The sequence below is a fragment of the Rhea pennata genome, chromosome 9, assembly GCF_028389875.1.
Source record: "Rhea pennata isolate bPtePen1 chromosome 9, bPtePen1.pri, whole genome shotgun sequence".
Classification (NCBI taxonomy): domain Eukaryota; kingdom Metazoa; phylum Chordata; class Aves; order Rheiformes; family Rheidae; genus Rhea; species Rhea pennata.
In genome coordinates, this window is record NC_084671.1 from 30,487,186 (window position 1) to 30,762,461 (window position 275,276).

Below are 275,276 nucleotides of genomic sequence, written 5' to 3' on the forward strand. Positions count from 1 at the left end.
GGGAATCTGCCTGCGAGGGAAGCTGTGCAGCACATCCCTTGTTCCGCTCGCCACTTCCCTCACTCTTAGGCAAAGCCCATCTCAGCTGGCTTGTAGGCGTGCCTCCGTGCTCAGAAGCAGACCCGAGGAAGGCAGGACAGTGCGGGATGTCTTCTGGGCACGCAGCATGCTGCTTCCCATGCTCGGGACAAACTGTGAGCAGGTGCCTCGCTTGCGCTTCAATCTGCCGAGAATTTTAGCTGGCCAGCGCGCACCTTCCCGCTGTGTGTGCTGCTGTCCGCAAACAGCCTCCAAACAAAGCAGGGCACTAAGGCAGGAGAAGTAAGTGCCCCAGGAGGGAATCTGCCTGCGAGGGAAGCTGTGCAGCACATCCCTTGTTCCGCTTGCCGCTTGCCTCACTCTTAGGCAAAGCCCATCTCAACTGGCTTGTAGGCGTGCCTCCATGCTCAGAAGCAGCCCCGTGGCAGGCAGGTCAGTGCGAGAAGTACTCTGGGCACGCAGCATGCTGCTTCCCATGCCCGGGACAAACTGCGAGCAGGTCCCTCGCTTGCGCTTCAATCTGCCGAGACTTGGAGCTGGCCAGCGCGCACCTTCCCGCTGTGTGTGCTGCTGTCCGCAAACAGCCTCCAAACAAAGCAGGGCACTAAGGCAAGAGAAGTAAGCACCCCAGGAGGGAATCTGCCTGCAAGGGAAGCTGTGCAGCACATCCCTTGTTCTGCTCGCCGCATCGCTCACTCTTGGGCAAAGCACATCTCAGCTTGCTTGTAGGCATGCCTCCGTGCTCAGAAGCAGCCCCGTGGCAGGCAGGACAGAGCGAGATGTCTTCTGGGCACGCAGCATGCTGCTTCCCATGCTCGGGACAAACTGCGAGCAGGTGCCTCGCTTGCGCTTCAATCTGCCGAGAATTTTAGCTGGCCAGCGCGCACCTTCCCGCTGTGTGTGCTGCTGTCCGCAAACAGCCTCCAAACAAAGCAGGGCACTAAGGCAGGAGAAGTAGGCACAGCAGAAAGGGAATCTGCCTGCGAGGGAAGCTGTGCAGCCCATTTCTTGTTCCGCTCGCCACTTCCCTCACTCTTAGGCAAAGCCCATCTCAACTGGCTTGTAGGCGTGCCTCCGTGCTCAGAAGCAGCCCCGTGGCAGGCAGGACAGTGCGAGAAGTACTCTGGGCACGCAGCATGCTGCTTCCCATGCCCGGGACAAACTGCGAGCAGGTGCCTCGCTTGCGCTTCAATCTGCCGAGACTTGGAGCTGGCCAGCGCGCACCTTCCCGCTGTGTGTGCTGCTGTCCGCAAACAGCCTCCAAACAAAGCAGGGCACTAAGGCAAGAGAAGTAAGCACCCCAGGAGGGAATCTGCCTGCAAGGTAAGCTGTGCAGCACATCCCTTGTTCCGCTCGCCACTTCCCTCACTCTTAGGCAAAGCCCATCTCAACTGGCTTGTAGGCGTGCCTCCGTGCTCAGAAGCAGCCCCGAGGAAGGCAGGACAGTGCGGGATGTCTTCTGGGCACGCAGCATGCTGCTTCCCATGCCCGGGACAAACTGCGAGCAGGTGCCTCGCTTGCGCTTCAATCTGCCGAGAATTTTAGCTGGCCAGCGTGCACCTTCCCGCTGTGTGTGCTGCTGTCCGCAAACAGCCTCCAAACAAAGCAGGGCACTAAGGCATGAGAAGTCAGCGTCCCAGGAGGGAATCTTCCTGCAAGGGAAGCTGTGCAGCACATCCCTTGTTCCGCTCGACACTTCCCTCACTCTTAGGCAAAGCCCATCTCAGCTGGCTTGTAGGCGTGCCTCCGTGCTCAGAAGCAGCCCCGTGGCAGGCAGGACAGTGCGAGAAGTACTCTGGGCACGCAGCATGCTGCTTCCCATTCCCGGACAAACCGCAAGTAGGTGCCTCGCTTGCGCTTCTATCTGCCGAGACTTGGAGCTGGCCAGCGCGCACCTTCCCGCTGTGTGTGCTGCTGTCCGCAAACAGCCTCCAAACAAAGCAGGGCACTAAGGCAGGAGAAGTAGGCACAGCAGGAGGGAATCTGCCTGCGAGGGTAGCTGTGCAGCCCATTTCTTGTTCCGCTCGCCACTTCCCTCACTCTTAGGCAAAGCCCATCTCAACTGGCTTGTAGGCGTGCCTCCGTGCTCAGAAGCAGCCCCGTGGCAGGCAGGACAGTGCGAGAAGTACTCTGGGCACGCAGCATGCTGCTTCCCATGCCCGGACAAACCGCAAGTAGGTGCCTCGCTTGCGCTTCAATCTGCCGAGACTTGGAGCTGGCCAGCGCGCACCTTCCCGCTGTGTGTGCTGCTGTCCGCAAACAGCCTCCAAACAAAGCAGGGCACTAAGGCAGGAGAAGTAGGCACAGCAGGAGGGAATCTGCCTGCGAGGGAAGCTGTGCAGCCCATTTCTTGTTCCGCTCGCCACTTCCCTCACTCTTAGGCAAAGCCCATCTCAGCTGGCTTGTAGGCGTGCCTCCGTGCTCAGAAGCAGCCCCGTGGCAGGCAGGACAGTGCGAGAAGTACTCTGGGCACGCAGCATGCTGCTTCCCATTCCCGGACAAACCGCAAGTAGGTGCCTCGCTTGCGCTTCTATCTGCCGAGACTTGGAGCTGGCCAGCGCGCACCTTCCCGCTGTGTGTGCTGCTGTCCGCAAACAGCCTCCAAACAAAGCAGGGCACTAAGGCAGGAGAAGTAGGCACAGCAGGAGGGAATCTGCCTGCGAGGGTAGCTGTGCAGCCCATTTCTTGTTCCGCTCGCCACTTCCCTCACTCTTAGGCAAAGCCCATCTCAACTGGCTTGTAGGCGTGCCTCCGTGCTCAGAAGCAGCCCCGTGGCAGGCAGGACAGTGCGAGAAGTACTCTGGGCACGCAGCATGCTGCTTCCCATGCCCGGGACAAACTGCGAGCAGGTGCCTCGCTTGCGCTTCAATCTGCCGAGACTTGGAGCTGGCCAGCGCGCACCTTCCCGCTGTGTGTGCTGCTGTCCGCAAACAGCCTCCAAACAAAGCAGGGCACTAAGGCAAGAGAAGTAAGCACCCCAGGAGGGAATCTGCCTGCAAGGGAAGCTGTGCAGCACATCCCTTGTTCTGCTCGCCGCATCGCTCACTCTTGGGCAAAGCACATCTCAGCTTGCTTGTAGGCATGCCTCCGTGCTCAGAAGCAGCCCCGTGGCAGGCAGGACAGAGCGAGATGTCTTCTGGGCACGCAGCATGCTGCTTCCCATGCTCGGGACAAACTGCGAGCAGGTGCCTCGCTTGCGCTTCAATCTGCCGAGAATTTTAGCTGGCCAGCGCGCACCTTCCCGCTGTGTGTGCTGCTGTCCGCAAACAGCCTCCAAACAAAGCAGGGCACTAAGGCAAGAGAAGTAAGCGCCCCAGGAGGGAATCTGCCTGCGAGGGAAGCTGTGCAGCACATCCCTTGTTCCGCTCGCCGCTTCCCTCACTCTTTAGGCAAAGCCCATCTCAGCTGGCTTGTATGCATACCTCCGTGCTCAGAAGCAGCCCCGTGGCAGGCAGGACAGTGCGAGAAGTACTCTGGGCACGCAGCATGCTGCTTCCCATTCCCGGACAAACCGCAAGTAGGTGCCTCGCTTGCGCTTCTATCTGCCGAGACTTGGAGCTGGCCAGCGCGCACCTTCCCGCTGTGTGTGCTGCTGTCCGCAAACAGCCTCCAAACAAAGCAGGGCACTAAGGCAGGAGAAGTAGGCACAGCAGGAGGGAATCTGCCTGCGAGGGTAGCTGTGCAGCCCATTTCTTGTTCCGCTCGCCACTTCCCTCACTCTTAGGCAAAGCCCATCTCAACTGGCTTGTAGGCGTGCCTCCGTGCTCAGAAGCAGCCCCGTGGCAGGCAGGACAGTGCGAGAAGTACTCTGGGCACGCAGCATGCTGCTTCCCATGCCCGGACAAACCGCAAGTAGGTGCCTCGCTTGCGCTTCTATCTGCCGAGACTTGGAGCTGGCCAGCGCGCACCTTCCCGCTGTGTGTGCTGCTGTCCGCAAACAGCCTCCAAACAAAGCAGGGCACTAAGGCAAGAGAAGTAAGCACCCCAGGAGGGAATCTGCCTGCAAGGGAAGCTGTGCAGCACATCCCTTGTTCTGCTCGCCGCATCGCTCACTCTTGGGCAAAGCACATCTCAGCTGGCTTGTAGGCATGCCTCCGTGCTCAGAAGCAGCCCCGTGGCAGGCAGGACAGAGCGAGATGTCTTCTGGGCACGCAGCATGCTGCTTCCCATGCTCGGGACAAACTGCGAGCAGGTGCCTGGCTTGCGCTTCAATCTGCCGAGAATTTTAGCTGGCCAGCGCGCACCTTCCCGCTGTGTGTGCTGCTGTCCGCAAACAGCCTCCAAACAAAGCAGGGCGCTTAGGCAGGAGAAGTAAGTGCACCAGGAGGGAATCTGCCTGCGAGGGAAGCTGTGCAGCACATCCCTTGTTCCGCTTGCCGCTTGCCTCACTCTTAGGCAAAGCCCATCTCAACTGGCTTGTAGGCGTGCCTCCGTGCTCAGAAGCAGCCCCGTGGCAGGCAGGACAGTGCGAGAAGTACTCTGGGCACGCAGCATGCTGCTTCCCATGCCCGGGACAAACTGCGAGCAGGTGCCTCGCTTGCGCTTCAATCTGCCGAGACTTGGAGCTGGCCAGCGCGCACCTTCCCGCTGTGTGTGCTGCTGTCCGCAACCAGCCTCCAAACAAAGCAGGGCACTAAGGCAAGAGAAGTAAGTGCCCCAGGAGGGAATCTGCCTGCGAGGGAAGCTGTGCAGCACATCCCTTGTTCCGCTCGACACTTCCCTCACTCTTAGGCAAAGGACATCTCAGCTGGCTTGTAGGCGTGCCTCCGTGCTCAGAAGCAGACCCGAGGAAGGCAGGACAGTGCGAGAAGTACTCTGGGCACGCAGCATGCTGCTTCCCATTCCCGGACAAACCGCAAGTAGGTGCCTCGCTTGCGCTTCTATCTGCCGAGACTTGGAGCTGGCCAGCGCGCACCTTCCCGCTGTGTGTGCTGCTGTCCGCAAACAGCCTCCAAACAAAGCAGGGCACTAAGGCAGGAGAAGTAGGCACAGCAGGAGGGAATCTGCCTGCGAGGGTAGCTGTGCAGCCCATTTCTTGTTCCGCTCGCCACTTCCCTCACTCTTAGGCAAAGCCCATCTCAACTGGCTTGTAGGCGTGCCTCCGTGCTCAGAAGCAGCCCCGTGGCAGGCAGGACAGTGCGAGAAGTACTCTGGGCACGCAGCATGCTGCTTCCCATGCCCGGACAAACCGCAAGTAGGTGCCTCGCTTGCGCTTCTATCTGCCGAGACTTGGAGCTGGCCAGCGCGCACCTTCCCGCTGTGTGTGCTGCTGTCCGCAAACAGCCTCCAAACAAAGCAGGGCACTAAGGCAAGAGAAGTAAGCACCCCAGGAGGGAATCTGCCTGCAAGGGAAGCTGTGCAGCACATCCCTTGTTCTGCTCGCCGCATCGCTCACTCTTGGGCAAAGCACATCTCAGCTGGCTTGTAGGCATGCCTCCGTGCTCAGAAGCAGCCCCGTGGCAGGCAGGACAGAGCGAGATGTCTTCTGGGCACGCAGCATGCTGCTTCCCATGCTCGGGACAAACTGCGAGCAGGTGCCTCGCTTGCGCTTCAATCTGCCGAGAATTTTAGCTGGCCAGCGCGCACCTTCCCGCTGTGTGTGCTGCTGTCCACAAACAGCCTCCAAACAAAGCAGGGCACTAAGGCAAGAGAAGTAAGTGCCCCAGGAGGGAATCTGCCTGCGAGGGAAGCTGTGCAGCACATCCCTTGTTCCGCTCGACACTTCCCTCACTCTTAGGCAAAGCACATCTCAGCTGGCTTGTAGGCGTGCCTCCGTGCTCAGAAGCAGCCCCGTGGCAGGCAGGACAGAGCGAGATGTCTTCTGGGCACGCAGCATGCTGCTTCCCATGCTCGGGACAAACTGCGAGCAGGTGCCTGGCTTGCGCTTCAATCTGCCGAGAATTTTAGCTGGCCAGCGCGCACCTTCCCGCTGTGTGTGCTGCTGTCCGCAAACAGCCTCCAAACAAAGCAGGGCGCTTAGGCAGGAGAAGTAAGTGCCCCAGGAGGGAATCTGCCTGCGAGGGAAGCTGTGCAGCACATCCCTTGTTCCGCTTGCCGCTTGCCTCACTCTTAGGCAAAGCCCATCTCAACTGGCTTGTAGGCGTGCCTCCGTGCTCAGAAGCAGCCCCGAGGAAGGCAGGACAGTGCGAGAAGTACTCTGGGCACGCAGCATGCTGCTTCCCATGCCCGGGACAAACTGCGAGCAGGTGCCTCGCTTGCGCTTCAATCTGCCGAGACTTGGAGCTGGCCAGCGCGCACCTTCCCGCTGTGTGTGCTGCTGTCCGCAAACAGCCTCCAAACAAAGCAGGGCACTAAGGCAAGAGAAGTAAGTGCCCCAGGAGGGAATATGCCTGCGAGGGAAGCTGTGCAGCACATCCCTTGTTCCGCTCGACACTTCCCTCACTCTTAGGCAAAGGACATCTCAGCTGGCTTGTAGGCGTGCCTCCGTGCTCAGAAGCAGACCCGAGGAAGGCAGGACAGTGCGGGATGTCTTCTGGGCACGCAGCATGCTGCTTCCCATGCCCGGGACAAACCGCGAGCAGGTGCCTCGCTTGCGCTTCAATCTGCCGAGACTTGGAGCTGACCAGCGTGCACCTTCCCGCTGTGTGTGCTGCTGTCCGCAAACAGCCTCCAAACAAAGCAGGGCGCTTAGGCAGGAGAAGTAGGCACAGCAGGAGGGAATCTGCCTGCGAGGGAAGCTGTACAGCCCATTTCTTGTTCCGCTCGCCACTTCCCTGACTCTTAGGCAAAGCCCATCTCAGCTGGCTTGTAGGCGTGCCTCCGTGCTCAGAAGCAACCCCGTGGCAGGCAGGACAGAGCGAGATGTACTCTGGGCACGCAGCATGCTGCTTCCCATGCCCGGGACAAACTGCGAGCAGGTGCCTCGCTTGCGCTTCAATCTGCCGAGAATTTTAGCTGGCCAGCGCGCACCTTCCCGCTGTGTGCGCTGCTGTCCGCAAACAGCCTCCAAACAAAGCAGGGCACTAAGGCAAGAGAAGTCAGCGTCCCAGGAGGGAATCTTCCTGCAAGGGAAGCTGTGCAGCACATCCCTTGTTCCGCTCGCCGCTTCCCTCACTCTTTAGGCAAAGCCCATCTCAGCTGGCTTGTATGCATACCTCCGTGCTCAGAAGCAGCCCCGTGGCAGGCAGGACAGTGCGAGAAGTACTCTGGGCACGCAGCATGCTGCTTCCCATTCCCGGACAAACCGCAAGTAGGTGCCTCGCTTGCGCTTCTATCTGCCGAGACTTGGAGCTGGCCAGCGCGCACCTTCCCGCTGTGTGTGCTGCTGTCCGCAAACAGCCTCCAAACAAAGCAGGGCACTAAGGCAGGAGAAGTAGGCACAGCAGGAGGGAATCTGCCTGCGAGGGTAGCTGTGCAGCCCATTTCTTGTTCCGCTCGCCACTTCCCTCACTCTTAGGCAAAGCCCATCTCAACTGGCTTGTAGGCGTGCCTCCGTGCTCAGAAGCAGCCCCGTGGCAGGCAGGACAGTGCGAGAAGTACTCTGGGCACGCAGCATGCTGCTTCCCATGCCCGGACAAACCGCAAGTAGGTGCCTCGCTTGCGCTTCTATCTGCCGAGACTTGGAGCTGGCCAGCGCGCACCTTCCCGCTGTGTGTGCTGCTGTCCGCAAACAGCCTCCAAACAAAGCAGGGCACTAAGGCAGGAGAAGTAGGCACAGCAGGAGGGAATCTGCCTGCGAGGGAAGCTGTGCAGCCCATTTCTTGTTCCGCTCGCCACTTCCCTCACTCTTAGGCAAAGCCCATCTCAACTGGCTTGTAGGCGTGCCTCCGTGCTCAGAAGCAGCCCCGTGGCAGGCAGGTCAGTGCGAGAAGTACTCTGGGCACGCAGCATGCTGCTTCCCATGCCCGGGACAAACTGCGAGCAGGTGCCTCGCTTGCGCTTCAATCTGCCGAGACTTGGAGCTGGCCAGCGCGCACCTTCCCGCTGTGTGTGCTGCTGTCCGCAAACAGCCTCCAAACAAAGCAGGGCACTAAGGCAAGAGAAGTAAGCACCCCAGGAGGGAATCTGCCTGCAAGGGAAGCTGTGCAGCACATCCCTTGTTCTGCTCGCCGCATCGCTCACTCTTGGGCAAAGCACATCTCAGCTTGCTTGTAGGCATGCCTCCGTGCTCAGAAGCAGCCCCGTGGCAGGCAGGTCAGTGCGAGAAGTACTCTGGGCACGCAGCATGCTGCTTCCCATGCTCGGGACAAACTGCGAGCAGGTGCCTCGCTTGCGCTTCAATCTGCCGAGAATTTTAGCTGGCCAGCGCGCACCTTCCCGCTGTGTGTGCTGCTGTCCGCAAACAGCCTCCAAACAAAGCAGGGCACTAAGGCAAGAGAAGTAAGCGCCCCAGGAGGGAATCTGCCTGCGAGGGAAGCTGTGCAGCACATCCCTTGTTCCGCTCGCCGCTTCCCTCACTCTTTAGGCAAAGCCCATCTCAGCTGGCTTGTATGCATACCTCCGTGCTCAGAAGCAGCCCCGTGGCAGGCAGGACAGTGCGAGAAGTACTCTGGGCACGCAGCATGCTGCTTCCCATTCCCGGACAAACCGCAAGTAGGTGCCTCGCTTGCGCTTCTATCTGCCGAGACTTGGAGCTGGCCAGCGCGCACCTTCCCGCTGTGTGTGCTGCTGTCCGCAAACAGCCTCCAAACAAAGCAGGGCACTAAGGCAGGAGAAGTAGGCACAGCAGGAGGGAATCTGCCTGCGAGGGTAGCTGTGCAGCCCATTTCTTGTTCCGCTCGCCACTTCCCTCACTCTTAGGCAAAGCACATCTCAGCTGGCTTGTAGGCGTGCCTCCGTGCTCAGAAGCAGACCCGAGGAAGGCAGGACAGTGCGGGATGTCTTCTGGGCACGCAGCATGCTGCTTCCCATGCTCGGGACAAACTGCGAGCAGGTGCCTCGCTTGCGCTTCAATCTGCCGAGAATTTTAGCTGGCCAGCGCGCACCTTCCCGCTGTGTGTGCTGCTGTCCGCAAACAGCCTCCAAACAAAGCAGGGCACTAAGGCAAGAGAAGTAAGTGCCCCAGGAGGGAATCTGCCTGCGAGGGAAGCTGTGCAGCCCATTTCTTGTTCCGCTCGCCACTTCCCTGACTCTTAGGCAAAGCCCATCTCAGCTGGCTTGTAGGCGTGCCTCCGTGCTCAGAAGCAACCCCGTGGCAGGCAGGACAGAGCGAGATGTACTCTGGGCACGCAGCATGCTGCTTCCCATGCCCGGGACAAACTGCGAGCTGGTGCCTCGCTTGCGCTTCAATCTGCCGAGAATTTTAGCTGGCCAGCGTGCACCTTCCCGCTGTGTGTGCTGCTGTCCGCAAACAGCCTCCAAACAAAGCAGGGCACTAAGGCATGAGAAGTCAGCGTCCCAGGAGGGAATCTTCCTGCAAGGGAAGCTGTGCAGCACATCCCTTGTTCCGCTCGACACTTCCCTCACTCTTAGGCAAAGCCCATCTCAGCTGGCTTGTAGGCGTGCCTCCGTGCTCAGAAGCAGCCCCGTGGCAGGCAGGACAGAGGGAGATGTCTTCTGGGCACGCAGCATGCTGCTTCCCATGCTCGGGACAAACTGCGAGCAGGTGCCTCGCTTGCCCTTCTATCTGCCGAGACTTGGAGCTGACCAGCGCGCACCTTCCCGCTGTGTGCGCTGCTGTCCGCAAACAGCCTCCAAACAAAGCAGGGCACTAAGGCAAGAGAAGTAAGTGCCCCAGGAGGGAATCTGCCTGCGAGGGAAGCTGTGCAGCACATCCCTTGTTCCGCTCGCCGCTTCCCTCACTCTTTAGGCAAAGCCCATCTCAGCTGGCTTGTATGCATACCTCCGTGCTCAGAAGCAGCCCCGTGGCAGGCAGGACAGTGCGAGAAGTACTCTGGGCACGCAGCATGCTGCTTCCCATTCCCGGACAAACCGCAAGTAGGTGCCTCGCTTGCGCTTCTATCTGCCGAGACTTGGAGCTGGCCAGCGCGCACCTTCCCGCTGTGTGTGCTGCTGTCCGCAAACAGCCTCCAAACAAAGCAGGGCACTAAGGCAGGAGAAGTAGGCACAGCAGGAGGGAATCTGCCTGCGAGGGTAGCTGTGCAGCCCATTTCTTGTTCCGCTCGCCACTTCCCTCACTCTTAGGCAAAGCCCATCTCAACTGGCTTGTAGGCGTGCCTCCGTGCTCAGAAGCAGCCCCGTGGCAGGCAGGACAGTGCGAGAAGTACTCTGGGCACGCAGCATGCTGCTTCCCATGCCCGGACAAACCGCAAGTAGGTGCCTCGCTTGCGCTTCTATCTGCCGAGACTTGGAGCTGGCCAGCGCGCACCTTCCCGCTGTGTGTGCTGCTGTCCGCAAACAGCCTCCAAACAAAGCAGGGCGCTTAGGCAGGAGAAGTAGGCACAGCAGGAGGGAATCTGCCTGCGAGGGAAGCTGTGCAGCCCATTTCTTGTTCCGCTCGCCACTTCCCTCACTCTTAGGCAAAGCCCATCTCAACTGGCTTGTAGGCGTGCCTCCGTGCTCAGAAGCAACCCCGTGGCAGGCAGGACAGAGCGAGATGTACTCTGGGCACGCAGCATGCTGCTTCCCATGCCCGGGACAAACTGCGAGCAGGTGCCTCGCTTGCGCTTCAATCTGCCGAGAATTTTAGCTGGCCAGCGTGCACCTTCCCGCTGTGTGTGCTGCTGTCCGCAAACAGCCTCCAAACAAAGCAGGGCACTAAGGCATGAGAAGTCAGCGTCCCAGGAGGGAATCTTCCTGCAAGGGAAGCTGTGCAGCACATCCCTTGTTCCGCTCGCCACTTCCCTCACTCTTAGGCAAAGCACATCTCAGCTGGCTTGTAGGCGTGCCTCCGTGCTCAGAAGCAGCCCCGTGGCAGGCAGGACAGAGCGAGATGTCTTCTGGGCACGCAGCATGCTGCTTCCCATGCTCGGGACAAACGGCGAGCAGGTGCCTCGCTTGCGCTTCTATCTGCCGAGACTTGGAGCTGGCCAGCGCGCACCTTCCCGCTGTGTGCGCTGCTGTCCGCAAACAGCCTCCAAACAAAGCAGGGCACTAAGGCAAGAGAAGTAAGTGCCCCAGGAGGGAATCTGCCTGCGAGGGAAGCTGTGCAGCACATCCCTTGTTCGGCTCGCCGCTTCCCTCACTCTTTAGGCAAAGCCCATCTCAGCTGGCTTGTATGCATACCTCCGTGCTCAGAAGCAGCCCCGTGGCAGGCAGGACAGAGCGAGAAGTACTCTGGGCACGCAGCATGCTGCTTCCCATTCCCGGACAAACTGCAAGTAGGTGCCTCGCTTGCGCTTCTATCTGCCGAGACTTGGAGCTGGCCAGCGCGCACCTTCCCGCTGTGTGTGCTGCTGTCCGCAAACAGCCTCCAAACAAAGCAGGGCACTAAGGCAGGAGAAGTAGGCAAAGCAGGAGGGAATCTGCCTGCGAGGGAAGCTGTGCAGCCCATTTCTTGTTCCGCTCGCCACTTCCCTCACTCTTAGGCAAAGCCCATCTCAACTGGCTTGTAGGCGTGCCTCCGTGCTCAGAAGCAGCCCCGTAGCAGGCAGGACAGAGCGAGATGTCTTCTGGGCACGCAGCATGCTGCTTCCCATGCTCGGGACAAACTGCGAGCAGGTGCCTCGCTTGCGCTTCAATCTGCCGAGAATTTTAGCTGGCCAGCGCGCACCTTCCCGCTGTGTGTGCTGCTGTCCGCAAACAGCCTCCAAACAAAGCAGGGCGCTTAGGCAGGAGAAGTAAGTGCCCCAGGAGGGAATCTGCCTGCGAGGGAAGCTGTGCAGCACATCCCTTGTTCCGCTTGCCGCTTGCCTCACTCTTAGGCAAAGTCCATCTCAACTGGCTTGTAGGCGTGCCTCCGTGCTCAGAAGCAGCCCCGTGGCAGGCAGGACAGTGCGAGAAGTACTCTGGGCACGCAGCATGCTGCTTCCCATTCCCGGACAAACCGCAAGTAGGTGCCTCGCTTGCGCTTCTATCTGCCGAGACTTGGAGCTGGCCAGCGCGCACCTTCCCGCTGTGTGTGCTGCTGTCCGCAAACAGCCTCCAAACAAAGCAGGGCACTAAGGCAGGAGAAGTAGGCACAGCAGGAGGGAATCTGCCTGCGAGGGTAGCTGTGCAGCCCATTTCTTGTTCCGCTCGCCACTTCCCTCACTCTTAGGCAAAGCCCATCTCAACTGGCTTGTAGGCGTGCCTCCGTGCTCAGAAGCAGCCCCGTGGCAGGCAGGACAGTGCGAGAAGTACTCTGGGCACGCAGCATGCTGCTTCCCATGCTCGGGACAAACTGCGAGCAGGTGCCTCGCTTGCGCTTCAATCTGCCGAGAATTTTAGCTGGCCAGCGCGCACCTTCCCGCTGTGTGTGCTGCTGTCCGCAAACAGCCTCCAAACAAAGCAGGGCACTAAGGCAAGAGAAGTAAGCGCCCCAGGAGGGAATCTGCCTGCGAGGGAAGCTGTGCAGCACATCCCTTGTTCCGCTCGCCGCTTCCCTCACTCTTTAGGCAAAGCCCATCTCAGCTGGCTTGTATGCATACCTCCGTGCTCAGAAGCAGCCCCGTGGCAGGCAGGACAGTGCGAGAAGTACTCTGGGCACGCAGCATGCTGCTTCCCATTCCCGGACAAACCGCAAGTAGGTGCCTCGCTTGCGCTTCTATCTGCCGAGACTTGGAGCTGGCCAGCGCGCACCTTCCCGCTGTGTGTGCTGCTGTCCGCAAACAGCCTCCAAACAAAGCAGGGCACTAAGGCAGGAGAAGTAGGCACAGCAGGAGGGAATCTGCCTGCGAGGGTAGCTGTGCAGCCCATTTCTTGTTCCGCTCGCCACTTCCCTCACTCTTAGGCAAAGCCCATCTCAACTGGCTTGTAGGCGTGCCTCCGTGCTCAGAAGCAGCCCCGTGGCAGGCAGGACAGTGCGAGAAGTACTCTGGGCACGCAGCATGCTGCTTCCCATGCCCGGACAAACCGCAAGTAGGTGCCTCGCTTGCGCTTCTATCTGCCGAGACTTGGAGCTGGCCAGCGCGCACCTTCCCGCTGTGTGTGCTGCTGTCCGCAAACAGCCTCCAAACAAAGCAGGGCACTAAGGCAAGAGAAGTAAGCACCCCAGGAGGGAATCTGCCTGCAAGGGAAGCTGTGCAGCACATCCCTTGTTCTGCTCGCCGCATCGCTCACTCTTGGGCAAAGCACATCTCAGCTGGCTTGTAGGCATGCCTCCGTGCTCAGAAGCAGCCCCGTGGCAGGCAGGACAGAGCGAGATGTCTTCTGGGCACGCAGCATGCTGCTTCCCATGCTCGGGACAAACTGCGAGCAGGTGCCTCGCTTGCGCTTCAATCTGCCGAGAATTTTAGCTGGCCAGCGCGCACCTTCCCGCTGTGTGTGCTGCTGTCCGCAAACAGCCTCCAAACAAAGCAGGGCACTAAGGCAAGAGAAGTAAGTGCCCCAGGAGGGAATCTGCCTGCGAGGGAAGCTGTGCAGCACATCCCTTGTTCCGCTCGACACTTCCCTGACTCTTAGGCAAAGCACATCTCAGCTGGCTTGTAGGCGTGCCTCCGTGCTCAGAAGCAGCCCCGTGGCAGGCAGGACAGAGCGAGATGTCTTCTGGGCACGCAGCATGCTGCTTCCCATGCTCGGGACAAACTGCGAGCAGGTGCCTGGCTTGCGCTTCAATCTGCCGAGAATTTTAGCTGGCCAGCGCGCACCTTCCCGCTGTGTGTGCTGCTGTCCGCAAACAGCCTCCAAACAAAGCAGGGCGCTTAGGCAGGAGAAGTAAGTGCCCCAGGAGGGAATCTGCCTGCGAGGGAAGCTGTGCAGCACATCCCTTGTTCCGCTTGCCGCTTGCCTCACTCTTAGGCAAAGCCCATCTCAACTGGCTTGTAGGCGTGCCTCCGTGCTCAGAAGCAGCCCCGTGGCAGGCAGGACAGTGCGAGAAGTACTCTGGGCACGCAGCATGCTGCTTCCCATGCCCGGGACAAACTGCGAGCAGGTGCCTCGCTTGCGCTTCAATCTGCCGAGACTTGGAGCTGGCCAGCGCGCACCTTCCCGCTGTGTGTGCTGCTGTCCGCAAACAGCCTCCAAACAAAGCAGGGCACTAAGGCAAGAGAAGTAAGTGCCCCAGGAGGGAATCTGCCTGCGAGGGAAGCTGTGCAGCACATCCCTTGTTCCGCTCGACACTTCCCTCACTCTTAGGCAAAGGACATCTCAGCTGGCTTGTAGGCGTGCCTCCGTGCTCAGAAGCAGACCCGAGGAAGGCAGGACAGTGCGGGATGTCTTCTGGGCACGCAGCATGCTGCTTCCCATGCCCGGGACAAACCGCGAGCAGGTGCCTCGCTTGCGCTTCAATCTGCCGAGACTTGGAGCTGACCAGCGTGCACCTTCCCGCTGTGTGTGCTGCTGTCCGCAAACAGCCTCCAAACAAAGCAGGGCGCTTAGGCAGGAGAAGTAGGCACAGCAGGAGGGAATCTGCCTGCGAGGGAAGCTGTACAGCCCATTTCTTGTTCCGCTCGCCACTTCCCTGACTCTTAGGCAAAGCCCATCTCAGCTGGCTTGTAGGCGTGCCTCCGTGCTCAGAAGCAGACCCGTGGCAGGCAGGACAGAGCGAGATGTACTCTGGGCACGCAGCATGCTGCTTCCCATGCCCGGGACAAACTGCGAGCAGGTGCCTCGCTTGCGCTTCAATCTGCCGAGAATTTTAGCTGGCCAGCGCGCACCTTCCCGCTGTGTGCGCTGCTGTCCGCAAACAGCCTCCAAACAAAGCAGGGCACTAAGGCAAGAGAAGTCAGCGTCCCAGGAGGGAATCTTCCTGCAAGGGAAGCTGTGCAGCACATCCCTTGTTCCGCTCGCCGCTTCCCTCACTCTTTAGGCAAAGCCCATCTCAGCTGGCTTGTATGCATACCTCCGTGCTCAGAAGCAGCCCCGTGGCAGGCAGGACAGTGCGAGAAGTACTCTGGGCACGCAGCATGCTGCTTCCCATTCCCGGACAAACCGCAAGTAGGTGCCTCGCTTGCGCTTCTATCTGCCGAGACTTGGAGCTGGCCAGCGCGCACCTTCCCGCTGTGTGTGCTGCTGTACGCAAACAGCCTCCAAACAAAGCAGGGCACTAAGGCAGGAGAAGTAGGCACAGCAGGAGGGAATCTGCCTGCGAGGGTAGCTGTGCAGCCAATTTCTTGTTCCGCTCGCCACTTCCCTCACTCTTAGGCAAAGCCCATCTCAACTGGCTTGTAGGCGTGACTCCGTGCTCAGAAGCAGCCCCGTGGCAGGCAGGACAGTGCGAGAAGTACTCTGGGCACGCAGCATGCTGCTTCCCATGCCCGGACAAACCGCAAGTAGGTGCCTCGCTTGCGCTTCTATCTGCCGAGACTTGGAGCTGGCCAGCGCGCACCTTCCCGCTGTGTGTGCTGCTGTCCGCAAACAGCCTCCAAACAAAGCAGGGCGCTTAGGCAGGAGAAGTAGGCACAGCAGGAGGGAATCTGCCTGCGAGGGAAGCTGTGCAGCCCATTTCTTGTTCCGCTCGCCACTTCCCTCACTCTTAGGCAAAGCCCATCTCAACTGGCTTGTAGGCGTGCCTCCATGCTCAGAAGCAGCCCCGTGGCAGGCAGGACAGAGCGAGATGTCTTCTGGGCACGCAGCATGCTGCTTCCCATGCCCGGGACAAACAACGAGCAGGTGCCTCGCTTGCGCTTCAATCTGCCGAGAATTTTAGCTGGCCAGCGCGCACCTTCCCGCTGTGTGTGCTGCTGTCCGCAAACAGCCTCCAAACAAAGCAGAGCACTAAGGCAAGAGAAGTAAGTGCCCCAGGAGGGAATCTGCCTGCAAGGGAAGCTGTGCAGCACATCCCTTGTTCCGCTCACCGCTTCCCTCACTCTTTAGGCAAAGCCCATCTCAGCTGGCTTGTATGCATACCTCCGTGCTCAGAAGCAGCCCCGTGTCAGGCAGGACAGTGCGAGAAGTACTCTGGGCACGCAGCATGCTGCTTCCCATTCCCGGACAAACCGCAAGTAGGTGCCTCGCTTGCGCTTCTATCTGCCGAGACTTGGAGCTGGCCAGCGCGCACCTTCCCGCTGTGTGTGCTGCTGTCCGCAAACAGCCTCCAAACAAAGCAGGGCACTAAGGCAAGAGAAGTAAGTGCCCCAGGAGGGAATCTGCCTGCGAGGGAAGCTGTGCAGCACATCCCTTGTTCCGCTCGCCACTTCCCTCACTCTTAGGCAAAGCACATCTCAGCTGGCTTGTAGGCGTGCCTCCGTGCTCAGAAGCAGACCCGAGGAAGGCAGGACAGTGCGGGATGTCTTCTGGGCACGCAGCATGCTGCTTCCCATGCTCGGGACAAACTGCGAGCAGGTGCCTCGCTTGCGCTTCAATCTGCCGAGAATTTTAGCTGGCCAGCGCGCACCTTCCCGCTGTGTGTGCTGCTGTCCGCAAACAGCCTCCAAACAAAGCAGGGCACTAAGGCAAGAGAAGTAAGTGCCCCAGGAGGGAATCTGCCTGCGAGGGAAGCTGTGCAGCCCATTTCTTGTTCCGCTCGCCACTTCCCTGACTCTTAGGCAAAGCCCATCTCAGCTGGCTTGTAGGCGTGCCTCCGTGCTCAGAAGCAACCCCGTGGCAGGCAGGACAGAGCGAGATGTACTCTGGGCACGCAGCATGCTGCTTCCCATGCCCGGGACAAACTGCGAGCTGGTGCCTCGCTTGCGCTTCAATCTGCCGAGAATTTTAGCTGGCCAGCGTGCACCTTCCCGCTGTGTGTGCTGCTGTCCGCAAACAGCCTCCAAACAAAGCAGGGCACTAAGGCATGAGAAGTCAGCGTCCCAGGAGGGAATCTTCCTGCAAGGGAAGCTGTGCAGCACATCCCTTGTTCCGCTCGACACTTCCCTCACTCTTAGGCAAAGCCCATCTCAGCTGGCTTGTAGGCGTGCCTCCGTGCTCAGAAGCAGCCCCGTGGCAGGCAGGACAGAGGGAGATGTCTTCTGGGCACGCAGCATGCTGCTTCCCATGCTCGGGACAAACTGCGAGCAGGTGCCTCGCTTGCCCTTCTATCTGCCGAGACTTGGAGCTGACCAGCGCGCACCTTCCCGCTGTGTGCGCTGCTGTCCGCAAACAGCCTCCAAACAAAGCAGGGCACTAAGGCAAGAGAAGTAAGTGCCCCAGGAGGGAATCTGCCTGCGAGGGAAGCTGTGCAGCACATCCCTTGTTCCGCTCGCCGCTTCCCTCACTCTTTAGGCAAAGCCCATCTCAGCTGGCTTGTATGCATACCTCCGTGCTCAGAAGCAGCCCCGTGGCAGGCAGGACAGTGCGAGAAGTACTCTGGGCACGCAGCATGCTGCTTCCCATTCCCGGACAAACCGCAAGTAGGTGCCTCGCTTGCGCTTCTATCTGCCGAGACTTGGAGCTGGCCAGCGCGCACCTTCCCGCTGTGTGTGCTGCTGTCCGCAAACAGCCTCCAAACAAAGCAGGGCACTAAGGCAGGAGAAGTAGGCACAGCAGGAGGGAATCTGCCTGCGAGGGTAGCTGTGCAGCCCATTTCTTGTTCCGCTCGCCACTTCCCTCACTCTTAGGCAAAGCCCATCTCAACTGGCTTGTAGGCGTGCCTCCGTGCTCAGAAGCAGCCCCGTGGCAGGCAGGACAGTGCGAGAAGTACTCTGGGCACGCAGCATGCTGCTTCCCATGCCCGGACAAACCGCAAGTAGGTGCCTCGCTTGCGCTTCTATCTGCCGAGACTTGGAGCTGGCCAGCGCGCACCTTCCCGCTGTGTGTGCTGCTGTCCGCAAACAGCCTCCAAACAAAGCAGGGCGCTTAGGCAGGAGAAGTAGGCACAGCAGGAGGGAATCTGCCTGCGAGGGAAGCTGTGCAGCCCATTTCTTGTTCCGCTCGCCACTTCCCTCACTCTTAGGCAAAGCCCATCTCAACTGGCTTGTAGGCGTGCCTCCGTGCTCAGAAGCAACCCCGTGGCAGGCAGGACAGAGCGAGATGTACTCTGGGCACGCAGCATGCTGCTTCCCATGCCCGGGACAAACTGCGAGCAGGTGCCTCGCTTGCGCTTCAATCTGCCGAGAATTTTAGCTGGCCAGCGTGCACCTTCCCGCTGTGTGTGCTGCTGTCCGCAAACAGCCTCCAAACAAAGCAGGGCACTAAGGCATGAGAAGTCAGCGTCCCAGGAGGGAATCTTCCTGCAAGGGAAGCTGTGCAGCACATCCCTTGTTCCGCTCGCCACTTCCCTCACTCTTAGGCAAAGCACATCTCAGCTGGCTTGTAGGCGTGCCTCCGTGCTCAGAAGCAGCCCCGTGGCAGGCAGGACAGAGCGAGATGTCTTCTGGGCACGCAGCATGCTGCTTCCCATGCTCGGGACAAACGGCGAGCAGGTGCCTCGCTTGCGCTTCTATCTGCCGAGACTTGGAGCTGGCCAGCGCGCACCTTCCCGCTGTGTGCGCTGCTGTCCGCAAACAGCCTCCAAACAAAGCAGGGCACTAAGGCAAGAGAAGTAAGTGCCCCAGGAGGGAATCTGCCTGCGAGGGAAGCTGTGCAGCACATCCCTTGTTCGGCTCGCCGCTTCCCTCACTCTTTAGGCAAAGCCCATCTCAGCTGGCTTGTATGCATACCTCCGTGCTCAGAAGCAGCCCCGTGGCAGGCAGGACAGTGCGAGAAGTACTCTGGGCACGCAGCATGCTGCTTCCCATTCCCGGACAAACTGCAAGTAGGTGCCTCGCTTGCGCTTCTATCTGCCGAGACTTGGAGCTGGCCAGCGCGCACCTTCCCGCTGTGTGTGCTGCTGTCCGCAAACAGCCTCCAAACAAAGCAGGGCACTAAGGCAGGAGAAGTAGGCACAGCAGGAGGGAATCTGCCTGCGAGGGAAGCTGTGCAGCCCATTTCTTGTTCCGCTCGCCACTTCCCTCACTCTTAGGCAAAGCCCATCTCAACTGGCTTGTAGGCGTGCCTCCGTGCTCAGAAGCAGCCCCGTAGCAGGCAGGACAGAGCGAGATGTCTTCTGGGCACGCAGCATGCTGCTTCCCATGCTCGGGACAAACTGCGAGCAGGTGCCTCGCTTGCGCTTCAATCTGCCGAGAATTTTAGCTGGCCAGCGCGCACCTTCCCGCTGTGTGTGCTGCTGTCCGCAAACAGCCTCCAAACAAAGCAGGGCGCTTAGGCAGGAGAAGTAAGTGCCCCAGGAGGGAATCTGCCTGCGAGGGAAGCTGTGCAGCACATCCCTTGTTCCGCTTGCCGCTTGCCTCACTCTTAGGCAAAGTCCATCTCAACTGGCTTGTAGGCGTGCCTCCGTGCTCAGAAGCAGCCCCGTGGCAGGCAGGTCAGTGCGAGAAGTACTCTGGGCACGCAGCATGCTGCTTCCCATGCCCGGGACAAACTGCGAGCAGGTGCCTCGCTTGCGCTTCAATCTGCCGAGACTTGGAGCTGGCCAGCGCGCACCTTCCCGCTGTGTGTGCTGCTGTCCGCAAACAGCCTCCAAACAAAGCAGGGCACTAAGGCAAGAGAAGTAAGTGCCCCAGGAGGGAATCTGCCTGCGAGGGAAGCTGTGCAGCACATCCCTTGTTCCGCTCGACACTTCCCTCACTCTTAGGCAAAGCCCATCTCAGCTGGCTTGTAGGCGTGCCTCCGTGCTCAGAAGCAGACCCGAGGAAGGCAGGACAGTGCGGGATGTCTTCTGGGCACGCAGCATGCTGCTTCCCATGCCCGGGAGAAACCGCGAGCAGGTGCCTCGCTTGCGCTTCTATCTGCCGAGACTTGGAGCTGACCAGCGCGCACCTTCCCGCTGTGTGTGCTGCTGTCCGCAAACAGCCTCCAAACAAAGCAGGGCACTAAGGCAAGAGAAGTAAGTGCCCCAGGAGGGAATCTGCCTGCGAGGGAAGCTGTGCAGCACATCCCTTGTTCCGCTCGCCGCTTCCCTCACTCTTTAGGCAAAGCCCATCTCAGCTGGCTTGTATGCATACCTCCGTGCTCAGAAGCAGCCCCGTGGCAGGCAGGACAGTGCGAGAAGTACTCTGGGCACGCAGCATGCTGCTTCCCATTCCCGGACAAACCGCAAGTAGGTGCCTCGCTTGCGCTTCTATCTGCCGAGACTTGGAGCTGGCCAGCGCGCACCTTCCCGCTGTGTGTGCTGCTGTCCGCAAACAGCCTCCAAACAAAGCAGGGCACTAAGGCAGGAGAAGTAGGCACAGCAGGAGGGAATCTGCCTGCGAGGGTAGCTGTGCAGCCCATTTCTTGTTCCGCTCGCCACTTCCCTCACTCTTAGGCAAAGCCCATCTCAACTGGCTTGTAGGCGTGCCTCCGTGCTCAGAAGCAGCCCCGTGGCAGGCAGGACAGTGCGAGAAGTACTCTGGGCACGCAGCATGCTGCTTCCCATGCCCGGACAAACCGCAAGTAGGTGCCTCGCTTGCGCTTCTATCTGCCGAGACTTGGAGCTGGCCAGCGCGCACCTTCCCGCTGTGTGTGCTGCTGTCCGCAAACAGCCTCCAAACAAAGCAGGGCACTAAGGCAGGAGAAGTAGGCACAGCAGGAGGGAATCTGCCTGCGAGGGAAGCTGTGCAGCCCATTTCTTGTTCCGCTCGCCACTTCCCTCACTCTTAGGCAAAGCCCATCTCAACTGGCTTGTAGGCGTGCCTCCGTGCTCAGAAGCAGCCCCGAGGAAGGCAGGACAGTGCGGGATGTCTTCTGGGCACGCAGCATGCTGCTTCCCATGCCCGGGACAAACTGCGAGCAGGTGCCTCGCTTGCGCTTCAATCTGCCGAGAATTTTAGCTGGCCAGCGTGCACCTTCCCGCTGTGTGTGCTGCTGTCCGCAAACAGCCTCCAAACAAAGCAGGGCACTAAGGCATGAGAAGTCAGCGTCCCAGGAGGGAATCTTCCTGCAAGGGAAGCTGTGCAGCACATCCCTTGTTCCGCTCGACACTTCCCTCACTCTTAGGCAAAGCCCATCTCAGCTGGCTTGTAGGCGTGCCTCCGTGCTCAGAAGCAGCCCCGTGGCAGGCAGGACAGAGGGAGATGTCTTCTGGGCACGCAGCATGCTGCTTCCCATGCTCGGGACAAACGGCGAGCAGGTGCCTCGCTTGCCCTTCTATCTGCCGAGACTTGGAGCTGGCCAGCGCGCACCTTCCCGCTGTGTGCGCTGCTGTCCGCAAACAGCCTCCAAACAAAGCAGGGCACTAAGGCAAGAGAAGTAAGTGCCCCAGGAGGGAATCTGCCTGCGAGGGAAGCTGTGCAGCACATCCCTTGTTCCGCTCGCCACTTCCCTCACTCTTAGGCAAAGCCCATCTCAGCTGGCTTGTAGGCGTGCCTCCGTGCTCAGAAGCAGACCCGAGGAAGGCAGGACAGTGCGGGATGTCTTCTGGGCACGCAGCATGCTGCTTCCCATGCTCGGGACAAACTGTGAGCAGGTGCCTCGCTTGCGCTTCAATCTGCCGAGAATTTTAGCTGGCCAGCGCGCACCTTCCCGCTGTGTGTGCTGCTGTCCGCAAACAGCCTCCAAACAAAGCAGGGCACTAAGGCAGGAGAAGTAAGTGCCCCAGGAGGGAATCTGCCTGCGAGGGAAGCTGTGCAGCACATCCCTTGTTCCGCTTGCCGCTTGCCTCACTCTTAGGCAAAGCCCATCTCAACTGGCTTGTAGGCGTGCCTCCATGCTCAGAAGCAGCCCCGTGGCAGGCAGGTCAGTGCGAGAAGTACTCTGGGCACGCAGCATGCTGCTTCCCATGCCCGGGACAAACTGCGAGCAGGTCCCTCGCTTGCGCTTCAATCTGCCGAGACTTGGAGCTGGCCAGCGCGCACCTTCCCGCTGTGTGTGCTGCTGTCCGCAAACAGCCTCCAAACAAAGCAGGGCACTAAGGCAAGAGAAGTAAGCACCCCAGGAGGGAATCTGCCTGCAAGGGAAGCTGTGCAGCACATCCCTTGTTCTGCTCGCCGCATCGCTCACTCTTGGGCAAAGCACATCTCAGCTTGCTTGTAGGCATGCCTCCGTGCTCAGAAGCAGCCCCGTGGCAGGCAGGACAGAGCGAGATGTCTTCTGGGCACGCAGCATGCTGCTTCCCATGCTCGGGACAAACTGCGAGCAGGTGCCTCGCTTGCGCTTCAATCTGCCGAGAATTTTAGCTGGCCAGCGCGCACCTTCCCGCTGTGTGTGCTGCTGTCCGCAAACAGCCTCCAAACAAAGCAGGGCACTAAGGCAGGAGAAGTAGGCACAGCAGAAAGGGAATCTGCCTGCGAGGGAAGCTGTGCAGCCCATTTCTTGTTCCGCTCGCCACTTCCCTCACTCTTAGGCAAAGCCCATCTCAACTGGCTTGTAGGCGTGCCTCCGTGCTCAGAAGCAGCCCCGTGGCAGGCAGGACAGTGCGAGAAGTACTCTGGGCACGCAGCATGCTGCTTCCCATGCCCGGGACAAACTGCGAGCAGGTGCCTCGCTTGCGCTTCAATCTGCCGAGACTTGGAGCTGGCCAGCGCGCACCTTCCCGCTGTGTGTGCTGCTGTCCGCAAACAGCCTCCAAACAAAGCAGGGCACTAAGGCAAGAGAAGTAAGCACCCCAGGAGGGAATCTGCCTGCAAGGTAAGCTGTGCAGCACATCCCTTGTTCCGCTCGCCACTTCCCTCACTCTTAGGCAAAGCCCATCTCAACTGGCTTGTAGGCGTGCCTCCGTGCTCAGAAGCAGCCCCGAGGAAGGCAGGACAGTGCGGGATGTCTTCTGGGCACGCAGCATGCTGCTTCCCATGCCCGGGACAAACTGCGAGCAGGTGCCTCGCTTGCGCTTCAATCTGCCGAGAATTTTAGCTGGCCAGCGTGCACCTTCCCGCTGTGTGTGCTGCTGTCCGCAAACAGCCTCCAAACAAAGCAGGGCACTAAGGCATGAGAAGTCAGCGTCCCAGGAGGGAATCTTCCTGCAAGGGAAGCTGTGCAGCACATCCCTTGTTCCGCTCGACACTTCCCTCACTCTTAGGCAAAGCCCATCTCAGCTGGCTTGTAGGCGTGCCTCCGTGCTCAGAAGCAGCCCCGTGGCAGGCAGGACAGTGCGAGAAGTACTCTGGGCACGCAGCATGCTGCTTCCCATTCCCGGACAAACCGCAAGTAGGTGCCTCGCTTGCGCTTCTATCTGCCGAGACTTGGAGCTGGCCAGCGCGCACCTTCCCGCTGTGTGTGCTGCTGTCCGCAAACAGCCTCCAAACAAAGCAGGGCACTAAGGCAGGAGAAGTAGGCACAGCAGGAGGGAATCTGCCTGCGAGGGTAGCTGTGCAGCCCATTTCTTGTTCCGCTCGCCACTTCCCTCACTCTTAGGCAAAGCCCATCTCAACTGGCTTGTAGGCGTGCCTCCGTGCTCAGAAGCAGCCCCGTGGCAGGCAGGACAGTGCGAGAAGTACTCTGGGCACGCAGCATGCTGCTTCCCATGCCCGGACAAACCGCAAGTAGGTGCCTCGCTTGCGCTTCAATCTGCCGAGACTTGGAGCTGGCCAGCGCGCACCTTCCCGCTGTGTGTGCTGCTGTCCGCAAACAGCCTCCAAACAAAGCAGGGCACTAAGGCAGGAGAAGTAGGCACAGCAGGAGGGAATCTGCCTGCGAGGGAAGCTGTGCAGCCCATTTCTTGTTCCGCTCGCCACTTCCCTCACTCTTAGGCAAAGCCCATCTCAACTGGCTTGTAGGCGTGCCTCCGTGCTCAGAAGCAGCCCCGTGGCAGGCAGGACAGTGCGAGAAGTACTCTGGGCACGCAGCATGCTGCTTCCCATGCCCGGGACAAACTGCGAGCAGGTGCCTCGCTTGCGCTTCAATCTGCCGAGACTTGGAGCTGGCCAGCGCGCACCTTCCCGCTGTGTGTGCTGCTGTCCGCAAACAGCCTCCAAACAAAGCAGGGCACTAAGGCAAGAGAAGTAAGCACCCCAGGAGGGAATCTGCCTGCAAGGGAAGCTGTGCAGCACATCCCTTGTTCTGCTCGCCGCATCGCTCACTCTTGGGCAAAGCACATCTCAGCTTGCTTGTAGGCATGCCTCCGTGCTCAGAAGCAGCCCCGTGGCAGGCAGGACAGAGCGAGATGTCTTCTGGGCACGCAGCATGCTGCTTCCCATGCTCGGGACAAACTGCGAGCAGGTGCCTCGCTTGCGCTTCAATCTGCCGAGAATTTTAGCTGGCCAGCGCGCACCTTCCCGCTGTGTGTGCTGCTGTCCGCAAACAGCCTCCAAACAAAGCAGGGCACTAAGGCAAGAGAAGTAAGCGCCCCAGGAGGGAATCTGCCTGCGAGGGAAGCTGTGCAGCACATCCCTTGTTCCGCTCGCCGCTTCCCTCACTCTTTAGGCAAAGCCCATCTCAGCTGGCTTGTATGCATACCTCCGTGCTCAGAAGCAGCCCCGTGGCAGGCAGGACAGTGCGAGAAGTACTCTGGGCACGCAGCATGCTGCTTCCCATTCCCGGACAAACCGCAAGTAGGTGCCTCGCTTGCGCTTCTATCTGCCGAGACTTGGAGCTGGCCAGCGCGCACCTTCCCGCTGTGTGTGCTGCTGTCCGCAAACAGCCTCCAAACAAAGCAGGGCACTAAGGCAGGAGAAGTAGGCACAGCAGGAGGGAATCTGCCTGCGAGGGTAGCTGTGCAGCCCATTTCTTGTTCCGCTCGCCACTTCCCTCACTCTTAGGCAAAGCCCATCTCAACTGGCTTGTAGGCGTGCCTCCGTGCTCAGAAGCAGCCCCGTGGCAGGCAGGACAGTGCGAGAAGTACTCTGGGCACGCAGCATGCTGCTTCCCATGCCCGGACAAACCGCAAGTAGGTGCCTCGCTTGCGCTTCTATCTGCCGAGACTTGGAGCTGGCCAGCGCGCACCTTCCCGCTGTGTGTGCTGCTGTCCGCAAACAGCCTCCAAACAAAGCAGGGCACTAAGGCAAGAGAAGTAAGCACCCCAGGAGGGAATCTGCCTGCAAGGGAAGCTGTGCAGCACATCCCTTGTTCTGCTCGCCGCATCGCTCACTCTTGGGCAAAGCACATCTCAGCTGGCTTGTAGGCATGCCTCCGTGCTCAGAAGCAGCCCCGTGGCAGGCAGGACAGAGCGAGATGTCTTCTGGGCACGCAGCATGCTGCTTCCCATGCTCGGGACAAACTGCGAGCAGGTGCCTGGCTTGCGCTTCAATCTGCCGAGAATTTTAGCTGGCCAGCGCGCACCTTCCCGCTGTGTGTGCTGCTGTCCGCAAACAGCCTCCAAACAAAGCAGGGCGCTTAGGCAGGAGAAGTAAGTGCACCAGGAGGGAATCTGCCTGCGAGGGAAGCTGTGCAGCACATCCCTTGTTCCGCTTGCCGCTTGCCTCACTCTTAGGCAAAGCCCATCTCAACTGGCTTGTAGGCGTGCCTCCGTGCTCAGAAGCAGCCCCGTGGCAGGCAGGACAGTGCGAGAAGTACTCTGGGCACGCAGCATGCTGCTTCCCATGCCCGGGACAAACTGCGAGCAGGTGCCTCGCTTGCGCTTCAATCTGCCGAGACTTGGAGCTGGCCAGCGCGCACCTTCCCGCTGTGTGTGCTGCTGTCCGCAACCAGCCTCCAAACAAAGCAGGGCACTAAGGCAAGAGAAGTAAGCACCCCAGGAGGGAATCTGCCTGCAAGGGAAGCTGTGCAGCACATCCCTTGTTCTGCTCGCCGCATCGCTCACTCTTGGGCAAAGCACATCTCAGCTGGCTTGTAGGCATGCCTCCGTGCTCAGAAGCAGCCCCGTGGCAGGCAGGACAGAGCGAGATGTCTTCTGGGCACGCAGCATGCTGCTTCCCATGCTCGGGACAAACTGCGAGCAGGTGCCTCGCTTGCGCTTCAATCTGCCGAGAATTTTAGCTGGCCAGCGCGCACCTTCCCGCTGTGTGTGCTGCTGTCCACAAACAGCCTCCAAACAAAGCAGGGCACTAAGGCAAGAGAAGTAAGTGCCCCAGGAGGGAATCTGCCTGCGAGGGAAGCTGTGCAGCACATCCCTTGTTCCGCTCGACACTTCCCTCACTCTTAGGCAAAGCACATCTCAGCTGGCTTGTAGGCGTGCCTCCGTGCTCAGAAGCAGCCCCGTGGCAGGCAGGACAGAGCGAGATGTCTTCTGGGCACGCAGCATGCTGCTTCCCATGCTCGGGACAAACTGCGAGCAGGTGCCTGGCTTGCGCTTCAATCTGCCGAGAATTTTAGCTGGCCAGCGCGCACCTTCCCGCTGTGTGTGCTGCTGTCCGCAAACAGCCTCCAAACAAAGCAGGGCGCTTAGGCAGGAGAAGTAAGTGCCCCAGGAGGGAATCTGCCTGCGAGGGAAGCTGTGCAGCACATCCCTTGTTCCGCTTGCCGCTTGCCTCACTCTTAGGCAAAGCCCATCTCAACTGGCTTGTAGGCGTGCCTCCGTGCTCAGAAGCAGCCCCGAGGAAGGCAGGACAGTGCGAGAAGTACTCTGGGCACGCAGCATGCTGCTTCCCATGCCCGGGACAAACTGCGAGCAGGTGCCTCGCTTGCGCTTCAATCTGCCGAGACTTGGAGCTGGCCAGCGCGCACCTTCCCGCTGTGTGTGCTGCTGTCCGCAAACAGCCTCCAAACAAAGCAGGGCACTAAGGCAAGAGAAGTAAGTGCCCCAGGAGGGAATATGCCTGCGAGGGAAGCTGTGCAGCACATCCCTTGTTCCGCTCGACACTTCCCTCACTCTTAGGCAAAGGACATCTCAGCTGGCTTGTAGGCGTGCCTCCGTGCTCAGAAGCAGACCCGAGGAAGGCAGGACAGTGCGGGATGTCTTCTGGGCACGCAGCATGCTGCTTCCCATGCCCGGGACAAACCGCGAGCAGGTGCCTCGCTTGCGCTTCAATCTGCCGAGACTTGGAGCTGACCAGCGTGCACCTTCCCGCTGTGTGTGCTGCTGTCCGCAAACAGCCTCCAAACAAAGCAGGGCGCTTAGGCAGGAGAAGTAGGCACAGCAGGAGGGAATCTGCCTGCGAGGGAAGCTGTACAGCCCATTTCTTGTTCCGCTCGCCACTTCCCTGACTCTTAGGCAAAGCCCATCTCAGCTGGCTTGTAGGCGTGCCTCCGTGCTCAGAAGCAACCCCGTGGCAGGCAGGACAGAGCGAGATGTACTCTGGGCACGCAGCATGCTGCTTCCCATGCCCGGGACAAACTGCGAGCAGGTGCCTCGCTTGCGCTTCAATCTGCCGAGAATTTTAGCTGGCCAGCGCGCACCTTCCCGCTGTGTGCGCTGCTGTCCGCAAACAGCCTCCAAACAAAGCAGGGCACTAAGGCAAGAGAAGTAAGCACCCCAGGAGGGAATCTGCCTGCAAGGTAAGCTGTGCAGCACATCCCTTGTTCCGCTCGCCACTTCCCTCACTCTTAGGCAAAGCCCATCTCAACTGGCTTGTAGGCGTGCCTCCGTGCTCAGAAGCAGCCCCGAGGAAGGCAGGACAGTGCGGGATGTCTTCTGGGCACGCAGCATGCTGCTTCCCATGCCCGGGACAAACTGCGAGCAGGTGCCTCGCTTGCGCTTCAATCTGCCGAGAATTTTAGCTGGCCAGCGTGCACCTTCCCGCTGTGTGTGCTGCTGTCCGCAAACAGCCTCCAAACAAAGCAGGGCACTAAGGCATGAGAAGTCAGCGTCCCAGGAGGGAATCTTCCTGCAAGGGAAGCTGTGCAGCACATCCCTTGTTCCGCTCGACACTTCCCTCACTCTTAGGCAAAGCCCATCTCAGCTGGCTTGTAGGCGTGCCTCCGTGCTCAGAAGCAGCCCCGTGGCAGGCAGGACAGTGCGAGAAGTACTCTGGGCACGCAGCATGCTGCTTCCCATTCCCGGACAAACCGCAAGTAGGTGCCTCGCTTGCGCTTCTATCTGCCGAGACTTGGAGCTGGCCAGCGCGCACCTTCCCGCTGTGTGTGCTGCTGTCCGCAAACAGCCTCCAAACAAAGCAGGGCACTAAGGCAGGAGAAGTAGGCACAGCAGGAGGGAATCTGCCTGCGAGGGTAGCTGTGCAGCCCATTTCTTGTTCCGCTCGCCACTTCCCTCACTCTTAGGCAAAGCCCATCTCAACTGGCTTGTAGGCGTGCCTCCGTGCTCAGAAGCAGCCCCGTGGCAGGCAGGACAGTGCGAGAAGTACTCTGGGCACGCAGCATGCTGCTTCCCATGCCCGGACAAACCGCAAGTAGGTGCCTCGCTTGCGCTTCAATCTGCCGAGACTTGGAGCTGGCCAGCGCGCACCTTCCCGCTGTGTGTGCTGCTGTCCGCAAACAGCCTCCAAACAAAGCAGGGCACTAAGGCAGGAGAAGTAGGCACAGCAGGAGGGAATCTGCCTGCGAGGGAAGCTGTGCAGCCCATTTCTTGTTCCGCTCGCCACTTCCCTCACTCTTAGGCAAAGCCCATCTCAACTGGCTTGTAGGCGTGCCTCCGTGCTCAGAAGCAGCCCCGTGGCAGGCAGGACAGTGCGAGAAGTACTCTGGGCATGCAGCATGCTGCTTCCCATGCCCGGGACAAACTGCGAGCAGGTGCCTCGCTTGCGCTTCAATCTGCCGAGACTTGGAGCTGGCCAGCGCGCACCTTCCCGCTGTGTGTGCTGCTGTCCGCAAACAGCCTCCAAACAAAGCAGGGCACTAAGGCAAGAGAAGTAAGCACCCCAGGAGGGAATCTGCCTGCAAGGGAAGCTGTGCAGCACATCCCTTGTTCTGCTCGCCGCATCGCTCACTCTTGGGCAAAGCACATCTCAGCTTGCTTGTAGGCATGCCTCCGTGCTCAGAAGCAGCCCCGTGGCAGGCAGGACAGAGCGAGATGTCTTCTGGGCACGCAGCATGCTGCTTCCCATGCTCGGGACAAACTGCGAGCAGGTGCCTCGCTTGCGCTTCAATCTGCCGAGAATTTTAGCTGGCCAGCGCGCACCTTCCCGCTGTGTGTGCTGCTGTCCGCAAACAGCCTCCAAACAAAGCAGGGCACTAAGGCAAGAGAAGTAAGCGCCCCAGGAGGGAATCTGCCTGCGAGGGAAGCTGTGCAGCACATCCCTTGTTCCGCTCGCCGCTTCCCTCACTCTTTAGGCAAAGCCCATCTCAGCTGGCTTGTATGCATACCTCCGTGCTCAGAAGCAGCCCCGTGGCAGGCAGGACAGTGCGAGAAGTACTCTGGGCACGCAGCATGCTGCTTCCCATTCCCGGACAAACCGCAAGTAGGTGCCTCGCTTGCGCTTCTATCTGCCGAGACTTGGAGCTGGCCAGCGCGCACCTTCCCGCTGTGTGTGCTGCTGTCCGCAAACAGCCTCCAAACAAAGCAGGGCACTAAGGCAGGAGAAGTAGGCACAGCAGGAGGGAATCTGCCTGCGAGGGTAGCTGTGCAGCCCATTTCTTGTTCCGCTCGCCACTTCCCTCACTCTTAGGCAAAGCCCATCTCAACTGGCTTGTAGGCGTGCCTCCGTGCTCAGAAGCAGCCCCGTGGCAGGCAGGACAGTGCGAGAAGTACTCTGGGCACGCAGCATGCTGCTTCCCATGCCCGGACAAACCGCAAGTAGGTGCCTCGCTTGCGCTTCTATCTGCCGAGACTTGGAGCTGGCCAGCGCGCACCTTCCCGCTGTGTGTGCTGCTGTCCGCAAACAGCCTCCAAACAAAGCAGGGCACTAAGGCAAGAGAAGTAAGCACCCCAGGAGGGAATCTGCCTGCAAGGGAAGCTGTGCAGCACATCCCTTGTTCTGCTCGCCGCATCGCTCACTCTTGGGCAAAGCACATCTCAGCTGGCTTGTAGGCATGCCTCCGTGCTCAGAAGCAGCCCCGTGGCAGGCAGGACAGAGCGAGATGTCTTCTGGGCACGCAGCATGCTGCTTCCCATGCTCGGGACAAACTGCGAGCAGGTGCCTGGCTTGCGCTTCAATCTGCCGAGAATTTTAGCTGGCCAGCGCGCACCTTCCCGCTGTGTGTGCTGCTGTCCGCAAACAGCCTCCAAACAAAGCAGGGCGCTTAGGCAGGAGAAGTAAGTGCACCAGGAGGGAATCTGCCTGCGAGGGAAGCTGTGCAGCACATCCCTTGTTCCGCTTGCCGCTTGCCTCACTCTTAGGCAAAGCCCATCTCAACTGGCTTGTAGGCGTGCCTCCGTGCTCAGAAGCAGCCCCGTGGCAGGCAGGACAGTGCGAGAAGTACTCTGGGCACGCAGCATGCTGCTTCCCATGCCCGGGACAAACTGCGAGCAGGTGCCTCGCTTGCGCTTCAATCTGCCGAGACTTGGAGCTGGCCAGCGCGCACCTTCCCGCTGTGTGTGCTGCTGTCCGCAACCAGCCTCCAAACAAAGCAGGGCACTAAGGCAAGAGAAGTAAGCACCCCAGGAGGGAATCTGCCTGCAAGGGAAGCTGTGCAGCACATCCCTTGTTCTGCTCGCCGCATCGCTCACTCTTGGGCAAAGCACATCTCAGCTGGCTTGTAGGCATGCCTCCGTGCTCAGAAGCAGCCCCGTGGCAGGCAGGACAGAGCGAGATGTCTTCTGGGCACGCAGCATGCTGCTTCCCATGCTCGGGACAAACTGCGAGCAGGTGCCTCGCTTGCGCTTCAATCTGCCGAGAATTTTAGCTGGCCAGCGCGCACCTTCCCGCTGTGTGTGCTGCTGTCCACAAACAGCCTCCAAACAAAGCAGGGCACTAAGGCAAGAGAAGTAAGTGCCCCAGGAGGGAATCTGCCTGCGAGGGAAGCTGTGCAGCACATCCCTTGTTCCGCTCGACACTTCCCTCACTCTTAGGCAAAGCACATCTCAGCTGGCTTGTAGGCGTGCCTCCGTGCTCAGAAGCAGCCCCGTGGCAGGCAGGACAGAGCGAGATGTCTTCTGGGCACGCAGCATGCTGCTTCCCATGCTCGGGACAAACTGCGAGCAGGTGCCTGGCTTGCGCTTCAATCTGCCGAGAATTTTAGCTGGCCAGCGCGCACCTTCCCGCTGTGTGTGCTGCTGTCCGCAAACAGCCTCCAAACAAAGCAGGGCGCTTAGGCAGGAGAAGTAAGTGCCCCAGGAGGGAATCTGCCTGCGAGGGAAGCTGTGCAGCACATCCCTTGTTCCGCTTGCCGCTTGCCTCACTCTTAGGCAAAGCCCATCTCAACTGGCTTGTAGGCGTGCCTCCGTGCTCAGAAGCAGCCCCGAGGAAGGCAGGACAGTGCGAGAAGTACTCTGGGCACGCAGCATGCTGCTTCCCATGCCCGGGACAAACTGCGAGCAGGTGCCTCGCTTGCGCTTCAATCTGCCGAGACTTGGAGCTGGCCAGCGCGCACCTTCCCGCTGTGTGTGCTGCTGTCCGCAAACAGCCTCCAAACAAAGCAGGGCACTAAGGCAAGAGAAGTAAGTGCCCCAGGAGGGAATATGCCTGCGAGGGAAGCTGTGCAGCACATCCCTTGTTCCGCTCGACACTTCCCTCACTCTTAGGCAAAGGACATCTCAGCTGGCTTGTAGGCGTGCCTCCGTGCTCAGAAGCAGACCCGAGGAAGGCAGGACAGTGCGGGATGTCTTCTGGGCACGCAGCATGCTGCTTCCCATGCCCGGGACAAACCGCGAGCAGGTGCCTCGCTTGCGCTTCAATCTGCCGAGACTTGGAGCTGACCAGCGTGCACCTTCCCGCTGTGTGTGCTGCTGTCCGCAAACAGCCTCCAAACAAAGCAGGGCGCTTAGGCAGGAGAAGTAGGCACAGCAGGAGGGAATCTGCCTGCGAGGGAAGCTGTACAGCCCATTTCTTGTTCCGCTCGCCACTTCCCTGACTCTTAGGCAAAGCCCATCTCAGCTGGCTTGTAGGCGTGCCTCCGTGCTCAGAAGCAACCCCGTGGCAGGCAGGACAGAGCGAGATGTACTCTGGGCACGCAGCATGCTGCTTCCCATGCCCGGGACAAACTGCGAGCAGGTGCCTCGCTTGCGCTTCAATCTGCCGAGAATTTTAGCTGGCCAGCGCGCACCTTCCCGCTGTGTGCGCTGCTGTCCGCAAACAGCCTCCAAACAAAGCAGGGCACTAAGGCAAGAGAAGTCAGCGTCCCAGGAGGGAATCTTCCTGCAAGGGAAGCTGTGCAGCACATCCCTTGTTCCGCTCGCCGCTTCCCTCACTCTTTAGGCAAAGCCCATCTCAGCTGGCTTGTATGCATACCTCCGTGCTCAGAAGCAGCCCCGTGGCAGGCAGGACAGTGCGAGAAGTACTCTGGGCACGCAGCATGCTGCTTCCCATTCCCGGACAAACCGCAAGTAGGTGCCTCGCTTGCGCTTCTATCTGCCGAGACTTGGAGCTGGCCAGCGCGCACCTTCCCGCTGTGTGTGCTGCTGTCCGCAAACAGCCTCCAAACAAAGCAGGGCACTAAGGCAGGAGAAGTAGGCACAGCAGGAGGGAATCTGCCTGCGAGGGTAGCTGTGCAGCCCATTTCTTGTTCCGCTCGCCACTTCCCTCACTCTTAGGCAAAGCCCATCTCAACTGGCTTGTAGGCGTGCCTCCGTGCTCAGAAGCAGCCCCGTGGCAGGCAGGACAGTGCGAGAAGTACTCTGGGCACGCAGCATGCTGCTTCCCATGCCCGGACAAACCGCAAGTAGGTGCCTCGCTTGCGCTTCTATCTGCCGAGACTTGGAGCTGGCCAGCGCGCACCTTCCCGCTGTGTGTGCTGCTGTCCGCAAACAGCCTCCAAACAAAGCAGGGCACTAAGGCAGGAGAAGTAGGCACAGCAGGAGGGAATCTGCCTGCGAGGGAAGCTGTGCAGCCCATTTCTTGTTCCGCTCGCCACTTCCCTCACTCTTAGGCAAAGCCCATCTCAACTGGCTTGTAGGCGTGCCTCCGTGCTCAGAAGCAGCCCCGTGGCAGGCAGGTCAGTGCGAGAAGTACTCTGGGCACGCAGCATGCTGCTTCCCATGCCCGGGACAAACTGCGAGCAGGTGCCTCGCTTGCGCTTCAATCTGCCGAGACTTGGAGCTGGCCAGCGCGCACCTTCCCGCTGTGTGTGCTGCTGTCCGCAAACAGCCTCCAAACAAAGCAGGGCACTAAGGCAAGAGAAGTAAGCACCCCAGGAGGGAATCTGCCTGCAAGGGAAGCTGTGCAGCACATCCCTTGTTCTGCTCGCCGCATCGCTCACTCTTGGGCAAAGCACATCTCAGCTTGCTTGTAGGCATGCCTCCGTGCTCAGAAGCAGCCCCGTGGCAGGCAGGTCAGTGCGAGAAGTACTCTGGGCACGCAGCATGCTGCTTCCCATGCTCGGGACAAACTGCGAGCAGGTGCCTCGCTTGCGCTTCAATCTGCCGAGAATTTTAGCTGGCCAGCGCGCACCTTCCCGCTGTGTGTGCTGCTGTCCGCAAACAGCCTCCAAACAAAGCAGGGCACTAAGGCAAGAGAAGTAAGCGCCCCAGGAGGGAATCTGCCTGCGAGGGAAGCTGTGCAGCACATCCCTTGTTCCGCTCGCCGCTTCCCTCACTCTTTAGGCAAAGCCCATCTCAGCTGGCTTGTATGCATACCTCCGTGCTCAGAAGCAGCCCCGTGGCAGGCAGGACAGTGCGAGAAGTACTCTGGGCACGCAGCATGCTGCTTCCCATTCCCGGACAAACCGCAAGTAGGTGCCTCGCTTGCGCTTCTATCTGCCGAGACTTGGAGCTGGCCAGCGCGCACCTTCCCGCTGTGTGTGCTGCTGTCCGCAAACAGCCTCCAAACAAAGCAGGGCACTAAGGCAGGAGAAGTAGGCACAGCAGGAGGGAATCTGCCTGCGAGGGTAGCTGTGCAGCCCATTTCTTGTTCCGCTCGCCACTTCCCTCACTCTTAGGCAAAGCCCATCTCAACTGGCTTGTAGGCGTGCCTCCGTGCTCAGAAGCAGCCCCGTGGCAGGCAGGACAGTGCGAGAAGTACTCTGGGCACGCAGCATGCTGCTTCCCATGCCCGGACAAACCGCAAGTAGGTGCCTCGCTTGCGCTTCTATCTGCCGAGACTTGGAGCTGGCCAGCGCGCACCTTCCCGCTGTGTGTGCTGCTGTCCGCAAACAGCCTCCAAACAAAGCAGGGCACTAAGGCAAGAGAAGTAAGCACCCCAGGAGGGAATCTGCCTGCAAGGGAAGCTGTGCAGCACATCCCTTGTTCTGCTCGCCGCATCGCTCACTCTTGGGCAAAGCACATCTCAGCTGGCTTGTAGGCATGCCTCCGTGCTCAGAAGCAGCCCCGTGGCAGGCAGGACAGAGCGAGATGTCTTCTGGGCACGCAGCATGCTGCTTCCCATGCTCGGGACAAACTGCGAGCAGGTGCCTCGCTTGCGCTTCAATCTGCCGAGAATTTTAGCTGGCCAGCGCGCACCTTCCCGCTGTGTGTGCTGCTGTCCGCAAACAGCCTCCAAACAAAGCAGGGCACTAAGGCAAGAGAAGTAAGTGCCCCAGGAGGGAATCTGCCTGCGAGGGAAGCTGTGCAGCACATCCCTTGTTCCGCTCGACACTTCCCTGACTCTTAGGCAAAGCACATCTCAGCTGGCTTGTAGGCGTGCCTCCGTGCTCAGAAGCAGCCCCGTGGCAGGCAGGACAGAGCGAGATGTCTTCTGGGCACGCAGCATGCTGCTTCCCATGCTCGGGACAAACTGCGAGCAGGTGCCTGGCTTGCGCTTCAATCTGCCGAGAATTTTAGCTGGCCAGCGCGCACCTTCCCGCTGTGTGTGCTGCTGTCCGCAAACAGCCTCCAAACAAAGCAGGGCGCTTAGGCAGGAGAAGTAAGTGCCCCAGGAGGGAATCTGCCTGCGAGGGAAGCTGTGCAGCACATCCCTTGTTCCGCTTGCCGCTTGCCTCACTCTTAGGCAAAGCCCATCTCAACTGGCTTGTAGGCGTGCCTCCGTGCTCAGAAGCAGCCCCGTGGCAGGCAGGACAGTGCGAGAAGTACTCTGGGCACGCAGCATGCTGCTTCCCATGCCCGGGACAAACTGCGAGCAGGTGCCTCGCTTGCGCTTCAATCTGCCGAGACTTGGAGCTGGCCAGCGCGCACCTTCCCGCTGTGTGTGCTGCTGTCCGCAAACAGCCTCCAAACAAAGCAGGGCACTAAGGCAAGAGAAGTAAGTGCCCCAGGAGGGAATCTGCCTGCGAGGGAAGCTGTGCAGCACATCCCTTGTTCCGCTCGACACTTCCCTCACTCTTAGGCAAAGGACATCTCAGCTGGCTTGTAGGCGTGCCTCCGTGCTCAGAAGCAGACCCGAGGAAGGCAGGACAGTGCGGGATGTCTTCTGGGCACGCAGCATGCTGCTTCCCATGCCCGGGACAAACCGCGAGCAGGTGCCTCGCTTGCGCTTCAATCTGCCGAGACTTGGAGCTGACCAGCGTGCACCTTCCCGCTGTGTGTGCTGCTGTCCGCAAACAGCCTCCAAACAAAGCAGGGCGCTTAGGCAGGAGAAGTAGGCACAGCAGGAGGGAATCTGCCTGCGAGGGAAGCTGTACAGCCCATTTCTTGTTCCGCTCGCCACTTCCCTGACTCTTAGGCAAAGCCCATCTCAGCTGGCTTGTAGGCGTGCCTCCGTGCTCAGAAGCAGACCCGTGGCAGGCAGGACAGAGCGAGATGTACTCTGGGCACGCAGCATGCTGCTTCCCATGCCCGGGACAAACTGCGAGCAGGTGCCTCGCTTGCGCTTCAATCTGCCGAGAATTTTAGCTGGCCAGCGCGCACCTTCCCGCTGTGTGCGCTGCTGTCCGCAAACAGCCTCCAAACAAAGCAGGGCACTAAGGCAAGAGAAGTCAGCGTCCCAGGAGGGAATCTTCCTGCAAGGGAAGCTGTGCAGCACATCCCTTGTTCCGCTCGCCGCTTCCCTCACTCTTTAGGCAAAGCCCATCTCAGCTGGCTTGTATGCATACCTCCGTGCTCAGAAGCAGCCCCGTGGCAGGCAGGACAGTGCGAGAAGTACTCTGGGCACGCAGCATGCTGCTTCCCATTCCCGGACAAACCGCAAGTAGGTGCCTCGCTTGCGCTTCTATCTGCCGAGACTTGGAGCTGGCCAGCGCGCACCTTCCCGCTGTGTGTGCTGCTGTCCGCAAACAGCCTCCAAACAAAGCAGGGCACTAAGGCAGGAGAAGTAGGCACAGCAGGAGGGAATCTGCCTGCGAGGGTAGCTGTGCAGCCAATTTCTTGTTCCGCTCGCCACTTCCCTCACTCTTAGGCAAAGCCCATCTCAACTGGCTTGTAGGCGTGACTCCGTGCTCAGAAGCAGCCCCGTGGCAGGCAGGACAGTGCGAGAAGTACTCTGGGCACGCAGCATGCTGCTTCCCATGCCCGGACAAACCGCAAGTAGGTGCCTCGCTTGCGCTTCTATCTGCCGAGACTTGGAGCTGGCCAGCGCGCACCTTCCCGCTGTGTGTGCTGCTGTCCGCAAACAGCCTCCAAACAAAGCAGGGCACTAAGGCAGGAGAAGTAGGCACAGCAGGAGGGAATCTGCCTGCGAGGGAAGCTGTGCAGCCCATTTCTTGTTCCGCTCGCCACTTCCCTCACTCTTAGGCAAAGCCCATCTCAACTGGCTTGTAGGCGTGCCTCCGTGCTCAGAAGCAGCCCCGTGGCAGGAAGGACAGTGCGAGATGTCTTCTGGGCACGCAGCATGCTGCTTCCCATGCCCGGGACAAACAACGAGCAGGTGCCTCGCTTGCGCTTCTATCTGCCGAGACTTGGAGCTGACCAGCGTACACCTTCCCGCTGTGTGTGCTGCTGTCTGCAAACAGCCTCCAAACAAAGCAGGGCACTAAGGCAGGAGAAGTAAGCGCCCCGGGAGGGAATCTGCCTACAAGGGAAGCTGTGCAGCACATCCCTTGTTCTGCTCGCCGCTTCCCTCACTCTTAGGCAAAGCACATCTCAGCTTGCTTGTAGGCATGCCTCCGTGCTCAGAAGCAGCCCCGTGGCAGGCAGGACAGAGCGAGATGTCTTCTGGGCACGCAGCATGCTGCTTCCCATGCTCGGGACAAACTGCGAGCAGGTGCCTCGCTTGCGCTTCAATCTGCCGAGAATTTTAGCTGGCCAGCGCGCACCTTCCCGCTGTGTGTGCTGCTGTCCGCAAACAGCCTCCAAACAAAGCAGGGCGCTTAGGCAGGAGAAGTAAGTGCCCCAGGAGGGAATCTGCCTGCGAGGGAAGCTGTGCAGCACATCCCTTGTTCCGCTTGCCGCTTGCCTCACTCTTAGGCAAAGCCCATCTCAACTGGCTTGTAGGCGTGCCTCCATGCTCAGAAGCAGCCCCGTGGCAGGCAGGTCAGTGCGAGAAGTACTCTGTTCACGCAGCATGCTGCTTCCCATGCCCGGGACAAACTGCGAGCAGGTGCCTCGCTTGCGCTTCAATCTGCCGAGACTTGGAGCTGGCCAGCGCGCACCTTCCCGCTGTGTGTGCTGCTGTCCGCAAACAGCCTCCAAACAAAGCAGGGCACTAAGGCAGGAGAAGTAGGCACAGCAGGAGGGAATCTGCCTGCGAGGGAAGCTGTGCAGCACATCCCTTGTTCCGCTCGCCACTTCCCTCACTCTTAGGCAAAGCCCATCTCAGCTGGCTTGTAGGCGTGCCTCCGTGCTCAGAAGCAGACCCGAGGAAGGCAGGACAGTGCGGGATGTCTTCTGGGCACGCAGCATGCTGCTTCCCATGCCCGGGACAAACCGCGAGCAGGTGCCTCGCTTGCGCTTCAATCTGCCGAGACTTGGAGCTGGCCAGCGCGCACCTTCCCGCTGTGTGTGCTGCTGTCCGCAAACAGCCTCCAAACAAAGCAGGGCACTAAGGCAGGAGAAGTAAGCACCCCAGGAGGGAATCTGCCTGCAAGGGAAGCTGTGCAGCACATCCCTTGTTCTGCTCGCCGCATCGCTCACTCTTTAGGCAAAGCACATCTCAGCTTTCTTGTAGGCATGCCTCCGTGCTCAGAAGCAGCCCCGAGGCAGGCAGGACAGTGCGGGATGTCTTCTGGGCACGCAGCATGCTGCTTCCCATGCCCGGGACAAACCGCGAGCAGGTGCCTCGCTTGCGCTTCTATGTGCCGAGACTTGGAGCTGGCCAGCGCGCACCTTCCCGCTGTGTGTGCTGCTGTCCGCAAACAGCCTCCAAACAAAGCAGGGCACTAAGGCAAGAGAAGTACGCGCCCCAGGAGGGAATCTGCCTGCGAGGGAAGCTGTGCAGCACATCCCTTGTTCCGCTCGCCGCTTCCCTCACTCTTAGGCAAAGCCCATCTCAGCTGGCTTGTAGGCGTGCCTCCGTGCTCAGAAGCAGCCCCGAGGAAGGCAGGTCAGTGCGAGAAGTACTCTGGGCACGCAGCATGCTGCTTCCCATGCCCGGGACAAACTGCGAGCAGGTGCCTCGCTTGCGCTTCAATCTGCCGAGACTTGGAGCTGGCCAGCGCGCACCTTCCCGCTGTGTGTGCTGCTGTCCGCAAACAGCCTCCAAACAAAGCAGGGCACTAAGGCAAGAGAAGTAAGTGCCCCAGGAGGGAATCTGCCTGCGAGGGAAGCTGTGCAGCACATCCCTTGTTCCGCTCGACACTTCCCTCACTCTTAGGCAAAGGACATCTCAGCTGGCTTGTAGGCGTGCCTCCGTGCTCAGAAGCAGACCCGAGGAAGGCAGGACAGTGCGGGATGTCTTCTGGGCACGCAGCATGCTGCTTCCCATGCCTGGGACAAACCGCGAGCAGGTGCCTCGCTTGCGCTTCAATCTGCCGAGACTTGGAGCTGACCAGCGTGCACCTTCCCGCTGTGTGTGCTGCTGTCCGCAAACAGCCTCCAAACAAAGCAGGGCGCTTAGGCAGGAGAAGTAGGCACAGCAGGAGGGAATCTGCCTGCGAGGGAAGCTGTACAGCCCATTTCTTGTTCCGCTCGCCACTTCCCTGACTCTTAGGCAAAGCCCATCTCAGCTGGCTTGTAGGCGTGCCTCCGTGCTCAGAAGCAACCCCGTGGCAGGCAGGACAGAGCGAGATGTACTCTTGGCACGCAGCATGCTGCTTCCCATGCCCGGGACAAACTGCGAGCAGGTGCCTCGCTTGCGCTTCAATCTGCCGAGAATTTTAGCTGGCCAGCGCGCACCTTCCCGCTGTGTGCGCTGCTGTCCGCAAACAGCCTCCAAACAAAGCAGGGCACTAAGGCAAGAGAAGTCAGCGTCCCAGGAGGGAATCTTCCTGCAAGGGAAGCTGTGCAGCACATCCCTTGTTCCGCTCGCCGCTTCCCTCACTCTTTAGGCAAAGCCCATCTCAGCTGGCTTGTATGCATACCTCCGTGCTCAGAAGCAGCCCCGTGGCAGGCAGGACAGTGCGAGAAGTACTCTGGGCACGCAGCATGCTGCTTCCCATTCCCGGACAAACCGCAAGTAGGTGCCTCGCTTGCGCTTCTATCTGCCGAGACTTGGAGCTGGCCAGCGCGCACCTTCCCGCTGTGTGTGCTGCTGTCCGCAAACAGCCTCCAAACAAAGCAGGGCACTAAGGCAGGAGAAGTAGGCACAGCAGGAGGGAATCTGCCTGCGAGGGTAGCTGTGCAGCCAATTTCTTGTTCCGCTCGCCACTTCCCTCACTCTTAGGCAAAGCCCATCTCAACTGGCTTGTAGGCGTGACTCCGTGCTCAGAAGCAGCCCCGTGGCAGGCAGGACAGTGCGAGAAGTACTCTGGGCACGCAGCATGCTGCTTCCCATGCCCGGACAAACCGCAAGTAGGTGCCTCGCTTGCGCTTCTATCTGCCGAGACTTGGAGCTGGCCAGCGCGCACCTTCCCGCTGTGTGTGCTGCTGTCCGCAAACAGCCTCAAACAGCCTCCAAACAAAGCAGGGCACTAAGGCAGGAGAAGTAGGCACAGCAGGAGGGAATCTGCCTGCGAGGGAAGCTGTGCAGCCCATTTCTTGTTCCGCTCGCCACTTCCCTCACTCTTAGGCAAAGCCCATCTCAACTGGCTTGTAGGCGTGCCTCCGTGCTCAGAAGCAGCCCCGTGGCAGGCAGGACAGTGCGAGAAGTACTCTGGGCACGCAGCATGCTGCTTCCCATTCCCGGACAAACCACAAGTAGGTGCCTCGCTTGCGCTTCTATCTGCCGAGACTTGGAGCTGGCCAGCGCGCACCTTCCCGCTGTGTGTGCTGCTGTCCGCAAACAGCCTCCAAACAAAGCAGGGCACTAAGGCAGGAGAAGTAGGCACAGCAGGAGGGACTCTGCCTGCGAGGGTAGCTGTGCAGCCCATTTCTTGTTCCGCTCGCCACTTCCCTCACTCTTAGGCAAAGCCCATCTCAACTGGCTTGTAGGCGTGCCTCCGTGCTCAGAAGCAGCCCCGTGGCAGGCAGGACAGTGCGAGAAGTACTCTGGGCACGCAGCATGCTGCTTCCCATGCCCGGACAAACCGCAAGTAGGTGCCTCGCTTGCGCTTCTATCTGCCGAGACTTGGAGCTGACCAGCGTGCACCTTCCCGCTGTGTGTGCTGCTGTCCGCAAACAGCCTCCAAACAAAGCAGGGCACTAAGGCAGGAGAAGTAGGCACAGCAGGAGGGAATCTGCCTGCGAGGGAAGCTGTGCAGCCCATTTCTTGTTCCGCTCGCCACTTCCCTCACTCTTAGGCAAAGCCCATCTCAGCTGGCTTGTAGGCGTGCCTCCGTGCTCAGAAGCAGCCCCGTGGCAGGCAGGACAGTGCGAGAAGTACTCTGGGCACGCAGCATGCTGCTTCCCATTCCCGGACAAACCACAAGTAGGTGCCTCGCTTGCGCTTCTATCTGCCGAGACTTGGAGCTGGCCAGCGCGCACCTTCCCGCTGTGTGTGCTGCTGTCCGCAAACAGCCTCCAAACAAAGCAGGGCACTAAGGCAGGAGAAGTAGGCACAGCAGGAGGGACTCTGCCTGCGAGGGTAGCTGTGCAGCCCATTTCTTGTTCCGCTCGCCACTTCCCTCACTCTTAGGCAAAGCCCATCTCAACTGGCTTGTAGGCGTGCCTCCGTGCTCAGAAGCAGCCCCGTGGCAGGCAGGACAGTGCGAGAAGTACTCTGGGCACGCAGCATGCTGCTTCCCATGCCCGGACAAACCGCAAGTAGGTGCCTCGCTTGCGCTTCTATCTGCCGAGACTTGGAGCTGACCAGCGCGCACCTTCCCGCTGTGTGTGCTGCTGTCCGCAAACAGCCTCCAAACAAAGCAGGGCACTAAGGCATGAGAAGTAAGCACCCCAGGAGGGAATCTGCCTGCAAGGGAAGCTGTGCAGCACATCCCTTGTTCTGCTCGCCGCATCGCTCACTCTTGGGCAAAGCACATCTCAGCTGGCTTGTAGGCATGCCTCCGTGCTTAGAAGCAGCCCCGTGGCAGGCAGGACAGAGCGAGATGTCTTCTGGGCACGCAGCATGCTGCTTCCCATGCTCGGGACAAACTGCGAGCAGGTGCCTCGCTTGCGCTTCAATCTGCCGAGAATTTTAGCTGGCCAGCGCGCACCTTCCCGCTGTGTGTGCTGCTGTCCACAAACAGCCTCCAAACAAAGCAGGGCACTAAGGCAAGAGAAGTAAGTGCCCCAGGAGGGAATCTGCCTGCGAGGGAAGCTGTGCAGCACATCCCTTGTTCCGCTCGACACTTCCCTCACTCTTAGGCAAAGCACATCTCAGCTGGCTTGTAGGCGTGCCTCCGTGCTCAGAAGCAGCCCCGAGGAAGGCAGGACAGTGCGGGATGTCTTCTGGGCACGCAGCATGCTTCTTCCCATGCCTGGGACAAACTGCGAGCAGGTGCCTCGCTTGCGCTTCTATCTGCCGAGACTTGGAGCTGACCAGCGTGCACCTTCCCGCTGTGTGTGCTGCTGTCCGCAAAGAGCCTCCAAACAAAGCAGGGCGCTTAGGCAGGAGAAGTAGGCACAGCAGGAGGGAATCTGCCTGCGAGGGAAGCTGTGCAGCCCATTTCTTGTTCCGCTCGACACTTCCCTCACTCTTAGGCAAAGCACATCTCAGCTTGCTTGTAGGCGTGCCTCCGTGCTCAGAAGCAGACCCGAGGAAGGCAGGACAGTGCGGGATGTCTTCTGGGCACGCAGCATGCTGCTTCCCATGCTCGGGACAAACTGCGAGCAGGTGCCTCGCTTCCGCTTCAATCTGCCGAGAATTTTAGCTGGCCAGCGCGCACCTTCCCGCTGTGTGTGCTGCTGTCCGCAAACAGCCTCCAAACAAAGCAGGGCACTAAGGCAAGAGAAGTAAGTGCCCCAGGAGGGAATCTGCCTGCGAGGGAAGCTGTGCAGCCCATTTCTTGTTCCGCTCGCCCCTTCCCTGACTCTTAGGCAAAGCCCATCTCAGCTGGCTTGTAGGCGTGCCTCCGTGCTCAGAAGCAGCCCCGTGGCAGGCAGGACAGAGCGAGATGTCTTCTGGGCACGCAGCATGCTGCTTCCCATGCCTGGGACAAACAACGAGCAGGTGCCTCGCTTGCGCTTCTATCTGCCGAGACTTGGAGCTGACCACCGTGCACCTTCCCGCTGTGTGTGCTGCTGTCTGCAAACAGCCTCCAAACTAAGCAGGGCACTAAGGCAGGAGAAGTAAGTGCCCCAGGAGGGAATCTGCCTGCGAGGGAAGCTGTGCAGCACATCCCTTGTTCCGCTCGCCGCTTCCCTCACTCTTAGGCAAAGCCCATCTCAGCTGGCTTGTAGGCGTGCCTCCGTGCTCAGAAGCAGCCCCGAGGAAGGCAGGACAGTGCGGGATGTCTTCTGGGCACGCAGCATGCTGCTTCCCATGCCCGGACAAACCGCGAGCAGGTGCCTCGCTTGCGCTTCTATCTGCCGAGACTTGGAGCTGACCAGCGTGCACCTTCCCGCTGTGTGTGCTGCTGTCCGCAAACAGCCTCCAAACAAAGCAGGGCACTAAGGCAAGAGAAGTAAGCGCCCCGGGAGGGAATCTGCCTGCAAGGGAAGCTGTGCAGCACATCCCTTGTTCCGCTCGCCACTTCCCTGACTCTTAGGCAAAGCCCATCTCAGCTGGCTTGTAGGCGTGCCTCCGTGCTCAGAAGCAGCCCCGAGGAAGGCAGGACAGTGCGGGATGTCTTCTGGGCACGCAGCATGCTGCTTCCCATGCCCGGGACAAACCGCGAGCAGGTGCCTCGCTTGCACTTCTATCTGCCGAGACTTGGAGCTGACCAGCGTGCACCTTCCCGCTGTGTGTGCTGCTGTCCGCAAACAGCCTCCAAACAAAGCAGGGCACTAAGGCAAGAGAAGTAAGCGCCCCAGGAGGGAATCTGCCTGCGAGGGAAGCTGTGCAGCACATCCCTTGTTCCGCTCGCCGCTTCCCTCACTCTTTAGGCAAAGCCCATCTCAGCTGGCTTGTATGCATACCTCCGTGCTCAGAAGCAGCCCCGAGGCAGGCAGGACAGTGCGAGAAGTACTCTGGGCAGGCAGCATGCTGCTTCCCATTCCCGGACGAACCGCAAGTAGGTGCCTCGCTTGCGCTTCTATCTGCCGAGACTTGGAGCTGGCCAGCGCGCACCTTCCCGCTGTGTGTGCTGCTGTCCGCAAACAGCCTCCAAACAAAGCAGGGCACTAAGGCAGGAGAAGTAGGCACAGCAGGAGGGAATCTGCCTGCGAGGGTAGCTGTGCAGCCAATTTCTTGTTCCGCTCGCCACTTCCCTCACTCTTAGGCAAAGCCCATCTCAACTGGCTTGTAGGCGTGACTCCGTGCTCAGAAGCAGCCCCGTGGCAGGCAGGACAGTGCGAGAAGTACTCTGGGCACGCAGCATGCTGCTTCCCATGCCCGGACAAACCGCAAGTAGGTGCCTCGCTTGCGCTTCTATCTGCCGAGACTTGGAGCTGGCCAGCGCGCACCTTCCCGCTGTGTGTGCTGCTGTCCGCAAACAGCCTCAAACAGCCTCCAAACAAAGCAGGGCACTAAGGCAGGAGAAGTAGGCACAGCAGGAGGGAATCTGCCTGCGAGGGAAGCTGTGCAGCCCATTTCTTGTTCCGCTCGCCACTTCCCTCACTCTTAGGCAAAGCCCATCTCAACTGGCTTGTAGGCGTGCCTCCGTGCTCAGAAGCAGCCCCGTGGCAGGCAGGACAGTGCGAGAAGTACTCTGGGCACGCAGCATGCTGCTTCCCATTCCCGGACAAACCACAAGTAGGTGCCTCGCTTGCGCTTCTATCTGCCGAGACTTGGAGCTGGCCAGCGCGCACCTTCCCGCTGTGTGTGCTGCTGTCCGCAAACAGCCTCCAAACAAAGCAGGGCACTAAGGCAGGAGAAGTAGGCACAGCAGGAGGGACTCTGCCTGCGAGGGTAGCTGTGCAGCCCATTTCTTGTTCCGCTCGCCACTTCCCTCACTCTTAGGCAAAGCCCATCTCAACTGGCTTGTAGGCGTGCCTCCGTGCTCAGAAGCAGCCCCGTGGCAGGCAGGACAGTGCGAGAAGTACTCTGGGCACGCAGCATGCTGCTTCCCATGCCCGGACAAACCGCAAGTAGGTGCCTCGCTTGCGCTTCTATCTGCCGAGACTTGGAGCTGACCAGCGTGCACCTTCCCGCTGTGTGTGCTGCTGTCCGCAAACAGCCTCCAAACAAAGCAGGGCACTAAGGCAGGAGAAGTAGGCACAGCAGGAGGGAATCTGCCTGCGAGGGAAGCTGTGCAGCCCATTTCTTGTTCCGCTCGCCACTTCCCTCACTCTTAGGCAAAGCCCATCTCAGCTGGCTTGTAGGCGTGCCTCCGTGCTCAGAAGCAGCCCCGTGGCAGGCAGGACAGTGCGAGAAGTACTCTGGGCACGCAGCATGCTGCTTCCCATTCCCGGACAAACCACAAGTAGGTGCCTCGCTTGCGCTTCTATCTGCCGAGACTTGGAGCTGGCCAGCGCGCACCTTCCCGCTGTGTGTGCTGCTGTCCGCAAACAGCCTCCAAACAAAGCAGGGCACTAAGGCAGGAGAAGTAGGCACAGCAGGAGGGACTCTGCCTGCGAGGGTAGCTGTGCAGCCCATTTCTTGTTCCGCTCGCCACTTCCCTCACTCTTAGGCAAAGCCCATCTCAACTGGCTTGTAGGCGTGCCTCCGTGCTCAGAAGCAGCCCCGTGGCAGGCAGGACAGTGCGAGAAGTACTCTGGGCACGCAGCATGCTGCTTCCCATGCCCGGACAAACCGCAAGTAGGTGCCTCGCTTGCGCTTCTATCTGCCGAGACTTGGAGCTGACCAGCGCGCACCTTCCCGCTGTGTGTGCTGCTGTCCGCAAACAGCCTCCAAACAAAGCAGGGCACTAAGGCATGAGAAGTAAGCACCCCAGGAGGGAATCTGCCTGCAAGGGAAGCTGTGCAGCACATCCCTTGTTCTGCTCGCCGCATCGCTCACTCTTGGGCAAAGCACATCTCAGCTGGCTTGTAGGCATGCCTCCGTGCTTAGAAGCAGCCCCGTGGCAGGCAGGACAGAGCGAGATGTCTTCTGGGCACGCAGCATGCTGCTTCCCATGCTCGGGACAAACTGCGAGCAGGTGCCTCGCTTGCGCTTCAATCTGCCGAGAATTTTAGCTGGCCAGCGCGCACCTTCCCGCTGTGTGTGCTGCTGTCCACAAACAGCCTCCAAACAAAGCAGGGCACTAAGGCAAGAGAAGTAAGTGCCCCAGGAGGGAATCTGCCTGCGAGGGAAGCTGTGCAGCACATCCCTTGTTCCGCTCGACACTTCCCTCACTCTTAGGCAAAGCACATCTCAGCTGGCTTGTAGGCGTGCCTCCGTGCTCAGAAGCAGCCCCGAGGAAGGCAGGACAGTGCGGGATGTCTTCTGGGCACGCAGCATGCTTCTTCCCATGCCTGGGACAAACTGCGAGCAGGTGCCTCGCTTGCGCTTCTATCTGCCGAGACTTGGAGCTGACCAGCGTGCACCTTCCCGCTGTGTGTGCTGCTGTCCGCAAAGAGCCTCCAAACAAAGCAGGGCGCTTAGGCAGGAGAAGTAGGCACAGCAGGAGGGAATCTGCCTGCGAGGGAAGCTGTGCAGCCCATTTCTTGTTCCGCTCGACACTTCCCTCACTCTTAGGCAAAGCACATCTCAGCTTGCTTGTAGGCGTGCCTCCGTGCTCAGAAGCAGACCCGAGGAAGGCAGGACAGTGCGGGATGTCTTCTGGGCACGCAGCATGCTGCTTCCCATGCTCGGGACAAACTGCGAGCAGGTGCCTCGCTTCCGCTTCAATCTGCCGAGAATTTTAGCTGGCCAGCGCGCACCTTCCCGCTGTGTGTGCTGCTGTCCGCAAACAGCCTCCAAACAAAGCAGGGCACTAAGGCAAGAGAAGTAAGTGCCCCAGGAGGGAATCTGCCTGCGAGGGAAGCTGTGCAGCCCATTTCTTGTTCCGCTCGCCCCTTCCCTGACTCTTAGGCAAAGCCCATCTCAGCTGGCTTGTAGGCGTGCCTCCGTGCTCAGAAGCAGCCCCGTGGCAGGCAGGACAGAGCGAGATGTCTTCTGGGCACGCAGCATGCTGCTTCCCATGCCTGGGACAAACAACGAGCAGGTGCCTCGCTTGCGCTTCTATCTGCCGAGACTTGGAGCTGACCACCGTGCACCTTCCCGCTGTGTGTGCTGCTGTCTGCAAACAGCCTCCAAACTAAGCAGGGCACTAAGGCAGGAGAAGTAAGTGCCCCAGGAGGGAATCTGCCTGCGAGGGAAGCTGTGCAGCACATCCCTTGTTCCGCTCGCCGCTTCCCTCACTCTTAGGCAAAGCCCATCTCAGCTGGCTTGTAGGCGTGCCTCCGTGCTCAGAAGCAGCCCCGAGGAAGGCAGGACAGTGCGGGATGTCTTCTGGGCACGCAGCATGCTGCTTCCCATGCCCGGACAAACCGCGAGCAGGTGCCTCGCTTGCGCTTCTATCTGCCGAGACTTGGAGCTGACCAGCGTGCACCTTCCCGCTGTGTGTGCTGCTGTCCGCAAACAGCCTCCAAACAAAGCAGGGCACTAAGGCAAGAGAAGTAAGCGCCCCGGGAGGGAATCTGCCTGCAAGGGAAGCTGTGCAGCACATCCCTTGTTCCGCTCGCCACTTCCCTGACTCTTAGGCAAAGCCCATCTCAGCTGGCTTGTAGGCGTGCCTCCGTGCTCAGAAGCAGCCCCGAGGAAGGCAGGACAGTGCGGGATGTCTTCTGGGCACGCAGCATGCTGCTTCCCATGCCCGGGACAAACCGCGAGCAGGTGCCTCGCTTGCACTTCTATCTGCCGAGACTTGGAGCTGACCAGCGTGCACCTTCCCGCTGTGTGTGCTGCTGTCCGCAAACAGCCTCCAAACAAAGCAGGGCACTAAGGCAAGAGAAGTAAGCGCCCCAGGAGGGAATCTGCCTGCGAGGGAAGCTGTGCAGCACATCCCTTGTTCCGCTCGCCGCTTCCCTCACTCTTTAGGCAAAGCCCATCTCAGCTGGCTTGTATGCATACCTCCGTGCTCAGAAGCAGCCCCGAGGCAGGCAGGACAGTGCGAGAAGTACTCTGGGCAGGCAGCATGCTGCTTCCCATTCCCGGACGAACCGCAAGTAGGTGCCTCGCTTGCGCTTCTATCTGCCGAGACTTGGAGCTGGCCAGCGCGCACCTTCCCGCTGTGTGTGCTGCTGTCCGCAAACAGCCTCCAAACAAAGCAGGGCACTAAGGCAGGAGAAGTAGGCACAGCAGGAGGGAATCTGCCTGCGAGGGAAGCTGTGCAGCCCATTTCTTGTTCCGCTCGCCACTTCCCTCACTCTTAGGCAAAGCCCATCTCAACTGGCTTGTAGGCGTGCCTCCGTGCTCAGAAGCAGCCCCGTGGCAGGAAGGACAGTGCGAGATGTCTTCTGGGCACGCAGCATGCTGCTTCCCATGCCCGGGACAAACAACGAGCAGGTGCCTCGCTTGCGCTTCTATCTGCCGAGACTTGGAGCTGACCAGCGTACACCTTCCCGCTGTGTGTGCTGCTGTCTGCAAACAGCCTCCAAACAAAGCAGGGCACTAAGGCAGGAGAAGTAAGCGCCCCGGGAGGGAATCTGCCTACAAGGGAAGCTGTGCAGCACATCCCTTGTTCTGCTCGCCGCTTCCCTCACTCTTAGGCAAAGCACATCTCAGCTTGCTTGTAGGCATGCCTCCGTGCTCAGAAGCAGCCCCGTGGCAGGCAGGACAGAGCGAGATGTCTTCTGGGCACGCAGCATGCTGCTTCCCATGCTCGGGACAAACTGCGAGCAGGTGCCTCGCTTGCGCTTCAATCTGCCGAGAATTTTAGCTGGCCAGCGCGCACCTTCCCGCTGTGTGCGCTGCTGTCCGCAAACAGCCTCCAAACAAAGCAGGGCGCTTAGGCAGGAGAAGTAAGTGCCCCAGGAGGGAATCTGCCTGCGAGGGAAGCTGTGCAGCACATCCCTTGTTCCGCTTGCCGCTTGCCTCACTCTTAGGCAAAGCCCATCTCAACTGGCTTGTAGGCGTGCCTCCATGCTCAGAAGCAGCCCCGTGGCAGGCAGGTCAGTGCGAGAAGTACTCTGGGCACGCAGCATGCTGCTTCCCATGCCCGGGACAAACTGCGAGCAGGTGCCTCGCTTGCGCTTCAATCTGCCGAGACTTGGAGCTGGCCAGCGCGCACCTTCCCGCTGTGTGTGCTGCTGTCCGCAAACAGCCTCCAAACAAAGCAGGGCACTAAGGCAGGAGAAGTAGGCACAGCAGGAGGGAATCTGCCTGCGAGGGAAGCTGTGCAGCACATCCCTTGTTCCGCTCGCCACTTCCCTCACTCTTAGGCAAAGCCCATCTCAGCTGGCTTGTAGGCGTGCCTCCGTGCTCAGAAGCAGACCCGAGGAAGGCAGGACAGTGCGGGATGTCTTCTGGGCACGCAGCATGCTGCTTCCCATGCCCGGGACAAACCGCGAGCAGGTGCCTCGCTTGCGCTTCAATCTGCCGAGACTTGGAGCTGGCCAGCGCGCACCTTCCCGCTGTGTGTGCTGCTGTCCGCAAACAGCCTCCAAACAAAGCAGGGCACTAAGGCAGGAGAAGTAAGCACCCCAGGAGGGAATCTGCCTGCAAGGGAAGCTGTGCAGCACATCCCTTGTTCTGCTCGCCGCATCGCTCACTCTTTAGGCAAAGCACATCTCAGCTTTCTTGTAGGCATGCCTCCGTGCTCAGAAGCAGCCCCGAGGCAGGCAGGACAGTGCGGGATGTCTTCTGGGCACGCAGCATGCTGCTTCCCATGCCCGGGACAAACCGCGAGCAGGTGCCTCGCTTGCGCTTCTATGTGCCGAGACTTGGAGCTGGCCAGCGCGCACCTTCCCGCTGTGTGTGCTGCTGTCCGCAAACAGCCTCCAAACAAAGCAGGGCACTAAGGCAAGAGAAGTACGCGCCCCAGGAGGGAATCTGCCTGCGAGGGAAGCTGTGCAGCACATCCCTTGTTCCGCTCGCCGCTTCCCTCACTCTTAGGCAAAGCCCATCTCAGCTGGCTTGTAGGCGTGCCTCCGTGCTCAGAAGCAGCCCCGAGGAAGGCAGGACAGTGCGGGATGTCTTCTGGGCACGCAGCATGCTGCTTCCCATGCCCGGGACAAACTGCGAGCAGGTGCCTCGCTTGCGCTTCAATCTGCCGAGACTTGGAGCTGGCCAGCGCGCACCTTCCCGCTGTGTGTGCTGCTGTCCGCAAACAGCCTCCAAACAAAGCAGGGCACTAAGGCAGGAGAAGTAGGCACAGCAGGAGGGAATCTGCCTGCGAGGGAAGCTGTGCAGCACATCCCTTGTTCCGCTCGCCACTTCCCTCACTCTTAGGCAAAGCCCATCTCAGCTGGCTTGTAGGCGTGCCTCCGTGCTCAGAAGCAGACCCGAGGAAGGCAGGACAGTGCGGGATGTCTTCTGGGCACGCAGCATGCTGCTTCCCATGCCCGGGACAAACCGCGAGCAGGTGCCTCGCTTGCGCTTCAATCTGCCGAGACTTGGAGCTGGCCAGCGCGCACCTTCCCGCTGTGTGTGCTGCTGTCCGCAAACAGCCTCCAAACAAAGCAGGGCACTAAGGCAGGAGAAGTAAGCACCCCAGGAGGGAATCTGCCTGCGAGGGAAGCTGTGCAGCACATCCCTTGTTCCGCTCGCCGCATCGCTCACTCTTTAGGCAAAGCACATCTCAGCTTTCTTGTAGGCATGCCTCCGTGCTCAGAAGCAGCCCCGAGGCAGGCAGGACAGTGCGGGATGTCTTCTGGGCACGCAGCATGCTGCTTCCCATGCCCGGGACAAACCGCGAGCAGGTGCCTCGCTTGCGCTTCTATGTGCCGAGACTTGGAGCTGGCCAGCGCGCACCTTCCCGCTGTGTGTGCTGCTGTCCGCAAACAGCCTCCAAACAAAGCAGGGCACTAAGGCAAGAGAAGTACGCGCCCCAGGAGGGAATCTGCCTGCGAGGGAAGCTGTGCAGCACATCCCTTGTTCCGCTCGCCGCTTCCCTCACTCTTAGGCAAAGCCCATCTCAGCTGGCTTGTAGGCGTGCCTCCGTGCTCAGAAGCAGCCCCGAGGAAGGCAGGACAGTGCGGGATGTCTTCTGGGCACGCAGCATGCTGCTTCCCATGCCCGGGACAAACTGCGAGCAGGTGCCTCGCTTGCGCTTCAATCTGCCGAGAATTTTAGCTGGCCAGCGCGCACCTTCCCGCTGTGTGTGCTGCTGTCCGCAAACAGCCTCCAAACAAAGCAGGGCGCTTAGGCAGGAGAAGTAAGTGCACCAGGAGGGAATCTGCCTGCGAGGGAAGCTGTGCAGCACATCCCTTGTTCCGCTTGCCGCTTGCCTCACTCTTAGGCAAAGCCCATCTCAGCTGGCTTGTATGCATACCTCCGTGCTCAGAAGCAGCCCCGTGGCAGGCAGGACAGTGCGAGAAGTACTCTGGGCAGGCAGCATGCTGCTTCCCATTCCCGGACAAACCGCAAGTAGGTGCCTCGCTTGCGCTTCTATCTGCCGAGACTTGGAGCTGGCCAGCGCGCACCTTCCCGCTGTGTGTGCTGCTGTCCGCAAACAGCCTCCAAACAAAGCAGGGCACTAAGGCAGGAGAAGTAGGCACAGCAGGAGGGAATCTGCCTGCGAGGGAAGCTGTGCAGCCCATTTCTTGTTCCGCTCGCCACTTCCCTCACTCTTAGGCAAAGCCCATCTCAACTGGCTTGTAGGCGTGCCTCCGTGCTCAGAAGCAGCCCCGTGGCAGGAAGGACAGTGCGAGATGTCTTCTGGGCACGCAGCATGCTGCTTCCCATGCCCGGGACAAACAACGAGCAGGTGCCTCGCTTGCGCTTCTATCTGCCGAGACTTGGAGCTGACCAGCGTGCACCTTCCCGCTGTGTGTGCTGCTGTCTGCAAACAGCCTCCAAACAAAGCAGGGCACTAAGGCAGGAGAAGTAAGCGCCCCGGGAGGGAATCTGCCTGCAAGGGAAGCTGTGCAGCACATCCCTTGTTCTGCTCGCCGCTTCCCTCACTCTTAGGCAAAGCACATCTCAGCTTGCTTGTAGGCATGCCTCCGTGCTCAGAAGCAGCCCCGTGGCAGGCAGGACAGAGCGAGATGTCTTCTGGGCACGCAGCATGCTGCTTCCCATGCTCGGGACAAACTGCGAGCAGGTGCCTCGCTTGCGCTTCAATCTGCCGAGAATTTTAGCTGGCCAGCGCGCACCTTCCCGCTGTGTGCGCTGCTGTCCGCAAACAGCCTCCAAACAAAGCAGGGCACTAAGGCAAGAGAAGTAAGCGCCCCAGGAGGGAATCTGCCTGCGAGGGAAGCTGTGCAGCACATCCCTTGTTCCGCTCGCCGCTTCCCTCACTCTTAGGCAAAGCCCATCTCAGCTGGCTTGTAGGCGTGCCTCCGTGCTCAGAAGCAGCCCCGAGGAAGGCAGGACAGTGCGGGATGTCTTCTGGGCACGCAGCATGCTGCTTCCCATGCTCGGGACAAACTGCGAGCAGGTGCCTCGCTTGCGCTTCAATCTGCCGAGAATTTTAGCTGGCCAGCGCGCACCTTCCCGCTGTGTGTGCTGCTGTCCGCAAACAGCCTCCAAACAAAGCAGGGCGCTTAGGCAGGAGAAGTAAGTGCACCAGGAGGGAATCTGCCTGCGAGGGAAGCTGTGCAGCACATCCCTTGTTCCGCTTGCCGCTTGCCTCACTCTTAGGCAAAGCCCATCTCAACTGGCTTGTAGGCTTGCCTCCATGCTCAGAAGCAGCCTCGTAGCAGGAAGGACAGAGCGAGATGTCTTCTGGGCACGCAGCATGCTGCTTCCCATTCCCGGACAAACCGCAAGTAGGTGCCTCGCTTGCGCTTCAATCTGCCGAGACTTGGAGCTGGCCAGCGCGCACCTTCCCGCTGTGTGTGCTGCTGTCCGCAAACAGCCTCCAAACAAAGCAGGACACTAAGGCAGGAGAAGTAGGCACAGCAGGAGGGAATCTGCCTGCGAGGGAAGCTGTGCAGCACATCCCTTGTTCCGCTCGCCGCTTCCCTCACTCTTAGGCAAAGCCCATATCAGCTGGCTTGTAGGCGTGCCTCCGTGCTCAGAAGCAGCCCCGAGGAAGGCAGGACAGTGCGGGATGTCTTCTGGGCACGCAGCATGCTGCTTCCCATGCCCGGGACAAACAACGAGCAGGTGCCTCGCTTGCGCTTCTATCTGCCGAGACTTGGAGCTGGCCAGCGCGCACCTTCCCGCTGTGTGTGCTGCTGTTCGCAAACAGCCTCCAAACAAAGCAGGGCACTAAGGCAAGAGAAGTAAGCGCCCCGGGAGGGAATCTGCCTGCAAGGGAAGCTGTGCAGCACATCCCTTGTTCCGCTCGCCACTTCCCTGACTCTTAGGCAAAGCCCATCTCAGCTGGCTTGTAGGCGTGCCTCCGTGCTCAGAAGCAGCCCCGAGGAAGGCAGGACAGTGCGGGATGTCTTCTGGGCACGCAGCATGCTGCTTCCCATGCCCGGGACAAACCGCGAGCAGGTGCCTCGCTTGCACTTCTATCTGCCGAGACTTGGAGCTGACCAGCGTGCACCTTCCCGCTGTGTGTGCTGCTGTCCGCAAACAGCCTCCAAACAAAGCAGGGCACTAAGGCAAGAGAAGTAAGCGCCCCAGGAGGGAATCTGCCTGCGAGGGAAGCTGTGCAGCACATCCCTTGTTCCGCTCGCCGCTTCCCTCACTCTTAGGCAAAGCCCATCTCAGCTGGCTTGTAGGCGTGCCTCCGTGCTCAGAAGCAGCCCCGAGGAAGGCAGGACAGTGCGGGATGTCTTCTGGGCACGCAGCATGCTGCTTCCCATGCCCGGGACAAACCGCGAGCAGGTGCCTCGCTTGCACTTCTATCTGCCGAGACTTGGAGCTGACCAGCGTGCACCTTCCCGCTGTGTGTGCTGCTGTCCGCAAACAGCCTCCAAACAAAGCAGGGCACTAAGGCAAGAGAAGTAAGCGCCCCAGGAGGGAATCTGCCTGCGAGGGAAGCTGTGCAGCACATCCCTTGTTCCGCTCGCCGCTTCCCTCACTCTTTAGGCAAAGCCCATCTCAGCTGGCTTGTATGCATACCTCCGTGCTCAGAAGCAGCCCCGTGGCAGGCAGGACAGTGCGAGAAGTACTCTGGGCAGGCAGCATGCTGCTTCCCATTCCCGGACAAACCGCAAGTAGGTGCCTCGCTTGCGCTTCTATCTGCCGAGACTTGGAGCTGGCCAGCGCGCACCTTCCCGCTGTGTGTGCTGCTGTCCGCAAACAGCCTCCAAACAAAGCAGGGCACTAAGGCAGGAGAAGTAGGCACAGCAGGAGGGAATCTGCCTGCGAGGGAAGCTGTGCAGCCCATTTCTTGTTCCGCTCGCCACTTCCCTCACTCTTAGGCAAAGCCCATCTCAACTGGCTTGTAGGCGTGCCTCCGTGCTCAGAAGCAGCCCCGTGGCAGGAAGGACAGTGCGAGATGTCTTCTGGGCACGCAGCATGCTGCTTCCCATGCCCGGGACAAACAACGAGCAGGTGCCTCGCTTGCGCTTCTATCTGCCGAGACTTGGAGCTGACCAGCGTACACCTTCCCGCTGTGTGTGTTGCTGTCTGCAAACAGCCTCCAAACAAAGCAGGGCACTAAGGCAGGAGAAGTAAGCGCCCCGGGAGGGAATCTGCCTACAAGGGAAGCTGTGCAGCACATCCCTTGTTCTGCTCGCCGCTTCCCTCACTCTTAGGCAAAGCACATCTCAGCTTGCTTGTAGGCATGCCTCCGTGCTCAGAAGCAGCCCCGTGGCAGGCAGGACAGAGCGAGATGTCTTCTGGGCACGCAGCATGCTGCTTCCCATGCTCGGGACAAACTGCGAGCAGGTGCCTCGCTTGCGCTTCAATCTGCCGAGAATTTTAGCTGGCCAGCGCGCACCTTCCCGCTGTGTGCGCTGCTGTCCGCAAACAGCCTCCAAACAAAGCAGGGCGCTTAGGCAGGAGAAGTAAGTGCCCCAGGAGGGAATCTGCCTGCGAGGGAAGCTGTGCAGCACATCCCTTGTTCCGCTTGCCGCTTGCCTCACTCTTAGGCAAAGCCCATCTCAACTGGCTTGTAGGCGTGCCTCCATGCTCAGAAGCAGCCCCGTGGCAGGCAGGTCAGTGCGAGAAGTACTCTGTTCACGCAGCATGCTGCTTCCCATGCCCGGGACAAACTGCGAGCAGGTGCCTCGCTTGCGCTTCAATCTGCCGAGACTTGGAGCTGGCCAGCGCGCACCTTCCCGCTGTGTGCGCTGCTGTCCGCAAACAGCCTCCAAACAAAGCAGGACACTAAGGCAGGAGAAGTAGGCACAGCAGGAGGGAATCTGCCTGCGAGGGAAGCTGTGCAGCACATCCCTTGTTCCGCTCGCCACTTCCCTCACTCTTAGGCAAAGCCCATCTCAGCTGGCTTGTAGGCGTGCCTCCGTGCTCAGAAGCAGACCCGAGGAAGGCAGGACAGTGCGGGATGTCTTCTGGGCACGCAGCATGCTGCTTCCCATGCCCGGGACAAACCGCGAGCAGGTGCCTCGCTTGCGCTTCAATCTGCCGAGACTTGGAGCTGGCCAGCGCGCACCTTCCCGCTGTGTGTGCTGCTGTCCGCAAACAGCCTCCAAACAAAGCAGGGCACTAAGGCAGGAGAAGTAAGCACCCCAGGAGGGAATCTGCCTGCGAGGGAAGCTGTGCAGCACATCCCTTGTTCTGCTCGCCGCATCGCTCACTCTTTAGGCAAAGCACATCTCAGCTTTCTTGTAGGCATGCCTCCGTGCTCAGAAGCAGCCCCGAGGCAGGCAGGACAGTGCGGGATGTCTTCTGGGCACGCAGCATGCTGCTTCCCATGCCCTGGACAAACCGCGAGCAGGTGCCTCGCTTGCGCTTCTATCTGCCGAGACTTGGAGCTGACCAGCGCGCACCTTCCCGCTGTGTGTGCTGCTGTCCGCAAACAGCCTCCAAACAAAGCAGGGCACTAAGGCAAGAGAAGTACGCGCCCCAGGAGGGAATCTGCCTGCGAGGGAAGCTGTGCAGCACATCCCTTGTTCCGCTCGCCGCTTCCCTCACTCTTAGGCAAAGCCCATCTCAGCTGGCTTGTAGGCGTGCCTCCGTGCTCAGAAGCAGCCCCGAGGAAGGCAGGACAGTGCGGGATGTCTTCTGGGCACGCAGCATGCTGCTTCCCATGCCCGGGACAAACTGCGAGCAGGTGCCTCGCTTGCGCTTCAATCTGCCGAGAATTTTAGCTGGCCAGCGCGCACCTTCCCGCTGTGTGTGCTGCTGTCCGCAAACAGCCTCCAAACAAAGCAGGGCGCTTAGGCAGGAGAAGTAAGTGCACCAGGAGGGAATCTGCCTGCGAGGGAAGCTGTGCAGCACATCCCTTGTTCCGCTTGCCGCTTGCCTCACTCTTAGGCAAAGCCCATCTCAGCTGGCTTGTATGCATACCTCCGTGCTCAGAAGCAGCCCCGTGGCAGGCAGGACAGTGCGAGAAGTACTCTGGGCAGGCAGCATGCTGCTTCCCATGCCCGGACAAACCGCAAGTAGGTGCCTCGCTTGCGCTTCTATCTGCCGAGACTTGGAGCTGGCCAGCGCGCACCTTCCCGCTGTGTGTGCTGCTGTCCGCAAACAGCCTCCAAACAAAGCAGGGCACTAAGGCAGGAGAAGTAGGCACAGCAGGAGGGAATCTGCCTGCGAGGGAAGCTGTGCAGCCCATTTCTTGTTCCGCTCGCCACTTCCCTCACTCTTAGGCAAAGCCCATCTCAACTGGCTTGTAGGCGTGCCTCCGTGCTCAGAAGCAGCCCCGTGGCAGGAAGGACAGTGCGAGATGTCTTCTGGGCACGCAGCATGCTGCTTCCCATGCCCGGGACAAACAACGAGCAGGTGCCTCGCTTGCGCTTCTATCTGCCGAGACTTGGAGCTGACCAGCGTGCACCTTCCCGCTGTGTGTGCTGCTGTCTGCAAACAGCCTCCAAACAAAGCAGGGCACTAAGGCAGGAGAAGTAAGCGCCCCGGGAGGGAATCTGCCTGCAAGGGAAGCTGTGCAGCACATCCCTTGTTCTGCTCGCCGCTTCCCTCACTCTTAGGCAAAGCACATCTCAGCTTGCTTGTAGGCATGCCTCCGTGCTCAGAAGCAGCCCCGTGGCAGGCAGGACAGAGCGAGATGTCTTCTGGGCACGCAGCATGCTGCTTCCCATGCTCGGGACAAACTGCGAGCAGGTGCCTCGCTTGCGCTTCAATCTGCCGAGAATTTTAGCTGGCCAGCGCGCACCTTCCCGCTGTGTGCGCTGCTGTCCGCAAACAGCCTCCAAACAAAGCAGGGCACTAAGGCAAGAGAAGTAAGCGCCCCAGGAGGGAATCTGCCTGCGAGGGAAGCTGTGCAGCACATCCCTTGTTCCGCTCGCCGCTTCCCTCACTCTTAGGCAAAGCCCATCTCAGCTGGCTTGTAGGCGTGCCTCCGTGCTCAGAAGCAGCCCCGAGGAAGGCAGGACAGTGCGGGATGTCTTCTGGGCACGCAGCATGCTGCTTCCCATGCTCGGGACAAACTGCGAGCAGGTGCCTCGCTTGCGCTTCAATCTGCCGAGAATTTTAGCTGGCCAGCGCGCACCTTCCCGCTGTGTGTGCTGCTGTCCGCAAACAGCCTCCAAACAAAGCAGGGCGCTTAGGCAGGAGAAGTAAGTGCACCAGGAGGGAATCTGCCTGCGAGGGAAGCTGTGCAGCACATCCCTTGTTCCGCTTGCCGCTTGCCTCACTCTTAGGCAAAGCCCATCTCAACTGGCTTGTAGGCTTGCCTCCATGCTCAGAAGCAGCCCCGTAGCAGGCAGGACAGAGCGAGATGTCTTCTGGGCACGCAGCATGCTGCTTCCCATTCCCGGACAAACCGCAAGTAGGTGCCTCGCTTGCGCTTCAATCTGCCGAGACTTGGAGCTGGCCAGCGCGCACCTTCCCGCTGTGTGTGCTGCTGTCCGCAAACAGCCTCCAAACAAAGCAGGACACTAAGGCAGGAGAAGTAGGCACAGCAGGAGGGAATCTGCCTGCGAGGGAAGCTGTGCAGCACATCCCTTGTTCCGCTCGCCGCTTCCCTCACTCTTAGGCAAAGCCCATATCAGCTGGCTTGTAGGCGTGCCTCCGTGCTCAGAAGCAGCCCCGAGGAAGGCAGGACAGTGCGGGATGTCTTCTGGGCACGCAGCATGCTGCTTCCCATGCCCGGGACAAACAACGAGCAGGTGCCTCGCTTGCGCTTCTATCTGCCGAGACTTGGAGCTGGCCAGCGCGCACCTTCCCGCTGTGTGTGCTGCTGTTCGCAAACAGCCTCCAAACAAAGCAGGGCACTAAGGCAAGAGAAGTAAGCGCCCCAGGAGGGAATCTGCCTGCAAGGGAAGCTGTGCAGCACATCCCTTGTTCCGCTCGCCACTTCCCTGACTCTTAGGCAAAGCCCATCTCAGCTGGCTTGTAGGCGTGCCTCCGTGCTCAGAAGCAGCCCCGAGGAAGGCAGGACAGTGCGGGATGTCTTCTGGGCACGCAGCATGCTGCTTCCCATGCCCGGGACAAACCGCGAGCAGGTGCCTCGCTTGCACTTCTATCTGCCGAGACTTGGAGCTGACCAGCGTGCACCTTCCCGCTGTGTGTGCTGCTGTCCGCAAACAGCCTCCAAACAAAGCAGGGCACTAAGGCAAGAGAAGTAAGCGCCCCAGGAGGGAATCTGCCTGCGAGGGAAGCTGTGCAGCACATCCCTTGTTCCGCTCGCCGCTTCCCTCACTCTTAGGCAAAGCCCATCTCAGCTGGCTTGTAGGCGTGCCTCCGTGCTCAGAAGCAGCCCCGAGGAAGGCAGGACAGTGCGGGATGTCTTCTGGGCACGCAGCATGCTGCTTCCCATGCTCGGGACAAACTGCGAGCAGGTGCCTCGCTTGCGCTTCAATCTGCCGAGAATTTTAGCTGGCCAGCGCGCACCTTCCCGCTGTGTGTGCTGCTGTCCGCAAACAGCCTCCAAACAAAGCAGGGCGCTTAGGCAGGAGAAGTAAGTGCACCAGGAGGGAATCTGCCTGCGAGGGAAGCTGTGCAGCACATCCCTTGTTCCGCTCGCCGCTTGCCTCACTCTTAGGCAAAGCCCATCTCAACTGGCTTGTAGGCTTGCCTCCATGCTCAGAAGCAGCCCCGTGGCAGGCAGGTCAGTGCGAGAAGTACTCTGTTCACGCAGCATGCTGCTTCCCATTCCCGGACAAACCGCAAGTAGGTGCCTCGCTTGCGCTTCAATCTGCCGAGACTTGGAGCTGGCCAGCGCGCACCTTCCCGCTGTGTGTGCTGCTGTCCGCAAACAGCCTCCAAACAAAGCAGGACACTAAGGCAGGAGAAGTAGGCACAGCAGGAGGGAATCTGCCTGCGAGGGAAGCTGTGCAGCACATCCCTTGTTCCGCTCGCCGCTTCCCTCACTCTTAGGCAAAGCCCATATCAGCTGGCTTGTAGGCGTGCCTCCGTGCTCAGAAGCAGCCCCGAGGAAGGCAGGACAGTGCGGGATGTCTTCTGGGCACGCAGCATGCTGCTTCCCATGCCCGGGACAAACAACGAGCAGGTGCCTCGCTTGCGCTTCTATCTGCCGAGACTTGGAGCTGGCCAGCGCGCACCTTCCCGCTGTGTGTGCTGCTGTTCGCAAACAGCCTCCAAACAAAGCAGGGCACTAAGGCAAGAGAAGTAAGCGCCCCGGGAGGGAATCTGCCTGCGAGGGAAGCTGTGCAGCACATCCCTTGTTCCGCTCGCCACTTCCCTGACTCTTAGGCAAAGCCCATCTCAGCTGGCTTGTAGGCGTGCCTCCGTGCTCAGAAGCAGCCCCGAGGAAGGCAGGACAGTGCGGGATGTCTTCTGGGCACGCAGCATGCTTCTTCCCATGCCCGGGACAAACCGCGAGCAGGTGCCTCGCTTGCACTTCTATCTGCCGAGACTTGGAGCTGACCAGCGTGCACCTTCCCGCTGTGTGTGCTGCTGTCCGCAAACAGCCTCCAAACAAAGCAGGGCACTAAGGCAAGAGAAGTAAGCGCCCCAGGAGGGAATCTGCCTGCGAGGGAAGCTGTGCAGCACATCCCTTGTTCCGCTCGCCGCTTCCCTCACTCTTTAGGCAAAGCCCATCTCAGCTGGCTTGTATGCATACCTCCGTGCTCAGAAGCAGCCCCGTGGCAGGCAGGACAGTGCGAGAAGTACTCTGGGCAGGCAGCATGCTGCTTCCCATTCCCGGACAAACCGCAAGTAGGTGCCTCGCTTGCGCTTCTATCTGCCGAGACTTGGAGCTGGCCAGCGCGCACCTTCCCGCTGTGTGTGCTGCTGTCCGCAAACAGCCTCCAAACAAAGCAGGGCACTAAGGCAGGAGAAGTAGGCACAGCAGGAGGGAATCTGCCTGCGAGGGAAGCTGTGCAGCCCATTTCTTGTTCCGCTCGCCACTTCCCTCACTCTTAGGCAAAGCCCATCTCAACTGGCTTGTAGGCGTGCCTCCGTGCTCAGAAGCAGCCCCGTGGCAGGAAGGACAGTGCGAGATGTCTTCTGGGCACGCAGCATGCTGCTTCCCATGCCCGGGACAAACAACGAGCAGGTGCCTCGCTTGCGCTTCTATCTGCCGAGACTTGGAGCTGACCAGCGTGCACCTTCCCGCTGTGTGTGCTGCTGTCTGCAAACAGCCTCCAAACAAAGCAGGGCACTAAGGCAGGAGAAGTAAGCGCCCCGGGAGGGAATCTGCCTGCAAGGGAAGCTGTGCAGCACATCCCTTGTTCTGCTCGCCGCTTCCCTCACTCTTAGGCAAAGCACATCTCAGCTTGCTTGTAGGCATGCCTCCGTGCTCAGAAGCAGCCCCGTGGCAGGCAGGACAGAGCGAGATGTCTTCTGGGCACGCAGCATGCTGCTTCCCATGCTCGGGACAAACTGCGAGCAGGTGCCTCGCTTGCGCTTCAATCTGCCGAGAATTTTAGCTGGCCAGCGCGCACCTTCCCGCTGTGTGCGCTGCTGTCCGCAAACAGCCTCCAAACAAAGCAGGGCACTAAGGCAGGAGAAGTAGGCACAGCAGGAGGGAATCTGCCTGCGAGGGAAGCTGTGCAGCACATCCCTTGTTCCGCTCGCCGCTTCCCTCACTCTTAGGCAAAGCCCATATCAGCTGGCTTGTAGGCGTGCCTCCGTGCTCAGAAGCAGCCCCGAGGAAGGCAGGACAGTGCGGGATGTCTTCTGGGCACGCAGCATGCTGCTTCCCATGCCCGGGACAAACAACGAGCAGGTGCCTCGCTTGCGCTTCTATCTGCCGAGACTTGGAGCTGGCCAGCGCGCACCTTCCCGCTGTGTGTGCTGCTGTCCGCAAACAGCCTCCAAACAAAGCAGGGCACTAAGGCAAGAGAAGTAAGCACCCCAGGAGGGAATCTGCCTGCAAGGGAAGCTGTGCAGCACATCCCTTGTTCTGCTCGCCGCATCGCTCACTCTTGGGCAAAGCACATCTCAGCTGGCTTGTAGGCATGCCTCCGTGCTCAGAAGCAGCCCCGTGGCAGGCAGGACAGAGCGAGATGTCTTCTGGGCACGCAGCATGCTGCTTCCCATGCTCGGGACAAACTGCGAGCAGGTGCCTCGCTTGCGCTTCAATCTGCCGAGAATTTTAGCTGGCCAGCGCGCACCTTCCCGCTGTGTGTGCTGCTGTCCACAAACAGCCTCCAAACAAAGCAGGGCACTAAGGCAAGAGAAGTAAGTGCCCCAGGAGGGAATCTGCCTGCGAGGGAAGCTGTGCAGCACATCCCTTGATCCGCTCGACACTTCCCTCACTCTTAGGCAAAGCACATCTCAGCTGGCTTGTAGGCGTGCCTCCGTGCTCAGAAGCAGCCCCGAGGAAGGCAGGACAGTGCGGGATGTCTTCTGGGCACGCAGCATGCTGCTTCCCATGCTCGGGACAAACTGCGAGCAGGTGCCTCGCTTGCGCTTCTATCTGCCGAGACTTGGAGCTGACCAGCGCGCACCTTCCCGCTGTGTGTGCTGCTCTCCGCAAACAGCCTCCAAACAAAGCAGGGCACTAAGGCAAGAGAAGTAAGCGCCCCAGGAGGGAATCTGCCTGCAAGGAAAGCTGTGCAGCACATCCCTTGTTCTGCTCGCCGCTTCCCTCACTCTTAGGCAAAGCACATCTCAGCTTGCTTGTAGGCATGCCTCCGTGCTCAGAAGCAGCCCCGTGGCAGGCAGGACAGTGCGAGAAGTACTCTGGGCACGCAGCATGCTGCTTCCCATGCTCGGGACAAACTGCGAGCAGGTGCCTCGCTTGCGCTTCAATCTGCCGAGAATTTTAGCTGGCCAGCGCGCACCTTCCCGCTGTGTGCGCTGCTGTCCGCAAACAGCCTCCAAACAAAGCAGGGCACTAAGGCAAGAGAAGTAAGTGCCCCAGGAGGGAATCTGCCTGCGAGGGAAGCTGTGCAGCACATCCCTTGTTCCGCTCGCCACTTCCCTCACTCTTAGGCAAAGGACATCTCAGCTGGCTTGTAGGCGTGCCTCCGTGCTCAGAAGCAGACCCGAGGAAGGCAGGACAGTGCGGGATGTCTTCTGGGCACGCAGCATGCTGCTTCCCATGCTCGGGACAAACTGCGAGCAGGTGCCTCGCTTCCGCTTCAATCTGCCGAGAATTTTAGCTGGCCAGCGCGCACCTTCCCGCTGTGTGTGCTGCTGTCCGCAAACAGCCTCCAAACAAAGCAGGGCACTAAGGCAAGAGAAGTAAGTGCCCCAGGAGGGAATCTGCCTGCGAGGGAAGCTGTGCAGCCCATTTCTTGTTCCGCTCGCCCCTTCCCTGACTCTTAGGCAAAGCCCATCTCAGCTGGCTTGTAGGCGTGCCTCCGTGCTCAGAAGCAGCCCCGAGGAAGGCAGGACAGTGCGGGATGTCTTCTGGGCACGCAGCATGCTGCTTCCCATGCCCGGACAAACCGCGAGCAGGTGCCTCGCTTGCGCTTCTATCTGCCGAGACTTGGAGCTGACCAGCGTGCACCTTCCCGCTGTGTGTGCTGCTGTCCGCAAACAGCCTCCAAACAAAGCAGGGCACTAAGGCAAGAGAAGTAAGCGCCCCGGGAGGGAATCTGCCTGCAAGGGAAGCTGTGCAGCACATCCCTTGTTCCGCTCGCCACTTCCCTCACTCTTAGGCAAAGCCCATCTCAGCTGGCTTGTAGGCGTGCCTCCGTGCTCAGAAGCAGCCCCGAGGAAGGCAGGACAGTGCGGGATGTCTTCTGGGCACGCAGCATGCTGCTTCCCATGCCCGGGACAAACCGCGAGCAGGTGCCTCGCTTGCACTTCTATCTGCCGAGACTTGGAGCTGACCAGCGTGCACCTTCCCGCTGTGTGTGCTGCTGTCCGCAAACAGCCTCCAAACAAAGCAGGGCACTAAGGCAGGAGAAGTAGGCACAGCAGGAGGGAATCTGCCTGCGAGGGAAGCTGTGCAGCCCATTTCTTGTTCCGCTCGCCACTTCCCTCACTCTTAGGCAAAGCCCATCTCAACTGGCTTGTAGGCGTGCCTCCATGCTCAGAAGCAGCCCCGTGGCAGGCAGGTCAGTGCGAGAAGTACTCTGTTCACGCAGCATGCTGCTTCCCATGCCCGGGACAAACTGCGAGCAGGTGCCTCGCTTGCGCTTCAATCTGCCGAGACTTGGAGCTGGCCAGCGCGCACCTTCCCGCTGTGTGTGCTGCTGTCCGCAAACAGCCTCCAAACAAAGCAGGGCACTAAGGCAGGAGAAGTAGGCACAGCAGGAGGGAATCTGCCTGCGAGGGAAGCTGTGCAGCACATCCCTTGTTCCGCTCGACACTTCCCTCACTCTTAGGCAAAGCCCATCTCAGCTGGCTTGTAGGCGTGCCTCCGTGCTCAGAAGCAGACCCGAGGAAGGCAGGACAGTGCGGGATGTCTTCTGGGCACGCAGCATGCTGCTTCCCATGCCCGGGACAAACCGCGAGCAGGTGCCTCGCTTGCGCTTCAATCTGCCGAGACTTGGAGCTGGCCAGCGCGCACCTTCCCGCTGTGTGTGCTGCTGTCCGCAAACAGCCTCCAAACAAAGCAGGGCACTAAGGCAGGAGAAGTAAGCACCCCAGGAGGGAATCTGCCTGCAAGGGAAGCTGTGCAGCACATCCCTTGTTCTGCTCGCCGCATCGCTCACTCTTTAGGCAAAGCACATCTCAGCTTTCTTGTAGGCATGCCTCCGTGCTCAGAAGCAGCCCCGTGGCAGGCTGGACAGAGCGAGATGTCTTCTGGGCACGCAGCATGCTGCTTCCCATGCTCGGGACAAACTGCGAGCAGGTGCCTCGCTTGCGCTTCAATCTGCCGAGAATTTTAGCTGGCCAGCGCGCACCTTCCCGCTGTGTGCGCTGCTGTCCGCAAACAGCCTCCAAACAAAGCAGGACACTAAGGCAAGAGAAGTAAGTGCCCCAGGAGGGAATCTGCCTGCGAGGGAAGCTGTGCAGCACATCCCTTGTTCCGCTCGCCACTTCCCTCACTCTTAGGCAAAGCACATCTCAGCTGGCTTGTAGGCGTGCCTCCGTGCTCAGAAGCAGCCCCGAGGAAGGCAGGACAGTGCGGGATGTCTTCTGGGCACGCAGCATGCTGCTTCCCATGCCCGGGACAAACCGCGAGCAGGTGCCTCGCTTGCGCTTCTATCTGCCGAGACTTGGAGCTGACCAGCGCGCACCTTCCCGCTGTGTGTGCTGCTGTCCGCAAACAGCCTCCAAACAAAGCAGGGCACTAAGGCAAGAGAAGTAAGCGCCCCAGGAGGGAATCTGCCTGCGAGGGAAGCTGTGCAGCACATCCCTTGTTCCGCTCGCCGCTTCCCTCACTCTTTAGGCAAAGCCCATCTCAGCTGGCTTGTATGCATACCTCCGTGCTCAGAAGCAGCCCCGTGGCAGGCAGGACAGTGCGAGAAGTACTCTGGGCACGCAGCATGCTGCTTCCCATTCCCGGACAAACCGCAAGTAGGTGCCTCGCTTGCGCTTCTATCTGCCGAGACTTGGAGCTGGCCAGCGCGCACCTTCCCGCTGTGTGTGCTGCTGTCCGCAAACAGCCTCCAAACAAAGCAGGGCACTAAGGCAGGAGAAGTAGGCACAGCAGGAGGGAATCTGCCTGCGAGGGAAGCTGTGCAGCCCATTTCTTGTTCCGCTCGCCACTTCCCTCACTCTTAGGCAAAGCCCATCTCAACTGGCTTGTAGGCGTGCCTCCGTGCTCAGAAGCAGCCCCGTGGCAGGAAGGACAGTGCGAGATGTCTTCTGGGCACGCAGCATGCTGCTTCCCATGCCCGGGACAAACAACGAGCAGGTGCCTCGCTTGCGCTTCTATCTGCCGAGACTTGGAGCTGACCAGCGTGCACCTTCCCGCTGTGTGTGCTGCTGTCTGCAAACAGCCTCCAAACAAAGCAGGGCACTAAGGCAGGAGAAGTAAGCGCCCCGGGAGGGAATCTGCCTGCAAGGGAAGCTGTGCAGCCCATTTCTTGTTCCGCTCGCCGCTTCCCTCACTCTTAGGCAAAGCACATCTCAGCTTGCTTGTAGGCATGCCTCCGTGCTCAGAAGCAGCCCCGTGGCAGGCAGGACAGAGCGAGATGTCTTCTGGGCACGCAGCATGCTGCTTCCCATGCTCGGGACAAACTGCGAGCAGGTGCCTCGCTTGCGCTTCAATCTGCCGAGAATTTTAGCTGGCCAGCGCGCACCTTCCCGCTGTGTGCGCTGCTGTCCGCAAACAGCCTCCAAACAAAGCAGGGCACTAAGGCAAGAGAAGTAAGCGCCCCAGGAGGGAATCTGCCTGCGAGGGAAGCTGTGCAGCACATCCCTTGTTCCGCTCGCCGCTTCCCTCACTCTTAGGCAAAGCCCATCTCAGCTGGCTTGTAGGCGTGCCTCCGTGCTCAGAAGCAGCCCCGAGGAAGGCAGGACAGTGCGGGATGTCTTCTGGGCACGCAGCATGCTGCTTCCCATGCTCGGGACAAACTGCGAGCAGGTGCCTCGCTTGCGCTTCAATCTGCCGAGAATTTTAGCTGGCCAGCGCGCACCTTCCCGCTGTGTGTGCTGCTGTCCGCAAACAGCCTCCAAACAAAGCAGGGCGCTTAGGCAGGAGAAGTAAGTGCACCAGGAGGGAATCTGCCTGCGAGGGAAGCTGTGCAGCACATCCCTTGTTCCGCTTGCCGCTTGCCTCACTCTTAGGCAAAGCCCATCTCAACTGGCTTGTAGGCTTGCCTCCATGCTCAGAAGCAGCCCCGTGGCAGGCAGGTCAGTGCGAGAAGTACTCTGTTCACGCAGCATGCTGCTTCCCATTCCCGGACAAACCGCAAGTAGGTGCCTCGCTTGCGCTTCAATCTGCCGAGACTTGGAGCTGGCCAGCGCGCACCTTCCCGCTGTGTGTGCTGCTGTCCGCAAACAGCCTCCAAACAAAGCAGGGCACTAAGGCAGGAGAAGTAGGCACCCCAGGAGGGAATCTGCCTGCAAGGGAAGCTGTGCAGCACATCCCTTGTTCTGCTCGCCGCATCGCTCACTCTTGGGCAAAGCACATCTCAGCTGGCTTGTAGGCATGCCTCCGTGCTCAGAAGCAGCCCCGTGGCAGGCAGGACAGAGCGAGATGTCTTCTGGGCACGCAGCATGCTGCTTCCCATGCTCGGGACAAACTGCGAGCAGGTGCCTCGCTTGCGCTTCAATCTGCCGAGAATTTTAGCTGGCCAGCGCGCACCTTCCCGCTGTGTGTGCTGCTGTCCACAAACAGCCTCCAAACAAAGCAGGGCACTAAGGCAAGAGAAGTAAGTGCCCCAGGAGGGAATCTGCCTGCGAGGGAAGCTGTGCAGCACATCCCTTGTTCCGCTCGACACTTCCCTCACTCTTAGGCAAAGCACATCTCAGCTGGCTTGTAGGCGTGCCTCCGTGCTCAGAAGCAGCCCCGAGGAAGGCAGGACAGTGCGGGATGTCTTCTGGGCACGCAGCATGCTTCTTCCCATGCCTGGGACAAACTGCGAGCAGGTGCCTCGCTTGCGCTTCTATCTGCCGAGACTTGGAGCTGACCAGCGCGCACCTTCCCGCTGTGTGTGCTGCTCTCCGCAAACAGCCTCCAAACAAAGCAGGGCACTAAGGCAGGAGAAGTAGGCACAGCAGGAGGGAATCTGCCTGCAAGGAAAGCTGTGCAGCACATCCCTTGTTCTGCTCGCCGCTTCCCTCACTCTTAGGCAAAGCACATCTCAGCTTGCTTGTAGGCATGCCTCCGTGCTCAGAAGCAGCCCCGTGGCAGGCAGGACAGTGCGAGAAGTACTCTGGGCACGCAGCATGCTGCTTCCCATGCTCGGGACAAACTGCGAGCAGGTGCCTCGCTTGCCCTTCTATCTGCCGAGACTTGGAGCTGACCAGCGCGCACCTTCCCGCTGTGTGCGCTGCTGTCCGCAAACAGCCTCCAAACAAAGCAGGGCACTAAGGCAAGAGAAGTAAGTGCCCCAGGAGGGAATCTGCCTGCGAGGGAAGCTGTGCAGCACATCCCTTGTTCCGCTCGCCGCTTCCCTCACTCTTTAGGCAAAGCCCATCTCAGCTGGCTTGTATGCATACCTCCGTGCTCAGAAGCAGCCCCGTGGCAGGCAGGACAGTGCGAGAAGTACTCTGGGCACGCAGCATGCTGCTTCCCATTCCCGGACAAACCGCAAGTAGGTGCCTCGCTTGCGCTTCTATCTGCCGAGACTTGGAGCTGGCCAGCGCGCACCTTCCCGCTGTGTGTGCTGCTGTCCGCAAACAGCCTCCAAACAAAGCAGGGCACTAAGGCAGGAGAAGTAGGCACAGCAGGAGGGAATCTGCCTGCGAGGGTAGCTGTGCAGCCCATTTCTTGTTCCGCTCGCCACTTCCCTCACTCTTAGGCAAAGCCCATCTCAACTGGCTTGTAGGCGTGCCTCCATGCTCAGAAGCAGCCCCGTGGCAGGCAGGACAGTGCGAGAAGTACTCTGGGCACGCAGCATGCTGCTTCCCATGCCCGGACAAACCGCAAGTAGGTGCCTCGCTTGCGCTTCTATCTGCCGAGACTTGGAGCTGGCCAGCGCGCACCTTCCCGCTGTGTGTGCTGCTGTCCGCAAACAGCCTCCAAACAAAGCAGGGCACTAAGGCAAGAGAAGTAAGCGCCCCAGGAGGGAATCTGCCAGCAAGGAAAGCTGTGCAGCACATCCCTTGTTCTGCTCGCCGCTTCCCTCACTCTTAGGCAAAGCACATCTCAGCTTGCTTGTAGGCATGCCTCCGTGCTCAGAAGCAGCCCCGTGGCAGGCAGGACAGAGCGAGATGTCTTCTGGGCACGCAGCATGCTGCTTCCCATGCTCGGGATAAACTGCGAGCAGGTGCCTCGCTTGCGCTTCAATTTGCCGAGAATTTTAGCTGGCCAGCGTGCACCTTCCCGCTGTGTGTGCTGCTGTCCGCAAACAGCCTCCAAACAAAGCAGGGCGCTTAGGCAGGAGAAGTAAGTGCCCCAGGAGGGAATCTGCCTGCGAGGGAAGCTGTGCAGCACATCCCTTGTTCCGCTTGCCGCTTGCCTCACTCTTAGGCAAAGCCCATCTCAACTGGCTTGTAGGCGTGCCTCCATGCTCAGAAGCAGCCCCGTGGCAGGCAGGTCAGTGCGAGAAGTACTCTGGGCACGCAGCATGCTGCTTCCCATGCCCGGGACAAACTGCGAGCAGGTGCCTCGCTTGCGCTTCAATCTGCCGAGACTTGGAGCTGGCCTGCGCGCACCTTCCCGCTGTGTGTGCTGCCGTCCGCAAACAGCCTCCAAACAAAGCAGGGCACTAAGGCAAGAGAAGTAAGCACCCCAGGAGGGAATCTGCCTGCAAGGGAAGCTGTGCAGCACATCCCTTGTTCTGCTCGCCGCATCGCTCACTCTTGGGCAAAGCACATCTCAGCTTGCTTGTAGGCATGCCTCCGTGCTCAGAAGCAGCCCCGTGGCAGGCAGGACAGAGCGAGATGTCTTCTGGGCACGCAGCATGCTGCTTCCCATGCTCGGGACAAACTGCGAGCAGGTGCCTCGCTTGCGCTTCAATCTGCCGAGAATTTTAGCTGGCCAGCGCGCACCTTCCCGCTGTGTGTGCTGCTGTCCGCAAACAGCCTCCAAACAAAGCAGGGCACTAAGGCAGGAGAAGTAGGCACAGCAGGAGGGAATCTGCCTGCGAGGGAAGCTGTGCAGCCCATTTCTTGTTCCGCTCGCCACTTCCCTCACTCTTAGGCAAAGCCCATCTCAACTGGCTTGTAGGCGTGCCTCCGTGCTCAGAAGCAGCCCCGTGGCAGGAAGGACAGTGCGAGATGTCTTCTGGGCACGCAGCATGCTGCTTCCCATGCCCGGGACAAACAACGAGCAGGTGCCTCGCTTGCGCTTCTATCTGCCGAGACTTGGAGCTGACCAGCGTGCACCTTCCCGCTGTGTGTGCTGCTGCTGTCCGCAAACAGCCTCCAAACAAAGCAGGGCACTAAGGCAGGAGAAGTAAGCGCCCCGGGAGGGAATCTGCCTGCAAGGGAAGCTGTGCAGCACATCCCTTGTTCTGCTCGCCGCTTCCCTCACTCTTAGGCAAAGCACATCTCAGCTTGCTTGTAGGCATGCCTCCGTGCTCAGAAGCAGCCCCGTGGCAGGCAGGACAGAGCGAGATGTCTTCTGGGCACGCAGCATGCTGCTTCCCATGCTCGGGACAAACTGCGAGCAGGTGCCTCGCTTGCGCTTCAATCTGCCGAGAATTTTAGCTGGCCAGCGCGCACCTTCCCGCTGTGTGCGCTGCTGTCTGCAAACAGCCTCCAAACAAAGCAGGGCACTAAGGCAAGAGAAGTAAGCGCCCCAGGAGGGAATCTGCCTGCGAGGGAAGCTGTGCAGCACATCCCTTGTTCCGCTCGCCGCTTCCCTCACTCTTAGGCAAAGCCCATCTCAGCTGGCTTGTAGGCGTGCCTCCGTGCTCAGAAGCAGCCCCGAGGAAGGCAGGACAGTGCGGGATGTCTTCTGGGCACGCAGCATGCTGCTTCCCATGCTCGGGACAAACTGCGAGCAGGTGCCTCGCTTGCGCTTCAATCTGCCGAGACTTGGAGCTGGCCAGCGCGCACCTTCCCGCTGTGTGTGCTGCTGTCCGCAAACAGCCTCCAAACAAAGCAGGACACTAAGGCAGGAGAAGTAGGCACAGCAGGAGGGAATCTGCCTGCGAGGGAAGCTGTGCAGCACATCCCTTGTTCCGCTCGCCGCTTCCCTCACTCTTAGGCAAAGCCCATCTCAACTGGCTTGTAGGCGTGCCTCCATGCTCAGAAGCAGCCCCGTGGCAGGCAGGACAGTGCGAGAAGTACTCTGGGCACGCAGCATGCTGCTTCCCATGCCCGGACAAACCGCAAGTAGGTGCCTCGCTTGCGCTTCTATCTGCCGAGACTTGGAGCTGGCCAGCGCGCACCTTCCCGCTGTGTGTGCTGCTGTCCGCAAACAGCCTCCAAACAAAGCAGGGCACTAAGGCAAGAGAAGTAAGCGCCCCAGGAGGGAATCTGCCAGCAAGGAAAGCTGTGCAGCACATCCCTTGTTCTGCTCGCCGCTTCCCTCACTCTTAGGCAAAGCACATCTCAGCTTGCTTGTAGGCATGCCTCCGTGCTCAGAAGCAGCCCCGTGGCAGGCAGGACAGAGCGAGATGTCTTCTGGGCACGCAGCATGCTGCTTCCCATGCTCGGGATAAACTGCGAGCAGGTGCCTCGCTTGCGCTTCAATTTGCCGAGAATTTTAGCTGGCCAGCGTGCACCTTCCCGCTGTGTGTGCTGCTGTCCGCAAACAGCCTCCAAACAAAGCAGGGCGCTTAGGCAGGAGAAGTAAGTGCCCCAGGAGGGAATCTGCCTGCGAGGGAAGCTGTGCAGCACATCCCTTGTTCCGCTTGCCGCTTGCCTCACTCTTAGGCAAAGCCCATCTCAACTGGCTTGTAGGCGTGCCTCCATGCTCAGAAGCAGCCCCGTGGCAGGCAGGTCAGTGCGAGAAGTACTCTGGGCACGCAGCATGCTGCTTCCCATGCCCGGGACAAACTGCGAGCAGGTGCCTCGCTTGCGCTTCAATCTGCCGAGACTTGGAGCTGGCCAGCGCGCACCTTCCCGCTGTGTGTGCTGCTGTCCGCAAACAGCCTCCAAACAAAGCAGGGCACTAAGGCAAGAGAAGTAAGCACCCCAGGAGGGAATCTGCCTGCAAGGGAAGCTGTGCAGCACATCCCTTGTTCTGCTCGCCGCATCGCTCACTCTTGGGCAAAGCACATCTCAGCTTGCTTGTAGGCATGCCTCCGTGCTCAGAAGCAGCCCCGTGGCAGGCAGGACAGAGCGAGATGTCTTCTGGGCACGCAGCATGCTGCTTCCCATGCTCGGGACAAACTGCGAGCAGGTGCCTCGCTTGCGCTTCAATCTGCCGAGAATTTTAGCTGGCCAGCGCGCACCTTCCCGCTGTGTGTGCTGCTGTCCGCAAACAGCCTCCAAACAAAGCAGGGCACTAAGGCAGGAGAAGTAGGCACAGCAGGAGGGAATCTGCCTGCGAGGGAAGCTGTGCAGCCCATTTCTTGTTCCGCTCGACACTTCCCTCACTCTTAGGCAAAGCCCATCTCAACTGGCTTGTAGGCGTGCCTCCGTGCTCAGAAGCAGCCCCGTGGCAGGAAGGACAGTGCGAGATGTCTTCTGGGCACGCAGCATGCTGCTTCCCATGCCCGGGACAAACAACGAGCAGGTGCCTCGCTTGCGCTTCTATCTGCCGAGACTTGGAGCTGACCAGCGTGCACCTTCCCGCTGTGTGTGCTGCTGTCTGCAAACAGCCTCCAAACAAAGCAGGGCACTAAGGCAGGAGAAGTAAGCGCCCCGGGAGGGAATCTGCCTGCAAGGGAAGCTGTGCAGCACATCCCTTGTTCTGCTCGCCGCTTCCCTCACTCTTAGGCAAAGCACATCTCAGCTTGCTTGTAGGCATGCCTCCGTGCTCAGAAGCAGCCCCGTGGCAGGCAGGACAGAGCGAGATGTCTTCTGGGCACGCAGCATGCTGCTTCCCATGCTCGGGACAAACTGCGAGCAGGTGCCTCGCTTGCACTTCAATCTGCCGAGAATTTTAGCTGGCCAGCGCGCACCTTCCCGCTGTGTGCGCTGCTGTCCGCAAACAGCCTCCAAACAAAGCAGGGCGCTTAGGCAGGAGAAGTAAGTGCCCCAGGAGGGAATCTGCCTGCGAGGGAAGCTGTGCAGCACATCCCTTGTTCCGCTTGCCGCTTGCCTCACTCTTAGGCAAAGCCCATCTCAACTGGCTTGTAGGCGTGCCTCCATGCTCAGAAGCAGCCCCGTGGCAGGCAGGTCAGTGCGAGAAGTACTCTGGGCACGCAGCATGCTGCTTCCCATGCCCGGGACAAACTGCGAGCAGGTGCCTCGCTTGCGCTTCTATCTGCCGAGACTTGGAGCTGGCCAGCGCGCACCTTCCCGCTGTGTGTGCTGCTGTCCGCAAACAGCCTCCAAACAAAGCAGGGCACTAAGGCAAGAGAAGTAAGCACCCCAGGAGGGAATCTGCCTGCAAGGGAAGCTGTGCAGCACATCCCTTGTTCTGCTCGCCGCATCGCTCACTCTTGGGCAAAGCACATCTCAGCTGGCTTGTAGGCATGCCTCCGTGCTCAGAAGCAGCCCCGTGGCAGGCAGGACAGAGCGAGATGTCTTCTGGGCACGCAGCATGCTGCTTCCCATGCTCGGGACAAACTGCGAGCAGGTGCCTCGCTTGCGCTTCAATCTGCCGAGAATTTTAGCTGGCCAGCGCGCACCTTCCCGCTGTGTGTGCTGCTGTCCACAAACAGCCTCCAAACAAAGCAGGGCACTAAGGCAAGAGAAGTAAGTGCCCCAGGAGGGAATCTGCCTGCGAGGGAAGCTGTGCAGCACATCCCTTGTTCCGCTCGACACTTCCCTCACTCTTAGGCAAAGCACATCTCAGCTGGCTTGTAGGCGTGCCTCCGTGCTCAGAAGCAGCCCCGAGGAAGGCAGGACAGTGCGGGATGTCTTCTGGGCACGCAGCATGCTTCTTCCCATGCCTGGGACAAACTGCGAGCAGGTGCCTCGCTTGCGCTTCTATCTGCCGAGACTTGGAGCTGACCAGCGCGCACCTTCCCGCTGTGTGTGCTGCTCTCCGCAAACAGCCTCCAAACAAAGCAGGGCACTAAGGCAGGAGAAGTAGGCACAGCAGGAGGGAATCTGCCTGCAAGGAAAGCTGTGCAGCACATCCCTTGTTCTGCTCGCCGCTTCCCTCACTCTTAGGCAAAGCACATCTCAGCTTGCTTGTAGGCATGCCTCCGTGCTCAGAAGCAGCCCCGTGGCAGGCAGGACAGTGCGAGAAGTACTCTGGGCACGCAGCATGCTGCTTCCCATGCTCGGGACAAACTGCGAGCAGGTGCCTCGCTTGCCCTTCTATCTGCCGAGACTTGGAGCTGACCAGCGCGCACCTTCCCGCTGTGTGCGCTGCTGTCCGCAAACAGCCTCCAAACAAAGCAGGGCACTAAGGCAAGAGAAGTAAGTGCCCCAGGAGGGAATCTGCCTGCGAGGGAAGCTGTGCAGCACATCCCTTGTTCCGCTCGCCGCTTCCCTCACTCTTTAGGCAAAGCCCATCTCAGCTGGCTTGTATGCATACCTCCGTGCTCAGAAGCAGCCCCGTGGCAGGCAGGACAGTGCGAGAAGTACTCTGGGCACGCAGCATGCTGCTTCCCATTCCCGGACAAAGCGCAAGTAGGTGCCTCGCTTGCGCTTCTATCTGCCGAGACTTGGAGCTGGCCAGCGCGCACCTTCCCGCTGTGTGTGCTGCTGTCCGCAAACAGCCTCCAAACAAAGCAGGGCACTAAGGCAGGAGAAGTAGGCACAGCAGGAGGGAATCTGCCTGCGAGGGTAGCTGTGCAGCCCATTTCTTGTTCCGCTCGCCACTTCCCTCACTCTTAGGCAAAGCCCATCTCAACTGGCTTGTAGGCGTGCCTCCATGCTCAGAAGCAGCCCCGTGGCAGGCAGGACAGTGCGAGAAGTACTCTGGGCACGCAGCATGCTGCTTCCCATGCCCGGACAAACCGCAAGTAGGTGCCTCGCTTGCGCTTCTATCTGCCGAGACTTGGAGCTGGCCAGCGCGCACCTTCCCGCTGTGTGTGCTGCTGTCCGCAAACAGCCTCCAAACAAAGCAGGGCACTAAGGCAAGAGAAGTAAGCGCCCCAGGAGGGAATCTGCCAGCAAGGAAAGCTGTGCAGCACATCCCTTGTTCTGCTCGCCGCTTCCCTCACTCTTAGGCAAAGCACATCTCAGCTTGCTTGTAGGCATGCCTCCGTGCTCAGAAGCAGCCCCGTGGCAGGCAGGACAGAGCGAGATGTCTTCTGGGCACGCAGCATGCTGCTTCCCATGCTCGGGATAAACTGCGAGCAGGTGCCTCGCTTGCGCTTCAATTTGCCGAGAATTTTAGCTGGCCAGCGTGCACCTTCCCGCTGTGTGTGCTGCTGTCCGCAAACAGCCTCCAAACAAAGCAGGGCGCTTAGGCAGGAGAAGTAAGTGCCCCAGGAGGGAATCTGCCTGCGAGGGAAGCTGTGCAGCACATCCCTTGTTCCGCTTGCCGCTTGCCTCACTCTTAGGCAAAGCCCATCTCAGCTGGCTTGTAGGCGTGCCTCCATGCTCAGAAGCAGCCCCGTGGCAGGCAGGACAGTGCGAGAAGTACTCTGGGCACGCAGCATGCTGCTTCCCATGCCCGGGACAAACTGCGAGCAGGTGCCTCGCTTGCGCTTCAATCTGCCGAGACTTGGAGCTGGCCAGCGCGCACCTTCCCGCTGTGTGTGCTGCTGTCCGCAAACAGCCTCCAAACAAAGCAGGGCACTAAGGCAAGAGAAGTAAGCACCCCAGGAGGGAATCTGCCTGCAAGGGAAGCTGTGCAGCACATCCCTTGTTCTGCTCGCCGCATCGCTCACTCTTGGGCAAAGCACATCTCAGCTTGCTTGTAGGCATGCCTCCGTGCTCAGAAGCAGCCCCGTGGCAGGCAGGACAGAGCGAGATGTCTTCTGGGCACGCAGCATGCTGCTTCCCATGCTCGGGACAAACTGCGAGCAGGTGCCTCGCTTGCGCTTCAATCTGCCGAGAATTTTAGCTGGCCAGCGCGCACCTTCCCGCTGTGTGTGCTGCTGTCCGCAAACAGCCTCCAAACAAAGCAGGACACTAAGGCAGGAGAAGTAAGTGCCCCAGGAGGGAATCTGCCTGCGAGGGAAGCTGTGCAGCACATCCCTTGTTCCGCTCGCCGCTTCCCTCACTCTTAGGCAAAGCCCATATCAGCTGGCTTGTAGGCGTGCCTCCGTGCTCAGAAGCAGCCCCGAGGAAGGCAGGACAGTGCGGGATGTCTTCTGGGCACGCAGCATGCTGCTTCCCATGCCCGGGACAAACAACGAGCAGGTGCCTCGCTTGCGCTTCTATCTGCCGAGACTTGGAGCTGGCCAGCGCGCACCTTCCCGCTGTGTGTGCTGCTGTTCGCAAACAGCCTCCAAACAAAGCAGGGTACTAAGGCAAGAGAAGTAAGTGCCCCAGGAGGGAATCTGCCTGCGAGGGAAGCTGTGCAGCACATCCCTTGTTCTGCTCGCCGCTTCCCTCACTCTTAGGCAAAGCACATCTCAGCTTGCTTGTAGGCATGCCTCCGTGCTCAGAAGCAGCCCCGTGGCAGGCAGGACAGAGCGAGATGTCTTCTGGGCACGCAGCATGCTGCTTCCCATGCTCGGGACAAACTGCGAGCAGGTGCCTCGCTTGCGCTTCAATCTGCCGAGAATTTTAGCTGGCCAGCGCGCACCTTCCCGCTGTGTGTGCTGCTGTCCGCAAACAGCCTCCAAACAAAGCAGGGCGCTTAGGCAGGAGAAGTAAGTGCCCCAGGAGGGAATCTGCCTGCGAGGGAAGCTGTGCAGCACATCCCTTGTTCCGCTTGCCGCTTGCCTCACTCTTAGGCAAAGCCCATCTCAACTGGCTTGTAGGCGTGCCTCCATGCTCAGAAGCAGCCCCGTGGCAGGCAGGTCAGTGCGAGAAGTACTCTGGGCACGCAGCATGCTGCTTCCCATGCCCGGGACAAACTGCGAGCAGGTGCCTCGCTTGCGCTTCTATCTGCCGAGACTTGGAGCTGGCCAGCGCGCACCTTCCCGCTGTGTGTGCTGCTGTCCGCAAACAGCCTCCAAACAAAGCAGGGCACTAAGGCAAGAGAAGTAAGCACCCCAGGAGGGAATCTGCCTGCAAGGGAAGCTGTGCAGCACATCCCTTGTTCTGCTCGCCGCATCGCTCACTCTTGGGCAAAGCACATCTCAGCTGGCTTGTAGGCATGCCTCCGTGCTCAGAAGCAGCCCCGTGGCAGGCAGGACAGAGCGAGATGTCTTCTGGGCACGCAGCATGCTGCTTCCCATGCTCGGGACAAACTGCGAGCAGGTGCCTCGCTTGCGCTTCAATCTGCCGAGAATTTTAGCTGGCCAGCGCGCACCTTCCCGCTGTGTGTGCTGCTGTCCGCAAACAGCCTCCAAACAAAGCAGGGCACTAAGGCAAGAGAAGTAAGTGCCCCAGGAGGGAATCTGCCTGCGAGGGAAGCTGTGCAGCACATCCCTTGTTCCGCTCGACACTTCCCTCACTCTTAGGCAAAGCACATCTCAGCTGGCTTGTAGGCGTGCCTCCGTGCTCAGAAGCAGCCCCGAGGAAGGCAGGACAGTGCGGGATGTCTTCTGGGCACGCAGCATGCTGCTTCCCATGCTCGGGACAAACTGCGAGCAGGTGCCTCGCTTGCGCTTCTATCTGCCGAGACTTGGAGCTGACCAGCGCGCACCTTCCCGCTGTGTGCGCTGCTGTCCGCAAACAGCCTCCAAACAAAGCAGGGCACTAAGGCAAGAGAAGTAAGTGCCCCAGGAGGGAATCTGCCTGCGAGGGAAGCTGTGCAGCACATCCCTTGTTCCGCTCGCCGCTTCCCTCACTCTTTAGGCAAAGCCCATCTCAGCTGGCTTGTATGCATACCTCCGTGCTCAGAAGCAGCCCCGTGGCAGGCAGGACAGTGCGAGAAGTACTCTGGGCACGCAGCATGCTGCTTCCCATTCCCGGACAAAGCGCAAGTAGGTGCCTCGCTTGCGCTTCTATCTGCCGAGACTTGGAGCTGGCCAGCGCGCACCTTCCCGCTGTGTGTGCTGCTGTCCGCAAACAGCCTCCAAACAAAGCAGGGCACTAAGGCAGGAGAAGTAGGCACAGCAGGAGGGAATCTGCCTGCGAGGGTAGCTGTGCAGCCCATTTCTTGTTCCGCTCGCCACTTCCCTCACTCTTAGGCAAAGCACATCTCAGCTTGCTTGTAGGCATGCCTCCGTGCTCAGAAGCAGCCCCGTGGCAGGCAGGACAGAGCGAGATGTCTTCTGGGCACGCAGCATGCTGCTTCCCATGCTCGGGACAAACTGCGAGCAGGTGCCTCGCTTGCGCTTCAATCTGCCGAGAATTTTAGCTGGCCAGCGCGCACCTTCCCGCTGTGTGTGCTGCTGTCCGCAAACAGCCTCCAAACAAAGCAGGGCGCTTAGGCAGGAGAAGTAAGTGCCCCAGGAGGGAATCTGCCTGCGAGGGAAGCTGTGCAGCACATCCCTTGTTCCGCTTGCCGCTTGCCTCACTCTTAGGCAAAGCCCATCTCAACTGGCTTGTAGGCGTGCCTCCATGCTCAGAAGCAGCCCCGTGGCAGGCAGGTCAGTGCGAGAAGTACTCTGGGCACGCAGCATGCTGCTTCCCATGCCCGGGACAAACTGCGAGCAGGTGCCTCGCTTGCGCTTCTATCTGCCGAGACTTGGAGCTGGCCAGCGCGCACCTTCCCGCTGTGTGTGCTGCTGTCCGCAAACAGCCTCCAAACAAAGCAGGGCACTAAGGCAAGAGAAGTAAGCACCCCAGGAGGGAATCTGCCTGCAAGGGAAGCTGTGCAGCACATCCCTTGTTCTGCTCGCCGCATCGCTCACTCTTGGGCAAAGCACATCTCAGCTGGCTTGTAGGCATGCCTCCGTGCTCAGAAGCAGCCCCGTGGCAGGCAGGACAGAGCGAGATGTCTTCTGGGCACGCAGCATGCTGCTTCCCATGCTCGGGACAAACTGCGAGCAGGTGCCTCGCTTGCGCTTCAATCTGCCGAGAATTTTAGCTGGCCAGCGCGCACCTTCCCGCTGTGTGTGCTGCTGTCCACAAACAGCCTCCAAACAAAGCAGGGCACTAAGGCAAGAGAAGTAAGTGCCCCAGGAGGGAATCTGCCTGCGAGGGAAGCTGTGCAGCACATCCCTTGTTCCGCTCTACACTTCCCTCACTCTTAGGCAAAGCACATCTCAGCTGGCTTGTAGGCGTGCCTCCGTGCTCAGAAGCAGCCCCGAGGAAGGCAGGACAGTGCGGGATGTCTTCTGGGCACGCAGCATGCTTCTTCCCATGCCTGGGACAAACTGCGAGCAGGTGCCTCGCTTGCGCTTCTATCTGCCGAGACTTGGAGCTGACCAGCGCGCACCTTCCCGCTGTGTGTGCTGCTCTCCGCAAACAGCCTCCAAACAAAGCAGGGCACTAAGGCAGGAGAAGTAGGCACAGCAGGAGGGAATCTGCCTGCAAGGAAAGCTGTGCAGCACATCCCTTGTTCTGCTCGCCGCTTCCCTCACTCTTAGGCAAAGCACATCTCAGCTTGCTTGTAGGCATGCCTCCGTGCTCAGAAGCAGCCCCGTGGCAGGCAGGACAGTGCGAGAAGTACTCTGGGCACGCAGCATGCTGCTTCCCATGCCCGGGACAAACTGCGAGCAGGTGCCTCGCTTGCGCTTCTATCTGCCGAGACTTGGAGCTGGCCAGCGCGCACCTTCCCGCTGTGTGTGCTGCTGTCCGCAAACAGCCTCCAAACAAAGCAGGGCACTAAGGCAAGAGAAGTAAGCACCCCAGGAGGGAATCTGCCTGCAAGGGAAGCTGTGCAGCACATCCCTTGTTCTGCTCGCCGCATCGCTCACTCTTGGGCAAAGCACATCTCAGCTTGCTTGTAGGCATGCCTCCGTGCTCAGAAGCAGCCCCGTGGCAGGCAGGACAGAGCGAGATGTCTTCTGGGCACGCAGCATGCTGCTTCCCATGCTCGGGACAAACTGCGAGCAGGTGCCTCGCTTGCGCTTCAATCTGCCGAGAATTTTAGCTGGCCAGCGCGCACCTTCCCGCTGTGTGTGCTGCTGTCCGCAAACAGCCTCCAAACAAAGCAGGACACTAAGGCAGGAGAAGTAGGCACAGCAGGAGGGAATCTGCCTGCGAGGGAAGCTGTGCAGCACATCCCTTGTTCCGCTCGCCGCTTCCCTCACTCTTAGGCAAAGCCCATATCAGCTGGCTTGTAGGCGTGCCTCCGTGCTCAGAAGCAGCCCCGAGGAAGGCAGGACAGTGCGGGATGTCTTCTGGGCACGCAGCATGCTGCTTCCCATGCCCGGGACAAACAACGAGCAGGTGCCTCGCTTGCGCTTCTATCTGCCGAGACTTGGAGCTGGCCAGCGCGCACCTTCCCGCTGTGTGTGCTGCTGTTCGCAAACAGCCTCCAAACAAAGCAGGGTACTAAGGCAAGAGAAGTAAGTGCCCCAGGAGGGAATCTGCCTGCGAGGGAAGCTGTGCAGCACATCCCTTGTTCTGCTCGCCGCTTCCCTCACTCTTAGGCAAAGCACATCTCAGCTTGCTTGTAGGCATGCCTCCGTGCTCAGAAGCAGCCCCGTGGCAGGCAGGACAGAGCGAGATGTCTTCTGGGCACGCAGCATGCTGCTTCCCATGCTCGGGACAAACTGCGAGCAGGTGCCTCGCTTGCGCTTCAATCTGCCGAGAATTTTAGCTGGCCAGCGCGCACCTTCCCGCTGTGTGTGCTGCTGTCCGCAAACAGCCTCCAAACAAAGCAGGGCGCTTAGGCAGGAGAAGTAAGTGCCCCAGGAGGGAATCTGCCTGCGAGGGAAGCTGTGCAGCACATCCCTTGTTCCGCTTGCCGCTTGCCTCACTCTTAGGCAAAGCCCATCTCAACTGGCTTGTAGGCGTGCCTCCATGCTCAGAAGCAGCCCCGTGGCAGGCAGGTCAGTGCGAGAAGTACTCTGGGCACGCAGCATGCTGCTTCCCATGCCCGGGACAAACTGCGAGCAGGTGCCTCGCTTGCGCTTCTATCTGCCGAGACTTGGAGCTGGCCAGCGCGCACCTTCCCGCTGTGTGTGCTGCTGTCCGCAAACAGCCTCCAAACAAAGCAGGGCACTAAGGCAAGAGAAGTAAGCACCCCAGGAGGGAATCTGCCTGCAAGGGAAGCTGTGCAGCACATCCCTTGTTCTGCTCGCCGCATCGCTCACTCTTGGGCAAAGCACATCTCAGCTGGCTTGTAGGCATGCCTCCGTGCTCAGAAGCAGCCCCGTGGCAGGCAGGACAGAGCGAGATGTCTTCTGGGCACGCAGCATGCTGCTTCCCATGCTCGGGACAAACTGCGAGCAGGTGCCTCGCTTGCGCTTCAATCTGCCGAGAATTTTAGCTGGCCAGCGCGCACCTTCCCGCTGTGTGTGCTGCTGTCCACAAACAGCCTCCAAACAAAGCAGGGCACTAAGGCAAGAGAAGTAAGTGCCCCAGGAGGGAATCTGCCTGCGAGGGAAGCTGTGCAGCACATCCCTTGTTCCGCTCGACACTTCCCTCACTCTTAGGCAAAGCACATCTCAGCTGGCTTGTAGGCGTGCCTCCGTGCTCAGAAGCAGCCCCGAGGAAGGCAGGACAGTGCGGGATGTCTTCTGGGCACGCAGCATGCTGCTTCCCATGCTCGGGACAAACTGCGAGCAGGTGCCTCGCTTGCGCTTCTATCTGCCGAGACTTGGAGCTGACCAGCGCGCACCTTCCCGCTGTGTGCGCTGCTGTCCGCAAACAGCCTCCAAACAAAGCAGGGCACTAAGGCAAGAGAAGTAAGTGCCCCAGGAGGGAATCTGCCTGCGAGGGAAGCTGTGCAGCACATCCCTTGTTCCGCTCGCCGCTTCCCTCACTCTTTAGGCAAAGCCCATCTCAGCTGGCTTGTATGCATACCTCCGTGCTCAGAAGCAGCCCCGTGGCAGGCAGGACAGTGCGAGAAGTACTCTGGGCACGCAGCATGCTGCTTCCCATTCCCGGACAAAGCGCAAGTAGGTGCCTCGCTTGCGCTTCTATCTGCCGAGACTTGGAGCTGGCCAGCGCGCACCTTCCCGCTGTGTGTGCTGCTGTCCGCAAACAGCCTCCAAACAAAGCAGGGCACTAAGGCAGGAGAAGTAGGCACAGCAGGAGGGAATCTGCCTGCGAGGGTAGCTGTGCAGCCCATTTCTTGTTCCGCTCGCCACTTCCCTCACTCTTAGGCAAAGCCCATCTCAACTGGCTTGTAGGCGTGCCTCCATGCTCAGAAGCAGCCCCGTGGCAGGCAGGACAGTGCGAGAAGTACTCTGGGCACGCAGCATGCTGCTTCCCATGCCCGGGACAAACTGCGAGCAGGTGCCTCGCTTGCGCTTCAATCTGCCGAGACTTGGAGCTGGCCAGCGCGCACCTTCCCGCTGTGTGTGCTGCTGTCCGCAAACAGCCTCCAAACAAAGCAGGGCACTAAGGCAAGAGAAGTAAGCACCCCAGGAGGGAATCTGCCTGCAAGGGAAGCTGTGCAGCACATCCCTTGTTCTGCTCGCCGCTTCCCTCACTCTTAGGCAAAGCACATCTCAGCTTGCTTGTAGGCATGCCTCCGTGCTCAGAAGCAGCCCCGTGGCAGGCAGGACAGTGCGGGATGTCTTCTGGGCACGCAGCATGCTGCTTCCCATGCTCGGGACAAACTGCGAGCAGGTGCCTCGCTTGCGCTTCAATCTGCCGAGAATTTTAGCTGGCCAGCGCGCACCTTCCCGCTGTGTGTGCTGCTGTTCGCAAACAGCCTCCAAACAAAGCAGGGTACTAAGGCAAGAGAAGTAAGTGCCCCAGGAGGGAATCTGCCTGCGAGGGAAGCTGTGCAGCACATCCCTTGTTCCGCTTGCCGCTTGCCTCACTCTTAGGCAAAGCCCATCTCAACTGGCTTGTAGGCGTGCCTCCATGCTCAGAAGCAGCCCCGTGGCAGGCAGGTCAGTGCGAGAAGTACTCTGGGCACGCAGCATGCTGCTTCCCATGCCCGGACAAACCGCAAGTAGGTGCCTCGCTTGCGCTTCTATCTGCCGAGACTTGGAGCTGGCCAGCGCGCACCTTCCCGCTGTGTGTGCTGCTGTCCGCAAACAGCCTCCAAACAAAGCAGGGCACTAAGGCAAGAGAAGTAAGCGCCCCAGGAGGGAATCTGCCAGCAAGGAAAGCTGTGCAGCACATCCCTTGTTCTGCTCGCCGCTTCCCTCACTCTTAGGCAAAGCACATCTCAGCTTGCTTGTAGGCATGCCTCCGTGCTCAGAAGCAGCCCCGTGGCAGGCAGGACAGAGCGAGATGTCTTCTGGGCACGCAGCATGCTGCTTCCCATGCTCGGGACAAACTGCGAGCAGGTGCCTCGCTTGCGCTTCAATCTGCCGAGAATTTTAGCTGGCCAGCGCGCACCTTCCCGCTGTGTGTGCTGCTGTCCGCAAACAGCCTCCAAACAAAGCAGGGCACTAAGGCAGGAGAAGTAGGCACAGCAGGAGGGAATCTGCCTGCGAGGGAAGCTGTGCAGCCCATTTCTTGTTCCGCTCGCCACTTCCCTCACTCTTAGGCAAAGCCCATCTCAACTGGCTTGTAGGCGTGCCTCCGTGCTCAGAAGCAGCCCCGTGGCAGGCAGGACAGTGCGAGAAGTACTCTGGGCACGCAGCATGCTGCTTCCCATGCCCGGGACAAACTGCGAGCAGGTGCCTCGCTTGCGCTTCAATCTGCTGAGACTTGGAGCTGGCCAGCGCGCACCTTCCCGCTGTGTGTGCTGCTGTCCGCAAACAGCCTCCAAACAAAGCAGGGCACTAAGGCAAGAGAAGTAAGTGCCCCAGGAGGGAATCTGCCTGCAAGGTAAGCTGTGCAGCACATCCCTTGTTCCGCTCGCCACTTCCCTCACTCTTAGGCAAAGCACATCTCAGCTAGCTTGTAGGCGTGCCTCCGTGCTCAGAAGCAGCCCCGAGGAAGGCAGGACAGTGCGGGATGTCTTCTGGGCACGCAGCATGCTTCTTCCCATGCTCGGGACAAACCGCGAGCAGGTGCCTCGCTTGCGCTTCTATCTGCCGAGACTTGGAGCTGGCCAGCGCGCACCTTCCCGCTGTGTGTGCTGCTGTCCGCAAACAGCCTCCAAACAAAGCAGGCCGCTTAGGCAGGAGAAGTAGGCACAGCAGGAGGGAATCTGCCTGCGAGGGAAGCTGTACAGCCCATTTCTTGTTCCGCTCGCCACTTCCCTGACTCTTAGGCAAAGCCCATCTCAGCTGGCTTGTAGGCGTGCCTCCGTGCTCAGAAGCAACCCCGTGGCAGGCAGGACAGAGCGAGATGTACTCTGGGCACGCAGCATGCTGCTTCCCATGCCCGGGACAAACTGCGAGCAGGTGCCTCGCTTGCGCTTCAATCTGCCGAGAATTTTAGCTGGCCAGCGCGCACCTTCCCGCTGTGTGCGCTGCTGTCCGCAAACAGCCTCCAAACAAAGCAGGGCACTAAGGCAAGAGAAGTCAGCGTCCCAGGAGGGAATCTTCCTGCAAGGGAAGCTGTGCAGCACATCCCTTGTTCCGCTCGCCGCTTCCCTCACTCTTTAGGCAAAGCCCATCTCAGCTGGCTTGTATGCATACCTCCGTGCTCAGAAGCAGCCCCGTGGCAGGCAGGACAGTGCGAGAAGTACTCTGGGCACGCAGCATGCTGCTTCCCATTCCCGGACAAACCGCAAGTAGGTGCCTCGCTTGCGCTTCTATCTGCCGAGACTTGGAGCTGGCCAGCGCGCACCTTCCCGCTGTGTGTGCTGCTGTCCGCAAACAGCCTCCAAACAAAGCAGGGCACTAAGGCAGGAGAAGTAGGCACAGCAGGAGGGAATCTGCCTGCGAGGGTAGCTGTGCAGCCAATTTCTTGTTCCGCTCGCCACTTCCCTCACTCTTAGGCAAAGCCCATCTCAACTGGCTTGTAGGCGTGCCTCCGTGCTCAGAAGCAGCCCCGTGGAAGGCAGGACAGTGCGAGAAGTACTCTGGGCACGCAGCATGCTGCTTCCCATGCCCGGACAAACCGCAAGTAGGTGCCTCGCTTGCGCTTCTATCTGCCGAGACTTGGAGCTGGCCAGCGCGCACCTTCCCGCTGTGTGTGCTGCTGTCCGCAAACAGCCTCCAAACAAAGCAGGGCACTAAGGCAGGAGAAGTAGGCACAGCAGGAGGGAATCTGCCTGCGAGGGAAGCTGTGCAGCACATCCCTTGTTCTGCTCGCCGCATCGCTCACTCTTGGGCAAAGCACATCTCAGCTGGCTTGTAGGCATGCCTCCGTGCTCAGAAGCAGCCCCGTGGCAGGCAGGACAGAGCGAGATGTCTTCTGGGCACGCAGCATGCTGCTTCCCATGCTCGGGACAAACTGCGAGCAGGTGCCTCGCTTGCGCTTCAATCTGCCGAGAATTTTAGCTGGCCAGCGCGCACCTTCCCGCTGTGTGTGCTGCTGTCCACAAACAGCCTCCAAACAAAGCAGGGCACTAAGGCAAGAGAAGTAAGTGCCCCAGGAGGGAATCTGCCTGCGAGGGAAGCTGTGCAGCACATCCCTTGTTCCGCTCGACACTTCCCTCACTCTTAGGCAAAGCACATCTCAGCTGGCTTGTAGGCGTGCCTCCGTGCTCAGAAGCAGCCCCGAGGAAGGCAGGACAGTGCGGGATGTCTTCTGGGCACGCAGCATGCTGCTTCCCATGCTCGGGACAAACTGCGAGCAGGTGCCTCGCTTGCGCTTCTATCTGCCGAGACTTGGAGCTGGCCAGCGCGCACCTTCCCGCTGTGTGTGCTGCTGTCCGCAAACAGCCTCCAAACAAAGCAGGGCACTAAGGCAGGAGAAGTAGGCACAGCAGGAGGGAATCTGCCTGCGAGGGAAGCTGTGCAGCCCATTTCTTGTTCCGCTCGCCACTTCCCTCACTCTTAGGCAAAGCCCATCTCAACTGGCTTGTAGGCGTGCCTCCGTGCTCAGAAGCAGCCCCGTGGCAGGAAGGACAGTGCGAGATGTCTTCTGGGCACGCAGCATGCTGCTTCCCATGCCCGGGACAAACAACGAGCAGGTGCCTCGCTTGCGCTTCTATCTGCCGAGACTTGGAGCTGACCAGCGTGCACCTTCCCGCTGTGTGTGCTGCTGTCTGCAAACAGCCTCCAAACAAAGCAGGGCACTAAGGCAGGAGAAGTAAGCGCCCCGGGAGGGAATCTGCCTGCAAGGGAAGCTGTGCAGCACATCCCTTGTTCTGCTCGCCGCTTCCCTCACTCTTAGGCAAAGCACATCTCAGCTTGCTTGTAGGCATGCCTCCGTGCTCAGAAGCAGCCCCGTGGCAGGCAGGACAGAGCGAGATGTCTTCTGGGCACGCAGCATGCTGCTTCCCATGCTCGGGACAAACTGCGAGCAGGTGCCTCGCTTGCGCTTCAATCTGCCGAGAATTTTAGCTGGCCAGCGCGCACCTTCCCGCTGTGTGCGCTGCTGTCCGCAAACAGCCTCCAAACAAAGCAGGGCGCTTAGGCAGGAGAAGTAGGCACAGCAGGAGGGAATCTGCCTGCGAGGGAAGCTGTACAGCCCATTTCTTGTTCCGCTCGCCACTTCCCTGACTCTTAGGCAAAGCCCATCTCAGCTGGCTTGTAGGCGTGCCTCCGTGCTCAGAAGCAACCCCGTGGCAGGCAGGACAGAGCGAGATGTACTCTGGGCACGCAGCATGCTGCTTCCCATGCCCGGGACAAACTGCGAGCAGGTGCCTCGCTTGCGCTTCAATCTGCCGAGAATTTTAGCTGGCCAGCGCGCACCTTCCCGCTGTGTGCGCTGCTGTCCGCAAACAGCCTCCAAACAAAGCAGGGCACTAAGGCAAGAGAAGTCAGCGTCCCAGGAGGGAATCTTCCTGCAAGGGAAGCTGTGCAGCACATCCCTTGTTCCGCTCGCCGCTTCCCTCACTCTTTAGGCAAAGCCCATCTCAGCTGGCTTGTATGCATACCTCCGTGCTCAGAAGCAGCCCCGTGGCAGGCAGGACAGTGCGAGAAGTACTCTGGGCACGCAGCATGCTGCTTCCCATTCCCGGACAAACCGCAAGTAGGTGCCTCGCTTGCGCTTCTATCTGCCGAGACTTGGAGCTGGCCAGCGCGCACCTTCCCGCTGTGTGTGCTGCTGTCCGCAAACAGCCTCCAAACAAAGCAGGGCACTAAGGCAGGAGAAGTAGGCACAGCAGGAGGGAATCTGCCTGCGAGGGTAGCTGTGCAGCCAATTTCTTGTTCCGCTCGCCACTTCCCTCACTCTTAGGCAAAGCCCATCTCAACTGGCTTGTAGGCGTGCCTCCGTGCTCAGAAGCAGCCCCGTGGCAGGCAGGACAGTGCGAGAAGTACTCTGGGCACGCAGCATGCTGCTTCCCATGCCCGGACAAACCGCAAGTAGGTGCCTCGCTTGCGCTTCTATCTGCCGAGACTTGGAGCTGGCCAGCGCGCACCTTCCCGCTGTGTGTGCTGCTGTCCGCAAACAGCCTCCAAACAAAGCAGGGCACTAAGGCAGGAGAAGTAGGCACAGCAGGAGGGAATCTGCCTGCGAGGGAAGCTGTGCAGCCCATTTCTTGTTCCGCTCACCACTTCCCTCACTCTTAGGCAAAGCCCATCTCAACTGGCTTGTAGGCGTGCCTCCGTGCTCAGAAGCAGCCCCGTGGCAGGCAGGACAGTGCGAGAAGTACTCTGGGCACGCAGCATGCTGCTTCCCATGCCCGGACAAACCGCAAGTAGGTGCCTCGCTTGCGCTTCTATCTGCCGAGACTTGGAGCTGGCCAGCGCGCACCTTCCCGCTGTGTGTGCTGCTGTCCGCAAACAGCCTCCAAACAAAGCAGGGCACTAAGGCAAGAGAAGTAAGCACCCCAGGAGGGAATCTGCCTGCAAGGGAAGCTGTGCAGCACATCCCTTGTTCTGCTCGCCGCATCGCTCACTCTTGGGCAAAGCACATCTCAGCTGGCTTGTAGGCATGCCTCCGTGCTCAGAAGCAGCCCCGTGGCAGGCAGGACAGAGCGAGATGTCTTCTGGGCACGCAGCATGCTGCTTCCCATGCTCGGGACAAACTGCGAGCAGGTGCCTCGCTTGCGCTTCAATCTGCCGAGAATTTTAGCTGGCCAGCGCGCACCTTCCCGCTGTGTGTGCTGCTGTCCACAAACAGCCTCCAAACAAAGCAGGGCACTAAGGCAAGAGAAGTAAGTGCCCCAGGAGGGAATCTGCCTGCGAGGGAAGCTGTGCAGCACATCCCTTGTTCCGCTCGACACTTCCCTCACTCTTAGGCAAAGCACATCTCAGCTGGCTTGTAGGCGTGCCTCCGTGCTCAGAAGCAGCCCCGAGGAAGGCAGGACAGTGCGGGATGTCTTCTGGGCACGCAGCATGCTTCTTCCCATGCCTGGGACAAACTGCGAGCAGGTGCCTCGCTTGCGCTTCTATCTGCCGAGACTTGGAGCTGGCCAGCGCGCACCTTCCCGCTGTGTGTGCTGCTGTCCGCAAACAGCCTCCAAACAAAGCAGGGCACTAAGGCAGGAGAAGTAGGCACAGCAGGAGGGAATCTGCCTGCGAGGGAAGCTGTGCAGCCCATTTCTTGTTCCGCTCGCCACTTCCCTGACTCTTAGGCAAAGCCCATCTCAACTGGCTTGTAGGCGTGCCTCCGTGCTCAGAAGCAGCCCCGTGGCAGGAAGGACAGTGCGAGATGTCTTCTGGGCACGCAGCATGCTGCTTCCCATGCCCGGGACAAACAACGAGCAGGTGCCTCGCTTGCGCTTCTATCTGCCGAGACTTGGAGCTGACCAGCGTGCACCTTCCCGCTGTGTGTGCTGCTGTCTGCAAACAGCCTCCAAACAAAGCAGGGCACTAAGGCAGGAGAAGTAAGCGCCCCGGGAGGGAATCTGCCTGCAAGGGAAGCTGTGCAGCACATCCCTTGTTCTGCTCGCCGCTTCCCTCACTCTTAGGCAAAGCACATCTCAGCTTGCTTGTAGGCATGCCTCCGTGCTCAGAAGCAGCCCCGTGGCAGGCAGGACAGAGCGAGATGTCTTCTGGGCACGCAGCATGCTGCTTCCCATGCTCGGGACAAACTGCGAGCAGGTGCCTCGCTTGCGCTTCAATCTGCCGAGAATTTTAGCTGGCCAGCGCGCACCTTCCCGCTGTGTGCGCTGCTGTCCGCAAACAGCCTCCAAACAAAGCAGGGCACTAAGGCAAGAGAAGTAAGCGCCCCAGGAGGGAATCTGCCTGCGAGGGAAGCTGTGCAGCACATCCCTTGTTCCGCTCGCCGCTTCCCTCACTCTTAGGCAAAGCCCATCTCAGCTGGCTTGTAGGCGTGCCTCCGTGCTCAGAAGCAGCCCCGAGGAAGGCAGGACAGTGCGGGATGTCTTCTGGGCACGCAGCATGCTGCTTCCCATGCTCGGGACAAACTGCGAGCAGGTGCCTCGCTTGCGCTTCAATCTGCCGAGAATTTTAGCTGGCCAGCGCGCACCTTCCCGCTGTGTGCGCTGCTGTCCGCAAACAGCCTCCAAACAAAGCAGGGCGCTTAGGCAGGAGAAGTAAGTGCCCCAGGAGGGAATCTGCCTGCGAGGGAAGCTGTGCAGCACATCCCTTGTTCCGCTTGCCGCTTGCCTCACTCTTAGGCAAAGCCCATCTCAACTGGCTTGTAGGCTTGCCTCCATGCTCAGAAGCAGCCCCGTGGCAGGCAGGTCAGTGCGAGAAGTACTCTGTTCACGCAGCATGCTGCTTCCCATGCCCGGGACAAACTGCGAGCAGGTGCCTCGCTTGCGCTTCAATCTGCCGAGACTTGGAGCTGGCCAGCGCGCACCTTCCCGCTGTGTGTGCTGCTGTCCGCAAACAGCCTCCAAACAAAGCAGGGCACTAAGGCAGGAGAAGTAGGCACAGCAGGAGGGAATCTGCCTGCGAGGGAAGCTGTGCAGCCCATTTCTTGTTCCGCTCGCCACTTCCCTCACTCTTAGGCAAAGCCCATCTCAGCTGGCTTGTAGGCGTGCCTCCGTGCTCAGAAGCAGACCCGAGGAAGGCAGGACAGTGCGGGATGTCTTCTGAGCACGCAGCATGCTGCTTCCCATGCCCGGGACAAACCGCGAGCAGGTGCCTCGCTTGCGCTTCTATCTGCCGAGACTTGGAGCTGACCAGCGCGCACCTTCCCGCTGTGTGTGCTGCTGTCCGCAAACAGCCTCCAAACAAAGCAGGGCACTAAGGCAAGAGAAGTAAGCGCCCCGGGAGGGAATCTGCCTGCAAGGGAAGCTGTGCAGCACATCCCTTGTTCTGCTCGCCGCTTCCCTCACTCTTAGGCAAAGCACATCTCAGCTTGCTTGTAGGCATGCCTCCGTGCTCAGAAGCAGCCCCGTGGCAGGCAGGACAGTGCGGGATGTCTTCTGGGCACGCAGCATGCTGCTTCCCATGCCCGGGACAAACCGCGAGCAGGTGCCTCGCTTGCGCTTCAATCTGCCGAGACTTGGAGCTGGCCAGCGCGCACCTTCCCGCTGTGTGTGCTGCTGTCCGCAAACAGCCTCCAAACAAAGCAGGGCACTAAGGCAAGAGAAGTAAGCACCCCAGGAGGGAATCTGCCTGCAAGGGAAGCTGTGCAGCACATCCCTTGTTCTGCTCGCCGCATCGCTCACTCTTGGGCAAAGCACATCTCAGCTTGCTTGTAGGCATGCCTCCGTGCTCAGAAGCAGCCCCGTGGCAGGCAGGACAGTGCGAGATGTCTTCTGGGCACGCAGCATGCTGCTTCCCATGCTCGGGACAAACTGCGAGCAGGTGCCTCGCTTGCGCTTCAATCTGCCGAGAATTTTAGCTGGCCAGCGCGCACCTTCCCGCTGTGTGTGCTGCTGTCCGCAAACAGCCTCCAAACAAAGCAGGGCACTAAGGCAAGAGAAGTAAGTGCCCCAGGAGGGAATCTGCCTGCGAGGGAAGCTGTGCAGCACATCCCTTGTTCCGCTCGCCACTTCCCTCACTCTTAGGCAAAGCACATCTCAGCTGGCTTGTAGGCATGCCTCCGTGCTCAGAAGCAGCCCCGAGGAAGGCAGGACAGTGCGGGATGTCTTCTGGGCACGCAGCATGCTGCTTCCCATGCCCGGGACAAACCGCGAGCAGGTGCCTCGCTTGCGCTTCTATCTGCCGAGACTTGGAGCTGACCAGCGCGCACCTTCCCGCTGTGTGTGCTGCTGTCCGCAAACAGCCTCCAAACAAAGCAGGGCACTAAGGCAAGAGAAGTAAGCGCCCCAGGAGGGAATCTGCCTGCGAGGGAAGCTGTGCAGCACATCCCTTGTTCCGCTCGCCGCTTCCCTCACTCTTAGGCAAAGCCCATCTCAGCTGGCTTGTAGGCGTGCCTCCGTGCTCAGAAGCAGCCCCGAGGAAGGCAGGACAGTGCGGGATGTCTTCTGGGCACGCAGCATGCTGCTTCCCATGCTCGGGACAAACCGCGAGCAGGTGCCTCGCTTGCGCTTCAATCTGCCGAGAATTTTAGCTGGCCAGCGCGCACCTTCCCGCTGTGTGTGCTGCTGTCCGCAAACAGCCTCCAAACAAAGCAGGGCGCTTAGGCAGGAGAAGTAAGTGCACCAGGAGGGAATCTGCCTGCGAGGGAAGCTGTGCAGCCCATTTCTTGTTCCGCTTGCCGCTTGCCTCACTCTTAGGCAAAGCCCATCTCAACTGGCTTGTAGGCTTGCCTCCATGCTCAGAAGCAGCCCCGTGGCAGGCAGGACAGTGCGAGAAGTACTCTGGGCAGGCAGCATGCTGCTTCCCATTCCCGGACAAACCGCAAGTAGGTGCCTCGCTTGCGCTTCTATCTGCCGAGACTTGGAGCTGGCCAGCGCGCACCTTCCCGCTGTGTGTGCTGCTGTCCGCAAACAGCCTCCAAACAAAGCAGGGCACTAAGGCAGGAGAAGTAGGCACAGCAGGAGGGAATCTGCCTGCGAGGGAAGCTGTGCAGCCCATTTCTTGTTCCGCTCGCCACTTCCCTCACTCTTAGGCAAAGCCCATCTCAACTGGCTTGTAGGCGTGCCTCCGTGCTCAGAAGCAGCCCCGTGGCAGGAAGGACAGTGCGAGATGTCTTCTGGGCACGCAGCATGCTGCTTCCCATGCCCGGGACAAACAACGAGCAGGTGCCTCGCTTGCGCTTCTATCTGCCGAGACTTGGAGCTGACCAGCGTGCACCTTCCCGCTGTGTGTGCTGCTGTCTGCAAACAGCCTCCAAACAAAGCAGGGCACTAAGGCAGGAGAAGTAAGCGCCCCAGGAGGGAATCTGCCTGCAAGGGAAGCTGTGCAGCACATCCCTTGTTCTGCTCGCCGCATCGCTCACTCTTGGGCAAAGCACATCTCAGCTTGCTTGTAGGCATGCCTCCGTGCTCAGAAGCAGCCCCGTGGCAGGCAGGACAGAGCGAGATGTCTTCTGGGCACGCAGCATGCTGCTTCCCATGCTCGGGACAAACTGCGAGCAGGTGCCTCGCTTGCGCTTCAATCTGCCGAGAATTTTAGCTGGCCAGCGCGCACCTTCCCGCTGTGTGCGCTGCTGTCCGCAAACAGCCTTCAAACAAAGCAGGGCGCTTAGGCAAGAGAAGTAAGTGCCCCAGGAGGGAATCTGCCTGCGAGGGAAGCTGTGCAGCACATCCCTTGTTCCGCTCGCCACTTCCCTCACTCTTAGGCAAAGCACATCTCAGCTGGCTTGTAGGCGTGCCTCCGTGCTCAGAAGCAGACCCGAGGAAGGCAGGACAGTGCGGGATGTCTTCTGGGCACGCAGCATGCTGCTTCCCATGCCCGGGACAAACCGCGAGCAGGTGCCTCGCTTGCGCTTCTATCTGCCGAGACTTGGAGCTGACCAGCGCGCACCTTCCCGCTGTGTGTGCTGCTGTCCGCAAACAGCCTCCAAACAAAGCAGGGCACTAAGGCAAGAGAAGTAAGCGCCCCAGGAGGGAATCTGCCTGCGAGGGAAGCTGTGCAGCACATCCCTTGTTCCGCTCGCCGCTTCCCTCACTCTTAGGCAAAGCCCATCTCAGCTGGCTTGTAGGCGTGCCTCCGTGCTCAGAAGCAGCCCCGAGGAAGGCAGGACAGTGCGGGATGTCTTCTGGGCACGCAGCATGCTGCTTCCCATGCTCGGGACAAACTGCGAGCAGGTGCCTCGCTTCCGCTTCAATCTGCCGAGAATTTTAGCTGGCCAGCGCGCACCTTCCCGCTGTGTGTGCTGCTGTCCGCAAACAGCCTCCAAACAAAGCAGGGCGCTTAGGCAGGAGAAGTAAGTGCACCAGGAGGGAATCTGCCTGCGAGGGAAGCTGTGCAGCACATCCCTTGTTCCGCTTGCCGCTTGCCTCACTCTTAGGCAAAGCCCATCTCAACTGGCTTGTAGGCGTGCCTCCATGCTCAGAAGCAGCCCCGTGGCAGGCAGGTCAGTGCGAGAAGTACTCTGTTCACGCAGCATGCTGCTTCCCATGCCCGGGACAAACTGCGAGCAGGTGCCTCGCTTGCGCTTCAATCTGCCGAGACTTGGAGCTGGCCAGCGCGCACCTTCCCGCTGTGTGTGCTGCTGTCCGCAAACAGCCTCCAAACAAAGCAGGGCACTAAGGCAGGAGAAGTAGGCACAGCAGGAGGGAATCTGCCTGCGAGGGAAGCTGTGCAGCCCATTTCTTGTTCCGCTCGCCACTTCCCTCACTCTTAGGCAAAGCCCATCTCAGCTGGCTTGTAGGCGTGCCTCCGTGCTCAGAAGCAGACCCGAGGAAGGCAGGACAGTGCGGGATGTCTTCTGGGCACGCAGCATGCTGCTTCCCATGCCCGGGACAAACCGCGAGCAGGTGCCTCGCTTGCGCTTCTATCTGCCGAGACTTGGAGCTGACCAGCGCGCAATTTCCCGCTGTGTGTGCTGCTGTCCGCAAACAGCCTCCAAACAAAGCAGGTCACTAAGGCAGGAGAAGTAAGCGCCCCGGGAGGGAATCTGCCTGCGAGGGAAGCTGTGCAGCACATCCCTTGTTCTGCTCGCCGCTTCCCTCACTCTTAGGCAAAGCACATCTCAGCTTGCTTGTAGGCATGCCTCCGTGCTCAGAAGCAGCCCCGTGGCAGGCAGGACAGTGCGAGATGTCTTCTGGGCACGCAGCATGCTGCTTCCCATGCTCGGGACAAACTGCGAGCAGGTGCCTCGCTTGCGCTTCAATCTGCCGAGAATTTTAGCTGGCCAGCGCGCACCTTCCCGCTGTGTGCGCTGCTGTCCGCAAACAGCCTCCAAACAAAGCAGGGCACTAAGGCAAGAGAAGTAAGTGCCCCAGGAGGGAATCTGCCTGCGAGGGAAGCTGTGCAGCACATCCCTTGTTCCGCTCGCCACTTCCCTCACTCTTAGGCAAAGCACATCTCAGCTGGCTTGTAGGCGTGCCTCCGTGCTCAGAAGCAGACCCGAGGAAGGCAGGACAGTGCGGGATGTCTTCTGGGCACGCAGCATGCTGCTTCCCATGCCCGGGACAAACAACGAGCAGGTGCCTCGCTTGCGCTTCTATCTGCCGAGACTTGGAGCTGACCAGCGCGCACCTTCCCGCTGTGTGTGCTGCTGTCCGCAAACAGCCTCCAAACAAAGCAGGCACTAAGGCAAGAGAAGTAAGCGCCCCAGGAGGGAATCTGCCTGCGAGGGAAGCTGTGCAGCACATCCCTTGTTCCGCTCGCCGCTTCCCTCACTCTTAGGCAAAGCCCATCTCAGCTGGCTTGTAGGCGTGCCTCCGTGCTCAGAAGCAGCCCCGAGGAAGGCAGGACAGTGCGGGATGTCTTCTGGGCACGCAGCATGCTGCTTCCCATGCTCGGGACAAACTGCGAGCAGGTGCCTCGCTTGCGCTTCAATCTGCCGAGAATTTTAGCTGGCCAGCGCGCACCTTCCCGCTGTGTGTGCTGCTGTCCGCAAACAGCCTCCAAACAAAGCAGGGCGCTTAGGCAGGAGAAGTAAGTGCACCAGGAGGGAATCTGCCTGCGAGGGAAGCTGTGCAGCACATCCCTTGTTCCGCTTGCCGCTTGCCTCACTCTTAGGCAAAGCCCATCTCAACTGGCTTGTAGGCGTGCCTCCATGCTCAGAAGCAGCCCCGTGGCAGGCAGGTCAGTGCGAGAAGTACTCTGTTCACGCAGCATGCTGCTTCCCATGCCCGGGACAAACTGCGAGCAGGTGCCTCGCTTGCGCTTCAATCTGCCGAGACTTGGAGCTGGCCAGCGCGCACCTTCCCGCTGTGTGTGCTGCTGTCCGCAAACAGCCTCCAAACAAAGCAGGGCACTAAGGCAGGAGAAGTAGGCACAGCAGGAGGGAATCTGCCTGCGAGGGAAGCTGTGCAGCCCATTTTTTGTTCCGCTCGCCACTTCCCTCACTCTTAGGCAAAGCCCATCTCAGCTGGCTTGTAGGCGTGCCTCCGTGCTCAGAAGCAGCCCCGTGGCAGGCAGGTCAGTGCGAGAAGTACTCTGGGCAGGCAGCATGCTGCTTCCCATTCCCGGACAAACCGCAAGTAGGTGCCTCGCTTGCGCTTCTATCTGCCGAGACTTGGAGCTGGCCAGCGCGCACCTTCCCGCTGTGTGTGCTGCTGTCCGCAAACAGCCTCCAAACAAAGCAGGGCACTAAGGCAGGAGAAGTAGGCACAGCAGGAGGGAATCTGCCTGCGAGGGAAGCTGTGCAGCCCATTTCTTGTTCCGCTCGCCACTTCCCTCACTCTTAGGCAAAGCCCATCTCAGCTGGCTTGTAGGCATGCCTCCGTGCTCAGAAGCAGACCCGTGGCAGGCAGGACAGTGCGAGAAGTACTCTGGGCAGGCAGCATGCTGCTTCCCATTCCCGGACAAACCGCAAGTAGGTGCCTCGCTTGCGCTTCTATCTGCCGAGACTTGGAGCTGGCCAGCGCGCACCTTCCCGCTGTGTGTGCTGCTGTCCGCAAACAGCCTCCAAACAAAGCAGGGCACTAAGGCAGGAGAAGTAGGCACAGCAGGAGGGAATCTGCCTGCGAGGGAAGCTGTGCAGCCCATTTCTTGTTCCGCTCGCCACTTCCCTCACTCTTAGGCAAAGCCCATCTCAACTGGCTTGTAGGCGTGCCTCCGTGCTCAGAAGCAGCCCCGTGGCAGGAAGGACAGTGCGAGATGTCTTCTGGGCACGCAGCATGCTGCTTCCCATGCTCGGGACAAACAACGAGCAGGTGCCTCGCTTGCGCTTCTATCTGCCGAGACTTGGAGCTGACCAGCGTGCACCTTCCCGCTGTGTGTGCTGCTGTCTGCAAACAGCCTCCAAACAAAGCAGGGCACTAAGGCAGGAGAAGTAAGCGCCCCGGGAGGGAATCTGCCTGCAAGGGAAGCTGTGCAGCACATCCCTTGTTCTGCTCGCCGCATCGCTCACTCTTGGGCAAAGCACATCTCAGCTTGCTTGTAGGCATGCCTCCGTGCTCAGAAGCAGCCCCGTGGCAGGCAGGACAGAGCGAGATGTCTTCTGGGCACGCAGCATGCTGCTTCCCATGCTCGGGACAAACTGCGAGCAGGTGCCTCGCTTGCGCTTCAATCTGCCGAGAATTTTAGCTGGCCAGCGCGCACCTTCCCGCTGTGTGCGCTGCTGTCCGCAAACAGCCTCCAAACAAAGCAGGGCACTAAGGCAAGAGAAGTAAGTGCCCCAGGAGGGAATCTGCCTGCGAGGGAAGCTGTGCAGCACATCCCTTGTTCCGCTCGCCACTTCCCTCACTCTTAGGCAAAGCACATCTCAGCTGGCTTGTAGGCGTGCCTCCGTGCTCAGAAGCAGCCCCGAGGAAGGCAGGACAGTGCGGGATGTCTTCTGGGCACGCAGCATGCTGCTTCCCATGCTCGGGACAAACTGCGAGCAGGTGCCTCGCTTGCGCTTCAATCTGCCGAGAATTTTAGCTGGCCAGCGCGCACCTTCCCGCTGTGTGTGCTGCTGTCCGCAAACAGCCTCCAAACAAAGCAGGGCGCTTAGGCAGGAGAAGTAAGTGCCCCAGGAGGGAATCTGCCTGCGAGGGAAGCTGTGCAGCCCATTTCTTGTTCCGCTCGCCACTTCCCTCACCCTTAGGCAAAGCCCATCTCAGCTGGCTTGTAGGCGTGCCTCCGTGCTCAGAAGCAGACCCGTGGCAGGCAGGACAGTGCGAGAAGTACTCTGGGCAGGCAGCATGCTGCTTCCCATTCCCGGACAAACCGCAAGTAGGTGCCTCGCTTGCGCTTCTATCTGCCGAGACTTGGAGCTGGCCAGCGCGCACCTTCCCGCTGTGTGTGCTGCTGTCCGCAAACAGCCTCCAAACAAAGCAGGGCACTAAGGCAGGAGAAGTAGGCACAGCAGGAGGGAATCTGCCTGCGAGGGAAGCTGTGCAGCCCATTTCTTGTTCTGCTCGCCACTTCCCTCACTCTTAGGCAAAGCCCATCTCAACTGGCTTGTAGGCGTGCCTCCGTGCTCAGAAGCAGCCCCGTGGCAGGCAGGACAGTGCGAGATGTCTTCTGGGCACGCAGCATGCTGCTTCCCATGCCCGGGACAAACAACGAGCAGGTGCCTCGCTTGCGCTTCTATCTGCCGAGACTTGGAGCTGACCAGCGTGCACCTTCCCGCTGTGTGTGCTGCTGTCTGCAAACAGCCTCCAAACAAAGCAGGGCACTAAGGCAGGAGAAGTAAGCGCCCCGGGAGGGAATTTGCCTGCAAGGGAAGCTGTGCAGCACATCCCTTGTTCTGCTCGCCGCTTCCCTCACTCTTAGGCAAAGCACATCTCAGCTTGCTTGTAGGCATGCCTCCGTGCTCAGAAGCAGCCCCGTGGCAGGCAGGACAGAGCGAGATGTCTTCTGGGCACGCAGCATGCTGCTTCCCATGCTCGGGACAAACTGCGAGCAGGTGCCTCGCTTGCGCTTCAATCTGCCGAGAATTTTAGCTGGCCAGCGCGCACCTTCCCGCTGTGAGCGCTGCTGTCCGCAAACAGCCTCCAAACAAAGCAGGGCGCTTAGGCAGGAGAAGTAAGTGCTCCAGGAGGGAATCTGCCTGCGAGGGAAGCTGTGCAGCACATCCCTTGTTCCGCTCGCCGCTTCCCTCACTCTTTAGGCAAAGCCCATCTCAGCTGGCTTGTATGCATACCTCCGTGCTCAGAAGCAGACCCGTGGCAGGCAGGACAGTGCGAGAAGTACTCTGGGCACGCAGCATGCTGCTTCCCATTCCCGGACAAACCGCAAGTAGGTGCCTCGCTTGCGCTTCTATCTGCCGAGACTTGGAGCTGGCCAGCGCGCACCTTCCCGCTGTGTGTGCTGCTGTCCGCAAACAGCCTCCAAACAAAGCAGGGCACTAAGGCAAGAGAAGTAGGCACAGCAGGAGGGAATCTGCCTGCGAGGGAAGCTGTGCAGCCCATTTCTTGTTCCGCTCGCCACTTCCCTCACTCTTAGGCAAAGCCCATCTCAACTGGCTTGTAGGCGTGCCTCCGTGCTCAGAAGCAGCCCCGTGGCAGGAAGGACAGTGCGAGATTTCTTCTGGGCACGCAGCATGCTGCTTCCCATGCCCGGGACAAACAACGAGCAGGTGCCTCGCTTGCGCTTCTATCTGCCGAGAATTTTAGCTGGCCAGCGCGCACCTTCCCGGTGTGTGTGCTGCTGTCCGCAAACAGCCTCCAAACAAAGCAGGGCACTAAGGCAAGAGAAGTAAGCGCCCCAGGAGGGAATCTGCCTGCGAGGGAAGCTGTGCAGCACATCCCTTGTTCCGCTTGCCGCTTGCCTCACTCTTAGGCAAAGCCCATCTCAGCTTGCTTGTAGGCGTGCCTCCATGCTCAGAAGTAGCCCCGTGGCAGGCAGGTCAGTGCGAGAAGTACTCTGGGCACGCAGCATGCTGCTTCCCATGCCCGGGACAAACTGCGAGCAGGTGCCTCGCTTGCGCTTCAATCTGCCGAGACTTGGAGCTGGCCAGCGCGCACCTTCCCGCTGTGTGTGCTGCTGTCCGCAAACAGCCTCCAAACAAAGCAGGGCACTAAGGCAAGAGAAGTAAGCACCCCAGGAGGGAATCTGCCTGCAAGGGAAGCTGTGCAGCACATCCCTTGTTCTGCTCGCCGCTTCCCTCACTCTTAGGCAAAGCACATCTCAGCTTGCTTGTAGGCATGCCTCCGTGCTCAGAAGCAGCCCCGTGGCAGGCAGGACAGAGCGAGATGTCTTCTGGGCACGCAGCATGCTGCTTCCCATGCCCGGGACAAACAACGAGCAGGTGCCTCGCTTGCGCTTCTATCTGCCGAGACTTGGAGCTGACCAGCGTGCACCTTCCCGCTGTGTGTGCTGCTGTCTGCAAACAGCCTCCAAACAAAGCAGGGCACTAAGGCAGGAGAAGTAAGTGCCCCAGGAGGGAATCTGCCTGCGAGGGAAGCTGTGCAGCACATCCCTTGTTCTGCTCGCCGCTTCCCTCACTCTTAGGCAAAGCACATCTCAGCTTGCTTGTAGGCATGCCTCCGTGCTCAGAAGCAGCCCCGTGGCAGGCAGGACAGAGCGAGATGTCTTCTGGCACGCAGCATGCTGCTTCCCATGCTCGGGACAAACTGCGAGCAGGTGCCTCGCTTGCGCTTCAATCTGCCGAGAATTTTAGCTGGCCAGCGCGCACCTTCCCGCTGTGTGTGCTGCTGTCCGCAAACAGCCTCCAAACAAAGCAGGGCACTAAGGCAAGAGAAGTAAGTGACCCAGGAGGGAATCTGCCTGCGAGGGAAGCTGTGCAGCCCACTTCTTGTTCCGCTCGCCACTTCCCTCACTCTTAGGCAAAGCACATCTCAGCTGGCTTGTAGGCGTGCCTCCGTGCTCAGAAGTAGCCCCGAGGAAGGCAGGACAGTGCGGGATGTCTTCTGGGCACGCAGCATGCTGCTTCCCATGCCCGGGACAAACCGCGAGCAGGTGCCTCGCTTGCACTTCTATCTGCCGAGACTTGGAGCTGACCAGCGCGCACCTTCCCGCTGTGTGTGCTGCTGTCCGCAAACAGCCTCCAAACAAAGCAGGGCACTAAGGCAGGAGAAGTAGGCACAGCAGGAGGGAATCTGCCTGCGAGGGAAGCTGTGCAGCCCATTTCTTGTTCCGCTCGCCACTTCCCTCACTCTTAGGCAAAGCCCATCTCAACTGGCTTGTAGGCGTGCCTCCGTGCTCAGAAGCAGCCCCGTGGCAGGAAGGACAGTGCGAGATGTCTTCTGGGCACGCAGCATGCTGCTTCCCATGCCCGGGACAAACAACGAGCAGGTGCCTCGCTTGCGCTTCTATCTGCCGAGACTTGGAGCTGACCAGCGTGCACCTTCCCGCTGTGTGTGCTGCTGTCTGCAAACAGCCTCCAAACAAAGCAGGGCACTAAGGCATGAGAAGTAAGTGCCCCAGGAGGGAATCTGCCTGCGAGGGAAGCTGTGCAGCACATCCCTTGTTCCGCTCGCCGCTTCCCTCACTCTTAGGCAAAGCCCATCTCAGCTGGCTTGTAGGCGTGCCTCCGTGCTCAGAAGCAGACCCGAGGAAGGCAGGACAGTGCGGGATGTCTTCTGGGCACGCAGCATGCTGCTTCCCATGCCCGGACAAACCGCGAGCAGGTGCCTCGCTTGCGCTTCTCTCTGCCGAGACTTGGAGCTGACCAGCGTGCACCTTCCCGCTGTGTGTGCTGCTGTCCGCAAACAGCCTCCAAACAAAGCAGGGCACTAAGGCAAGAGAAGTAAGCGCCCCAGGAGGGAATCTGCCTGCAAGGGAAGCTGTGCAGCACATCCCTTGTTCCGCTAGCCACTTCCCTGACTCTTAGGCAAAGCCCATCTCAGCTGGCTTGTAGGCGTGCCTCCGTGCTCAGAAGCAGCCCCGAGGAAGGCAGGACAGTGCGGGATGTCTTCTGGGCACGCAGCATGCTGCTTCCCATGCCCGGGACAAACCGCGAGCAGGTGCCTCGCTTGCACTTCTATCTGCCGAGACTTGGAGCTGACCAGCGTGCACCTTCCCGCTGTGTGTGCTGCTGTCCGCAAACAGCCTCCAAACAAAGCAGGGCACTAAGGCAAGAGAAGTAAGCGCCCCAGGAGGGAATCTGCCTGCGAGGGAAGCTGTGCAGCACATCCCTTGTTCCGCTCGCCGCTTCCCTCACTCTTTAGGCAAAGCCCATCTCAGCTGGCTTGTATGCATACCTCCGTGCTCAGAAGCAGCCCCGTGGCAGGCAGGACAGTGCGAGAAGTACTCTGGGCAGGCAGCATGCTGCTTCCCATTCCCGGACAAACCGCAAGTAGGTGCCTCGCTTGCGCTTCTATCTGCCGAGACTTGGAGCTGGCCAGCGCGCACCTTCCCGCTGTGTGTGCTGCTGTCCGCAAACAGCCTCCAAACAAAGCAGGGCACTAAGGCAGGAGAAGTAGGCACAGCAGGAGGGAATCTGCCTGCGAGGGAAGCTGTGCAGCCCATTTCTTGTTCCGCTCGCCACTTCCCTCACTCTTAGGCAAAGCCCATCTCAACTGGCTTGTAGGCGTGCCTCCGTGCTCAGAAGCAGCCCCGTGGCAGGAAGGACAGTGCGAGATGTCTTCTGGGCACGCAGCATGCTGCTTCCCATGCCCGGGACAAACAACGAGCAGGTGCCTCGCTTGCGCTTCTATCTGCCGAGACTTGGAGCTGACCAGCGTGCACCTTCCCGCTGTGTGTGCTGCTGTCTGCAAACAGCCTCCAAACAAAGCAGGGCACTAAGGCAGGAGAAGTAAGCGCCCCGGGAGGGAATCTGCCTGCAAGGGAAGCTGTGCAGCACATCCCTTGTTCTGCTCGCCGCTTCCCTCACTCTTAGGCAAAGCACATCTCAGCTTGCTTGTAGGCATGCCTCCGTGCTCAGAAGCAGCCCCGTGGCAGGCAGGACAGAGCGAGATGTCTTCTGGGCACGCAGCATGCTGCTTCCCATGCCCGGGACAAACTGCGAGCAGGTGCCTCGCTTGCGCTTCAATCTGCCGAGACTTGGAGCTGGCCAGCGCGCACCTTCCCGCTGTGTGTGCTGCTGTCCGCAAACAGCCTCCAAACAAAGCAGGGCACTAAGGCAGGAGAAGTAGGCACAGCAGGAGGGAATCTGCCTGCGAGGGAAGCTGTGCAGCCCATTTCTTGTTCCGCTCGCCACTTCCCTCACTCTTAGGCAAAGCCCATCTCAGCTGGCTTGTAGGCGTGCCTCCGTGCTCAGAAGCAGACCCGAGGAAGGCAGGACAGTGCGGGATGTCTTCTGGGCACGCAGCATGCTGCTTCCCATGCCCGGGACAAACCGCGAGCAGGTGCCTCGCTTGCGCTTCAATCTGCCGAGACTTGGAGCTGGCCAGCGCGCACCTTCCCGCTGTGTGTGCTGCTGTCCGCAAACAGCCTCCAAACAAAGCAGGGCACTAAGGCAAGAGAAGTAAGCACCCCAGGAGGGAATCTGCCTGCAAGGGAAGCTGTGCAGCACATCCCTTGTTCTGCTCGCCGCATCGCTCACTCTTGGGCAAAGCACATCTCAGCTTGCTTGTAGGCATGCCTCCGTGCTCAGAAGCAGCCCCGTGGCAGGCAGGACAGTGCGAGATGTCTTCTGGGCACGCAGCATGCTGCTTCCCATGCTCGGGACAAACTGCGAGCAGGTGCCTCGCTTGCGCTTCAATCTGCCGAGAATTTTAGCTGGCCAGCGCGCACCTTCCCGCTGTGTGCGCTGCTGTCCGCAAACAGCCTCCAAACAAAGCAGGGCACTAAGGCAAGAGAAGTAAGTGCCCCAGGAGGGAATCTGCCTGCGAGGGAAGCTGTGCAGCACATCCCTTGTTCCGCTCGCCACTTCCCTCACTCTTAGGCAAAGCACATCTCAGCTGGCTTGTAGGCGTGCCTCCGTGCTCAGAAGCAGACCCGAGGAAGGCAGGACAGTGCGGGATGTCTTCTGGGCACGCAGCATGCTTCTTCCCATGCCTGGGACAAACTGCGAGCAGGTGCCTCGCTTGCGCTTCTATCTGCCGAGACTTGGAGCTGGCCAGCGCGCACCTTCCCGCTGTGTGTGCTGCTGTCCGCAAACAGCCTCCAAACAAAGCAGGGCACTAAGGCAGGAGAAGTAGGCACAGCAGGAGGGGAATCTGCCTGCGAGGGAAGCTGTGCAGCCCCATTTCTTGTTCCGCTCGCCACTTCCCTCACTCTTAGGCAAAGCCCATCTCAACTGGCTTGTAGGCGTGCCTCCGTGCTCAGAAGCAGCCCCGTGGCAGGAAGGACAGTGCGAGATGTCCTTCTGGGCACGCAGCATGCTGCTTCCCATGCCCGGGACAACAACGAGCAGGTGCCTCGCTTGCGCTTCTATCTGCCGAGACTTGGAGCTGGCCAGCGCGCACCTTCCCGCTGTGTGTGCTGCTGTCTGCAAACAGCCTCCAAACAAAGCAGGGCACTAAGCGCAGGAGAAGTAAGCGCCCCGGGAGGGAATCTGCCTGCAAGGGAAGCTGTGCAGCACATCCCTTGTTCTGCTCGCCGCTTCCCTCACTCTTAGGCAAAGCACATCTCAGCTTGCTTGTAGGCATGCCTCCCGTGCTCAGAAGCAGCCCCGCGGCAGGCAGGACAGAGCGAGATGTCTTCTGGGCACGCAGCATGCTGCTTCCCATGCTCGGGACAAACTGCGAGCAGGTGCCTCGCTTGCGCTTCAATCTGCCGAGAATTTTAGCTGGCCAGCGCGCACCTTCCCGCTGTGTGCGCTGCTGTCCGCAAACAGCCTCCAAACAAAGCAGGGCACTAAGGCAAGAAGAAGTAAGCGCCCCAGGAGGGAATCTGCCTGCGAGGGAAGCTGTGCAGCACATCCCTTGTTCCGCTCGCCGCTTCCCTCACTCTTAGGCAAAGGCCCATCTCAGCTGGCTTGTAGGCGTGCCTCCGTGCTCAGAAGCAGCCCCGAGGAAGGCAGGACAGTGCGGGATGTCTTCTGGGCACGCAGCATGCTGCTTCCCATGCTCGGGACAAACTGCGAGCAGGTGCCTCGCTTGCGCTTCAATCTGCCGAGAATTTTAGCTGGCCAGCGCGCACCTTCCCCGCTGTGTGCGCTGCTGTCCGCAAACAGCCTCCAAACAAAGCAGGGCGCTTAGGCAGGAGAAGTAAGTGCCCAGGAGGGAATCTGCCTGCGAGGAAGCTGTGCAGCACATCCCTTGTTCCGCTTGCCGCTTGCCTCACTCTTAGGCAAAGCCCATCTCAACTGGCTTGTAGGCTTGCCTCCATGCTCAGAAGCAGCCCCGTGGCAGGCAGGTCAGTGCGAGAAGTACTCTGTTCACGCAGCATGCTGCTTCCCATAGCCACGGGACAAACTGCGAGCAGGTGCCTCGCTTGCGCTTCAATCTGCCGAGACTTGGAGCTGGCCAGCGCGCACCTTCCCGCTGTGTGTGCTGCTGTCCGCAAACAGCCTCCAAACAAAGCAGGGCACTAAGGCAGGAGAAGAAGGCACAGCAGGAGGGAATCTGCCTGCGAGGGAAGCTGTGCAGCCCATTTCTTGTTCCGCTCGCCACTTCCCTCACTCTTAGGCAAAGCCCATCTCAGCTGGCTTGTAGGCGTGCCTCCGTGCTCAGAAGCAGACCCGAGGAAGACAGGACAGTGCGGGATGTCTTCTGGGCACGCAGCATGCTGCTTCCCATGCCCGGGACAAACCGCGAGCAGGTGCCTCGCTTGCGCTTCTATCTGCCGAGACTTGGAGCTGACCAGCGCGCACCTTCCCGCTGTGTGTGCTGCTGTCCGCAAACAGCCTCCAAACAAAGCAGGGCACTAAGGCAAGAGAAGTAAGCGCCCCGGGAGGGAATCTGCCTGCAAGGGGAAGCTGTGCAGCACATCCCTTGTTCTGCTCGCCGCTTCCCTCACTCTTAGGCAAAGCACATCTCAGCTTGCTTGTAGGCATGCCTCGCGTGCTCAGAAGCAGCCCCGTGGCAGGCAGGACAGTGCGGGATGTCTTCTGGGCACGCAGCATGCTGCTTCCCCATGCCCGGGACAAACCGCGAGCAGGTGCCTCGCTTGCGCTTCAATCTGCCGAGACTTGGAGCTGGCCAGCGCGCACCTTCCCGCTGTGTGTGCTGCTGTCCGCAAACAGCCTCCAAACAAAGCAGGGCACTAAGGCAAGAGAAGTAAGCACCCCAGGAGGGAATCTGCCTGCAAGGGAAGCTGTGCAGCACATCCCTTGTTCTGCTCGCCGCATCGCTCACTCTTGGGCAAAGCACATCTCAGCTTGCTTGTAGGCATGCCTCCGTGCTCAGAAGCAGCCCCGTGGCAGGCAGGACAGTGCGAGATGTCTTCTGGGCACGCAGCATGCTGCTTCCCATGCTCGGGACAAACTGCGAGCAGGTGCCTCGCTTGCGCTTCAATCTGCCGAGAATTTTAGCTGGCCAGCGCGCACCTTCCCGCTGTGTGCGCTGCTGTCCGCAAACAGCCTCCAAACAAAGCAGGGCACTAAGGCAAGAGAAGTAAGTGCCCCAGGAGGGAATCTGCCTGCGAGGGAAGCTGTGCAGCACATCCCTTGTTCCGCTCGCCACTTCCCTCACTCTTAGGCAAAGCACATCTCAGCTGGCTTGTAGGCATGCCTCCGTGCTCAGAAGCAGCCCCGAGGAAGGCAGGACAGTGCGGGATGTCTTCTGGGCACGCAGCATGCTGCTTCCCATGCCCGGGACAAACCGCGAGCAGGTGCCTCGCTTGCGCTTCTATCTGCCCGAGACTTGGAGCTGACCAGCGCGCACCTTCCCGCTGTGTGTGCTGCTGTCCGCAAACAGCCTCCAAACAAAGCAGGGCACTAAGGCAAGAGAAGTAAGCGCCCCAGGAGGGAATCTGCCTGCGAGGGAAGCTGTGCAGCACATCCACTTGTTCCGCTCGCCGCTTCCCTCACTCTTAGGCAAAGCCCATCTCAGCTGGCTTGTAGGCGTGCCTCCGTGCTCAGAAGCAGCCCCGAGGAAGGCAGGACAGTGCGGGATGTCTTCTGGGCACGGCAGCATGCTGCTTCCCATGCTCGGGACAAACCGCGAGCAGGTGCCTCGCTTGCGCTTCAATCTGCCGAGAATTTTAGCTGGCCAGCCGCGCACCCTTCCCGCTGTGTGTGCTGCTGTCCGCAAACAGCCTCCAAACAAAGCAGGGCGCTTAGGCAGGAGAGTAAGTGCACCAGGAGGGAATCTGCCTGCGAGGGAAGCTGTGCAGCCCATTTCTTGTTCCGCTTGCCGCTTGCCTCACTCTTAGGCAAAGCCCATCTCAACTGGCTTGTAGGCTTGCCTCCATGCTCAGAAGCAGCCCCGTGGCAGCAGGACAGTGCGAGAAGTACTCTGGGCAGGCAGCATGCTGCTTCCCATTCCCGGACAAACCGCAAGTAGGTGCCTCGCTTGCGCTTCTATCTGCCGAGACTTGGAGCTGGCCAGCGCGCACCTTCCCGCTGTGTGTGCTGCTGTCCGCAAACAGCCTCCAAACAAAGCAGGGCACTAAGGCAGGAGAAGTAGGCACAGCAGGAGGGAATCTGCCTGCGAGGGAAGCTGTGCAGCCCATTTCTTGTTCCGCTCGCCACTTCCCCACTCTTAGGCAAAGCCCATCTCAACTGGCTTGTAGGCGTGCCTCCGTGCTCAGAAGCAGCCCCGTGGCAGGAAGGACAGTGCGAGATGTCTTCTGGGCACGCAGCATGCTGCTTCCCATGCCCGGGACAAACAAACGAGCAGGTGCCTCGCTTGCGCTTCTATCTGCCGAGACTTGGAGCTGACCAGCGTGCACCTTCCCGCTGTGTGTGCTGCTGTCTGGCAAACAGCCTCCAAACAAAGCAGGGCACTAAGGCAGGAGAAGTAAGCGCCCCAGGAGGGAATCTGCCTGCAAGGGAAGCTGTGCAGCACATCCCTTGTTCTGCTCGCCGCATCGCTCACTCTTGGCAAAGCACATCTCAGCTTGCTTGTAGGCATGCCTCCGTGCTCAGAAGCAGCCCCGTGGCAGGCAGGACAGAGCGAGATGTCTTCTGGGCACGCAGCATGCTGCTTCCCATGCTCGGGACAAACTGCGAGCAGGTGCCTCGCTTGCGCTTCAATCTGCCGAGAATTTTAGCTGGCCAGCGCGCACCTTCCCGCTGTGTGCGCTGCTGTCCGCAAACAGCCTTCCAAACAAAGCAGGGCGCTTAGGCAAGAGAAGTAAGTGCCCCAGGAGGGAATCTGCCTGCGAGGGAAGCTGTGCAGCACATCCCTTGTTCCGCTCGCCACTTCCCTCACTCTTAGGCAAAGCACATCTCAGCTGGCTTGTAGGCGTGCCTCCGTGCTCAGAAGCAGACCCGAGGAAGGCAGGACAGTGCGGGATGTCTTCTGGGCACGCAGCATGCTGCTTCCCATGCCCGGGACAAACCGCGAGCAGGTGCCTCGCTTGCGCTTCTATCTGCCGAGACTTGGAGCTGACCAGCGCGCACCTTCCCGCTGTGTGTGCTGCTGTCCGCAAACAGCCTCCAAACAAAGCAGGGCACTAAGGCAAGAGAAGTAAGCGCCCCAGGAGGGAATCTGCCTGCGAGGGAAGCTGTGCAGCACATCCCTTGTTCCGCTCGCCGCTTCCCTCACTCTTAGGCAAAGCCCATCTCAGCTGGCTTGTAGGCGTGCCTCCGTGCTCAGAAGCAGCCCCGAGGAAGGCAGGACAGTGCGGGATGTCTTCTGGGCACGCAGCATGCTGCTTCCCATGCTCGGGACAAACTGCGAGCAGGTGCCTCGCTTCCGCTTCAATCTGCCGAGAATTTTAGCTGGCCAGCGCGCACCTTCCCGCTGTGTGTGCTGCTGTCCGCAAACAGCCTCCAAACAAAGCAGGGCGCTTAGGCAGGAGAAGTAAGTGCACCAGGAGGGAATCTGCCTGCGAGGGAAGCTGTGCAGCACATCCCTTGTTCCGCTTGCCGCTTGCCTCACTCTTAGGCAAAGCCCATCTCAACTGGCTTGTAGGCGTGCCTCCATGCTCAGAAGCAGCCCCGTGGCAGGCAGGTCAGTGCGAGAAGTACTCTGTTCACGCAGCATGCTGCTTCCCATGCCCGGGACAAACTGCGAGCAGGTGCCTCGCTTGCGCTTCAATCTGCCGAGACTTGGAGCTGGCCAGCGCGCACCTTCCCGCTGTGTGTGCTGCTGTCCGCAAACAGCCTCCAAACAAAGCAGGGCACTAAGGCAGGAGAAGTAGGCACAGCAGGAGGGAATCTGCCTGCGAGGGAAGCTGTGCAGCCCATTTTTTGTTCCGCTCGCCACTTCCCTCACTCTTAGGCAAAGGCCATCTCAGCTGGCTTGTAGGCGTGCCTCCGTGCTCAGAAGCAGCCCCGTGGCAGGCAGGTCAGTGCGAGAAGTACTCTGGGCAGGCAGCATGCTGCTTCCCATTCCCGGACAAACCGCAAGTAGGTGCCTCGCTTGCGCTTCTATCTGCCGAGACTTGGAGCTGGCCAGCGCGCACCTTCCCGCTGTGTGTGCTGCTGTCCGCAAACAGCCTCCAAACAAAGCAGGGCACTAAGGCAGGAGAAGTAGGCACAGCAGGAGGGAATCTGCCTGCGAGGGAAGCTGTGCAGCCCATTTCTTGTTCCGCTCGCCACTTCCCTCACTCTTAGGCAAAGCCCATCTCAGCTGGCTTGTAGGCATGCCTCCGTGCTCAGAAGCAGACCCGTGGCAGGCAGGACAGTGCGAGAAGTACTCTGGGCAGGCAGCATGCTGCTTCCCATTCCCGGACAAACCGCAAGTAGGTGCCTCGCTTGCGCTTCTATCTGCCGAGACTTGGAGCTGGCCAGCGCGCACCTTCCCGCTGTGTGTGCTGCTGTCCGCAAACAGCCTCCAAACAAAGCAGGGCACTAAGGCAGGAGAAGTAGGCACAGCAGGAGGGAATCTGCCTGCGAGGGAAGCTGTGCAGCCCATTTCTTGTTCCGCTCGCCACTTCCCTCACTCTTAGGCAAAGCCCATCTCAACTGGCTTGTAGGCGTGCCTCCGTGCTCAGAAGCAGCCCCGTGGCAGGAAGGACAGTGCGAGATGTCTTCTGGGCACGCAGCATGCTGCTTCCCATGCTCGGGACAAACAACGAGCAGGTGCCTCGCTTGCGCTTCTATCTGCCGAGACTTGGAGCTGACCAGCGTGCACCTTCCCGCTGTGTGTGCTGCTGTCTGCAAACAGCCTCCAAACAAAGCAGGGCACTAAGGCAGGAGAAGTAAGCGCCCCGGGAGGGAATCTGCCTGCAAGGGAAGCTGTGCAGCACATCCCTTGTTCTGCTCGCCGCATCGCTCACTCTTGGGCAAAGCACATCTCAGCTTGCTTGTAGGCATGCCTCCGTGCTCAGAAGCAGCCCCGTGGCAGGCAGGACAGAGCGAGATGTCTTCTGGGCACGCAGCATGCTGCTTCCCATGCTCGGGACAAACTGCGAGCAGGTGCCTCGCTTGCGCTTCAATCTGCCGAGAATTTTAGCTGGCCAGCGCGCACCTTCCCGCTGTGTGCGCTGCTGTCCGCAAACAGCCTCCAAACAAAGCAGGGCACTAAGGCAAGAGAAGTAAGTGCCCCAGGAGGGAATCTGCCTGCGAGGGAAGCTGTGCAGCACATCCCTTGTTCCGCTCGCCACTTCCCTCACTCTTAGGCAAAGCACATCTCAGCTGGCTTGTAGGCGTGCCTCCGTGCTCAGAAGCAGCCCCGAGGAAGGCAGGACAGTGCGGGATGTCTTCTGGGCACGCAGCATGCTGCTTCCCATGCTCGGGACAAACTGCGAGCAGGTGCCTCGCTTGCGCTTCAATCTGCCGAGAATTTTAGCTGGCCAGCGCGCACCTTCCCGCTGTGTGTGCTGCTGTCCGCAAACAGCCTCCAAACAAAGCAGGGCGCTTAGGCAGGAGAAGTAAGTGCCCCAGGAGGGAATCTGCCTGCGAGGGAAGCTGTGCAGCACATCCCTTGTTCCGCTTGCCGCTTGCCTCACTCTTAGGCAAAGCCCATCTCAACTGGCTTGTAGGCGTGCCTCCATGCTCAGAAGCAGCCCCGTGGCAGGCAGGTCAGTGCGAGAAGTACTCTGTTCACGCAGCATGCTGCTTCCCATGCCCGGGACAAACTGCGAGCAGGTGCCTCGCTTGCGCTTCAATCTGCCGAGACTTGGAGCTGGCCAGCGCGCACCTTCCCGCTGTGTGTGCTGCTGTCCGCAAACAGCCTCCAAACAAAGCAGGGCACTAAGGCAGGAGAAGTAGGCACAGCAGGAGGGAATCTGCCTGCGAGGGAAGCTGTGCAGCCCATTTCTTGTTCCGCTCGCCACTTCCCTCACTCTTAGGCAAAGCCCATCTCAGCTGGCTTGTAGGCGTGCCTCCGTGCTCAGAAGCAGACCCGTGGCAGGCAGGACAGTGCGAGAAGTACTCTGGGCAGGCAGCATGCTGCTTCCCATTCCCGGACAAACCGCAAGTAGGTGCCTCGCTTGCGCTTCTATCTGCCGAGACTTGGAGCTGGCCAGCGCGCACCTTCCCGCTGTGTGTGCTGCTGTCCGCAAACAGCCTCCAAACAAAGCAGGGCACTAAGGCAGGAGAAGTAGGCACAGCAGGAGGGAATCTGCCTGCGAGGGAAGCTGTGCAGCCCATTTCTTGTTCTGCTCGCCACTTCCCTCACTCTTAGGCAAAGCCCATCTCAACTGGCTTGTAGGCGTGCCTCCGTGCTCAGAAGCAGCCCCGTGGCAGGCAGGACAGTGCGAGATGTCTTCTGGGCACGCAGCATGCTGCTTCCCATGCCCGGGACAAACAACGAGCAGGTGCCTCGCTTGCGCTTCTATCTGCCGAGACTTGGAGCTGACCAGCGTGCACCTTCCCGCTGTGTGTGCTGCTGTCTGCAAACAGCCTCCAAACAAAGCAGGGCACTAAGGCAGGAGAAGTAAGCGCCCCGGGAGGGAATTTGCCTGCAAGGGAAGCTGTGCAGCACATCCCTTGTTCTGCTCGCCGCTTCCCTCACTCTTAGGCAAAGCACATCTCAGCTTGCTTGTAGGCATGCCTCCGTGCTCAGAAGCAGCCCCGTGGCAGGCAGGACAGAGCGAGATGTCTTCTGGGCACGCAGCATGCTGCTTCCCATGCTCGGGACAAACTGCGAGCAGGTGCCTCGCTTGCGCTTCAATCTGCCGAGAATTTTAGCTGGCCAGCGCGCACCTTCCCGCTGTGAGCGCTGCTGTCCGCAAACAGCCTCCAAACAAAGCAGGGCGCTTAGGCAGGAGAAGTAAGTGCTCCAGGAGGGAATCTGCCTGCGAGGGAAGCTGTGCAGCACATCCCTTGTTCCGCTCGCCGCTTCCCTCACTCTTTAGGCAAAGCCCATCTCAGCTGGCTTGTATGCATACCTCCGTGCTCAGAAGCAGACCCGTGGCAGGCAGGACAGTGCGAGAAGTACTCTGGGCACGCAGCATGCTGCTTCCCATTCCCGGACAAACCGCAAGTAGGTGCCTCGCTTGCGCTTCTATCTGCCGAGACTTGGAGCTGGCCAGCGCGCACCTTCCCGCTGTGTGTGCTGCTGTCCGCAAACAGCCTCCAAACAAAGCAGGGCACTAAGGCAAGAGAAGTAGGCACAGCAGGAGGGAATCTGCCTGCGAGGGAAGCTGTGCAGCCCATTTCTTGTTCCGCTCGCCACTTCCCTCACTCTTAGGCAAAGCCCATCTCAACTGGCTTGTAGGCGTGCCTCCGTGCTCAGAAGCAGCCCCGTGGCAGGAAGGACAGTGCGAGATTTCTTCTGGGCACGCAGCATGCTGCTTCCCATGCCCGGGACAAACAACGAGCAGGTGCCTCGCTTGCGCTTCTATCTGCCGAGAATTTTAGCTGGCCAGCGCGCACCTTCCCGCTGTGTGTGCTGCTGTCCGCAAACAGCCTCCAAACAAAGCAGGGCACTAAGGCAAGAGAAGTAAGCGCCCCAGGAGGGAATCTGCCTGCGAGGGAAGCTGTGCAGCACATCCCTTGTTCCGCTTGCCGCTTGCCTCACTCTTAGGCAAAGCCCATCTCAGCTTGCTTGTAGGCGTGCCTCCATGCTCAGAAGTAGCCCCGTGGCAGGCAGGTCAGTGCGAGAAGTACTCTGGGCACGCAGCATGCTGCTTCCCATGCCCGGGACAAACTGCGAGCAGGTGCCTCGCTTGCGCTTCAATCTGCCGAGACTTGGAGCTGGCCAGCGCGCACCTTCCCGCTGTGTGTGCTGCTGTCCGCAAACAGCCTCCAAACAAAGCAGGGCACTAAGGCAAGAGAAGTAAGCACCCCAGGAGGGAATCTGCCTGCAAGGGAAGCTGTGCAGCACATCCCTTGTTCTGCTCGCCGCTTCCCTCACTCTTAGGCAAAGCACATCTCAGCTTGCTTGTAGGCATGCCTCCGTGCTCAGAAGCAGCCCCGTGGCAGGCAGGACAGAGCGAGATGTCTTCTGGGCACGCAGCATGCTGCTTCCCATGCCCGGGACAAACAACGAGCAGGTGCCTCGCTTGCGCTTCTATCTGCCGAGACTTGGAGCTGACCAGCGTGCACCTTCCCGCTGTGTGTGCTGCTGTCTGCAAACAGCCTCCAAACAAAGCAGGGCACTAAGGCAGGAGAAGTAAGTGCCCCAGGAGGGAATCTGCCTGCGAGGGAAGCTGTGCAGCACATCCCTTGTTCTGCTCGCCGCTTCCCTCACTCTTAGGCAAAGCACATCTCAGCTTGCTTGTAGGCATGCCTCCGTGCTCAGAAGCAGCCCCGTGGCAGGCAGGACAGAGCGAGATGTCTTCTGGGCACGCAGCATGCTGCTTCCCATGCTCGGGACAAACTGCGAGCAGGTGCCTCGCTTGCGCTTCAATCTGCCGAGAATTTTAGCTGGCCAGCGCGCACCTTCCCGCTGTGTGTGCTGCTGTCCGCAAACAGCCTCCAAACAAAGCAGGGCACTAAGGCAAGAGAAGTAAGTGACCCAGGAGGGAATCTGCCTGCGAGGGAAGCTGTGCAGCACATCCCTTGTTCCGCTCGCCACTTCCCTCACTCTTAGGCAAAGCACATCTCAGCTGGCTTGTAGGCGTGCCTCCGTGCTCAGAAGTAGCCCCGAGGAAGGCAGGACAGTGCGAGATGTCTTCTGGGCACGCAGCATGCTGCTTCCCATGCCCGGGACAAACCGCGAGCAGGTGCCTCGCTTGCACTTCTATCTGCCGAGACTTGGAGCTGACCAGCGTGCACCTTCCCGCTGTGTGTGCTGCTGTCCGCAAACAGCCTCCAAACAAAGCAGGGCACTAAGGCAGGAGAAGTAGGCACAGCAGGAGGGAATCTGCCTGCGAGGGAAGCTGTGCAGCCCATTTCTTGTTCCGCTCGCCACTTCCCTCACTCTTAGGCAAAGCCCATCTCAACTGGCTTGTAGGCGTGCCTCCGTGCTCAGAAGCAGCCCCGTGGCAGGAAGGACAGTGCGAGATGTCTTCTGGGCACGCAGCATGCTGCTTCCCATGCCCGGGACAAACAACGAGCAGGTGCCTCGCTTGCGCTTCTATCTGCCGAGACTTGGAGCTGACCAGCGTGCACCTTCCCGCTGTGTGTGCTGCTGTCTGCAAACAGCCTCCAAACAAAGCAGGGCACTAAGGCAGGAGAAGTAAGCGCCCCGGGAGGGAATCTGCCTGCAAGGGAAGCTGTGCAGCACATCCCTTGTTCTGCTCGCCGCTTCCCTCACTCTTAGGCAAAGCACATCTCAGCTTGCTTGTAGGCATGCCTCCGTGCTCAGAAGCAGCCCCGTGGCAGGCAGGACAGAGCGAGATGTCTTCTGGGCACGCAGCATGCTGCTTCCCATGCTCGGGACAAACTGCGAGCAGGTGCCTCGCTTGCGCTTCAATCTGCCGAGAATTTTAGCTGGCCAGCGCGCACCTTCCCGCTGTGTGCGCTGCTGTCCGCAAACAGCCTCCAAACAAAGCAGGGCGCTTAGGCAGGAGAAGTAAGTGCCCCAGGAGGGAATCTGCCTGCGAGGGAAGCTGTGCAGCACATCCCTTGTTCCGCTTGCCGCTTGCCTCACTCTTAGGCAAAGCCCATCTCAACTGGCTTGTAGGCGTGCCTCCATGCTCAGAAGCAGCCCCGTGGCAGGCAGGTCAGTGCGAGAAGTACTCTGTTCACGCAGCATGCTGCTTCCCATGCCCGGGACAAACTGCGAGCAGGTGCCTCGCTTGCGCTTCAATCTGCCGAGACTTGGAGCTGGCCAGCGCGCACCTTCCCGCTGTGTGTGCTGCTGTCCGCAAACAGCCTCCAAACAAAGCAGGGCACTAAGGCAGGAGAAGTAGGCACAGCAGGAGGGAATCTGCCTGCGAGGGAAGCTGTGCAGCCCATTTCTTGTTCCGCTCGCCACTTCCCTCACTCTTAGGCAAAGCCCATCTCAGCTGGCTTGTAGGCGTGCCTCCGTGCTCAGAAGCAGACCCGAGGAAGGCAGGACAGTGCGGGATGTCTTCTGGGCACGCAGCATGCTGCTTCCCATGCCCGGGACAAACCGCGAGCAGGTGCCTCGCTTGCGCTTCAATCTGCCGAGACTTGGAGCTGGCCAGCGCGCACCTTCCCGCTGTGTGTGCTGCTGTCTGCAAACAGCCTCCAAACAAAGCAGGGCACTAAGGCAAGAGAAGTAAGCACCCCAGGAGGGAATCTGCCTGCAAGGGAAGCTGTGCAGCACATCCCTTGTTCTGCTCGCCGCATCGCTCACTCTTGGGCAAAGCACATCTCAGCTTGCTTGTAGGCATGCCTCCGTGCTCAGAAGCAGCCCCGTGGCAGGCAGGACAGTGCGAGATGTCTTCTGGGCACGCAGCATGCTGCTTCCCATGCTCGGGACAAACTGCGAGCAGGTGCCTCGCTTGCGCTTCAATCTGCCGAGAATTTTAGCTGGCCAGCGCGCACCTTCCCGCTGTGTGCGCTGCTGTCCGCAAACAGCCTCCAAACAAAGCAGGGCGCTAAGGCAAGAGAAGTAAGTGCCCCAGGAGGGAATCTGCCTGCGAGGGAAGCTGTGCAGCACATCCCTTGTTCCGCTCGCCACTTCCCTCACTCTTAGGCAAAGCACATCTCAGCTGGCTTGTAGGCGTGCCTCCGTGCTCAGAAGCAGACCCGAGGAAGGCAGGACAGTGCGGGATGTCTTCTGGGCACGCAGCATGCTGCTTCCCATGCCCGGGACAAACCGCGAGCAGGTGCCTCGCTTGCGCTTCTATCTGCCGAGACTTGGAGCTGACCAGCGCGCACCTTCCCGCTGTGTGTGCTGCTGTCCGCAAACAGCCTCCAAACAAAGCAGGGCACTAAGGCAAGAGAAGTAAGCGCCCCAGGAGGGAATCTGCCTGCGAGGGAAGCTGTGCAGCACATCCCTTGTTCCGCTCGCCGCTTCCCTCACTCTTAGGCAAAGCCCATCTCAGCTGGCTTGTAGGCGTGCCTCCGTGCTCAGAAGCAGCCCCGAGGAAGGCAGGACAGTGCGGGATGTCTTCTGGGCACGCAGCATGCTGCTTCCCATGCTCGGGACAAACTGCGAGCAGGTGCCTCGCTTGCGCTTCAATCTGCCGAGAATTTTAGCTGGCCAGCGCGCACCTTCCCGCTGTGTGTGCTGCTGTCTGCAAACAGCCTCCAAACAAAGCAGGGCGCTTAGGCAGGAGAAGTAAGTGCACCAGGAGGGAATCTGCCTGCGAGGGAAGCTGTGCAGCACATCCCTTGTTCCGCTTGCCGCTTGCCTCACTCTTAGGCAAAGCCCATCTCAACTGGCTTGTAGGCGTGCCTCCATGCTCAGAAGCAGCCCCGTGGCAGGCAGGTCAGTGCGAGAAGTACTCTGTTCACGCAGCATGCTGCTTCCCATGCCCGGGACTAACTGCGAGCAGGTGCCTCGCTTGCGCTTCAATCTGCCGAGACTTGGAGCTGGCCAGCGTGCACCTTCCCGCTGTGTGTGCTGCTGTCCGCAAACAGCCTCCAAACAAAGCAGGGCACTAAGGCAGGAGAAGTAGGCACAGCAGGAGGGAATCTGCCTGCGAGGGAAGCTGTGCAGCCCATTTCTTGTTCCGCTCGCCACTTCCCTCACTCTTAGGCAAAGCCCATCTCAGCTGGCTTGTAGGCGTGCCTCCGTGCTCAGAAGCAGACCCGTGGCAGGCAGGACAGTGCGAGAAGTACTCTGGGCAGGCAGCATGCTGCTTCCCATTCCCGGACAAACCGCAAGTAGGTGCCTCGCTTGCGCTTCTATCTGCCGAGACTTGGAGCTGGCCAGCGCGCACCTTCCCGCTGTGTGTGCTGCTGTCCGCAAACAGCCTCCAAACAAAGCAGGGCACTAAGGCAGGAGAAGTAGGCACAGCAGGAGGGAATCTGCCTGCGAGGGAAGCTGTGCAGCCCATTTCTTGTTCCGCTCGCCACTTCCCTCACTCTTAGGCAAAGCCCATCTCAACTGGCTTGTAGGCGTGCCTCCGTGCTCAGAAGCAGCCCCGTGGCAGGAAGGACAGTGCGAGATGTCTTCTGGGCACGCAGCATGCTGCTTCCCATGCCCGGGACAAACAACGAGCAGGTGCCTCGCTTGCGCTTCTATCTGCCGAGACTTGGAGCTGACCAGCGTGCACCTTCCCGCTGTGTGTGCTGCTGTCTGCAAACAGCCTCCAAACAAAGCAGGGCACTAAGGCAGGAGAAGTAAGCGCCCCGGGAGGGAATCTGCCTGCAAGGGAAGCTGTGCAGCACATCCCTTGTTCTGCTCGCCGCTTCCCTCACTCTTAGGCAAAGCACATCTCAGCTTGCTTGTAGGCATGCCTCCGTGCTCAGAAGCAGCCCCGTGGCAGGCAGGACAGAGCGAGATGTCTTCTGTTCACGCAGCATGCTGCTTCCCATGCTCGGGACAAACTGCGAGCAGGTGCCTCGCTTGCGCTTCAATCTGCCGAGAATTTTAGCTGGCCAGCGCGCACCTTCCCGCTGTGTGCGCTGCTGTCCGCAAACAGCCTCCAAACAAAGCAGGGCACTAAGGCAAGAGAAGTAAGTGCCCCAGGAGGGAATCTGCCTGCGAGGGAAGCTGTGCAGCACATCCCTTGTTCCGCTCGCCACTTCCCTCACTCTTAGGCAAAGCACATCTCAGCTGGCTTGTAGGCGTGCCTCCGTGCTCAGAAGCAGACCCGAGGAAGGCAGGACAGTGCGGGATGTCTTCTGGGCACGCAGCATGCTGCTTCCCATGCCCGGGACAAACCGCGAGCAGGTGCCTCGCTTGCGCTTCTATCTGCCGAGACTTGGAGCTGACCATGGCGCACCTTCCCGCTGTGTGTGCTGCTGTCCGCAAACAGCCTCCAAACAAAGCAGGGCACTAAGGCAAGAGAAGTAAGCGCCCCAGGAGGGAATCTGCCTGCGAGGGAAGCTGTGCAGCACATCCCTTGTTCCGCTCGCCGCTTCCCTCACTCTTAGGCAAAGCCCATCTCAGCTGGCTTGTAGGCGTGCCTCCGTGCTCAGAAGCAGCCCCGAGGAAGGCAGGACAGTGCGGGATGTCTTCTGGGCACGCAGCATGCTGCTTCCCATGCTCGGGACAAACTGCGAGCAGGTGCCTCGCTTGCGCTTCAATCTGCCGAGAATTTTAGCTGGCCAGCGCGCACCTTCCCGCTGTGTGTGCTGCTGTCCGCAAACAGCCTCCAAACAAAGCAGGGCGCTTAGGCAGGAGAAGTAAGTGCACCAGGAGGGAATCTGCCTGCGAGGGAAGCTGTGCAGCACATCCCTTGTTCCGCTTGCCGCTTGCCTCACTCTTAGGCAAAGCCCATCTCAACTGGCTTGTAGGCGTGCCTCCATGCTCAGAAGCAGCCCCGTGGCAGGCAGGTCAGTGCGAGAAGTACTCTGTTCATGCAGCATGCTGCTTCCCATGCTCGGGACAAACTGCGAGCAGGTGCCTCGCTTGCGCTTCAATCTGCCGAGACTTGGAGCTGGCCAGCGCGCACCTTCCCGCTGTGTGTGCTGCTGTCCGCAAACAGCCTCCAAACAAAGCAGGGCACTAAGGCAGGAGAAGTAGGCACAGCAGGAGGGAATCTGCCTGCGAGGGAAGCTGTGCAGCCCACTTCTTGTTCCGCTCGCCACTTCCCTCACTCTTAGGCAAAGCCCATCTCAGCTGGCTTGTAGGCGTGCCTCCGTGCTCAGAAGCAGACCCGTGGCAGGCAGGACAGTGCGAGAAGTACTCTGGGCAGGCAGCATGCTGCTTCCCATTCCCGGACAAACCGCAAGTAGGTGCCTCGCTTGCGCTTCTATCTGCCGAGACTTGGAGCTGGCCAGCGCGCACCTTCCCGCTGTGTGTGCTGCTGTCCGCAAACAGCCTCCAAACAAAGCAGGGCACTAAGGCAGGAGAAGTAGGCACAGCAGGAGGGAATCTGCCTGCGAGGGAAGCTGTGCAGCCCATTTCTTGTTCCGCTCGCCACTTCCCTCACTCTTAGGCAAAGCCCATCTCAACTGGCTTGTAGGCGTGCCTCCGTGCTCAGAGGCAGCCCCGTGGCAGGAAGGACAGTGCGAGATGTCTTCTGGGCACGCAGCATGCTGCTTCCCATGCCCGGGACAAACAACGAGCAGGTGCCTCGCTTGCGCTTCTATCTGCCAAGACTTGGAGCTGACCAGCGTGCACCTTCCCGCTGTGTGTGCTGCTGTCTGCAAACAGCCTCCAAACAAAGCAGGGCACTAAGGCAGGAGAAGTAAGCGCCCCGGGAGGGAATCTGCCTGCAAGGGAAGCTGTGCAGCACATCCCTTGTTCTGCTCGCCGCTTCCCTCACTCTTAGGCAAAGCACATCTCAGCTTGCTTGTAGGCATGCCTCCGTGCTCAGAAGCAGCCCCGTGGCAGGCAGGACAGAGCGAGATGTCTTCTGGGCACGCAGCATGCTGCTTCCCATGCTCGGGACAAACTGCGAGCAGGTGCCTCGCTTGCGCTTCAATCTGCCGAGAATTTTAGCTGGCCAGCGCGCACCTTCCCGCTGTGTGCGCTGCTGTCCGCAAACAGCCTCCAAACAAAGCAGGGCGCTTAGGCAGGAGAAGTAAGTGCCCCAGGAGGGAATCTGCCTGCAAGGGAAGCTGTGCAGCACATCCCTTGTTCCGCTAGCCACTTCCCTGACTCTTAGGCAAAGCCCATCTCAGCTGGCTTGTAGGCGTGCCTCCGTGCTCAGAAGCAGCCCCGTGGCAGGCAGGACAGTGCGGGATGTCTTCTGGGCACGCAGCATGCTGTTTCCCATGCCCGGGACAAACCGCGAGCAGGTGCCTCGCTTGCACTTCTATCTGCCGAGACTTGGAGCTGACCAGCGTGCACCTTCCCGCTGTGTGTGCTGCTGTCCGCAAACAGCCTCCAAACAAAGCAGGGCACTAAGGCAAGAGAAGTAAGCGCCCCAGGAGGGAATCTGCCTGCGAGGGAAGCTGTGCAGCACATCCCTTGTTCCGCTCGCCGCTTCCCTCACTCTTTAGGCAAAGCCCATCTCAGCTGGCTTGTATGCATACCTCCGTGCTCAGAAGCAGCCCCGTGGCAGGCAGGACAGTGCGAGAAGTACTCTGGGCAGGCAGCATGCTGCTTCCCATTCCCGGACAAACCGCAAGTAGGTGCCTCGCTTGCGCTTCTATCTGCCGAGACTTGGAGCTGGCCAGCGCGCACCTTCCCGCTGTGTGTGCTGCTGTCCGCAAACAGCCTCCAAACAAAGCAGGGCACTAAGGCAGGAGAAGTAGGCACAGCAGGAGGGAATCTGCCTGCGAGGGAAGCTGTGCAGCCCATTTCTTGTTCCGCTCGCCACTTCCCTCACTCTTAGGCAAAGCCCATCTCAACTGGCTTGTAGGCGTGCCTCCGTGCTCAGAAGCAGCCCCGTGGCAGGAAGGACAGTGCGAGATGTCTTCTGGGCACGCAGCATGCTGCTTCCCATGCCCGGGACAAACAACGAGCAGGTGCCTCGCTTGCGCTTCTATCTGCCGAGACTTGGAGCTGACCAGCGTGCACCTTCCCGCTGTGTGTGCTGCTGTCTGCAAACAGCCTCCAAACAAAGCAGGGCACTAAGGCAGGAGAAGTAAGCGCCCCGGGAGGGAATCTGCCTGCAAGGGAAGCTGTGCAGCACATCCCTTGTTCTGCTCGCCGCTTCCCTCACTCTTAGGCAAAGCACATCTCAGCTTGCTTGTAGGCATGCCTCCGTGCTCAGAAGCAGCCCCGTGGCAGGCAGGACAGAGCGAGATGTCTTCTGTTCACGCAGCATGCTGCTTCCCATGCCCGGGACAAACCGCGAGCAGGTGCCTCGCTTGCGCTTCAATCTGCCGAGACTTGGAGCTGGCCAGCGCGCACCTTCCCGCTGTGTGTGCTGCTGTCCGCAAACAGCCTCCAAACAAAGCAGGGCACTAAGGCAGGAGAAGTAGGCACAGCAGGAGGGAATCTGCCTGCGAGGGAAGCTGTGCAGCCCATTTCTTGTTCCGCTCGCCACTTCCCTCACTCTTAGGCAAAGCCCATCTCAGCTGGCTTGTAGGCGTGCCTCCGTGCTCAGAAGCAGACCCGAGGAAGGCAGGACAGTGCGGGATGTCTTCTGGGCACGCAGCATGCTGCTTCCCATGCCCGGGACAAACCGCGAGCAGGTGCCTCGCTTGCGCTTCAATCTGCCGAGACTTGGAGCTGGCCAGCGCGCACCTTCCCGCTGTGTGTGCTGCTGTCCGCAAACAGCCTCCAAACAAAGCAGGGCACTAAGGCAAGAGAAGTAAGTGCCCCAGGAGGGAATCTGCCTGCGAGGGAAGCTGTGCAGCACATCCCTTGTTCCGCTCGCCACTTCCCTCACTCTTAGGCAAAGCACATCTCAGCTGGCTTGTAGGCGTGCCTCCGTGCTCAGAAGCAGACCCGAGGAAGGCAGGACAGTGCGGGATGTCTTCTGGGCACGCAGCATGCTGCTTCCCATGCTCGGGACAAACTGCGAGCAGGTGCCTCGCTTGCGCTTCAATCTGCCGAGAATTTTAGCTGGCCAGCGCGCACCTTCCCGCTGTGTGTGCTGCTGTCTGCAAACAGCCTCCAAACAAAGCAGGGCGCTTAGGCAGGAGAAGTAAGTGCACCAGGAGGGAATCTGCCTGCGAGGGAAGCTGTGCAGCACATCCCTTGTTCCGCTTGCCGCTTGCCTCACTCTTAGGCAAAGCCCATCTCAACTGGCTTGTAGGCGTGCCTCCGTGCTCAGAAGCAGCCCCGTGGCAGGCAGGTCAGTGCGAGAAGTACTCTGTTCACGCAGCATGCTGCTTCCCATGCCCGGGACTAACTGCGAGCAGGTGCCTCGCTTGCGCTTCAATCTGCCGAGACTTGGAGCTGGCCAGCGTGCACCTTCCCGCTGTGTGTGCTGCTGTCCGCAAACAGCCTCCAAACAAAGCAGGGCACTAAGGCAGGAGAAGTAGGCACAGCAGGAGGGAATCTGCCTGCGAGGGAAGCTGTGCAGCCCATTTCTTGTTCCGCTCGCCACTTCCCTCACTCTTAGGCAAAGCCCATCTCAGCTGGCTTGTAGGCGTGCCTCCGTGCTCAGAAGCAGACCCGTGGCAGGCAGGACAGTGCGAGAAGTACTCTGGGCAGGCAGCATGCTGCTTCCCATGCCCGGAGAAACCGCAAGTAGGTGCCTCGCTTGCGCTTCTATCTGCCGAGACTTGGAGCTGGCCAGCGCGCACCTTCCCGCTGTGTGTGCTGCTGTCCGCAAACAGCCTCCAAACAAAGCAGGGCACTAAGGCAGGAGAAGTAGGCACAGCAGGAGGGAATCTGCCTGCGAGGGAAGCTGTGCAGCCCATTTCTTGTTCCGCTCGCCACTTCCCTCACTCTTAGGCAAAGCCCATCTCAACTGGCTTGTAGGCGTGCCTCCGTGCTCAGAAGCAGCCCCGTGGCAGGAAGGACAGTGCGAGATGTCTTCTGGGCACGCAGCATGCTGCTTCCCATGCCCGGGACAAACAACGAGCAGGTGCCTCGCTTGCGCTTCTATCTGCCGAGACTTGGAGCTGACCAGCGTGCACCTTCCCGCTGTGTGTGCTGCTGTCTGCAAACAGCCTCCAAACAAAGCAGGGCACTAAGGCAGGAGAAGTAAGTGCCCCGGGAGGGAATCTGCCTGCAAGGGAAGCTGTGCAGCACATCCCTTGTTCTGCTCGCCGCTTCCCTCACTCTTAGGCAAAGCACATCTCAGCTGGCTTGTAGGCGTGCCTCCGTGCTCAGAAGCAGACCCGAGGAAGGCAGGACAGTGCGGGATGTCTTCTGGGCACGCAGCATGCTGCTTCCCATGCTCGGGACAAACTGCGAGCAGGTGCCTCGCTTGCGCTTCAATCTGCCGAGAATTTTAGCTGGCCAGCGCGCACCTTCCCGCTGTGTGCGCTGCTGTCCGCAAACAGCCTCCAAACAAAGCAGGGCACTAAGGCAAGAGAAGTAAGTGCCCCAGGAGGGAATCTGCCTGCGAGGGAAGCTGTGCAGCACATCCCTTGTTCCGCTCGCCACTTCCCTCACTCTTAGGCAAAGCACATCTCAGCTGGCTTGTAGGCGTGCCTCCGTGCTCAGAAGCAGACCCGAGGAAGGCAGGACAGTGCGGGATGTCTTCTGGGCACGCAGCATGCTGCTTCCCATGCCCGGGACAAACCGCGAGCAGGTGCCTCGCTTGCGCTTCTATCTGCCGAGACTTGGAGCTGACCAGCGCGCACCTTCCCGCTGTGTGTGCTGCTGTCCGCAAACAGCCTCCAAACAAAGCAGGGCACTAAGGCAAGAGAAGTAAGTGCCCCAGGAGGGAATCTGCCTGCGAGGGAAGCTGTGCAGCACATCCCTTGTTCCGCTCGCCGCTTCCCTCACTCTTAGGCAAAGCCCATCTCAGCTGGCTTGTAGGCGTGCCTCCGTGCTCAGAAGCAGCCCCGAGGAAGGCAGGACAGTGCGGGATGTCTTCTGGGCACGCAGCATGCTGCTTCCCATGCTCGGGACAAACTGCGAGCAGGTGCCTCGCTTGCGCTTCAATCTGCCGAGAATTTTAGCTGGCCAGCGCGCACCTTCCCGCTGTGTGTGCTGCTGTCCGCAAACAGCCTCCAAACAAAGCAGGGCGCTTAGGCAGGAGAAGTAAGTGCACCAGGAGGGAATCTGCCTGCGAGGGAAGCTGTGCAGCACATCCCTTGTTCCGCTTGCCGCTTGCCTCACTCTTAGGCAAAGCCCATCTCAACTGGCTTGTAGGCGTGCCTCCATGCTCAGAAGCAGCCCCGTGGCAGGCAGGTCAGTGCGAGAAGTACTCTGTTCACGCAGCATGCTGCTTCCCATGCCCGGGACTAACTGCGAGCAGGTGCCTCGCTTGCGCTTCAATCTGCCGAGACTTGGAGCTGGCCAGCGCGCACCTTCCCGCTGTGTGTGCTGCTGTCCGCAAACAGCCTCCAAACAAAGCAGGGCACTAAGGCAGGAGAAGTAGGCACAGCAGGAGGGAATCTGCCTGCGAGGGAAGCTGTGCAGCCCACTTCTTGTTCCGCTCGCCACTTCCCTCACTCTTAGGCAAAGCCCATCTCAGCTGGCTTGTAGGCGTGCCTCCGTGCTCAGAAGCAGACCCGTGGCAGGCAGGACAGTGCGAGAAGTACTCTGGGCAGGCAGCATGCTGCTTCCCATTCCCGGACAAACCGCAAGTAGGTGCCTCGCTTGCGCTTCTATCTGCCGAGACTTGGAGCTGGCCAGCGCGCACCTTCCCGCTCTGTGTGCTGCTGTCCGCAAACAGCCTCCAAACAAAGCAGGGCACTAAGGCAGGAGAAGTAGGCACAGCAGGAGGGAATCTGCCTGCGAGGGAAGCTGTGCAGCCCATTTCTTGTTCCGCTCGCCACTTCCCTCACTCTTAGGCAAAGCCCATCTCAACTGGCTTGTAGGCGTGCCTCCGTGCTCAGAAGCAGCCCCGTGGCAGGAAGGACAGTGCGAGATGTCTTCTGGGCACGCAGCATGCTGCTTCCCATGCCCGGGACAAACAACGAGCAGGTGCCTCGCTTGCGCTTCTATCTGCCAAGACTTGGAGCTGACCAGCGTGCACCTTCCCGCTGTGTGTGCTGCTGTCTGCAAACAGCCTCCAAACAAAGCAGGGCACTAAGGCAGGAGAAGTAAGCGCCCCGGGAGGGAATCTGCCTGCAAGGGAAGCTGTGCAGCACATCCCTTGTTCTGCTCGCCGCTTCCCTCACTCTTAGGCAAAGCACATCTCAGCTTGCTTGTAGGCATGCCTCCGTGCTCAGAAGCAGCCCCGTGGTAGGCAGGACAGAGCGAGATGTCTTCTGGGCACGCAGCATGCTGCTTCCCATGCTCGGGACAAACTGCGAGCAGGTGCCTCGCTTGCGCTTCAATTTGCCGAGGATTTTAGCTGGCCAGCGCGCACCTTCCCGCTGTGTGTGCTGCTGTCCGCAAACAGCCTCCAAACAAAGCAGGGCGCTTAGGCAGGAGAAGTAAGTGCCCCAGGAGGGAATCTGCCTGCGAGGGAAGCTGTGCAGCACATCCCTTGTTCCGCTTGCCGCTTGCCTCACTCTTAGGCAAAGCCCATCTCAACTGGCTTGTAGGCGTGCCTCCATGCTCAGAAGCAGCCCCGTGGCAGGCAGGACAGTGCGAGAAGTACTCTGGGCACGCAGCATGCTGCTTCCCATGCCCGGGACAAACTGCGAGCAGGTGCCTCGCTTGCGCTTCAATCTGCCGAGACTTGGAGCTGGCCAGCGCGCACCTTCCCGCTGTGTGTGCTGCTGTCCGCAAACAGCCTCCAAACAAAGCAGGGCACTAAGGCAAGAGAAGTAAGCACCCCAGGAGGGAATCTGCCTGCAAGGGAAGCTGTGCAGCACATCCCTTGTTCTGCTCGCCGCATCGCTCACTCTTGGGCAAAGCACATCTCAGCTTGCTTGTAGGCATGCCTCCGTGCTCAGAAGCAGCCCCGTGGCAGGCAGGACAGAGCGAGATGTCTTCTGGGCACGCAGCATGCTGCTTCCCATGCTCGGGACAAACTGCGAGCAGGTGCCTCGCTTGCGCTTCTATCTGCCGAGAATTTTAGCTGGCCAGCGCGCACCTTCCCGCTGTGTGTGCTGCTGTCCGCAAACAGCCTCCAAACAAAGCAGGGCACTAAGGCAAGAGAAGTAAGCGCCCCAGGAGGGAATCTGCCTGCGAGGGAAGCTGTGCAGCACATCCCTTGTTCCGCTCGCCGCTTCCCTCACTCTTTAGGCAAAGCCCATCTCAGCTGGCTTGTATGCATACCTCCGTGCTCAGAAGCAGCCCCGTGGCAGGCAGGACAGTGCGAGAAGTACTCTGGGCACGCAGCATGCTGCTTCCCATTCCCGGACAAACCGCAAGTAGGTGCCTCGCTTGCGCTTCTATCTGCCGAGACTTGGAGCTGGCCAGCGCGCACCTTCCCGCTGTGTGTGCTGCTGTCCGCAAACAGCCTCCAAACAAAGCAGGGCACTAAGGCAGGAGAAGTAGGCACAGCAGGAGGGAATCTGCCTGCGAGGGAAGCTATGCAGCCCATTTCTTGTTCCGCTCGCCACTTCCCTCACTCTTAGGCAAAGCCCATCTCAACTGGCTTGTAGGCGTGCCTCCGTGCTCAGAAGCAGCCCCGTGGCAGGAAGGACAGTGCGAGATGTCTTCTGGGCACGCAGCATGCTGCTTCCCATGCCCGGGACAAACAACGAGCAGGTGCCTCGCTTGCGCTTCTATCTGCCGAGACTTGGAGCTGACCAGCGTGCACCTTCCCGCTGTGTGTGCTGCTGTCTGCAAACAGCCTCCAAACAAAGCAGGGCACTAAGGCAGGAGAAGTAAGTGCCCCAGGAGGGAATCTGCCTGCGAGGGAAGCTGTGCAGCCCACTTCTTGTTCCGCTCGCCACTTCCCTCACTCTTAGGCAAAGCCCATCTCAGCTGGCTTGTAGGCGTGCCTCCGTGCTCAGAAGCAGACCCGTGGCAGGCAGGACAGTGCGAGAAGTACTCTGGGCAGGCAGCATGCTGCTTCCCATTCCCGGACAAACCGCAAGTAGGTGCCTCGCTTGCGCTTCTATCTGCCGAGACTTGGAGCTGGCCAGCGCGCACCTTCCCGCTGTGTGTGCTGCTGTCCGCAAACAGCCTCCAAACAAAGCAGGGCACTAAGGCAGGAGAAGTAGGCACAGCAGGAGGGAATCTGCCTGCGAGGGAAGCTGTGCAGCCCATTTCTTGTTCCGCTCGCCACTTCCCTCACTCTTAGGCAAAGCACATCTCAGCTTGCTTGTAGGCATGCCTCCGTGCTCAGAAGCAGCCCCGTGGTAGGCAGGACAGAGCGAGATGTCTTCTGGGCACGCAGCATGCTGCTTCCCATGCCCGGGACAAACTGCGAGCAGGTGCCTGGCTTGCGCTTCTATCTGCCGAGACTTGGAGCTGGCCAGCGCGCACCTTCCCGCTGTGTGTGCTGCTGTCCGCAAACAGCCTCCAAACAAAGCAGGGCACTAAGGCAAGAGAAGTAAGCACCCCAGGAGGGAATCTGCCTGCAAGGGAAGCTGTGCAGCACATCCCTTGTTCCGCTCGCCGCTTCCCTCACTCTTTAGGCAAAGCCCATCTCAGCTGGCTTGTATGCATACCTCCGTGCTCAGAAGCAGCCCCGTGGCAGGCAGGACAGTGCGAGAAGTACTCTGGGCACGCAGCATGCTGCTTCCTATTCCCGGACAAACCGCAAGTAGGTGCCTCGCTTGCGCTTCTATCTGCCGAGACTTGGAGCTGGCCAGCGCGCACCTTCCCGCTGTGTGTGCTGCTGTCCGCAAACAGCCTCCAAACAAAGCAGGGCACTAAGGCAGGAGAAGTAGGCACAGCAGGAGGGAATCTGCCTGCGAGGGAAGCTATGCAGCACATCCCTTGTTCCGCTCGCCACTTCCCTCACTCTTAGGCAAAGCCCATCTCAACTGGCTTGTAGGCGTGCCTCCGTGATCAGAAGCAGCCCCGTGGCAGGCAGGACAGAGCGAGATGTCTTCTGGGCACGCAGCATGCTGCTTCCCATGCTCGGGACAAACTGCGAGCAGGTGCCTCGCTTGCGCTTCAATCTGCCGAGAATTTTAGCTGGCCAGCACGCACCTTCCCGCTGTGTGCGCTGCTGTCCGCAAACAGCCTCCAAACAAAGCAGGGCACTAAGGCAAGAGAAGTAAGCGCCCCAGGAGGGAATCTGCCTGCAAGGGAAGCTGTGCAGCACATCCCTTGTTCTGCTCGCCGCTTCCCTCACTCTTAGGCAAAGCACATCTCAGCTTGCTTGTAGGCATGCCTCCGTGCTCAGAAGCAGCCCCGTGGTAGGCAGGACAGAGCGAGATGTCTTCTGGGCACGCAGCATGCTGCTTCCCATGCTCGGGACAAACTGCGAGCAGGTGCCTCGCTTGCGCTTCAATTTGCCGAGAATTTTAGCTGGCCAGCGCGCACCTTCCCGCTGTGTGTGCTGCTGTCCGCAAACAGCCTCCAAACAAAGCAGGGCGCTTAGGCAGGAGAAGTAAGTGCCCCAGGAGGGAATCTGCCTGCGAGGGAAGCTGTGCAGCACATCCCTTGTTCCGCTTGCCGCTTGCCTCACTCTTAGGCAAAGCCCATCTCAACTGGCTTGTAGGCGTGCCTCCATGCTCAGAAGCAGCCCCGTGGCAGGCAGGACAGTGCGAGAAGTACTCTGGGCACGCAGCATGCTGCTTCCCATGCCCGGGACAAACTGCGAGCAGGTGCCTCGCTTGCGCTTCAATCTGCCGAGACTTGGAGCTGGCCAGCGCGCACCTTCCCGCTGTGTGTGCTGCTGTCCGCAAACAGCCTCCAAACAAAGCAGGGCACTAAGGCAAGAGAAGTAAGCACCCCAGGAGGGAATCTGCCTGCAAGGGAAGCTGTGCAGCACATCCCTTGTTCTGCTCGCCGCATCGCTCACTCTTGGGCAAAGCACATCTCAGCTTGCTTGTAGGCATGCCTCCGTGCTCAGAAGCAGCCCCGTGGCAGGCAGGACAGAGCGAGATGTCTTCTGGGCACGCAGCATGCTGCTTCCCATGCTCGGGACAAACTGCGAGCAGGTGCCTCGCTTGCGCTTCTATCTGCCGAGAATTTTAGCTGGCCAGCGCGCACCTTCCCGCTGTGTGTGCTGCTGTCCGCAAACAGCCTCCAAACAAAGCAGGGCACTAAGGCAAGAGAAGTAAGCGCCCCAGGAGGGAATCTGCCTGCGAGGGAAGCTGTGCAGCACATCCCTTGTTCCGCTCGCCGCTTCCCTCACTCTTTAGGCAAAGCCCATCTCAGCTGGCTTGTATGCATACCTCCGTGCTCAGAAGCAGCCCCGTGGCAGGCAGGACAGTGCGAGAAGTACTCTGGGCACGCAGCATGCTGCTTCCCATTCCCGGACAAACCGCAAGTAGGTGCCTCGCTTGCGCTTCTATCTGCCGAGACTTGGAGCTGGCCAGCGCGCACCTTCCCGCTGTGTGTGCTGCTGTCCGCAAACAGCCTCCAAACAAAGCAGGGCACTAAGGCAGGAGAAGTAGGCACAGCAGGAGGGAATCTGCCTGCGAGGGAAGCTATGCAGCCCATTTCTTGTTCCGCTCGCCACTTCCCTCACTCTTAGGCAAAGCCCATCTCAACTGGCTTGTAGGTGTGCCTCCGTGCTCAGAAGCAGCCCCGTGGCAGGAAGGACAGTGCGAGATGTCTTCTGGGCACGCAGCATGCTGCTTCCCATGCCCGGGACAAACAACGAGCAGGTGCCTCGCTTGCGCTTCTATCTGCCGAGACTTGGAGCTGACCAGCGTGCACCTTCCCGCTGTGTGTGCTGCTGTCTGCAAACAGCCTCCAAACAAAGCAGGGCACTAAGGCAGGAGAAGTAAGTGCCCCAGGAGGGAATCTGCCTGCGAGGGAAGCTGTGCAGCCCACTTCTTGTTCCGCTCGCCACTTCCCTCACTCTTAGGCAAAGCCCATCTCAGCTGGCTTGTAGGCGTGCCTCCGTGCTCAGAAGCAGACCCGTGGCAGGCAGGACAGTGCGAGAAGTACTCTGGGCAGGCAGCATGCTGCTTCCCATTCCCGGACAAACCGCAAGTAGGTGCCTCGCTTGCGCTTCTATCTGCCGAGACTTGGAGCTGGCCAGCGCGCACCTTCCCGCTGTGTGTGCTGCTGTCCGCAAACAGCCTCCAAACAAAGCAGGGCACTAAGGCAGGAGAAGTAGGCACAGCAGGAGGGAATCTGCCTGCGAGGGAAGCTGTGCAGCCCATTTCTTGTTCCGCTCGCCACTTCCCTCACTCTTAGGCAAAGCACATCTCAGCTTGCTTGTAGGCATGCCTCCGTGCTCAGAAGCAGCCCCGTGGTAGGCAGGACAGAGCGAGATGTCTTCTGGGCACGCAGCATGCTGCTTCCCATGCTCGGGACAAACTGCGAGCAGGTGCCTCGCTTGCGCTTTAATTTGCCGAGAATTTTAGCTGGCCAGCACGCACCTTCCCGCTGTGTGTGCTGCTGTCCGCAAACAGCCTCCAAACAAAGCAGGGCGCTTAGGCAGGAGAAGTAAGTGCACCAGGAGGGAATCTGCCTGCGAGGGAAGCTGTGCAGCACATCCCTTGTTCCGCTTGCCGCTTGCCTCACTCTTAGGCAAAGCCCATCTCAACTGGCTTGTAGGCGTGCCTCCATGCTCAGAAGCAGCCCCGTGGCAGGCAGGACAGTGCGAGAAGTACTCTGGGCACGCAGCATGCTGCTTCCCATGCCCGGGACAAACTGCGAGCAGGTGCCTCGCTTGCGCTTCAATCTGCCGAGACTTGGAGCTGGCCAGCGCGCACCTTCCCGCTGTGTGTGCTGCTGTCCGCAAACAGCCTCCAAACAAAGCAGGGCACTAAGGCAAGAGAAGTAAGCACCCCAGGAGGGAATCTGCCTGCAAGGGAAGCTGTGCAGCACATCCCTTGTTCTGCTCGCCGCATCGCTCACTCTTGGGCAAAGCACATCTCAGCTTGCTTGTAGGCATGCCTCCGTGCTCAGAAGCAGCCCCGTGGCAGGCAGGACAGAGCGAGATGTCTTCTGGGCACGCAGCATGCTGCTTCCCATGCTCGGGACAAACTGCGAGCAGGTGCCTCGCTTGCGCTTCTATCTGCCGAGAATTTTAGCTGGCCAGCGCGCACCTTCCCGCTGTGTGTGCTGCTGTCCGCAAACAGCCTCCAAACAAAGCAGGGCACTAAGGCAAGAGAAGTAAGCGCCCCAGGAGGGAATCTGCCTGCGAGGGAAGCTGTGCAGCACATCCCTTGTTCCGCTCGCCGCTTCCCTCACTCTTTAGGCAAAGCCCATCTCAGCTGGCTTGTATGCATACCTCCGTGCTCAGAAGCAGCCCCGTGGCAGGCAGGACAGTGCGAGAAGTACTCTGGGCACGCAGCATGCTGCTTCCCATTCCCGGACAAACCGCAAGTAGGTGCCTCGCTTGCGCTTCTATCTGCCGAGACTTGGAGCTGGCCAGCGCGCACCTTCCCGCTGTGTGTGCTGCTGTCCGCAAACAGCCTCCAAACAAAGCAGGGCACTAAGGCAGGAGAAGTAGGCACAGCAGGAGGGAATCTGCCTGCGAGGGAAGCTATGCAGCCCATTTCTTGTTCCGCTCGCCACTTCCCTCACTCTTAGGCAAAGCCCATCTCAACTGGCTTGTAGGCGTGCCTCCGTGCTCAGAAGCAGCCCCGTGGCAGGAAGGACAGTGCGAGATGTCTTCTGGGCACGCAGCATGCTGCTTCCCATGCCCGGGACAAACAACGAGCAGGTGCCTCGCTTGCGCTTCTATCTGCCGAGACTTGGAGCTGACCAGCGTGCACCTTCCCGCTGTGTGTGCTGCTGTCTGCAAACAGCCTCCAAACAAAGCAGGGCACTAAGGCAGGAGAAGTAAGTGCCCCAGGAGGGAATCTGCCTGCGAGGGAAGCTGTGCAGCCCACTTCTTGTTCCGCTCGCCACTTCCCTCACTCTTAGGCAAAGCCCATCTCAGCTGGCTTGTAGGCGTGCCTCCGTGCTCAGAAGCAGACCCGTGGCAGGCAGGACAGTGCGAGAAGTACTCTGGGCAGGCAGCATGCTGCTTCCCATTCCCGGACAAACCGCAAGTAGGTGCCTCGCTTGCGCTTCTATCTGCCGAGACTTGGAGCTGGCCAGCGCGCACCTTCCCGCTGTGTGTGCTGCTGTCCGCAAACAGCCTCCAAACAAAGCAGGGCACTAAGGCAGGAGAAGTAGGCACAGCAGGAGGGAATCTGCCTGCGAGGGAAGCTGTGCAGCCCATTTCTTGTTCCGCTCGCCACTTCCCTCACTCTTAGGCAAAGCACATCTCAGCTTGCTTGTAGGCATGCCTCCGTGCTCAGAAGCAGCCCCGTGGTAGGCAGGACAGAGCGAGATGTCTTCTGGGCACGCAGCATGCTGCTTCCCATGCTCGGGACAAACTGCGAGCAGGTGCCTCGCTTGCGCTTTAATTTGCCGAGAATTTTAGCTGGCCAGCACGCACCTTCCCGCTGTGTGTGCTGCTGTCCGCAAACAGCCTCCAAACAAAGCAGGGCGCTTAGGCAGGAGAAGTAAGTGCACCAGGAGGGAATCTGCCTGCGAGGGAAGCTGTGCAGCACATCCCTTGTTCCGCTTGCCGCTTGCCTCACTCTTAGGCAAAGCCCATCTCAACTGGCTTGTAGGCATGCCTCCATGCTCAGAAGCAGCCCCGTGGCAGGCAGGACAGTGCGAGAAGTACTCTGGGCACGCAGCATGCTGCTTCCCATGCCCGGGACAAACTGCGAGCAGGTGCCTCGCTTGCGCTTCAATCTGCCGAGACTTGGAGCTGGCCAGCGCGCACCTTCCCGCTGTGTGTGCTGCTGTCCGCAAACAGCCTCCAAACAAAGCAGGGCACTAAGGCAGGAGAAGTAGGCACAGCAGGAGGGAATCTGCCTGCGAGGGAAGCTATGCAGCCCATTTCTTGTTCCGCTCGCCACTTCCCTCACTCTTAGGCAAAGCCCATCTCAACTGGCTTGTAGGCGTGCCTCCGTGCTCAGAAGCAGCCCCGTGGCAGGAAGGACAGTGCGAGATGTCTTCTGGGCACGCAGCATGCTGCTTCCCATGCCCGGGACAAACAACGAGCAGGTGCCTCGCTTGCGCTTCTATCTGCCGAGACTTGGAGCTGACCAGCGTGCACCTTCCCGCTGTGTGTGCTGCTGTCTGCAAACAGCCTCCAAACAAAGCAGGGCACTAAGGCAGGAGAAGTAAGTGCCCCAGGAGGGAATCTGCCTGCGAGGGAAGCTGTGCAGCACATCCCTTGTTCTGCTCGCCGCTTCCCTCACTCTTAGGCAAAGCACATCTCAGCTTGCTTGTAGGCATGCCTCCGTGCTCAGAAGCAGCCCCGTGGCAGGCAGGACAGAGCGAGATGTCTTCTGGGCACGCAGCATGCTGCTTCCCATGCTCGGGACAAACTGCGAGCAGGTGCCTCGCTTGCGCTTCAATCTGCCGAGAATTTTAGCTGGCCAGCGCGCACCTTCCCGCTGTGTGTGCTGCTGTCCGCAAACAGCCTCCAAACAAAGCAGGGCGCTTAGGCAGGAGAAGTAAGTGCACCAGGAGGGAATCTGCCTGCGAGGGAAGCTGTGCAGCACATCCCTTGTTCCGCTTGCCGCTTGCCTCACTCTTAGGCAAAGCCCATCTCAACTGGCTTGTAGGCGTGCCTCCGTGCTCAGAAGCAGCCCCGTGGCAGGCAGGTCAGTGCGAGAAGTACTCTGTTCACGCAGCATGCTGCTTCCCATGCCCGGGACAAACTGCGAGCAGGTGCCTCGCTTGCGCTTCAATCTGCCGAGACTTGGAGCTGGCCAGCGCGCACCTTCCCGCTGTGTGTGCTGCTGTCCGCAAACAGCCTCCAAACAAAGCAGGGCACTAAGGCAGGAGAAGTAGGCACAGCAGGAGGGAATCTGCCTGCGAGGGAAGCTGTGCAGCCCACTTCTTGTTCCGCTCGCCACTTCCCTCACTCTTAGGCAAAGCCCATCTCAGCTGGCTTGTAGGCGTGCCTCCGTGCTCAGAAGCAGACCCGTGGCAGGCAGGACAGTGCGAGAAGTACTCTGGGCAGGCAGCATGCTGCTTCCCATTCCCGGACAAACCGCAAGTAGGTGCCTCGCTTGCGCTTCTATCTGCCGAGACTTGGAGCTGGCCAGCGCGCACCTTCCCGCTGTGTGTGCTGCTGTCCGCAAACAGCCTCCAAACAAAGCAGGGCACTAAGGCAGGAGAAGTAGGCACAGCAGGAGGGAATCTGCCTGCGAGGGAAGCTGTGCAGCCCATTTCTTGTTCCGCTCGCCACTTCCCTCACTCTTAGGCAAAGCCCATCTCAACTGGCTTGTAGGCGTGCCTCCGTGCTCAGAAGCAGCCCCGTGGCAGGAAGGACAGTGCGAGATGTCTTCTGGGCACGCAGCATGCTGCTTCCCATGCCCGGGACAAACAACGAGCAGGTGCCTCGCTTGCGCTTCTATCTGCCAAGACTTGGAGCTGACCAGCGTGCACCTTCCCGCTGTGTGTGCTGCTGTCTGCAAACAGCCTCCAAACAAAGCAGGGCACTAAGGCAGGAGAAGTAAGCGCCCCGGGAGGGAATCTGCCTGCAAGGGAAGCTGTGCAGCACATCCCTTGTTCTGCTCGCCGCATCGCTCACTCTTGGGCAAAGCACATCTCAGCTTGCTTGTAGGCATGCCTCCGTGCTCAGAAGCAGCCCCGTGGCAGGCAGGACAGAGCGAGATGTCTTCTGGGCACGCAGCATGCTGCTTCCCATGCTCGGGACAAACTGCGAGCAGGTGCCTCGCTTGCGCTTCTATCTGCCGAGAATTTTAGCTGGCCAGCGCGCACCTTCCCGCTGTGTGTGCTGCTGTCCGCAAACAGCCTCCAAACAAAGCAGGGCACTAAGGCAAGAGAAGTAAGCGCCCCAGGAGGGAATCTGCCTGCGAGGGAAGCTGTGCAGCACATCCCTTGTTCCGCTCGCCGCTTCCCTCACTCTTTAGGCAAAGCCCATCTCAGCTGGCTTGTATGCATACCTCCGTGCTCAGAAGCAGCCCCGTGGCAGGCAGGACAGTGCGAGAAGTACTCTGGGCACGCAGCATGCTGCTTCCCATTCCCGGACAAACCGCAAGTAGGTGCCTCGCTTGCGCTTCTATCTGCCGAGACTTGGAGCTGGCCAGCGCGCACCTTCCCGCTGTGTGTGCTGCTGTCCGCAAACAGCCTCCAAACAAAGCAGGGCACTAAGGCAGGAGAAGTAGGCACAGCAGGAGGGAATCTGCCTGCGAGGGAAGCTATGCAGCCCATTTCTTGTTCCGCTCGCCACTTCCCTCACTCTTAGGCAAAGCCCATCTCAACTGGCTTGTAGGCGTGCCTCCGTGCTCAGAAGCAGCCCCGTGGCAGGAAGGACAGTGCGAGATGTCTTCTGGGCACGCAGCATGCTGCTTCCCATGCCCGGGACAAACAACGAGCAGGTGCCTCGCTTGCGCTTCTATCTGCCGAGACTTGGAGCTGACCAGCGTGCACCTTCCCGCTGTGTGTGCTGCTGTCTGCAAACAGCCTCCAAACAAAGCAGGGCACTAAGGCAGGAGAAGTAAGTGCCCCAGGAGGGAATCTGCCTGCGAGGGAAGCTGTGCAGCCCACTTCTTGTTCCGCTCGCCACTTCCCTCACTCTTAGGCAAAGCCCATCTCAGCTGGCTTGTAGGCGTGCCTCCGTGCTCAGAAGCAGACCCGTGGCAGGCAGGACAGTGCGAGAAGTACTCTGGGCAGGCAGCATGCTGCTTCCCATTCCCGGACAAACCGCAAGTAGGTGCCTCGCTTGCGCTTCTATCTGCCGAGACTTGGAGCTGGCCAGCGCGCACCTTCCCGCTGTGTGTGCTGCTGTCCGCAAACAGCCTCCAAACAAAGCAGGGCACTAAGGCAGGAGAAGTAGGCACAGCAGGAGGGAATCTGCCTGCGAGGGAAGCTGTGCAGCCCATTTCTTGTTCCGCTCGCCACTTCCCTCACTCTTAGGCAAAGCACATCTCAGCTTGCTTGTAGGCATGCCTCCGTGCTCAGAAGCAGCCCCGTGGTAGGCAGGACAGAGCGAGATGTCTTCTGGGCACGCAGCATGCTGCTTCCCATGCTCGGGACAAACTGCGAGCAGGTGCCTCGCTTGCGCTTTAATTTGCCGAGAATTTTAGCTGGCCAGCACGCACCTTCCCGCTGTGTGTGCTGCTGTCCGCAAACAGCCTCCAAACAAAGCAGGGCGCTTAGGCAGGAGAAGTAAGTGCACCAGGAGGGAATCTGCCTGCGAGGGAAGCTGTGCAGCACATCCCTTGTTCCGCTTGCCGCTTGCCTCACTCTTAGGCAAAGCCCATCTCAACTGGCTTGTAGGCGTGCCTCCATGCTCAGAAGCAGCCCCGTGGCAGGCAGGACAGTGCGAGAAGTACTCTGGGCACGCAGCATGCTGCTTCCCATGCCCGGGACAAACTGCGAGCAGGTGCCTCGCTTGCGCTTCAATCTGCCGAGACTTGGAGCTGGCCAGCGCGCACCTTCCCGCTGTGTGTGCTGCTGTCCGCAAACAGCCTCCAAACAAAGCAGGGCACTAAGGCAAGAGAAGTAAGCACCCCAGGAGGGAATCTGCCTGCAAGGGAAGCTGTGCAGCACATCCCTTGTTCTGCTCGCCGCATCGCTCACTCTTGGGCAAAGCACATCTCAGCTTGCTTGTAGGCATGCCTCCGTGCTCAGAAGCAGCCCCGTGGCAGGCAGGACAGAGCGAGATGTCTTCTGGGCACGCAGCATGCTGCTTCCCATGCTCGGGACAAACTGCGAGCAGGTGCCTCGCTTGCGCTTCAATCTGCCGAGAATTTTAGCTGGCCAGCGCGCACCTTCCCGCTGTGTGTGCTGCTGTCCGCAAACAGCCTCCAAACAAAGCAGGGCACTAAGGCAAGAGAAGTAAGCGCCCCAGGAGGGAATCTGCCTGCGAGGGAAGCTGTGCAGCACATCCCTTGTTCCGCTCGCCGCTTCCCTCACTCTTTAGGCAAAGCCCATCTCAGCTGGCTTGTATGCATACCTCCGTGCTCAGAAGCAGCCCCGTGGCAGGCAGGACAGTGCGAGAAGTACTCTGGGCACGCAGCATGCTGCTTCCCATTCCCGGACAAACCGCAAGTAGGTGCCTCGCTTGCGCTTCTATCTGCCGAGACTTGGAGCTGGCCAGCGCGCACCTTCCCGCTGTGTGTGCTGCTGTCCGCAAACAGCCTCCAAACAAAGCAGGGCACTAAGGCAGGAGAAGTAGGCACAGCAGGAGGGAATCTGCCTGCGAGGGAAGCTATGCAGCCCATTTCTTGTTCCGCTCGCCACTTCCCTCACTCTTAGGCAAAGCCCATCTCAACTGGCTTGTAGGCGTGCCTCCGTGCTCAGAAGCAGCCCCGTGGCAGGAAGGACAGTGCGAGATGTCTTCTGGGCACGCAGCATGCTGCTTCCCATGCCCGGGACAAACAACGAGCAGGTGCCTCGCTTGCGCTTCTATCTGCCGAGACTTGGAGCTGACCAGCGTGCACCTTCCCGCTGTGTGTGCTGCTGTCTGCAAACAGCCTCCAAACAAAGCAGGGCACTAAGGCAGGAGAAGTAAGTGCCCCAGGAGGGAATCTGCCTGCGAGGGAAGCTGTGCAGCACATCCCTTGTTCTGCTCGCCGCTTCCCTCACTCTTAGGCAAAGCACATCTCAGCTTGCTTGTAGGCATGCCTCCGTGCTCAGAAGCAGCCCCGTGGCAGGCAGGACAGAGCGAGATGTCTTCTGGGCACGCAGCATGCTGCTTCCCATGCTCGGGACAAACTGCGAGCAGGTGCCTCGCTTGCGCTTCAATCTGCCGAGAATTTTAGCTGGCCAGCGCGCACCTTCCCGCTGTGTGTGCTGCTGTCCGCAAACAGCCTCCAAACAAAGCAGGGCGCTTAGGCAGGAGAAGTAAGTGCACCAGGAGGGAATCTGCCTGCGAGGGAAGCTGTGCAGCACATCCCTTGTTCCGCTTGCCGCTTGCCTCACTCTTAGGCAAAGCCCATCTCAACTGGCTTGTAGGCGTGCCTCCATGCTCAGAAGCAGCCCCGTGGCAGGCAGGTCAGTGCGAGAAGTACTCTGTTCACGCAGCATGCTGCTTCCCATGCCCGGGACAAACTGCGAGCAGGTGCCTCGCTTGCGCTTCAATCTGCCGAGACTTGGAGCTGGCCAGCGCGCACCTTCCCGCTGTGTGTGCTGCTGTCCGCAAACAGCCTCCAAACAAAGCAGGGCACTAAGGCAGGAGAAGTAGGCACAGCAGGAGGGAATCTGCCTGCGAGGGAAGCTGTGCAGCCCACTTCTTGTTCCGCTCGCCACTTCCCTCACTCTTAGGCAAAGCCCATCTCAGCTGGCTTGTAGGCGTGCCTCCGTGCTCAGAAGCAGACCCGTGGCAGGCAGGACAGTGCGAGAAGTACTCTGGGCAGGCAGCATGCTGCTTCCCATTCCCGGACAAACCGCAAGTAGGTGCCTCGCTTGCGCTTCTATCTGCCGAGACTTGGAGCTGGCCAGCGCGCACCTTCCCGCTGTGTGTGCTGCTGTCCGCAAACAGCCTCCAAACAAAGCAGGGCACTAAGGCAGGAGAAGTAGGCACAGCAGGAGGGAATCTGCCTGCGAGGGAAGCTGTGCAGCCCATTTCTTGTTCCGCTCGCCACTTCCCTCACTCTTAGGCAAAGCCCATCTCAACTGGCTTGTAGGCGTGCCTCCGTGCTCAGAAGCAGCCCCGTGGCAGGAAGGACAGTGCGAGATGTCTTCTGGGCACGCAGCATGCTGCTTCCCATGCCCGGGACAAACAACGAGCAGGTGCCTCGCTTGCGCTTCTATCTGCCAAGACTTGGAGCTGACCAGCGTGCACCTTCCCGCTGTGTGTGCTGCTGTCTGCAAACAGCCTCCAAACAAAGCAGGGCACTAAGGCAGGAGAAGTAAGCGCCCCGGGAGGGAATCTGCCTGCAAGGGAAGCTGTGCAGCACATCCCTTGTTCTGCTCGCCGCTTCCCTCACTCTTAGGCAAAGCACATCTCAGCTTGCTTGTAGGCATGCCTCCGTGCTCAGAAGCAGCCCCGTGGCAGGCAGGACAGAGCGAGATGTCTTCTGGGCACGCAGCATGCTGCTTCCCATGCTCGGGACAAACTGCGAGCAGGTGCCTCGCTTGCGCTTCAATCTGCCGAGAATTTTAGCTGGCCAGCGCGCACCTTCCCGCTGTGTGCGCTGCTGTCCGCAAACAGCCTCCAAACAAAGCAGGGCGCTTAGGCAGGAGAAGTAAGTGCCCCAGGAGGGAATCTGCCTGCGAGGGAAGCTGTGCAGCACATCCCTTGTTCCGCTCGCCGCTTCCCTCACTCTTTAGGCAAAGCCCATCTCAGCTGGCTTGTAGGCGTGCCTCCGTGCTCAGAAGCAGCCCCGTGGCAGGCAGGACAGTGCGAGAAGTACTCTGGGCACGCAGCATGCTGCTTCCCATGCCCGGACAAACCGCAAGTAGGTGCCTCGCTTGCGCTTCTATCTGCCGAGACTTGGAGCTGGCCAGCGCGCACCTTCCCGCTGTGTGTGCTGCTGTCCGCAAACAGCCTCCAAACAAAGCAGGGCACTAAGGCAGGAGAAGTAGGCACAGCAGGAGGGAATCTGCCTGCGAGGGAAGCTGTGCAGCCCATTTCTTGTTCCGCTCGCCACTTCCCTCACTCTTAGGCAAAGCCCATCTCAACTGGCTTGTAGGCGTGCCTCCATGCTCAGAAGCAGCCCCGTGGCAGGCAGGACAGTGCGAGAAGTACTCTGGGCAGGCAGCATGCTGCTTCCCATTCCCGGACAAACCGCAAGTAGGTGCCTCGCTTGCGCTTCTATCTGCCGAGACTTGGAGCTGGCCAGCGCGCACCTTCCCGCTGTGTGTGCTGCTGTCCGCAAACAGCCTCCAAACAAAGCAGGGCGCTTAGGCAGGAGAAGTAGGCACAGCAGGAGGGAATCTGCCTGCGAGGGAAGCTGTGCAGCCCATTTCTTGTTCCGCTCGCCACATCCCTCACTCTTAGGCAAAGCCCATCTCAACTGGCTTGTAGGCGTGCCTCCGTGCTCAGAAGCAGCCCCGTGGCAGGAAGGACAGTGCGAGATTTCTTCTGGGCACGCAGCATGCTGCTTCCCATGCCCGGGACAAACAACGAGCAGGTGCCTCGCTTGCGCTTCTATCTGCCGAGAATTTTAGCTGGCCAGCGCGCACCTTCCCGCTGTGTGTGCTGCTGTCCGCAAACAGCCTCCAAACAAAGCAGGGCACTAAGGCAAGAGAAGTAAGCGCCCCAGCAGGGAATCTGCCTGCGAGGGAAGCTGTGCAGCACATCCCTTGTTCCGCTCGCCGCTTCCCTCACTCTTTAGGCAAAGCCCATCTCAGCTGGCTTGTATGCATACCTCCGTGCTCAGAAGCAGCCCCGTGGCAGGCAGGACAGTGCGAGAAGTACTCTGGGCACGCAGCATGCTGCTTCCTATTCCCGGACAAACCGCAAGTAGGTGCCTCGCTTGCGCTTCTATCTGCCGAGACTTGGAGCTGGCCAGCGCGCACCTTCCCGCTGTGTGTGCTGCTGTCCGCAAACAGCCTCCAAACAAAGCAGGGCACTAAGGCAGGAGAAGTAGGCACAGCAGGAGGGAATCTGCCTGCGAGGGAAGCTATGCAGCACATCCCTTGTTCCGCTCGCCACTTCCCTCACTCTTAGGCAAAGCCCATCTCAACTGGCTTGTAGGCGTGCCTCCGTGATCAGAAGCAGCCCCGTGGCAGGCAGGACAGAGCGAGATGTCTTCTGGGCACGCAGCATGCTGCTTCCCATGCTCGGGACAAACTGCGAGCAGGTGCCTCGCTTGCGCTTCAATCTGCCGAGAATTTTAGCTGGCCAGCGCGCACCTTCCCGCTGTGTGTGCTGCTGTCCGCAAACAGCCTCCAAACAAAGCAGGGCGCTTAGGCAGGAGAAGTAAGTGCACCAGGAGGGAATCTGCCTGCGAGGGAAGCTGTGCAGCACATCCCTTGTTCCGCTTGCCGCTTGCCTCACTCTTAGGCAAAGCCCATCTCAACTGGCTTGTAGGCGTGCCTCCATGCTCAGAAGCAGCCCCGTGGCAGGCAGGACAGTGCGAGAAGTACTCTGGGCACGCAGCATGCTGCTTCCCATGCCCGGGACAAACTGCGAGCAGGTGCCTCGCTTGCGCTTCAATCTGCCGAGACTTGGAGCTGGCCAGCGCGCACCTTCCCGCTGTGTGTGCTGCTGTCCGCAAACAGCCTCCAAACAAAGCAGGGCACTAAGGCAAGAGAAGTAAGCACCCCAGGAGGGAATCTGCCTGCAAGGGAAGCTGTGCAGCACATCCCTTGTTCTGCTCGCCGCATCGCTCACTCTTGGGCAAAGCACATCTCAGCTTGCTTGTAGGCATGCCTCCGTGCTCAGAAGCAGCCCCGTGGCAGGCAGGACAGAGCGAGATGTCTTCTGGGCACGCAGCATGCTGCTTCCCATGCTCGGGACAAACTGCGAGCAGGTGCCTCGCTTGCGCTTCAATCTGCCGAGAATTTTAGCTGGCCAGCGCGCACCTTCCCGCTGTGTGTGCTGCTGTCCGCAAACAGCCTCCAAACAAAGCAGGGCACTAAGGCAAGAGAAGTAAGCGCCCCAGGAGGGAATCTGCCTGCGAGGGAAGCTGTGCAGCACATCCCTTGTTCCGCTCGCCGCTTCCCTCACTCTTTAGGCAAAGCCCATCTCAGCTGGCTTGTATGCATACCTCCGTGCTCAGAAGCAGCCCCGTGGCAGGCAGGACAGTGCGAGAAGTACTCTGGGCACGCAGCATGCTGCTTCCCATTCCCGGACAAACCGCAAGTAGGTGCCTCGCTTGCGCTTCTATCTGCCGAGACTTGGAGCTGGCCAGCGCGCACCTTCCCGCTGTGTGTGCTGCTGTCCGCAAACAGCCTCCAAACAAAGCAGGGCACTAAGGCAGGAGAAGTAGGCACAGCAGGAGGGAATCTGCCTGCGAGGGAAGCTATGCAGCCCATTTCTTGTTCCGCTCGCCACTTCCCTCACTCTTAGGCAAAGCCCATCTCAACTGGCTTGTAGGCGTGCCTCCGTGCTCAGAAGCAGCCCCGTGGCAGGAAGGACAGTGCGAGATGTCTTCTGGGCACGCAGCATGCTGCTTCCCATGCCCGGGACAAACAACGAGCAGGTGCCTCGCTTGCGCTTCTATCTGCCGAGACTTGGAGCTGACCAGCGTGCACCTTCCCGCTGTGTGTGCTGCTGTCTGCAAACAGCCTCCAAACAAAGCAGGGCACTAAGGCAGGAGAAGTAAGTGCCCCAGGAGGGAATCTGCCTGCGAGGGAAGCTGTGCAGCACATCCCTTGTTCTGCTCGCCGCTTCCCTCACTCTTAGGCAAAGCACATCTCAGCTTGCTTGTAGGCATGCCTCCGTGCTCAGAAGCAGCCCCGTGGCAGGCAGGACAGAGCGAGATGTCTTCTGGGCACGCAGCATGCTGCTTCCCATGCTCGGGACAAACTGCGAGCAGGTGCCTCGCTTGCGCTTCAATCTGCCGAGAATTTTAGCTGGCCAGCGCGCACCTTCCCGCTGTGTGTGCTGCTGTCCGCAAACAGCCTCCAAACAAAGCAGGGCGCTTAGGCAGGAGAAGTAAGTGCACCAGGAGGGAATCTGCCTGCGAGGGAAGCTGTGCAGCACATCCCTTGTTCCGCTTGCCGCTTGCCTCACTCTTAGGCAAAGCCCATCTCAACTGGCTTGTAGGCGTGCCTCCATGCTCAGAAGCAGCCCCGTGGCAGGCAGGTCAGTGCGAGAAGTACTCTGGGCACGCAGCATGCTGCTTCCCATGCCCGGGACAAACTGCGAGCAGGTGCCTCGCTTGCGCTTCAATCTGCCGAGACTTGGAGCTGGCCAGCGCGCACCTTCCCGCTGTGTGTGCTGCTGTCCGCAAACAGCCTCCAAACAAAGCAGGGCACTAAGGCAAGAGAAGTAAGCACCCCAGGAGGGAATCTGCCTGCAAGGGAAGCTGTGCAGCACATCCCTTGTTCTGCTCGCCGCATCGCTCACTCTTGGGCAAAGCACATCTCAGCTTGCTTGTAGGCATGCCTCCGTGCTCAGAAGCAGCCCCGTGGCAGGCAGGACAGAGCGAGATGTCTTCTGGGCACGCAGCATGCTGCTTCCCATGCTCGGGACAAACTGCGAGCAGGTGCCTCGCTTGCGCTTCAATCTGCCGAGAATTTTAGCTGGCCAGCGCGCACCTTCCCGCTGTGTGTGCTGCTGTCCGCAAACAGCCTCCAAACAAAGCAGGGCACTAAGGCAAGAGAAGTAAGCGCCCCAGGAGGGAATCTGCCTGCGAGGGAAGCTGTGCAGCACATCCCTTGTTCCGCTCGCCGCTTCCCTCACTCTTTAGGCAAAGCCCATCTCAGCTGGCTTGTATGCATACCTCCGTGCTCAGAAGCAGCCCCGTGGCAGGCAGGACAGTGCGAGAAGTACTCTGGGCACGCAGCATGCTGCTTCCCATTCCCGGACAAACCGCAAGTAGGTGCCTCGCTTGCGCTTCTATCTGCCGAGACTTGGAGCTGGCCAGCGCGCACCTTCCCGCTGTGTGTGCTGCTGTCCGCAAACAGCCTCCAAACAAAGCAGGGCACTAAGGCAGGAGAAGTAGGCACAGCAGGAGGGAATCTGCCTGCGAGGGAAGCTATGCAGCCCATTTCTTGTTCCGCTCGCCACTTCCCTGACTCTTAGGCAAAGCCCATCTCAACTGGCTTGTAGGCGTGCCTCCGTGCTCAGAAGCAGCCCCGTGGCAGGAAGGACAGTGCGAGATGTCTTCTGGGCACGCAGCATGCTGCTTCCCATGCCCGGGACAAACAACGAGCAGGTGCCTCGCTTGCGCTTCTATCTGCCGAGACTTGGAGCTGACCAGCGTGCACCTTCCCGCTGTGTGTGCTGCTGTCTGCAAACAGCCTCCAAACAAAGCAGGGCACTAAGGCAGGAGAAGTAAGTGCCCCAGGAGGGAATCTGCCTGCGAGGGAAGCTGTGCAGCACATCCCTTGTTCTGCTCGCCGCTTCCCTCACTCTTAGGCAAAGCACATCTCAGCTTGCTTGTAGGCATGCCTCCGTGCTCAGAAGCAGCCCCGTGGCAGGCAGGACAGAGCGAGATGTCTTCTGGGCACGCAGCATGCTGCTTCCCATGCTCGGGACAAACTGCGAGCAGGTGCCTCGCTTGCGCTTCAATCTGCCGAGAATTTTAGCTGGCCAGCGCGCACCTTCCCGCTGTGTGTGCTGCTGTCCGCAAACAGCCTCCAAACAAAGCAGGGCGCTTAGGCAGGAGAAGTAAGTGCACCAGGAGGGAATCTGCCTGCGAGGGAAGCTGTGCAGCACATCCCTTGTTCCGCTTGCCGCTTGCCTCACTCTTAGGCAAAGCCCATCTCAACTGGCTTGTAGGCGTGCCTCCATGCTCAGAAGCAGCCCCGTGGCAGGCAGGTCAGTGCGAGAAGTACTCTGTTCACGCAGCATGCTGCTTCCCATGCCCGGGACAAACTGCGAGCAGGTGCCTCGCTTGCGCTTCAATCTGCCGAGACTTGGAGCTGGCCAGCGCGCACCTTCCCGCTGTGTGTGCTGCTGTCCGCAAACAGCCTCCAAACAAAGCAGGGCACTAAGGCAGGAGAAGTAGGCACAGCAGGAGGGAATCTGCCTGCGAGGGAAGCTGTGCAGCCCACTTCTTGTTCCGCTCGCCACTTCCCTCACTCTTAGGCAAAGCCCATCTCAGCTGGCTTGTAGGCGTGCCTCCGTGCTCAGAAGCAGACCCGTGGCAGGCAGGACAGTGCGAGAAGTACTCTGGGCAGGCAGCATGCTGCTTCCCATTCCCGGACAAACCGCAAGTAGGTGCCTCGCTTGCGCTTCTATCTGCCGAGACTTGGAGCTGGCCAGCGCGCACCTTCCCGCTGTGTGTGCTGCTGTCCGCAAACAGCCTCCAAACAAAGCAGGGCACTAAGGCAGGAGAAGTAGGCACAGCAGGAGGGAATCTGCCTGCGAGGGAAGCTGTGCAGCCCATTTCTTGTTCCGCTCGCCACTTCCCTCACTCTTAGGCAAAGCCCATCTCAACTGGCTTGTAGGCGTGCCTCCGTGCTCAGAAGCAGCCCCGTGGCAGGAAGGACAGTGCGAGATGTCTTCTGGGCACGCAGCATGCTGCTTCCCATGCCCGGGACAAACAACGAGCAGGTGCCTCGCTTGCGCTTCTATCTGCCAAGACTTGGAGCTGACCAGCGTGCACCTTCCCGCTGTGTGTGCTGCTGTCTGCAAACAGCCTCCAAACAAAGCAGGGCACTAAGGCAGGAGAAGTAAGCGCCCCGGGAGGGAATCTGCCTGCAAGGGAAGCTGTGCAGCACATCCCTTGTTCTGCTCGCCGCTTCCCTCACTCTTAGGCAAAGCACATCTCAGCTTGCTTGTAGGCATGCCTCCGTGCTCAGAAGCAGCCCCGTGGCAGGCAGGACAGAGCGAGATGTCTTCTGGGCACGCAGCATGCTGCTTCCCATGCTCGGGACAAACTGCGAGCAGGTGCCTCGCTTGCGCTTCAATCTGCCGAGAATTTTAGCTGGCCAGCGCGCACCTTCCCGCTGTGTGCGCTGCTGTCCGCAAACAGCCTCCAAACAAAGCAGGGCGCTTAGGCAGGAGAAGTAAGTGCCCCAGGAGGGAATCTGCCTGCGAGGGAAGCTGTGCAGCACATCCCTTGTTCCGCTCGCCGCTTCCCTCACTCTTTAGGCAAAGCCCATCTCAGCTGGCTTGTAGGCGTGCCTCCGTGCTCAGAAGCAGCCCCGTGGCAGGCAGGACAGAGCGAGAAGTACTCTTGGCACGCAGCATGCTGCTTCCCATTCCCGGACAAACCGCAAGTAGGTGCCTCGCTTGCGCTTCAATCTGCCGAGACTTGGAGCTGGCCAGCGCGCACCTTCCCGCTGTGTGTGCTGCTGTCCGCAAACAGCCTCCAAACAAAGCAGGGCACTAAGGCAGGAGAAGTAGGCACAGCAGGAGGGAATCTGCCTGCGAGGGAAGCTGTGCAGCCCATTTCTTGTTCCGCTCGCCACTTCCCTCACTCTTAGGCAAAGCCCATCTCAACTGGCTTGTAGGCGTGCCTCCGTGCTCAGAAGCAGCCCCGTGGCAGGCAGGACAGTGCGAGAAGTACTCTGGGCAGGCAGCATGCTGCTTCCCATTCCCGGACAAACCGCAAGTAGGTGCCTCGCTTGCGCTTCTATCTGCCGAGACTTGGAGCTGACCAGCGTGCACCTTCCCGCTGTGTGTGCTGCTGTCCGCAAACAGCCTCCAAACAAAGCAGGGCGCTTAGGCAGGAGAAGTAGGCACAGCAGGAGGGAATCTGCCTGCGAGGGAAGCTGTGCAGCCCATTTCTTGTTCCGCTCGCCACATCCCTCACTCTTAGGCAAAGCCCATCTCAACTGGCTTGTAGGCGTGCCTCCGTGCTCAGAAGCAGCCCCGTGGCAGGAAGGACAGTGCGAGATTTCTTCTGGGCACGCAGCATGCTGCTTCCCATGCCCGGGACAAACAACGAGCAGGTGCCTCGCTTGCGCTTCTATCTGCCGAGAATTTTAGCTGGCCAGCGCGCACCTTCCCGCTGTGTGTGCTGCTGTCCGCAAACAGCCTCCAAACAAAGCAGGGCACTAAGGCAAGAGAAGTAAGCGCCCCGGGAGGGAATCTGCCTGCAAGGGAAGCTGTGCAGCACATCCCTTGTTCCGCTCGCCGCTTCCCTCACTCTTTAGGCAAAGCCCATCTCAGCTGGCTTGTATGCATACCTCCGTGCTCAGAAGCAGCCCCGTGGCAGGCAGGACAGTGCGAGAAGTACTCTGGGCACGCAGCATGCTGCTTCCTATTCCCGGACAAACCGCAAGTAGGTGCCTCGCTTGCGCTTCTATCTGCCGAGACTTGGAGCTGGCCAGCGCGCACCTTCCCGCTGTGTGTGCTGCTGTCCGCAAACAGCCTCCAAACAAAGCAGGGCACTAAGGCAGGAGAAGTAGGCACAGCAGGAGGGAATCTGCCTGCGAGGGAAGCTATGCAGCACATCCCTTGTTCCGCTCGCCACTTCCCTCACTCTTAGGCAAAGCCCATCTCAACTGGCTTGTAGGCGTGCCTCCGTGATCAGAAGCAGCCCCGTGGCAGGCAGGACAGAGCGAGATGTCTTCTGGGCACGCAGCATGCTGCTTCCCATGCTCGGGACAAACTGCGAGCAGGTGCCTCGCTTGCGCTTCAATCTGCCGAGAATTTTAGCTGGCCAGCACGCACCTTCCCGCTGTGTGCGCTGCTGTCCGCAAACAGCCTCCAAACAAAGCAGGGCACTAAGGCAAGAGAAGTAAGCGCCCCAGGAGGGAATCTGCCTGCAAGGGAAGCTGTGCAGCACATCCCTTGTTCTGCTCGCCGCTTCCCTCACTCTTAGGCAAAGCACATCTCAGCTTGCTTGTAGGCATGCCTCCGTGCTCAGAAGCAGCCCCGTGGTAGGCAGGACAGAGCGAGATGTCTTCTGGGCACGCAGCATGCTGCTTCCCATGCTCGGGACAAACTGCGAGCAGGTGCCTCGCTTGCGCTTCAATTTGCCGAGAATTTTAGCTGGCCAGCGCGCACCTTCCCGCTGTGTGTGCTGCTGTCCGCAAACAGCCTCCAAACAAAGCAGGGCGCTTAGGCAGGAGAAGTAAGTGCCCCAGGAGGGAATCTGCCTGCGAGGGAAGCTGTGCAGCACATCCCTTGTTCCGCTTGCCGCTTGCCTCACTCTTAGGCAAAGCCCATCTCAACTGGCTTGTAGGCGTGCCTCCATGCTCAGAAGCAGCCCCGTGGCAGGCAGGACAGTGCGAGAAGTACTCTGGGCACGCAGCATGCTGCTTCCCATGCCCGGGACAAACTGCGAGCAGGTGCCTCGCTTGCGCTTCAATCTGCCGAGACTTGGAGCTGGCCAGCGCGCACCTTCCCGCTGTGTGTGCTGCTGTCCGCAAACAGCCTCCAAACAAAGCAGGGCACTAAGGCAAGAGAAGTAAGCACCCCAGGAGGGAATCTGCCTGCAAGGGAAGCTGTGCAGCACATCCCTTGTTCTGCTCGCCGCATCGCTCACTCTTGGGCAAAGCACATCTCAGCTTGCTTGTAGGCATGCCTCCGTGCTCAGAAGCAGCCCCGTGGCAGGCAGGACAGAGCGAGATGTCTTCTGGGCACGCAGCATGCTGCTTCCCATGCTCGGGACAAACTGCGAGCAGGTGCCTCGCTTGCGCTTCAATCTGCCGAGAATTTTAGCTGGCCAGCGCGCACCTTCCCGCTGTGTGTGCTGCTGTCCGCAAACAGCCTCCAAACAAAGCAGGGCACTAAGGCAAGAGAAGTAAGCGCCCCAGGAGGGAATCTGCCTGCGAGGGAAGCTGTGCAGCACATCCCTTGTTCCGCTCGCCGCTTCCCTCACTCTTTAGGCAAAGCCCATCTCAGCTGGCTTGTATGCATACCTCCGTGCTCAGAAGCAGCCCCGTGGCAGGCAGGACAGTGCGAGAAGTACTCTGGGCACGCAGCATGCTGCTTCCCATTCCCGGACAAACCGCAAGTAGGTGCCTCGCTTGCGCTTCTATCTGCCGAGACTTGGAGCTGGCCAGCGCGCACCTTCCCGCTGTGTGTGCTGCTGTCCGCAAACAGCCTCCAAACAAAGCAGGGCACTAAGGCAGGAGAAGTAGGCACAGCAGGAGGGAATCTGCCTGCGAGGGAAGCTATGCAGCCCATTTCTTGTTCCGCTCGCCACTTCCCTCACTCTTAGGCAAAGCCCATCTCAACTGGCTTGTAGGCGTGCCTCCGTGCTCAGAAGCAGCCCCGTGGCAGGAAGGACAGTGCGAGATGTCTTCTGGGCACGCAGCATGCTGCTTCCCATGCCCGGGACAAACAACGAGCAGGTGCCTCGCTTGCGCTTCTATCTGCCGAGACTTGGAGCTGACCAGCGTGCACCTTCCCGCTGTGTGTGCTGCTGTCTGCAAACAGCCTCCAAACAAAGTAGGGCACTAAGGCAGGAGAAGTAAGTGCCCCAGGAGGGAATCTGCCTGCGAGGAAAGCTGTGCAGCACATCCCTTGTTCTGCTCGCCGCTTCCCTCACTCTTAGGCAAAGCACATCTCAGCTTGCTTGTAGGCATGCCTCCGTGCTCAGAAGCAGCCCCGTGGCAGGCAGGACAGAGCGAGATGTCTTCTGGGCACGCAGCATGCTGCTTCCCATGCTCGGGACAAACTGCGAGCAGGTGCCTCGCTTGCGCTTCAATCTGCCGAGAATTTTAGCTGGCCAGCGCGCACCTTCCCGCTGTGTGTGCTGCTGTCCGCAAACAGCCTCCAAACAAAGCAGGGCACTAAGGCAAGAGAAGTAAGTGCCCCAGGAGGGAATCTGCCTGCGAGGGAAGCTCTGCAGCACATCCCTTGTTCCGCTCGCCACTTCCCTCACTCTTAGGCAAAGCACATCTCAGCTGGCTTGTAGGCGTGCCTCCGTGCTCAGAAGTAGCCCCGTGGCAGGCAGGACAGTGCGGGATGTCTTCTGGGCACGCAGCATGCTGCTTCCCATGCCCGGGACAAACCGCGAGCAGGTGCCTCGCTTGCACTTCTATCTGCCGAGACTTGGAGCTGACCAGCGTGCACCTTCCCGCTGTGTGTGCTGCTGTCCGCAAACAGCCTCCAAACAAAGCAGGGCACTAAGGCAAGAGAAGTAAGCGCCCCAGGAGGGAATCTGCCTGCGAGGGAAGCTGTGCAGCACATCCCTTGTTCCGCTCGCCGCTTCCCTCACTCTTTAGGCAAAGCCCATCTCAGCTGGCTTGTATGCATACCTCCGTGCTCAGAAGCAGCCCCGTGGCAGGCAGGACAGTGCGAGAAGTACTCTGGGCAGGCAGCATGCTGCTTCCCATTCCCGGACAAACCGCAAGTAGGTGCCTCGCTTGCGCTTCTATCTGCCGAGACTTGGAGCTGGCCAGCGCGCACCTTCCCGCTGTGTGTGCTGCTGTCCGCAAACAGCCTCCAAACAAAGCAGGGCACTAAGGCAGGAGAAGTAGGCACAGCAGGAGGGAATCTGCCTGCGAGGGAAGCTGTGCAGCCCATTTCTTGTTCCGCTCGCCACTTCCCTCACTCTTAGGCAAAGCCCATCTCAACTGGCTTGTAGGCGTGCCTCCGTGCTCAGAAGCAGCCCCGTGGCAGGAAGGACAGTGCGAGATGTCTTCTGGGCACGCAGCATGCTGCTTCCCATGCCCGGGACAAACAACGAGCAGGTGCCTCGCTTGCGCTTCTATCTGCCGAGACTTGGAGCTGACCAGCGTGCACCTTCCCGCTGTGTGTGCTGCTGTCTGCAAACAGCCTCCAAACAAAGCAGGGCACTAAGGCAGGAGAAGTAAGTGCCCCAGGAGGGAATCTGCCTGCGAGGGAAGCTGTGCAGCACATCCCTTGTTCCGCTCGCCGCTTCCCTCACTCTTAGGCAAAGCCCATCTCAGCTGGCTTGTAGGCGTGCCTCCGTGCTCAGAAGCAGCCCCGAGGAAGGCAGGACAGTGCGGGATGTCTTCTGGGCACGCAGCATGCTGCTTCCCATGCCCGGACAAACCGCGAGCAGGTGCCTCGCTTGCGCTTCTCTCTGCCGAGACTTGGAGCTGACCAGCGTGCACCTTCCCGCTGTGTGTGCTGCTGTCCGCAAACAGCCTCCAAACAAAGCAGGGCACTAAGGCAAGAGAAGTAAGCGCCCCGGGAGGGAATCTGCCTGCAAGGGAAGCTGTGCAGCACATCCCTTGTTCCGCTCGCCACTTCCCTGACTCTTAGGCAAAGCCCATCTCAGCTGGCTTGTAGGCGTGCCTCCGTGCTCAGAAGCAGCCCCGAGGAAGGCAGGACAGTGCGGGATGTCTTCTGGGCACGCAGCATGCTGCTTCCCATGCTCGGGACAAACTGCGAGCAGGTGCCTCGCTTGCGCTTCAATCTGCCGAGAATTTTAGCTGGCCAGCGCGCACCTTCCCGCTGTGTGTGCTGCTGTCCGCAAACAGCCTCCAAACAAAGCAGGGCGCTTAGGCAGGAGAAGTAAGTGCACCAGGAGGGAATCTGCCTGCGAGGGAAGCTGTGCAGCACATCCCTTGTTCCACTTGCCGCTTGCCTCACTCTTAGGCAAAGCCCATCTCAACTGGCTTGTAGGCGTGCCTCCATGCTCAGAAGCAGCCCCGTGGCAGGCAGGTCAGTGCGAGAAGTACTCTGTTCACGCAGCATGCTGCTTCCCATGCCCGGGACAAACTGCGAGCAGGTGCCTCGCTTGCGCTTCAATCTGCCGAGACTTGGAGCTGGCCAGCGCGCACCTTCCCGCTGTGTGTGCTGCTGTCCGCAAACAGCCTCCAAACAAAGCAGGGCACTAAGGCAGGAGAAGTAGGCACAGCAGGAGGGAATCTGCCTGCGAGGGAAGCTGTGCAGCCCATTTCTTGTTCCGCTCGCCACTTCCCTCACTCTTAGGCAAAGCCCATCTCAGCTGGCTTGTAGGCGTGCCTCCGTGCTCAGAAGCAGACCCGAGGAAGGCAGGACAGTGCGGGATGTCTTCTGGGCACGCAGCATGCTGCTTCCCATGCCCGGGACAAACTGCGAGCAGGTGCCTCGCTTGCGCTTCTATCTGCCGAGACTTGGAGCTGACCAGCGCGCACCTTCCCGCTGTGTGTGCTGCTGTCCGCAAACAGCCTCCAAACAAAGCAGGGCACTAAGGCAAGAGAAGTAAGCGCCCCGGGAGGGAATCTGCCTGCAGGGGAAGCTGTGCAGCCCATCCCTTGTTCTGCTCGCCGCTTCCCTCACTCTTAGGCAAAGCACATCTCAGCTTGCTTGTAGGCATGCCTCCGTGCTCAGAAGCAGCCCCGTGGCAGGCAGGACAGTGCGGGATGTCTTCTGGGCACGCAGCATGCTGCTTCCCATGCCCGGGACAAACCGCGAGCAGGTGCCTCGCTTGCGCTTCAATCTGCCGAGACTTGGAGCTGACCAGCGCGCACCTTCCCGCTGTGTGTGCTGCTGTCCGCAAACAGCCTCCAAACAAAGCAGGGCACTAAGGCAAGAGAAGTAAGCGCCCCAGGAGGGAATCTGCCTGCGAGGGAAGCTGTGCAGCACATCCCTTGTTCCGCTTGCCGCTTCCCTCACTCTTAGGCAAAGCCCATCTCAGCTGGCTTGTAGGCGTGCCTCCGTGCTCAGAAGCAGCCCCGAGGAAGGCAGGACAGTGCGGGATGTCTTCTGGGCACGCAGCATGCTGCTTCCCATGCTCGGGACAAACTGCGAGCAGGTGCCTCGCTTGCGCTTCTATCTGCCGAGACTTGGAGCTGACCAGCGTGCACCTTCCCGCTGTGTGTGCTGCTGTCCGCAAACAGCCTCCAAACAAAGCAGGGCGCTTAGGCAGGAGAAGTAAGTGCCCCAGGAGGGAATCTGCCTGTGAGGGAAGCTGTGCAGCACATCCCTTGTTCCGCTTGCCGCTTGCCTCACTCTTAGGCAAAGCCCATCTCAACTGGCTTGTAGGCGTGCCTCCATGCTCAGAAGCAGCCCCGTGGCAGGCAGGTCAGTGCGAGAAGTACTCTGTTCACGCAGCATGCTGCTTCCCATGCCCGGGACAAACTGCGAGCAGGTGCCTCGCTTGCGCTTCAATCTGCCGAGACTTGGAGCTGGCCAGCGCGCACCTTCCCGCTGTGTGTGCTGCTGTCCGCAAACAGCCTCCAAACAAAGCAGGGCGCCTAGGCAGGAGAAGTAGGCACAGCAGGAGGGAATCTGCCTGCGAGGGAAGCTGTGCAGCCCATTTCTTGTTCCGCTCGCCACTTCCCTCACTCTTAGGCAAAGCCCATCTCAGCTGGCTTGTAGGCATGCCTCCGTGCTCAGAAGCAGCCCCGAGGAAGGCAGGACAGTGCGGGATGTCTTCTGGGCACGCAGCATGCTGCTTCCCATGCCCGGGACAAACCGCGAGCAGGTGCCTCGCTTGCGCTTCTATCTGCCGAGACTTGGAGCTGACCAGCGTGCACCTTCCCGCTGTGTGTGCTGCTGTCCGCAAACAGCCTCCAAACAAAGCAGGGCACTAAGGCAAGAGAAGTAAGCGCCCCAGGAGGGAATCTGCCTGCGAGGGAAGCTGTGCAGCCCATCCCTTGTTCTGCTCGCCGCTTCCCTCACTCTTAGGCAAAGCACATCTCAGCTTGCTTGTAGGCATGCCTCCGTGCTCAGAAGCAGCCCCGTGGCAGGCAGGACAGAGCGAGATGTCTTCTGGGCACGCAGCATGCTGCTTCCCATGCTCGGGACAAACTGCGAGCAGGTGCCTCGCTTGCGCTTCAATCTGCCGAGAATTTTAGCTGGCCAGCGTGCACCTTCCCGCTGTGTGCGCTGCTGTCCGCAAACAGCCTCCAAACAAAGCAGGGCGCTTAGGCAGGAGAAGTAAGTGCCCCAGGAGGGAATCTGCCTGCGAGGGAAGCTGTGCAGCACATCCCTTGTTCCGCTTGCCGCTTGCCTCACTCTTAGGCAAAGCCCATCTCAGCTGGCTTGTAGGCGTGCCTCCGTGCTCAGAAGCAGCCCCGTGGCAGGCAGGACAGAGCGAGATGTCTTCTGGGCACGCAGCATGCTGCTTCCCATGCTCGGGACAAACTGCGAGCAGGTGCCTCGCTTGCGCTTCAATCTGCCGAGAATTTTAGCTGGCCAGCGCGCACCTTCCCGCTGTGTGCGCTGCTGTCCGCAAACAGCCTCCAAACAAAGCAGGGCGCTTAGGCAGGAGAAGTAAGCGCCCCAGGAGGGAATCTGCCTGCGAGGGAAGCTGTGCAGCACATCCCTTGTTCCGCTTGCCGCTTGCCTCACTCTTAGGCAAAGCCCATCTCAACTGGCTTGTAGGCGTGCCTCCATGCTCAGAAGCAGCCCCGTGGCAGGCAGGTCAGTGCGAGAAGTACTCTGGGCACGCAGCATGCTGCTTCCCATGCCCGGGACAAACTGCGAGCAGGTGCCTCGCTTGCGCTTCAATCTGCCGAGACTTGGAGCTGGCCAGCGCGCACCTTCCCGCTGTGTGTGCTGCTGTCCGCAAACAGCCTCCAAACAAAGCAGGGCACTAAGGCAAGAGAAGTAAGCACCCCAGGAGGGAATCTGCCTGCGAGGGAAGCTGTGCAGCACATCCCTTGTTCTGCTCGCCGCTTGCCTCACTCTTGGGCAAAGCACATCTCAGCTTGCTTGTAGGCATGCCTCCGTGCTCAGAAGCAGCCCCGTGGCAGGCAGGACAGTGCGAGAAGTACTCTGGGCACGCAGCATGCTGCTTCCCATGCCCGGGACAAACTGCGAGCAGGTGCCTCGCTTGCGCTTCAATCTGCCGAGACTTGGAGCTGGCCAGCGCGCACCTTCCCGCTGTGTGTGCTGCTGTCCGCAAACAGCCTCCAAACAAAGCAGGGCGCCTAGGCAGGAGAAGTAGGCACAGCAGGAGGGAATCTGCCTGCGAGGGAAGCTGTGCAGCCCATTTCTTGTTCCGCTCGCCACTTCCCTCACTCTTAGGCAAAGCCCATCTCAGCTGGCTTGTAGGCGTGCCTCCGTGCTCAGAAGCAGCCCCGAGGAAGGCAGGACAGTGCGGGATGTCTTCTGGGCACGCAGCATGCTGCTTCCCATGCCCGGACAAACCGCGAGCAGGTGCCTCGCTTGCGCTTCTATCTGCCGAGACTTGGAGCTGACCAGCGTGCACCTTCCCGCTGTGTGTGCTGCTGTTCGCAAACAGCCTCCAAACAAAGCAGGGCACTAAGGCAAGAGAAGTAAGCGCCCCAGGAGGGAATCTGCCTGCAAGGGAAGCTGTGCAGCACATCCCTTGTTCTGCTCGCCGCTTCCCTCACTCTTAGGCAAAGCACATCTCAGCTTGCTTGTAGGCATGCCTCCGTGCTCAGAAGCAGCCCCGTGGCAGGCAGGACAGAGCGAGATGTCTTCTGGGCACGCAGCATGCTGCTTCCCATGCTCGGGACAAACTGCGAGCAGGTGCCTCGCTTGCGCTTCAATCTGCCGAGAATTTTAGCTGGCCAGCGCGCACCTTCCCGCTGTGTGTGCTGCTGTCCGCAAACAGCCTCCAAACAAAGCAGGGCGCTTAGGCAGGAGAAGTAAGTGCCCCAGGAGGGAATCTGCCTGCGAGGGAAGCTGTGCAGCACATCCCTTGTTCCGCTTGCCGCTTGCCTCACTCTTAGGCAAAGCCCATCTCAGCTGGCTTGTAGGCGTGCCTCCGTGCTCAGAAGCAGCCCCGTGGCAGGCAGGACAGAGCGAGATGTCTTCTGGGCACGCAGCATGCTGCTTCCCATGCTCGGGACAAACTGCGAGCAGGTGCCTCGCTTGCGCTTCAATCTGCCGAGAATTTTAGCTGGCCAGCGCGCACCTTCCCGCTGTGTGCGCTGCTGTCCGCAAACAGCCTCCAAACAAAGCAGGGCACTAAGGCAGGAGAAGTAGGCACAGCAGGAGGGAATCTGCCTGCGAGGGAAGCTGTGCAGCCCATTTCTTGTTCCGCTCGCCACTTCCCTCACTCTTAGGCAAAGCCCATCTCAACTGGCTTGTAGGCGTGCCTCCGTGCTCAGAAGCAGCCCCGTGGCAGGAAGGACAGTGCGAGATGTCTTCTGGGCACGCAGCATGCTGCTTCCCATGCCCGGGACAAACAACGAGCAGGTGCCTCGCTTGCGCTTCTATCTGCCGAGACTTGGAGCTGACCAGCGTGCACCTTCCCGCTGTGTGTGCTGCTGTCTGCAAACAGCCTCCAAACAAAGCAGGGCACTAAGGCAGGAGAAGTAAGCGCCCCAGGAGGGAATCTGCCTGCGAGGGAAGCTGTGCAGCACATCCCTTGTTCCGCTCGCCGCTTCCCTCACTCTTAGGCAAAGCCCATCTCAGCTGGCTTGTAGGCGTGCCTCCGTGCTCAGAAGCAGCCCCGAGGAAGGCAGGACAGTGCGGGATGTCTTCTGGGCACGCAGCATGCTGCTTCCCATGCTCGGGACAAACTGCGAGCAGGTGCCTCGCTTGCCCTTCTATCTGCCGAGACTTGGAGCTGGCCAGCGCGCACCTTCCCGCTGTGTGCGCTCCTGTCCGCAAACAGCCTCCAAACAAAGCAGGGCACTAAGGCAAGAGAAGTAAGTGCCCCAGGAGGGAATCTGCCTGCGAGGGAAGCTGTGCAGCACATCCCTTGTTCCGCTCGCCGCTTCCCTCACTCCTTAGGCAAAGCCCATCTCAGCTGGCTTGTATGCATACCTCAGTGCTCAGAAGCAGCCCCGTGGCAGGCAGGACAGTGCGAGAAGTACTCTGGGCACGCAGCATGCTGCTTCCCATTCCCGGACAAACCGCGAGTAGGTGCCTCACTTGCGCTTCTATCTGCCGAGACTTGGAGCTGGCCAGCGCGCACCTTCCCGCTGTGTGTGCTGCTGTCCGCAAACAGCCTCCAAACAAAGCAGGGCACTAAGGCAGGAGAAGTAGGCACAGCAGGAGGGAATCTGCCTGCGAGGGAAGCTGTGCAGCCCATTTCTTGTTCCGCTCGCCACTTCCCTCACTCTTAGGCAAAGCCCATCTCAACTGGCTTGTAGGCGTGCCTCCGTGCTCAGAAGCAGCCCCGTGGCAGGAAGGACAGTGCGAGATGTCTTCTGGGCACGCAGCATGCTGCTTCCCATGCCCGGGACAAACAACGAGCAGGTGCCTCGCTTGCGCTTCTATCTGCCGAGACTTGGAGCTGACCAGCGTGCACCTTCCCGCTGTGTGTGCTGCTGTCTGCAAACAGCCTCCAAACAAAGCAGGGCACTAAGGCAGGAGAAGTAAGCGCCCCAGGAGGGAATCTGCCTGCGAGGGAAGCTGTGCAGCACATCCCTTGTTCCGCTCGCCGCTTCCCTCACTCTTAGGCAAAGCCCATCTCAGCTGGCTTGTAGGCGTGCCTCCGTGCTCAGAAGCAGCCCCGAGGAAGGCAGGACAGTGCGGGATGTCTTCTGGGCACGCAGCATGCTGCTTCCCATGCCCGGGACAAACGGCGAGCAGGTGCCTCGCTTGCGCTTCTATCTGCCGAGACTTGGAGCTGACCAGCGTGCACCTTCCCGCTGTGTGTGCTGCTGTTCGCAAACAGCCTCCAAACAAAGCAGGGCACTAAGGCAAGAGAAGTAAGTGCCCCAGGAGGGAATCTGCCTGCGAGGGAAGCTGTGCAGCACATCCCTTGTTCCGCTCGCCGCTTCCCTCACTCTTAGGCAAAGCCCATCTCAGCTGGCTTGTAGGCGTGCCTCCGTGCTCAGAAGCAGCCCCGTGGCAGGCAGGACAGAGCGAGATGTCTTCTGGGCACGCAGCATGCTGCTTCCCATGCTCGGGACAAACTGCGAGCAGGTGCCTCGCTTGCGCTTCAATCTGCCGAGAATTTTAGCTGGCCAGCGCGCACCTTCCCGCTGTGTGCGCTGCTGTCCGCAAACAGCCTCCAAACAAAGCAGGGCGCTTAGGCAGGAGAAGTAAGTGCCCCAGGAGGGAATCTGCCTGCGAGGGAAGCTGTGCAGCACATCCCTTGTTCCGCTTGCCGCTTGCCTCACTCTTAGGCAAAGCCCATCTCAACTGGCTTGTAGGCGGGCCTCCGTCCTCAGAAGCAGACCCGAGGAAGGCAGGACAGTGCGGGATGTCTTCTGGGCACGCAGCATGCTGCTTCCCATGCTCGGGACAAACTGCGAGCAGGTGCCTCGCTTGCGCTTCTATCTGCCGAGACTTGGAGCTGATCAGCGTGCACCTTCCCGCTGTGTGTGCTGCTGTCCGCAAACAGCCTCCAAACAAAGCAGGGCGCTTAGGCAGGAGAAGTAGGCACAGCAGGAGGGAATCTGCCTGCGAGGGAAGCTGTGCAGCCCATTTCTTGTTCCGCTCGCCACTTCCCTCACTCTTAGGCAAAGCCCATCTCAGCTGGCTTGTAGGCGTGCCTCCGTGCTCAGAAGCAACCCCGTGGCAGGCAGGACAGAGCGAGATGTACTCTGGGCACGCAGCATGCTGCTTCCCATGCTCGGGACAAACTGCGAGCAGGTGCCTCGCTTGCGCTTCAATCTGCCGAGAATTTTAGCTGGCCAGCGTGCACCTTCCCGCTGTGTGTGCTGCTGTCCGCAAACAGCCTCCAAACAAAGCAGGGCACTAAGGCATGAGAAGTCAGCGTCCCAGGAGGGAATCTTCCTGCAAGGGAAGCTGTGCAGCGCATCCCTTGTTCCGCTCGACACTTCCCTCACTCTTAGGCAAAGCCCATCTCAGCTGGCTTGTAGGCGTGCCTCCATGCTCAGAAGCAGCCCCGTGGCAGGCAGGTCAGTGCGAGAAGTACTCTGGGCACGCAGCATGCTGCTTCCCATGCTCGGGACAAACTGCGAGCAGGTGCCTCGCTTGCGCTTCAATCTGCCGAGACTTGGAGCTGGCCAGCGCGCACCTTCCCGCTGTGTGTGCTGCTGTCCGCAAACAGCCTCCAAACAAAGCAGGGCACTAAGGCAAGAGAAGTAAGCACCCCAGGAGGGAATCTGCCTGCGAGGGAAGCTGTGCAGCACATCCCTTGTTCTGCTCGCCGCATCGCTCACTCTTGGGCAAAGCACATCTCAGCTTGCTTGTAGGCATGCCTCCGTGCTCAGAAGCAGCCCCGTGGCAGGCAGGACAGAGCGAGATGTCTTCTGGGCACGCAGCATGCTGCTTCCCATGCTCGGGACAAACTGCGAGCAGGTGCCTCGCTTGCGCTTCAATCTGCCGAGAATTTTAGCTGGCAAGCGCACACCTTCCCGCTGTGTGTGCTGCTGTCCGCAAACAGCCTCCAAACAAAGCAGGGCACTAAGGCAAGAGAAGTAAGCGCCCCAGGAGGGAATCTGCCTGCGAGGGAAGCTGTGCAGCACATCCCTTGTTCCGCTCGCCGCTTCCATCACTCTTTAGGCAAAGCCCATCTCAGCTGGCTTGTATGCATACCTCCGTGCTCAGAAGCAGCCCCGTGGCAGGCAGGACAGTGCGAGAAGTACTCTGGGCACGCAGCATGCTGCTTCCCATTCCCGGACAAACCGCAAGTAGGTGCCTCGCTTGCGCTTCTATCTGCCGAGACTTGGAGCTGGCCAGCGCGCACCTTCCCACTGTGTGTGCTGCTGTCCGCAAACAGCCTCCAAACAAAGCAGGGCACTAAGGCAGGAGAAGTAGGCACAGCAGGAGGGAATCTGCCTGCGAGGGAAGCTGTGCAGCCCATTTCTTGTTCCGCTCGCCACTTCCCTCACTCTTAGGCAAAGCCCATCTCAACTGGCTTGTAGGCGTGCCTCCGTGCTCAGAAGCAGCCCCGTGGCAGGAAGGACAGTGCGAGATGTCTTCTGGGCACGCAGCATGCTGCTTCCCATGCCCGGGACAAACAACGAGCAGGTGCCTCGCTTGCGCTTCTATCTGCCGAGACTTGGAGCTGACCAGCGTGCACCTTCCCGCTGTGTGTGCTGCTGTCTGCAAACAGCCTCCAAACAAAGCAGGGCACTAAGGCAGGAGAAGTAAGCACCCCAGGAGGGAATCTGCCTGCGAGGGAAGCTGTGCAGCACATCCCTTGTTCCGCTCGCCGCTTCCCTCACTCTTAGGCAAAGCCCATCTCAGCTGGCTTGTAGGCGTGCCTCCGTGCTCAGAAGCAGCCCCGTGGCAGGCAGGACAGTGCGGGATGTCTTCTGGGCACGCAGCATGCTGCTTCCCATGCCCGGGACAAACGGCGAGCAGGTGCCTCGCTTGCGCTTCTATCTGCCGAGACTTGGAGCTGACCAGCGTGCACCTTCCCGCTGTGTGTGCTGCTGTTCGCAAACAGCCTCCAAACAAAGCAGGGCACTAAGGCAAGAGAAGTAAGTGCCCCGGGAGGGAATCTGCCTGCGAGGGAAGCTGTGCAGCACATCCCTTGTTCCGCTCGCCGCTTCCCTCACTCTTAGGCAAAGCCCATCTCAGCTGGCTTGTAGGCGTGCCTCCGTGCTCAGAAGCAGCCCCGTGGCAGGCAGGACAGAGCGAGATGTCTTCTGGGCACGCAGCATGCTGCTTCCCATGCTCGGGACAAACTGCGAGCAGGTGCCTCGCTTGCGCTTCAATCTGCCGAGAATTTTAGCTGGCCAGCGCGCACCTTCCCGCTGTGTGCGCTGCTGTCCGCAAACAGCCTCCAAACAAAGCAGGGCGCTTAGGCAGGAGAAGTAAGTGCCCCAGGAGGGAATCTGCCTGCGAGGGAAGCTGTGCAGCACATCCCTTGTTCCGCTTGCCGCTTGCCTCACTCTTAGGCAAAGCCCATCTCAGCTGGCTTGTAGGCATGCCTCCATGCTCAGAAGCAGCCCCGTGGCAGGCAGGTCAGTGCGAGAAGTACTCTGTTCACGCAGCATGCTGCTTCGCATGCCCGGGACAAACTGCGAGCAGGTGCCTGGCTTGCGCTTCAATCTGCCGAGAATTTTAGCTGGCCAGCGCGCACCTTCCCGCTGTGTGCGCTGCTGTCCGCAAACAGCCTCCAAACAAAGCAGGGCGCTTAGGCAGGAGAAGTAAGTGCCCCAGGAGGGAATCTGCCTGCGAGGGAAGCTGTGCAGCACATCCCTTGTTCCGCTTGCCGCTTGCCTCACTCTTAGGCAAAGTCCATTTCAACTGGCTTGTAGGCGGGCCTCCGTGCTCAGAAGCAGCCCCGAGGAAGGCAGGACAGTGCGGGATGTCTTCTGGGCACGCAGCATGCTGCTTCCCATGCTCGGGACAAACCGCGAGCAGGTGCCTCGCTTGCGCTTCTATCTGCCGAGACTTGGAGCTGATCAGCGTGCACCTTCCCGCTGTGTGTGCTGCTGTCCGCAAAGAGCCTCCAAACAAAGCAGGGCGCTTAGGCAGGAGAAGTAGGCACAGCAGGAGGGAATCTGCCTGCGAGGGAAGCTGTGCAGCCCATTTCTTGTTCCGCTCGCCACTTCCCTGACTCTTAGGCAAAGCCCATCTCAGCTGGCTTGTAGGCGTGCCTCCGTGCTCAGAAGCAACCCCGTGGCAGGCAGGACAGAGCGAGATGTACTCTGGGCACGCAGCATGCTGCTTCCCATGCTCGGGACAAACTGCGAGCAGGTGCCTCGCTTGCGCTTCAATCTGCCGAGAATTTTAGCTGGCCAGCGTGCACCTTCCCGCTGTGTGTGCTGCTGTCCGCAAACAGCCTCCAAACAAAGCAGGGCACTAAGGCATGAGAAGTCAGCGTCCCAGGAGGGAATCTTCCTGCAAGGGAAGCTGTGCAGCACATCCCTTGTTCCGCTCGACACTTCCCTCACTCTTAGGCAAAGCCCATCTCAGCTGGCTTGTAGGCGTGCCTCCGTGCTCAGAAGCAGCCCCGTGGCAGGCAGGACAGTGCGAGAAGTACTCTGGGCACGCAGCATGCTGCTTCCCATTCCCGGACAAACCACGAGTAGGTGCCTCACTTGCGCTTCTATCTGCCGAGACTTGGAGCTGGCCAGCGCGCACCTTCCCGCTGTGTGTGCTGCTGTCCGCAAACAGCCTCCAAACAAAGCAGGGCACTAAGGCAGGAGAAGTAGGCACAGCAGGAGGGAATCTGCCTGCGAGGGAAGCTGTGCAGCCCATTTCTTGTTCCGCTCGCCACTTCCCTCACTCTTAGGCAAAGCCCATCTCAACTGGCTTGTAGGCGTGCCTCCGTGCTCAGAAGCAGCCCCGTGGCAGGAAGGACAGTGCGAGATGTCTTCTGGGCACGCAGCATGCTGCTTCCCATGCCCGGGACAAACAACGAGCAGGTGCCTCGCTTGCGCTTCTATCTGCCGAGACTTGGAGCTGACCAGCGTGCACCTTCCCGCTGTGTGTGCTGCTGTCTGCAAACAGCCTCCAAACAAAGCAGGGCACTAAGGCAGGAGAAGTAAGCGCCCCAGGAGGGAATCTGCCTGCGAGGGAAGCTGTGCAGCACATCCCTTGTTCCGCTCGCCGCTTCCCTCACTCTTAGGCAAAGCCCATCTCAGCTGGCTTGTAGGCGTGCCTCCGTGCTCAGAAGCAGCCCCGAGGAAGGCAGGACAGTGCGGGATGTCTTCTGGGCACGCAGCATGCTGCTTCCCATGCCCGGGACAAACGGCGAGCAGGTGCCTCGCTTGCGCTTCTATCTGCCGAGACTTGGAGCTGACCAGCGTGCACCTTCCCGCTGTGTGTGCTGCTGTTCGCAAACAGCCTCCAAACAAAGCAGGGCACTAAGGCAAGAGAAGTAAGTGCCCCAGGAGGGAATCTGCCTGCGAGGGAAGCTGTGCAGCACATCCCTTGTTCCGCTCGCCGCTTCCCTCACTCTTAGGCAAAGCCCATCTCAGCTGGCTTGTAGGCGTGCCTCCGTGCTCAGAAGCAGCCCCGTGGCAGGCAGGACAGAGCGAGATGTCTTCTGGGCACGCAGCATGCTGCTTCCCATGCTCGGGACAAACTGCGAGCAGGTGCCTCGCTTGCGCTTCAATCTGCCGAGAATTTTAGCTGGCCAGCGCGCACCTTCCCGCTGTGTGCGCTGCTGTCCGCAAACAGCCTCCAAACAAAGCAGGGCGCTTAGGCAGGAGAAGTAAGTGCCCCAGGAGGGAATCTGCCTGCGAGGGAAGCTGTGCAGCACATCCCTTGTTCCGCTTGCCGCTTGCCTCACTCTTAGGCAAAGCCCATCTCAGCTGGCTTGTAGGCATGCCTCCATGCTCAGAAGCAGCCCCGTGGCAGGCAGGTCAGTGCGAGAAGTACTCTGGGCACGCAGCATGCTGCTTCCCATGCCCGGGACAAACTGCGAGCAGGTGCCTGGCTTGCGCTTCAATCTGCCGAGAATTTTAGCTGGCCAGCGCGCACCTTCCCGCTGTGTGTGCTGCTGTCCGCAAACAGCCTCCAAACAAAGCAGGGCGCTTAGGCAGGAGAAGTAAGTGCCCCAGGAGGGAATCTGCCTGCGAGGGAAGCTGTGCAGCACATCCCTTGTTCCGCTTGCCGCTTGCCTCACTCTTAGGCAAAGCCCATCTCAACTGGCTTGTAGGCGGGCCTCCGTGCTCAGAAGCAGACCCGAGGAAGGCAGGACAGTGCGGGATGTCTTCTGGGCACGCAGCATGCTGCTTCCCATGCTCGGGACAAACTGCGAGCAGGTGCCTCGCTTGCGCTTCTATCTGCCGAGACTTGGAGCTGATCAGCGTGCACCTTCCCGCTGTGTGTGCTGCTGTCCGCAAACAGCCTCCAAACAAAGCAGGGCGCTTAGGCAGGAGAAGTAGGCACAGCAGGAGGGAATCTGCCTGCGAGGGAAGCTGTGCAGCCCATTTCTTGTTCCGCTCGCCACTTCCCTCACTCTTAGGCAAAGCCCATCTCAGCTGGCTTGTAGGCGTGCCTCCGTGCTCAGAAGCAACCCCGTGGCAGGCAGGACAGAGCGAGATGTACTCTGGGCACGCAGCATGCTGCTTCCCATGCTCGGGACAAACTGCGAGCAGGTGCCTCGCTTGCGCTTCAATCTGCCGAGAATTTTAGCTGGCCAGCGTGCACCTTCCCGCTGTGTGTGCTGCTGTCCGCAAACAGCCTCCTAACAAAGCAGGGCACTAAGGCATGAGAAGTCAGCGTCCCAGGAGGGAATCTTCCTGCAAGGGAAGCTGTGCAGCGCATCCCTTGTTCCGCTCGACACTTCCCTCACTCTTAGGCAAAGCCCATCTCAGCTGGCTTGTAGGCGTGCCTCCATGCTCAGAAGCAGCCCCGTGGCAGGCAGGTCAGTGCGAGAAGTACTCTGGGCACGCAGCATGCTGCTTCCCATGCTCGGGACAAACTGCGAGCAGGTGCCTCGCTTGCGCTTCAATCTGCCGAGACTTGGAGCTGGCCAGCGCGCACCTTCCCGCTGTGTGTGCTGCTGTCCGCAAACAGCCTCCAAACAAAGCAGGGCACTAAGGCAAGAGAAGTAAGCACCCCAGGAGGGAATCTGCCTGCGAGGGAAGCTGTGCAGCACATCCCTTGTTCTGCTCGCCGCATCGCTCACTCTTGGGCAAAGCACATCTCAGCTTGCTTGTAGGCATGCCTCCGTGCTCAGAAGCAGCCCCGTGGCAGGCAGGACAGAGCGAGATGTCTTCTGGGCACGCAGCATGCTGCTTCCCATGCTCGGGACAAACTGCGAGCAGGTGCCTCGCTTGCGCTTCAATCTGCCGAGAATTTTAGCTGGCAAGCGCACACCTTCCCGCTGTGTGTGCTGCTGTCCGCAAACAGCCTCCAAACAAAGCAGGGCACTAAGGCAAGAGAAGTAAGCGCCCCAGGAGGGAATCTGCCTGCGAGGGAAGCTGTGCAGCACATCCCTTGTTCCGCTCGCCGCTTCCATCACTCTTTAGGCAAAGCCCATCTCAGCTGGCTTGTATGCATACCTCCGTGCTCAGAAGCAGCCCCGTGGCAGGCAGGACAGTGCGAGAAGTACTCTGGGCACGCAGCATGCTGCTTCCCATGCTCGGGACAAACTGCGAGCAGGTGCCTCGCTTGCGCTTCAATCTGCCGAGAATTTTAGCTGGCCAGCGCGCACCTTCCCGCTGTGTGCGCTGCTGTCCGCAAACAGCCTCCAAACAAAGCAGGGCGCTTAGGCAGGAGAAGTAAGTGCCCCAGGAGGGAATCTGCCTGCGAGGGAAGCTGTGCAGCACATCCCTTGTTCCGCTTGCCGCTTGCCTCACTCTTAGGCAAAGCCCATCTCAGCTGGCTTGTAGGCATGCCTCCATGCTCAGAAGCAGCCCCGTGGCAGGCAGGTCAGTGCGAGAAGTACTCTGTTCACGCAGCATGCTGCTTCGCATGCCCGGGACAAACTGCGAGCAGGTGCCTGGCTTGCGCTTCAATCTGCCGAGAATTTTAGCTGGCCAGCGCGCACCTTCCCGCTGTGTGCGCTGCTGTCCGCAAACAGCCTCCAAACAAAGCAGGGCGCTTAGGCAGGAGAAGTAAGTGCCCCAGGAGGGAATCTGCCTGCGAGGGAAGCTGTGCAGCACATCCCTTGTTCCGCTTGCCGCTTGCCTCACTCTTAGGCAAAGTCCATTTCAACTGGCTTGTAGGCGGGCCTCCGTGCTCAGAAGCAGCCCCGAGGAAGGCAGGACAGTGCGGGATGTCTTCTGGGCACGCAGCATGCTGCTTCCCATGCTCGGGACAAACCGCGAGCAGGTGCCTCGCTTGCGCTTCTATCTGCCGAGACTTGGAGCTGATCAGCGTGCACCTTCCCGCTGTGTGTGCTGCTGTCCGCAAAGAGCCTCCAAACAAAGCAGGGCGCTTAGGCAGGAGAAGTAGGCACAGCAGGAGGGAATCTGCCTGCGAGGGAAGCTGTGCAGCCCATTTCTTGTTCCGCTCGCCACTTCCCTGACTCTTAGGCAAAGCCCATCTCAGCTGGCTTGTAGGCGTGCCTCCGTGCTCAGAAGCAACCCCGTGGCAGGCAGGACAGAGCGAGATGTACTCTGGGCACGCAGCATGCTGCTTCCCATGCTCGGGACAAACTGCGAGCAGGTGCCTCGCTTGCGCTTCAATCTGCCGAGAATTTTAGCTGGCCAGCGTGCACCTTCCCGCTGTGTGTGCTGCTGTCCGCAAACAGCCTCCAAACAAAGCAGGGCACTAAGGCATGAGAAGTCAGCGTCCCAGGAGGGAATCTTCCTGCAAGGGAAGCTGTGCAGCACATCCCTTGTTCCGCTCGACACTTCCCTCACTCTTAGGCAAAGCCCATCTCAGCTGGCTTGTAGGCGTGCCTCCGTGCTCAGAAGCAGCCCCGTGGCAGGCAGGACAGTGCGAGAAGTACTCTGGGCACGCAGCATGCTGCTTCCCATTCCCGGACAAACCACGAGTAGGTGCCTCACTTGCGCTTCTATCTGCCGAGACTTGGAGCTGGCCAGCGCGCACCTTCCCGCTGTGTGTGCTGCTGTCCGCAAACAGCCTCCAAACAAAGCAGGGCACTAAGGCAGGAGAAGTAGGCACAGCAGGAGGGAATCTGCCTGCGAGGGAAGCTGTGCAGCCCATTTCTTGTTCCGCTCGCCACTTCCCTCACTCTTAGGCAAAGCCCATCTCAACTGGCTTGTAGGCGTGCCTCCGTGCTCAGAAGCAGCCCCGTGGCAGGAAGGACAGTGCGAGATGTCTTCTGGGCACGCAGCATGCTGCTTCCCATGCCCGGGACAAACAACGAGCAGGTGCCTCGCTTGCGCTTCTATCTGCCGAGACTTGGAGCTGACCAGCGTGCACCTTCCCGCTGTGTGTGCTGCTGTCTGCAAACAGCCTCCAAACAAAGCAGGGCACTAAGGCAGGAGAAGTAAGCGCCCCAGGAGGGAATCTGCCTGCGAGGGAAGCTGTGCAGCACATCCCTTGTTCCGCTCGCCGCTTCCCTCACTCTTAGGCAAAGCCCATCTCAGCTGGCTTGTAGGCGTGCCTCCGTGCTCAGAAGCAGCCCCGAGGAAGGCAGGACAGTGCGGGATGTCTTCTGGGCACGCAGCATGCTGCTTCCCATGCCCGGGACAAACGGCGAGCAGGTGCCTCGCTTGCGCTTCTATCTGCCGAGACTTGGAGCTGACCAGCGTGCACCTTCCCGCTGTGTGTGCTGCTGTTCGCAAACAGCCTCCAAACAAAGCAGGGCACTAAGGCAAGAGAAGTAAGTGCCCCAGGAGGGAATCTGCCTGCGAGGGAAGCTGTGCAGCACATCCCTTGTTCCGCTCGCCGCTTCCCTCACTCTTAGGCAAAGCCCATCTCAGCTGGCTTGTAGGCGTGCCTCCGTGCTCAGAAGCAGCCCCGTGGCAGGCAGGACAGAGCGAGATGTCTTCTGGGCACGCAGCATGCTGCTTCCCATGCTCGGGACAAACTGCGAGCAGGTGCCTCGCTTGCGCTTCAATCTGCCGAGAATTTTAGCTGGCCAGCGCGCACCTTCCCGCTGTGTGCGCTGCTGTCCGCAAACAGCCTCCAAACAAAGCAGGGCGCTTAGGCAGGAGAAGTAAGTGCCCCAGGAGGGAATCTGCCTGCGAGGGAAGCTGTGCAGCACATCCCTTGTTCCGCTTGCCGCTTGCCTCACTCTTAGGCAAAGCCCATCTCAGCTGGCTTGTAGGCATGCCTCCATGCTCAGAAGCAGCCCCGTGGCAGGCAGGTCAGTGCGAGAAGTACTCTGGGCACGCAGCATGCTGCTTCCCATGCCCGGGACAAACTGCGAGCAGGTGCCTGGCTTGCGCTTCAATCTGCCGAGAATTTTAGCTGGCCAGCGCGCACCTTCCCGCTGTGTGTGCTGCTGTCCGCAAACAGCCTCCAAACAAAGCAGGGCGCTTAGGCAGGAGAAGTAAGTGCCCCAGGAGGGAATCTGCCTGCGAGGGAAGCTGTGCAGCACATCCCTTGTTCCGCTTGCCGCTTGCCTCACTCTTAGGCAAAGCCCATCTCAACTGGCTTGTAGGCGGGCCTCCGTGCTCAGAAGCAGACCCGAGGAAGGCAGGACAGTGCGGGATGTCTTCTGGGCACGCAGCATGCTGCTTCCCATGCTCGGGACAAACTGCGAGCAGGTGCCTCGCTTGCGCTTCTATCTGCCGAGACTTGGAGCTGATCAGCGTGCACCTTCCCGCTGTGTGTGCTGCTGTCCGCAAACAGCCTCCAAACAAAGCAGGGCGCTTAGGCAGGAGAAGTAGGCACAGCAGGAGGGAATCTGCCTGCGAGGGAAGCTGTGCAGCCCATTTCTTGTTCCGCTCGCCACTTCCCTCACTCTTAGGCAAAGCCCATCTCAGCTGGCTTGTAGGCGTGCCTCCGTGCTCAGAAGCAACCCCGTGGCAGGCAGGACAGAGCGAGATGTACTCTGGGCACGCAGCATGCTGCTTCCCATGCTCGGGACAAACTGCGAGCAGGTGCCTCGCTTGCGCTTCAATCTGCCGAGAATTTTAGCTGGCCAGCGTGCACCTTCCCGCTGTGTGTGCTGCTGTCCGCAAACAGCCTCCAAACAAAGCAGGGCACTAAGGCATGAGAAGTCAGCGTCCCAGGAGGGAATCTTCCTGCAAGGGAAGCTGTGCAGCGCATCCCTTGTTCCGCTCGACACTTCCCTCACTCTTAGGCAAAGCCCATCTCAGCTGGCTTGTAGGCGTGCCTCCATGCTCAGAAGCAGCCCCGTGGCAGGCAGGTCAGTGCGAGAAGTACTCTGGGCACGCAGCATGCTGCTTCCCATGCTCGGGACAAACTGCGAGCAGGTGCCTCGCTTGCGCTTCAATCTGCCGAGACTTGGAGCTGGCCAGCGCGCACCTTCCCGCTGTGTGTGCTGCTGTCCGCAAACAGCCTCCAAACAAAGCAGGGCACTAAGGCAAGAGAAGTAAGCACCCCAGGAGGGAATCTGCCTGCGAGGGAAGCTGTGCAGCACATCCCTTGTTCTGCTCGCCGCATCGCTCACTCTTGGGCAAAGCACATCTCAGCTTGCTTGTAGGCATGCCTCCGTGCTCAGAAGCAGCCCCGTGGCAGGCAGGACAGAGCGAGATGTCTTCTGGGCACGCAGCATGCTGCTTCCCATGCTCGGGACAAACTGCGAGCAGGTGCCTCGCTTGCGCTTCAATCTGCCGAGAATTTTAGCTGGCAAGCGCACACCTTCCCGCTGTGTGTGCTGCTGTCCGCAAACAGCCTCCAAACAAAGCAGGGCACTAAGGCAAGAGAAGTAAGCGCCCCAGGAGGGAATCTGCCTGCGAGGGAAGCTGTGCAGCACATCCCTTGTTCCGCTCGCCGCTTCCATCACTCTTTAGGCAAAGCCCATCTCAGCTGGCTTGTATGCATACCTCCGTGCTCAGAAGCAGCCCCGTGGCAGGCAGGACAGTGCGAGAAGTACTCTGGGCACGCAGCATGCTGCTTCCCATTCCCGGACAAACCGCAAGTAGGTGCCTCGCTTGCGCTTCTATCTGCCGAGACTTGGAGCTGGCCAGCGCGCACCTTCCCACTGTGTGTGCTGCTGTCCGCAAACAGCCTCCAAACAAAGCAGGGCACTAAGGCAGGAGAAGTAGGCACAGCAGGAGGGAATCTGCCTGCGAGGGAAGCTGTGCAGCCCATTTCTTGTTCCGCTCGCCACTTCCCTCACTCTTAGGCAAAGCCCATCTCAACTGGCTTGTAGGCGTGCCTCCGTGCTCAGAAGCAGCCCCGTGGCAGGAAGGACAGTGCGAGATGTCTTCTGGGCACGCAGCATGCTGCTTCCCATGCCCGGGACAAACAACGAGCAGGTGCCTCGCTTGCGCTTCTATCTGCCGAGACTTGGAGCTGACCAGCGTGCACCTTCCCGCTGTGTGTGCTGCTGTCTGCAAACAGCCTCCAAACAAAGCAGGGCACTAAGGCAGGAGAAGTAAGCACCCCAGGAGGGAATCTGCCTGCGAGGGAAGCTGTGCAGCACATCCCTTGTTCCGCTCGCCGCTTCCCTCACTCTTAGGCAAAGCCCATCTCAGCTGGCTTGTAGGCGTGCCTCCGTGCTCAGAAGCAGCCCCGTGGCAGGCAGGACAGTGCGGGATGTCTTCTGGGCACGCAGCATGCTGCTTCCCATGCCCGGGACAAACGGCGAGCAGGTGCCTCGCTTGCGCTTCTATCTGCCGAGACTTGGAGCTGACCAGCGTGCACCTTCCCGCTGTGTGTGCTGCTGTTCGCAAACAGCCTCCAAACAAAGCAGGGCACTAAGGCAAGAGAAGTAAGTGCCCCGGGAGGGAATCTGCCTGCGAGGGAAGCTGTGCAGCACATCCCTTGTTCCGCTCGCCGCTTCCCTCACTCTTAGGCAAAGCCCATCTCAGCTGGCTTGTAGGCGTGCCTCCGTGCTCAGAAGCAGCCCCGTGGCAGGCAGGACAGAGCGAGATGTCTTCTGGGCACGCAGCATGCTGCTTCCCATGCTCGGGACAAACTGCGAGCAGGTGCCTCGCTTGCGCTTCAATCTGCCGAGAATTTTAGCTGGCCAGCGCGCACCTTCCCGCTGTGTGTGCTGCTGTCCGCAAACAGCCTCCAAACAAAGCAGGGCACTAAGGCAAGAGAAGTAAGCGCCCCAGGAGGGAATCTGCCTGCGAGGGAAGCTGTGCAGCACATCCCTTGTTCCGCTCGCCGCTTCCATCACTCTTTAGGCAAAGCCCATCTCAGCTGGCTTGTATGCATACCTCCGTGCTCAGAAGCAGCCCCGTGGCAGGCAGGACAGTGCGAGAAGTACTCTGGGCACGCAGCATGCTGCTTCCCATTCCCGGACAAACCGCAAGTAGGTGCCTCGCTTGCGCTTCTATCTGCCGAGACTTGGAGCTGGCCAGCGCGCACCTTCCCACTGTGTGTGCTGCTGTCCGCAAACAGCCTCCAAACAAAGCAGGGCACTAAGGCAGGAGAAGTAGGCACAGCAGGAGGGAATCTGCCTGCGAGGGAAGCTGTGCAGCCCATTTCTTGTTCCGCTCGCCACTTCCCTCACTCTTAGGCAAAGCCCATCTCAACTGGCTTGTAGGCGTGCCTCCGTGCTCAGAAGCAGCCCCGTGGCAGGAAGGACAGTGCGAGATGTCTTCTGGGCACGCAGCATGCTGCTTCCCATGCCCGGGACAAACAACGAGCAGGTGCCTCGCTTGCGCTTCTATCTGCCGAGACTTGGAGCTGACCAGCGTGCACCTTCCCGCTGTGTGTGCTGCTGTCTGCAAACAGCCTCCAAACAAAGCAGGGCACTAAGGCAGGAGAAGTAAGCACCCCAGGAGGGAATCTGCCTGCGAGGGAAGCTGTGCAGCACATCCCTTGTTCCGCTCGCCGCTTCCCTCACTCTTAGGCAAAGCCCATCTCAGCTGGCTTGTAGGCGTGCCTCCGTGCTCAGAAGCAGCCCCGTGGCAGGCAGGACAGTGCGGGATGTCTTCTGGGCACGCAGCATGCTGCTTCCCATGCCCGGGACAAACGGCGAGCAGGTGCCTCGCTTGCGCTTCTATCTGCCGAGACTTGGAGCTGACCAGCGTGCACCTTCCCGCTGTGTGTGCTGCTGTTCGCAAACAGCCTCCAAACAAAGCAGGGCACTAAGGCAAGAGAAGTAAGTGCCCCGGGAGGGAATCTGCCTGCGAGGGAAGCTGTGCAGCACATCCCTTGTTCCGCTCGCCGCTTCCCTCACTCTTAGGCAAAGCCCATCTCAGCTGGCTTGTAGGCGTGCCTCCGTGCTCAGAAGCAGCCCCGTGGCAGGCAGGACAGAGCGAGATGTCTTCTGGGCACGCAGCATGCTGCTTCCCATGCTCGGGACAAACTGCGAGCAGGTGCCTCGCTTGCGCTTCAATCTGCCGAGAATTTTAGCTGGCCAGCGCGCACCTTCCCGCTGTGTGCGCTGCTGTCCGCAAACAGCCTCCAAACAAAGCAGGGCGCTTAGGCAGGAGAAGTAAGTGCCCCAGGAGGGAATCTGCCTGCGAGGGAAGCTGTGCAGCACATCCCTTGTTCCGCTTGCCGCTTGCCTCACTCTTAGGCAAAGCCCATCTCAACTGGCTTGTAGGCGTGCCTCCATGCTCAGAAGCAGCCCCGTGGCAGGCAGGTCAGTGCGAGAAGTACTCTGTTCACGCAGCATGCTGCTTCCCATGCCCGGGACAAACTGCGAGCAGGTGCCTCGCTTGCGCTTCAATCTGCCGAGACTTGGAGCTGACCAGCGTGCACCTTCCCGCTGTGTGTGCTGCTGTCCGCAAACAGCCTCCAAACAAAGCAGGGCACTAAGGCAGGAGAAGTAGGCACAGCAGGAGGGAATCTGCCTGCGAGGGAAGCTGTGCAGCCCATTTCTTGTTCCGCTCGCCACTTCCCTCACTCTTAGGCAAAGCCCATCTCAACTGGCTTGTAGGCGTGCCTCCGTGCTCAGAAGCAGCCCCGTGGCAGGAAGGACAGTGCGAGATGTCTTCTGGGCACGCAGCATGCTGCTTCCCATGCCCGGGACAAACAACGAGCAGGTGCCTCGCTTGCGCTTCTATCTGCCGAGACTTGGAGCTGACCAGCGTGCACCTTCCCGCTGTGTGTGCTGCTGTCTGCAAACAGCCTCCAAACAAAGCAGGGCACTAAGGCAGGAGAAGTAAGCGCCCCGGGAGGGAATCTGCCTGCAAGGGAAGCTGTGCAGCACATCCCTTGTTCTGCTCGCCGCTTCCCTCACTCTTAGGCAAAGCACATCTCAGCTGGCTTGTAGGCGTGCCTCCGTGCTCAGAAGCAGCCCCGAGGAAGGCAGGACAGTGCGGGATGTCTTCTGGGCACGCAGCATGCTGCTTCCCATGCTCGGGACAAACTGCGAGCAGGTGCCTCGCTTGCGCTTCAATCTGCCGAGAATTTTAGCTGGCCAGCGCGCACCTTCCCGCTGTGTGTGCTGCTGTCCGCAAACAGCCTCCAAACAAAGCAGGGCGCTTAGGCAGGAGAAGTAAGTGCACCAGGAGGGAATCTGCCTGCGAGGGAAGCTGTGCAGCACATCCCTTGTTCCGCTTGCCGCTTGCCTCACTCTTAGGCAAAGCCCATCTCAACTGGCTTGTAGGCGTGCCTCCATGCTCAGAAGCAGCCCCGTGGCAGGCAGGTCAGTGCGAGAAGTACTCTGTTCACGCAGCATGCTGCTTCCCATGCCCGGGACAAACTGCGAGCAGGTGCCTCGCTTGCGCTTCAATCTGCCGAGACTTGGAGCTGGCCAGCGCGCACCTTCCCGCTGTGTGTGCTGCTGTCCGCAAACAGCCTCCAAACAAAGCAGGGCACTAAGGCAGGAGAAGTAGGCACAGCAGGAGGGAATCTGCCTGCGAGGGAAGCTGTGCAGCCCATTTCTTGTTCCGCTCGCCACTTCCCTCACTCTTAGGCAAAGCCCATCTCAGCTGGCTTGTAGGCGTGCCTCCGTGCTCAGAAGCAACCCGAGGAAGGCAGGACAGTGCGGGATGTCTTCTGGGCACGCAGCATGCTGCTTCCCATGCCCGGGACAAACTGCGAGCAGGTGCCTCGCTTGCGCTTCTATCTGCCGAGACTTGGAGCTGACCAGCGCGCACCTTCCCGCTGTGTGTGCTGCTGTCCGCAAACAGCCTCCAAACAAAGCAGGGCACTAAGGCAAGAGAAGTAAGCGCCCCGGGAGGGAATCTGCCTGCAGGGGAAGCTGTGCAGCCCATCCCTTGTTCTGCTCGCCGCTTCCCTCACTCTTAGGCAAAGCACATCTCAGCTTGCTTGTAGGCATGCCTCCGTGCTCAGAAGCAGCCCCGTGGCAGGCAGGACAGTGCGGGATGTCTTCTGGGCACGCAGCATGCTGCTTCCCATGCCCGGGACAAACCGCGAGCAGGTGCCTCGCTTGCGCTTCAATCTGCCGAGACTTGGAGCTGACCAGCGCGCACCTTCCCGCTGTGTGTGCTGCTGTCCGCAAACAGCCTCCAAACAAAGCAGGGCACTAAGGCAAGAGAAGTAAGCGCCCCAGGAGGGAATCTGCCTGCGAGGGAAGCTGTGCAGCACATCCCTTGTTCCGCTTGCCGCTTCCCTCACTCTTAGGCAAAGCCCATCTCAGCTGGCTTGTAGGCGTGCCTCCGTGCTCAGAAGCAGCCCCGAGGAAGGCAGGACAGTGCGGGATGTCTTCTGGGCACGCAGCATGCTGCTTCCCATGCTCGGGACAAACTGCGAGCAGGTGCCTCGCTTGTGCTTCTATCTGCCGAGACTTGGAGCTGACCAGCGTGCACCTTCCCGCTGTGTGTGCTGCTGTCCGCAAACAGCCTCCAAACAAAGCAGGGCGCTTAGGCAGGAGAAGTAAGTGCCCCAGGAGGGAATCTGCCTGTGAGGGAAGCTGTGCAGCACATCCCTTGTTCCGCTTGCCGCTTGCCTCACTCTTAGGCAAAGCCCATCTCAACTGGCTTGTAGGCGTGCCTCCATGCTCAGAAGCAGCCCCGTGGCAGGCAGGTCAGTGCGAGAAGTACTCTGTTCACGCAGCATGCTGCTTCCCATGCCCGGGACAAACTGCGAGCAGGTGCCTCGCTTGCGCTTCAATCTGCCGAGACTTGGAGCTGGCCAGCGCGCACCTTCCCGCTGTGTGTGCTGCTGTCCGCAAACAGCCTCCAAACAAAGCAGGGCGCCTAGGCAGGAGAAGTAGGCACAGCAGGAGGGAATCTGCCTGCGAGGGAAGCTGTGCAGCCCATTTCTTGTTCCGCTCGCCACTTCCCTCACTCTTAGGCAAAGCCCATCTCAGCTGGCTTGTAGGCATGCCTCCGTGCTCAGAAGCAGCCCCGAGGAAGGCAGGACAGTGCGGGATGTCTTCTGGGCACGCAGCATGCTGCTTCCCATGCCCGGGACAAACCGCGAGCAGGTGCCTCGCTTGCGCTTCTATCTGCCGAGACTTGGAGCTGACCAGCGTGCACCTTCCCGCTGTGTGTGCTGCTGTCCGCAAACAGCCTCCAAACAAAGCAGGGCACTAAGGCAAGAGAAGTAAGCGCCCCAGGAGGTAATCTGCCTGCGAGGGAAGCTGTGCAGCCCATCCCTTGTTCTGCTCGCCGCTTCCCTCACTCTTAGGCAAAGCACATCTCAGCTTGCTTGTAGGCATGCCTCCGTGCTCAGAAGCAGCCCCGTGGCAGGCAGGACAGAGCGAGATGTCTTCTGGGCACGCAGCATGCTGCTTCCCATGCTCGGGACAAACTGCGAGCAGGTGCCTCGCTTGCGCTTCAATCTGCCGAGAATTTTAGCTGGCCAGCGTGCACCTTCCCGCTGTGTGCGCTGCTGTCCGCAAACAGCCTCCAAACAAAGCAGGGCGCTTAGGCAGGAGAAGTAAGTGCCCCAGGAGGGAATCTGCCTGCGAGGGAAGCTGTGCAGCACATCCCTTGTTCCGCTTGCCGCTTGCCTCACTCTTAGGCAAAGCCCATCTCAGCTGGCTTGTAGGCGTGCCTCCGTGCTCAGAAGCAGCCCCGTGGCAGGCAGGACAGAGCGAGATGTCTTCTGGGCACGCAGCATGCTGCTTCCCATGCTCGGGACAAACTGCGAGCAGGTGCCTCGCTTGCGCTTCAATCTGCCGAGAATTTTAGCTGGCCAGCGCGCACCTTCCCGCTGTGTGCGCTGCTGTCCGCAAACAGCCTCCAAACAAAGCAGGGCACTAAGGCAAGAGAAGTAAGCACCCCAGGAGGGAATCTGCCTGCAAGGGAAGCTGTGCAGCACATCCCTTGTTCTGCTCGCCGCTTCCCTCACTCTTGGGCAAAGCACATCTCAGCTTGCTTGTAGGCATGCCTCTGTGCTCAGAAGCAGCCCCGTGGCAGGCAGGACAGTGCGAGAAGTACTCTCGGCACGCAGCATGCTGCTTCCCATGCCCGGGACAAACTGCGAGCAGGTGCCTCGCTTGCGCTTCAATCTGCCGAGACTTGGAGCTGGCCAGCGCGCACCTTCCCGCTGTGTGTGCTGCTGTCCGCAAACAGCCTCCAAACAAAGCAGGGCGCCTAGGCAGGAGAAGTAGGCACAGCAGGAGGGAATCTGCCTGCGAGGGAAGCTGTGCAGCCCATTTCTTGTTCCGCTCGCCACTTCCCTCACTCTTAGGCAAAGCCCATCTCAGCTGGCTTGTAGGCGTGCCTCCGTGCTCAGAAGCAGCCCCGAGGAAGGCAGGACAGTGCGGGATGTCTTCTGGGCACGCAGCATGCTGCTTCCCATGCCTGGACAAACCGCGAGCAGGTGCCTCGCTTGCGCTTCTATCTGCCGAGACTTGGAGCTGACCAGCGTGCACCTTCCCGCTGTGTGTGCTGCTGTTCGCAAACAGCCTCCAAACAAAGCAGGGCACTAAGGCAAGAGAAGTAAGCGCCCCAGGAGGGAATCTGCCTGCAAGGGAAGCTGTGCAGCACATCCCTTGTTCTGCTCGCCGCTTCCCTCACTCTTAGGCAAAGCACATCTCAGCTTGCTTGTAGGCATGCCTCCGTGCTCAGAAGCAGCCCCGTGGCAGGCAGGACAGAGCGAGATGTCTTCTGGGCACGCAGCATGCTGCTTCCCATGCTCGGGACAAACTGCGAGCAGGTGCCTCGCTTGCGCTTCAATCTGCCGAGAATTTTAGCTGGCCAGCGCGCACCTTCCCGCTGTGTGTGCTGCTGTCCGCAAACAGCCTCCAAACAAAGCAGGGCGCTTAGGCAGGAGAAGTAAGTGCCCCAGGAGGGAATCTGCCTGCGAGGGAAGCTGTGCAGCACATCCCTTGTTCCGCTTGCCGCTTGCCTCACTCTTAGGCAAAGCCCATCTCAGCTGGCTTGTAGGCGTGCCTCCGTGCTCAGAAGCAGCCCCGTGGCAGGCAGGACAGAGCGAGATGTCTTCTGGGCACGCAGCATGCTGCTTCCCATGCTCGGGACAAACTGCGAGCAGGTGCCTCGCTTGCGCTTCAATCTGCCGAGAATTTTAGCTGGCCAGCGCGCACCTTCCCGCTGTGTGCGCTGCTGTCCGCAAACAGCCTCCAAACAAAGCAGGGCACTAAGGCAGGAGAAGTAGGCACAGCAGGAGGGAATCTGCCTGCGAGGGAAGCTGTGCAGCCCATTTCTTGTTCCGCTCGCCACTTCCCTCACTCTTAGGCAAAGCCCATCTCAACTGGCTTGTAGGCGTGCCTCCGTGCTCAGAAGCAGCCCCGTGGCAGGAAGGACAGTGCGAGATGTCTTCTGGGCACGCAGCATGCTGCTTCCCATGCCCGGGACAAACAACGAGCAGGTGCCTCGCTTGCGCTTCTATCTGCCGAGACTTGGAGCTGACCAGCGTGCACCTTCCCGCTGTGTGTGCTGCTGTCTGCAAACAGCCTCCAAACAAAGCAGGGCACTAAGGCAGGAGAAGTAAGCACCCCAGGAGGGAATCTGCCTGCGAGGGAAGCTGTGCAGCACATCCCTTGTTCCGCTCGCCGCTTCCCTCACTCTTAGGCAAAGCCCATCTCAGCTGGCTTGTAGGCGTGCCTCCGTGCTCAGAAGCAGCCCCGAGGAAGGCAGGACAGTGCGGGATGTCTTCTGGGCACGCAGCATGCTGCTTCCCATGCTCGGGACAAACTGCGAGCAGGTGCCTCGCTTGCCCTTCTATCTGCCGAGACTTGGAGCTGGCCAGCGCGCACCTTCCCGCTGTGTGCGCTCCTGTCCGCAAACAGCCTCCAAACAAAGCAGGGCACTAAGGCAAGAGAAGTAAGTGCCCCAGGAGGGAATCTGCCTGCGAGGGAAGCTGTGCAGCACATCCCTTGTTCCGCTCGCCGCTTCCCTCACTCCTTAGGCAAAGCCCATCTCAGCTGGCTTGTATGCATACCTCAGTGCTCAGAAGCAGCCCCGTGGCAGGCAGGACAGTGCGAGAAGTACTCTGGGCACGCAGCATGCTGCTTCCCATTCCCGGACAAACCGCGAGTAGGTGCCTCACTTGCGCTTCTATCTGCCGAGACTTGGAGCTGGCCAGCGCGCACCTTCCCGCTGTGTGTGCTGCTGTCCGCAAACAGCCTCCAAACAAAGCAGGGCACTAAGGCAGGAGAAGTAGGCACAGCAGGAGGGAATCTGCCTGCGAGGGAAGCTGTGCAGCCCATTTCTTGTTCCGCTCGCCACTTCCCTCACTCTTAGGCAAAGCCCATCTCAACTGGCTTGTAGGCGTGCCTCCGTGCTCAGAAGCAGCCCCGTGGCAGGAAGGACAGTGCGAGATGTCTTCTGGGCACGCAGCATGCTGCTTCCCATGCCCGGGACAAACAACGAGCAGGTGCCTCGCTTGCGCTTCTATCTGCCGAGACTTGGAGCTGACCAGCGTGCACCTTCCCGCTGTGTGTGCTGCTGTCTGCAAACAGCCTCCAAACAAAGCAGGGCACTAAGGCAGGAGAAGTAAGCGCCCCAGGAGGGAATCTGCCTGCGAGGGAAGCTGTGCAGCACATCCCTTGTTCCGCTCGCCGCTTCCCTCACTCTTAGGCAAAGCCCATCTCAGCTGGCTTGTAGGCGTGCCTCCGTGCTCAGAAGCAGCCCCGAGGAAGGCAGGACAGTGCGGGATGTCTTCTGGGCACGCAGCATGCTGCTTCCCATGCCCGGGACAAACGGCGAGCAGGTGCCTCGCTTGCGCTTCTATCTGCCGAGACTTGGAGCTGACCAGCGTGCACCTTCCCGCTGTGTGTGCTGCTGTTCGCAAACAGCCTCCAAACAAAGCAGGGCACTAAGGCAAGAGAAGTAAGTGCCCCAGGAGGGAATCTGCCTGCGAGGGAAGCTGTGCAGCACATCCCTTGTTCCGCTCGCCGCTTCCCTCACTCTTAGGCAAAGCCCATCTCAGCTGGCTTGTAGGCGTGCCTCCGTGCTCAGAAGCAGCCCCGTGGCAGGCAGGACAGAGCGAGATGTCTTCTGGGCACGCAGCATGCTGCTTCCCATGCTCGGGACAAACTGCGAGCAGGTGCCTCGCTTGCGCTTCAATCTGCCGAGAATTTTAGCTGGCCAGCGCGCACCTTCCCGCTGTGTGCGCTGCTGTCCGCAAACAGCCTCCAAACAAAGCAGGGCGCTTAGGCAGGAGAAGTAAGTGCCCCAGGAGGGAATCTGCCTGCGAGGGAAGCTGTGCAGCACATCCCTTGTTCCGCTTGCCGCTTGCCTCACTCTTAGGCAAAGCCCATCTCAGCTGGCTTGTAGGCATGCCTCCATGCTCAGAAGCAGCCCCGTGGCAGGCAGGTCAGTGCGAGAAGTACTCTGGGCACGCAGCATGCTGCTTCCCATGCCCGGGACAAACTGCGAGCAGGTGCCTGGCTTGCGCTTCAATCTGCCGAGAATTTTAGCTGGCCAGCGCGCACCTTCCCGCTGTGTGTGCTGCTGTCCGCAAACAGCCTCCAAACAAAGCAGGGCGCTTAGGCAGGAGAAGTAAGTGCCCCAGGAGGGAATCTGCCTGCGAGGGAAGCTGTGCAGCACATCCCTTGTTCCGCTTGCCGCTTGCCTCACTCTTAGGCAAAGCCCATCTCAACTGGCTTGTAGGCGGGCCTCCGTGCTCAGAAGCAGACCCGAGGAAGGCAGGACAGTGCGGGATGTCTTCTGGGCACGCAGCATGCTGCTTCCCATGCTCGGGACAAACTGCGAGCAGGTGCCTCGCTTGCGCTTCTATCTGCCGAGACTTGGAGCTGATCAGCGTGCACCTTCCCGCTGTGTGTGCTGCTGTCCGCAAACAGCCTCCAAACAAAGCAGGGCGCTTAGGCAGGAGAAGTAGGCACAGCAGGAGGGAATCTGCCTGCGAGGGAAGCTGTGCAGCCCATTTCTTGTTCCGCTCGCCACTTCCCTCACTCTTAGGCAAAGCCCATCTCAGCTGGCTTGTAGGCGTGCCTCCGTGCTCAGAAGCAACCCCGTGGCAGGCAGGACAGAGCGAGATGTACTCTGGGCACGCAGCATGCTGCTTCCCATGCTCGGGACAAACTGCGAGCAGGTGCCTCGCTTGCGCTTCAATCTGCCGAGAATTTTAGCTGGCCAGCGTGCACCTTCCCGCTGTGTGTGCTGCTGTCCGCAAACAGCCTCCAAACAAAGCAGGGCACTAAGGCATGAGAAGTCAGCGTCCCAGGAGGGAATCTTCCTGCAAGGGAAGCTGTGCAGCGCATCCCTTGTTCCGCTCGACACTTCCCTCACTCTTAGGCAAAGCCCATCTCAGCTGGCTTGTAGGCGTGCCTCCATGCTCAGAAGCAGCCCCGTGGCAGGCAGGTCAGTGCGAGAAGTACTCTGGGCACGCAGCATGCTGCTTCCCATGCTCGGGACAAACTGCGAGCAGGTGCCTCGCTTGCGCTTCAATCTGCCGAGACTTGGAGCTGGCCAGCGCGCACCTTCCCGCTGTGTGTGCTGCTGTCCGCAAACAGCCTCCAAACAAAGCAGGGCACTAAGGCAAGAGAAGTAAGCACCCCAGGAGGGAATCTGCCTGCGAGGGAAGCTGTGCAGCACATCCCTTGTTCTGCTCGCCGCATCGCTCACTCTTGGGCAAAGCACATCTCAGCTTGCTTGTAGGCATGCCTCCGTGCTCAGAAGCAGCCCCGTGGCAGGAAGGACAGTGCGAGATGTCTTCTGGGCACGCAGCATGCTGCTTCCCATGCCCGGGACAAACAACGAGCAGGTGCCTCGCTTGCGCTTCTATCTGCCGAGACTTGGAGCTGACCAGCGCACACCTTCCCGCTGTGTGTGCTGCTGTCCGCAAACAGCCTCCAAACAAAGCAGGGCACTAAGGCAAGAGAAGTAAGCACCCCAGGAGGGAATCTGCCTGCGAGGGAAGCTGTGCAGCACATCCCTTGTTCCGCTCGCCGCTTCCCTCACTCTTAGGCAAAGCCCATCTCAGCTGGCTTGTATGCATACCTCCGTGCTCAGAAGCAGCCCCGTGGCAGGCAGGACAGTGCGAGAAGTACTCTGGGCACGCAGCATGCTGCTTCCCATGCCCGGGACAAACGGCGAGCAGGTGCCTCGCTTGCGCTTCTATCTGCCGAGACTTGGAGCTGACCAGCGTGCACCTTCCCGCTGTGTGTGCTGCTGTTCGCAAACAGCCTCCAAACAAAGCAGGGCACTAAGGCAAGAGAAGTAAGTGCCCCGGGAGGGAATCTGCCTGCGAGGGAAGCTGTGCAGCACATCCCTTGTTCCGCTCGCCGCTTCCCTCACTCTTAGGCAAAGCCCATCTCAGCTGGCTTGTAGGCGTGCCTCCGTGCTCAGAAGCAGCCCCGTGGCAGGCAGGACAGAGCGAGATGTCTTCTGGGCACGCAGCATGCTGCTTCCCATGCCCGGGACAAACTGCGAGCAGGTGCCTGGCTTGCGCTTCAATCTGCCGAGAATTTTAGCTGGCCAGCGCGCACCTTCCCGCTGTGTGCGCTGCTGTCCGCAAACAGCCTCCAAACAAAGCAGGGCGCTTAGGCAGGAGAAGTAAGTGCCCCAGGAGGGAATCTGCCTGCGAGGGAAGCTGTGCAGCACATCCCTTGTTCCGCTTGCCGCTTGCCTCACTCTTAGGCAAAGTCCATTTCAACTGGCTTGTAGGCGGGCCTCCGTGCTCAGAAGCAGCCCCGAGGAAGGCAGGACAGTGCGGGATGTCTTCTGGGCACGCAGCATGCTGCTTCCCATGCTCGGGACAAACCGCGAGCAGGTGCCTCGCTTGCGCTTCTATCTGCCGAGACTTGGAGCTGATCAGCGTGCACCTTCCCGCTGTGTGTGCTGCTGTCCGCAAAGAGCCTCCAAACAAAGCAGGGCGCTTAGGCAGGAGAAGTAGGCACAGCAGGAGGGAATCTGCCTGCGAGGGAAGCTGTGCAGCCCATTTCTTGTTCCGCTCGCCACTTCCCTGACTCTTAGGCAAAGCCCATCTCAGCTGGCTTGTAGGCGTGCCTCCGTGCTCAGAAGCAACCCCGTGGCAGGCAGGACAGAGCGAGATGTACTCTGGGCACGCAGCATGCTGCTTCCCATGCTCGGGACAAACTGCGAGCAGGTGCCTCGCTTGCGCTTCAATCTGCCGAGAATTTTAGCTGGCCAGCGTGCACCTTCCCGCTGTGTGTGCTGCTGTCCGCAAACAGCCTCCAAACAAAGCAGGGCACTAAGGCATGAGAAGTCAGCGTCCCAGGAGGGAATCTTCCTGCAAGGGAAGCTGTGCAGCACATCCCTTGTTCCGCTCGACACTTCCCTCACTCTTAGGCAAAGCCCATCTCAGCTGGCTTGTAGGCGTGCCTCCGTGCTCAGAAGCAGCCCCGTGGCAGGCAGGACAGAGCGAGATGTCTTCTGGGCACGCAGCATGCTGCTTCCCATGCTCGGGACAAACTGCGAGCAGGTGCCTTGCTTGCGCTTCAATCTGCCGAGAATTTTAGCTGGCCAGCGCGCACCTTCCCGCTGTGTGTGCTGCTGTCCGCAAACAGCCTCCAAACAAAGCAGGGCGCTTAGGCAGGAGAAGTAAGTGCCCCAAGAGGGAATCTGCCTGCGAGGGAAGCTGTGCAGCACATCCCTTGTTCCGCTCGCCGCTTGTCTCACTCTTAGGCAAAGCCCATCTCAACTGGCTTGTAGGCGTGCCTCCATGCTCAGAAGCAGCCCCGTGGCAGGCAGGTCAGTGCGAGAAGTACTCTGGGCACGCAGCATGCTGCTTCCCATGCTCGGGACAAACTGCGAGCAGGTGCCTCGCTTGCGCTTCAATCTGCCGAGACTTGGAGCTGGCCAGCGCGCACCTTCCCGCTGTGTGTGCTGCTGTCCGCAAACAGCCTCCAAACAAAGCAGGGCACTAAGGCAAGAGAAGTAAGCACCCCAGGAGGGAATCTGCCTGCAAGGGAAGCTGTGCAGCACATCCCTTGTTCTGCTAGCCGCATCGCTCACTCTTGGGCAAAGCACATCTCAGCTTGCTTGTAGGCATGCCTCCGTGCTCAGAAGCAGCCCCGTGGCAGGCAGGACAGAGCGAGATGTCTTCTGGGCACGCAGCATGCTGCTTCCCATGCTCGGGACAAACTGCGAGCAGGTGCCTCGCTTGCGCTTCAATCTGCCGAGAATTTTAGCTGGCCAGCGCACACCTTCCCGCTGTGTGTGCTGCTGTCCGCAAACAGCCTCCAAACAAAGCAGGGCACTAAGGCAAGAGAAGTAAGCGCCCCAGGAGGGAATCTGCCTGCGAGGGAAGCTGTGCAGCACATCCCTTGTTCCGCTCGCCGCTTCCCTCACTCTTTAGGCAAAGCCCATCTCAGCTGGCTTGTATGCATACCTCCGTGCTCAGAAGCAGCCCCGTGGCAGGCAGGACAGTGCGAGAAGTACTCTGGGCACGCAGCATGCTGCTTCCCATTCCCGGACAAACCGCAAGTAGGTGCCTCGCTTGCGCTTCTATCTGCCGAGACTTGGAGCTGGCCAGCGCGCACCTTCCCGCTGTGTGTGCTGCTGTCTGCAAACAGCCTCCAAACAAAGCAGGGCACTAAGGCAGGAGAAGTAAGCGCCCCAGGAGGGAATCTGCCTGCGAGGGAAGCTATGCAGCCCATTTCTTGTTCCGCTCGCCACTTCCCTCACTCTTAGGCAAAGCCCATCTCAACTGGCTTGTAGGCGTGCCTCCGTGCTCAGAAGCAGCCCCGTGGCAGGAAGGACAGTGCGAGATTTCTTCTGGGCACGCAGCATGCTGCTTCCCATGCCCGGGACAAACAACGAGCAGGTACCTCGCTTGCGCTTCTATCTGCCGAGACTTGGAGCTGACCAGCGTGCACCTTCCCGCTGTGTGTGCTGCTGTCTGCAAACAGCCTCCAAACAAAGCAGGGCACTAAGGCAGGAGAAGTAAGCGCCCCAGGAGGGAATCTGCCTGCGAGGGAAGCTGTGCAGCACATCCCTTGTTCCGCTCGCCGCTTCCCTCACTCTTAGGCAAAGCCCATCTCAGCTGGCTTGTAGGCATGCCTCCATGCTCAGAAGCAGCCCCGTGGCAGGCAGGTCAGTGCGAGAAGTACTCTGTTCACGCAGCATGCTGCTTCCCATGCCCGGGACAAACTGCGAGCAGGTGCCTGGCTTGCGCTTCAATCTGCCGAGAATTTTAGCTGGCCAGCGCGCACCTTCCCGCTGTGTGCGCTGCTGTCCGCAAACACCCTCCAAACAAAGCAGGGCGCTTAGGCAGGAGAAGTAAGTGCCCCAGGAGGGAATCTGCCTGCGAGGGAAGCTGTGCAGCACATCCCTTGTTCCGCTTGCCGCTTGTCTCACTCTTAGGCAAAGCCCATCTCAACTGGCTTGTAGGCGTGCCTCCATGCTCAGAAGCAGCCCCGTGGCAGGCAGGTCAGTGCGAGAAGTACTCTGGGCACGCAGCATGCTGCTTCCCATGCTCGGGACAAACCGCGAGCAGGTGCCTCGCTTGCGCTTCTATCTGCCGAGACTTGGAGCTGATCAGCGTGCACCTTCCCGCTGTGTGTGCTGCTGTCTGCAAACAGCCTCCAAACAAAGCAGGGCACTAAGGCAGGAGAAGTAAGTGCCCCAGGAGGGAATCTGCCTGCGAGGGAAGCTGTGCAGCACATCCCTTGTTCCGCTCGCCACTTCCCTCACTCTTAGGCAAAGCCCATCTCAACTGGCTTGTAGGCGGGCCTCCGTCCTCAGAAGCAGACCCGAGGAAGGCAGGACAGTGCGGGATGTCTTCTGGGCACGCAGCATGCTGCTTCCCATGCTCGGGACAAACCGCGAGCAGGTGCCTCGCTTGCGCTTCTATCTGCCGAGACTTGGAGCTGATCAGCGTGCACCTTCCCGCTGTGTGTGCTGCTGTCCGCAAAGAGCCTCCAAACAAAGCAGGGCGCTTAGGCAGGAGAAGTAGGCACAGCAGGAGGGAATCTGCCTGCGAGGGAAGCTGTGCAGCCCATTTCTTGTTCCGCTCGCCACTTCCCTGACTCTTAGGCAAAGCCCATCTCAGCTGGCTTGTAGGCGTGCCTCCGTGCTCAGAAGCAACCCCGTGGCAGGCAGGACAGAGCGAGATGTACTCTGGGCACGCAGCATGCTGCTTCCCATGCTCGGGACAAACTGCGAGCAGGTGCCTCGCTTGCGCTTCAATCTGCCGAGAATTTTAGCTGGCCAGCGTGCACCTTCCCGCTGTGTGTGCTGCTGTCCGCAAACAGCCTCCAAACAAAGCAGGGCACTAAGGCATGAGAAGTCAGCGTCCCAGGAGGGAATCTTCCTGCAAGGGAAGCTGTGCAGCACATCCCTTGTTCCGCTCGACACTTCCCTCACTCTTAGGCAAAGCCCATCTCAGCTGGCTTGTAGGCGTGCCTCCGTGCTCAGAAGCAGCCCCGTGGCAGGCAGGACAGAGCGAGATGTCTTCTGGGCACGCAGCATGCTGCTTCCCATGCTCGGGACAAACTGCGAGCAGGTGCCTCGCTTGCGCTTCAATCTGCCGAGAATTTTTGCTGGCCAGCGCGCACCTTCCCGCTGTGTGTGCTGCTGTCCGCAAACAGCCTCCAAACAAAGCAGGGCGCTTAGGCAGGAGAAGTAAGTGCCCCAGGAGGGAATCTGCCTGCGAGGGAAGCTGTGCAGCACATCCCTTGTTCCGCTTGCCGCTTGCCTCACTCTTAGGCAAAGCCCATCTCAACTGGCTTGTAGGCGTGCCTCCATGCTCAGAAGCAGCCCCGTGGCAGGCAGGTCAGTGCGAGAAGTACTCTGGGCACGCAGCATGCTGCTTCCCATGCTCGGGACAAACTGCGAGCAGGTGCCTCGCTTGCGCTTCAATCTGCCGAGACTTGGAGCTGGCCAGCGTGCACCTTCCCGCTGTGTGTGCTGCTGTCTGCAAACAGCCTCCAAACAAAGCAGGGCACTAAGGCAAGAGAAGTAAGCACCCCAGGAGGGAATCTGCCTGCAAGGGAAGCTGTGCAGCACATCCCTTGTTCTGCTAGCCGCATCGCTCACTCTTGGGCAAAGCACATCTCAGCTTGCTTGTAGGCATGCCTCCGTGCTCAGAAGCAGCCCCGTGGCAGGCAGGACAGAGCGAGATGTCTTCTGGGCACGCAGCATGCTGCTTCCCATGCTCGGGACAAACTGCGAGCAGGTGCCTCGCTTGCGCTTCAATCTGCCGAGAATTTTAGCTGGCAAGCGCACACCTTCCCGCTGTGTGTGCTGCTGTCCGCAAACAGCCTCCAAACAAAGCAGGGCACTAAGGCAAGAGAAGTAAGCGCCCCAGGAGGGAATCTGCCTGCGAGGGAAGCTGTGCAGCACATCCCTTGTTCCGCTCGCCGCTTCCCTCACTCTTTAGGCAAAGCCCATCTCAGCTGGCTTGTATGCATACCTCCGTGCTCAGAAGCAGCCCCGTGGCAGGCAGGACAGTGCGAGAAGTACTCTGGGCACGCAGCATGCTGCTTCCCATTCCCGGACAAACCGCAAGTAGGTGCCTCGCTTGCGCTTCTATCTGCCGAGACTTGGAGCTGGCCAGCGCGCACCTTCCCACTGTGTGTGCTGCTGTCCGCAAACAGCCTCCAAACAAAGCAGGGCACTAAGGCAGGAGAAGTAGGCACAGCAGGAGGGAATCTGCCTGCGAGGGAAGCTGTGCAGCCCATTTCTTGTTCCGCTCGCCACTTCCCTCACTCTTAGGCAAAGCCCATCTCAACTGGCTTGTAGGCGTGCCTCCGTGCTCAGAAGCAGCCCCGTGGCAGGAAGGACAGTGCGAGATGTCTTCTGGGCACGCAGCATGCTGCTTCCCATGCCCGGGACAAACAACGAGCAGGTGCCTCGCTTGCGCTTCTATCTGCCGAGACTTGGAGCTGACCAGCGTGCACCTTCCCGCTGTGTGTGCTGCTGTCTGCAAACAGCCTCCAAACAAAGCAGGGCACTAAGGCAGGAGAAGTAAGCGCCCCAGGAGGGAATCTGCCTGCGAGGGAAGCTGTGCAGCACATCCCTTGTTCCGCTCGCCGCTTCCCTCACTCTTAGGCAAAGCCCATCTCAGCTGGCTTGTAGGCGTGCCTCCGTGCTCAGAAGCAGCCCCGAGGAAGGCAGGACAGTGCGGGATGTCTTCTGGGCACGCAGCATGCTGCTTCCCATGCCCGGGACAAACGGCGAGCAGGTGCCTCGCTTGCGCTTCTATCTGCCGAGACTTGGAGCTGACCAGCGTGCACCTTCCCGCTGTGTGTGCTGCTGTTCGCAAACAGCCTCCAAACAAAGCAGGGCACTAAGGCAAGAGAAGTAAGTGCCCCGGGAGGGAATCTGCCTGCGAGGGAAGCTGTGCAGCACATCCCTTGTTCCGCTCGCCGCTTCCCTCACTCTTAGGCAAAGCCCATCTCAGCTGGCTTGTAGGCGTGCCTCCGTGCTCAGAAGCAGCCCCGTGGCAGGCAGGACAGAGCGAGATGTCTTCTGGGCACGCAGCATGCTGCTTCCCATGCTCGGGACAAACTGCGAGCAGGTGCCTCGCTTGCGCTTCAATCTGCCGAGAATTTTAGCTGGCCAGCGCGCACCTTCCCGCTGTGTGCGCTGCTGTCCGCAAACAGCCTCCAAACAAAGCAGGGCGCTTAGGCAGGAGAAGTAAGTGCCCCAGGAGGGAATCTGCCTGCGAGGGAAGCTGTGCAGCACATCCCTTGTTCCGCTTGCCGCTTGCCTCACTCTTAGGCAAAGTCCATCTCAGCTGGCTTGTAGGCATGCCTCCATGCTCAGAAGCAGCCCCGTGGCAGGCAGGTCAGTGCGAGAAGTACTCTGTTCACGCAGCATGCTGCTTCCCATGCCCGGGACAAACTGCGAGCAGGTGCCTGGCTTGCGCTTCAATCTGCCGAGAATTTTAGCTGGCCAGCGCGCACCTTCCCGCTGTGTGCGCTGCTGTCCGCAAACAGCCTCCAAACAAAGCAGGGCGCTTAGGCAGGAGAAGTAAGTGCCCCAGGAGGGAATCTGCCTGCGAGGGAAGCTGTGCAGCACATCCCTTGTTCCGCTTGCCGCTTGCCTCACTCTTAGGCAAATCCCATCTCAACTGGCTTGTAGGCGGGCCTCCGTCCTCAGAAGCAGACCCGAGGAAGGCAGGACAGTGCGGGATGTCTTCTGGGCACGCAGCATGCTGCTTCCCATGCTCGGGACAAACCGCGAGCAGGTGCCTCGCTTGCGCTTCTATCTGCCGAGACTTGGAGCTGACCAGCGTGCACCTTCCCGCTGTGTGTGCTGCTGTCCGCAAACAGCCTCCAAACAAAGCAGGGCACTAAGGCAAGAGAAGTAAGCGCCCCAGGAGGGAATCTGCCTGCGAGGGAAGCTGTGCAGCACATCCCTTGTTCCGCTCGCTGCTTCCCTCACTCTTTAGGCAAAGCCCATCTCAGCTGGCTTGTATGCATACCTCCGTGCTCAGAAGCAGCCCCGTGGCAGGCAGGACAGTGCGAGAAGTTCTCTGGGCACGCAGCATGCTGCTTCCCATTCCCGGACAAACCGCAAGTAGGTGCCTCGCTTGCGCTTCTATCTGCCGAGACTTGGAGCTGGCCAGCGCGCACCTTCCCGCTGTGTGTGCTGCTGTCCGCAAACAGCCTCCAAACAAAGCAGGGCACTAAGGCAGGAGAAGTAAGCGCCCCAGGAGGGAATCTGCCTGCGAGGGAAGCTATGCAGCCCATTTCTTGTTCCGCTCACCACTTCCCTCACTCTTAGGCAAAGCCCATCTCAACTGGCTTGTAGGCGTGCCTCCGTGCTCAGAAGCAGCCCCGTGGCAGGAAGGACAGTGCGAGATTTCTTCTGGGCACGCAGCATGCTGCTTCCCATGCCCGGGACAAACAACGAGCAGGTACCTCGCTTGCGCTTCTATCTGCCGAGACTTGGAGCTGACCAGCGTGCACCTTCCCGCTGTGTGTGCTGCTGTCTGCAAACAGCCTCCAAACAAAGCAGGGCACTAAGGCAGGAGAAGTAAGTGCCCCAGGAGGGAATCTGCCTGCGAGGGAAGCTGTGCAGCACATCCCTTGTTCCGCTCGCCGCTTCCCTCACTCTTAGGCAAAGCCCATCTCAGCTGGCTTGTAGGCATGCCTCCATGCTCAGAAGCAGCCCCGTGGCAGGCAGGTCAGTGCGAGAAGTACTCTGTTCACGCAGCATGCTGCTTCCCATGCCCGGGACAAACTGCGAGCAGGTGCCTGGCTTGCGCTTCAATCTGCCGAGAATTTTAGCTGGCCAGCGCGCACCTTCCCGCTGTGTGCGCTGCTGTCCGCAAACAGCCTCCAAACAAAGCAGGGCGCTTAGGCAGGAGAAGTAAGTGCCCCAGGAGGGAATCTGCCTGCGAGGGAAGCTGTGCAGCACATCCCTTGTTCCGCTTGCCGCTTGCCTCACTCTTAGGCAAAGCCCATCTCAACTGGCTTGTAGGCGTGCCTCCATGCTCAGAAGCAGCCCCGTGGCAGGCAGGACAGAGCGAGATGTCTTCTGGGCACGCAGCATGCTGCTTCCCATGCCCGGGACAAACTGCGAGCAGGTGCCTGGCTTGCGCTTCAATCTGCCGAGAATTTTAGCTGGCCAGCGCGCACCTTCCCGCTGTGTGCGCTGCTGTCCGCAAACACCCTCCAAACAAAGCAGGGCGCTTAGGCAGGAGAAGTAAGTGCCCCAGGAGGGAATCTGCCTGCGAGGGAAGCTGTGCAGCACATCCCTTGTTCCGCTTGCCGCTTGCCTCACTCTTAGGCAAAGCCCATCTCAACTGGCTTGTAGGCGTGCCTCCATGCTCAGAAGCAGCCCCGTGGCAGGCAGGTCAGTGCGAGAAGTACTCTGTTCACGCAGCATGCTGCTTCCCATTCCCGGACAAACCGCAAGTAGGTGCCTCGCTTGCGCTTCAATCTGCCGAGAATTTTAGCTGGCCAGCGCGCACCTTCCCGCTGTGTGCGCTGCTGTCCGCAAACAGCCTCCAAACAAAGCAGGGCGCTTAGGCAGGAGAAGTAAGTGCCCCAGGAGGGAATCTGCCTGCGAGGGAAGCTGTGCAGCACATCCCTTGTTCCGCTTGCCGCTTGCCTCACTCTTAGGCAAAGTCCATCTCAGCTGGCTTGTAGGCATGCCTCCATGCTCAGAAGCAGCCCCGTGGCAGGCAGGTCAGTGCGAGAAGTACTCTGTTCACGCAGCATGCTGCTTCCCATGCCCGGGACAAACTGCGAGCAGGTGCCTGGCTTGCGCTTCAATCTGCCGAGAATTTTAGCTGGCCAGCGCGCACCTTCCCGCTGTGTGCGCTGCTGTCCGCAAACAGCCTCCAAACAAAGCAGGGCGCTTAGGCAGGAGAAGTAAGTGCCCCAGGAGGGAATCTGCCTGCGAGGGAAGCTGTGCAGCACATCCCTTGTTCCGCTTGCCGCTTGCCTCACTCTTAGGCAAATCCCATCTCAACTGGCTTGTAGGCGGGCCTCCGTCCTCAGAAGCAGACCCGAGGAAGGCAGGACAGTGCGGGATGTCTTCTGGGCACGCAGCATGCTGCTTCCCATGCTCGGGACAAACCGCGAGCAGGTGCCTCGCTTGCGCTTCTATCTGCCGAGACTTGGAGCTGACCAGCGTGCACCTTCCCGCTGTGTGTGCTGCTGTCCGCAAACAGCCTCCAAACAAAGCAGGGCACTAAGGCAAGAGAAGTAAGCGCCCCAGGAGGGAATCTGCCTGCGAGGGAAGCTGTGCAGCACATCCCTTGTTCCGCTCGCCGCTTCCCTCACTCTTTAGGCAAAGCCCATCTCAGCTGGCTTGTATGCATACCTCCGTGCTCAGAAGCAGCCCCGTGGCAGGCAGGACAGTGCGAGAAGTTCTCTGGGCACGCAGCATGCTGCTTCCCATTCCCGGACAAACCGCAAGTAGGTGCCTCGCTTGCGCTTCTATCTGCCGAGACTTGGAGCTGGCCAGCGCGCACCTTCCCGCTGTGTGTGCTGCTGTCCGCAAACAGCCTCCAAACAAAGCAGGGCACTAAGGCAGGAGAAGTAAGCGCCCCAGGAGGGAATCTGCCTGCGAGGGAAGCTATGCAGCCCATTTCTTGTTCCGCTCACCACTTCCCTCACTCTTAGGCAAAGCCCATCTCAACTGGCTTGTAGGCGTGCCTCCGTGCTCAGAAGCAGCCCCGTGGCAGGAAGGACAGTGCGAGATTTCTTCTGGGCACGCAGCATGCTGCTTCCCATGCCCGGGACAAACAACGAGCAGGTACCTCGCTTGCGCTTCTATCTGCCGAGACTTGGAGCTGACCAGCGTGCACCTTCCCGCTGTGTGTGCTGCTGTCTGCAAACAGCCTCCAAACAAAGCAGGGCACTAAGGCAGGAGAAGTAAGTGCCCCAGGAGGGAATCTGCCTGCGAGGGAAGCTGTGCAGCACATCCCTTGTTCCGCTCGCCGCTTCCCTCACTCTTAGGCAAAGCCCATCTCAGCTGGCTTGTAGGCATGCCTCCATGCTCAGAAGCAGCCCCGTGGCAGGCAGGTCAGTGCGAGAAGTACTCTGTTCACGCAGCATGCTGCTTCCCATGCCCGGGACAAACTGCGAGCAGGTGCCTGGCTTGCGCTTCAATCTGCCGAGAATTTTAGCTGGCCAGCGCGCACCTTCCCGCTGTGTGCGCTGCTGTCCGCAAACAGCCTCCAAACAAAGCAGGGCGCTTAGGCAGGAGAAGTAAGTGCCCCAGGAGGGAATCTGCCTGCGAGGGAAGCTGTGCAGCACATCCCTTGTTCCGCTTGCCGCTTGCCTCACTCTTAGGCAAAGCCCATCTCAACTGGCTTGTAGGCGTGCCTCCATGCTCAGAAGCAGCCCCGTGGCAGGCAGGACAGAGCGAGATGTCTTCTGGGCACGCAGCATGCTGCTTCCCATGCCCGGGACAAACTGCGAGCAGGTGCCTGGCTTGCGCTTCAATCTGCCGAGAATTTTAGCTGGCCAGCGCGCACCTTCCCGCTGTGTGCGCTGCTGTCCGCAAACACCCTCCAAACAAAGCAGGGCGCTTAGGCAGGAGAAGTAAGTGCCCCAGGAGGGAATCTGCCTGCGAGGGAAGCTGTGCAGCACATCCCTTGTTCCGCTTGCCGCTTGCCTCACTCTTAGGCAAAGCCCATCTCAACTGGCTTGTAGGCGTGCCTCCATGCTCAGAAGCAGCCCCGTGGCAGGCAGGTCAGTGCGAGAAGTACTCTGTTCACGCAGCATGCTGCTTCCCATTCCCGGACAAACCGCAAGTAGGTGCCTCGCTTGCGCTTCTATCTGCCGAGACTTGGAGCTGGCCAGCGCGCACCTTCCCGCTGTGTGTGCTGCTGTTCGCAAACAGCCTCCAAACAAAGCAGGGCACTAAGGCAAGAGAAGTAAGTGCCCCAGGAGGGAATCTGCCTGCGAGGGAAGCTGTGCAGCACATCCCTTGTTCTGCTCGCCGCTTCCCTCACTCTTAGGCAAAGCACATCTCAGCTTGCTTGTAGGCATGCCTCCGTGCTCAGAAGCAGCCCCGTGGCAGGCAGGACAGAGCGAGATGTCTTCTGGGCACGCAGCATGCTGCTTCCCATGCTCGGGACAAACTGCGAGCAGGTGCCTCGCTTGCGCTTCAATCTGCCGAGAATTTTAGCTGGCCAGCGCGCACCTTCCCGCTGTGTTCGCTGCTGTCCGCAAACAGCCTCCAAACAAAGCAGGGCGCTTAGGCAGGAGAAGTAGGCACAGCAGGAGGGAATCTGCCTGCGAGGGAAGCTGTGCAGCCCATTTCTTGTTCCGCTCGCCACTTCCCTGACTCTTAGGCAAAGCCCATCTCAGCTGGCTTGTATGCATACCTCCGTGCTCAGAAGCAGCCCCGTGGCAGGCAGGACAGTGCGAGAAGTACTCTGGGCACGCAGCATGCTGCTTCCCATTCCCGGACAAACCGCAAGTAGGTGCCTCGCTTGCGCTTCTATCTGCCGAGACTTGGAGCTGGCCAGCGCGCACCTTCCCGCTGTGTGCGCTGCTGTCCGCAAACAGCCTCCAAACAAAGCAGGGCGCTTAGGCAGGAGAAGTAAGTGCCCCAGGAGGGAATCTGCCTGCGAGGGAAGCTGTGCAGCACATCCCTTGTTCCGCTTGCCGCTTGCCTCACTCTTAGGCAAAGCCCATCTCAACTGGCTTGTAGGCGGGCCTCCGTCCTCAGAAGCAGACCCGAGGAAGGCAGGACAGTGCGGGATGTCTTCTGGGCACGCAGCATGCTGCTTCCCATGCTCGGGACAAACCGCGAGCAGGTGCCTCGCTTGCGCTTCTATCTGCCGAGACTTGGAGCTGATCAGCGTGCACCTTCCCGCTGTGTGTGCTGCTGTCCGCAAAGAGCCTCCAAACAAAGCAGGGCGCTTAGGCAGGAGAAGTAGGCACAGCAGGAGGGAATCTGCCTGCGAGGGAAGCTGTGCAGCCCATTTCTTGTTCCGCTCGCCACTTCCCTGACTCTTAGGCAAAGCCCATCTCAGCTGGCTTGTAGGCGTGCCTCCGTGCTCAGAAGCAACCCCGTGGCAGGCAGGACAGAGCGAGATGTACTCTGGGCACGCAGCATGCTGCTTCCCATGCTCGGGACAAACTGCGAGCAGGTGCCTCGCTTGCGCTTCAATCTGCCGAGAATTTTAGCTGGCCAGCGTGCACCTTCCCGCTGTGTGTGCTGCTGTCCGCAAACAGCCTCCAAACAAAGCAGGGCACTAAGGCATGAGAAGTCAGCGTCCCAGGAGGGAATCTTCCTGCAAGGGAAGCTGTGCAGCACATCCCTTGTTCCGCTCGACACTTCCCTCACTCTTAGGCAAAGCCCATCTCAGCTGGCTTGTAGGCGTGCCTCCGTGCTCAGAAGCAGCCCCGTGGCAGGCAGGACAGAGCGAGATGTCTTCTGGGCACGCAGCATGCTGCTTCCCATGCTCGGGACAAACTGCGAGCAGGTGCCTTGCTTGCGCTTCAATCTGCCGAGAATTTTAGCTGGCCAGCGCGCACCTTCCCGCTGTGTGTGCTGCTGTCCGCAAACAGCCTCCAAACAAAGCAGGGCGCTTAGGCAGGAGAAGTAAGTGCCCCAGGAGGGAATCTGCCTGCGAGAGAAGCTGTGCAGCACATCCCTTGTTCCGCTTGCCGCTTGTCTCACTCTTAGGCAAAGCCCATCTCAACTGGCTTGTAGGCGTGCCTCCATGCTCAGAAGCAGCCCCGTGGCAGGCAGGTCAGTGCGAGAAGTACTCTGGGCACGCAGCATGCTGCTTCCCATGCTCAGGACAAACTGCGAGCAGGTGCCTCGCTTGCGCTTCAATCTGCCGAGACTTGGAGCTGGCCAGCGCGCACCTTCCCGCTGTGTGTGCTGCTGTCCGCAAACAGCCTCCAAACAAAGCAGGGCACTAAGGCAAGAGAAGTAAGCACCCCAGGAGGGAATCTGCCTGCAAGGGAAGCTGTGCAGCACATCCCTTGTTCTGCTCGCCGCATCGCTCACTCTTGGGCAAAGCACATCTCAGCTTGCTTGTAGGCATGCCTCCGTGCTCAGAAGCAGCCCCGTGGCAGGCAGGACAGAGCGAGATGTCTTCTGGGCACGCAGCATGCTGCTTCCCATGCTCGGGACAAACTGCGAGCAGGTGCCTCGCTTGCGCTTCAATCTGCCGAGAATTTTAGCTGGCCAGCGCGCACCTTCCCGCTGTGTGTGCTGCTGTCCGCAAACAGCCTCCAAACAAAGCAGGGCACTAAGGCAAGAGAAGTAAGCGCCCCAGGAGGGAATCTGCCTGCGAGGGAAGCTGTGCAGCACATCCCTTGTTCCGCTCGCCGCTTCCCTCACTCTTTAGGCAAAGCCCATCTCAGCTGGCTTGTATGCATACCTCCGTGCTCAGAAGCAGCCCCGTGGCAGGCAGGACAGTGCGAGAAGTACTCTGGGCACGCAGCATGCTGCTTCCCATTCCCGGACAAACCGCAAGTAGGTGCCTCGCTTGCGCTTCTATCTGCCGAGACTTGGAGCTGGCCAGCGCGCACCTTCCTGCTGTGTGTGCTGCTGTCCGCAAACAGCCTCCAAACAAAGCAGGGCACTAAGGCAGGAGAAGTAAGCGCCCCAGGAGGGAATCTGCCTGCGAGGGAAGCTATGCAGCCCATTTCTTGTTCCGCTCGCCACTTCCCTCACTCTTAGGCAAAGCCCATCTCAACTGGCTTGTAGGCGTGCCTCCGTGCTCAGAAGCAGCCCCGTGGCAGGAAGGACAGTGCGAGATTTCTTCTGGGCACGCAGCATGCTGCTTCCCATGCCCGGGACAAACGGCGAGCAGGTACCTCGCTTGCGCTTCTATCTGCCGAGACTTGGAGCTGACCAGCGTGCACCTTCCCGCTGTGTGTGCTGCTGTCTGCAAACAGCCTCCAAACAAAGCAGGGCACTAAGGCAGGAGAAGTAAGTGCCCCAGGAGGGAATCTGCCTGCGAGGGAAGCTGTGCAGCACATCCCTTGTTCCGCTCGCCGCTTCCCTCACTCTTAGGCAAAGCCCATCTCAGCTGGCTTGTAGGCATGCCTCCATGCTCAGAAGCAGCCCCGTGGCAGGCAGGTCAGTGCGAGAAGTACTCTGTTCACGCAGCATGCTGCTTCCCATGCCCGGGACAAACTGCGAGCAGGTGCCTGGCTTGCGCTTCAATCTGCCGAGAATTTTAGCTGGCCAGCGCACACCTTCCCGCTGTGTGTGCTGCTGTCCGCAAACAGCCTCCAAACAAAGCAGGGCACTAAGGCAAGAGAAGTAAGCGCCCCAGGAGGGAATCTGCCTGCGAGGGAAGCTGTGCAGCACATCCCTTGTTCCGCTCGCCGCTTCCCTCACTCTTTAGGCAAAGCCCATCTCAGCTGGCTTGTATGCATACCTCCGTGCTCAGAAGCAGCCCCGTGGCAGGCAGGACAGTGCGAGAAGTTCTCTGGGCACGCAGCATGCTGCTTCCCATTCCCGGACAAACCGCAAGTAGGTGCCTCGCTTGCGCTTCTATCTGCCGAGACTTGGAGCTGGCCAGCGCGCACCTTCCCGCTGTGTGTGCTGCTGTCCGCAAACAGCCTCCAAACAAAGCAGGGCACTAAGGCAGGAGAAGTAAGCGCCCCAGGAGGGAATCTGCCTGCGAGGGAAGCTATGCAGCCCATTTCTTGTTCCGCTCGCCACTTCCCTCACTCTTAGGCAAAGCCCATCTCAACTGGCTTGTAGGCGTGCCTCCGTGCTCAGAAGCAGCCCCGTGGCAGGAAGGACAGTGCGAGATTTCTTCTGGGCACGCAGCATGCTGCTTCCCATGCCCGGGACAAACAACGAGCAGGTACCTCGCTTGCGCTTCTATCTGCCTTGACTTGGAGCTGACCAGCGTGCACCTTCCCGCTGTGTGTGCTGCTGTCTGCAAACAGCCTCCAAACAAAGCAGGGCACTAAGGCAGGAGAAGTAAGTGCCCCAGGAGGGAATCTGCCTGCGAGGGAAGCTGTGCAGCACATCCCTTGTTCCGCTCGCCGCTTCCCTCACTCTTAGGCAAAGCCCATCTCAGCTGGCTTGTAGGCATGCCTCCATGCTCAGAAGCAGCCCCGTGGCAGGCAGGTCAGTGCGAGAAGTACTCTGTTCACGCAGCATGCTGCTTCCCATGCCCGGGACAAACTGCGAGCAGGTGCCTGGCTTGCGCTTCAATCTGCCGAGAATTTTAGCTGGCCAGCGCGCACCTTCCCGCTGTGTGCGCTGCTGTCCGCAAACAGCCTCCAAACAAAGCAGGGCGCTTAGGCAGGAGAAGTAAGTGCCCCAGGAGGGAATCTGCCTGCGAGGGAAGCTGTGCAGCACATCCCTTGTTCCGCTTGCCGCTTGCCTCACTCTTAGGCAAAGCCCATCTCAACTGGCTTGTAGGCGTGCCTCCATGCTCAGAAGCAGCCCCGTGGCAGGCAGGTCAGTGCGAGAAGTACTCTGTTCACGCAGCATGCTGCTTCCCATGCCCGGGACAAACTGCGAGCAGGTGCCTGGCTTGCGCTTCAATCTGCCGAGAATTTTAGCTGGCCAGCGCGCACCTTCCCGCTGTGTGCGCTGCTGTCCGCAAACACCCTCCAAACAAAGCAGGGCGCTTAGGCAGGAGAAGTAAGTGCCCCAGGAGGGAATCTGCCTGCGAGGGAAGCTGTGCAGCACATCCCTTGTTCCGCTTGCCGCTTGCCTCACTCTTAGGCAAAGCCCATCTCAACTGGCTTGTAGGCGTGCCTCCATGCTCAGAAGCAGCCCCGTGGCAGGCAGGTCAGTGCGAGAAGTACTCTGTTCACGCAGCATGCTGCTTCCCATTCCCGGACAAACCGCAAGTAGGTGCCTCGCTTGCGCTTCTATCTGCCGAGACTTGGAGTTGGCCAGCGCGCACCTTCCCGCTGTGTGTGCTGCTGTTCGCAAACAGCCTCCAAACAAAGCAGGGCACTAAGGCAAGAGAAGTAAGTGCCCCAGGAGGGAATCTGCCTGCGAGGGAAGCTGTGCAGCACATCCCTTGTTCTGCTCGCCGCTTCCCTCACTCTTAGGCAAAGCACATCTCAGCTTGCTTGTAGGCATGCCTCCGTGCTCAGAAGCAGCCCCGTGGCAGGCAGGACAGAGCGAGATGTCTTCTGGGCACGCAGCATGCTGCTTCCCATGCTCGGGACAAACTGCGAGCAGGTGCCTCGCTTGCGCTTCAATCTGCCGAGAATTTTAGCTGGCCAGCGCGCACCTTCCCGCTGTGTTCGCTGCTGTCCGCAAACAGCCTCCAAACAAAGCAGGGCGCTTAGGCAGGAGAAGTAGGCACAGCAGGAGGGAATCTGCCTGCGAGGGAAGCTGTGCAGCCCATTTCTTGTTCCGCTCGCCACTTCCCTGACTCTTAGGCAAAGCCCATCTCAGCTGGCTTGTATGCATACCTCCGTGCTCAGAAGCAGCCCCGTGGCAGGCAGGACAGTGCGAGAAGTACTCTGGGCACGCAGCATGCTGCTTCCCATTCCCGGACAAACCGCAAGTAGGTGCCTCGCTTGCGCTTCTATCTGCCGAGACTTGGAGCTGGCCAGCGCGCACCTTCCCGCTGTGTGCGCTGCTGTCCGCAAACAGCCTCCAAACAAAGCAGGGCGCTTAGGCAGGAGAAGTAAGTGCCCCAGGAGGGAATCTGCCTGCGAGGGAAGCTGTGCAGCACATCCCTTGTTCCGCTTGCCGCTTGCCTCACTCTTAGGCAAAGCCCATCTCAACTGGCTTGTAGGCGGGCCTCCGTCCTCAGAAGCAGACCCGAGGAAGGCAGGACAGTGCGGGATGTCTTCTGGGCACGCAGCATGCTGCTTCCCATGCTCGGGACAAACCGCGAGCAGGTGCCTCGCTTGCGCTTCTATCTGCCGAGACTTGGAGCTGATCAGCGTGCACCTTCCCGCTGTGTGTGCTGCTGTCCGCAAAGAGCCTCCAAACAAAGCAGGGCGCTTAGGCAGGAGAAGTAGGCACAGCAGGAGGGAATCTGCCTGCGAGGGAAGCTGTGCAGCCCATTTCTTGTTCCGCTCGCCACTTCCCTGACTCTTAGGCAAAGCCCATCTCAGCTGGCTTGTAGGTGTGCCTCCGTGCTCAGAAGCAACCCCGTGGCAGGCAGGACAGAGCGAGATATACTCTGGGCACGCAGCATGCTGCTTCCCATGCTCGGGACAAACTGCGAGCAGGTGCCTCGCTTGCGCTTCAATCTGCCGAGAATTTTAGCTGGCCAGCGTGCACCTTCCCGCTGTGTGTGCTGCTGTCCGCAAACAGCCTCCAAACAAAGCAGGGCACTAAGGCATGAGAAGTAAGCGTCCCAGGAGGGAATCTTCCTGCAAGGGAAGCTGTGCAGCACATCCCTTGTTCCGCTCGACACTTCCCTCACTCTTAGGCAAAGCCCATCTCAGCTGGCTTGTAGGCGTGCCTCCGTGCTCAGAAGCAGCCCCGTGGCAGGCAGGACAGAGCGAGATGTCTTCTGGGCACGCAGCATGCTGCTTCCCATGCTCGGGACAAACTGCGAGCAGGTGCCTCGCTTGCGCTTCAATCTGCCGAGAATTTTAGCTGGCCAGCGCGCACCTTCCCGCTGTGTGTGCTGCTGTCCGCAAACAGCCTCCAAACAAAGCAGGGCACTAAGGCAAGAGAAGTAAGCGCCCCAGGAGGGAATCTGCCTGCGAGGGAAGCTGTGCAGCACATCCCTTGTTCCGCTCGCCGCTTCCCTCACTCTTTAGGCAAAGCCCATCTCAGCTGGCTTGTATGCATACCTCCGTGCTCAGAAGCAGCCCCGTGGCAGGCAGGACAGTGCGAGAAGTACTCTGGGCACGCAGCATGCTGCTTCCCATTCCCGGACAAACCGCAAGTAGGTGCCTCGCTTGCGCTTCTATCTGCCGAGACTTGGAGCTGGCCAGCGCGCACCTTCCCGCTGTGTGTGCTGCTGTCCGCAAACAGCCTCCAAACAAAGCAGGGCACTAAGGCAGGAGAAGTAAGCGCCCCAGGAGGGAATCTGCCTGCGAGGGAAGCTATGCAGCCCATTTCTTGTTCCGCTCGCCACTTCCCTCACTCTTAGGCAAAGCCCATCTCAACTGGCTTGTAGGCGTGCCTCCGTGCTCAGAAGCAGCCCCGTGGCAGGAAGGACAGTGCGAGATTTCTTCTGGGCACGCAGCATGCTGCTTCCCATGCCCGGGACAAACGGAGAGCAGGTACCTCGCTTGCGCTTCTATCTGCCGAGACTTGGAGCTGACCAGCGTGCACCTTCCCGCTGTGTGTGCTGCTGTCTGCAAACAGCCTCCAAACAAAGCAGGGCACTAAGGCAGGAGAAGTAAGTGCCCCAGGAGGGAATCTGCCTGCGAGGGAAGCTGTGCAGCACATCCCTTGTTCCGCTCGCCGCTTCCCTCACTCTTAGGCAAAGCCCATCTCAGCTGGCTTGTAGGCATGCCTCCATGCTCAGAAGCAGCCCCGTGGCAGGCAGGACAGAGCGAGATGTCTTCTGGGCACGCAGCATGCTGCTTCCCATGCTCGGGACAAACTGCGAGCAGGTGCCTCGCTTGCGCTTCAATCTGCCGAGAATTTTAGCTGGCCAGCGCGCACCTTCCCGCTGTGTTCGCTGCTGTCCGCAAACAGCCTCCAAACAAAGCAGGGCGCTTAGGCAGGAGAAGTAGGCACAGCAGGAGGGAATCTGCCTGCGAGGGAAGCTGTGCAGCCCATTTCTTGTTCCGCTCGCCACTTCCCTGACTCTTAGGCAAAGCCCATCTCAGCTGGCTTGTATGCATACCTCCGTGCTCAGAAGCAGCCCCGTGGCAGGCAGGACAGTGCGAGAAGTACTCTGGGCACGCAGCATGCTGCTTCCCATTCCCGGACAAACCGCAAGTAGGTGCCTCGCTTGCGCTTCTATCTGCCGAGACTTGGAGCTGGCCAGCGCGCACCTTCCCGCTGTGTGTGCTGCTGTTCGCAAACAGCCTCCAAACAAAGCAGGGCACTAAGGCAAGAGAAGTAAGTGCCCCAGGAGGGAATCTGCCTGCGAGGGAAGCTGTGCAGCACATCCCTTGTTCTGCTCGCCGCTTCCCTCACTCTTAGGCAAAGCACATCTCAGCTTGCTTGTAGGCATGCCTCCGTGCTCAGAAGCAGCCCCGTGGCAGGCAGGACAGAGCGAGATGTCTTCTGGGCACGCAGCATGCTGCTTCCCATGCTCGGGACAAACTGCGAGCAGGTGCCTCGCTTGCGCTTCAATCTGCCGAGAATTTTAGCTGGCCAGCGCGCACCTTCCCGCTGTGTGTGCTGCTGTCCGCAAACAGCCTCCAAACAAAGCAGGGCGCTTAGGCAGGAGAAGTAAGTGCCCCAGGAGGGAATCTGCCTGCGAGGGAAGCTGTGCAGCACATCCCTTGTTCCGCTTGCCGCTTGCCTCACTCTTAGGCAAAGCACATCTCAGCTGGCTTGTAGGCATGCCTCCATGCTCAGAAGCAGCCCCGTGGCAGGCAGGTCAGTGCGAGAAGTACTCTGTTCACGCAGCATGCTGCTTCCCATGCCCGGGACAAACTGCGAGCAGGTGCCTGGCTTGCGCTTCAATCTGCCGAGAATTTTAGCTGGCCAGTGCGCACCTTCCCGCTGTGTTCGCTGCTGTCCGCAAACAGCCTCCAAACAAAGCAGGGCGCTTAGGCAGGAGAAGTAGGCACAGCAGGAGGGAATCTGCCTGCGAGGGAAGCTGTGCAGCCCATTTCTTGTTCCGCTCGCCACTTCCCTCACTCTTAGGCAAAGCACATCTCAGCTGGCTTGTAGGCGTGCCTCCGTGCTCAGAAGCAACCCCGTGGCAGGCAGGACAGAGCGAGATGTACTCTGGGCACGCAGCATGCTGCTTCCCATGCTCGGGACAAACTGCGAGCAGGTGCCTCGCTTGCGCTTCTATCTGCCGAGACTTGGAGCTGGCCAGCGTGCACCTTCCCGCTGTGTGTGCTGCTGTCCGCAAACAGCCTCCAAACAAAGCAGGGCACTAAGGCAGGAGAAGTCAGCGTCCCAGGAGGGAATCTTCCTGCAAGGGAAGCTGTGCAGCACATCCCTTGTTCCGCTCGCCGCTTCCCTCACTCTTTAGGCAAAGCCCATCTCAGCTGGCTTGTATGCATGCCTCCGTGCTCAGAAGCAGCCCCGTGGCAGGCAGGACAGTGCGAGAAGTACTCTGGGCACGCAGCATGCTGCTTCCCATTCCCGGACAAACCGCAAGTAGGTGCCTCGCTTGCGCTTCTATCTGCCGAGACTTGGAGCTGGCCAGCGCGCACCTTCCCGCTGTGTGCGCTGCTGTCCGCAAACACCCTCCAAACAAAGCAGGGCGCTTAGGCAGGAGAAGTAAGTGCCCCAGGAGGGAATCTGCCTGCGAGGGAAGCTGTGCAGCACATCCCTTGTTCCGCTTGCCGCTTGCCTCACTCTTAGGCAAAGCCCATCTCAACTGGCTTGTAGGCGTGCCTCCATGCTCAGAAGCAGCCCCGTGGCAGGCAGGTCAGTGCGAGAAGTACTCTGTTCACGCAGCATGCTGCTTCCCATACCCGGACAAACCGCAAGTATGTGCCTCGCTTGCGCTTCTATCTGCCGAGACTTGGAGCTGGCCAGCGCGCACCTTCCCGCTGTGTGTGCTGCTGTCCGCAAACAGCCTCCAAACAAAGCAGGGCACTAAGGCAAGAGAAGTAAGCACCCCAGGAGGGAATCTGCCTGCAAGGGAAGCTGTGCAGCACATCCCTTGTTCTGCTCGCCGCATCGCTCACTCTTGGGCAAAGCACATCTCAGCTTGCTTGTAGGCATGCCTCCGTGCTCAGAAGCAGCCCCGTGGCAGGCAGGACAGAGCGAGATGTCTTCTGGGCACGCAGCATGCTGCTTCCCATGCTCGGGACAAACCGCGAGCAGGTGCCTGGCTTGCGCTTCTATCTGCCGAGACTTGGAGCTGACCAGCGTGCACCTTCCCGCTGTGTGTGCTGCTGTCCGCAAACAGCCTCCAAACAAAGCAGGGCACTAAGGCAAGAGAAGTAAGCGCCCCGGGAGGGAATCTGCCTGCAAGGGAAGCTGTGCAGCACATCCCTTGTTCTGCTCGACACTTCCCTCACTCTTAGGCAAAGCCCATCTCAGCTTGCTTGTAGGCATGCCTCCGTGCTCAGAAGCAGCCCCGTGGCAGGCAGGACAGAGCGAGATGTCTTCTGGGAATGCAGCATGCTGCTTCCCATGCTCGGGACAAACTGCGAGCAGGTGCCTCGCTTGCGCTTCAATCTGCCGAGAATTTTAGCTGGCCAGCGCGCACCTTCCCGCTGTGTGCGCTGCTGTCCGCAAACAGCCTCCAAACAAAGCAGGGCGCTTAGGCAGGAGAAGTAAGTGCCCCAGGAGGGAATCTGCCTGCGAGGGAAGCTGTGCAGCACATCCCTTGTTCCGCTTGCCGCTTGCCTCACTCTTAGGCAAAGCCCATCTCAACTGGCTTGTAGGCGTGCCTCCATGCTCAGAAGCAGCCCCGTGGCAGGCAGGTCAGTGCGAGAAGTACTCTGTTCACGCAGCATGCTGCTTCCCATGCCCGGGACAAACTGCGAGCAGGTGCCTCGCTTGCGCTTCTATCTGCCGAGACTTGGAGCTGGCCAGCGCACACCTTCCCGCTGTGTGCGCTCCTGTCCGCAAACAGCCTCCAAACAAAGCAGGGCACTAAGGCAAGAGAAGTAAGTGCCCCAGGAGGGAATCTGCCTGCGAGGGAAGCTGTGCAGCACATCCCTTGTTCCGCTCGCCACTTCCCTCACTCTTAGGCAAAGCACATCTCAGCTGGCTTGTAGGCGTGCCTCCGTGCTCAGAAGCAGACCCGAGGAAGGCAGGACAGTGCGGGATGTCTTCTGGGCACGCAGCATGCTGCTTCCCATGCTCGGGACAAACCGCGAGCAGGTGCCTCGCTTGCGCTTCTATCTGCCGAGACTTGGAGCTGGCCAGCGTGCACCTTCCCGCTGTGTGTGCTGCTGTCCGCAAACAGCCTCCAAACAAAGCAGGGCGCTTAGGCAGGAGAAGTAGGCACAGCAGGAGGGAATCTGCCTGCGAGGGAAGCTGTGCAGCCCATTTCTTGTTCCGCTCGCCACTTCCCTGACTCTTAGGCAAAGCCCATCTCAGCTGGCTTGTAGGCGTGCCTCCGTGCTCAGAAGCAACCCCGTGGCAGGCAGGACAGAGCGAGATGTCTTCTGGGCACGCAGCATGCTGCTTCCCATGCTCGGGACAAACTGCGAGCAGGTGCCTCGCTTGCGCTTCAATCTGCCGAGAATTTTAGCTGGCCAGCGTGCACCTTCCCGCTGTGTGTGCTGCTGTCCGCAAACAGCCTCCAAACAAAGCAGGGCACTAAGGCATGAGAAGTCAGCGTCCCAGGAGGGAATCTTCCTGCAAGGGAAGCTGTGCAGCACATCCCTTGTTCCCTTCGACACTTCCCTCACTCTTAGGCAAAGCCCATCTCAGCTGGCTTGTAGGCGTGCCTCTGTGCTCAGAAGCAGCCCCGTGGCAGGCAGGACAGAGCGAGATGTCTTCTGGGCACGCAGCATGCTGCTTCCCATGCTCGGGACAAACTGCGAGCAGGTGCCTCGCTTGCCCTTCTATCTGCCGAGACTTGGAGCTGGCCAGCGCGCACCTTCCCGCTGTGTGCGCTCCTGTCCGCAAACAGCCTCCAAACAAAGCAGGGCACTAAGGCAAGAGAAGTAAGTGCCCCAGGAGGGAATCTGCCTGCGAGGGAAGCTGTGCAGCACATCCCTTGTTCCGCTCGCCGCTTCCCTCACTCTTTAGGCAAAGCCCATCTCAGCTGGCTTGTATGCATACCTCCGTGCTCAGAAGCAGCCCCGTGGCAGGCAGGACAGTGCGAGAAGTACTCTGGGCACGCAGCATGCTGCTTCCCATGCCCGGACAAACTGCGAGCAGGTGCCTCGCTTGCGCTTCAATCTGCCGAGAATTTTAGCTGGCCAGCGCGCACCTTCCCGCTGTGTGTGCTGCTGTCCGCAAACAGCCTCCAAACAAAGCAGGGCACTAAGGCAAGAGAAGTAAGTGCCCCAGGAGGGAATCTGCCTGCGAGGGAAGCTGTGCAGCACATCCCTTGTTCCGCTCGCCACTTCCCTCACTCTTAGGCAAAGCACATCTCAGCTGGCTTGTAGGCATGCCTCCATGCTCAGAAGCAGACCCGAGGAAGGCAGGACAGTGCGGGATGTCTTCTGGGCACGCAGCATGCTGCTTCCCATGCTCGGGACAAACCGCGAGCAGGTGCCTCGCTTGCGCTTCTATCTGCCGTGACTTGGAGCTGATCAGCGTGCACCTTCCCGCTGTGTGTGCTGCTGTCCGCAAAGAGCCTCCAAACAAAGCAGGGCGCTTAGGCAGGAGAAGTAGGCACAGCAGGAGGGAATCTGCCTGCGAGGGAAGCTGTGCAGCCCATTTCTTGTTCCGCTCGCCACTTCCCTCACTCTTAGGCAAAGCCCATCTCAGCTGGCTTGTAGGCGTGCCTCCGTGCTCAGAAGCAGCCCCGTGGCAGGCAGGACAGTGCGAGATGTACTCTGGGCACGCAGCATGCTGCTTCCCATGCTCGGGACAAACTGCAAGCAGGTGCCTCGCTTGCGCTTCAATCTGCCGAGAATTTTAGCTGGCCAGCGTGCAGCTTCCCGCTGTGTGTGCTGCTGTCCGCAAACAGCCTCCAAACAAAGCAGGGCACTAAGGCATGAGAAGTCAGCGTCCCAGGAGGGAATCTTCCTGCAAGGGAAGCTGTGCAGCACATCCCTTGTTCCGCTCGACACTTCCCTCACTCTTAGGCAAAGCCCATCTCAGCTGGCTTGTAGGCGTGCCTCCGTGCTCAGAAGCAGCCCCGTGGCAGGCAGGACAGAGCGAGATGTCTTCTGGGCACGCAGCATGCTGCTTCCCATGCTCGGGACAAACTGCGAGCAGGTGCCTCGCTTGCCCTTCTATCTGCCGAGACTTGGAGCTGGCCATCGCGCACCTTCCCGCTGTGTGCGCTCCTGTCCGCAAACAGCCTCCAAACAAAGCAGGGCACTAAGGCAAGAGAAGTAAGTGCCCCAGGAGGGAATCTGCCTGCGAGGGAAGCTGTGCAGCACATCCCTTGTTCGGCTCGCCGCTTCCCTCACTCTTTAGGCAAAGCCCATCTCAGCTGGCTTGTATGCATACCTCCGTGCTCAGAAGCAGCCCCGTGGCAGGCAGGACAGTGCGAGAAGTACTCTGGGCACGCAGCATGCTGCTTCCCATTCCCGGACAAACTGCAAGCAGGTGCCTCGCTTGCGCTTCTATCTGCCGAGACTTGGAGCTGACCAGCGCGCACCTTCCCGCTGTGTGTGCTGCTGTCCGCAAACAGCCTCCAAACAAAGCAGGGCACTAAGGCAAGAGAAGTAAGCGCCCCAGGAGGGAATCTGTCTGCAAGGAAAGCTGTGCAGCACATCCCTTGTTCTGCTCGCCGCTTGCCTCACTCTTAGGCAAAGCACATCTCAGCTTGCTTGTAGGCATGCCTCCGTGCTCAGAAGCAGCCCCGTGGCAGGGAGGACAGTGCGAGAAGTACTCTGGGCACGCAGCATGCTGCTTCCCATGCTCGGGACAAACCGCGAGCAGGTGCCTCGCTTGCGCTTCAATCTGCCGAGACTTGGAGCTGGCCAGCGCGCACCTTCCCGCTGTGTGTGCTGCTGTCCGCAAACAGCCTCCAAACAAAGCAGGGCGCTTAGGCAGGAGAAGTAGGCACAGCAGGAGGGAATCTGCCTGCGAGGGTAGCTGTTCAGCCCATTTCTTGTTCCGCTCGCCACTTCCCTCACTCTTAGGCAAAGCCCATCTCAACTGGCTTGTAGGCGTGCCTCCGTGCTCAGAAGCAACCCCGTGGCAGGCAGGACAGAGCGAGATGTCTTCTGGGCACGCAGCATGCTGCTTCCCATGCTCGGGACAAACTGCGAGCAGGTGCCTCGCTTGCGCTTCAATCTGCCGAGAATTTTAGCTGGCCAGCGCGCACCTTCCCGCTGTGTGCGCTGCTGTCCGCAAACAGCCTCCAAACAAAGCAGGGCGCTTAGGCAGGAGAAGTAAGTGCCCCAGGAGGGAATCTGCCTGCGAGGGAAGCTGTGCAGCACATCCCTTGTTCCGCTTGCCGCTTGCCTCACTCTTAGGCAAAGCCCATCTCAACTGGCTTGTAGGCGTGCCTCCATGCTCAGAAGCAGCCCCGTGGCAGGCAGGTCAGTGCGAGAAGTACTCTGTTCACGCAGCATGCTGCTTCCCATGCCCGGGACAAACTGCGAGCAGGTGCCTCGCTTGCGCTTCTATCTGCCGAGACTTGGAGCTGGCCAGCGCGCACCTTCCCGCTGTGTGCGCTCCTGTCCGCAAACAGCCTCCAAACAAAGCAGGGCACTAAGGCAAGAGAAGTAAGTGCCCCAGGAGGGAATCTGCCTGCGAGGGAAGCTGTGCAGCACATCCCTTGTTCCGCTCGCCGCTTCCCTCACTCTTTAGGCAAAGCCCATCTCAGCTGGCTTGTATGCATACCTCCGTGCTCAGAAGCAGCCCCGTGGCAGGCAGGACAGTGCGAGAAGTACTCTGGGCACGCAGCATGCTGCTTCCCATTCCCGGACAAACTGCGAGCAGGTGCCTGGCTTGCGCTTCAATCTGCCGAGAATTTTAGCTGGCCAGCGCGCACCTTCCCGCTGTGTGTGCTGCTGTCCGCAAACAGCCTCCAAACAAAGCAGGGCACTAAGGCAAGAGAAGTAAGTGCCCCAGGAGGGAATCTGCCTGCGAGGGAAGCTGTGCAGCACATCCCTTGTTCCGCTCGCCACTTCCCTCACTCTTAGGCAAAGCACATCTCAGCTGGCTTGTAGGCGTGCCTCCGTGCTCAGAAGCAGACCCGAGGAAGGCAGGACAGTGCGGGATGTCTTCTGGGCACGCAGCATGCTGCTTCCCATGCTCGGGACAAACCGCGAGCAGGTGCCTCGCTTGCGCTTCTATCTGCCGAGACTTGGAGCTGGCCAGCGTGCACCTTCCCGCTGTGTGTGCTGCTGTCCGCAAACAGCCTCCAAACAAAGCAGGGCGCTTAGGCAGGAGAAGTAGGCACAGCAGGAGGGAATCTGCCTGCGAGGGAAGCTGTGCAGCCCATTTCTTGTTCCGCTCGCCACTTCCCTGACTCTTAGGCAAAGCCCATCTCAGCTGGCTTGTAGGCGTGCCTCCGTGCTCAGAAGCAACCCCGTGGCAGGCAGGACAGAGCGAGATGTCTTCTGGGCACGCAGCATGCTGCTTCCCATGCTCGGGACAAACTGCGAGCAGGTGCCTCGCTTGCGCTTCAATCTGCCGAGAATTTTAGCTGGCCAGCGTGCACCTTCCCGCTGTGTGTGCTGCTGTCCGCAAACAGCCTCCAAACAAAGCAGGGCACTAAGGCATGAGAAGTCAGCGTCCCAGGAGGGAATCTTCCTGCAAGGGAAGCTGTGCAGCACATCCCTTGTTCCGCTCGACACTTCCCTCACTCTTAGGCAAAGCCCATCTCAGCTGGCTTGTAGGCGTGCCTCCGTGCTCAGAAGCAGCCCCGTGGCAGGCAGGACAGAGGGAGATGTCTTCTGGGCACGCAGCATGCTGCTTCCCATGCTCGGGACAAACTGCGAGCAGGTGCCTCGCTTGCCCTTCTATCTGCCGAGACTTGGAGCTGGCCATCGCGCACCTTCCCGCTGTGTGTGCTCCTGTCCGCAAACAGCCTCCAAACAAAGCAGGGCACTAAGGCAAGAGAAGTAAGTGCCCCAGGAGGGAATCTGCCTGCGAGGGAAGCTGTGCAGCACATCCCTTGTTCCGCTCGCCGCTTCCCTCACTCTTTAGGCAAAGCCCATCTCAGCTGGCTTGTATGCATACCTCCGTGCTCAGAAGCAGCCCCGTGGCAGGCAGGACAGTGCGAGAAGTACTCTGGGCACGCAGCATGCTGCTTCCCATTCCCGGACAAACTGCAAGCAGGTGCCTCGCTTGCGCTTCTATCTGCCGAGACTTGGAGCTGACCAGCGCGCACCTTCCCGCTGTGTGTGCTGCTGTCCGCAAACAGCCTCCAAACAAAGCAGGGCACTAAGGCAAGAGAAGTAAGCGCCCCAGGAGGGAATCTGTCTGCAAGGAAAGCTGTGCAGCACATCCCTTGTTCTGCTCGCCGCTTGCCTCACTCTTAGGCAAAGCACATCTCAGCTTGCTTGTAGGCATGCCTCCGTGCTCAGAAGCAGCCCCGTGGCAGGGAGGACAGTGCGAGAAGTACTCTGGGCACGCAGCATGCTGCTTCCCATGCTCGGGACAAACCGCGAGCAGGTGCCTCGCTTGCGCTTCAATCTGCCGAGACTTGGAGCTGGCCAGCGCGCACCTTCCCGCTGTGTGTGCTGCTGTCCGCAAACAGCCTCCAAACAAAGCAGGGCGCTTAGGCAGGAGAAGTAGGCACAGCAGGAGGGAATCTGCCTGCGAGGGTAGCTGTTCAGCCCATTTCTTGTTCCGCTCGCCACTTCCCTCACTCTTAGGCAAAGCCCATCTCAACTGGCTTGTAGGCGTGCCTCCGTGCTCAGAAGCAACCCCGTGGCAGGCAGGACAGAGCGAGATGTCTTCTGGGCACGCAGCATGCTGCTTCCCATGCTCGGGACAAACTGCGAGCAGGTGCCTCGCTTGCGCTTCAATCTGCCGAGAATTTTAGCTGGCCAGCGCGCACCTTCCCGCTGTGTGTGCTGCTGTCCGCAAACAGCCTCCAAACAAAGCAGGGCACTAAGGCAAGAGAAGTAAGTGCCCCAGGAGGGAATCTGCCTGCGAGGGAAGCTGTGCAGCACATCCCTTGTTCCGCTCGCCACTTCCCTCACTCTTAGGCAAAGCACATCTCAGCTGGCTTGTAGGCGTGCCTCCGTGCTCAGAAGCAGACCCGAGGAAGGCAGGACAGTGCGGGATGTCTTCTGGGCACGCAGCATGCTGCTTCCCATGCCCGGGACAAACCGTGAGCAGGTGCCTCGCTTGCGCTTCTATCTGTCGAGACTTGGAGCTGACCAGCGTGCACCTTCCCGCTGTGTGTGCTGCTGTCCGCAAACAGCCTCCAAACAAAGCAGGGCGCTTAGGCAGGAGAAGTAGGCACAGCAGGAGGGAATCTGCCTGCGAGGGAAGCTGTGCAGCACATCCCTTGTTCCGCTTGCCGCTTGCCTCACTCTTAGGCAAAGCCCATCTCAACTGGCTTGTAGGCGTGCCTCCATGCTCAGAAGCAGCCCCGTGGCAGGCAGGTCAGTGCGAGAAGTACTCTGTTCACGCAGCATGCTGCTTCCCATGCCCGGGACAAACTGCGAGCAGGTGCCTCGCTTGCGCTTCAATCTGCCGAGAATTTTAGCTGGCCAGCGCGCACCTTCCCGCTGTGTGTGCTGCTGTCCGCAAACAGCCTCCAAACAAAGCAGAGCACTAAGGCAAGAGAAGTAAGTGCCCCAGGAGGGAATCTGCCTGCGAGGGAAGCTGTGCAGCACATCCCTTGTTCCGCTCGACACTTCCCTCACTCTTAGGCAAAGCACATCTCAGCTGGCTTGTAGGCGTGCCTCCGTGCTCAGAAGCAGACCCGAGGAAGGCAGGACAGTGCGGGATGTCTTCTGGGCACGCAGCATGCTGCTTCCCATGCCCGGGACAAACAACGAGCAGGTACCTCGCTTGCGCTTCTATCTGCCGAGACTTGGAGCTGACCAGCGTGCACCTTCCCGCTGTGTGTGCTGCTGTCTGCAAACAGCCTCCAAACAAAGCAGGGCACTAAGGCAGGAGAAGTAAGTGCCCCAGGAGGGAATCTGCCTGCGAGGGAAGCTGTGCAGCACATCCCTTGTTCCGCTCGCCGCTTCCCTCACTCTTAGGCAAAGCCCATCTCAGCTGGCTTGTAGGCATGCCTCCATGCTCAGAAGCAGCCCCGTGGCAGGCAGGTCAGTGCGAGAAGTACTCTGTTCACGCAGCATGCTGCTTCCCATGCTCGGGACAAACTGCGAGCAGGTGCCTGGCTTGCGCTTCAATCTGCCGAGACTTGGAGCTGGCCAGCGCGCACCTTCCCGCTGTGTGCGCTGCTGTCCGCAAACAGCCTCCAAACAAAGCAGGGCGCTTAGGCAGGAGAAGTAAGTGCCCCAGGAGGGAATCTGCCTGCGAGGGAAGCTGTGCAGCACATCCCTTGTTCCGCTTGCCGCTTGCCTCACTCTTAGGCAAAGCACATCTCAACTGGCTTGTAGGCGTGCCTCCATGCTCAGAAGCAGCCCCGTGGCAGGCAGGTCAGTGCGAGAAGTACTCTGTTCACGCAGCATGCTGCTTCCCATGCCCGGGACAAACTGCGAGCAGGTGCCTGGCTTGCGCTTCAATCTGCCGAGAATTTTAGCTGGCCAGCGCGCACCTTCCCGCTGTGTGCGCTGCTGTCCGCAAACACCCTCCAAACAAAGCAGGGCGCTTAGGCAGGAGAAGTAAGTGCCCCAGGAGGGAATCTGCCTGCGAGGGAAGCTGTGCAGCACATCCCTTGTTCCGCTTGCCGCTTGCCTCACTCTTAGGCAAAGCCCATCTCAACTGGCTTGTAGGCGTGCCTCCATGCTCAGAAGCAGCCCCGTGGCAGGCAGGTCAGTGCGAGAAGTACTCTGTTCACGCAGCATGCTGCTTCCCATTCCCGGACAAACCGCAAGTAGGTGCCTCGCTTGCGCTTCTATCTGCCGAGACTTGGAGCTGGCCAGCGCGCACCTTCCCACTGTGTGTGCTGCTGTTCGCAAACAGCCTCCAAACAAAGCAGGGCACTAAGGCAAGAGAAGTAAGTGCCCCAGGAGGGAATCTGCCTGCGAGGGAAGCTGTGCAGCACATCCCTTGTTCTGCTCGCCGCTTCCCTCACTCTTAGGCAAAGCACATCTCAGCTTGCTTGTAGGCATGCCTCCGTGCTCAGAAGCAGCCCCGTGGCAGGCAGGACAGAGCGAGATGTCTTCTGGGCACACAGCATGCTGCTTCCCATGCTCGGGACAAACTGCGAGCAGGTGCCTCGCTTGCGCTTCAATCTGCCGAGAATTTTAGCTGGCCAGCGCGCACCTTCCCGCTGTGTGCGCTGCTGTCCGCAAACAGCCTCCAAACAAAGCAGGGCGCTTAGGCAGGAGAAGTAAGTGCCCCAGGAGGGAATCTGCCTGCGAGGGAAGCTGTGCAGCACATCCCTTGTTCCGCTTGCCGCTTGCCTCACTCTTAGGCAAAGCACATCTCAGCTGGCTTGTAGGCATGCCTCCATGCTCAGAAGCAGCCCCGTGGCAGGCAGGTCAGTGCGAGAAGTACTCTGTTCACGCAGCATGCTGCTTCCCATGCCCGGGACAAACTGCGAGCAGGTGCCTGGCTTGCGCTTCAATCTGCCGAGAATTTTAGCTGGCCAGCGCGCACCTTCCCGCTGTGTGTGCTGCTGTCCGCAAACAGCCTCCAAACAAAGCAGGGCGCTTAGGCAGGAGAAGTAGGCACAGCAGGAGGGAATCTGCCTGCGAGGGAAGCTGTGCAGCCCATTTCTTGTTCCGCTCGCCACTTCCCTCACTCTTAGGCAAAGCACATCTCAGCTGGCTTGTAGGCGTGCCTCCGTGCTCAGAAGCAACCCCGTGGCAGGCAGGACAGAGCGAGATGTACTCTGGGCACGCAGCATGCTGCTTCCCATGCTCGGGACAAACTGCGAGCAGGTGCCTCGCTTGCGCTTCTATCTGCCGAGACTTGGAGCTGGCCAGCGTGCACCTTCCCGCTGTGTGTGCTGCTGTCCGCAAACAGCCTCCAAACAAAGCAGGGCACTAAGGCAGGAGAAGTCAGCGTCCCAGGAGGGAATCTTCCTGCAAGGGAAGCTGTGCAGCACATCCCTTGTTCCGCTCGCCGCTTCCCTCACTCTTTAGGCAAAGCCCATCTCAGCTGGCTTGTATGCATGCCTCCGTGCTCAGAAGCAGCCCCGTGGCAGGCAGGACAGTGCGAGAAGTACTCTGGGCACGCAGCATGCTGCTTCCCATTCCCGGACAAACCGCAAGTAGGTGCCTCGCTTGCGCTTCTATCTGCCGAGACTTGGAGCTGGCCAGCGCGCACCTTCCCGCTGTGTGCGCTGCTGTCCGCAAACACCCTCCAAACAAAGCAGGGCGCTTAGGCAGGAGAAGTAAGTGCCCCAGGAGGGAATCTGCCTGCGAGGGAAGCTGTGCAGCACATCCCTTGTTCCGCTTGCCGCTTGCCTCACTCTTAGGCAAAGCCCATCTCAACTGGCTTGTAGGCGTGCCTCCATGCTCAGAAGCAGCCCCGTGGCAGGCAGGTCAGTGCGAGAAGTACTCTGTTCACGCAGCATGCTGCTTCCCATACCCGGACAAACCGCAAGTATGTGCCTCGCTTGCGCTTCTATCTGCCGAGACTTGGAGCTGGCCAGCGCGCACCTTCCCGCTGTGTGTGCTGCTGTCCGCAAACAGCCTCCAAACAAAGCAGGGCACTAAGGCAAGAGAAGTAAGCGCCCCGGGAGGGAATCTGCCTGCAAGGGAAGCTGTGCAGCACATCCCTTGTTCTGCTCGACACTTCCCTCACTCTTAGGCAAAGCCCATCTCAGCTTGCTTGTAGGCATGCCTCCGTGCTCAGAAGCAGCCCCGTGGCAGGCAGGACAGAGCGAGATGTCTTCTGGGCATGCAGCATGCTGCTTCCCATGCTCGGGACAAACTGCGAGCAGGTGCCTCGCTTGCGCTTCAATCTGCCGAGAATTTTAGCTGGCCAGCGCGCACCTTCCCGCTGTGTGCGCTGCTGTCCGCAAACAGCCTCCAAACAAAGCAGGGCGCTTAGGCAGGAGAAGTAAGTGCCCCAGGAGGGAATCTGCCTGCGAGGGAAGCTGTGCAGCACATCCCTTGTTCCGCTTGCCGCTTGCCTCACTCTTAGGCAAAGCCCATCTCAACTGGCTTGTAGGCGTGCCTCCATGCTCAGAAGCAGCCCCGTGGCAGGCAGGTCAGTGCGAGAAGTACTCTGTTCACGCAGCATGCTGCTTCCCATGCCCGGGACAAACTGCGAGCAGGTGCCTCGCTTGCGCTTCTATCTGCCGAGACTTGGAGCTGGCCAGCGCGCACCTTCCCGCTGTGTGCGCTCCTGTCCGCAAACAGCCTCCAAACAAAGCAGGGCACTAAGGCAAGAGAAGTAAGTGCCCCAGGAGGGAATCTGCCTGCGAGGGAAGCTGTGCAGCACATCCCTTGTTCCGCTCGCCGCTTCCCTCACTCTTTAGGCAAAGCCCATCTCAGCTGGCTTGTATGCATACCTCCGTGCTCAGAAGCAGCCCCGTGGCAGGCAGGACAGTGCGAGAAGTACTCTGGGCACGCAGCATGCTGCTTCCCATTCCCGGACAAACTGCGAGCAGGTGCCTGGCTTGCGCTTCAATCTGCCGAGAATTTTAGCTGGCCAGCGCGCACCTTCCCGCTGTGTGTGCTGCTGTCCGCAAACAGCCTCCAAACAAAGCAGGGCACTAAGGCAAGAGAAGTAAGTGCCCCAGGAGGGAATCTGCCTGCGAGGGAAGCTGTGCAGCACATCCCTTGTTCCGCTCGCCACTTCCCTCACTCTTAGGCAAAGCACATCTCAGCTGGCTTGTAGGCGTGCCTCCGTGCTCAGAAGCAGACCCGAGGAAGGCAGGACAGTGCGGGATGTCTTCTGGGCACGCAGCATGCTGCTTCCCATGCTCGGGACAAACCGCGAGCAGGTGCCTCGCTTGCGCTTCTATCTGCCGAGACTTGGAGCTGGCCAGCGTGCACCTTCCCGCTGTGTGTGCTGCTGTCCGCAAACAGCCTCCAAACAAAGCAGGGCGCTTAGGCAGGAGAAGTAGGCACAGCAGGAGGGAATCTGCCTGCGAGGGAAGCTGTGCAGCCCATTTCTTGTTCCGCTCGCCACTTCCCTGACTCTTAGGCAAAGCCCATCTCAGCTGGCTTGTAGGCGTGCCTCCGTGCTCAGAAGCAACCCCGTGGCAGGCAGGACAGAGCGAGATGTCTTCTGGGCACGCAGCATGCTGCTTCCCATGCTCGGGACAAACTGCGAGCAGGTGCCTCGCTTGCGCTTCAGTCTGCCGAGAATTTTAGCTGGCCAGCGTGCACCTTCCCGCTGTGTGTGCTGCTGTCCGCAAACAGCCTCCAAACAAAGCAGGGCACTAAGGCATGAGAAGTCAGCGTCCCAGGAGGGAATCTTCCTGCAAGGGAAGCTGTGCAGCACATCCCTTGTTCCCTTCGACACTTCCCTCACTCTTAGGCAAAGCCCATCTCAGCTGGCTTGTAGGCGTGCCTCTGTGCTCAGAAGCAGCCCCGTGGCAGGCAGGACAGAGCGAGATGTCTTCTGGGCACGCAGCATGCTGCTTCCCATGCTCGGGACAAACTGCGAGCAGGTGCCTCGCTTGCCCTTCTATCTGCCGAGACTTGGAGCTGGCCAGCGCGCACCTTCCCGCTGTGTGCGCTCCTGTCCGCAAACAGCCTCCAAACAAAGCAGGGCACTAAGGCAAGAGAAGTAAGTGCCCCAGGAGGGAATCTGCCTGCGAGGGAAGCTGTGCAGCACATCCCTTGTTCCGCTCGCCGCTTCCCTCACTCTTTAGGCAAAGCCCATCTCAGCTGGCTTGTATGCATACCTCCGTGCTCAGAAGCAGCCCCGTGGCAGGCAGGACAGTGCGAGAAGTACTCTGGGCACGCAGCATGCTGCTTCCCATGCCCGGACAAACTGCGAGCAGGTGCCTCGCTTGCGCTTCAATCTGCCGAGAATTTTAGCTGGCCAGCGCGCACCTTCCCGCTGTGTGTGCTCCTGTCCGCAAACAGCCTCCAAACAAAGCAGGGCACTAAGGCAAGAGAAGTAAGTGCCCCAGGAGGGAATCTGCCTGCGAGGGAAGCTGTGCAGCACATCCCTTGTTCCGCTCGCCGCTTCCCTCACTCTTTAGGCAAAGCCCATCTCAGCTGGCTTGTATGCATACCTCCGTGCTCAGAAGCAGCCCCGTGGCAGGCAGGACAGTGCGAGAAGTACTCTGGGCACGCAGCATGCTGCTTCCCATTCCCGGACAAACTGCAAGCAGGTGCCTCGCTTGCGCTTCTATCTGCCGAGACTTGGAGCTGACCAGCGCGCACCTTCCCGCTGTGTGTGCTGCTGTCCGCAAACAGCCTCCAAACAAAGCAGGGCACTAAGGCAAGAGAAGTAAGCGCCCCAGGAGGGAATCTGTCTGCAAGGAAAGCTGTGCAGCACATCCCTTGTTCTGCTCGCCGCTTGCCTCACTCTTAGGCAAAGCACATCTCAGCTTGCTTGTAGGCATGCCTCCGTGCTCAGAAGCAGCCCCGTGGCAGGGAGGACAGTGCGAGAAGTACTCTGGGCACGCAGCATGCTGCTTCCCATGCTCGGGACAAACCGCGAGCAGGTGCCTCGCTTGCGCTTCAATCTGCCGAGACTTGGAGCTGGCCAGCGCGCACCTTCCCGCTGTGTGTGCTGCTGTCCGCAAACAGCCTCCAAACAAAGCAGGGCGCTTAGGCAGGAGAAGTAGGCACAGCAGGAGGGAATCTGCCTGCGAGGGTAGCTGTTCAGCCCATTTCTTGTTCCGCTCGCCACTTCCCTCACTCTTAGGCAAAGCCCATCTCAACTGGCTTGTAGGCGTGCCTCCGTGCTCAGAAGCAACCCCGTGGCAGGCAGGACAGAGCGAGATGTCTTCTGGGCACGCAGCATGCTGCTTCCCATGCTCGGGACAAACTGCGAGCAGGTGCCTCGCTTGCGCTTCAATCTGCCGAGAATTTTAGCTGGCCAGCGCGCACCTTCCCGCTGTGTGCGCTGCTGTCCGCAAACAGCCTCCAAACAAAGCAGGGCGCTTAGGCAGGAGAAGTAAGTGCCCCAGGAGGGAATCTGCCTGCGAGGGAAGCTGTGCAGCACATCCCTTGTTCCGCTTGCCGCTTGCCTCACTCTTAGGCAAAGCCCATCTCAACTGGCTTGTAGGCGTGCCTCCATGCTCAGAAGCAGCCCCGTGGCAGGCAGGTCAGTGCGAGAAGTACTCTGTTCACGCAGCATGCTGCTTCCCATGCCCGGGACAAACTGCGAGCAGGTGCCTCGCTTGCGCTTCTATCTGCCGAGACTTGGAGCTGGCCAGCGCGCACCTTCCCGCTGTGTGCGCTCCTGTCCGCAAACAGCCTCCAAACAAAGCAGGGCACTAAGGCAAGAGAAGTAAGTGCCCCAGGAGGGAATCTGCCTGCGAGGGAAGCTGTGCAGCACATCCCTTGTTCCGCTCGCCGCTTCCCTCACTCTTTAGGCAAAGCCCATCTCAGCTGGCTTGTATGCATACCTCCGTGCTCAGAAGCAGCCCCGTGGCAGGCAGGACAGTGCGAGAAGTACTCTGGGCACGCAGCATGCTGCTTCCCATTCCCGGACAAACTGCGAGCAGGTGCCTGGCTTGCGCTTCAATCTGCCGAGAATTTTAGCTGGCCAGCGCGCACCTTCCCGCTGTGTGTGCTGCTGTCCGCAAACAGCCTCCAAACAAAGCAGGGCACTAAGGCAGGAGAAGTAGGCACAGCAGGAGGGAATCTGCCTGCGAGGGAAGCTGTGCAGCCCATTTCTTGTTCCGCTCGCCACTTCCCTCACTCTTAGGCAAAGCCCATCTCAACTGGCTTGTAGGCGTGCCTCCGTGCTCAGAAGCAGCCCCGTGGCAGGCAGGACAGTGCGAGAAGTACTCTGGGCACGCAGCATGCTGCTTCCCATGCCCGGGACAAACCGCGAGCAGGTGCCTCGCTTGCGCTTCTATCTGCCGAGACTTGGAGCTGGCCAGCGTGCACCTTCCCGCTGTGTGTGCTGCTGTTCGCAAACAGCCTCCAAACAAAGCAGGGCACTAAGGCAAGAGAAGTAAGCGCCCCAGGAGGGAATCTGCCTGCAAGGGAAGCTGTGCAGCACATCCCTTGTTCTGCTCGCCGCTTCCCTCACTCTTTAGGCAAAGCACATCTCAGCTTGCTTGTAGGCATGCCTCCGTGCTCAGAAGCAGCCCCGTGGCAGGCAGGACAGAGCGAGATGTCTTCTGGGCACGCAGCATGCTGCTTCCCATGCCCGGGACAAACTGCGAGCAGGTGCCTCGCTTGCGCTTCAATCTGCCGAGAATTTTAGCTGGCCAGCGCGCACCTTCCCGCTGTGTGCGCTGCTGTCCGCAAACAGCCTCCAAACAAAGCAGGGCGCTTAGGCAGGAGAAGTAAGTGCCCCAGGAGGGAATCTGCCTGCGAGGGAAGCTGTGCAGCACATCCCTTGTTCCGCTTGCCGCTTGCCTCACTCTTAGGCAAAGCACATCTCAACTGGCTTGTAGGCGTGCCTCCATGCTCAGAAGCAGCCAGGTGGCAGGCAGGTCAGTGCGAGAAGTACTCTGTTCACGCAGCATGCTGCTTCCCATGCCCGGGACAAACTGCGAGCAGGTGCCTCGCTTGCGCTTCTATCTGCCGAGACTTGGAGCTGGCCAGCGTGCACCTTCCCGCTGTGTGTGCTGCTGTTCGCAAACAGCCTCCAAACAAAGCAGGGCACTAAGGCAAGAGAAGTAAGCGCCCCAGGAGGGAATCTGCCTGCAAGGGAAGCTGTGCAGCACATCCCTTGTTCTGCTCGCCGCTTCCCTCACTCTTAGGCAAAGCACATCTCAGCTTGCTTGTAGGCATGCCTCCGTGCTCAGAAGCAGCCCCGTGGCAGGCAGGACAGAGCGAGATGTCTTCTGGGCACGCAGCATGCTGCTTCCCATGCCCGGGACAAACCGCGAGCAGGTGCCTCGCTTGCGCTTCTATCTGCCGAGACTTGGAGCTGGCCAGCGCGCACCTTCCCGCTGTGTGTGCTGCTGTCCGCAAACAGCCTCCAAACAAAGCAGGGCACTAAGGCAGGAGAAGTAGGCACAGCAGGAGGGAATCTGCCTGCGAGGGAAGCTGTGCAGCACATCCCTTGTTCCGCTCGCCACTTCCCTCACTCTTAGGCAAAGCACATCTCAGCTGGCTTGTAGGCGTGCCTCCGTGCTCAGAAGCAGACCCGAGGAAGGCAGGACAGTGCGGGATGTCTTCTGGGCACGCAGCATGCTGCTTCCCATGCTCGGGACAAACTGCGAGCAGGTGCCTCGCTTGCGCTTCAATCTGCCGAGAATTTTAGCTGGCCAGCGCGCACCTTCCCGCTGTGTGCGCTGCTGTCCGCAAACAGCCTCCAAACAAAGCAGGGCGCTTAGGCAGGAGAAGTAAGTGCCCCAGGAGGGAATCTGCCTGCGAGGGAAGCTGTGCAGCACATCCCTTGTTCCGCTTGCCGCTTGCCTCACTCTTAGGCAAAGCCCATCTCAACTGGCTTGTAGGCGTGCCTCCATGCTCAGAAGCAGCCCCGTGGCAGGCAGGTCAGTGCGAGAAGTACTCTGGGCACGCAGCATGCTGCTTCCCATGCCCGGGACAAACTGCGAGCAGGTGCCTCGCTTGCGCTTCAATCTGCCGAGACTTGGAGCTGGCCAGCGCGCACCTTCCCGCTGTGTGTGCTGCTGTCCGCAAACAGCCTCCAAACAAAGCAGAGCACTAAGGCAAGAGAAGTAAGTGCCCCAGGAGGGAATCTGCCTGCGAGGGAAGCTGTGCAGCACATCCCTTGTTCCGCTCGCCACTTCCCTCACTCTTAGGCAAAGCCCATCTCAGCTGGCTTGTAGGCGTGCCTCCGTGCTCAGAAGCAGACCCGAGTAAGGCAGGACAGTGCCGGATGTCTTCTGGGCATGCAGCATGCTGCTTCCCATGCCCGGGACAAACTGCGAGCAGGTGCCTCGCTTGCGCTTCTATCTGCCGAGACTTGGAGCTGACCAGCGCGCACCTTCCCGCTGTGTGTGCTGCTGTCCGCAAACAGCCTCCAAACAAAGCAGGGCACTAAGGCAAGAGAAGTAAGCGCCCCAGGAGGGAATCTGCCTGCGAGGGAAGCTGTGCAGCACATCCCTTGTTCCGCTCGCCGCTTCCCTCACTCTTTAGGCAAAGCCCATCTCAGCTGGCTTGTATGCATACCTCCGTGCTCAGAAGCAGCCCCGTGGCAGGCAGGACAGTGCGAGAAGTACTCTGGGCACGCAGCATGCTGCTTCCCATTCCCGGACAAACCGCAAGTAGGTGCCTCGCTTGCGCTTCTATCTGCCGAGACTTGGAGCTGACCAGCGCGCACCTTCCTGCTGTGTGTGCTGCTGTCCGCAAACAGCCTCCAAACAAAGCAGGGCACTAAGGCAGGAGAAGTAGGCACAGCAGGAGGGAATCTGCCTGCGAGGGAAGCTGTGCAGCCCATTTCTTGTTCCGCTCGCCACTTCCCTCACTCTTAGGCAAAGCCCATCTCAACTGGCTTGTAGGCGTGCCTCCGTGCTCAGAAGCAGCCCCGTGGCAGGAAGGACAGTGCGAGATGTCTTCTGGGCACGCAGCATGCTGCTTCCCATGCCCGGGACAAACTGCGAGCAGGTGCCTCGCTTGCGCTTCAATCTGCCGAGACTTGGAGCTGGCCAGCGCGCACCTTCCCGCTGTGTGTGCTGCTGTCCGCAAACAGCCTCCAAACAAAGCAGGGCACTAAGGCAAGAGAAGTAAGCACCCCAGGAGGGAATCTGCCTGCAAGGGAAGCTGTGCAGCACATCCCTTGTTCTGCTCGCCGCATCGCTCACTCTTGGGCAAAGCACATCTCAACTGGCTTGTATGCATACCTCCGTGCTCAGAAGCAGCCCCGTGGCAGGCAGGACAGAGCGAGATGTCTTCTGGGCACGCAGCATGCTGCTTCCCATGCTCGGGACAAACTGCGAGCAGGTGCCTCGCTTGCGCTTCAATCTGCCGAGAATTTTAGCTGGCCAGCGCGCACCTTCCCGCTGTGTGTGCTGCTGTCCGCAAACAGCCTCCAAACAAAGCAGAGCACTAAGGCAAGAGAAGTAAGTGCCCCAGGAGGGAATCTGCCTGCGAGGGAAGCTGTGCAGCACATCCCTTGTTCCGCTCGCCACTTCCCTCACTCTTAGGCAAAGCACATCTCAGCTGGCTTGTAGGCGTGCCTCCGTGCTCAGAAGCAGACCCGAGGAAGGCAGGACAGTGCGGGATGTCTTCTGGGCACGCAGCATGCTGCTTCCCATGCCCGGGACAAACCGCAAGTAGGTGCCTCGCTTGCGCTTCTATCTGCCGAGACTTGGAGCTGACCAGCGTGCACCTTCCCGCTGTGTGTGCTGCTGTCCGCAAACAGCCTCCAAACAAAGCAGGGCACTAAGGCAAGAGAAGTAAGCGCCCCGGGAGGGAATCTGCCTGCAAGGGAAGCTGTGCAGCCCATCCCTTGTTCTGCTCGCCGCTTCCCTCACTCTTAGGCAAAGCACATCTCAGCTTGCTTGTAGGCATGCCTCCGTGCTCAGAAGCAGCCCCGTGGCAGGCAGGACAGAGCGAGATGTCTTCTGGGCACGCAGCATGCTGCTTCCCATGCTCGGGACAAACTGCGAGCAGGTGCCTCGCTTGCGCTTCAATCTGCCGAGAATTTTAGCTGGCCAGCGCGCACCTTCCCGCTGTGTGCACTGCTGTCCGCAAACAGCCTCCAAACAAAGCAGGGCGCTTAGGCAGGAGAAGTAAGTGCCCCAGGAGGGAATCTGCCTGCGAGGGAAGCTGTGCAGCACATCCCTTGTTCCGCTTGCCGCTTGCCTCACTCTTAGGCAAAGCCCATCTCAACTGGCTTGTAGGCGTGCCTCCATGCTCAGAAGCAGCCCCGTGGCAGGCAGGTCAGTGCGAGAAGTACTCTGGGCACGCAGCATGCTGCTTCCCATGCCCGGGACAAACTGCGAGCAGGTGCCTCGCTTGCGCTTCAATCTGCCGAGACTTGGAGCTGGCCAGCGCGCACCTTCCCGCTGTGTGTGCTGCTGTCCGCAAACAGCCTCCAAACAAAGCAGAGCACTAAGGCAAGAGAAGTAAGTGCCCCAGGAGGGAATCTGCCTGCGAGGGAAGCTGTGCAGCACATCCCTTGTTCCGCTCGCCACTTCCCTCACTCTTAGGCAAAGCACATCTCAGCTGGCTTGTAGGCGTGCCTCCGTGCTCAGAAGCAGACCCGAGTAAGGCAGGACAGTGCCGGATGTCTTCTGGGCATGCAGCATGCTGCTTCCCATGCCCGGGACAAACTGCGAGCAGGTGCCTCGCTTGCGCTTCTATCTGCCGAGACTTGGAGCTGACCAGCGCGCACCTTCCCGCTGTGTGTGCTGCTGTCCGCAAACAGCCTCCAAACAAAGCAGGGCACTAAGGCAAGAGAAGTAAGCGCCCCAGGAGGGAATCTGCCTGCGAGGGAAGCTGTGCAGCACATCCCTTGTTCCGCTCGCCGCTTCCCTCACTCTTTAGGCAAAGCCCATCTCAGCTGGCTTGTATGCATACCTCCGTGCTCAGAAGCAGCCCCGTGGCAGGCAGGACAGTGCGAGAAGTACTCTGGGCACGCAGCATGCTGCTTCCCATTCCCGGACAAACCGCAAGTAGGTGCCTCGCTTGCGCTTCTATCTGCCGAGACTTGGAGCTGGCCAGCGCGCACCTTCCTGCTGTGTGTGCTGCTGTCCGCAAACAGCCTCCAAACAAAGCAGGGCACTAAGGCAGGAGAAGTAGGCACAGCAGGAGGGAATCTGCCTGCGAGGGAAGCTGTGCAGCCCATTTCTTGTTCCGCTCGCCACTTCCCTCACTCTTAGGCAAAGCCCATCTCAACTGGCTTGTAGGCGTGCCTCCGTGCTCAGAAGCAGCCCCGTGGCAGGAAGGACAGTGCGAGATGTCTTCTGGGCACGCAGCATGCTGCTTCCCATGCCCGGGACAAACTGCGAGCAGGTGCCTCGCTTGCGCTTCAATCTGCCGAGACTTGGAGCTGGCCAGCGCGCACCTTCCCGCTGTGTGTGCTGCTGTCCGCAAACAGCCTCCAAACAAAGCAGGGCACTAAGGCAAGAGAAGTAAGCACCCCAGGAGGGAATCTGCCTGCAAGGGAAGCTGTGCAGCACATCCCTTGTCCTGCTCGCCGCATCGCTCACTCTTGGGCAAAGCACATCTCAGCTTGCTTGTAGGCATGCCTCCGTGCTCAGAAGCAGCCCCGTGGCAGGCAGGACAGAGCGAGATGTCTTCTGGGCACGCAGCATGCTGCTTCCCATGCCCGGGACAAACTGCGAGCAGGTGCCTCGCTTGCGCTTCAATCTGCCGAGAATTTTAGCTGGCCAGCGCGCACCTTCCCGCTGTGTGTGCTGCTGTCCGCAAACAGCCTCCAAACAAAGCAGGGCACTAAGGCAAGAGAAGTAAGTGCCCCAGGAGGGAATCTGCCTGCGAGGGAAGCTGTGCAGCACATCCCTTGTTCCGCTCGCCACTTCCCTCACTCTTAGGCAAAGCACATCTCAGCTGGCTTGTAGGCGTGCCTCCGTGCTCAGAAGCAGACCCGAGGAAGGCAGGACAGTGCGGGATGTCTTCTGGGCACGCAGCATGCTGCTTCCCATGCCCGGGACAAACCGCGAGCAGGTGCCTCGCTTGCGCTTCTATCTGCCGAGACTTGGAGCTGACCAGCGCGCACCTTCCCGCTGTGTGTGCTGCTGTCCGCAAACAGCCTCCAAACAAAGCAGGGCACTAAGGCAAGAGAAGTAAGCGCCCCAGGAGGGAATCTGCCTGCGAGGGAAGCTGTGCAGCACATCCCTTGTTCCGCTCGCCGCTTCCCTCACTCTTTAGGCAAAGCCCATCTCAGCTGGCTTGTATGCATACCTCCGTGCTCAGAAGCAGCCCCGTGGCAGGCAGGACAGTGCGAGAAGTACTCTGGGCACGCAGCATGCTGCTTCCCATTCCCGGACAAACCGCAAGTAGGTGCTCGCTTGCGCTTCTATCTGCCGAGACTTGGAGCTGGCCAGCGTGCACCTTCCCGCTGTGTGTGCTGCTGTCCGCCAACAGCCTCCAAACAAAGCAGGGCGCTTAGGCAGGAGAAGTAAGTGCCCCAGGAGGGAATCTGCCTGCAAGGGAAGCTGTGCAGCACATCCCTTTTTCTGCTCGCCGCTTCCCTCACTCTTAGGCAAAGCACATCTCAGCTTGCTTGTAGGCATGCCTCCGTGCTCAGAAGCAGCCCCGTGGCAGGCAGGACAGAGCGAGATGTCTTCTGGGCACGCAGCATGCTGCTTCCCATGCTCGGGACAAACTGCGAGCAGGTGCCTCGCTTGCGCTTCAATCTGCCGAGAATTTTAGCTGGCCAGCGCGCACCTTCCCGCTGTGTGCGCTGCTGTCCGCAAACAGCCTCCAAACAAAGCAGGGCGCTTAGGCAGGAGAAGTAAGTGCCTCAGGAGGGAATCTGCCTGCGAGGGAAGCTGTGCAGCACATCCCTTGTTCCGCTTGCCGCTTGCCTCACTCTTAGGCAAAGCCCATCTCAACTGGCTTGTAGGCGTGCCTCCATGCTCAGAAGCAGCCCCGTGGCAGGCAGGTCAGTGCGAGAAGTACTCTGTTCACGCAGCATGCTGCTTCCCATGCCCGGGACAAACTGCGAGCAGGTGCCTCGCTTGCGCTTCAATCTGCCGAGAATTTTAGCTGGCCAGCGCGCACCTTCCCGCTGTGTGTGCTGCTGTCCGCAAACAGCCTCCAAACAAAGCAGAGCACTAAGGCAAGAGAAGTAAGTGCCCCAGGAGGGAATCTGCCTGCGAGGGAAGCTGTGCAGCACATCCCTTGTTCCGCTCGCCGCTTCCCTCACTCTTTAGGCAAAGCCCATCTCAGCTGGCTTGTATGCATACCTCCGTGCTCAGAAGCAGCCCCGTGGCAGGCAGGACAGTGTGAGAAGTACTCTGGGCACGCAGCATGCTGCTTCCCATTCCCGGACAAACCGCAAGTAGGTGCTCGCTTGCGCTTCTATCTGCCGAGACTTGGAGCTGGCCAGCGCGCACCTTCCCGCTGTGTGTGCTGCTGTCCGCAAACAGCCTCCAAACAAAGCAGGGCACTAAGGCAGGAGAAGTAGGCACAGCAGGAGGGAATCTGCCTGCGAGGGAAGCTGTGCAGCACATCCCTTGTTCCGCTCGACACTTCCCTCACTCTTAGGCAAAGCCCATCTCAACTGGCTTGTAGGCGTGCCTCCGTGCTCAGAAGCAGCCCCGTGGCAGGCAGGACAGTGCGAGAAGTACTCTGTTCACGCAGCATGCTGCTTCCCATGCCCGGGACAAACCGCGAGCAGGTGCCTCGCTTGCGCTTCTATCTGCCGAGACTTGGAGCTGGCCAGCGTGCACCTTCCCGCTGTGTGTGCTGCTGTTCGCAAACAGCCTCCAAACAAAGCAGGGCACTAAGGCAAGAGAAGTAAGCACCCCAGGAGGGAATCTGCCTGCAAGGGAAGCTGTGCAGCACATCCCTTGTTCTGCTCGCCGCTTCCCTCACTCTTAGGCAAAGCACATCTCAGCTTGCTTGTAGGCATGCCTCCGTGCTCAGAAGCAGCCCCGTGGCAGGCAGGACAGAGCGAGATGTCTTCTGGGCACGCAGCATGCTGCTTCCCATGCTCGGGACAAACTGCGAGCAGGTGCCTCGCTTGCGCTTCAATCTGCCGAGAATTTTAGCTGGCCAGCACGCACCTTCCCGCTGTGTGCGCTGCTGTCCGCAAACAGCCTCCAAACAAAGCAGAGCACTAAGGCAAGAGAAGTAAGTGCCCCAGGAGGGAATCTGCCTGCGAGGGAAGCTGTGCAGCACATCCCTTGTTCCGCTCGACACTTCCCTCACTCTTAGGCAAAGCACATCTCAGCTGGCTTGTAGGCGTGCCTCCGTGCTCAGAAGCAGACCCGAGGAAGGCAGGACAGTGCGGGATGTCTTCTGGGCACGCAGCATGCTGCTTCCCATGCCCGGGACAAACCGCGAGCAGGTGCCTCGCTTGCGCTTCTATCTGCCGAGACTTGGAGCTGGCCAGCGCGCACCTTCCCGCTGTGTGTGCTGCTGTTCGCAAACAGCCTCCAAACAAAGCAGGGCACTAAGGCAAGAGAAGTAAGCGCCCCAGGAGGGAATCTGCCTGCAAGGGAAGCTGTGCAGCACATCCCTTGTTCCGCTCGCCGCTTCCCTCACTCTTAGGCAAAGCACATCTCAGCTTGCTTGTAGGCATGCCTCCGTGCTCAGAAGCAGCCCCGTGGCAGGCAGGACAGAGCGAGAAGTACTCTGGGCACGCAGCATGCTGCTTCCCATGCTCTGGACAAACTGCGAGCAGGTGCCTCGCTTGCGCTTCAATCTGCCGAGAATTTTAGCTGGCCAGCGCGCACCTTCCCGCTGTGTGCGCTGCTGTCCGCAAACAGCCTCCAAACAAAGCAGGGCGCTTAGGCAGGAGAAGTAAGTGCCCCAGGAGGGAATCTGCCTGCGAGGGAAGCTGTGCAGCACATCCCTTGTTCCGCTTGCCGCTTGCCTCACTCTTAGGCAAAGCCCATCTCAACTGGCTTGTAGGCGTGCCTCCATGCTCAGAAGCAGCCCCGTGGCAGGCAGGTCAGTGCGAGAAGTACTCTGTTCACGCAGCATGCTGCTTCCCATGCCCGGGACAAACTGCGAGCAGGTGCCTCGCTTGCGCTTCAATCTGCCGAGACTTGGAGCTGGCCAGCGCGCACCTTCCCGCTGTGTGTGCTGCTGTCCGCAAACAGCCTCCAAACAAAGCAGGGCACTAAGGCAGGAGAAGTAGGCACAGCAGGAGGGAATCTGCCTGCGAGGGAAGCTGTGCAGCCCATTTCTTGTTCCGCTCGCCACTTCCCTCACTCTTAGGCAAAGCCCATCTCAACTGGCTTGTAGGCGTGCCTCCGTGCTCAGAAGCAGCCCCGTGGCAGGCAGGACAGAGCGAGATGTCTTCTGGGCACGCAGCATGCTGCTTCCCATGCCCGGGACAAACTGCGAGCAGGTGCCTCGCTTGCGCTTCAATCTGCCGAGAATTTTAGCTGGCCAGCGCGCACCTTCCCGCTGTGTGCGCTGCTGTCCGCAAACAGCCTCCAAACAAAGCAGGGCGCTTAGGCAGGAGAAGTAAGTGCCCCAGGAGGGAATCTGCCTGCGAGGGAAGCTGTGCAGCACATCCCTTGTTCCGCTTGCCGCTTGCCTCACTCTTAGGCAAAGCCCATCTCAACTGGCTTGTAGGCGTGCCTCCATGCTCAGAAGCAGCCCCGTGGCAGGCAGGTCAGTGCGAGAAGTACTCTGGGCACGCAGCATGCTGCTTCCCATGCCCGGGACAAACTGCGAGCAGGTGCCTCGCTTGCGCTTCAATCTGCCGAGACTTGGAGCTGGCCAGCGCGCACCTTCCCGCTGTGTGTGCTGCTGTCCGCAAACAGCCTCCAAACAAAGCAGAGCACTAAGGCAAGAGAAGTAAGTGCCCCAGGAGGGAATCTGCCTGCAAGGGAAGCTGTGCAGCACATCCCTTGTTCCGCTCGCCACTTCCCTCACTCTTAGGCAAAGCACATCTCAGCTGGCTTGTAGGCGTGCCTCCGTGCTCAGAAGCAGACCCGAGGAAGGCAGGACAGTGCGGGATGTCTTCTGGGCACGCAGCATGCTGCTTCCCATGCCCGGGACAAACCGCGAGCAGGTGCCTCGCTTGCGCTTCTATCTGCCGAGACTTGGAGCTGACCAGCGCGCACCTTCCCGCTGTGTGTGCTGCTGTCCGCAAACAGCCTCCAAACAAAGCAGGGCACTAAGGCAAGAGAAGTAAGCGCCCCAGGAGGGAATCTGCCTGCGAGGGAAGCTGTGCAGCACATCCCTTGTTCCGCTCGCCGCTTCCCTCACTCTTTAGGCAAAGCCCATCTCAGCTGGCTTGTATGCATACCTCCGTGCTCAGAAGCAGCCCCGTGGCAGGCAGGACAGTGCGAGAAGTACTCTGGGCACGCAGCATGCTGCTTCCCATTCCCGGACAAACTGCAAGTAGGTGCTCGCTTGCGCTTCTATCTGCCGAGACTTGGAGCTGGCCAGCGCGCACCTTCCCGCTGTGTGTGCTGCTGTCCGCAAACAGCCTCCAAACAAAGCAGGGCACTAAGGCAGGAGAAGTAGGCACAGCAGGAGGGAATCTGCCTGCGAGGGAAGCTGTGCAGCACATCCCTTGTTCCGCTTGCCGCTTGCCTCACTCTTAGGCAAAGCCCATCTCAACTGGCTTGTAGGCGTGCCTCCGTGCTCAGAAGCAGCCCCGTGGCAGGCAGGACAGTGCGAGAAGTACTCTGTTCACGCAGCATGCTGCTTCCCATGCCCGGGACAAACCGCGAGCAGGTGCCTCGCTTGCGCTTCTATCTGCCGAGACTTGGAGCTGGCCAGCGTGCACCTTCCCGCTGTGTGTGCTGCTGTTCGCAAACAGCCTCCAAACAAAGCAGGGCACTAAGGCAAGAGAAGTAAGCGCCCCAGGAGGGAATCTGCCTGCAAGGGAAGCTGTGCAGCACATCCCTTGTTCTGCTCGCCGCTTCCCTCACTCTTAGGCAAAGCACATCTCAGCTTGCTTGTAGGCATGCCTCCGTGCTCAGAAGCAGCCCCGTGGCAGGCAGGACAGAGCGAGATGTCTTCTGGGCACGCAGCATGCTGCTTCCCATGCTCGGGACAAACTGCGAGCAGGTGCCTCGCTTGCGCTTCTATCTGCCGAGAATTTTAGCTGGCCAGCGCGCACCTTCCCGCTGTGTGTGCTGCTGTCCGCAAACAGCCTCCAAACAAAGCAGGGCGCTTAGGCAGGAGAAGTAAGTGCCCCAGGAGGGAATCTGCCTGCGAGGGAAGCTGTGCAGCACATCCCTTGTTCCGCTTGCCGCTTGCCTCACTCTTAGGCAAAGCCCATCTCAACTGGCTTGTAGGCGTGCCTCCCTGCTCAGAAGCAGCCCCGTGGCAGGCAGGTCAGTGCGAGAAGTACTCTGTTCACGCAGCATGCTGCTTCCCATGCCCGGGACAAACTGCGAGCAGGTGCCTCGCTTGCGCTTCAAACTGCCGAGACTTGGAGCTGGCCAGCGCGCACATTCCCGCTGTGTGTGCTGCTGTCCGCAAACAGCCTCCAAACAAAGCAGAGCACTAAGGCAAGAGAAGTAAGTGCCCCAGGAGGGAATCTGCCTGCGAGGGAAGCTGTGCAGCACATCCCTTGTTCCGCTCGCCACTTCCCTCACTCTTAGGCAAAGCACATCTCAGCTGGCTTGTAGGCGTGCCTCCGTGCTCAGAAGCAGACCCGAGGAAGGCAGGACAGTGCGGGATGTCTTCTGGGCACGCAGCATGCTGCTTCCCATGCCCGGGACAAACCGCGAGCAGGTGCCTCGCTTGCGCTTCTATCTGCCGAGACTTGGAGCTGACCAGCGCGCACCTTCCCGCTGTGTGTGCTGCTGTCCGCAAACAGCCTCCAAACAAAGCAGGGCACTAAGGCAAGAGAAGTAAGCGCCCCAGGAGGGAATCTGCCTGCGAGGGAAGCTGTGCAGCACATCCCTTGTTCCGCTCGCCGCTTCCCTCACTCTTTAGGCAAAGCCCATCTCAGCTGGCTTGTATGCATACCTCCGTGCTCAGAAGCAGCCCCGTGGCAGGCAGGACAGTGCGAGAAGTACTCTGGGCACGCAGCATGCTGCTTCCCATTCCCGGACAAACTGCAAGTAGGTGCTCGCTTGCGCTTCTATCTGCCGAGACTTGGAGCTGGCCAGCGCGCACCTTCCCGCTGTGTGTGCTGCTGTCCGCAAACAGCCTCCAAACAAAGCAGGGCACTAAGGCAGGAGAAGTAGGCACAGCAGGAGGGAATCTGCCTGCGAGGGAAGCTGTGCAGCACATCCCTTGTTCCGCTTGCCGCTTGCCTCACTCTTAGGCAAAGCCCATCTCAACTGGCTTGTAGGCGTGCCTCCGTGCTCAGAAGCAGCCCCGTGGCAGGCAGGACAGTGCGAGAAGTACTCTGTTCACGCAGCATGCTGCTTCCCATGCCCGGGACAAACCGCGAGCAGGTGCCTCGCTTGCGCTTCTATCTGCCGAGACTTGGAGCTGGCCAGCGTGCACCTTCCCGCTGTGTGTGCTGCTGTTCGCAAACAGCCTCCAAACAAAGCAGGGCACTAAGGCAAGAGAAGTAAGCGCCCCAGGAGGGAATCTGCCTGCAAGGGAAGCTGTGCAGCACATCCCTTGTTCTGCTCGCCGCTTCCCTCACTCTTAGGCAAAGCACATCTCAGCTTGCTTGTAGGCATGCCTCCGTGCTCAGAAGCAGCCCCGTGGCAGGCAGGACAGAGCGAGATGTCTTCTGGGCACGCAGCATGCTGCTTCCCATGCTCGGGACAAACTGCGAGCAGGTGCCTCGCTTGCGCTTCTATCTGCCGAGAATTTTAGCTGGCCAGCGCGCACCTTCCCGCTGTGTGTGCTGCTGTCCGCAAACAGCCTCCAAACAAAGCAGGGCGCTTAGGCAGGAGAAGTAAGTGCCCCAGGAGGGAATCTGCCTGCGAGGGAAGCTGTGCAGCACATCCCTTGTTCCGCTTGCCGCTTGCCTCACTCTTAGGCAAAGCCCATCTCAACTGGCTTGTAGGCGTGCCTCCCTGCTCAGAAGCAGCCCCGTGGCAGGCAGGTCAGTGCGAGAAGTACTCTGTTCACGCAGCATGCTGCTTCCCATGCCCGGGACAAACTGCGAGCAGGTGCCTCGCTTGCGCTTCTATCTGCCGAGACTTGGAGCTGGCCAGAGCGCACCTTCCCGCTGTGTGTGCTGCTGTCCGCAAACAGCCTCCAAACAAAGCAGGGCACTAAGGCAGGAGAAGTAGGCACAGCAGGAGGGAATCTGCCTGCGAGGGAAGCTGTGCAGCCCATTTCTTGTTCCGCTCGCCACTTCCCTCACTCTTAGGCAAAGCCCATCTCAACTGGCTTGTAGGCGTGCCTCCGTGCTCAGAAGCAGCCCCGTGGCAGGCAGGACAGAGCGAGATGTCTTCTGGGCACGCAGCATGCTGCTTCCCATGCTCGGGACAAACTGCGAGCAGGTGCCTCGCTTGCGCTTCAATCTGCCGAGAATTTTAGCTGGCCAGCGCGCACCTTCCCGCTGTGTGTGCTGCTGTCCGCAAACAGCCTCCAAACAAAGCAGGGCACTAAGGCAAGAGAAGTAAGTGCCCCAGGAGGGAATCTGCCTGCGAGGGAAGCTGTGCAGCACATCCCTTGTTCCGCTCGCCACTTCCCTCACTCTTAGGCAAAGCACATCTCAGCTGGCTTGTAGGCGTGCCTCCGTGCTCAGAAGCAGACCCGAGGAAGGCAGGACAGTGCGGGATGTCTTCTGGGCACGCAGCATGCTGCTTCCCATGCCCGGGACAAACCGCGAGCAGGTGCCTCGCTTGCGCTTCTATCTGCCGAGACTTGGAGCTGACCAGCGTGCACCTTCCCGCTGTGTGTGCTGCTGTCCGCAAACAGCCTCCAAACAAAGCAGGGCGCTTAGGCAGGAGAAGTAGGCACAGCAGGAGGGAATCTGCCTGCGAGGGAAGCTGTGCAGCCCATTTCTTGTTCCGCTCGCCACTTCCCTGACTCTTAGGCAAAGCCCATCTCAGCTGGCTTGTAGGCGTGCCTCCGTGCTCAGAAGCAACCCCGTGGCAGGCAGGACAGAGCGAGATGTACTCTGGGCACGCAGCATGCTGCTTCCCATGCCCGGGACAAACTGCGAGCAGGTGCCTCGCTTGCGCTTCAATCTGCCGAGAATTTTAGCTGGCCAGCGTGCACCTTCCCGCTGTGTGTGCTGCTGTCCGCAAACAGCCTCCAAACAAAGCAGGGCACTAAGGCATGAGAAGTAAGCACCCCATTAGGGAATCTGCCTGCGAGGGAACCTGTGCAGCACATCCCTTGTTCCGCTCGACACTTCCCTCACTCTTAGGCAAAGCCCATCTCAGCTGGCTTGTAGGCGTGCCTCCGTGCTCAGAAGCAGCCCCGTGGCAGGCAGGACAGAGCGAGATGTCTTCTGGGCACGCAGCATGCTGCTTCCCATGCTCGGGACAAACTGCGAGCAGGTGCCTCGCTTGCCCTTCTATCTGCCGAGACTTGGAGCTGGCCAGCGCGCACCTTCCCGCTGTGTGCGCTCCTGTCCGCAAACAGCCTCCAAACAAAGCAGGGCACTAAGGCAAGAGAAGTAAGTGCCCCAGGAGGGAATCTGCCTGCGAGGGAAGCTGTGCAGCACATCCCTTGTTCGGCTCGCCGCTTCCCTCACTCTTTAGGCAAAGCCCATCTCAGCTGGCTTGTATGCATGCCTCCGTGCTCAGAAGCAGCCCCGTGGCAGGCAGGACAGTGCGAGAAGTACTCTGGGCACGCAGCATGCTGCTTCCCATTCCCGGACAAACCGCAAGCAGGTGCCTCGCTTCCGCTTCTATCTGCCGAGACTTGGAGCTGACCAGCGCGCACCTTCCCGCTGTGTGTGCTGCTGTCCGCAAACAGCCTCCAAACAAAGCAGGGCACTAAGGCAAGAGAAGTAAGCGCCCCAGGAGGGAATCTGTCTGCAAGGAAAGCTGTGCAGCACATCCCTTGTTCTGCTCGCCGCTTCCCTCACTCTTAGGCAAAGCACATCTCAGCTTGCTTGTAGGCATGCCTCCGTGCTCAGAAGCAGCCCCGTGGCAGGCAGGACAGTGCGAGAAGTACTCTGGGCACGCAGCATGCTGCTTCCCATGCCCGGGACAAACTGCGAGCAGGTGCCTCGCTTGCGCTTCAATCTGCCGAGACTTGGAGCTGGCCAGCGCGCACCTTCCCGCTGTGTGTGCTGCTGTCCGCAAACAGCCTCCAAACAAAGCAGGGCACTAAGGCAAGAGAAGTAAGCACCCCAGGAGGGAATCTGCCTGCAAGGGAAGCTGTGCAGCACATCCCTTGTTCTGCTCGCCGCATCGCTCACTCTTGGGCAAAGCACATCTCAACTGGCTTGTAGGCATGCCTCCGTGCTCAGAAGCAGCCCCGTGGCAGGCAGGACAGAGCGAGATGTCTTCTGGGCACGCAGCATGCTGCTTCCCATGCTCGGGACAAACTGCGAGCAGGTGCCTCGCTTGCGCTTCAATCTGCCGAGAATTTTAGCTGGCCAGCGCGCACCTTCCCGCTGTGTGTGCTGCTGTCCGCAAACAGCCTCCAAACAAAGCAGAGCACTAAGGCAAGAGAAGTAAGTGCCCCAGGAGGGAATCTGCCTGCGAGGGAAGCTGTGCAGCACATCCCTTGTTCCGCTCGCCACTTCCCTCACTCTTAGGCAAAGCACATCTCAGCTGGCTTGTAGGCGTGCCTCCGTGCTCAGAAGCAGCCCCGTGGCAGGAAGGACAGTGCGAGATGTCTTCTGGGCACGCAGCATGCTGCTTCCCATGCCCGGGACAAACCGCGAGCAGGTGCCTCGCTTGCGCTTCTATCTGCCGAGACTTGGAGCTGGCCAGCGCGCACCTTCCCGCTGTGTGCGCTGCTGTCCGCAAACAGCCTCCAAACAAAGCAGGGCGCTTAGGCAGGAGAAGTAAGTGCCTCAGGAGGGAATCTGCCTGCGAGGGAAGCTGTGCAGCACATCCCTTGTTCCGCTTGCCGCTTGCCTCACTCTTAGGCAAAGCCCATCTCAACTGGCTTGTAGGCGTGCCTCCATGCTCAGAAGCAGCCCCGTGGCAGGCAGGTCAGTGCGAGAAGTACTCTGTTCACGCAGCATGCTGCTTCCCATGCCCGGGACAAACTGCGAGCAGGTGCCTCGCTTGCGCTTCAATCTGCCGAGAATTTTAGCTGGCCAGCGCGCACCTTCCCGCTGTGTGTGCTGCTGTCCGCAAACAGCCTCCAAACAAAGCAGAGCACTAAGGCAAGAGAAGTAAGTGCCCCAGGAGGGAATCTGCCTGCGAGGGAAGCTGTGCAGCACATCCCTTGTTCCGCTCGCCGCTTCCCTCACTCTTTAGGCAAAGCCCATCTCAGCTGGCTTGTATGCATACCTCCGTGCTCAGAAGCAGCCCCGTGGCAGGCAGGACAGTGTGAGAAGTACTCTGGGCACGCAGCATGCTGCTTCCCATTCCCGGACAAACCGCAAGTAGGTGCTCGCTTGCGCTTCTATCTGCCGAGACTTGGAGCTGGCCAGCGCGCACCTTCCCGCTGTGTGTGCTGCTGTCCGCAAACAGCCTCCAAACAAAGCAGGGCACTAAGGCAGGAGAAGTAGGCACAGCAGGAGGGAATCTGCCTGCGAGGGAAGCTGTGCAGCACATCCCTTGTTCCGCTCGACACTTCCCTCACTCTTAGGCAAAGCCCATCTCAACTGGCTTGTAGGCGTGCCTCCGTGCTCAGAAGCAGCCCCGTGGCAGGCAGGACAGTGCGAGAAGTACTCTGTTCACGCAGCATGCTGCTTCCCATGCCCGGGACAAACCGCGAGCAGGTGCCTCGCTTGCGCTTCTATCTGCCGAGACTTGGAGCTGGCCAGCGTGCACCTTCCCGCTGTGTGTGCTGCTGTTCGCAAACAGCCTCCAAACAAAGCAGGGCACTAAGGCAAGAGAAGTAAGCACCCCAGGAGGGAATCTGCCTGCAAGGGAAGCTGTGCAGCACATCCCTTGTTCTGCTCGCCGCTTCCCTCACTCTTAGGCAAAGCACATCTCAGCTTGCTTGTAGGCATGCCTCCGTGCTCAGAAGCAGCCCCGTGGCAGGCAGGACAGAGCGAGATGTCTTCTGGGCACGCAGCATGCTGCTTCCCATGCTCGGGACAAACTGCGAGCAGGTGCCTCGCTTGCGCTTCAATCTGCCGAGAATTTTAGCTGGCCAGCACGCACCTTCCCGCTGTGTGCGCTGCTGTCCGCAAACAGCCTCCAAACAAAGCAGAGCACTAAGGCAAGAGAAGTAAGTGCCCCAGGAGGGAATCTGCCTGCGAGGGAAGCTGTGCAGCACATCCCTTGTTCCGCTCGACACTTCCCTCACTCTTAGGCAAAGCACATCTCAGCTGGCTTGTAGGCGTGCCTCCGTGCTCAGAAGCAGACCCGAGGAAGGCAGGACAGTGCGGGATGTCTTCTGGGCACGCAGCATGCTGCTTCCCATGCCCGGGACAAACCGCGAGCAGGTGCCTCGCTTGCGCTTCTATCTGCCGAGACTTGGAGCTGGCCAGCGCGCACCTTCCCGCTGTGTGTGCTGCTGTTCGCAAACAGCCTCCAAACAAAGCAGGGCACTAAGGCAAGAGAAGTAAGCGCCCCAGGAGGGAATCTGCCTGCAAGGGAAGCTGTGCAGCACATCCCTTGTTCCGCTCGCCGCTTCCCTCACTCTTAGGCAAAGCACATCTCAGCTTGCTTGTAGGCATGCCTCCGTGCTCAGAAGCAGCCCCGTGGCAGGCAGGACAGAGCGAGAAGTACTCTGGGCACGCAGCATGCTGCTTCCCATGCTCGGGACAAACTGCGAGCAGGTGCCTCGCTTGCGCTTCAATCTGCCGAGAATTTTAGCTGGCCAGCGCGCACCTTCCCGCTGTGTGCGCTGCTGTCCGCAAACAGCCTCCAAACAAAGCAGGGCGCTTAGGCAGGAGAAGTAAGTGCCCCAGGAGGGAATCTGCCTGCGAGGGAAGCTGTGCAGCACATCCCTTGTTCCGCTTGCCGCTTGCCTCACTCTTAGGCAAAGCCCATCTCAACTGGCTTGTAGGCGTGCCTCCATGCTCAGAAGCAGCCCCGTGGCAGGCAGGTCAGTGCGAGAAGTACTCTGTTCACGCAGCATGCTGCTTCCCATGCCCGGGACAAACTGCGAGCAGGTGCCTCGCTTGCGCTTCAATCTGCCGAGACTTGGAGCTGGCCAGCGCGCACCTTCCCGCTGTGTGTGCTGCTGTCCGCAAACAGCCTCCAAACAAAGCAGGGCACTAAGGCAGGAGAAGTAGGCACAGCAGGAGGGAATCTGCCTGCGAGGGAAGCTGTGCAGCCCATTTCTTGTTCCGCTCGCCACTTCCCTCACTCTTAGGCAAAGCCCATCTCCACTGGCTTGTAGGCGTGCCTCCGTGCTCAGAAGCAGCCCCGTGGCAGGCAGGACAGAGCGAGATGTCTTCTGGGCACGCAGCATGCTGCTTCCCATGCCCGGGACAAACTGCGAGCAGGTGCCTCGCTTGCGCTTCAATCTGCCGAGAATTTTAGCTGGCCAGCGCGCACCTTCCCGCTGTGTGCGCTGCTGTCCGCAAACAGCCTCCAAACAAAGCAGGGCGCTTAGGCAGGAGAAGTAAGTGCCCCAGGAGGGAATCTGCCTGCGAGGGAAGCTGTGCAGCACATCCCTTGTTCCGCTTGCCGCTTGCCTCACTCTTAGGCAAAGCCCATCTCAACTGGCTTGTAGGCGTGCCTCCATGCTCAGAAGCAGCCCCGTGGCAGGCAGGTCAGTGCGAGAAGTACTCTGTTCACGCAGCATGCTGCTTCCCATGCCCGGGACAAACTGCGAGCAGGTGCCTCGCTTGCGCTTCAATCTGCCGAGACTTGGAGCTGGCCAGCGCGCACCTTCCCGCTGTGTGTGCTGCTGTCCGCAAACAGCCTCCAAACAAAGCAGAGCACTAAGGCAAGAGAAGTAAGTGCCCCAGGAGGGAATCTGCCTGCAAGGGAAGCTGTGCAGCACATCCCTTGTTCCGCTCGCCACTTCCCTCACTCTTAGGCAAAGCACATCTCAGCTGGCTTGTAGGCGTGCCTCCGTGCTCAGAAGCAGACCCGAGGAAGGCAGGACAGTGCGGGATGTCTTCTGGGCACGCAGCATGCTGCTTCCCATGCCCGGGACAAACCGCGAGCAGGTGCCTCGCTTGCGCTTCTATCTGCCGAGACTTGGAGCTGACCAGCGCGCACCTTCCCGCTGTGTGTGCTGCTGTCCGCAAACAGCCTCCAAACAAAGCAGGGCACTAAGGCAAGAGAAGTAAGCGCCCCAGGAGGGAATCTGCCTGCGAGGGAAGCTGTGCAGCACATCCCTTGTTCCGCTCGCCGCTTCCCTCACTCTTTAGGCAAAGCCCATCTCAGCTGGCTTGTATGCATACCTCCGTGCTCAGAAGCAGCCCCGTGGCAGGCAGGACAGTGCGAGAAGTACTCTGGGCACGCAGCATGCTGCTTCCCATTCCCGGACAAACTGCAAGTAGGTGCTCGCTTGCGCTTCTATCTGCCGAGACTTGGAGCTGGCCAGCGCGCACCTTCCCGCTGTGTGTGCTGCTGTCCGCAAACAGCCTCCAAACAAAGCAGGGCACTAAGGCAGGAGAAGTAGGCACAGCAGGAGGGAATCTGCCTGCGAGGGAAGCTGTGCAGCACATCCCTTGTTCCGCTTGCCGCTTGCCTCACTCTTAGGCAAAGCCCATCTCAACTGGCTTGTAGGCGTGCCTCCGTGCTCAGAAGCAGCCCCGTGGCAGGCAGGACAGTGCGAGAAGTACTCTGTTCACGCAGCATGCTGCTTCCCATGCCCGGGACAAACCGCGAGCAGGTGCCTCGCTTGCGCTTCTATCTGCCGAGACTTGGAGCTGGCCAGCGTGCACCTTCCCGCTGTGTGTGCTGCTGTTCGCAAACAGCCTCCAAACAAAGCAGGGCACTAAGGCAAGAGAAGTAAGCGCCCCAGGAGGGAATCTGCCTGCAAGGGAAGCTGTGCAGCACATCCCTTGTTCTGCTCGCCGCTTCCCTCACTCTTAGGCAAAGCACATCTCAGCTTGCTTGTAGGCATGCCTCCGTGCTCAGAAGCAGCCCCGTGGCAGGCAGGACAGAGCGAGATGTCTTCTGGGCACGCAGCATGCTGCTTCCCATGCTCGGGACAAACTGCGAGCAGGTGCCTCGCTTGCGCTTCTATCTGCCGAGAATTTTAGCTGGCCAGCGCGCACCTTCCCGCTGTGTGTGCTGCTGTCCGCAAACAGCCTCCAAACAAAGCAGGGCGCTTAGGCAGGAGAAGTAAGTGCCCCAGGAGGGAATCTGCCTGCGAGGGAAGCTGTGCAGCACATCCCTTGTTCCGCTTGCCGCTTGCCTCACTCTTAGGCAAAGCCCATCTCAACTGGCTTGTAGGCGTGCCTCCCTGCTCAGAAGCAGCCCCGTGGCAGGCAGGTCAGTGCGAGAAGTACTCTGTTCACGCAGCATGCTGCTTCCCATGCCCGGGACAAACTGCGAGCAGGTGCCTCGCTTGCGCTTCAAACTGCCGAGACTTGGAGCTGGCCAGCGCGCACATTCCCGCTGTGTGTGCTGCTGTCCGCAAACAGCCTCCAAACAAAGCAGAGCACTAAGGCAAGAGAAGTAAGTGCCCCAGGAGGGAATCTGCCTGCGAGGGAAGCTGTGCAGCACATCCCTTGTTCCGCTCGCCACTTCCCTCACTCTTAGGCAAAGCACATCTCAGCTGGCTTGTAGGCGTGCCTCCGTGCTCAGAAGCAGACCCGAGGAAGGCAGGACAGTGCGGGATGTCTTCTGGGCACGCAGCATGCTGCTTCCCATGCCCGGGACAAACCGCGAGCAGGTGCCTCGCTTGCGCTTCTATCTGCCGAGACTTGGAGCTGACCAGCGCGCACCTTCCCGCTGTGTGTGCTGCTGTCCGCAAACAGCCTCCAAACAAAGCAGGGCACTAAGGCAAGAGAAGTAAGCGCCCCAGGAGGGAATCTGCCTGCGAGGGAAGCTGTGCAGCACATCCCTTGTTCCGCTCGCCGCTTCCCTCACTCTTTAGGCAAAGCCCATCTCAGCTGGCTTGTAGGCATGCCTCCGTGCTCAGAAGCAGCCCCGTGGCAGGCAGGACAGTGCGAGAAGTACTCTGGGCACGCAGCATGCTGCTTCCCATTCCCGGACAAACCGCAAGTAGGTGCCTCGCTTGCGCTTCTATCTGCCGAGACTTGGAGCTGGCCAGAGCGCACCTTCCCGCTGTGTGTGCTGCTGTCCGCAAACAGCCTCCAAACAAAGCAGGGCACTAAGGCAGGAGAAGTAGGCACAGCAGGAGGGAATCTGCCTGCGAGGGAAGCTGTGCAGCCCATTTCTTGTTCCGCTCGCCACTTCCCTCACTCTTAGGCAAAGCCCATCTCAACTGGCTTGTAGGCGTGCCTCCGTGCTCAGAAGCAGCCCCGTGGCAGGCAGGACAGAGCGAGATGTCTTCTGGGCACGCAGCATGCTGCTTCCCATGCTCGGGACAAACTGCGAGCAGGTGCCTCGCTTGCGCTTCAATCTGCCGAGAATTTTAGCTGGCCAGCGCGCACCTTCCCGCTGTGTGTGCTGCTGTCCGCAAACAGCCTCCAAACAAAGCAGGGCACTAAGGCAAGAGAAGTAAGTGCCCCAGGAGGGAATCTGCCTGCGAGGGAAGCTGTGCAGCACATCCCTTGTTCCGCTCGCCACTTCCCTCACTCTTAGGCAAAGCACATCTCAGCTGGCTTGTAGGCGTGCCTCCGTGCTCAGAAGCAGACCCGAGGAAGGCAGGACAGTGCGGGATGTCTTCTGGGCACGCAGCATGCTGCTTCCCATGCCCGGGACAAACCGCGAGCAGGTGCCTCGCTTGCGCTTCTATCTGCCGAGACTTGGAGCTGACCAGCGTGCACCTTCCCGCTGTGTGTGCTGCTGTCCGCAAACAGCCTCCAAACAAAGCAGGGCGCTTAGGCAGGAGAAGTAGGCACAGCAGGAGGGAATCTGCCTGCGAGGGAAGCTGTGCAGCCCATTTCTTGTTCCGCTCGCCACTTCCCTGACTCTTAGGCAAAGCCCATCTCAGCTGGCTTGTAGGCGTGCCTCCGTGCTCAGAAGCAGCCCCGTGGCAGGCAGGACAGAGCGAGATGTACTCTGGGCACGCAGCATGCTGCTTCCCATGCCCGGGACAAACTGCGAGCAGGTGCCTCGCTTGCGCTTCAATCTGCCGAGAATTTTAGCTGGCCAGCGTGCACCTTCCCGCTGTGTGTGCTGCTGTCCGCAAACAGCCTCCAAACAAAGCAGGGCACTAAGGCATGAGAAGTAAGCACCCCATTAGGGAATCTGCCTGCGAGGGAACCTGTGCAGCACATCCCTTGTTCCGCTCGACACTTCCCTCACTCTTAGGCAAAGCCCATCTCAGCTGGCTTGTAGGCGTGCCTCCGTGCTCAGAAGCAGCCCCGTGGCAGGCAGGACAGAGCGAGATGTCTTCTGGGCACGCAGCATGCTGCTTCCCATGCTCGGGACAAACTGCGAGCAGGTGCCTCGCTTGCCCTTCTATCTGCCGAGACTTGGAGCTGGCCAGCGCGCACCTTCCCGCTGTGTGCGCTCCTGTCCGCAAACAGCCTCCAAACAAAGCAGGGCACTAAGGCAAGAGAAGTAAGTGCCCCAGGAGGGAATCTGCCTGCGAGGGAAGCTGTGCAGCACATCCCTTGTTCGGCTCGCCGCTTCCCTCACTCTTTAGGCAAAGCCCATCTCAGCTGGCTTGTATGCATGCCTCCGTGCTCAGAAGCAGCCCCGTGGCAGGCAGGACAGTGCGAGAAGTACTCTGGGCACGCAGCATGCTGCTTCCCATTCCCGGACAAACCGCAAGCAGGTGCCTCGCTTCCGCTTCTATCTGCCGAGACTTGGAGCTGACCAGCGCGCACCTTCCCGCTGTGTGTGCTGCTGTCCGCAAACAGCCTCCAAACAAAGCAGGGCACTAAGGCAAGAGAAGTAAGCGCCCCAGGAGGGAATCTGTCTGCAAGGAAAGCTGTGCAGCACATCCCTTGTTCTGCTCGCCGCTTCCCTCACTCTTAGGCAAAGCACATCTCAGCTTGCTTGTAGGCATGCCTCCGTGCTCAGAAGCAGCCCCGTGGCAGGCAGGACAGTGCGAGAAGTACTCTGGGCACGCAGCATGCTGCTTCCCATGCCCGGGACAAACTGCGAGCAGGTGCCTCGCTTGCGCTTCAATCTGCCGAGACTTGGAGCTGGCCAGCGCGCACCTTCCCGCTGTGTGTGCTGCTGTCCGCAAACAGCCTCCAAACAAAGCAGGGCACTAAGGCAAGAGAAGTAAGCACCCCAGGAGGGAATCTGCCTGCAAGGGAAGCTGTGCAGCACATCCCTTGTTCTGCTCGCCGCATCTATCACTCTTGGGCAAAGCACATCTCAACTGGCTTGTAGGCATGCCTCCGTGCTCAGAAGCAGCCCCGTGGCAGGCAGGACAGAGCGAGATGTCTTCTGGGCACGCAGCATGCTGCTTCCCATGCTCGGGACAAACTGCGAGCAGGTGCCTCGCTTGCGCTTCAATCTGCCGAGAATTTTAGCTGGCCAGCGCGCACCTTCCCGCTGTGTGTGCTGCTGTCCGCAAACAGCCTCCAAACAAAGCAGAGCACTAAGGCAAGAGAAGTAAGTGCCCCAGGAGGGAATCTGCCTGCGAGGGAAGCTGTGCAGCACATCCCTTGTTCCGCTCGCCACTTCCCTCACTCTTAGGCAAAGCACATCTCAGCTGGCTTGTAGGCGTGCCTCCGTGCTCAGAAGCAGCCCCGTGGCAGGAAGGACAGTGCGAGATGTCTTCTGGGCACGCAGCATGCTGCTTCCCATGCCCGGGACAAACCGCGAGCAGGTGCCTCGCTTGCGCTTCTATCTGCCGAGACTTGGAGCTGACCAGCGTGCACCTTCCCGCTGTGTGTGCTGCTGTCCGCAAACAGCCTCCAAACAAAGCAGGGCACTAAGGCATGAGAAGTCAGCGTCCCAGGAGGGAATCTGCCTGCGAGGGAAGCTGTGCAGCACATCCCTTGTTCCGCTCGACACTTCCCTCACTCTTAGGCAAAGCCCATCTCAGCTGGCTTGTAGGCGTGCCTCCGTGCTCAGAAGCAACCCCGTGGCAGGCAGGACAGAGCGAGATGTACTCTGGGCACGCAGCATGCTGCTTCCCATGCTCGGGACAAACTGCGAGCAGGTGCCTCGCTTGCGCTTCAATCTGCCGAGAATTTTAGCTGGCCAGCGTGCACCTTCCCGCTGTGTGTGCTCCTGTCCGCAAACAGCCTCCAAACAAAGCAGGGCACTAAGGCAAGAGAAGTAAGTGCCCCAGGAGGGAATCTGCCTGCGAGGGAAGCTGTGCAGCACATCCCTTGTTCCGCTCGCCGCTTCCCTCACTCTTTAGGCAAAGCCCATCTCAGCTGGCTTGTATGCATACCTCCGTGCTCAGAAGCAGCCCCGTGGCAGGCAGGACAGTGCGAGAAGTACTCTGGGCACGCAGCATGCTGCTTCCCATTCCCGGACAAACTGCGAGCAGGTGCCTCGCTTGCGCTTCTATCTGCCGAGACTTGGAGCTGGCCAGCGTGCACCTTCCCGCTGTGTGTGCTGCTGTCCGCAAACAGCCTCCAAACAAAGCAGGGCGCTTAGGCAGGAGAAGTAGGCACAGCAGGAGGGAATCTGCCTGCGAGGGAAGCTGTGCAGCCCATTTTTTGTTCCGCTCGCCACTTCCCTCACTCTTAGGCAAAGCCCATCTCAGCTGGCTTGTAGGCGTGCCTCCGTGCTCAGAAGCAGCCCCGTGGCAGGCAGGACAGAGCGAGATGTCTTCTGGGCACGCAGCATGCTGCTTCCCATGCTCGGGACAAACTGCGAGCAGGTGCCTAGCTTGCCCTTCTATCTGCCGAGACTTGGAGCTGGCCAGCGCGCACCTTCCCGCTGTGTGTGCTGCTGTCCGCAAACAGCCTCCAAACAAAGCAGGGCACTAAGGCAAGAGAAGTAAGCGCCCCAGGAGGGAATCTGCCTGCGAGGGAAGCTGTGCAGCACATCCCTTGTTCGGCTCGCCGCTTCCCTCACTCTTTAGGCAAAGCCCATCTCAGCTGACTTGTATGCATACCTCCGTGCTCAGAAGCAGCCCCGTGGCAGGCAGGACAGTGCGAGAAGTACTCTGGGCACGCAGCATGCTGCTTCCCATGCTCGGGACAAACTGCGAGCAGGTGCCTCGCTTGCGCTTCAATCTGCCGAGAATTTTAGCTGGCCAGCGCGCACCTTCCCGCTGTGTGCGCTGCTGTCCGCAAACAGCCTCCAAACAAAGCAGAGCACTAAGGCAAGAGAAGTAAGTGCCCCAGGAGGGAATCTGCCTGCGAGGGAAGCTGTGCAGCACATCCCTTGTTCCGCTCACCACTTCCCTCACTCTTAGGCAAAGCACATCTCAGCTGGCTTGTAGGCGTGCCTCCGTGCTCAGAAGCAGACCCGAGGAAGGCAGGACAGTGCGGGATGTCTTCTGGGCACGCAGCATGCTGCTTCCCATGCCCGGGACAAACCGCGAGCAGGTGCCTCGCTTGCGCTTCTATCTGCTGAGACTTGGAGCTGACCAGCGCGTACCTTCCTGCTGTGTGTGCTGCTGTCCGCAAACAGCCTCCAAACAAAGCAGGGCACTAAGGCAAGAGAAGTAAGCGCCCCGGGAGGGAATCTGCCTGCGAGGGAAGCTGTGCAGCACATCCCTTGTTCCGCTCGCCGCTTCCCTCACTCTTTAGGCAAAGCCCATCTCAGCTGGCTTGTATGCATACCTCCGTGCTCAGAAGCAGCCCCGTGGCAGGCAGGACAGTGCGAGAAGTACTCTGGGCACGCAGCATGCTGCTTCCCATGCCCGGACAAACCGCAAGTAGGTGCCTCGCTTGCGCTTCTATCTGCCGAGACTTGGAGCTGGCCAGCGCGCACCTTCCCGCTGTGTGTGCTGCTGTCCGCAAACAGCCTCCAAACAAAGCAGGGCACTAAGGCAAGAGAAGTAAGCGCCCCAGGAGGGAATCTGTCTGCAAGGAAAGCTGTGCAGCACATCCCTTGTTCTGCTCGCCGCTTCCCTCACTCTTAGGCAAAGCACATCTCAGCTTGCTTGTAGGCATGCCTCCGTGCTCAGAAGCAGCCCCGTGGCAGGCAGGACAGTGCGAGAAGTACTCTGGGCACGCAGCATGCTGCTTCCCATGCCCGGGACAAACGGCGAGCAGGTGCCTCGCTTGCGCTTCTATCTGCCGAGACTTGGAGCTGGCCAGCGCGCACCTTCCCGCTGTGTGCGCTGCTGTCCGCAAACAGCCTCCAAACAAAGCAGGGCGCTTAGGCAGGAGAAGTAAGTGCCCCAGGAGGGAATCTGCCTGCGAGGGAAGCTGTGCAGCACATCCCTTGTTCCGCTTGCCGCTTGCCTCACTCTTAGGCAAAGCCCATCTCAACTGGCTTGTAGGCGTGCCTCCATGCTCAGAAGCAGCCCCGTGGCAGGCAGGTCAGTGCGAGAAGTACTCTGTTCACGCAGCATGCTGCTTCCCATGCCCGGGACAAACTGCGAGCAGGTGCCTCGCTTGCGCTTCAAACTGCCGAGACTTGGAGCTGGCCAGCACGCACATTCCCGCTGTGTGTGCTGCTGTCCGCAAACAGCCTCCAAACAAAGCAGGGCACTAAGGCAAGAGAAGTAAGCACCCCAGGAGGGAATCTGCCTGCAAGGGAAGCTGTGCAGCACATCCCTTGTTCTGCTCGCCGCATCGCTCACTCTTAGGCAAAGCACATCTCAGCTTGCTTGTAGGCATGCCTCCGTGCTCAGAAGCAGCCCCGTGGCAGGCAGGACAGAGCGAGATGTCTTCTGGGCACGCAGCATGCTGCTTCCCATGCCCGGGACAAACTGCGAGCAGGTGCCTCGCTTGCGCTTCAATCTGCCGAGAATTTTAGCTGGCCAGCGCGCACCTTCCCGCTGTGTGTGCTGCTGTCCGCTAACAGCCTCCAAACAAAGCAGAGCACTAAGGCATGAGAAGTCAGCGTCCCAGGAGGGAATCTTCCTGCAAGGGAAGCTGTGCAGCACATCCCTTGTTCCGCTCGACACTTCCCTCACTCTTAGGCAAAGCCCATCTCAGCTGGCTTGTAGGCGTGCCTCCGTGCTCAGAAGCAGCCCCGTGGCAGGCAGGACAGAGCGAGATGTCTTCTGGGCACGCAGCATGCTGCTTCCCATGCTCGGGACAAACTGCGAGCAGGTGCCTCGCTTGCCCTTCTATCTGCCGAGACTTGGAGCTGGCCAGCGCGCACCTTCCCGCTGTGTGCGCTCCTGTCCGCAAACAGCCTCCAAACAAAGCAGGGCACTAAGGCAAGAGAAGTAAGTGCCCCAGGAGGGAATCTGCCTGCGAGGGAAGCTGTGCAGCACATCCCTTGTTCCGCTCGCCGCTTCCCTCACTCTTTAGGCAAAGCCCATCTCAGCTGGCTTGCATGCATACCTCCGTGCTCAGAAGCAGCCCCGTGGCAGGCAGGACAGTGCGAGAAGTACTCTGGGCACGCAGCATGCTGCTTCCCATTCCCGGACAAACTGCGAGCAGGTGCCTCGCTTGCGCTTCAATCTGCCGAGAATTTTAGCTGGCCAGCGCGCACCTTCCTGCTGTGTGTGCTGCTGTCCGCAAACAGCCTCCAAACAAAGCAGGGCACTAAGGCAAGAGAAGTAAGTGCCCCAGGAGGGAATCTGCCTGCGAGGGAAGCTGTGCAGCACATCCCTTGTTCCGCTCGCCACTTCCCTCACTCTTAGGCAAAGCACATCTCAGCTGGCTTGTAGGCGTGCCTCCGTGCTCAGAAGCAGACCCGAGGAAGGCAGGACAGTGCGAGAAGTACTCTGGGCACGCAGCATGCTGCTTCCCATGCTCGGTACAAACCGCGAGCAGGTGCCTCGCTTGCGCTTCTATCTGCCGAGACTTGGAGCTGATCAGCGTGCACCTTCCCGCTGTGTGTGCTGCTGTCCGCAAACAGCCTCCAAACAAAGCAGGGCGCTTAGGCAGGAGAAGTAGGCACAGCAGGAGGGAATCTGCCTGCGAGGGAAGCTGTGCAGCCCATTTTTTTGTTCCGCTCGCCACTTCCCTCACTCTTAGGCAAAGCCCATCTCAGCTTGCTTGTAGGCGTGCCTCCGTGCTCAGAAGCAACCCCGTGGCAGGCAGGACAGAGCGAGATGTACTCTGGGCACGCAGCATGCTGCTTCCCATGCCCGGGACAAACTGCGAGCAGGTGCCTCGCTTGCGCTTCAATCTGCCGAGAATTTTAGCTGGCCAGCGCGCACCTTCCCGCTGTGTGTGCTGCTGTCCGCAAACAGCCTCCAAACAAAGCAGAGCACTAAGGCAAGAGAAGTAAGTGCCCCAGGAGGGAATCTGCCTGCGAGGGAAGCTGTGCAGCCCATTTCTTGTTCCGCTCGCCACTTCCCTCACTCTTAGGCAAAGCCCATCTCAACTGGCTTGTAGGCGTGCCTCCGTGCTCAGAAGCAGCCCCGTGGCAGGAAGGACAGTGCGAGATGTCTTCTGGGCACGCAGCATGCTGCTTCCCATGCCCGGGACAAACCGCGAGCAGGTGCCTCGCTTGCGCTTCTATCTGCCGAGACTTGGAGCTGACCAGCGGCACCTTCCACTGTGTGTGCTGCTGTCCGCAAAGAGCCTCCAAACAAAGCAGGGCACTAAGGCATGAGAAGTCAGCGTCCCAGGAGGGAATCTTCCTGCAAGGGAAGCTGTGCAGCACATCCCTTGTTCCGCTCGACACTTCCCTCACTCTTAGGCAAAGCCCATCTCAGCTGGCTTGTAGGCGTGCCTCCGTGCTCAGAAGCAGCCCCGTGGCAGGCAGGACAGAGGGAGATGTCTTCTGGGCAAGCAGCATGCTGCTTCCCATGCTCGGGACAAACTGCGAGCAGGTGCCTCGCTTGCCCTTCTATCTGCCGAGACTTGGAGCTGGCCAGCGCGCACCTTCCCGCTGTGTGCGCTCCTGTCCGCAAACAGCCTCCAAACAAAGCAGGGCACTAAGGCAAGAGAAGTAAGTGCCCCAGGAGGGGAATCTGCCTGCGAGGGAAGCTGTGCAGCACATCCCTTGTTCCGCTCGACACTTCCCTCACTCTTAGGCAAAGCCCATCTCAGCTGGCTTGTATGCATACCTCCGTGCTCAGAAGCAGCCCCGTGGCAGGCAGGACAGTGCGAGAAGTACTCTGGGCACGCAGCATGCTGCTTCCCATGCTCGGGACTTGGAGCTGGCCAGCGCGCACCTTCCCGCTGTGTGTGCTGCTGTCCGCAAACAGCCTCCAAACAAAGCAGGGCGCTTAGGCAGGAGAAGTAGGCACAGAAGGAGGGAATCTGCCTGCGAGGGTAGCTGTGCAGCCCATTTCTTGTTCCGCTCGCCACTTCCCTGACTCTTAGGCAAAGCCCATCTCAACTGGCTTGTATGCGTGCCTCCGTGCTCAGAAGCAGCCCCGTGGCAGGCAGGACAGAGCGAGATGTCTTCTGGGCACGCAGCATGCTGCTTCCCATGCTCGGGACAAACTGCGAGCAGGTGCCTCGCTTGCGCTTCAATCTGCCGAGAATTTTAGCTGGCCAGCGCGCACCTTCCCGCTGTGTGTGCTGCTGTCCACAAACAGCCTCCAAACAAAGCAGGGCACTAAGGCAAGAGAAGTAAGTGCCCCAGGAGGGAATCTGCCTGCGAGGGAAGCTGTGCAGCACATCCCTTGTTCCGCTCGCCACTTCCCTCACTCTTAGGCAAAGCACATCTCAGCTGGCTTGTAGGCGTGCCTCCGTGCTCAGAAGCAGCCCCGAGGAAGGCAGGACAGTGCGAGAAGTACTCTGGGCACGCAGCATGCTGCTTCCCATGCTCGGGACAAACCGCGAGCAGGTGCCTCGCTTGCCCTTCTATCTGCCGAGACTTGGAGCTGATCAGCGTGCACCTTCCCGCTGTGTGTGCTGCTGTCCGCAACACAGCCTCCAAACAAAGCAGGGCGCTTAGGCAGGAGAAGTAGGCACAGCAGGAGGGAATCTGCCTGCGAGGGAAGCTGTGCAGCCCATTTCTTGTTCCGCTCGCCACTTCCCTCACTCTTAGGCAAAGCCCATCTCAGCTGGCTTGTAGGCGTGCCTCCGTGCTCAGAAGCAACCCCGTGGCAGGCAGGACAGAGCGAGATGTACTCTGGGCACGCAGCATGCTGCTTCCCATGCCCGGGACAAACTGCGAGCAGGTGCCTCGCTTGCGCTTCAATCTGCCGAGAATTTTAGCTGGCCAGCGCGCACCTTCCCGCTGTGTGTGCTGCTGTCCGCAAACAGCCTCCAAACAAAGCAGAGCACTAAGGCAAGAGAAGTAAGTGCCCCAGGAGGGAATCTGCCTGCGAGGGAAGCTGTGCAGCCCATTTCTTGTTCTGCTCGCCACTTCCCCTCACTCTTAGGCAAAGCCCATCTCAACTGGCTTGTAGGCGTGCCTCCGTGCTCAGAAGCAGCCCCCGTGGCAGGAAGGACAGTGCGAGATGTCTTTCTGGGCACGCAGCATGCTGCTTCCCATGCCGGGACAAACCGCGAGCAGGTGCCTCGCTTGCGCTTCTATCTGCCGAGACTTGGAGCTGACCAAGCGTGCACCTTCCCGCTGTGTGTGCTGCTGTCCGCAAACAGCCTCCAAACAAAGCAGGGCACTAAGGCATGAGAAGTCAGCGTCCCAGGAGGGAATCTTCCTGCAAGGGAAGCTGTGCAGCACATCCCTTGTTCGCTCGACACTTCCCTCACTCTTAGGCAAAGCCCATCTCAGCTGGCTTGTAGGCGTGCATCCGTGCTCAGAAGCAGCCCCGTGGGCAGAGCAGGACAGAGCGAGATGTCTTCTGGGCACGCAGCATGCTGCTTCCCCATGCTCGGGACAAACTGCGAGCAGGTGCCTCGCTTGCCCTTCTATCTGCCGAGACTTGGAGCTGGCCAGCGCGCACCTTCCCGCTGTGTGCGCTCCTGTCCGCAAACAGCCTCCAAACAAAGCAGGGCACTAAGGCAAGAGAAGTAAGTGCCCCAGGAGGGAATCTGCCTGCGAGGGAAGCTGAGCAGCACATCCCTTGTTCCGCTCGCCGCTTCCCTCACTCTTTAGGCAAAGCCCATCTCAGCTGGCTTGTATGCATACCTCCGTGCTCAGAAGCAGCCGCCGTGGCAGGCAGGACAGTGCGAGAAGTACTCTGGGCACGCAGCATGCTGCTTCCCATGCTCGGGACAAACCGCGAGCAGGTGCCTCGCTTGCGCTTCAATCTGCCGAGACTTGGAGCTGGCCAGCGCGCACCTTCCCGCTGTGTGTGCTGCTGTCCGCAAACAGCCTCCAAACAAAGCAGGGCGCTTAGGCAGGAGAAGTAGGCACAGAAGGAGGGAATCTGCCTGCGAGGGTTAGCTGTGCAGCCCATTTCTTGTTTCCGCTCGCCACTTCCCTCACTCTTAGGCAAAGCCCATCTCAACTGGCTTGTAGGCGTGCCTCCGTGCTCAGAAGCAGACCCGAGGAAGGCAGGACAGTGCGGGATGTCTTCTGGGCACGCAGCATGCTGCTTTCTTGGGCACGCAGCATGCTGCTTCCCATGCCCGGGACAAACCGCGAGCAGGTGCCTCGCTTGCGCTTCTATCTGCCGAGACTTGGAGCTGACCAGCGTGCACCTTCCCGCTGTGTGTGCTGCTGTCCGCAAACAGCCTCCAAACAAAGCAGGGCGCTTAGGCAGGAGAAGTAGGCACAGCAGGAGGGAATCTGCCTGCGAGGGAAGCTGTGCAGCCCATTTCTTGTTCCGCTCGCCACTTCCCTGACTCTTAGGCAAAGCCCATCTCAGCTGGCTTGTAGGCGTGCCTCCGTGCTCAGAAGCAACCCCGTGGCAGGCAGGACAGAGCGAGATGTACTCTGGGCACGCAGCATGCTGCTTCCCATGCTCGGGACAAACTGCGAGCAGGTGCCTCGCTTGCGCTTCAATCTGCCGAGAATTTTAGCTGGCCAGCGTGCACCTTCCCGCTGTGTGTGCTGCTGTCCGCAAACAGCCTCCAAACAAAGCAGGGCACTAAGGCATGAGAAGTCAGCGTCCCAGGAGGGAATCTGCCTGCGAGGGAAGCTGTGCAGCACATCCCTTGTTCCGCTCGACACTTCCCTCACTCTTAGGCAAAGCCCATCTCAGCTGGCTTGTAGGCGTGCCTCCGTGCTCAGAAGCAGCCCCGTGGCAGGCAGGACAGAGGGAGATGTCTTCTGGGCACGCAGCATGCTGCTTCCATGCTCGGGACAAACTGCGAGCAGGTGCCTCGCTTGCCCTTCTATCTGCCGAGACTTGGAGCTGGCCAGCGCGCACCTTCCCGCTGTGTGCGCTCCTGTCCGCAAACAGCCTCCAAACAAAGCAGGGCACTAAGGCAAGAGAAGTAAGTGCCCCAGGAGGGAATCTGCCTGCGAGGGAAGCTGTGCAGCACATCCCTTGTTCCGCTCGCCGCTTCCCTCACTCTTTAGGCAAAGCCCATCTCAGCTGGCTTGTATGCATACCTCCGTGCTCAGAAGCAGCCCCGTGGCAGGCAGGACAGTGCGAGAAGTACTCTGGGCACGCAGCATGCTGCTTCCCATTCCCGGACAAACTGCGAGCAGGTGCCTCGCTTGCGCTTCAATCTGCCGAGAATTTTAGCTGGCCAGCGCGCACCTTCCCGCTGTGTGTGCTGCTGTCCGCAAACAGCCTCCAAACAAAGCAGGGCACTAAGGCAAGAGAAGTAAGTGCCCCAGGAGGGAATCTGCCTGCGAGGGAAGCTGTGCAGCACATCCCTTGTTCCGCTCGCCACTTCCCTCACTCTTAGGCAAAGCACATCTCAGCTGGCTTGTAGGCGTGCCTCCGTGCTCAGAAGCAGACCCGAGGAAGGCAGGACAGTGCGAGAAGTACTCTGGGCACGCAGCATGCTGCTTCCCATGCTCGGGACAAACCGCGAGCAGGTGCCTCGCTTGCCCTTCTATCTGCCGAGACTTGGAGCTGATCAGCGTGCACCTTCCCGCTGTGTGTGCTGCTGTCCGCAAACAGCCTCCAAACAAAGCAGGGCGCTTAGGCAGGAGAAGTAGGCACAGCAGGAGGGAATCTGCCTGCGAGGGAAGCTGTGCAGCCCATTTCTTGTTCCGCTCGCCACTTCCCTCACTCTTAGGCAAAGCCCATCTCAGCTGGCTTGTAGGCGTGCCTCCGTGCTCAGAAGCAACCCCGTGGCAGGCAGGACAGAGCGAGATGTACTCTGGGCACGCAGCATGCTGCTTCCCATGCTCGGGACAAACTGCGAGCAGGTGCCTCGCTTGCGCTTCAATCTGCCGAGAATTTTAGCTGGCCAGCGTGCACCTTCCCGCTGTGTGTGCTGCTGTCCGCAAACAGCCTCCAAACAAAGCAGGGCACTAAGGCATGAGAAGTCAGCGTCCCCAGGAGGGAATCTTCCTGCAAGGGAAGCTGTGCAGCACATCCCTTGTTCCGCTCGACACTTCCCTCACTCTTAGGCAAAGCCCATCTCAGCTGGCTTGTAGGCGTGCCTCCGTGCTCAGAAGCAGCCCCGTGGCAGGCAGGACAGAGCGAGATGTCTTCTGGGCACGCAGCATGCTGCTTCCCATGCTCGGGACAAACTGCGAGCAGGTGCCTCGCTTGCCCTTCTATCTGCCGAGACTTGGAGCTGGCCAGCGCGCACCTTCCCGCTGTGTGCGCTCCTGTCCGCAAACAGCCTCCAAACAAAGCAGGGCACTAAGGCAAGAGAAGTAAGTGCCCCAGGAGGGAATCTGCCTGCGAGGGAAGCTGTGCAGCACATCCCTTGTTCCGCTCGCCGCTTCCCTCACTCTTTAGGCAAAGCCCATCTCAGCTGGCTTGTATGCATACCTCCGTGCTCAGAAGCAGCCCCGTGGCAGGCAGGACAGTGCGAGAAGTACTCTGGGCACGCAGCATGCTGCTTCCCATGCTCGGGACAAACTGCGAGCAGGTGCCTCGCTTGCGCTTCAATCTGCCGAGACTTGGAGCTGACCAGCGTGCACCTTCCCGCTGTGTGTGCTGCTGTCCGCAAACAGCCTCCAAACAAAGCAGGGCGCTTAGGCAGGAGAAGTAGGCACAGCAGGAGGGAATCTGCCTGCAAGGGAAGCTGTGCAGCCCATTTCTTGTTCCGCTCGCCACTTCCCTGACTCTTAGGCAAAGCCCATCTCAGCTGGCTTGTAGGCATGCCTCCGTGCTCAGAAGCAACCCCGTGGCAGGCAGGACAGAGCGAGATGTACTCTGGGCACGCAGCATGCTGCTTCCCATGCTCGGGACAAACTGCGAGCAGGTGCCTCGCTTGCGCTTCAATCTGCCGAGAATTTTAGCTGGCCAGCGTGCACCTTCCCGCTGTGTGTGCTGCTGTCCGCAAACAGCCTCCAAACAAAGCAGGGCACTAAGGCAAGAGAAGTAAGCGCCCCAGGAGGGAATCTGCCTGCGAGGGAAGCTGTGCAGCACATCCCTTGTTCCGCTTGCCGCTTGCCTCACTCTTAGGTTAAGCCCATCTCAACTGGCTTGTAGGCGTGCCTCCCATGCTCAGAAGCAGCCCCGTGGCAGGCAGGTCAGTGCGAGAAGTACTCTGGGCACGCAGCATGCTGCTTCCCATGCCCGGGACAAACTGCGAGCAGGTGCCTCGCTTGCGCTTCAATCTGCCGAGACTTGGAGCTGGCCAGCGCGCACCTTCCCGCTGTGTGTGCTGCTGTCCGCAAACAGCCTCCAAACAAAGCAGGGCACTAAGGCAAGAGAAGTGAGCACCCCAGGAGGGAATCTGCCTGCGAGGGAAGCTGTGCAGCACATCCCTTGTTCTGCTCGCCGCATCGCTCACTCTTGGGCAAAGCACATCTCAGCTTGCTTGTAGGCATGCCTCCGTGCTCAGAAGCAGCCCCGTGGCAGGCAGGACAGTGCGAGAAGTACTCTGGGCACGCAGCATGCTGCTTCCCATTCCCGGACAAACTGCGAGCAGGTGCCTCGCTTGCGCTTCAATCTGCCGAGAATTTTAGCTGGCCAGCGTGCACCTTCCCGCTGTGTGTGCTGCTGTCCGCAAACAGCCTCCAAACAAAGCAGGGCACTAAGGCAAGAGAAGTAAGTGCCCCAGGAGGGAATCTGCCTGCGAGGGAAGCTGTGCAGCACATCCCTTGTTCCGCTCGCCACTTCCCTCACTCTTAGGCAAAGCACATCTCAGCTGGCTTGTAGGCGTGCCTCCGTGCTCAGAAGCAGACCCCGAGGAAGGCAGGACAGTGCGAGAAGTACTCTGGGCATGCAGCATGCTGCTTCCCATGCTCGGGACAAACCGCGAGCAGGTGCCTCGCTTGCCCTTCTATCTGCCGAGACTTGGAGCTGATCAGCGTGCACCTTCCCGCTGTGTGTGCTGCTGTCCGCAAACAGCCTCCAAACAAAGCAGGGCGCTTAGGCAGGAGAAGTAGGCACAGCAGGAGGGAATCTGCCTGCGAGGGACGCTGTGCAGCCCATTTCTTGTTCCCCTCGCCACTTCCCTCACTCTTAGGCAAAGCCCATCTCAGCTGGCTTGTAGGCATGCCTCCGTGCTCAGAAGCAACCCCGTGGCAGGCAGGACAGAGCGAGATGTACTCTGGGCATGCAGCATGCTGCTTCCCATGCTCGGGACAAACTGCGAGCAGGTGCCTCGCTTGCCCTTCTATCTGCCGAGACTTGGAGCTGGCCAGCGCGCACCTTCCCGCTGTGTGCGCTCCTGTCCGCAAACAGCCTCCAAACAAAGCAGGGCACTAAGGCAAGAGAAGTAAGTGCCCCAGGAGGGAATCTGCCTGCGAGGGAAGCTGTGCAGCACATCCCTTGTTCCGCTCGCCGCTTCCCTCACTCTTTAGGCAAAGCCCATCTCAGCTGGCTTGTATGCATACCTCCGTGCTCAGAAGCAGCCCCGTGGCAGGCAGGACAGTGCGAGAAGTACTCTGGGCACGCAGCACGCTGCTTCCCATGCTCGGGACAAACCGCGAGCAGGTGCCTCGCTTGCGCTTCAATCTGCCGAGACTTGGAGCTGGCCAGCGCGCACCTTCCCGCTGTGTGCGCTGCTGTCCGCAAACAGCCTCCAAACAAAGCAGGGCACTAAGGCAAGAGAAGTAAGTGCCCCAGGAGGGAATCTGCCTGCGAGGGAAGCTGTGCAGCACATCCCTTGTTCCGCTCGCCACTTCCCTCACTCTTAGGCAAAGCACATCTCAGCTGGCTTGTAGGCGTGCCTCCGTGCTCAGAAGCAGACCCGAGGAAGGCAGGACAGTGCGGGATGTCTTCTGGGCACGCAGCATGCTGCTTCCCATGCCCGGGACAAACCGCGAGCAGGTGCCTCGCTTGCGCTTCTATCTGCCGAGACTTGGAGCTGACCAGCGTGCACCTTCCCGCTGTGTGTGCTGCTGTCCGCAAACAGCCTCCAAACAAAGCAGGGCGCTTAGGCAGGAGAAGTAGGCACAGCAGGAGGGAATCTGCCTGCGAGGGAAGCTGTGCAGCCCCATTTCTTGTTCCGCTCGCCACTTCCCTGACTCTTAGGCAAAGCCCATCTCAGCTGGCTTGTAGGCGTGCCTCCGTGCTCAGAAACAACCCCGTGGCAGGCAGGACAGAGCGAGATGTACTCTGGGCACGCAGCATGCTGCTTCCATGCTCGGGACAAACTGCGAGCAGGTGCCTCGCTTGCGCTTCAATCTGCCGAGAATTTTAGCTGGCCAGCGTGCACCTTCCCGCTGTGTGTGCTGCTGTCCGCAAACAGCCTCCAAACAAAGCAGGGCACTAAGGCAAGAGAAGTCAGCGCCCCAGGAGGGAATCTGCATGCGAGGGAAGCTGTGCAGCACATCCCTTGTTCCGCTCGCCGCTTCCCTCACTCTTTAGTCAAAGCCCATCTCAGCTGGCTTGTATGCATACCTCCGTGCTCAGAAGCAGCCCCGTGGCAGGCAGGACAGTGCGAGAAGTACTCTGGGCACGCAGCATGCTGCTTCCCATTCCCGGACAAACCGCAAGTAGGTGCCTCGCTTGCGCTTCAATCTGCCGAGACTTGGAGCTGACCAGCGCGCACCTTCCCGCTGTGTGTGCTGCTGTCCGCAAACAGCCTCCAAACAAAGCAGGGCACTAAGGCAAGAGAAGTCAGCATCCCAGGAGGGAATCTTCCTGCAAGGGAAGCTGTGCAGCACATCCCTTGTTCCGCTCGACACTTCCCTCACTCTTAGGCAAAGCCCATCTCAGCTGGCTTGTAGGCGTGCCTCCGTGCTCAGAAGCAGCCCCGTGGCAGGCAGGACAGAGGGAGATGTCTTCTGGGCACGCAGCATGCTGCTTCCCATGCCCGGGACAAACCGCGAGCAGGTGCCTCGCTTGCGCTTCTATCTGCCGAGACTTGGAGCTGACCAGCGTGCACCTTCCCGCTGTGTGTGCTGCTGTCTGCAAACAGCCTCCAAACAAAGCAGGGCGCTTAGGCAGGAGAAGTAGGCACAGCAGGAGGGAATCTGCCTGCGAGGGAAGCTGTGCAGCCCATTTCTTGTTCCGCTCGCCACTTCCCTCACTCTTAGGCAAAGCCCATCTCAGCTGGCTTGTAGGCGTGCCTCCGTGCTCAGAAGCAACCCCGTGGCAGGCAGGACAGAGCGAGATGTACTCTGGGCACGCAGCATGCTGCTTCCCATGCTCGGGACAAACTGCGAGCAGGTGCCTCGCTTGCGCTTCAATCTGCCGAGAATTTTAGCTGGCCAGCGTGCACCTTCCCGCTGTGTGTGCTGCTGTCCGCAAACAGCCTCCAAACAAAGCAGGGCACTAAGGCATGAGAAGTCAGCGTCCCAGGAGGGAATCTTCCTGCAAGGGAAGCTGTGCAGCACATCCCTTGTTCCGCTCGACACTTCCCTCACTCTTAGGCAAAGCCCATCTCAGCTGGCTTGTAGGCGTGCCTCCGTGCTCAGAAGCAGCCCCGTGGCAGGCAGGACAGAGCGAGATGTCTTCTGGGCACGCAGCATGCTGCTTCCCATGCTCGGGACAAACTGCGAGCAGGTGCCTCGCTTGCCCTTCTATCTGCCGAGACTTGGAGCTGGCCAGCGCGCACCTTCCCGCTGTGTGCGCTCCTGTCCGCAAACAGCCTCCAAACAAAGCAGGGCACTAAGGCAAGAGAAGTAAGTGCCCCAGGAGGGAATCTGCCTGCGAGGGAAGCTGTGCAGCACATCCCTTGTTCCGCTCGCCGCTTCCCTCACTCTTTAGGCAAAGCCCATCTCAGCTGGCTTGTATGCATACCTCCGTGCTCAGAAGCAGCCCCGTGGCAGGCAGGACAGTGCGAGAAGTACTCTGGGCACGCAGCATGCTGCTTCCCATGCTCGGGACAAACTGCGAGCAGGTGCCTCGCTTGCGCTTCAATCTGCCGAGACTTGGAGCTGACCAGCGTGCACCTTCCCGCTGTGTGTGCTGCTGTCCGCAAACAGCCTCCAAACAAAGCAGGGCGCTTAGGCAGGAGAAGTAGGCACAGCAGGAGGGAATCTGCCTGCAAGGGAAGCTGTGCAGCCCATTTCTTGTTCCGCTCGCCACTTCCCTGACTCTTAGGCAAAGCCCATCTCAGCTGGCTTGTAGGCATGCCTCCGTGCTCAGAAGCAACCCCGTGGCAGGCAGGACAGAGCGAGATGTACTCTGGGCACGCAGCATGCTGCTTCCCATGCTCGGGACAAACTGCGAGCAGGTGCCTCGCTTGCGCTTCAATCTGCCGAGAATTTTAGCTGGCCAGCGTGCACCTTCCCGCTGTGTGTGCTGCTGTCCGCAAACAGCCTCCAAACAAAGCAGGGCACTAAGGCAAGAGAAGTAAGCGCCCCAGGAGGGAATCTGCCTGCGAGGGAAGCTGTGCAGCACATCCCTTGTTCCGCTTGCCGCTTGCCTCACTCTTAGGTTAAGCCCATCTCAACTGGCTTGTAGGCGTGCCTCCATGCTCAGAAGCAGCCCCGTGGCAGGCAGGTCAGTGCGAGAAGTACTCTGGGCACGCAGCATGCTGCTTCCCATGCCCGGGACAAACTGCGAGCAGGTGCCTCGCTTGCGCTTCAATCTGCCGAGACTTGGAGCTGGCCAGCGCGCACCTTCCCGCTGTGTGTGCTGCTGTCCGCAAACAGCCTCCAAACAAAGCAGGGCACTAAGGCAAGAGAAGTGAGCACCCCAGGAGGGAATCTGCCTGCGAGGGAAGCTGTGCAGCACATCCCTTGTTCTGCTCGCCGCATCGCTCACTCTTGGGCAAAGCACATCTCAGCTTGCTTGTAGGCATGCCTCCGTGCTCAGAAGCAGCCCCGTGGCAGGCAGGACAGTGCGAGAAGTACTCTGGGCACGCAGCATGCTGCTTCCCATTCCCGGACAAACTGCGAGCAGGTGCCTCGCTTGCGCTTCAATCTGCCGAGAATTTTAGCTGGCCAGCGTGCACCTTCCCGCTGTGTGTGCTGCTGTCCGCAAACAGCCTCCAAACAAAGCAGGGCACTAAGGCAAGAGAAGTAAGTGCCCCAGGAGGGAATCTGCCTGCGAGGGAAGCTGTGCAGCACATCCCTTGTTCCGCTCGCCACTTCCCTCACTCTTAGGCAAAGCACATCTCAGCTGGCTTGTAGGCGTGCCTCCGTGCTCAGAAGCAGACCCGAGGAAGGCAGGACAGTGCGAGAAGTACTCTGGGCATGCAGCATGCTGCTTCCCATGCTCGGGACAAACCGCGAGCAGGTGCCTCGCTTGCCCTTCTATCTGCCGAGACTTGGAGCTGATCAGCGTGCACCTTCCCGCTGTGTGTGCTGCTGTCCGCAAACAGCCTCCAAACAAAGCAGGGCGCTTAGGCAGGAGAAGTAGGCACAGCAGGAGGGAATCTGCCTGCGAGGGACGCTGTGCAGCCCATTTCTTGTTCCCCTCGCCACTTCCCTCACTCTTAGGCAAAGCCCATCTCAGCTGGCTTGTAGGCATGCCTCCGTGCTCAGAAGCAACCCCGTGGCAGGCAGGACAGAGCGAGATGTACTCTGGGCATGCAGCATGCTGCTTCCCATGCTCGGGACAAACTGCGAGCAGGTGCCTCGCTTGCCCTTCTATCTGCCGAGACTTGGAGCTGGCCAGCGCGCACCTTCCCGCTGTGTGCGCTCCTGTCCGCAAACAGCCTCCAAACAAAGCAGGGCACTAAGGCAAGAGAAGTAAGTGCCCCAGGAGGGAATCTGCCTGCGAGGGAAGCTGTGCAGCACATCCCTTGTTCCGCTCGCCGCTTCCCTCACTCTTTAGGCAAAGCCCATCTCAGCTGGCTTGTATGCATACCTCCGTGCTCAGAAGCAGCCCCGTGGCAGGCAGGACAGTGCGAGAAGTACTCTGGGCACGCAGCACGCTGCTTCCCATGCTCGGGACAAACCGCGAGCAGGTGCCTCGCTTGCGCTTCAATCTGCCGAGACTTGGAGCTGGCCAGCGCGCACCTTCCCGCTGTGTGCGCTGCTGTCCGCAAACAGCCTCCAAACAAAGCAGGGCACTAAGGCAAGAGAAGTAAGTGCCCCAGGAGGGAATCTGCCTGCGAGGGAAGCTGTGCAGCACATCCCTTGTTCCGCTCGCCACTTCCCTCACTCTTAGGCAAAGCACATCTCAGCTGGCTTGTAGGCGTGCCTCCGTGCTCAGAAGCAGACCCGAGGAAGGCAGGACAGTGCGGGATGTCTTCTGGGCACGCAGCATGCTGCTTCCCATGCCCGGGACAAACCGCGAGCAGGTGCCTCGCTTGCGCTTCTATCTGCCGAGACTTGGAGCTGACCAGCGTGCACCTTCCCGCTGTGTGTGCTGCTGTCCGCAAACAGCCTCCAAACAAAGCAGGGCGCTTAGGCAGGAGAAGTAGGCACAGCAGGAGGGAATCTGCCTGCGAGGGAAGCTGTGCAGCCCATTTCTTGTTCCGCTCGCCACTTCCCTGACTCTTAGGCAAAGCCCATCTCAGCTGGCTTGTAGGCGTGCCTCCGTGCTCAGAAACAACCCCGTGGCAGGCAGGACAGAGCGAGATGTACTCTGGGCACGCAGCATGCTGCTTCCCATGCTCGGGACAAACTGCGAGCAGGTGCCTCGCTTGCGCTTCAATCTGCCGAGAATTTTAGCTGGCCAGCGTGCACCTTCCCGCTGTGTGTGCTGCTGTCCGCAAACAGCCTCCAAACAAAGCAGGGCACTAAGGCAAGAGAAGTCAGCGCCCCAGGAGGGAATCTGCATGCGAGGGAAGCTGTGCAGCACATCCCTTGTTCCGCTCGCCGCTTCCCTCACTCTTTAGTCAAAGCCCATCTCAGGTGGCTTGTATGCATACCTCCGTGCTCAGAAGCAGCCCCGTGGCAGGCAGGACAGTGCGAGAAGTACTCTGGGCACGCAGCATGCTGCTTCCCATTCCCGGACAAACCGCAAGTAGGTGCCTCGCTTGCGCTTCAATCTGCCGAGACTTGGAGCTGACCAGCGCGCACCTTCCCGCTGTGTGTGCTGCTGTCCGCAAACAGCCTCCAAACAAAGCAGGGCACTAAGGCAAGAGAAGTCAGCATCCCAGGAGGGAATCTTCCTGCAAGGGAAGCTGTGCAGCACATCCCTTGTTCCGCTCGACACTTCCCTCACTCTTAGGCAAAGCCCATCTCAGCTGGCTTGTAGGCGTGCCTCCGTGCTCAGAAGCAGCCCCGTGGCAGGCAGGACAGAGGGAGATGTCTTCTGGGCACGCAGCATGCTGCTTCCCATGCCCGGGACAAACCGCGAGCAGGTGCCTCGCTTGCGCTTCTATCTGCCGAGACTTGGAGCTGACCAGCGTGCACCTTCCCGCTGTGTGTGCTGCTGTCTGCAAACAGCCTCCAAACAAAGCAGGGCGCTTAGGCAGGAGAAGTAGGCACAGCAGGAGGGAATCTGCCTGCGAGGGAAGCTGTGCAGCCCATTTCTTGTTCCGCTCGCCACTTCCCTGACTCTTAGGCAAAGCCCATCTCAGCTGGCTTGTAGGCGTGCCTCCGTGCTCGGAAGCAACCCCGTGGCAGGCAGGACAGAGCGAGATGTACTCTGGGCACGCAGCATGCTGCTTCCCATGCTCGGGACAAACTGCGAGCAGGTGCCTCGCTTGCGCTTCAATCTACCGAGAATTTTAGCTGACCAGCGTGCACCTTCCCGCTGTGTGTGCTGCTGTCCGCAAACAGCCTCCAAACAAAGCAGGGCACTAAGGCAAGAGAAGTAAGCGCCCCAGGAGGGAATCTGCCTGCGAGGGAAGCTGTGCAGCACATCCCTTGTTCCGTTCGCCGCTTCCCTCACTCTTTAGGCAAAGCCCATCTCAGCTGGCTTGTATGCATACCTCCGTGCTCAGAAGCAGCCCCGTGGCAGGCAGGACAGTGCGAGAAGTACTCTGGGCACGCAGCATGCTGCTTCCCATTCCCGGACAAACCGCAAGTAGGTGCCTCGCTTGCGCTTCTATCTGCCGAGACTTGGAGCTGACCAGCGCGCACCTTCCCGCTGTGTGTGCTGCTGTCCGCAAACAGCCTCCAAACAAAGCAGGGCACTAAGGCAAGAGAAGTAAGCGCCCCAGGAGGGAATCTGTCTGCAAGGAAAGCTGTGCAGCACATCCCTTGTTCCGCTTGCCGCTTGCCTCACTCTTAGGCAAAGCCCATCTCAGCTGGCTTGTATGCATACCTCCGTGCTCAGAAGCAGCCCCGTGGCAGGCAGGACAGTGCGAGAAGTACTCTGGGCACGCAGCATGCTGCTTCCCATGCTCGGGACAAACCGCGAGCAGGTGCCTCGCTTGCGCTTCTATCTGCCGAGACTTGGAGCTGGCCAGCGCGCACCTTCCCGCTGTGTGTGCTGCTGTCCGCAAACAGCCTCCAAACAAAGCAGGGCGCTTAGGCAGGAGAAGTAAGTGCCCCAGGAGGGAATCTGCCTGCGAGGGAAGCTGTGCAGCACATCCCTTGTTCCGCTTGCCGCTTGCCTCACTCTTAGGCAAAGCCCATCTCAACTGGCTTGTAGGCGTGCCTCCATGCTCAGAAGCAGCCCCGTGGCAGGCAGGTCAGTGCGAGAAGTACTCTGTTCACGCAGCATGCTGCTTCCCATGCTCGGGACAAACTGCGAGCAGGTGCCTCGCTTGCGCTTCAATCTGCCGAGACTTGGAGCTGGCCAGCGCGCACCTTCCCGCTGTGTGTGCTGCTGTCCGCAAACAGCCTCCAAACAAAGCAGGGCACTAAGGCAAGAGAAGTAAGTGCCCCAGGAGGGAATCTGCCTGCAAGGGAAGCTGTGCAGCACATCCCTTGTTCTGCTCGCCGCATCGCTCACTCTTGGGCAAAGCACATCTCAGCTTGCTTGTAGGCATGCCTCCGTGCTCAGAAGCAGCCCCGTGGCAGGCAGGACAGAGCGAGATGTCTTCTGGGCACGCAGCATGCTGCTTCCCATGCTCGGGACAAACTGCGAGCAGGTGCCTCACTTGCGCTTCAATCTGCCGAGAATTTTAGCTGGCCAGCGCGCACCTTCCCGCTGTGTGTGCTGCTGTCCGCAAACAGCCTCCAAACAAAGCAGAGCACTAAGGCAAGAGAAGTAAGTGCCCCAGGAGGGAATCTGCCTGCGAGGGAAGCTGTGCAGCCCATTTCTTGTTCCGCTCGCCACTTCCCTCACTCTTAGGCAAAGCCCATCTCAACTGGCTTGTAGGCGTGCCTCCGTGCTCAGAAGCAGCCCCGTGGCAGGAAGGACAGTGCCAGATGTCTTCTGGGCACGCAGCATGCTGCTTCCCATGCCCGGGACAAACCGCGAGCAGGTGCCTCGCTTGCGCTTCTATCTGCCGAGACTTGGAGCTGACCAGCGGGCACCTTCCCGCTGTGTGTGCTGCTGTCCGCAAACAGCCTCCAAACAAAGCAGGGCACTAAGGCATGAGAAGTCAGCGTCCCAGGAGGGAATCTTCCTGCAAGGGAAGCTGTGCAGCACATCCCTTGTTCCGCTCGACACTTCCCTCACTCTTAGGCAAAGCCCATCTCAGCTGGCTTGTAGGCGTGCCTCCGTGCTCAGAAGCAGCCCCGTGGCAGGCAGGACAGAGCGAGATGTCTTCTGGGCACGCAGCATGCTGCTTCCCATGCTCGGGACAAACTGCGAGCAGGTGCCTCGCTTGCCCTTCTATCTGCCGAGACTTGGAGCTGGCCAGCGCGCACCTTCCCGCTGTGTGCGCTCCTGTCCGCAAACAGCCTCCAAACAAAGCAGGGCACTAAGGCAAGAGAAGTAAGTGCCCCAGGAGGGAATCTGCCTGCGAGGGAAGCTGTGCAGCACATCCCTTGTTCCGCTCGCCGCTTCCCTCACTCTTTAGGCAAAGCCCATCTCAGCTGGCTTGTATGCATACCTCCGTGCTCAGAAGCAGCCCCGTGGCAGGCAGGACAGTGCGAGAAGTACTCTGGGCACGCAGCATGCTGCTTCCCATTCCCGGACAAACTGCGAGCAGGTGCCTCGCTTGCGCTTCAATCTGCCGAGAATTTTAGCTGGCCAGCGCGCACCTTCCCGCTGTGTGTGCTGCTGTCCGCAAACAGCCTCCAAACAAAGCAGGGCACTAAGGCAAGAGAAGTAAGTGCCCCAGGAGGGAATCTGCCTGCGAGGGAAGCTGTGCAGCACATCCCTTGTTCCGCTCGCCACTTCCCTCACTCTTAGGCAAAGCACATCTCAGCTGGCTTGTATGCATACCTCCGTGCTCAGAAGCAGCCCCGTGGCAGGCAGGACAGTGCGAGAAGTACTCTGGGCACGCAGCATGCTGCTTCCCATGCCCGGACAAACCGCAAGTAGGTGCCTCGCTTGCGCTTCTATCTGCCGAGACTTGGAGCTGGCCAGCGCGCACCTTCCCGCTGTGTGTGCTGCTGTCCGCAAACAGCCTCCAAACAAAGCAGGGCACTAAGGCAGGAGAAGTAGGCACAGCAGGAGGGAATCTGCCTGCGAGGGAAGCTGTGCAGCCCATTTCTTGTTCCGCTTGCCGCTTGCCTCACTCTTAGGCAAAGCCCATCTCAACTGGCTTGTAGGCGTGCCTCCATGCTCAGAAGCAGCCCCGTGGCAGGCAGGTCAGTGCGAGAAGTACTCTGTTCACGCAGCATGCTGCTTCCCATGCCCGGGACAAACTGCGAGCAGGTGCCTCGCTTGCGCTTCAAACTGCCGAGACTTGGAGCTGGCCAGCGCGCACATTCCCGCTGTGTGTGCTGCTGTCCGCAAACAGCCTCCAAACAAAGCAGGGCACTAAGGCAAGAGAAGTAAGCACCCCAGGAGGGAATCTGCCTGCAAGGGAAGCTGTGCAGCACATCCCTTGTTCTGCTCGCCGCATCGCTCACTCTTAGGCAAAGCACATCTCAGCTTGCTTGTAGGCATGCCTCCGTGCTCAGAAGCAGCCCCGTGGCAGGCAGGACAGAGCGAGATGTCTTCTGGGCACGCAGCATGCTGCTTCCCATGCCCGGGACAAACTGCGAGCAGGTGCCTCGCTTGCGCTTCAATCTGCCGAGAATTTTAGCTGGCCAGCGCGCACCTTCCCGCTGTGTGTGCTGCTGTCCGCTAACAGCCTCCAAACAAAGCAGAGCACTAAGGCAAGAGAAGTAAGTGCCCCAGGAGGGAATCTGCCTGCGAGGGAAGCTGTGCAGCCCATTTCTTGTTCCGCTCGCCACTTCCCTCACTCTTAGGCAAAGCCCATCTCAACTGGCTTGTAGGCGTGCCTCCGTGCTCAGAAGCAGCCCCGTGGCAGGAAGGACAGTGCGAGATGTCTTCTGGGCACGCAGCATGCTGCTTCCCATGCCCGGGACAAACCGCGAGCAGGTGCCTCGCTTGCGCTTCTATCTGCCGAGACTTGGAGCTGACCAGCGTGCACCTTCCCGCTGTGTGTGCTGCTGTCCGCAAACAGCCTCCAAACAAAGCAGGGCACTAAGGCATGAGAAGTCAGCGTCCCAGGAGGGAATCTGCCTGCGAGGGAAGCTGTGCAGCACATCCCTTGTTCCGCTCGCCACTTCCCTCACTCTTAGGCAAAGCCCATCTCAGCTGGCTTGTAGGCGTGCCTCCGTGCTCAGAAGCAGCCCCGTGGCAGGCAGGACAGAGCGAGATGTCTTCTGGGCACGCAGCATGCTGCTTCCCATGCTCGGGACAAACTGCGAGCAGGTGCCTCGCTTGCCCTTCTATCTGCCGAGACTTGGAGCTGGCCAGCGCGCACCTTCCCGCTGTGTGCGCTCCTGTCCGCAAACAGCCTCCAAACAAAGCAGGGCACTAAGGCAAGAGAAGTAAGTGCCCCAGGAGGGAATCTGCCTGCGAGGGAAGCTGTGCAGCACATCCCTTGTTCCGCTCGCCGCTTCCCTCACTCTTTAGGCAAAGCCCATCTCAGCTGGCTTGTATGCATACCTCCGTGCTCAGAAGCAGCCCCGTGGCAGGCAGGACAGTGCGAGAAGTACTCTGGGCACGCAGCATGCTGCTTCCCATTCCCGGACAAACTGCGAGCAGGTGCCTCGCTTGCGCTTCAATCTGCCGAGAATTTTAGCTGGCCAGCGCGCACCTTCCCGCTGTGTGTGCTGCTGTCCGCAAACAGCCTCCAAACAAAGCAGGGCACTAAGGCAAGAGAAGTAAGTGCCCCAGGAGGGAATCTGCCTGCGAGGGAAGCTGTGCAGCACATCCCTTGTTCCGCTCGCCACTTCCCTCACTCTTAGGCAAAGCCCATCTCAGCTGGCTTGTAGGCGTGCCTCCGTGCTCAGAAGCAGACCCGAGGAAGGCAGGACAGTGCGAGAAGTACTCTGGGCACGCAGCATGCTGCTTCCCATGCTCGGGACAAACCGCGAGCAGGTGCCTCGCTTGCCCTTCTATCTGCCGAGACTTGGAGCTGATCAGCGTGCACCTTCCCGCTGTGTGTGCTGCTGTCCGCAAACAGCCTCCAAACAAAGCAGGGCGCTTAGGCAGGAGAAGTAGGCACAGCAGGAGGGAATCTGCCTGCGAGGGAAGCTGTGCAGCCCATTTCTTGTTCCGCTCGCCACTTCCCTCACTCTTAGGCAAAGCCCATCTCAGCTGGCTTGTAGGCGTGCCTCCGTGCTCAGAAGCAACCCCGTGGCAGGCAGGACAGAGCGAGATGTACTCTGGGCACGCAGCATGCTGCTTCCCATGCTCGGGACAAACTGCGAGCAGGTGCCTCGCTTGCGCTTCAATCTGCCGAGAATTTTAGCTGGCCAGCGTGCACCTTCCCGCTGTGTGTGCTGCTGTCCGCAAACAGCCTCCAAACAAAGCAGGGCACTAAGGCATGAGAAGTCAGCGTCCCAGGAGGGAATCTTCCTGCAAGGGAAGCTGTGCAGCACATCCCTTGTTCCGCTCGCCACTTCCCTGACTCTTAGGCAAAGCACATCTCAGCTGGCTTGTATGCATACCTCCGTGCTCAGAAGCAGCCCCGTGGCAGGCAGGACAGTGCGAGAAGTACTCTGGGCACGCAGCATGCTGCTTCCCATGCCCGGACAAACCGCAAGTAGGTGCCTCGCTTGCGCTTCTATCTGCCGAGACTTGGAGCTGGCCAGCGCGCACCTTCCCGCTGTGTGTGCTGCTGTCCGCAAACAGCCTCCAAACAAAGCAGGGCACTAAGGCAGGAGAAGTAGGCACAGCAGGAGGGAATCTGCCTGCGAGGGAAGCTGTGCAGCCCATTTCTTGTTCCGCTTGCCGCTTGCCTCACTCTTAGGCAAAGCCCATCTCAACTGGCTTGTAGGCGTGCCTCCATGCTCAGAAGCAGCCCCGTGGCAGGCAGGTCAGTGCGAGAAGTACTCTGTTCACGCAGCATGCTGCTTCCCATGCCCGGGACAAACTGCGAGCAGGTGCCTCGCTTGCGCTTCAAACTGCCGAGACTTGGAGCTGGCCAGCGCGCACATTCCCGCTGTGTGTGCTGCTGTCCGCAAACAGCCTCCAAACAAAGCAGGGCACTAAGGCAAGAGAAGTAAGCACCCCAGGAGGGAATCTGCCTGCAAGGGAAGCTGTGCAGCACATCCCTTGTTCTGCTCGCCGCATCGCTCACTCTTAGGCAAAGCACATCTCAGCTTGCTTGTAGGCATGCCTCCGTGCTCAGAAGCAGCCCCGTGGCAGGCAGGACAGAGCGAGATGTCTTCTGGGCACGCAGCATGCTGCTTCCCATGCCCGGGACAAACTGCGAGCAGGTGCCTCGCTTGCGCTTCAATCTGCCGAGAATTTTAGCTGGCCAGCGCGCACCTTCCCGCTGTGTGTGCTGCTGTCCGCTAACAGCCTCCAAACAAAGCAGAGCACTAAGGCAAGAGAAGTAAGTGCCCCAGGAGGGAATCTGCCTGCGAGGGAAGCTGTGCAGCCCATTTCTTGTTCCGCTCGCCACTTCCCTCACTCTTAGGCAAAGCCCATCTCAACTGGCTTGTAGGCGTGCCTCCGTGCTCAGAAGCAGCCCCGTGGCAGGCAGGACAGAGCGAGATGTACTCTGGGCACGCAGCATGCTGCTTCCCATGCTCGGGACAAACTGCGAGCAGGTGCCTCGCTTGCGCTTCAATCTGCCGAGAATTTTAGCTGGCCAGCGTGCACCTTCCCGCTGTGTGTGCTGCTGTCCGCAAACAGCCTCCAAACAAAGCAGGGCACTAAGGCATGAGAAGTCAGCGTCCCAGGAGGGAATCTTCCTGCAAGGGAAGCTGTGCAGCACATCCCTTGTTCCGCTCGACACTTCCCTCACTCTTAGGCAAAGCCCATCTCAGCTGGCTTGTAGGCGTGCCTCCGTGCTCAGAAGCAGCCCCGTGGCAGGCAGGACAGAGCGAGATGTCTTCTGGGCACGCAGCATGCTGCTTCCCATGCTCGGGACAAACTGCGAGCAGGTGCCTCGCTTGCCCTTCTATCTGCCGAGACTTGGAGCTGGCCAGCGCGCACCTTCCCGCTGTGTGCGCTCCTGTCCGCAAACAGCCTCCAAACAAAGCAGGGCACTAAGGCAAGAGAAGTAAGTGCCCCAGGAGGGAATCTGCCTGCGAGGGAAGCTGTGCAGCACATCCCTTGTTCCGCTCGCCGCTTCCCTCACTCTTTAGGCAAAGCCCATCTCAGCTGGCTTGTATGCATACCTCCGTGCTCAGAAGCAGCCCCGTGGCAGGCAGGACAGTGCGAGAAGTACTCTGGGCACGCAGCATGCTGCTTCCCATGCTCGGGACAAACCGCGAGCAGGTGCCTCGCTTGCGCTTCAATCTGCCGAGACTTGGAGCTGGCCAGCGCGCACCTTCCCGCTGTGTGTGCTGCTGTCCGCAAACAGCCTCCAAACAAAGCAGGGCGCTTAGGCAGGAGAAGTAGGCACAGAAGGAGGGAATCTGCCTGCGAGGGTAGCTGTGCAGCCCATTTCTTGTTCCGCTCGCCACTTCCCTCACTCTTAGGCAAAGCCCATCTCAACTGGCTTGTAGGCGTGCCTCCGTGCTCAGAAGCAACCCCGTGGCAGGCAGGACAGAGCGAGATGTACTCTGGGCACGCAGCATGCTGCTTCCCATGCTCGGGACAAACTGCGAGCAGGTGCCTCGCTTGCGCTTCAATCTGCCGAGAATTTTAGCTGGCCAGCGTGCACCTTCCCGCTGTGTGTGCTGCTGTCCGCAAACAGCCTCCAAACAAAGCAGGGCACTAAGGCAGGAGAAGTCAGCGTCCCAGGAGGGAATCTTCCTGCAAGGGAAGCTGTGCAGCACATCCCTTGTTCCGCTCGACACTTCCCTCACTCTTAGGCAAAGCCCATCTCAGCTGGCTTGTAGGCGTGCCTCCGTGCTCAGAAGCAGCCCCGTGGCAGGCAGGACAGAGCGAGATGTCTTCTGGGCACGCAGCATGCTGCTTCCCATTCCCGGACAAACTGCGAGCAGGTGCCTCGCTTGCGCTTCAATCTGCCGAGAATTTTAGCTGGCCAGCGTGCACCTTCCCGCTGTGTGTGCTGCTGTCCGCAAACAGCCTCCAAACAAAGCAGGGCACTAAGGCAAGAGAAGTAAGTGCCCCAGGAGGGAATCTGCCTGCGAGGGAAGCTGTGCAGCACATCCCTTGTTCCGCTCGCCACTTCCCTCACTCTTAGGCAAAGCACATCTCAGCTGGCTTGTAGGCGTGCCTTCGTGCTCAGAAGCAGACCCGAGGAAGGCAGGACAGTGCGAGAAGTACTCTGGGCACGCAGCATGCTGCTTCCCATGCTCGGGACAAACCGCGAGCAGGTGCCTCGCTTGCGCTTCTATCTGCCGAGACTTGGAGCTGATCAGCGTGCACCTTCCCGCTGTGTGTGCTGCTGTCCGCAAACAGCCTCCAAACAAAGCAGGGCGCTTAGGCAGGAGAAGTAGGCACAGCAGGAGGGAATCTGCCTGCGAGGGAAGCTGTGCAGCCCATTTCTTGTTCCCCTCGCAACTTCCCTCACTCTTAGGCAAAGCCCATCTCAGCTGGCTTGTAGGCGTGCCTCCGTGCTCAGAAGCAACCCCGTGGCAGGCAGGACAGAGCGAGATGTACTCTGGGCATGCAGCATGCTGCTTCCCATGCTCGGGACAAACTGCGAGCAGGTGCCTCGCTTGCCCTTCTATCTGCCGAGACTTGGAGCTGGCCAGCGCGCACCTTCCCGCTGTGTGCGCTCCTGTCCGCAAACAGCCTCCAAACAAAGCAGGGCACTAAGGCAAGAGAAGTAAGTGCCCCAGGAGGGAATCTGCCTGCGAGGGAAGCTGTGCAGCACATCCCTTGTTCCGCTCGCCGCTTCCCTCACTCTTTAGGCAAAGCCCATCTCAGCTGGCTTGTATGCATACCTCCGTGCTCAGAAGCAGCCCCGTGGCAGGCAGGACAGTGCGAGAAGTACTCTGGGCACGCAGCATGCTGCTTCCCATTCCCGGACAAACCGCAAGTAGGTGCCTCGCTTGCGCTTCAATCTGCCGAGACTTGGAGCTGACCAGCGCGCACCTTCCCGCTGTGTGTGCTGCTGTCCACAAACAGCCTCCAAACAAAGCAGGGCACTAAGGCAAGAGAAGTAAGCGCCCCAGGAGGGAATCTGTCTGCAAGGAAAGCTGTGCAGCACATCCCTTGTTCTGCTCGCCGCTTCCCTCACTCTTAGGCAAAGCACATCTCAGCTTGCTTGTAGGCATGCCTCCGTGCTCAGAAGCAGCCCCGTGGCAGGCAGGACAGTGCGAGATGTACTCTGGGCACGCAGCATGCTGCTTCCCATGCTCGGGACAAACTGCGAGCAGGTGCCTCGCTTGCGCTTCAATCTGCCGAGAAGTTTAGCTGGCCACCGTGCACCTTCCCGCTGTGTGTGCTGCTGTCCGCAAACAGCCTCCAAACAAAGCAGGGCACTAAGGCATGAGAAGTCAGCATCCCAGGAGGGAATCTTCCTGCAAGGGAAGCTGTGCAGCACATCCCTTGTTCCGCTCGACACTTCCCTCACTCTTAGGCAAAGCCCATCTCAGCTGGCTTGTAGGTGTGCCTCCGTGCTCAGAAGCAGCCCCGTGGCAGGCAGGACAGAGCGAGATGTCTTCTGGGCACGCAGCATGCTGCTTCCCATGCTCGGGACAAACTGCGAGCAGGTGCCTCGCTTGCCCTTCTATCTGCCGAGACTTGGAGCTGGCCAGCGCGCACCTTCCCGCTGTGTGCGCTGCTGTCCGCAAACAGCCTCCAAACAAAGCAGGGCACTAAGGCAAGAGAAGTAAGTGCCCCAGGAGGGAATCTGCCTGCAAGGGAAGCTGAGCAGCACATCCCTTGTTCCGCTCGCCGCTTCCCTCACTCTTTAGGCAAAGCCCATCTCAGCTGGCTTGTATGCATACCTCCGTGCTCAGAAGCAGCCCCGTGGCAGGCAGGACAGTGCGAGAAGTACTCTGGGCACGCAGCATGCTGCTTCCCATTCCCGGACAAACTGCGAGCAGGTGCCTCGCTTGCGCTTCAATCTGCCGAGAATTTTAGCTGGCCAGCGCGCACCTTCCCGCTGTGTGTGCTGCTGTCCGCAAACAGCCTCCAAACAAAGCAGGGCACTAAGGCAAGAGAAGTAAGTGCCCCAGGAGGGAATCTGCCTGCGAGGGAAGCTGTGCAGCACATCCCTTGTTCCGCTCGCCACTTCCCTCACTCTTAGGCAAAGCACATCTCAGCTGGCTTGTAGGCGTGCCTCCGTGCTCAGAAGCAGCCCCGAGGAAGGCAGGACAGTGCGGGATGTCTTCTGGGCACGCAGCATGCTGCTTCCCATGCTCGGGACAAACCGCGAGCAGGTGCCTCGCTTGCGCTTCTATCTGCCGAGACTTGGAGCTGATCAGCGTGCACCTTCCCGCTGTGTGTGCTGCTGTCCGCAAACAGCCTCCAAACAAAGCAGGGCGCTTAGGCAGGAGAAGTAGGCACAGCAGGAGGGAATCTGCCTGCGAGGGAAGCTGTGCAGCCCATTTCTTGTTCCGCTCGCCACTTCCCTCACTCTTAGGCAAAGCCCATCTCAGCTGGCTTGTAGGCGTGCCTCCGTGCCCAGAAGCAACCCCGAGGCAGGCAGGACAGGAGCGAGATGTACTCTGGGCACGCAGCATGCTGCTTCCCATGCTCGGGACAAACTGCGAGCAGGTGCCTCGCTTGCGCTTCAATCTGCCGAGAATTTTAGCTGACCAGCGTGCACCTTCCCGCTGTGTGTGCTGCTGTCCGCAAACAGCCTCCAAACAAAGCAGGGCACTAAGGCATGAGAAGTCAGCATCCCAGGAGGGAATCTTCCTGCAAGGGAAGCTGTGCAGCACATCCCTTGTTCCGCTCGACACTTCCCTCACTCTTAGGCAAAGCCCATCTCAGCTGGCTTGTAGGCGTGCCTCCGTGCTCAGAAGCAGCCCCGTGGCAGGCAGGACAGAGGGAGATGTCTTCTGGGCACGCAGCATGCTGCTTCCCATGCCCGGGACAAACCGCGAGCAGGTGCCTCGCTTGCGCTTCTATCTGCCGAGACTTGGAGCTGACCAGCGTGCACCTTCCCGCTGTGTGTGCTGCTGTCTGCAAACAGCCTCCAAACAAAGCAGGGCGCTTAGGCAGGAGAAGTAGGCACAGCAGGAGGGAATCTGCCTGCGAGGGAAGCTGTGCAGCCCATTTCTTGTTCCGCTCGCCACTTCCCTGACTCTTAGGCAAAGCCCATCTCAGCTGGCTTGTAGGCGTGCCTCCGTGCTCAGAAGCAACCCCGTGGCAGGCAGGACAGAGCGAGATGTACTCTGGGCACGCAGCATGCTGCTTCCCATGCTCGGGACAAACTGCGAGCAGGTGCCTCGCTTGCGCTTCAATCTACCGAGAATTTTAGCTGACCAGCGTGCACCTTCCCGCTGTGTGTGCTGCTGTCCGCAAACAGCCTCCAAACAAAGCAGGGCACTAAGGCAAGAGAAGTAAGCGCCCCAGGAGGGAATCTGTCTGCAAGGAAAGCTGTGCAGCACATCCCTTGTTCCGCTTGCCGCTTGCCTCACTCTTAGGCAAAGCCCATCTCAGCTGGCTTGTATGCATACCTCCGTGCTCAGAAGCAGCCCCGTGGCAGGCAGGACAGTGCGAGAAGTACTCTGGGCACGCAGCATGCTGCTTCCCATGCTCGGGACAAACCGCGAGCAGGTGCCTCGCTTGCCCTTCTATCTGCCGAGACTTGGAGCTGGCCAGCGCGCACCTTCCCGCTGTGTGCGCTGCTGTCCGCAAACAGCCTCCAAACAAAGCAGGGCGCTTAGGCAGGAGAAGTAAGTGCCCCAGGAGGGAATCTGCCTGCGAGGGAAGCTGTGCAGCACATCCCTTGTTCCGCTTGCCGCTTGCCTCACTCTTAGGCAAAGCCCATCTCAACTGGCTTGTAGGCGTGCCTCCATGCTCAGAAGCAGCCCCGTGGCAGGCAGGTCAGTGCGAGAAGTACTCTGTTCACGCAGCATGCTGCTTCCCATGCCCGGGACAAACTGCGAGCAGGTGCCTCGCTTGCGCTTCAATCTGCCGAGACTTGGAGCTGGCCAGCGCGCACCTTCCCGCTGTGTGTGCTGCTGTCCGCAAACAGCCTCCAAACAAAGCAGGGCACTAAGGCAAGAGAAGTAAGCACCCCAGTAGGGAATCTGCCTGCAAGGGAAGCTGTGCAGCACATCCCTTGTTCTGCTCGCCGCATCGCTCACTCTTGGGCAAAGCACATCTCAGCTTGCTTGTAGGCATGCCTCCGTGCTCAGAAGCAGCCCCGTGGCAGGCAGGACAGAGCGAGATGTCTTCTGGGCACGCAGCATGCTGCTTCCCATGCTCGGGACAAACTGCGAGCAGGTGCCTCACTTGCGCTTCAATCTGCCGAGAATTTTAGCTGGCCAGCGCGCACCTTCCCGCTGTGTGTGCTGCTGTCCGCAAACAGCCTCCAAACAAAGCAGAGCACTAAGGCAAGAGAAGTAAGTGCCCCAGGAGGGAATCTGCCTGCGAGGGAAGCTGTGCAGCCCATTTCTTGTTCCGCTCGCCACTTCCCTCACTCTTAGGCAAAGCCCATCTCAACTGGCTTGTAGGCGTGCCTCCGTGCTCAGAAGCAGCCCCGTGGCAGGAAGGACAGTGCCAGATGTCTTCTGGGCACGCAGCATGCTGCTTCCCATGCCCGGGACAAACCGCGAGCAGGTGCCTCGCTTGCGCTTCTATCTGCCGAGACTTGGAGCTGACCAGCGGGCACCTTCCCGCTGTGTGTGCTGCTGTCCGCAAACAGCCTCCAAACAAAGCAGGGCACTAAGGCATGAGAAGTCAGCGTCCCAGGAGGGAATCTTCCTGCAAGGGAAGCTGTGCAGCACATCCCTTGTTCCGCTCGACACTTCCCTCACTCTTAGGCAAAGCCCATCTCAGCTGGCTTGTAGGCGTGCCTCCGTGCTCAGAAGCAGCCCCGTGGCAGGCAGGACAGAGCGAGATGTCTTCTGGGCACGCAGCATGCTGCTTCCCATGCTCGGGACAAACTGCGAGCAGGTGCCTCGCTTGCCCTTCTATCTGCCGAGACTTGGAGCTGGCCAGCGCGCACCTTCCCGCTGTGTGCGCTCCTGTCCGCAAACAGCCTCCAAACAAAGCAGGGCACTAAGGCAAGAGAAGTAAGTGCCCCAGGAGGGAATCTGCCTGCGAGGGAAGCTGTGCAGCACATCCCTTGTTCCGCTCGCCGCTTCCCTCACTCTTTAGGCAAAGCCCATCTCAGCTGGCTTGTATGCATACCTCCGTGCTCAGAAGCAGCCCCGTGGCAGGCAGGACAGTGCGAGAAGTACTCTGTTCACGCAGCATGCTGCTTCCCATGCCCGGACAAACTGCGAGCAGGTGCCTCGCTTGCGCTTCAATCTGCCGAGAATTTTAGCTGGCCAGCGCGCACCTTCCCGCTGTGTGTGCTGCTGTCCGCAAACAGCCTCCAAACAAAGCAGGGCACTAAGGCAAGAGAAGTAAGTGCCCCAGGAGGGAATCTGCCTGCGAGGGAAGCTGTGCAGCACATCCCTTGTTCCGCTCGCCACTTCCCTCACTCTTAGGCAAAGCACATCTCAGCTGGCTTGTAGGCGTGCCTCCGTGCTCAGAAGCAGACCCGAGGAAGGCAGGACAGTGCGAGAAGTACTCTGGGCACGCAGCATGCTGCTTCCCATGCTCGGGACAAACCGCGAGCAGGTGCCTCGCTTGCGCTTCTATCTGCCGAGACTTGGAGCTGATCAGCGTGCACCTTCCCGCTGTGTGTGCTGCTGTCCGCAAACAGCCTCCAAACAAAGCAGGGCGCTTAGGCAGGAGAAGTAGGCACAGCAGGAGGGAATCTGCCTGCGAGGGAAGCTGTGCAGCCCATTTCTTGTTCCGCTCGCCACTTCCCTCACTCTTAGGCAAAGCCCATCTCAGCTGGCTTGTAGGCGTGCCTCCGTGCTCAGAAGCAACCCCGTGGCAGGCAGGACAGAGCGAGATGTACTCTGGGCACGCAGCATGCTGCTTCCCATGCTCGGGACAAACTGCGAGCAGGTGCCTCGCTTGCGCTTCAATCTGCCGAGAATTTTAGCTGACCAGCGTGCACCTTCCCGCTGTGTGTGCTGCTGTCCGCAAACAGCCTCCAAACAAAGCAGGGCACTAAGGCATGAGAAGTCAGCATCCCAGGAGGGAATCTTCCTGCAAGGGAAGCTGTGCAGCACATCCCTTGTTCCGCTCGACACTTCCCTCACTCTTAGGCAAAGCCCATCTCAGCTGGCTTGTAGGCGTGCCTCCGTGCTCAGAAGCAGCCCCGTGGCAGGCAGGACAGAGCGAGATGTCTTCTGGGCACGCAGCATGCTGCTTCCCATGCCCGGGACAAACCGCGAGCAGGTGCCTCGCTTGCGCTTCTATCTGCCGAGACTTGGAGCTGACCAGCGTGCACCTTCCCGCTGTGTGTGCTGCTGTCCGCAAACAGCCTCCAAACAAAGCAGGGCGCTTAGGCAGGAGAAGTAGGCACAGCAGGAGGGAATCTGCCTGCGAGGGAAGCTGTGCAGCCCATTTCTTGTTCCGCTCGCCACTTCCCTCACTCTTAGGCAAAGCCCATCTCAGCTGGCTTGTAGGCGTGCCTCCGTGCTCAGAAGCAACCCCGTGGCAGGCAGGACAGAGCGAGATGTACTCTGGGCACGCAGCATGCTGCTTCCCATGCTCGGGACAAACTGCGAGCAGGTGCCTCGCTTGCGCTTCAATCTACCGAGAATTTTAGCTGACCAGCGTGCACCTTCCCGCTGTGTGTGCTGCTGTCCGCAAACAGCCTCCAAACAAAGCAGGGCACTAAGGCAAGAGAAGTAAGCGCCCCAGGAGGGAATCTGCCTGCGAGGGAAGCTGTGCAGCACATCCCTTGTTCCGCTCGCCGCTTCCCTCACTCTTTAGGCAAAGCCCATCTCAGCTGGCTTGTATGCATACCTCCGTGCTCAGAAGCAGCCCCGTGGCAGGCAGGACAGTGCGAGAAGTACTCTGGGCACGCAGCATGCTGCTTCCCATTCCCGGACAAACCGCAAGTAGGTGCCTCGCTTGCGCTTCTATCTGCCGAGACTTGGAGCTGACCAGCGCGCACCTTCCCGCTGTGTGTGCTGCTGTCCGCAAACAGCCTCCAAACAAAGCAGGGCACTAAGGCAAGAGAAGTAAGCGCCCCAGGAGGGAATCTGCCTGCGAGGGAAGCTGTGCAGCACATCCCTTGTTCCGCTTGCCGCTTGCCTCACTCTTAGGCAAAGCCCATCTCAGCTGGCTTGTATGCATACCTCCGTGCTCAGAAGCAGCCCCGTGGCAGGCAGGACAGTGCGAGAAGTACTCTGGGCACGCAGCATGCTGCTTCCCATGCTCGGGACAAACCGCGAGCAGGTGCCTCGCTTGCCCTTCTATCTGCCGAGACTTGGAGCTGGCCAGCGCGCACCTTCCCGCTGTGTGCGCTGCTGTCCGCAAACAGCCTCCAAACAAAGCAGGGCGCTTAGGCAGGAGAAGTAAGTGCCCCAGGAGGGAATCTGCCTGCGAGGGAAGCTGTGCAGCACATCCCTTGTTCCGCTTGCCGCTTGCCTCACTCTTAGGCAAAGCCCATCTCAACTGGCTTGTAGGCGTGCCTCCATGCTCAGAAGCAGCCCCGTGGCAGGCAGGTCAGTGCGAGAAGTACTCTGTTCACGCAGCATGCTGCTTCCCATGCCCGGGACAAACTGCGAGCAGGTGCCTCGCTTGCGCTTCAATCTGCCGAGACTTGGAGCTGGCCAGCGCGCACCTTCCCGCTGTGTGTGCTGCTGTCCGCAAACAGCCTCCAAACAAAGCAGGGCACTAAGGCAAGAGAAGTAAGCACCCCAGTAGGGAATCTGCCTGCAAGGGAAGCTGTGCAGCACATCCCTTGTTCTGCTCGCCGCATCGCTCACTCTTGGGCAAAGCACATCTCAGCTTGCTTGTAGGCATGCCTCCGTGCTCAGAAGCAGCCCCGTGGCAGGCAGGACAGAGCGAGATGTCTTCTGGGCACGCAGCATGCTGCTTCCCATGCTCGGGACAAACTGCGAGCAGGTGCCTCACTTGCGCTTCAATCTGCCGAGAATTTTAGCTGGCCAGCGCGCACCTTCCCGCTGTGTGTGCTGCTGTCCGCAAACAGCCTCCAAACAAAGCAGAGCACTAAGGCAAGAGAAGTAAGTGCCCCAGGAGGGAATCTGCCTGCGAGGGAAGCTGTGCAGCCCATTTCTTGTTCCGCTCGCCACTTCCCTCACTCTTAGGCAAAGCCCATCTCAACTGGCTTGTAGGCGTGCCTCCGTGCTCAGAAGCAGCCCCGTGGCAGGAAGGACAGTGCGAGATGTCTTCTGGGCACGCAGCATGCTGCTTCCCATGCCCGGGACAAACCGCGAGCAGGTGCCTCGCTTGCGCTTCTATCTGCCGAGACTTGGAGCTGACCAGCGGGCACCTTCCCGCTGTGTGTGCTGCTGTCCGCAAACAGCCTCCAAACAAAGCAGGGCACTAAGGCATGAGAAGTCAGCGTCCCAGGAGGGAATCTTCCTGCAAGGGAAGCTGTGCAGCACATCCCTTGTTCCGCTCGACACTTCCCTCACTCTTAGGCAAAGCCCATCTCAGCTGGCTTGTAGGCGTGCCTCCGTGCTCAGAAGCAGCCCCGTGGCAGGCAGGACAGAGCGAGATGTCTTCTGGGCACGCAGCATGCTGCTTCCCATGCTCGGGACAAACTGCGAGCAGGTGCCTCGCTTGCCCTTCTATCTGCCGAGACTTGGAGCTGGCCAGCGCGCACCTTCCCGCTGTGTGCGCTCCTGTCCGCAAACAGCCTCCAAACAAAGCAGGGCACTAAGGCAAGAGAAGTAAGTGCCCCAGGAGGGAATCTGCCTGCGAGGGAAGCTGTGCAGCACATCCCTTGTTCCGCTCGCCGCTTCCCTCACTCTTTAGGCAAAGCCCATCTCAGCTGGCTTGTATGCATACCTCCGTGCTCAGAAGCAGCCCCGTGGCAGGCAGGACAGTGCGAGAAGTACTCTGGGCACGCAGCATGCTGCTTCCCATTCCCGGACAAACTGCGAGCAGGTGCCTCGCTTGCGCTTCAATCTGCCGAGAATTTTAGCTGGCCAGCGCGCACCTTCCCGCTGTGTGTGCTGCTGTCCGCAAACAGCCTCCAAACAAAGCAGGGCACTAAGGCAAGAGAAGTAAGTGCCCCAGGAGGGAATCTGCCTGCGAGGGAAGCTGTGCAGCACATCCCTTGTTCCGCTCGCCACTTCCCTCACTCTTAGGCAAAGCACATCTCAGCTGGCTTGTAGGCGTGCCTCCGTGCTCAGAAGCAGACCCGAGGAAGGCAGGACAGTGCGAGAAGTACTCTGGGCACGCAGCATGCTGCTTCCCATGCTCGGGACAAACCGCGAGCAGGTGCCTCGCTTGCGCTTCTATCTGCCGAGACTTGGAGCTGATCAGCGTGCACCTTCCCGCTGTGTGTGCTGCTGTCCGCAAACAGCCTCCAAACAAAGCAGGGCGCTTAGGCAGGAGAAGTAGGCACAGCAGGAGGGAATCTGCCTGCGAGGGAAGCTGTGCAGCCCATTTCTTGTTCCGCTCGCCACTTCCCTCACTCTTAGGCAAAGCCCATCTCAGCTGGCTTGTAGGCGTGCCTCCGTGCTCAGAAGCAACCCCGTGGCAGGCAGGACAGAGCGAGATGTACTCTGGGCACGCAGCATGCTGCTTCCCATGCTCGGGACAAACTGCGAGCAGGTGCCTCGCTTGCGCTTCAATCTGCCGAGAATTTTAGCTGACCAGCGTGCACCTTCCCGCTGTGTGTGCTGCTGTCCGCAAACAGCCTCCAAACAAAGCAGGGCACTAAGGCATGAGAAGTCAGCATCCCAGGAGGGAATCTTCCTGCAAGGGAAGCTGTGCAGCACATCCCTTGTTCCGCTCGACACTTCCCTCACTCTTAGGCAAAGCCCATCTCAGCTGGCTTGTAGGCGTGCCTCCGTGCTCAGAAGCAGCCCCGTGGCAGGCAGGACAGAGGGAGATGTCTTCTGGGCACGCAGCATGCTGCTTCCCATGCCCGGGACAAACCGCGAGCAGGTGCCTCGCTTGCGCTTCTATCTGCCGAGACTTGGAGCTGACCAGCGTGCACCTTCCCGCTGTGTGTGCTGCTGTCCGCAAACAGCCTCCAAACAAAGCAGGGCGCTTAGGCAGGAGAAGTAGGCACAGCAGGAGGGAATCTGCCTGCGAGGGAAGCTGTGCAGCCCATTTCTTGTTCCGCTCGCCACTTCCCTGACTCTTAGGCAAAGCCCATCTCAGCTGGCTTGTAGGCGTGCCTCCGTGCTCAGAAGCAGCCCCGTGGCAGGAAGGACAGTGCGAGATGTCTTCTGGGCACGCAGCATGCTGCTTCCCATGCCCGGGACAAACCGCGAGCAGGTGCCTCGCTTGCGCTTCTATCTGCCGAGACTTGGAGCTGACCAGCGTGCACCTTCCCGCTGTGTGTGCTGCTGTCCGCAAACAGCCTCCAAACAAAGCAGGGCACTAAGGCATGAGAAGTCAGCGTCCCAGGAGGGAATCTTCCTGCAAGGGAAGCTGTGCAGCACATCCCTTGTTCCGCTCGACACTTCCCTCACTCTTAGGCAAAGCCCATCTCAGCTGGCTTGTAGGCGTGCCTCCGTGCTCAGAAGCAGCCCCGTGGCAGGCAGGACAGAGCGAGATGTCTTCTGGGCACGCAGCATGCTGCTTCCCATGCTCGGGACAAACTGCGAGCAGGTGCCTCGCTTGCCCTTCTATCTGCCGAGACTTGGAGCTGGCCAGCGCGCACCTTCCCGCTGTGTGCGCTCCTGTCCGCAAACAGCCTCCAAACAAAGCAGGGCACTAAGGCAAGAGAAGTAAGTGCCCCAGGAGGGAATCTGCCTGCGAGGGAAGCTGTGCAGCACATCCCTTGTTCCGCTCGCCGCTTCCCTCACTCTTTAGGCAAAGCCCATCTCAGCTGGCTTGTATGCATACCTCCGTGCTCAGAAGCAGCCCCGTGGCAGGCAGGACAGTGCGAGAAGTACTCTGGGCACGCAGCATGCTGCTTCCCATTCCCGGACAAACTGCGAACAGGTGCCTCGCTTGCGCTTCAATCTGCCGAGAATTTTAGCTGGCCAGCGCGCACCTTCCCGCTGTGTGTGCTGCTGTCCGCAAACAGCCTCCAAACAAAGCAGGGCACTAAGGCAAGAGAAGTAAGCGCCCCAGGAGGGAATCTGCCTGCGAGGGAAGCTGTGCAGCACATCCCTTGTTCCGCTCGCCGCTTCCCTCACTCTTTAGGCAAAGCCCATCTCAGCTGGCTTGTATGCATACCTCCGTGCTCAGAAGCAGCCCCGTGGCAGGCAGGACAGTGCGAGAAGTACTCTGGGCACGCAGCATGCTGCTTCCCATTCCCGGACAAACCGCAAGTAGGTGCCTCGCTTGCGCTTCTATCTGCCGAGACTTGGAGCTGACCAGCGCGCACCTTCCCGCTGTGTGTGCTGCTGTCCGCAAACAGCCTCCAAACAAAGCAGGGCACTAAGGCAAGAGAAGTAAGCGCCCCAGGAGGGAATCTGTCTGCAAGGAAAGCTGTGCAGCACATCCCTTGTTCTGCTCGCCGCTTCCCTCACTCTTAGGCAAAGCACATCTCAGCTTGCTTGTAGGCATGCCTCCGTGCTCAGAAGCAGCCCCGTGGCAGGCAGGACAGTGCGAGAAGTACTCTGGGCACGCAGCATGCTGCTTCCCATGCTCGGGACAAACCGCGAGCAGGTGCCTCGCTTGCCCTTCTATCTGCCGAGACTTGGAGCTGGCCAGCGCGCACCTTCCCGCTGTGTGCGCTGCTGTCCACAAACAGCCTCCAAACAAAGCAGGGCGCTTAGGCAGGAGAAGTAAGTGCCCCAGGAGGGAATCTGCCTGCGAGGGAAGCTGTGCAGCACATCCCTTGTTCCGCTTGCCGCTTGCCTCACTCTTAGGCAAAGCCCATCTCAACTGGCTTGTAGGCGTGCCTCCATGCTCAGAAGCAGCCCCGTGGCAGGCAGGTCAGTGCGAGAAGTACTCTGTTCACGCAGCATGCTGCTTCCCATGCCCGGGACAAACTGCGAGCAGGTGCCTCGCTTGCGCTTCAATCTGCCGAGACTTGGAGCTGGCCAGCGCGCACCTTCCCGCTGTGTGTGCTGCTGTCCGCAAACAGCCTCCAAACAAAGCAGGGCACTAAGGCAAGAGAAGTAAGCACCCCAGTAGGGAATCTGCCTGCAAGGGAAGCTGTGCAGCACATCCCTTGTTCTGCTCGCCGCATCGCTCACTCTTGGGCAAAGCACATCTCAGCTTGCTTGTAGGCATGCCTCCGTGCTCAGAAGCAGCCCCGTGGCAGGCAGGACAGAGCGAGATGTCTTCTGGGCACGCAGCATGCTGCTTCCCATGCTCGGGACAAACTGCGAGCAGGTGCCTCACTTGCGCTTCAATCTGCCGAGAATTTTAGCTGGCCAGCGCGCACCTTCCCGCTGTGTGTGCTGCTGTCCGCAAACAGCCTCCAAACAAAGCAGAGCACTAAGGCAAGAGAAGTAAGTGCCCCAGGAGGGAATCTGCCTGCGAGGGAAGCTGTGCAGCCCATTTCTTGTTCCGCTCGCCACTTCCCTCACTCTTAGGCATGCCCATCTCAACTGGCTTGTAGGCGTGCCTCCGTGCTCAGAAGCAGCCCCGTGGCAGGAAGGACAGTGCGAGATGTCTTCTGGGCACGCAGCATGCTGCTTCCCATGCCCGGGACAAACCGCGAGCAGGTGCCTCGCTTGCGCTTCTATCTGCCGAGACTTGGAGCTGACCAGCGTGCACCTTCCCGCTGTGTGTGCTGCTGTCCGCAAACAGCCTCCAAACAAAGCAGGGCACTAAGGCATGAGAAGTCAGCGTCCCAGGAGGGAATCTTCCTGCAAGGGAAGCTGTGCAGCACATCCCTTGTTCCGCTCGACACTTCCCTCACTCTTAGGCAAAGCCCATCTCAGCTGGCTTGTAGGCGTGCCTCCGTGCTCAGAAGCAGCCCCGTGGCAGGCAGGACAGAGCGAG